Source organism: Euleptes europaea, chromosome 6, assembly GCF_029931775.1.
Source record: "Euleptes europaea isolate rEulEur1 chromosome 6, rEulEur1.hap1, whole genome shotgun sequence".
Taxonomy (NCBI): Eukaryota; Metazoa; Chordata; class Lepidosauria; order Squamata; family Sphaerodactylidae; genus Euleptes; species Euleptes europaea.
Genome location: NC_079317.1, coordinates 67,765,124 through 68,007,006, shown reverse-complemented (window position 1 = coordinate 68,007,006; position 241,883 = coordinate 67,765,124). Strand labels below are relative to the sequence as shown.

Below are 241,883 nucleotides of genomic sequence, written 5' to 3'. Positions count from 1 at the left end.
TGGAAGGTGCAGCAGCAGAACCCTCCTCCTTAAGGCCAGCAGCCCTGCAAAAGCACTGACTGCCATGCAGGGAGGAGAAGCTGCCAAATGTCTACACCTGTGAGGCAAGGTCCCAGGCAAAGAGAGCAAGGGAAGTTCAGCAGAGCTGGGAAAGCTGGCTCATGAGGAGCCCTGAGCCAGACCCAGGCTCAGACAACCGTTGGTTAACAGAGGCACAGGGGGAAAGGGAAGCACCTGGGAGACAGGGGCTGGGGGAAATAGGGATAAAAAGCAGCAGAATGAGCCAGGCAGGGGAGGAGAGTAGATTGAAGGCTGACCAGTAGGCAGATGTCCTGGGCAGTCTGAGACAGGAGAAAGGTGTCTCCAGGGCTTGTTGGCGTGTGTTAGAAAGCGTTGCAGCTCTACAGGCGAGTAAGCACAGAAGACTCAGCACGTAGTACAAAAGTGCTCTTTTATTCACAGTGACAGAATGCTCCGCTTGGTCATCAACTCTCCACAACCCACAACCCAATACATATATAACACACCTATATACATATCTGGCATAGTCTCTCAGCCAATCACCTGTTGGCTGCCTTGTCTCCAGGACTATCTAGCTCAGTCCAGTACAAGCCAGTTTTTCTGCTCAGTCATTGAGCTGTCATGTGACACCACCAATCACCTGGCTGTCACATAGATCTTTTACATCTGCTTGCCATGTGCAGTCTCATGTTCCAACACTCCTCCTAGACTGACATTGCAAGCCCCAATTTGCTTCTAAATAGTTCAAACTTTTCAGTAGACAAACATTTGGTGAAAACGTCAGCAATATTTACATTTGAAGCACAATGTTTCAGAACCATTAAACCATTGTTTACCGCTTCCCTGACATTCTGGTATCTTATTGTGATGTGTTTACTTCTTGTTCTTATACCTTGATATCCAGCCAATTGCTGTGCTGCAGTATTATCACAGTAAACACTTACAGGCATTTCATATTCAAGATTTAGGTCTTTAGCCAGTTGACACAGCCATTCCAGCTGAATCTCACTGTCGCTTAATGCAGAATATTCTGCCTCACATGTGCTGGTAGCTACATGAGTCTGTTTTAAAGACTTCCACATAACCAGTGCCCCATGTAGAAATAACACGTACCCAGTGGTAGACTTTCCTTCTTCTCTTTCCCCCCAACTGGAGTCACTATACACTGTGATTGTTTCCTCTGCATCAGCCTTTAAACACAACCTGGCTGAAGCTGAGCCTTTTAAGTATCGCAGCACCCTTTTTGCTGCATTCCAGTCTTTCATGTATGGACATGCACATTTCTGGCAAAGCAAATGTACTGCCATACAAATGTCTGGTCTTGTCCAACATGACAGATATAACAATGAACCCACCAACGATTGGTATTGATTTTTGTCATGGAATACCTTATCATCCACCTCTTTCACATACCCTGTTGTCATGGGAGTCTCAGTGCTTTTTGCCTCTGTCATTTTAAATTTTTCTAGGAGCTGTTCAATCTTTTTCTCCTGGCACAATTCAAAATATCCTTCTGGGTTCCTGGTAATTTCTACCCCCAGATAATTTTGAATGTCACCAAGATGCTTCATTTTAAACAGTTTTCCAGTTGCCTCCTTAAACCAGTTTAGTTGTTCTTTTGTATGACACAACAAACAAAGATCATCAACATATAAAAATACAACACAGTCAGAGCCCTTTACACATTTGGTAAACATACAAGGATCAGCAACACCTTGCTTAAACCCAAGATTTGCCAATGCTTCACTAATGCATTGGGACCATGCACGTGCACTCTGCTTTAATCCATACAGAGCCTTATGCAATTTTAATACTCCTTGTTTACCCTTGCATTCAAACCCAGGGATCTGCTCCATATATATTTCTTCACTTATTGTTGCATTCAGATATGCAGTGGTGAAATCAAAATGGTGCACTAACATGTTATCTCTGACAGCTTTACACAATGCAGCTCTTATAGTATCAGCCTTCACAGTGGGAGCAAATAATTCATCAAAGTCTTGTCCTTCAACTTGGGAATAACCCTTAGCCACAAGCCTGGCCTTACGGAGTATCTTCCCTTCTGGACACTGTTTGACTTTGTAAAGCCATCTGCACCCTATGGCTTTTCTTTGAGCTGGCAGTTTTGTTACAGAGAATACCTTATTCTCTTTCAGGGAATCAAACTCAGTTTGCATGGCTTCTAGCCAGGCCTCTTTTTCCCTGCTTTCCAAAGCCATTACCTCCTGAAAGCTCTTTGGTTCTTTGACTTGTACATGATTTACATCAGTGGTCTCAAAACCATACCTCTCCGGGGGAATTCCTTTAGTGCTCCTGCTTGACACCCTAGGAATCTGTCTCCCCTCTTCAGCCCTTGGTGATGAAGCCCTTTGAGGAGACCCCTCCTGCTTCACCCCATCTGCATCCTGTGAGAGATCTGTCAATGGTAGCCCAATTTCTTTTGGCTCCTCCTGTCCATGAATTCTGGCCCAGGTATTACCCTCACAAAAATTCGCAGCTCTGCTGTAGCTGAGAGAATTATGTTCATCAGCAAACCTGTATGATTTCATGCCAGACTGATACCCAAGGAAGGTTAGTTTTTTAGCTCTCGCTCCTCCTTTCCTTCTCTTGGATATTGGCACATCAACCCAGGCTTTTGTACCAAACACTCTGAGGTAACCTAAGCTAGGATCCCTCTGGTACAAAACCCTATAAGGTATGTCTTGTATGGACCTGGTCCAGATCCTGTTGGAAACATAGGAGGCGGCCTTTATTGCTTCTGCCCAGTATGTCATTGGCAACCCTGCATCCTGCAACATGGAATACATTTTTGTTTGTAGCATTCCCCCATGTCGCTCAGCAACACCATTTTCTGCTGGCACCGCCACGTTGGCAACTCTGTGCCTCACACCTTGCACCTGTAACCATTTCTTAAACTCATTTGACATGAATTCTCCCCCAAAATCTGTTTGGAGAGAATCCAAGGTACATTTAAGTTGTTTCTGCACTCTTTTGGCCCAATACTTAAATGTTTCAAACACCTGTGACTTCTTTTTTAAAGGATACACCCAGGAGAATCTGGTGCAATCATCCACCAGAATCAACGCGTAATGGTTACCTGAGTGACTCTCCCTGTAGGGGCCTATTACATCTGCATGCACTACCTTTAATGCAGTGTCTGAGAGTCTCTCACTATGCTTAGCCACTGGGTAAGCCTTAGATTTGGAACTTTTGCATACCTCACAATCCAGGTAGTTCCCACACTCTTTAACTTTTTCCTTCCCCAGTAAGGCTAGCGTTTTCTTTATGGTCTCATAATTTGCATGAGCCAACCTTCTATGTAGCAGATGTATGCAATTGTCATGGGGGCTCTTATTAGTTATCATCTTTGCCTCCACATGCCTATTTTCTACCACATACACATTATTACACATTTTCCCTGTAAGAAGCACTTTCCCACCTTTGGATATCTTACAAGCCTTGTCTGTAAATGTTACAGTATATCCAGCCCTGTCAAGGGCACTTACACTTAACAGATTGTTCTCTAGTTCAGGGACACATAGCACCTTTTTAAATGTATAGTTCAAAGCTGGGAACCACACACTCCCCTCACGTGTCACCTCAGAATTCCTTCCATCAGCGAGGCTTACGTGCGGCAAACTTGAGTCCCGTGTGTCTTTTAAAAGTTCCTGATGCCGGCAAATGGTCTGTGACGCACCAGAGTCTAAAATCCAGACACCGGCTGTGTCACTGTGCTCAGTCAGCACCAATGATGCCTTCTGACCGCTCACAAACTCACGTGACGACTGGTCCCTTCGGCTTTTCTTCCTTGCTTCTGGGCAGTCACGCTTTAAGTGATTTGTAGCCTTGCAGATGTAGCAACGTCTGACCCTCAGAGCCACGTGCTGCTGTAAATCACCCGGCTTTCTCTGCTCCGCATTCCTTTCTCCGCCGGCAAACCTCCGCGTCTCCTGGCTTGGCAGGTTTCCCTCCGGCTTGGCAGGCTTCTCAGGATTTCTTGCAAGCAATCTCTTTTCATGTTCCAAAATTCTTCCAATAACATACTGTAAAGTTAGTTTATCAATTTCAACCGACTCCAGAGCTGTAATTAGCATGTTATACTGCTCAGACAGAGAGCTCAGGAGTATATAAACTTTATCATCCTCCGGTAGAGTCTTCCCCCTCTGCTCCAGCATTTGGAAACATTCAGTCAGTTCATTTATATGGTTTCTCACAGGAACTGACGGCAAAAGAAAAGTTCTGTACAAACGCCTCGTTATGGCTATCAAAGAGCCAGCTGTTTTTTGGACGTAGACCTGAGATAATGAGTTCCAGGCTGCTTTCGCTTTCAAAGCTCCCGTCACATGGACAAGCTGGTCGTCAGCCACGCTCAGCACTATGCTTGCCAGTGCCTTCTCATCTTTCACCACGTCCTGCGGCGTCTCAGGATCCGGTGGGTTGGAGACATAAATCCACAGTGCCTCTCTTTTAAGGTAGTGTTGCATTCGTAACGCCCACACATTGTAGTTGGTAGAAGTGAGCTTCTCCACAAGCAAGGACATTGCAGCTTGAGCCATAATTTCTCCCGCTCCCTGCTGCTCCTGCTCCGTGTCGCTCTCCTCCTCCGCCTCAGACGCACTGCTGCTGACAGACCTGCTGGGCACCTCCTCTGCTCCGTCTGACTCAACCTCAGACATTCACTCGCCTTCTGCTCACTACAGCCCTTGTTCCACAGATAGTACCTCTGCTCAGAACCTCCAGGATGTAGCGCAGTTGAGCTGTTCTGGGCCCATAACCCTGTTGGCGTGTGTTAGAAAGCGTTGCAGCTCTACAGGCGAGTAAGCACAGAAGACTCAGCACGTAGTACAAAAGTGCTCTTTTATTCACAGTGACAGAATGCTCCGCTTGGTCATCAACTCTCCACAACCCACAACCCAATACATATATAACACACCTATATACATATCTGGCATAGTCTCTCAGCCAATCACCTGTTGGCTGCCTTGTCTCCAGGACTATCTAGCTCAGTCCAGTACAAGCCAGTTTTTCTGCTCAGTCATTGAGCTGTCATGTGACACCACCAATCACCTGGCTGTCACATAGATCTTTTACATCTGCTTGCCATGTGCAGTCTCATGTTCCAACAGGGCTCTGCCCTTTCTGAGGCTGGCTCAGGTAGGAGAGTGCATCATTGGCAGGATGGAGGTAGAGGGAAAGAGCTTGGTGGGCAGCACCCTGACATACACCACATAAATTTCCTAAGCGAAGTACCAATTATATGAATATATCTGCAAGGTATATAGAAAGGAATGGCATGTAAAATATAAATAGTTTGAAGTATAATATACGGTACATTTTGAGTGTGTTTGCTGTGCCCCATAGAGACAAGTTTAAAGTTCCCCATGTTCCAAATCCAAAGATAGTCAGTATTATTAAATTGTTATTAATTATTATTATTTTTAAAAATTTAGCATAACCACATGCATAATATCTCTAGGAATCAATATTCTAAGGTAAGTAATGACATCTGGGCACTACTGAAAATGTCCACAGGCAAATACATTCTGTTACATTGTCTCCCAATGGCATCAACTCAGATTCCAAGTTGAAAGGTCTTAAAGCTGATGTGGCTTTCTTACAAGAAACTCATATATTGGCAAAGCGTAAGAATTATTTGTGAGGATTGGGTTGGTGAGATATGTTACCAATACATCTAAATCAGTCTAAAGGTGTTGCGATTTTGATACACAAGCATGTTTCTTTTCAGGTTCAACAAGTGATTACAGATTCAAATGGTCACTTCATTATTTTGGTAGTGAAAGTCTATGATTTGATTATTGTTATGATTAATGTGTATGGTCCAAATGTGGATCCTCCAGACACATTTCATCAGTGCTTCAGCCACTTGGTAAATCTTACATATGACTATCTGTTGGTGTGGGGGGGGACACTAGATACAGCTTTGGATTGAAGCACACCACCATGCGAAGAATATCCTTTGGTGAGATCTATACTCAAACCCTAGATGGCTGAACCAGGTTTGATAGATCCTTGGCATATATTGCACCCAATGGACAGAGATTATACTTTTATTTCTTCTATGCATCATAATTGTTTCTGGTTAGACTACTTTTTTGTTTCAGCTTCTCTGATGGCCCAGACTCTTGCTTGTGATATAGACTTTGTTGCTATTTCTGATCTCATACACACACACCCTCATTAGGCCTTCAGTTTCCAGACTGAGTTAGACCACCTGGTTTGGGCCATTTTAAGGTTTCGCTTCTTAATTTTTCATCTGTAAAAATCAGGTGATGGCTGAGTTATCAGAATATTTTAATATGAGTCAAGGAACAGCTAGTACTTGTGCTACTGAATGGGATGCTTGTAACTCTTTTATTAGAAGGAGAATCATTGCATATGCTTCTCATAAGAAGACGCTTAGAAGAATGACAGAAATAATTTTGAAAGATAGATTGAAAGATCTTTTAAGGTAGTTTGCTATATCTCCCTCACCAGATCTTTACGAGGAATGGCAAAAGGTTAAATATGAAAGCAAAATACGTTTTAGCTTGTTTGTGCCAGTCATATTGGGGCAGTGGTGAGAGACCAGCTAAACTTTTAGCCTGTAGTTTAAGACAGCAAAAGAATAAGAATTATATTCCTTTGATCAAAGATGAGAATAGAATACATACTGCCTCTAGTGAAATAAATTTACATTTCTGTAAGTATTATTCTGAATTGTACAATAAAGGCAAAGAATTTACAGAAAAAAAATTTGGAAACATTTTTTCTCTCATGTTGGTCTTTCATGTTTAGTTATTATTCAGCAACAGATTCTTGCTGAATCTTCATGAATAGATGAAATAAAGACAGTGATAATGGATATAAATAATGGTAAATCTCCAGGACCAGATGGGTTGCCTATTGAATGGTATAAAACCTTTGCAGATTTCTCCAAACTTTTATCAGATGTATAATGAGATTTTCTCATTGCCATTGTCATTATATGATGCCTATATCACCATGATCCCTAAACTTGGCAAAGACCATATTCAGTATGGAAATTTCCAACCTATTTCTTTCGTGGATGTGGATGCTAAGATATTAACTTATCCCCCTACTGTGCAGATTCCCTAAATGGTTGCCCCATTGGGTTTGCCAAAATTTGGGCAATCCCACCTGGCTCCAAGCTCAGCATGAGCCATCCCTTACTATTCCTCATCTGCACCAAATTTGTGCAGAGAGATGCTGCCTCCTACCCCAACCCAGTACAAAGATTCTGTCCTACTTGAGCATGAGGTGCAGCAGACTAGGCAGAAAGCTGGAGCCAACAGTACTGTAACATGGGCACTGCTCCAGCAAAGACTGAGGGTAAACTGATGAAATTGATGATTAACTGTGTCATCTTCCAGTGATGGAATGATCTCTTCCCTGCACACAGTCTGAAATGTAACAGAGTTATGTTGGCACTGTACTCCAATGCCAGATTTGCAAAGGAAGTCTGACCTTTCCCTTAATTGTTAAGGAACACAGTTAAAGTAGCTTTTAACCCATTGGTTTCTATACAATATATTTAATGGCAGGTTACAAAAGTTATTTCCCTTCTGGATATGTCCCTGCCAGCCTTAACATATTCTGGATTCATACTAAACCACTGAGGAGTCTGAGCTTTTTTTTTTTTTTTAATCCATTTAAATTCTATTTGCAAATTCTTTGTTATGATCTGTTATTTGTGCTGCATGTTTAGCCATGTGTTGCTGAAAACTGCTGCCAAATTGGATGGCTGGAATTCTTATGAAGGCGGAAAACCCTTCAGTACTCTTAGTGGAATCAGCTTGCAGAAGAACAAACATCCACAGGAAATCCATGGCACATGCTAGAGACAGTCCTGCCCTGTGGGGCAAAAGGCACACAATGGGGAAGACATACTTTCTGGATGAGTAATATTTCTAAAATATCTAATGTGTGAAACAATGAACAATGCTGTGGCAAAAGGCATCTATATTTGTTTATCGCATTTGTGTCCATTTCTTTCTCCAGCAGCTATGATTAAAACAATCCTGTACAGTAACTTAGGAAGACAATGAATGACTTGCCCAAGTCAATCAAATAAAATCCATAGCTGAGCAGAGATTTGAACCCAGGCCTCCCGGTCTAAGCTTAACACTCTAGCCACAAGTGGCCATAATCATCTGAATGTGCTCAGCTAAGGAAGCACTGGAGCTCATAATCCAGGCCCCAACTACTCAATACATTTTACACATGATCACCACAGGGACTTGCAGCTGTTTGCTGTAAGGGTGAACATTAAAAAAAAACTTCAGGAAAATGCGGATCTGGGTGTATTGGAGCTGAAAATTTTTGGGATTCCCAAATATTCCCAAAGTCTCATACTAGTATGAGGGTTTTTTTTGGGGGGGGGGGGGTTCCGGGAATTAAAAAAAATGGCTCCATTATAGCCTATAGAGAATCTGCCTGGTTTTTTTTTTAAAGGTAGAGGCACCAAATTTGCAGCATAGCTTCTGGAGACTCTCCATAAAAAACCTCCCAAGTTTGGAAAAGGTTGGGTTAGGGGATCCAATTTTATAGACCCTAAAGCAAACCACAGCAACCATGGGTCAATACCTCCCACCCCAAGAACCAGCACAAGCCCAACAGAACCAAACCAGAACCCAGGAATCCAGCAGAACCAATGTCTTTTTTGGGGGGGGTGTTCAAAATAACATTTATTGGGGCAATGTGACTCAGTCTTTCTTGGCAGCCACCTTCCTCATGGCTGCCAAAACATTGCTGAGGTCTTCATGCTTTCTCTTGGCCCGGATGTGAGTCCCACCTCTTTTCTTTATTAATTTCAGAGCTTGCTTATCTTTGGAGACTTTAGACAATTCCATTTTGTGCTTCTCATAAGGTGCAAAGCCTCACACTTCCCAGGTCATGTCCTGAACAAATCTGATATGTTTGGTCAGGTGCTGACAGGTATCCCCCTCCCTGGGGGCTCATCTCAAAGGAGGACCATGCACTGAGGACAAAGCAAGGGCTGGGAAGCTGGCTGCCCCTGTTCCGCTCACATGAGGCCAGCCCCCCAACACAAAGGCGACCCATCAGCTAGGCTGTCCACTTCCTCATTTTGCTGTTTGCAGGGGCAAGACGTCAGCCCCAGGGTTTTTGCTTGCTTCTCACTTCTCTCCACATGGGCACTGAACTAGGATCTCCCGCCATGCTATCCAGTTCCTTTCTGCTGATATAAGGCAATATAAGGGGGAAATAAGGGGACGATATAAGGGGGAAAGCATTTATCCATGAGGTGAAAGGGCTAGAGACTTAATTAACAAAAAAATGAACACAGGGAATTCATAGAACCTGTTAAGCCTACTGCTACAAAGCTCTAGTGAGATATCTATATTTTAGTGCTGTTTAAATAAAAGAAAAACAAAATGACTCGTCTTTAGGGTGGGGGGGAGAGGGAGTGGTTTGATCATGGCAGTCTAATCATCAAAAAGTGGGACGGAAGTGGGTGGGAGTGAGCAGGACAAAGAAAAACAATTGAAACATTATGTACAAGGCAAAAGTGACTCAAAATCGGCTTCCAGAGAAAGATCTGGATAAAAGTGGTCTCTAAAGAACCAGAAGAAAACGGGGGGGGGGGGGGCAAAAAAACTGAAGCAACGACTAAAGGCACAAAAATGTGTATAGAAATCCGGAGATAAACTGAAGCCGTCTGGGGCCAGAACCGATGGGGGGAAAAACCCTGTGGAAAAGCCCCAAGCAATAACACCATCCCAGGGCAAATTATACATTATGTATAACCTCAGATAAGAAAGTTGTGGTGGCAGCTTTTTACAACTGAAAAGCCGATTTGGGAGAGTATGATTTTACAAGGAGCAGACAGGCAGGGAGGGGTTCTTACAGTACAAGCTTATTTTTACTCTCACCCTTCAGGGTTCCCTACCATGCAAGTGGGCCTGGCCCAGTGGCCTGGCACCCCACAACCGGACCACAGTTTTCCTAGGCAGAGGCTGCTGGGGGTGGGGAGGTAGAAGTAGAAGACAGAGGGGAAGTAGAAGACAGTAGAAGGAAGACAGTAGAGGGGAAGTAGAAGACAGAGGGGCAGATAAAGGTAGGTTGGATGGTGTGTGGGATGTAGATAGGGTTGTCAACTCCCGGTTAGGAAATTCCTGGAGATTTGAGGTTTGGAGCCTGGGGAGGGTAAGGTTTGAGGACGGGAAGGACCTCAAAGGCCATAGACCCTCCAAAGCAGCCATTTCCTCCTGGGGAACTGGGGTTGCCAATCTCCAGGAGGGGGCTGAAGATCACTCGGAATTACAACTTATCTCCAGGTGACAGAGATCAGTTCCCCAGGAAAAAACGGCTGCTTTGTAGGATAGACTCTATGGCATTATACCCTGCTGGGGTTGCTTCTCTCCACAAACCTCACCCTCCCAAGGCTCTATCCCCAAATCTTCAGGAATTTCCCAACCTGGAGATGACAATTCTAAGAGGAAACTGATCTCTGTAGTTGGTGGATTTGGTGTGATTCCAGAGATCTCCAAGCCCACCTGGAGGTTGGCAACCTTAGAAGCAGAGAAGGAAGCAGAAAAAGGGGACAGGCTATGGGGGCTGCCAGGGAATGGAAAGAAGAAACAGTGGGGAACAGAAAATGAGATGTCCTCTGTAAGTCCTTGCAGGTTGCCTACTTGTAATAATAAAAATTAAGGTGTTCTTGGTAGCAATTGGTATATTTTGTTTCCAGAAACCAGTCCAAATCCTGTTTCAAAGTATGGGGTTGCAGAGGAAGTATTCACTCTTTTTTTAATTCTCAACTGGTCAGTTGAGAATTAAAAACAAACAAAAAAGTCCAGAGGAACTTGCAAGTTTTTCTAAAGTTCAGCATACACACATGCCTCGGAGATATTGCGGGCTTGGTTCCAGACCACCGCAATAAAATGGGTCACACAATATTTTTTAATTTCCCAGCGCAAATAAAAGTTATGTTTACACCATACTGTAATCTATTAAGTGTGCTATAGCATTATGTCTAAACAAACAATGTAGTGTAACAATAATTTAAAAATTTGAAATATTGCAAGAATTACCAAAATGTGACACAGAGACATGAAGTGAGCACATGCTGTTGGAAAAATGGTGCCGATATACTTGCTGGAAAACACAATATCAGCAAAGCGCAATAAAACAAGGTATGCCTGTATGTATTATTCAAAGAAGGCCTGCCCGATTGCAACCTGAATTTTCTCTTTCTGCATTTAAATATAAATCTACTGCTGAATTGCAGATTGAGAGACTGGTAGCTTCTTCCATCCACTCATCCCCTGGCACAACGGTCTGCCCAGCTTGCTGTAATGAGCAGGACTCCAGGGGTGCCACATAGTAGCCAGAGGAGCAGATGATAACACTGGGGGCGGGGTGGATAGCTGCTTCATCTTCTTCAGATTCATAGCAGATGTAAAGACAAAGGGAGAATGGCTGGATTCCACCCGGCAAGCCTAATTCAAAACCTGGAACAGCAGTTCTCACTGGGGATCTAGGCATCCCTGGGGTGATCTACAAAGATGTTACAGGGAATCTCCATGGCCTCTGTGAGGATGAGCTCTTCTCGTGCCATGCGATTAATGTGAAATGAGCCTCCTTCAGTTTTCCGGCAATGGGAGAAGAGACTCCCTGCCTCAAAGGAAGGACGCAGCGTCAGCCCCTCCCCTTTAAAAACTCAAAAGCTTTTAGAGCTACCACCATGAGCAGTCTATTGTCTGTTACCTCAAGCGCTAGCCAGAAAACACACTGATTTATTGCTGCACTAGTTCGGCCCCAGGAACTCTAACAGACTGTCGCCCAAGAAGTACAGTTCTAATACAGTCATCACACTCACCTCTGATATAGAATTGAACTGGTTTTCACTCTGTTTCCAGAGCATACGATTCCAGCCTAAGAGAGATTAAAAAATCTGTATTCATGGATAGTAATATCCAATGGCTGTTTCCAATTGAATGCCAGATGTTCAAGGTTGTCTGATGCTGAGGTTTTTTCTGTGTCTATGAATAGCTCTAAAGGTTTTCCCACATCGCTCCCCACTCCTGTTCAATTTACCTCTAGCTCAGGGGTCCCCAACTTTTTTGAGCTTGCTGGCAACTTTGGAATTCTGGCAGAGTATGGTGGGGGCAGCCACAGCTTACCTTCTATCCCACGGTGAAGATCCTTATGTTGTGGTGGCAGCTACTGCCAAAGCAAATGTTTTAAAATCCGCGCTGCCAATCAAATCTCTAATGACTAATCAGAAGCCTTGCTGGGCAAAAGTCCTACCTGCCTCTCCCCTAGAGTTACCAGCTCCAGGTTGGGAAATACCTGGAGATTTTGGGGCGGAGCCTGAGGAGGGCAGGGTTTGGGGAAGGGAGGGACTTCAATGCCATAGAGTTCAATTGCCAAAGCAGCCATTTTCTCCAGGTGAACTGATTTCTATTGGCTGGAGACTAGTTGTTATAGTGGGAGATCTCCGGCTAGTACCTGGAGATTGGCTACCCTACTCCCCCCACTTTTGGAAAACAATTGGTGGGTGCTATGGTAGCTAGCTAGAAGTTACTGACAGGGATGTTTCCTGGTCTCTCTGATGCAAAGTATCTTCTTATCAGGGAGTGGGTATGATTAGAACTTGGTCAGGGCCTTTTGAGTTGAGGTCTGATAGAATCAGACCTGACCATTTAGGCCAAGTACAGACAATACAAACATTTTTCTTAACCGTGCTTTTAAAGTACAGCTAATAAGGATCTCATTACTGCTTTGATTTTGTGAGAGGACAGAAGCCTCCATAGGGCAGACAAATCTTGCCACACACACACACCTTGAATAGGCTATGTCAGGCATGTGATATGTCAGCAAGAGAGGAGAGGAGGGAAGGGTTTGCACAAAAAAGTCATTAAAATGGGGGTTCACAGGTTGCTGAAGTTTGAGAACAGAGATTCTAGAAAGGAGTCTTGAAAATCTATTTAGTACATGCTCTAGACATCACTGTACAGATATATGATGGACACATATCATCTTATACTGGAAACCTACTAAATCCCAAAGATATCTACATTTCTTCAGTTACCCTCGTAAACACACCAAACAATTGATTGTCTTCAGCCAAGCTTTACACTACAACTACATTTGTTCCAGTCTAACAAGAGATTCTCACCTGAGAGATGTACAGCAGACATTGAGACCTCATGGGGTCTCAACAAACCTCAAATTGCAGAGGGGAAGAGGTTAACAGGACCCTAGGTTTTCATCTTCTCTTTCTCTATTGCCCTCTCCTGCAGCCCGTTACCAGGTGGGAAAACTAGCATGTCCTCCAAGATTTGAGACCTTGGCCCTTATGAGGGAGGTTCCCTGGGGTATGCCCACCCTTTGCTCTCCGTGTCTTCCCAAATTCCCAGGTGGATGGGCAGGAGCTATTGCAAATCAGGTGTAGCTGGGCTGGCCTCCAGCCTCATCCTCCACTTCCCTTAAATGGCTACCCGACCTCCCCACAGCCAGCTAATGCTGGCACACGAAGGCTCAGGGCTGTCCCATGTGATGGCTGTTCCTCCCTCATTTAGCCTTGCTGGGTTAGGCATGCCACCACCCTCTTGGGCAGGCCTGGCTTTGACAAGCCTACTATATGGAGAATGGAGTGCCCTGCTGTTTTACCTGGCAGGTGCAGGGCCAAATTCTGATGGGTATACGCTGTTGCTAGGTGGGGTTCTCCAGCTGGGGGTGCTGGGGCTACCCCTGGACCCCGTCACAAATTGTGATCCTCCTAAACAATCCAGTGGCAGCATAGAGGCATCTAGTTGGGACCATAGCCTGGGACTCCCCCTACATCATCCTGGTCCAAAACAGGGCTTTGGGGTAGCTATTTTCCCCATCATGGGGCTGCATGTGCAAGCATTCAGATCAAGAAAATAGCATCCTGCCTCCCCCTATCTCGCTCTGTGGTCCTCATCAGAATTGGATCCCTGCAGCACTTCAAATTGAGTTGCCACAGGGAATTCACAGATGCCATGTGACTGCCAGTCCCCGTTGTGATCCCCGATGTAAAATGTAGTTCGGCCCTAAGTCCTTAATTTCCAAGGATCCTTCTGAAGCGTCCGCTTTGGCACTAACTTGCCTAGCTGGAAACAGAAGCTGCTCCAAGAAGAGAATAATTTACATTTAGGAAATTGTCCTTGTTTTCTAGTGTTGTTCCATTTACGCCCAAAGGGCCTCTGCTTGGTGTCATGGTGACATGTCACATTTGTGATGATGCCTCCTTAAATCGATGACAGCTAAACATCTCCATTTTCTCAGTGATGCCACTGCTTGTTTTCCGCAGTGTTGTTTTATCTCCCCAGTTTGTCTTCTTTTATGACTCACAGGACAGTCAGCTTCTGAGATGGTTATCAAAAAGCTGTTCCTATAATTCATATTATTCACAGCCCTCTCATGTGGGGTGGTTTTTTTCCCTTCTCGTCCTTCTGTAAAGATCTATATTATGGCTCTCAGTAAAGTTTTTACGCAAAGTTCAGAGGTGCAGTCAAAGTCATTTACAGAAGGGAAAAAATACCCAGAAAATTAAAACAAAATTGTTGGTCGTTTTCCAAGAGAGGGAGGGTGGTATTTGTGTTGACTGTGTATCAGCCTGCCTCACCGATGACACACTACAGCATAGCAAACACAATGAAGTCATAAGAAAAACATGTCTTGCAGTCTAGGCTGGAAGCGAGGGGGTCGCTGTCAGTCTCACTATAGACTGGGAAAAGGAGCTGCAGGAGAGACCATAGTTACAAAGAAATGAAGAACGGCTACCCCCTCCCCAAATACTTCAAAATATTCTTCTTAATAAGGCATCACAACACTTTATAATACTATAATTAACAATAGGTAGAGCTGTGTTATCAATAAGAACGAGCCAATAGGACCCTTCTTGTTTCTTTTTTTTTTATTCATACACTATTTTATTTTTTACTTCAGTACGTAACAAAAACTTCTGTTGCCATGGACAAGGCCTTTTGGTTTACTTTGAGCCCATTCCTGAAGGGGGGAGCTGAAGCTCCTTAGGAGCCGGCACAGGGGCAAACACGCCGGTGTCCGGGAGCTGCCATGCCAGTGTGGGGGTGCATTCCTGGGGGTGGAGCTGCCTTTAGGCAGATTCCTCAGCCATTATGCTCCGGTAATGCCCCCTTGAGCAGTGGTGGGGCTGTGCCACCTTTTTGGGTTGTGCAGCATCACTTTTCACTAAGGGGCATTTATTTTATTTTTTAAAATGTTTTTCCCCCCTCTGCAGCGGCCTCTGAGGAGGCAGCTTAGCTGCATCACTCCCGGCTGCCGCAGATCCACCCCCCCCCTTCAGGAATTGGCTGCCCATTCTTGTTGGTGTCACTGATTCTTTTACACCATTTTTACCCCACAATGCCTTTGCCGTAGGCAGTTCTCACTGCACTCATTGTTGCTCGCATTGTCTTTGAATTTTGTATTGCTAGTCATATGCAGACTTGATACATGCTTTGGGCATTTCCAAACATCAATTTATTTTGCAAAACGTAGCTCAGTTTATTAATGATACGTTATGTAGTAATATACCAATGAATCTTAAGATAACATTGTTCGGATATTTAGAAGGATTTGTCATTTCTTCAGATCCATAGTTGCAACAGAGCTTGGAGCTAAGATGGTTATTGCAGTACACTGGAAGAAAACAGCCTCCTCCGCAAAAGATTAGTTCAATCATGTTTGAGATGTAGCTTTATTAACTAAATGAACAAATTTCTAGCGGTCACAAAGAATCAATTTCCAATGTACAGATAAGTGTTGTGAATTTTGGGCAATCTTTGTAACATATTAGAATGAAAAAATAAGAGACGGAATCAAAATGGGGACATTTAAGTTGAACTGGATAGCTTTTGAAATTTGGCCTCATCTAGCCAGAACATGAAAACTAGGGATATGACCAAATTTCAAAAGCAGTGTGGTTGGACAGAGCTTGAGAAGGTGCAGAAAAGAGCAACCAAAATGATCAGGGGACTAAAGCAACTGCCCTATGAGGAGCGGTTAAAACACTTAGGGCTGTTTAGCTTGGAAAGAAGGCGGCTAAGGAGAGACATGATAGAGGTCTATAAAATTATGCATGGTTTGGAGAGAGTGGACAGAGAGAAGTTTTTCTCCCTCTCTCATAATACTAGAACACAGAGTCATCTGCTGAAGCTGGAGGGTGAAAGATTCAAAACTGATAAAAGGAAGTATTACTTTATGCAGCACATAGTTAAATCGTGGAACTCCCTGCCCCAGGATGTGGTGATGGCTGCCTACTTGGAAGGCTTTAAGAGGGGAGTGGACATGTTCATGGAAGAGAGGGGTATGCATGGCTACTAGTTAAAATGGATACTAGTCATGATGCATACCTATTCTCTCCAGGATCAGAGGAGCATGCCTATTAGGTGCTATGGAACACAGGCAGAAGTCATCTTGTTTGGGGGCTTCCTAGAGGCACCTGGTTGGCTACTGTGTGAACAGATTGCTGGACTTGATGGGCCTTGGTCTGATCCAGCAGGGCCTTTCTTATGACAATCTAACACAGCCTGCAGAGAGGTTCTGGCAACCATATAAGAAGTACCTCACGCTTATATGCATCTCATGGGAACAATCACATGACACTGCCACATGTGGGGTTTTATTCCTTTTTTGAGCTAATGTCTGATGAAACTACTATAGATCACATTAATGTTATTATATCCCACCCTTCCTCCAAGGAGTGCAGGGCGACATACATGGTTTTCCCGCCCCCACTTTGTCCTCACAATAACCTTGTCAGCAGAGGTCAGCCTTTTACATCCAATTGTAATATTTATTTGACATCATTCCACTTGCTCAGCCTGAAAAGTCTCTTCCAAAGCAAAAAAGAATGTAAAAACACACAATTTAAATGATACCATATGTTAGCTGGGTGACTAAATGTAAAGATGAACGTTTTGTCTAATATGTATGATCCTTCCTCACAAAATGCTGAAGGATTAATCTGTTAGAAAAATCAATAACCCACCTACCCACATTGGTATCATCGATGTGGCTCTCCAGATTAGACTCCAGGTTCAATTCCCCGCTCCTTCACATGAAGCCTGCTGGGTGACCTTGGGCCAGTCACCGTTCTCTCAGAACTCTCTCAGCCCATGCAGAAGCAGGCATTGGCAAACCACCTCTGATCGTCTCTTGCCTTGAAAACCCCAAGGGGTCGCCATAAGTCAGCTGTGACTTGATGGCACACACACACACACACACATTAAAGATCTCAGAAAAAGAGCCCAAAGTCACAATTTTGAACTCAGACCATGCCAGAGGCTATCACCAGCATCAATGCTGACAGTTGTTAAAACATTTCTGGAGTCGTTGAAACAATTCTGGAGCAAGCTAAGTGATGGTGTTGGAAGCACTGGGTTGATCAGACCCAGGCTATGGTGACAATGCCAGCGGCTGTAGGCTCACCCATTGGGCAAGCATGCGCCTGTTGTCATCACTGCCAGGGCTTAGGTCCCAAGGCAGCAACCTCTGTAAGGGCACCAGCACAGCTTGCTCCAGGCTGTCAGTGGCCTTCAGGATACTACTGGAAATGTGCACAGTATGTCCAAGTCACCTAGGGTTACCACCTCTGCACTGGGAAATACTTGGATATTTTGGGCTGTAGCCTGAGAAGGGTGGGGTTTGAGGAGGGACTTCAATGTGGTATAATGGCATAGAATTCACCTTCCAAAGCAGCCATTTTCTCCAGGTGAACTGATCTCTGTTGCCTGGAGATCAGCTGTAATCCCAGGAGATCTCCAGTCACCACCTGGAGGTTGGCAATCCTAAAGTCAACCCTGGCAGAGAGGAAGCATAATAAAGCAGCGCGGGCTGCTTTGCAAATTGGGAATGGCTTTCTTTGTTGCTTTCTCTTTGGGGCTTTCTATCACTATCACTACTGCCTTCAAAAAGGGTGGGCTGCTTCTCAATCAGGAGCTATCTCTACGGGCCAAACAACCGAGAGTTGCTGAGGGCCAGTTTCAGCCAAAGAAGAGCTGAAACGCTACGTGCTTCTCAGGTAAAGTGACAAAGTTCTTTTAAGATTTAAAACAGCTTTGAATCCAATAAGACAGCTCTGGCATTTGGTATGCAGTAATGGCACAGAACTCACACTTGTGTGTGCTTTTAAAGAAAGCCTTTGATCTTATTGACTGAGGGCTGTTTCTAACTTTATGCATACGGGAAAATGTGAAAACTATTTGCATAACAATCCTTCACATTTACATAGAGCTTTTGGGTGCTGAAAGTATTTCACATACATTATCCCAAGCCAAACCAGTGGCACTGGGGACAAATGCTCATTAGTGGGAAAGGAACACAGAGAGGAAGAAGACCCCACACTCCAAGTATTGATTTTCTGCCCTAAAGGGCTACATTTTGCAGAGGGGAGAGGGGGGGGACCTCTTTTGTTTTATATTTTTGTATTAATCACCATGAAAAATACAGAGAAAGAGGTGAAGAACTAGTGTAGCACACGGGTAAAGACAGGATGAGGTATGAGCAAGGAGTCCATATTTTAAACCTCAGCTTGGCCAGGAACAAACAGGGTGGCCTTAAAGAAATCACAATCTCCAAATTTCCCCCCCCCCACACAATATGGGAATAAAAACTGTCTACTTTGGTCTATTACAAAGAATACTATAAGTACAAGATGTTTGTTAAGGGAAGTAAGCAGTTGTTGTTTTTATGGAGGTGGATGACAGCCTTCTCAGATCCTTTAAAATAAAGTCAAAATTTTCTGTTTAGCTTGTTGAAGCAAGATTGGATTAGAAGTCCAGAAACACATATCAGTACTATCAACTAAAATAAATGTCATATTTCAGCAGATAAGGTGAAGGAAGAGCAGGGTTTGGTTCCAAAGACAGGTGGTATAATGTGATGCCTGATTTCTGAGAATATGTTATAATACAAAGATCAAATTAAGCCTGGGAGAGTTTAGGCCAGAGATTTACAAAATTTCCTGCAAATTTTACTTATAGAAATAGAAATACCATTCATATCTACAGTGTGATTAGCCAATGGTGTCTGCGTAGTGGACCAGCTAGCATAAAGCCCCTCAGATCTAATGCACTGGCACTATTAGACAACAAATGTACATATCCTGGTGTTTTTAATAACACAAAAATCCTTCAGTTGACTGAAACATCAATTATCTGAACCCGTTCAGGGGCTTAGAGACAACTCACAATCCATGCTGGCATACAAAAAGCTAGGCAAAATTTGACACCAAACCTTGTTGCGCACAAGGGAGCGAAATTGCATCCCCACGATGGAAGCAGCAGCAAATGGGTCAGAGGCAGGCACAAACCAGTATTCACATGCCAGCATCCTTGTGCCTCTCCTTGCTGTCGCTTCTTCCCATTCCCACCCTCTTCCTACAAGTGTGTAGAAGCACCAACCTGATGGAAATCTTGCCAGGCTCTTCTGTAGCCTAGCAATCCCCCCTTCCTCCCAACAGCTAAGCAGCAGCTCACAGCCCAGCAGCCCCTCAGCTATTAAAGAGAAAAAGGCCCATTAAAGGGGTGAAAGAAAAGGACAAAAAAATGGACCTTAGTGCCGCCATTTTGAAAGTAAGCGCCCTTCCCCTCCAGATTACCTGCAGGCAGAACTTTCACATGGAGCCTCTACCTGCAGCCATACCCCCTTTAAGCCAAGGCAAAGGAGGTTTTCCTTTGCTCTGGCTTAAAAGGGAGCCCGCTGGGAGCCCCACAAACTGTCCTCAGAAAGAACATGGTGCCTTGTTGAACCTTGCCCTCCCAAATCCCCATGTGGAAACAGCCATGGTGAAGTAGTCGTCCAGCTCATTCACCTCCCCCTCTCCCCAGTTAACCACATCAAAACTCAGTTCACTTTAATAGTTTTTCACTTGTGCAACGACTGTAGGTCCCTGCAAGCTGGATATGTATGAAACGACTGCATAATTAGATCACCATGTGATGAACTCCTAAGAGATCCAACCAACATACGTTCCTGCCATTGCACTTGAGCCTCTAAGCTAAGATCCTTAAGTGGAATTAAGGTCCATTGAAATCAGTAGTGCTTATTTCCAAACCCATTTTGGATTGGGATTCCAGACTGTATTTTTACGTGCAACTGAATTACCACAGTGTAATTTGTGTGCCAAATAAATCAAGCATGGTACAGCCTCCGGCGCTTCTTTCTAGACTAAATAAAAATATTCTTTACCTTTGTGGATCATCTTTGAAGAGGAATGAACATATCCCTCTCAAATAACTGCGTATCATCAAACCAGCTGATGGATACTCAAGCTTGCCAAAAGTCAGGCATCAAAACTCACGCAAATTGGTTTGATGTTAAAGATGGCTGCTGGCCATGGTTACCTATGAAGTGTTATGTAAAAAGAAACATAAATCACTAGGCTTCTGTGCCCTGCATCTGGAGCTTAGATCTTTTGGTTAATGTCAAAAAGACATTTGTTTTTATGTATGTATATATTTTCAAACATTCCACGAGGCAGAGGGGATTCTGGGTTCTTAGCTGAGCCAAAATTATAAAGAACACTGGAAAAATCCTGGGGGGACCTCTAGAGGATCTCTGTGTCACAGTCATAGCAGAAACTTGAACTAACTCATTTCCATCATGGGGAGCCTAATCAGATCCACACTTACTTTCTTTAGGATGCAGAACACAAATGAGAGATTCAGACAGGCAAAGACAGAGTAGTCATGAATCACTCTTGAACTGTAAGCCACACAGTGAGGTGGTGACATTAAGAAACAAACACTGTAATCCCAAGCAGTTACACTCCTCTCAATCCACTGAAGTCAAAGGGCTTCTAACTCTGTTTAGGACTGCACTGAAAGGTCCCATCTGTTTCTGGGCCACAATTCAAAGGGCTGGTTCTTACCTTTAAGGCCCTAAATAGCTTTTGGCCAGGGTTCTTGAAGGAACGCCTCCTCCCATATTGTCCAGCTCATCAGTTAAGATCCTCCTCACAAGCCCTTGCACTCTTTACCCCCACCTCCAGAGCTGAGAAGGGTGGCAACAAAAAAACAGGGCTTTTAAGGTGGTGGTACCTTGCCTATAGAATGCCCTTTCCCCTTGAAGCTTGCATGGCATTGAGCCATGCCTTTATGCAGGCTTTTAAGTAAGGGATTCCATATTTTTAGCTGTTTTCTGGTCTGGTCCTAGCCTGAAAACTCTTCTATCAATATCATTTTTGTTGGTGGTTTTATGTACCGTAGGTTTTTTTGTTTTGTTTTTTTGGCGTCTGTTGTTTTATTGTCTTGACTCCTTTCATTGACTTTTTACAGGTTTTATTTTTGTTGACTTGGTTGGTTTAATTGTGAGTCGCCTTGAGCTGGTCTCAATAAAAAATATTTTTTTAGAAGTAGTTCATATAAACTCCTGAAGTTTCTTTGTAAAACATTATGTACATTGATCTGCTGCACTAACAGCAGTAAATTCAGTAAAAAAAAAAAATCTTCTTTCCATTAAGATGTGAACAGATCCTTCCTGGGTGGTCTGATAATTTTCAACACAGATACAGCAGTAAACAAGCAATCTGCTATCATGTTAGTGTGCTACCTGGGGTGGTCCTTAGCTGTGTCAACGGGACATACTAGGAATATATTCTTAAACATGCAGACTCGAAAAATTCAGAATAATGCCTTGGACTGTGCAACAAGTCTCCCAGACGTAATAGGTTTTCAATAACTCGGCCTGCAAAAGATTAGCCACGGTGTTCCCCAACATTTCCAGTGTCACAACTATCTTCAGGAGCAGCTGCAGGCATAAAGCATTGCACAAGTTCAGGGTGACAAAAACATAAACTGACAGGTGCAAAAGAATCAAACTTCTCACCAAGCAAGGCTGGTGAAAATTGCCCTGGAAATTACAAATACCTGCCAGATCAGAGGAAACAGGGAACTGACAAAAAATCCAAAATGGTGATCCAGAGAATCACAGAGAAGCTGGCCTCCATCAGTGGTACTCATCTAAGATGGGCACAGAGATGATCAACTCCGCTATCTGTTATGCATTAAATAAAGCAAAACTCATGTTACCCCGAAAGCCTTCAAGGATTGGGGTCACAATATCAAACAGATCCTTCAGAAAACCCATGTAGGCTTATCAACTGGGATAATTTTCTTTTTACTTTTTAACAACAGCCTTCTGTGTCACATCGCAGGTGCATGTGAAAGTAAAAATCCTGCAGCTTGACTAATAAAATCTCTTTTTCTAACACACTGATTTGCAGACAGTGAACCCATAGGGAAGTCGGAACAGGCTCCTAAGTTAGTCTCCCTAGTTACAAGTAGTAGATGATGGGAACCAAAAGGAAATGAGTTCTTCTGGGGACATTTTTTAAAAAACAGTGATTGCACTTGAGAGTTATACCGAGGAGAGAGGGGCTTTATAATCCTTTTTTCTCATGCTGTTTTATACTGAAAATCACCCTACCCAAGATTTTACTCCAATGCTGAAAATTTACATTCAAGTTCTGTCCAATGCAGTTATACGAGCTTGGAAGGGATGCTTATCTGCAAGAAAATGGCACAAGGGAACAACGTTTAAAAGGCTGATATACTCTTTCATTTTGTAAAAAAATTCACTGTAACATGTTTTTAAAAGAGTCAAAAGGATATTCTGTTCAAATACACAATGCTAAGCAGATTTGAGGTCTACTCCAATTTTCATGACAGGCCATCTGCTAAAACTGCCTTTTGATAAAAGAAGCTCATCTTTTAACTGTAAGATTTTTTCGGCATCCATTTTTAACCATTTAATTCATGGAAATAATAGCAGACTTGTTCATCTTGTCTTAATGTCTGACATTTTCTGTGGCCAATATGGGAAATAAACATGAAGTACATTTCTAGAAACAGCATAAAGGTACCTTATCCAGACCCTAAGGGGGGCTCACACTCTACTTGTGTGTGTGTAAAGTGCCGTCAGGTCGCAGCCGACCTATGGTGACCCCTTTTTGGGAGGGTTTCATGGCAAGACACTAACAGAGGTGGTTTGCCAGTGCCTTCCTCTGCACAGCAACCCTGGCATTCCTTGGCGGTCCCCCATCCAAATACTAACCAGGGCTGACCCTGCTTAGCTTCTGAGATCTGACGAGATCAGGCTAGCCTAGGCCATCCAGGTCAGGGCCACACTCTACTTAAAAGAGACTAAAAATCAGCATCAGGTATTCTTCAGTCACAGGACCAGACACGTGGCAGAGATCTACAGCTTTTCCCCATTTGTTTAGGGATACACACTTTCTCTCACTTCTCCACCACAAGAAAGACCAGTGCTGCAACACGGTAGCTAGGCTTCCACATAAAAATATTGTTGAGGAACCACATCAAGACCGGGATCTGACAACCCACTCAAACTGCTATATCAAGAACTGGAAATTAACCGAGGCACTTCTGCAGCACAAGCAAAACTTGGTCCCCTGCTGAGGAAGTACAGCTGTCTTTCCATTTTCGGTCAGCCTAACAGGGGCAGCTTGAGCAACAAGCCTCAGTATTCCAGAATGCTGACAGCAGTAGTGGTCTTGATCTTGAAAAGGATCACAGTTGTCGTAGCTTGACAAGGAAGTGGAGCAAAAGGGATCCTGATGTGTATTCTGAACCAGACTACTGGCAGAAGTTTAACATGTGGCAACATCTCTTCCTATAGTTGCATCTCACCGATCATAGCATCCTGTTGCATTTCTTGCTCCAGAAACACAAATAAAACAGTAAGAAGCATCATTCACTAACGATCTCCCTTAAACGATCTATTTTCTTTCAGTAAGAGCTGGATTATGTACCATCTGGCCTTAACCCAGCATCTTTATTTTCTTTTTCTTCAGGCAAAATTAATGCCAGCGGTCTGAAACAATGTCTGCTATGACAGCTTATTCTTGACATTAATAGATTGACTTTCATGTTCCATCCACTGCACATTGGCTGCCCCTTTTATACTTTCCAAATGTCCCCAGAATTCACAGATATATTTGTAACTGAAAGACTCGGCAGGTTAGAGATTCTCTGTTCCATTTGGGAATGACAGTAAATGTAAGAGCTGTAGAAATCAAAGGTATCTTAAAACACGATGTATCCTGTATTCTGCGAATGATGAGGAACTGTTCTCTTATAGCATTTCCTAAAGGAAGCTCCACCATGGACTGGATAAGGATGCCTCCATACACCTGATCTGCACATTTAAAATACTCGAGGCACTGTGGACAAAGAACCCAATGATTTTTTATGACAGCAAACCGCAATTGTTTTGTTTCACAGGAATGCAAAGGAGGAAGACTAATGGAACAATGGTGTGGGATGCACGCCAATCCTTTGCCATCGCTTGGGAACATTTAAGGATATTGGCAAGAAAGCTGGGTTACTGTCATTCAGCCCTACTTGGGTAAGCTGGGCAAGACCATCTGCTTCCATACGTTCCTGTGCTCCAATTATGGTGTTCCTTCTCCTTCTTGCTGGTTGTTCCCCCACTTAGGGTGGCCCACCTAGCACTGACCAGAGTGTGGGCCTTTCCCATCATGAACACACATGAACACATGAAGCTGCCTTATACGGAATCAGATCCTTGTTCCATCAAAGTCAGTACTGTCTACTCTCCAGGGTCTCAGGCAGAGGTCTTTCACATCACCTCCTTGCCTAGTCCCTTTAACTGGAGATGCTGAGGACTGAACCTGGGACCTTCTGCATGCCAAGCAGATGCTCTACCACTGAGCCACGGCCCCTCCCACTCTGTGGAATGGGCTTTCTGAAGAGGCAAGAAGAGATCTTCAGGAGGCACTGCAAGTCTTGTCTGTTTATCAGGACTTTTGATGGGTTATTAACCTCAAGTATCTTTGCGGGAAGGAAAGTATTTGGGGTTTTTAAATTTTATTTGGTTCTAATCTGTAGCGTATTATTACCTGTATGCTGCCTTCAGCCAAGAGGAAAGTCACATATAAATGTTTTAATAAATAAGTTGCCAGGCAGTGATTCTTAAGCACTAAAAACAGCATGCAATGGCTCGGGGGATGAGAAACTTCCCATCAGAGTTCAGAACTATGCTATCCATTTTGAACACATACAACATTCTTTCTGCTATTACTAATACTAGAAAAATACACCCAGACATGCTGATACAGCTGATGTAATGGGGCTGAACCAATGCAGCATTTCTGTGGGCACAAAGACTGCTGCCTGCAGTGTATGATTTTTGCGGCTCCCCCACCCCAGGGCAACCCATAATGCTCTCTGAAATCCTGCTCCTAGTGGAGAGGGCACCCCCAGGTGCAGGGCATTTTGAGCTCTCCTTGAAAGGGGAAGCTGTGTAAGAATAAGGGTCTATCAGTAAATCTGATAAACTTGATAAATTGAGATTACCTTTCACCTCTCCTATTAAGGTCACATAGAAAGACAAGTAAAATTAAAGCTAATTATGTCAAAATCAGATGTTGATGAGGGCCTGGACTGGACACTGACCCAACACTGTTATTTTGTTCCTCCCTCCTTCTTTTTTCCTTTCTGTACCCTTAAAAACTAAATAAAAATATTATAAAAAAGAAAGAAAAAGAAAGGGGAAGCTGTGAAAGTTACACTCCATGGACTGAAGCCTCTGCACCCACATAAATGCTACACTGGATCCACCAAATATGTAACAGCCTGCAATTATAATTTCATTTTAAATATGTCTCACTTTGTATTTTGGTAAAATGAACAAGTGATTCACTGAGAAGACCCAGCCTACATTTTCAAGAAACAAAATCCGAAGGAGAGCTAGTGAGGGTATTTAGCCTCAAGCCGGTTCATCTCTTACTGGTTTTCACTGAGTTCTGAGCAAAACAGGTTAAAGCATACAACACAGCTGAGAGGAAGTCAAAATCTGACTCAGACCTCATCCTCCAGCTGCACATTACAAAGTCCTCATGTTTGCTGGGGAACAACCTGAGGACTCTGCATCAGACACATGCAATGGGAGTGATTTTCACAACTGAGCCAATAGCAGCTCGATGGGGCTGTTAGAGGATGCAAAAACAGCAGGGGGAAGGGCTGAAGCTGCTTCTCCTTGCCTGCTGTGGATGCAAACACAAAAGAGCCGGTCAGCATCTGGGAGACACAAAGATCTTATTGCAGGTCTAATGCAGTATCCTGGTTTTATTCCCCAGCAAATTTGAGGACTTTGTAACTGGAGCCTCTGACACTGGAGACCCCAAGGGCAGGGAGCTGATTTAGCCCTTTAGCGTGCCCCTTGACTGTCTCATACAAATGTACTGCTACCCACCACTCTTGATAGTAAATGACACCGTCCCCAACAGGCCCCTTGTGGTTCACTGAGTCTTTATCCCTGCCTCCCAACTCCTCACATGGTCCCATACAATATGCAGATTTGGGCTCCGATGTTTTGTCAATTAATTGCATAGCTTAAAACTTTTTAAACCTTTTGAACAATTAAAAAGGTGCACCCAATTAAATGGGCAAAATATTTCAACAAAATAGAAATGAATTTTAATACAAGTATTTACAAAATGCATAAAGGGCAGACACTATCTCAGAAGAGGTATTACTCCTCCCTCACACAGGAGGGTACACTTCATCTAAAATGATGTGCTGTAATATGCGTGAATCCTTTAAAATTAAAGAAAGTATGTTGTGACAGACAGCTGAATTCTGAGGAGTTGTCCCTGTCATAGAACCCCTTTATTGATAGGGAGTGGCAATGGAATTCTAAGGCTGGCATTTTAGAAAACTGACATAGTTGGGAACATACAGTGGAAGGAGAGCTGTTAATGGACATTGCTGGAGACAGTGGAGTGGGCTGCAAGCTGTCTGTAGAGGATTCTCCTCTGCAGCGAAAGGAACATGCTTTGGTTTAGGATCAGAAAGGGTCTATAACCACTTATAAAGGGAAATAGCTCTAGTGTTGAGAGGGTGCTGGAACAGTTGCAATGTTTAGTGTGCAAAGGAACTGAGAAGACCCAACACGGGATGGGCAAGTGGTCAGCTAGTTAGGACTGTAAAGCTAGAGACCTTTCCACCCTTTTCACACCTCTTGTCTGTCTTTAGACTGATGCTCTTAGGGATAATTTCCTTCTTCTGCTCAGAAGTCATTCTACCCTCTCTCTCCCTCCTTAGCTAGAGGCTCTGTCTCTCAGCTTTCCTATCTGAAAAAGGAGTTCCCTCAATAAAAGGCAACTTTATCTTTAATCAGTGAGTCTGACGCTTCTCTGCGTACTTAGCATTCTGCCAACGGTCCCTAAGTGTTTAATGGGAAATAGCTCTAGTGAAAAGAGTGATCCCAGGCCAGTTTAAAGAAGAAAATTGGGAAATCATATATACGTTCTTAAATCCTGCAACCTAAAAAGTATAGTTTGAAGAATCTTATGCTTAGTAAAAGTATCAGCACTTGTCTGTGAACCACCTTAGATACATCTTGAATTACAAAATATCTCTTGGATATAACCATCATAAGTTCCTCATTCCTGTTGTTCTGTTACAAGTCCCATTCATGTTATGATGTTTAATTAACCTGACCTTTACATTCCTGTCAAAGGAGATAAAACCATTTTAAGTTTTACTTCAAAAAAAGCCTCTCGTGCCAAGTTTGTCATGCCATGGGTCAGTAAGGGCCTGGTGCTTGCACAGGGGACTATCTTTACCTATAAAAATGAAAGTAGAGCATCCGTCATATATGTCTTCATATCACCTTTAACTGCAAGTAAATTTAATAACTGATTTATTTATTAAGTTTGCAATCCTAGTTTGCAAACACTTAATGAGGAATAAGTTCCATTGAACTCAATGGAACCTACTTCAGAGTATACATGGATGAGAGGATTGAGTAGGAAAATTTCTTCCTTTAGGTGCTGGTCAAGACTCTCCTGGTAACCATTGCCAGCCATAATGATGACATTTCCCTAGTAATAGCAGGATGTTTTGTTTAGTTTTTGCTGGAGGGGAACGGATCAATTTTTCAAGCCACTGGCCTATTTGCTAAGACTGCAAAAAATGCTACATGACATATCTTTTTTATTTTTTGCTGTACTTATCAATGGCAAGAATTCTTTGCCAGGAGGATTTCCCAGCCTAAAGGTTTGCTCATTATAAGCACAATTTAACCTGAGAGAGAAGTAGTCTTCCTTTAAAATATATTACAAGTAAAACCACAGTCTCTAAATTTACATCTGTGCCCTTGACTCTTTTCTGGCACATACTGCTTGTTCTCAAAGACCATCCTGTGGTCTTGATATTTGTTTTAAAAAAAATAAAAAACCCCAATTTCCTATTGAATGCAAAGCAGCTATTCAGTACAGGAATGCTGTTCTTTTCAAGAAATGTGAATTGAAGCAATCAGCTTCAATTCCTTCAATAGCACATCTGATTCTTGTGGTTAAGGATGTGCAGATTCAAGAGACAAAAAAGCCAGATTTCAGCATGTCACCACATGGTAAAAAGGACGGGCTGCAGAAGAATGACTCCATGATTCAGCCCTATCAGCACTTATAACATTGCTAGCACTAAATAAATATACCACCAAAGAAGATTATCAGGTGATAAGAAAGGTGAACGTTAGCAAGTAGCAACTTATCCAAATTCCAGAGACTCTTTAACAAAAGTGCATATTAATCTTTATCACCCCAATGGCTAAGGACAACTGCTCATAAGAAGACACAGGTCGTTTATGCATAGTTAGTATGCCCCTGGTTCGTCCCTCTCGTCTCACACTCTTATATCCAGAAATTGGAAAACCTTATGCATGGGTGTTGCTTGTTGTGAATAAAGTCCTGGGGGTCTCAGACGCAATGCATAACCACATGCAGAAATCAGGAAGCGCCTCAGTCCCCACCCCTTTAAACACAGCATTGTCATTAGTAGTAGTACTTTCTCTCACAAGAATGTCACTGTGCCCCCTCCCCTCCTCCCCCATTAGTGGTCATTTCACAATGCTTCTCACAAAATGGAGTACAGAATTGCATCCACAAAAGTGAAAAGGGGGTGAGTGGGAGATTCTTCATCGTACACACTGCTGAAACTGACTAGAATAGATGGTATAGAAACAAGTTCTCCTTTCATCCCTGAATCTGTGAATCGCACAAAAGGGGGGGGGGAGAGATTCTCCATTGTACACACACACTTGCTGAAACTCACTAAAAAAGCAGCCTCCTTCTCTGGGCTCCCTCGCAGCGTTCCCCCCCCCCTGCAACTTTGATGTAAGATCGATATATCATCAAATCACCCCAAAAACTATTCAAAATCACAGAGTCATGCGATGCCTAGGATCGTGCATTTGCTCGCCTCACCCCGTGGGTAAGTCATCAACCAAATGCGGGGGGGAGGGAGAACGAACGTATGATCCTAGGCTTTGCATGGCTCTCTTCGATTTTGAATATTATTTTGGGTGATTAGATGATATATCGATATTACATCAAAGCTACAAAAAAAAAATGCGGCGAGGGAGCCCAGAGAAGGAGCCGACCATGCTCCGATATGGCTTCCTGGGGCTGAAGGCTGGGTGAAGGAGGACTTGGAGAATGGGTGTGTGTGTGTGTTGAGACATGGGATGATCGACCCACAGCTGAACTATGCACCTACCCACATCTGAGACAATCTCAGAAGAAAACTTAATTGCGGGATAAAACAGGGATTGGAAAACCTAGGGAAATTGCAGAATGGAAGCAAGCTGAGCCCTGAGGGAGGGGAACATCATGCATAACCCCTGTGGAAAACTAAAACAATCGCGGGAGAATCATGAGATAAACAAACCATGAATAAACTACCACAGACTCAAGGTTTTATTGTGGTACTCTAACTCACTACAAAAGCAATTAACAATGTAATCCTAAAAAGAGTTACCGTATATACTCGCGTATAAGCCAAGTTTTTCAGCCCAAAAAAAGGGCTGAAAAAGCCGAACTCAGCTTATACGCGGGTCAATACGGTAGAGGGGGGAGCAGGGAGGAGGGAAGGGGGAACTTACCTCCATCACCGCCGCCGCCGGGCCCAGGCGCCTTCCTTCGGCCTGCAGGGGCCTTCCTGGGCCGGCAGGAGGCCCCCGCCGGCCGCGCCGCCACCAGCCGCATGCCTGGCCGCCTTCCTCTGGCCGGGAGGGGCCGTCCTGCGCAGGCAGGAGGCCCCCGCCAGCCGCGCCGCCGCCGGCTGCGCGCCTGGCCACCTTCCTCTGGCCGGGAGGGGCCTTCCTGCGCAGGCAGGAGGCCCCCGCCAGCCGCGCCGCCGCCGGCCGCGCGCCTGGCCGCCTTCCTCTGGCCGGGAGGGGCCTTCCTGCGCAGGCAGGAGGCCCCCGCCGGCCGCGCCGCCGCCGACCACGCGCCCAAGCGCCTTCCTCCGGCCGGCAGGGGCCTCCTGCCAGCGCAGGAAGGCCGCGCCGCCGCCACCGCCACCGATTCGCCGCCTCTCCAGGTAAGTAGGGGGTTCAGGGGCTCTTCCCCCTCCCCCCCTTGGATGGCACTGGGGTTGGGGTGGGTTGGGAGGGCCCGGAGGCTGGCGGGAGGGCGACCTGGGGCAGGGGCCCTGCGCTCTAAAATGGCGGCCGCCATTTTAGAGTGCAGCATTGCCGGTAAAGGGAATTCCTTATTGACCCTCGGCTTATACGCGGGTCAATAAGAAATTCCCTTTTCTGGCCTCAAATTTGGGGGGTCGGCTTATACTCGGGTCGGCTTATACCCGAGTATATACGGTATACCTTTCTAAGACCCTGAAAATTCTAGAAAACAGGAAAAATAAAAGGGTAAGTTATTTCCAACTACCCCCTCATTCTGTTCTTGGGGTCTCCCATCCTCCAGAAATAGCATGCATAGGCATTTTGGACTGGAGGGGGAGACAGGGAAGTCATGCTCTGTGGAGGGAAATCAGTTCTGGCCATGGAAATGACTGATGGATCCAACCCAGAAAGAATTTATAACGAACACTGGCCTACATCCCTGCACCAGGTTGTATGTTTTCCCACCACTGCTAGCAGTAGCTAGTGATGTAGGGTAAGAAAATGCAAATGCTGAGTGTCTTCATGACCTGGAGTAACTTTTACTGCATATTAGAGGGCCAGCTCATAATAGGGGGGAAACTTCTGGCAGTGGCCCTGGATTTCTTGTAACATGTCATTCTCCCCACTGTTACAACGAAATACATCCTTTTAACTTAATGTGCCAATTCCATATACACAGCCAAAATCAATATTACGATGGTAAGAATAGTTTCCCCAGCTGCAATTGGGTAAAACTGCCAAGAAACGGTTCCAGAAATTATGGTAATATTATTGGAAGTGAAGGAAGTTGTAATCCTGCACACATTTAAGCATTCTTTACATAGGATGCAGTCTTGATTTGGGTGCAAGTCTTGATTAGTTCAGTAGGACTGACTTCTGAGGCCTGGTTGACACATGAATGAAAACAAAGCTGCAGAGAAGTGGGAGAATGGTGAGGTGGTTGAACGGACAACACTTCTTCAGACCAGAGGTGGAGGTTTTGAGCTGTGAATGTTTCTTCCTATAAAAATCTCCATGCAAAAACAAAACCTAACACCCAGAGAGAAACATTTTAACATAAGAGAGTGTTCCAAAATGAGATTTATTTACTTCATTTATACACCCTCTTTCGCCCCAATTAGGAGCTAAAGTAGCTTACGTAATTCTCATATCCTCCATTTGATACTTGCAACAAATCTGTAAAGTAGATTAGGACTGTGAAGACAGAGGGACTATTTTTGTTCTTTGCCACTTTAATGTAATTCATTTTGTGTGTGTAAGACTCAGCATTCAATATATTTCCAAAGGCCTAGCTCATAATGGTCTCACAAATAACACCTGCAACTTGTTACAGTAACAGCCTAGTCCTCAAGGTCATTTGCTCATTCCATCTTAATTGGGTGAATCAGCACATCTGTGGGAAGATGGAAGGGGATGAGATCACTCTTTTCTGCTGAGAACATCATTCCAGCTTAGACAGGTTCGAACCATCCAGAGACTTCTCCCAGGAGTCCACCTTGATTGGGAGTTATGGGTCATCTGACCTGGGGTCACTTTTCCGCAAGTTTGGCTCGGTAGTATGGTGGTCACTCTTTCTCTACACTTCAATTTTAGTATGTCTCCCTGTCGCTTGGAACAACATCATCGTTATTAAGAGCAGCAATTACGTAACAGCTTAGTAAGTAAATAGCAGCTTGTTAGATTTATTATTTTATCTTGCCAGCTTGCCTATTGACTATGCAACTTATGTTTTAACAATTTATGAACCTTCTTATTACTAAAGCTTTTTAAGCTTTATGGTTTGTTTCATTGAGTTTACTGACCTAACCCAGTGATTTTGGTTACTCTTCTGGTGTAAGACTGGGGCACAGTCTTCTTAAGGAGAACAGTATCTGACTAGCCCAAGTTTACCCAGCAAGCTTCCATGGCAGAATGGGGTTTCAAACCTGGGTCTCAGAGATTCTAGTCCAACACTCTAAGCACTATACCACAGTAGGTCTCAAAATACTGGAATTTACACTAATCATAAACCATCCACCTGGAATCTCAAATGGTCCAGTCTATTTTACCACCTCAGGTGGCTACCATTCTGTTACTCTGAATGCGTGAATTGGGTCTGAGTTAATATGCACTGTATCAGTCCCAATCCACACATTTCAATATGCATATATCTCCTATACAGGGTGCAGTATAGCTAAAGTACACATAACAGACCATGATAGCAGCTAAGCCAAAGTCACAACTAATAAGGCAGGATCAGATAACCTCAAATGCAGATGTGGCAAGTAATCTTTCTTTCCAACATGGCCTTTAACAGATATGTGTCAAGCAGAAATTCTACACGTGCGGTTTTTCTTAGCACAGAGATGCAGTGATTAGGAAAGCATGTTGGATTTGTGACCATCATGCAGTGGTTAAAAGAAAAAGAGTCCTAGCAGAGAACAAAAGGTGGCAACCCAACTAGCATGGTATAAACTATGACACCATGCTAATCTTTTCTTTTAGCTGAGAAAAGATAGCAGGAATAAACAGGATAGAAACAGTTCAGCTTTTTCTATCCAAAAGTTTCAAATTTCGAACTGAGTCATATCTAAACAAAAGCTGGCAGGACAATAGCTAAGGATGCCACTTATTAACTCTGAAAGGTGGAAGCTGAACTTTACCAAATCAGGCATTCTCTCACTTAAAAAAAACAGCAAGGTGCTTTCCATGATAACAATTCCAAAGAGGTAGCCATGTTAGTCTATTGCAGCAAATTAAAACACTTTATCAGATGTGCATCGGATGAAGGTGAAGGTCCGACTCACAAAAGCTTATGCTGCAATAAACTTGGTTAGTCTTTGAGGTGCTGCTGGACTTCTCTTTGTTTGGTTGGTTTTGCTTTTTAAGGAAAATAAGTGTTCATCATTTAAGACAACTGGAATACATATGAGTAGGTGAATAGAGAGGACTGGATCAGCTGAGACCCACCATTTGGAACACTTTTCACCAATTATGTATTGGGGCCAGCCAGGTTTGTCAATATGTCCTACTCCAAGCCCCACTCTCAAGCAGAGAGAAAGTTATAACAGGGACAAAACCAGACCTAGGGGGTTATTTTATGTGGCTGGTGAGGCACTCCTCACCTCTGGGAAAACTCCTGTGTTTCAGTATCAGTGAGCTGCAGCAGGTATACATAGGGTTGCCAACCTCCAGGTGGTGGCTGGAGATCTACTATTACAACTGATCTCCAGATGATAGAGATCAGTTCACCTGGAGAAAATGGCTGCTTTGGCAATTGACCTCTATGGCATTGAAGTCCCTCCCCTCCCCAAACCCCACCCTTCTCAGGCTCCGCCCCCCAAAAAATTCCTGATGGTGGCAAAGAGGGACCTGGCAACCCTAGGTATACGCCATATACCATTTTTCATGAAAACCCATCTTGCAAAAAGAAAATGAGGGCAGGGAGTTAAGAATAATGCTTAAGTTACCTATTAGTAAATAATTGTGAAAATAATAAAAAAAAAATATATATATATAAAAAGAATAATGCTGGATTTGGAGAATTGCTCGCCGTACTTATGTTTCTTCCCCGTGTCTGTTCAGTAATAGAGTGGGTGCACTTAGTTCTAAATTTATATAGTAATTCAACACATACTTTTATTTCCATTGAAAAGAAAGAATAACAGCAGAATTTCTTAAGGCCTGTAGGGGGAGTAAGTACAACATTGTAGAAGCTGCAAAATTTTCGACAGTAACGCAAGTACAAACATCTTCAGTGAGACAGAACAAAGAAAACATATTTTTCTTCTTATAGATCTGATAATACAAAACCTGTTACTCTGGTGCCAATGACAGCACATGCCATACATCAATACATTTATTAAAGTGAGAAACATTATTTTATACTTCCCACATAAGACTCAAAATTTTTAAATTGATAATGCATTATGATACAGTACATGCATTACTACAGCCTCACTTATTTTAATTATACTTTCTTCTGACTTCAGTAATGAAGCCAGAATTATCCTTGCAGCTACAGAGTTAGGTATTTACCGGAGAAGTTGGGTTTTCAGACTCAGCATGACAAGACATTGTCTCTCAGCCTCGGTTCTTTATCTGTAAAACAGAAATAACCACAGAAGTGTCATGATTTGATCACAGCAAGGATGTTGTAAGTTAAAAGAGCTGCAGGGTGCAAATTTTGCTAAGATGAAATTTATTGTGAGTTTTGCATCACTTCAAATAAAGTTGAGAAATTATACTCTTTATTTCAACCCTAAACTGAAATTTTGCCATTTAAAAATACATCTACTGCAAAATAAGAGCAATTTGGCCACCCACTTCTTCCCACTATTAAATAATACGGCAGGTGCCACGCTGGTTTAGCACAGTGGCTAACAGTGAAGAAGGATATCCCTAGTTTAAATCTTACCTCTACTTGTTTTGGCCAGCTACTAATCTTTCAGCCTCTCATCTGCAATGGGGAGGATCATAATAATGACCTTCCTTCAGGGTGCTGATTGCTATAATAACCTCTGTGCCATGGACACATCAAAACACTAACTCCAGTTAGACTTCACACAGGGGGCTGAGAGACAGATCTCCTATAACACTTTCTACAGGCAACTATCTGCAAGTCTATTGGGGAGTACCAGAAGGAATGAAATAAACTAACAAAGGAGTTCCCCACATATGTACAGGAACAAACCTTTATGGATGTATCCCAGAAACCCCCAGCAGAAACCTTCTATCTTTTCCCTAAAACATACAAATGAGGTAAACCTGTGAATGTACTATTGTTGAAGAGAGAGATATTAACACTTATGGACTCCATCCTCAGATCCTATGCCACAAGTTCAAGAGTCACAAATATTTGCGGAATGCTACTCACCTGTTGTGGAAACTTCACTGTACTGATAATCTTCTAAACAATACCACTCTGGCTACCAAGGCTCATACTACCTTGGCAAACTACCTCACACCTGGCCCACATTGTACTTTCATTACTTCAGGTTTGGGGGACAGCTTCATTATTGGTATTACCATAGATACATGCATGGCTCCTACAATCTTACAACATATTCATGGTTGACTTAAGACAACACTTTATGATATTTTTATTATCTGGACTCATAGGGAGGAGACAACTCACTCATTTTCTCTAGACTTAACAGCATCCACCCTCCTGTCAACCTGATCCTTGACTAGTTCATAAAAGTGGTTCATTTCCTATATACTATGGGATGAACCTATAAACACCGACTTATATCAAAAACCTACCAACTGCTACACCATAGCTCCACACTATTCAGAACATACCACAAGATCCATTGTTTATAGCCAAGGACTATGCCTTGGTCTTACACCTGAAGGATTTACAGCTAGTATTCTTAAAACTCCAATATCCATACAAATGAAGTGAAAAACTGATTATCAAGGTCAGACTGATACACAAGGATAGACTACGAAAGGATATACACCAAAAAGTAAGGGACAGTTCACAGTTTGAAACCTAAAGGTCTCAACTGAAAAAAATCCAGTATATCTTCAATGATTTACAACCCTCTCCCCCCCCCCATTTATTTAATTGATATATTAATGATATTTTCAAAGCTGTTTCAGGACCCATTTATCATACACCCATTTTGAACCTACAAGATCTTTCAATTCTACTTTATGTGGATGATGAGTGTTTGTGTGTGTGTTAAGTGCTTTCAAGTCGCTTCTGACCCATGGGGACCCTATGAATCAATGCCCTATTGTTAACAGCCTTACTCAGGTCTTGCAACCTGAGGTCTTGCAAATCTTTCATAGACAACGGAAGGCCACTAAAGCTAACCTGGTTAGTACTGCGCAGAAGAAGGCAATGGTAAACCACTTCTGATTAACCCTTACCTCGAAAACCCTATGATGAGACAATCCAAAATGTGGATGATAATGGCATTATTATCCCATACATCTGTAGGTTTGAAGCATATGCTAGCCAGTTCTGGTTCCTATTGTGTAAATGAAGGATTAATGATTTACAACCCATTCTACACAATTATATTTCTCTCACACAGCACTGGAATAACAGGCCTTTCCATGCTTATAGGCACCCCCCCCCAGCTTACTTAGCCTCCAACAGCAATGTACCACTGAATAGAGACATCAGTATGAGGACCAGTCCTAGCAACGAGCTCAAGTCTTTGCCTGCATCCACTGAGACAACATTATTACAAGACCTAGAGATGAATCAATAGGGAGTCATTCATCCACCAAGGAGATTTAGACAGGAATCTGTCAATAGTGCCCTTCTGTAGGTCAGACAATATGACATGGAAATCAGGATTCTTCACCAAAGTAACATCTGAGGAAGGCTGCTGTTAGTGTTGCCAGCTCCAGGTTGGGAAATACCTGAAGATTTTGGGGGTGGAGCCTGAGGAGGGCAGGGTTTGGGGAGGAGAGGGACTTCAGTGCCAAAAAGTCCAATTGCCAAAGCATCCATTTTCTCAAGGTGAACTGATCTCTATTGGCTGAAGATCAGTTTTAATAGCAGGAAATCTCCAGCTACTACCTGGAGGTTGGCAACCATAACTACCGTATTAAAATTTATCAATGAGACTGATAGTGCTGGCTAGTGGCTCATCAAGTCTGACAATTTTCTCACTCTCTACAGGCATTGAATTACTTATCATCAGTTACAGGCTTTGAAAACGATCACTGTGATATCGGTGTAATTTTCAGTTTTGCATAGAAATATCAGAAACCAAGGCTACTGTTCATTTTTTTTACTTCTCTTTGCATATAAAAGTCCTGAGAATTCACATTACTGTATCTAACAAAATGGGCTCAAACCCAGATTTGTCAGCCAGCAGCCTTTTCTTTTGTGTCTGCTAAAGCACTGAAAGGAGGTATCCAGCCATGCAAAATTCCACGTTACTCCACAAGGTGGAGCCCTGAATTACAGCTGCTTCTTTTCCCAAGATAATATCAATCTCTAATTACTTTGAAAACTTGTCCTTTTATATTAAAACATCAAATGCTTTATTAGCTGGGTAAATAATGAATTGGGGTTAGTGGATTAATGCATTTTAATGTGTGATAGGCGAAGTTACTATGCATATTTAATCAGAGAATTAAACTGTAGATGTTTTCAAAATTCTTTCTGAATATTCATAAACATTGATGCAACTTTCTACCAGAAATCGGAAGGCGTATTGATTCTGTTAGTAACAAAAATTCCCAGGAGTTTCAGAGTCAGGCCTGTGTTTTTAAATCAAATATCTGAATCGTGTTATAAGTGGTATTACTCTCTTCACTGCCATTTTTGAACTGCTGCTTGGGAATAGTCATGTGTACATGGAAAAAGTCACGTCTCTCCACCCTCTTCCCCCCTTCCAAAAACGTATTCACAAAAGCAATGTTATGCATCTTCCGTGGTAGCTGCTTAGCTTGCCCATTTTGCCAGCATAAGTCCTGATTCTGTCAAGGGAAGATGGGGAAGCTAGAGAGCTACTTGGCTCTCTAGCCTTTTCAGCTGGCTTGTCCATTTTGCCACCTTGGTCCCTGTAATCCCAAGGCAGGAAGTGGAAATCAGAGTGCAGTCCAAGCACATGCACATTCTCATAGTGCTGCATGGGAACTCTAAAGATGATATCTTTAGTTCATGCAGAAGAGAAGATATTGGATTGCCTAGGCATCTCTGCCATGTTGAATGCTGTTATTTGTTTGTCTGTTTTGTTTGCCATCAAGTCGCAGCCAATTTATGGTGACCCTGTTGGGTTTTCAAGGTGAGAGACATTCAGAGGTGGTTTGCCATTGCCTGCCTCTGCCCAGCAACCCTGGACTTCCTTGATGGTCTCTCATCCAAGTACTAACCAAGGCTGATCCTGCTTAGCTTCCCAGATCTGATGAGATTAAGTTAGCCCCTAGGTTATCCAGGTCATGGCTGTCACTGACCACAGGGGAAGCACTCTAGATCATGAGCACTATAGCTCATTTTCAAACAATGCATGACCTGACTATGGCCCTTGGGCATAGGTGGCTCTGCCAGTGATCCCTTAAGTTCTGTGCATGTGCCAACAGTGGCTACCAGGCAGCAAAAAAAAAAAAAAAAAAAAAAACTCCAGGGGCACACCTTAAAGACTACCATATCTGAAGAAATGGGTGTGACTCATGAATTCTCATACAGAAATAAATTTTGTATGTCATTAAGGTGCCACTGGACTTCTACTTTATTTTGCAACAGTAGACTAACACAGCAGCTGCCTAGTGTAATGCCAAATGCTATCAACTGCACTGATATAAAGCCAACACATACTCTGAAAATGCTGCCCATTTTAAATAGTGAATGTGACAGCGAAAGCGATTATGCGTGTTCTCGCCTCTCATGGGAGACAGGCACTATGGAGAAGGAAAATTCCATTTTTGAATGTGCTATTTGCAAATATCAGAGCATCATTACTTTTGCAGCCATTCAAGCTTTCCCGCTCACTCCAATCTTGGCACTCGCCCATTCTTCAAGTATATGGAAAATACATGATCCATCCCATTCATCCCAAAGATCTGAGAACTAAGGATGCCAAAATAAGCCAAAGGAGGGCTTGAACCTAAAGCCAAGTGGTCTCTAGACCCACCTCTCGGGACCCCTACTGGCTTCAGCTTGTCCTCCAAGGCTGAAACAAGAGGTGACTGAAAGCACCAGACCCTCGCCTCGATAGCCCAGGCTACCCCGATCTTGTCAGATCTCGGAAGCTAAGTAGGGTCAGCCCTGGTTAGTATTTGCATAAGAGACCACCAAGGAATACCAGGCTCCAGACACAGAGGCAAGCAATGGCAAACCATCTCTAAAGGTCTCTCACCTTGCAAACCCCACAGGGATGCCATAAGTGAGCTGCGGAGGCAGGCAATGGCAAACCACTTCTGTTCATCTCTTGCCTTGAAAAACCTATGGGTCACCATAACTTGGCTGCGGCTTGACAGCAAAAACAAACCAACAAAAAGGCAATGGGGCTTTACTTCCACATAAGCCAGAGTAAGGCTGGGAAGTAGATCTCATTTAATTTACTGGATCTGCTTAGGGTCTGACACTGATTTAGAGGGAAAGGGTCACCTGCCATGATCTACATCTTGCCATTAACCCATATTTTTGTCCCCAATTCGTTTATGGGGGGGGGGGAACATTTGGGGGATATTCTAGTTTAACCCATCCTAAAATCTGCCATGTTTATTTGCGCTATGCAATTTAAATCATAATACATAAGAATAAATCACGGAAGGGACACAGTAGGCAGCGAGCAAAAGGAGCAGTCATTTTTGAGTGGTTGCCTTCCCAATAATGACACAGTGCTCAGTGGCTGCCCCCGCTGATCTCAAGACAAATAGGATTCAAAAAGTACTCGTTTAAGTTGTGTTCTTTTCTAGGTACTGGGGATTTATTACCTGGGTCACAATCCTGCAGCTGCACCAAACTCTTCTTCCCATTGAAAAGCCCCGAAGCAAAGCTCTGTATTTGGGCTGTTACCGTAATAAGGCCATTGGGTTGTTACCATAACAAGGCCATTGATGCATAGGTTTTGCTTTGGATTTGCCGCTCTCCAGATGCACATTTCCCCCGTCCAAATCCTCAGAACTCAACCATAAGCCCCCATGCAGAGTTCTGAGCATTGGGACGGGGGAAATGCGCATCTGGAGAGCCGCGGGGCAAAACTCCCCGTGCGCAAATGGCCTAATCCTCCCCCAACAAGCTCTATTCGAAATCTTCACCACGCTCCCGGCTCCCACCCTTCATGCGAAGGGCGCCGAATCCTTTGTGCTCCCCAACCCGGGTGGGCGGAGGGAGGCGCAGCCAGAGGTGGGGGGCCCGCCCCGCCTGCCCCTCCCCAGAGACGCCTTCGACCGCCGCGAGGAGCCAGCGACCCGCCTGAACACAAGGCAGCTCCGGCGTTAAGGGCGGCCGGAGGGCTCCCCGCCGGGCAGCAGCCCCCGGCCGCCGCGGCCGGCCCCTCCGCCTCGCCATCGCCGCTTTAAGCGGGAGCCCACGCCGGGCGGTGGGCCGGGTCCCCGCGCCGCCCCCTCCTTCCCCACGTGGTCTCGGTGCCTGTGAATTGCAATCGCGGGAGGGTCTGGGCGCAGAGACGGGTCCCGCAGCTCGAGCTCAGGGCGTCCGTCCGTCCGTCCGTCCACCCACCCACCGGGCGAGCGGCTCTGCAAGGCGCCGGAGACTTTCCGCCCTCGGAGCCCGTCGGCCCCGGCCGGCCGCAGCCACCATGAGCGCAGGCAGCTCCGACCGGGGGAGCCGCGGGGCTGCCCGGCCGCCGGTCCCGGCGCCAGGGAGCGAGGCAGCGGCCGCCTAAGCCCAGCAGCAGCAGCAGCAGGAGGAGGAGGAGGATGCAGCGCGCGGGGCTGGCCGGGCTGGGCTCGGTGGCCGTGCTGTGGCTGCTGGCGTCGGCGTCCCTGCTGGGGCTGTGGAGCGAGCGGGTGGCGGAGCCGGGGGGCGCCGGCGAGGGCTTCCCGCGGGAGCGGCCCGGGGAGCCGAGGACGGGGGGTCCCGCCGGCCCGGCCGCCCCCAAAACTTTCCGCGCGCTGCTCACGCTGCCGGGGCCGCCCCGGGAGGGCGCGGGCGCGAGCGGGCAGGAGCAGCCCTGGGGCTGGCCGGTGCGCGGGGGGGTCTTCTGGAGCCGGGCGCTGGAGGCGGCGGTGCCGGCGGGCTTCTCGGCGGGCGAGGCGGCGTCGTGGCTGCGGGCGGCGCGGTCGGCGCGCGTGGTGTCCCTGGAGCGGGGCGGCTGCGGGCGCGGCTCGAACCGGCTGGCGGTGCTGTCGGACGGGAGCCGGGCGTGCGTGCGCTACGGCATCAACGCGGAGCAGGTGCAGGGCGAGGCGCTGTGCTACCACCTGGCCGAGCTGCTGGGCATCCAGGCGCGCCTGCCGCCGCTGGCGCTGGCGCGGGTGGAGGCGCGCGGCGGGCAGTGGGCGGCGGTGCGCGAGGAGCTGCGCGGCGCGCACTGGGCCGAGGGCGCCGTGGTGAGCCTGGCGCGCTGGGTGGACAACCTCACCGACGTGGTGGCGCCCTTGCCCTGGCGCGCCCAGGCCGGCCGGCGGCCCCAGCCCGCCCTGGCGCCCGCCCAGCTGCGCGGCCTGGCGCCGGCCCAGCTGGCCGAGCTGGTGCAGTGGGGCGACCTGATCCTCTTCGACTACCTGACGGGCAACTTCGACCGGCTGGCCAGCAACCTCTTCAGCCTGCAGTGGGACGCGCGCGTCATGCAGCGGGCCACCAGCAACCTCCTGCGCGGCCCCGACGGCGGCCTGGTCTTCCTGGACAACGAGGCCGGCCTGGGCCACGGCTACCGGCTGCTGGCCGTGTGGGACCAGTACAACGAGCCCCTGCTGCGCTCCGTCTGCCTCTTCCGCGAGGCCACCGCCCAGCGGCTGCGGGAGCTGCACCGCCGCCGCAACGCCGCCGCCGAGCTGCGCCGCCTCTACCGGGCGCGCGAGCCCCTGGCCCAGGCGCTGGGCTTCCTCTCCCACCGCCAGGCCCAGCTGCTCCAGGACCGCGTCGACCTGGTCCACAGGCACATCCTGCACTGCCAGGCCCGCGCCGACGCCCTCTGAGGCCCTCTGAGGACGGGGACGGGGACGGAAGCGCGCCCTGGCCGGGGCTGGCCCGCGCACCCCTGCAAGGGCCTGGCCTGCGCCCCGGGGGGAGGCGGCGCTCAGGGGCCTCCAGCTGCTCACATTTCGAGCAGGGACGCGGCGCCAGGCCGACCGAGAAGGAGCTTCACGCTGACAGGAGGGAAGGGAGTCAGTACTGGGGGGGGGGGGTTCCTGGACATTCGTGTCCTTTCTTTGAAACTCACCTGTTACGGTCCAGGCCTTGAACTCGCAGCAAAACCTCACCCTGCGTTGGTCTGCAGTTGCCCTGCTGCCGGCTTCAGACTTGATCGGCGAAGGAGAGTTGAGTAGGCTTGGATACTTAGGAAGGATGCACTGGAACACACGGCGTGCTTCTTTTTGGGAGGCGTGGGATGTCATGTTGGCCCCCTGACGCCCCTTGTCTGCACTATTGTCTGTTGTAAGACTAATATTGTTTCCTCTACACGGCCCCCCACCCCGCCGTGAAACAATTTCTTAGTGTTGAATGGCGCTTTGAGGGGCCCAGTGAATGGTAAGGAAGTACTTGATCGGTTCCTTGAATGGGAAATCACTAGGAGCTCTGGTGAACAGGCAGGGTCTAATATTTGTTTTAAGTATACAGATCTCGTGGTTTTGATTTCCCACAGGCTTCACTTTCCAGAATGGGCGTTTTTCTACTGAATTTTAAGGACTGTCCTTAAGAATTCACTTTGGTAAAAGACTTTATAAACTGTATTGGCCATATATGGAAAGGGACCATCTATGTTTTCCCTTCCAGTGGGAAGCAGAGTATTCCAGTAGGGAGTACCGCAAGTATTCCCTGCCATGCTTTTCTTCTCTGTCTTTTTTTTTTTAATTGATAATAACTTTTAAAACGGAATAACATTTATAATCCAATAACTGATGCCGCACTTATTCAGATTTTGGATTAGGGAGAATGGTCCAACATAGCCCTGTTTTTCTTTCATGTGGGTCTCCCCAGTGCGAATGGATGTACATAATATCAAAGTTACTAAGAAGTGTGTAGGAAATGCCACTGTTCCAGTAGCTCTTAACCTTCGCTGTGAGAGACATTCGTCAAAATTCCTTCCTTCCTCACCATGTGTGTTTTATATGTAACCACTGCTGTACAGTAAAATAACTGACTAATGGGGTGACAGAGGAGAAACGATTCCCAGGTTTATAGTATTTGTCAGTGTAGTAAATTTTTGATGCGTTAGTCTCACGGGAGGAGAAAAGAAATCAGTTCCATGCACTTTACTTTGACTTTTCTTGTTTTGTTTTTTTATAAAAGGGCCTTTTATTTTTTAAAAAAAATTCTGCATTTTAGGTACATGATGTATGTTCTTAAGCTCTTCTGTAACATACTAAAGAAATGGATATTTCAGTAAAATATGTTAATGTTTTGCCTTTTGTGCTTAAGGGTCTGGTGTTCACTGTGTTAAGAAGTAATGTTTACTTTGACACATTTCCTTGCTTTTGCATGAATGGTTATTGATTATCTATTACTAACTACCTTGGACTGAATAGAGCAGTTCATATGTGGGTAAGAGAAAGAAGAATCTGGTTTTCAGAGTTAATTTATCTCTCGTGTTGCTTTACCCCAAACCACTTGTGCATCAAGTAACACACAACACTTGGTTACTCCCAGTAAGTCTCCCCGCACGAATGTATGACAAAATAATTGTCTGTTTTGATAATTTGTTTGGTTCACGTTTCAACACAGACCAACCCTTCCGGCTGTTTTTTCGCCCTGGGGAAAAACTGGTTACACTGGCAGCAACACCAAGAGCATCTCAGAGAACATATACCATGCACAGCAGCTATTCATGCTTTCCATTTTGGTTTATGGTAATAATATACCATGAATGGGAAAGCATGAATTATTGTTTGTGTCTTACAGAGCAATCCTATGCAGAGTTGCTCCAGTGTAAGCCCACTGAAATCACTTGACTTAGACTAGAGACACTCTGCTTAGGATTGCACTGAGAGTCATTTAGAGCTTCGTTTTACTTTGTTTCTGTTGTCATTCTCATGGGAACGGCTACAAAAGCAAATGCATATGCATCATCATTTTCATTGATGTTCAGCAGCCAAATCTAGCAAGGAAGTTAAATGCACAGAAACTGCTTGCTCCTTGCAAACCCAAAACACATCTGGGGCTGCACATCCTCATCATGATGTCAAACCAAGCCCCCATGAGCTGGCTGCATGTGTCTTTCAGTGCACATGAAGATGTGCGTCCCTATGCAGTGCCACCAGAGCTTGATCAGAGCCGAACTGGGACCCAAATGTTTTGTTGGTTTGAAGCTGTTCCTAAAGGGCCTTGCCTCTCCGTAGAAGGTCAGTGTTAAACACACACGGCCTGTTCCTGTAAACAGAGAAAGTGGAGGCATGAAATAAAACAGCTTAATCCCCTAAACTTTCTGTGTTTATCAGATAGGAATGTAATCTTTGTCGCATCTGGGGAATGCATTCTTTGTAGTTTGGAGACTAGCGTGCCTGCTGTAGGTCCCAGATAAGTGCAGCTGATGTTGTTCTGAGCTTGAGAATACCCTGAGCATGTTGTGAGCTCCCATTGCCAATAGATTGTGCCCTCTCTCAGGGCAGTGCCTCTATCCAGTTATAGGGTTGGCTTGAATCATCTTGATTGTAATTACTTCTGAGACCGAGAGCACAATAGGTTTTTTTAACAAAACGTTAGGAACAGGCCTCTTAGAATGCGTAGGGCGGTTAACTAAGTATTGTTCTCCGCCCTTATAACTGCCCTAGAAGGCTCTTTCACTCCACTGCTTCAACTGACAAGGCTCTTTATTTAACGCTTATTTATAGCTCACAGCTTTTTATCACTCAGCACAATGCACCGAGTCCCATGTGGCATTCCGTTGCCATTTACATGATAATATACAATTTAACTGTGGGATTCTTTTTCAGCGCTGTTTGTCAGCATGAGTTTCCTAACTCGCTCAGATGCAGCATTTCAAGTGCGTTCACCTAATGAAAATACATTTAAATAATATAGCACTGGCATAAATTTTAAACCGCCCGTAAGAGCCAACGGCCGTGCTGCAAACAGGGAAGGTTTTTCCCTTTTGCTTAAGCGTTTCTGGAAGTATCAACACAACTGCGGTTTCGACTGCTTAATGGGTGATATATCTTCTCTGCAGCGGTGCCAGAGCCAAGCCCTAGATAATTGCACCTTTCAAAAAAGAAGCATGGGCTTCCTCTTTGATGATTGGTGACTGTTTCAAATTATAGGTAGGCAAGCATGTTCGGAAATGAGAGAATAGTTTTGAGCAGATGATGCTTAAGGGGAGGGGGAGCTGCAAGCGAGTGGAAAAAATTGCTTCATGGGGAAGGTGGAAAATGAGCTTGATTGGATTATGAGAGATGCAGAATACATGAATAGGTTTTATGAGTACAATGAGCATCTTTGAACCTCTCCGCTGAGGGTCTTGCTCTTTCGTTCGCTGTTTCCTCCGCTGTCTCTAGCCTTTCTGCTCTTGTCCACACCTGTCTTAATGTCACTGGGCGATGCAGTGTTTGTAATGAGCCTTTGTTACTCTTGCAACAGAGGCCTTGTTCTCATGGAGAGGCAGTGTGGTGTAGTAGTTAAGAGTGGTGGACTCTAATCTGGTGAACCGGGTTGGTTTCCCCAGTCCCCCACATGAAGCCCGCTGGGGGGGGGACCTTGGGCTAGTCACAGTTCTCTCTGAACTCTCTCAGCCTCACCTACCTCACAAGGTGCCTGTTGTTGTGGGGGGAGGGGAAGGGAAGATGATTGTAAGCCGCTTTGAGACTCCTTGAAGGTAGAGAAACGCGGGGTATGAAAACCAACTCCTGTGTCAGGGCTGCATCATTTCAGACGGCAGGCAAGGGCCCATGTGACAGAAAGCCCCCTCCCCAAAATAGCACTTCTACACATTGAAAAAATACTGGAAGCTTCTGTTCTAATCTTCTCCTTGACACACTAGTTTTCTGTGTGTAGAAATCTTCATTTTCTGACAGGGATTCCATTAGGTGATTCCCTGCCTGCAATATGAAGGGATGAAGCTCATATGTGGTTCATACAAACCTTCATACAAACTAGGCCTGGGTTAGCTGCCTACAATTAGCTTAACTTCTCTGATGTTACAGTCTTAACTGCTCGGATGTCACGTGACCTTCTAATCCTTATAGTTCATTGTTTAGGAGAAATGGGGGAAAGACTGGATCCTGAATTCTGAGAGCAACCCATAACATTGAGCCTAACACAAATGGCTTTTGAATGATGTATGTTCACTCCTAAATAAGCACTGGATTCACTTTGGTCTTTTATGCATGGCTGTTGCACTCCCCGTCACCCCTACAACGACTTTGGGTCTTTGCTTTGATGATGCATGCCGTTTACAACCGTCAGAAGTCACCTCGCACCCCCCACCTTTCCCCACCTTTTGCCCGCATTTTAAGAGACCTGTTTCATCTCAAATTTGAAAATGCAGGCAAAACATGGGGAAACATGGGGGAAAGTGAGGCGACCTCTGACGGTTGGAAATGGCATGCATAATCCAAACAAAGACCCAAAGTAGTCGGAGGGGTGATGGCAAGTGACACAGCCATGCTTAAAAGACCTTTGTCTGCTCCTGGAAGTTCACGTTCTAGTCAGTTGTTGGCCCCGTGGCGCAGAGTGGTAAGCTGTAGTACTGCAGTCCAAGCTCTGCTCACGACCTGAGTTCAACCCCAACGGAAGTTGGTTTCAGGTAGCCGGCTTAAGGTTGACTCAGCCTTCCATCCTTCCAAGGTCAGTAAAATGAGTACTCAGCTTGCTGGGGGTAAAGGGAAGATGACTGGGGAAGGCAATTGCAAACCACCCTGTAAACAAAGTCTGCCTAGTAAACATCATGATGTGATATCACCCCATGGGTCAGGAATGACCCTGTGCTTGCACAGGGGACTACCTTTACCTGGTTTCCTAGGAATTAGCAGTAGGAATCCAGTGCAGAGAGCAGGAAAGGGACAATTTGTTCAGTCGGTTGGTTCAGAAATCAGTGTCTTTTAATTATCCCCTGCTTTTAGGGGATAAGGGGTAGCTTTCCAGTCTGTTTTAGATAAGGAGGAAAGGAAAACCTAATATTTATTACAACCTTCCCGTAAAACTGATTAGCACAGAAACAAAAGAGCTTAGTTAGTCCTGTTGCAAAAATACCTATGCTATATATCTCATAATGTGGGAACAATGCTGCTTAGATTGTGTTATAACATTTAACAATCTTGCTTTGCAATCGTAGGAAAAATACCAAGAAATTCTCTGCATATTATCATTGCCAGTGTCAGGGATCCTGTGTCTCTGGGAGATAAAGCTGTGAATTACTACCAAGTTGAAGAACACTCCCTCGCCTGTTTCCTTAAAACAGAACACTCTTTTATAAATTCATGGTCCGCTGCATTCCTTGCATTCCAACTCCTGCTTTGTACTCTGTCTGGGATCTGACTGTTTTTAACCCAAACAAAGAAATGACCAGCTTTCTAACTTGCAATTATTGTGGTCTCACCAGCAATATTATTGTAGCCACTTCCTTGAAGTTACTCCAGCAATGTCTTTCGAGCACAAATGGTGAAATGGATCCATTAAGAAAAGGAGCAAACATTAACTGCTTTATTACAAGAAAAGATGAACATTTAGCAATTCAGATATAGCTGTTTAAATTGACTGAATGCGCACAGTTCTAAATTCTGGAAGATGACTATTTAGCAATTCAGATATAGCTGTTTAAATTGACTGAATGCGCACAATTCTAAATTCTGGATTAGCTTCCTCAGAATTAGGGAAGAGTTTCAGGAGAGAGGGCTACCAGTCAGATGTGGGGTGGGGGAATCAACAGAGTAGAATGGAGCCAGGAATGTCATCTACCATTTTCAGATGATATTTGGGTTGGTTCTGGGTAGTATGAGGGTAGCCCAGGGCTGGCATCTGCAAACCTTGAGGTGGGGCATCTGCCAGGGCCCAGTGTTTCTGGTGGTGTGCACTACCGGCTCATCTTCCCTGTTGCTCACATGCATGCCCTTCCCCCCACCTGACTGCAAGGGTTCCATCACTCATGCTCCAGTTTGCATGTGCTACTCAGCACTGCTAGGGAAAGGTGTGTCAGTGTTGACAGTGGTAGTAGTTCCAGCCACACCCACCACCCAGCTCCATTAGAGAAAGGGCATGTGGACAGTATGAGTGGCTGTGAGTGAAAGCAGTGGGACAGCTCACAGCTGGGCAAGGAAAGAATGGATAGGCAGGTAGGGGCATCACGGTCGATAATCATGATACATATTTATTCTCTCCAGGATCATATGAGCATGCCTATTATATTAGGTGCTTTGAAAAACAAGCAGGACAATGCTGGTGCAGTCATCTTGTTTGTGGGATTCCTAGAGGCATCTGGTTGGCCACTGTGTGAATAGACTGCTGGGCTTGATGGACCTTGGTCTTTCTTATGATAGGGAGGCCCTGGTCACTTTCTGCCTGCCCCCAAAAGCTGGAACCAACACGGGGATAGACCCAGAAAGGATCTTTGGCTGGGGTCCATGGTGGCTCTCAGCAGTCCTAGTAAAGGACTGAGGTGGTACAGAAGTGAGAGGGAGTCAGCTAATAGCAGGAAAGTGGCTGACTGTGGATGAAGACTGTAGGTAACAGAGCTTGTGTGCAATGCATCAGTTCTGTTCAGACTCATTGCAAGCGACCAGAGGACTTACTATTATGGCACTTGCTATTTCACGGAAGTCATTAATGTAGGTGGTCACCAGTCCTAGAACCAGGACTGGCTCTGCAAGGCACACAGCCCGATACACTTTACAAGTTAATGCCATTTCTCTAATGCTCTGTAAGGCAACAGCAGGGGAAGATGAATGCCTTCTTGACCTGATTGTGGGTTTCCTGCGAGCATATGCATAAAAAGACGCAGGGTGCTGGACTAGATGGCATTTGCCTTAAGGGACCTACTCCATTACATGACTTATAGAGTTCCATCATATGCTACCTGAGGTATCAGAAGCACCTGCTTGTCCTTATGGATAGTTTCATATGGTAATGCTGGCTGATATTCTAGAGGGTCTGAATCCACTTTTCCTAGGTGGAATAACACTGGCTTTTTCAGAGCAGGTTAAGAGTTTGGGGGTGCTCATGGAGGGTCCCAAGGATCTATAGGCAGGATCATGGACACCGTAACAACCTGCTTATATATTAGAGAGCATGGGTGAGAGAATAGAACCCTGTGGCACCCCACAAGACAAATTCTACCCAGTTGATTCTGCACCTCTAATGGAGATTATTTGTGTCTGGTAAGACAGAAAAGAGTCAAACCACTGAAGGATTACTCCCTTATACCAACTCCATATTCAAGCCAATGGATAAGAATGGAGTGGTCAACTAATATATATGTGAAGCTGCTGAATGAGATTGTCCAGAGCTTTGGGTTGGCTGTCATCAATGTGCAGATGACACACAGCTCTATCCAAGCCTTTAGATGCGTCCATCTTGATTCTGAACCAGTGCTTTGAGTCTCTGTTAATGTTGCTAAGGCAGAATAAACTGAAGCTGAATCCAGATAAGACAGAGGCAATGCTGGTTGGGAAGGCTGATATTCTAAAGCAGGGGTGTCAAACTCACTTGATATAATAGTCACAGAATGGATCCACGTAGTCATTATCACAGAAAGTTAGATCGACAGCATTTTCAAATACTTCTTTGCATTTCTTGATATTTGGTGATGGCAGTTACTGTGTGATAACTGTGATAACCAGATAAATACGATGAAGTTGTGACTGCCGGTACACACTTCTGCTGCTAAGATAGTTTGACAATGCATATACTTTCAGCAGGCATATAGGCAGATTATTTTATTGTTTTGGACTTTTCCTCCGGGAAATGTATCACACCTCATTTTCAAAATCTTTTCCCAATAGCAGAATTCCCTAGTGTGCTATAACTTTTGCAGGCAAGCTACTGCAGCACAGATGGGGCCCAATTCAAAGTTAGCAGAAGGAAATTTGCCTTTGTTAACAGTACAGCCTGATCACTCACTGGTTGGGAGATTCTGAAACATCTGTAGTTCCAGCAGAGAGGGATAAAGAGAACAGTTTCATTTGGCTTCAGCAGGTTTATAGCAAGTCCCTCCTATCGCTTGCATAGAAGTTTCACGATCTGCTCTCCTATGGGATTTCTCTCCTCCGTTACGATAATATTCAGAACCCCGCCATTCACGTGCTTGGTGGTCCAGGGTCCCTGTTCAACTGTGAGATCACATTAACACTTAATTCCATCCAGCACATTACGCTTCCTGTGGAATCACACGATAAAAGTTTAACGGCGCCTGAGGAGCTGAACGCTCTGTGAACCTCTCCAGCAACAATGGGGTAAACTGCGTAATCAGCAGCTCCTGCTGAGGCCAAGAATGACGCAGAGATTGATAATGACCCTATAAAAACCTTTATTCCTTGAGGTCAAGAGCCCAAGGCATTAACAACGATGGTTTTGTCTGCACTGGGGACGTGATCTAGTTTTACAGCCATTAGAGGCCAGGCAGGAGGGGAGATGTATGGCTACAATCCCAGAGCGCAGACAGGCAACACAGTTATAGGCAGTATGTCACATTTTTTCCCTCTTGCCCAACCTTCCAAATCTTCTGAGTAAGTTTTTTGTTTTGTTTTTTTAAAGGGCATAGCATAGCAGTCAAATAGAACCATTACTGGTCTCTTACTGGCGTTAACCTCTCTCAAAGACTGCATGTACATCCAGCCATCATGACCAGCAAATCATCCCTCATGGTCAACTATGGCTGTTTCTATCAGAGAAAGCCATAGTTTTATTATCCTGCGAGTGTTTGTGGCAGCCCAAAAGAAATGCTAAAAGTACTGTTCTTCTTCAATAGCGCTTGTAGCTGATGCACAAGATGGGAGTAAGTGCTGTAGTAATAAGGATGATGTATAGAAAGAAGAACAAGCATGACTAGGAATGTGTGTTTTCAGCAATTCAATACAAGTCCAGAAAAGGGGTATTCAGTTCACTGGGGTCCAAAGTTCATCTTGAGAATATTGGGTTTCTTTTAAAACCAAAAAGGGCTTCAAACACTTGTGAGAATGTTGCAAAATCTCCCAGCCAAAGGAAGTATCGGAGAAATGTTTGTCGTTGGGGGGAAATTCCACTGCTATGCGTATAACTCTTTGCCCAGAGCCAGAAGCAGAACATTTTTTTTAAAAGAGTAGGAGTCCAGTAAAGACTCACAAAATGTCTGGCATGGTATGAACTTTCCTGAGCCTCAGCTCACTTCTTCAGCTGTGGCTCATAAAAGCTCATACCCTGTCAGAAATTTTGTTAGTCTTTAAGGTGCTACTGGACTCCTACTCTTTTCTACTGCTAGTGACAGACTAACACGGCTACCCATCATGATTTTTGTTAAAGCAATGGACATTTGATTGATTTGCATAGTCTGTTCAAACCACAGAATCCTTCTTTTCATGGCATAGGAAATTAATAAAGATTAAACATAGGGCAATTTAAAAAACAAACAAACCTTGTTTGAGAGGTCCCAGATATTCATGCAACACCTCCCCTCTCCCTGTACTTGGTAAGCTGCAGAACTTGACTCTGTGCTGCTCCTCAACATGGCTGACGGGAACAATGATGAGGCCATTTTGAGTATGAAATCTGCACAGTCAAGATACTGCTGGTGCTTGCAGTGGTACACTGGTGTTCCTTATTAAGAGCACCAACAACTCTTGGCATATCTGCCGCTCTGAGCCCAACCTTCGAGTTGGGGAGGGAGGGCGTAAAAAATGCAATTAATTAATTAATTAATTAAAGCTAGTTAAGTTGTACACTATCCCCCCAGAGACACACTTACTTAGGAGCAAGCCCAATTGAACTCAGTACGGTTTACTTATGAGTAAACTTGCATAGTGTTGTGAGGTTGTTGTTTTTTTTTACAAAACAGCTATTTACATATTCTTTTAAAGCATTTCACATGGTGTGCTTACTAAAACACATAATTTCTAAGCAAGCAAAAAAGTCATGCTTGGGGAGATTCGCCCCCCCCCTTATACCCCGCCCTCTATCCCCAGCCCAGGCCAGGCTCAGGGTGGCTAACATTGTCAAAGCAACATACTATATAACATATGTACCTCTATGTTAAAATCACTGCAAAAATTCATGTGCATACATCAGGGGGCAATGGGGGCCTTCGTGTACACACTAAAAACAATATGTGGAGGAGCTCCAAGACTCTCCAGATAGATATTGGGTATACCAATAAACTAGAAGGGATTGAGGCAACTATGCTTTGTTGTTTCTTCTTTGCTAGTCAAACCCCCTTTTTCATGCATCAGCAGAGCTTTCCCAAAATCCTAGGAAAGCACGGGACACCGAGACACACGGAATGTGGAATTAGCAGATTAATAGCACAGGCGGTGCATTTATTGGAAAGGCTTTGAATCCATCCCCGCCTAAGCGGTATAAGCATCTCAAGACAGCACAAAAGGAAGGTGGCTCGTTTCTATGCCTTTTTAGATTTCAGTCGCAAGAATCATAATTTTTTAATGTGTCTGTCTTGCTATCTTCCTCTTTTGTGTCCTGCTGGGAGGAAGCAATGCATTAATAACTCTAATTCAATACCGCTAGAGCAAAATGTTTCTTCTGAATTCTTTCTTGGAATTCAGCTCTGAACCTTTTGGCTGTGCCTGTTGTTCAGCTATTCCCCCTTTTTAAGCTTCTGTCACCTTCAGACTTCTGAAAGTTTTCTCTCCTTGAAATTCTTATTTCTTTTGTGTTGCTAATATTGAATAAGAAGTTGCAAGTCTGGCAAATATTTTTGTATTGATGTGAAGGAAGTAGTGTTCCTTCTGAAACAAGCTAATATGCACCATACATAATAGATGGGTTTGAAGGGAAAGGTATTGATGTATTCGTCCTACAACATGATTTTCATTTCACAACATAAGCAGAAGATGTAGGTTTCTCTACCTAAACACTTTGCAACCCAAAAACTCAGGTTTAGCATTCATAATAACTTTTTTGGGGAAATGCATTGATGTGTATTTCCAGAGGGATCGCCATTTTAGTCTGTTTCAGCAAAAGTAAACAGGAGTCCTGTTGCCCATTAAAGACTAACAATGTTTTGTTCCAGTATAAACTTTAGGGAACGATAGTGAACTATCTTCTGATGCAATGAGTACATCTATCTATAGTCCTAACCTGCCTTCTGAAGCTGACTGTTATTCTCAGCCTGCTACTTAGGGTTGCCAACCTCCAATTACTAGCTGGAGATCTGCTATTACAACTGATCTCCAACCGATAGAGATCAGTTCACCTGGAGAAAATGGCTGCTTTTGCAATTGGACTCTATGGCATTGAAATCCCTTCCCTCCCCAAACCCTTCCCTCCTCAGGCTCCACCCCAAAAGCCTCCTGCCAGTGGTGAAGAGGGATCTGGCGACCCTACTGCTGCTCCATCTGTGGCTCTGCCCCACTTGGATTCTTGCTCCCCTTCCCCCAGAAGAGGAACAGTCTATTTTCTTGTGGCTCTTTGGAGCTGCTCTCTCGAGTCCTCAGCCCCTTTCCCCATTTGCTGATCAATAAAGTCTTGTTTTGCGCCACAACTCTTTCTCAGGGTTTGGTTGATGACACTCCAGAACTGTTTTGGGGAAACATCTGAGACTTGTCCTCCACAAAATTGCTCCATGCCCAAATATATCCGGCAGTTCTATGGAAGGCACTAATGTGGTCCCATGAGAGTCAGTCAAAACGTTTGGGTTTTATCAGGCAGCCTTGGGAGCTGGCGCTTAAAGGCTCTCCTCAGTGGCTACTCCCATTTCTCCTTCCTCTGCATTCCTATGTTCCCTGAGAAAGAGGCTGACACATGGTACCACAGTTGCTAGTGGCTGCTTATGTCAGCTTCAAATTTGCTGCCGCCCCCCTTTCCCTCAGTTTGGCGCCTGTGGCCTGGCCGACTGGTTGCCTAGCTGACAAATGATTGATGGGAGGAGTTCAAAAAGAAGCCCTCCCAGGAGCCGGGGTCTCTGACCCATTTCCATGCATTCCACACGGGGTTCTGGTGTGCCAGTGGTCAATGGGAATAATAAGGGAGTAAAACAGCCAAAGGGGGACATGGGTCATGACAGTGAAAGCAGCGCATACATGTGTGCATTTCATAGGTCTCAGCCACAGTGTTTGTGGTGGAGCCACAGAGCATTTGGGTCCTGGCGACCACCAAGATGAGCAAATCTGCCTAGTCTAGGCTTTCAGTGTTCCTCTACTGCACCGAACTCCCATGTGGGGGTTCGATGGAGTTCTGATCTCCAGGGCCTATCATCGCACATTATTAGCGATTCACCCCCTCAGTAAACCCCACTGGACGGGTGTGAAGTCAGGGGGGAGTCCTGTCCCTGGTAGGAGTGGCCTGGACACCCACTCCCCCCTCCTATTCATGGTAAAAAAAACCGGGGGAAGCATACAACACACCTCTTTTGGATGTGGGGTGTTAATCTTCATACAGGCAGCTACAGCTTTCCTGCAATTAGAAAGCCAGAACAGTTCGTTTCCTCACCCCCCAGGTCACCCATGGAAATATGTGGTAGGAAACATATAGCGGCCACACCTAGAAGACCTGTAGACAAAGCCCCTGACAGTTTTTGCCACCCTGGCAATTGGGATCGACCAGTTCTCTGGGGCTGCATTGGTCAAGAATCGGGGAAATGGCTGCTTCTGAAAGTGCAGCATTCGCCACATTTTTGCAGTTCCCAACAGCATGACAGGAGTTTGACCCCTAATCCTGCCTCATTCTCACCCCGGCCGATCAGTGTGGGGACATGCCACTGCGAAGGACTGGAATGACCCAGAAGGACAGTGGGAGATTCTAGTTCTCCCCGTGGGTGTTCTAGGGACCTAGGATGCCAGGTGAGTTGCAAGAGCTCATTGACACTCACTGCAGCATACTCAGATTCCAGGGAAGCACCAAAAATGTGACAGGGAGTGGTTTCCTTCTTCGAGGTGGAGTGCTCTGAGGGTCAATTGGCCAGGGCTGGAGTGGAACGGGGGTCCCTAAGAGTAGTGTAAGTACAAGGGGCATCAGCAATTCTGTGGCTTAACAATCATACCACTCCAAGGGCATCAGAGGGGCGGTCTGGGTGGCAGGGCATTTCCTGCACTGTATGTGTGCCCATGCTCATGTTCCATGTGGTCCCTGACATTGTACCTCACCACTGCCTCCTCTGATTGTCTGTAAGCCTGCTCCTCAGCTCAGGGACCCTCCAACACCCCCTATGGGGGGATCCAGCAGCTGTTGCCAGCAGCCCTTAGGATTGCACTGCCTGAGATCTGAAGGTACCCACTTTAGTGTTGCCTTTTGTCTTGTGCTCTTCCTTCTTCAAAGGTGGTATTACACATTGTACAATTGATATTTGTGTCAAAGAATGTATCATAAATAGGGACCCACCTCCATGTATGGATGCAGGAAGAAGAGTTGGTTTTTATACCCGGCTTTTCTTTACCTTTGAGACGACTCAAAGCAGCTTACAATTGCCTTCTCCTCCCCATAACAGACACCTTGTGAGGTAGGTGGGGCTGAGAGAGTTCTGAGAGGACTGTGACTGGCCCAAGGTCACCCAGCAGGCTTCATGTGGAGGAGTGGGGAATCAAACCTGGTTCTCCAGATTAGAATCCACCGCTCTTAACCACTATGCCATGCTGGCTATGTAGAGTTACTCCTTTTTAACCCCATTAATTTCAACTGATTAGACTGAAGTAACTCTGCATATGTTTGCACTGTGCTTCTACCACAAGGGACTGCTGCTACTAGAATCCACAAGATGGCAGCTACAGAATGAGAGAGGGGCAAAGGGTGACAAGAACAGGTAGTAAAGCACACCAGTAGGTGCCTGTTTGTATTAGTGTTAGGGGTTTCCCAGATTTGATATCAATAGTCAGAATGATAATGCAGCTACTAGCACTAGTTGTTGTTCCAGGTCAGATAAATGACTACAATTCAGCAACTTGGTAATGAATAGAAAACTTAGCTTACATTTTTTCAAGCCATAAAATAGCAAAATATATTTTCTGTTGCCTGTATCCAGGCTTTTCTTTTTAATTGAATGAGGATTTGAAAACAAATTACTGCTAATATTTAATATACATTATATGGTTTGATTATGTTGTCTGAAGCAATGATGATAAGGGAACAAAACAGCAGTGTTCCCAGTCCACTGGCAGCCATATAACATAACTGTGTGTGCATTATGAACAACTGTATTGTGGGTTTTTTTATTTTTAGAGTGTACACAGAGTAGTAATCATCCACCGGCTCATAAAAAGCAATTACTTTTGATGAAATCAATCAAAACTACTAGCAATGAAAAGCAAGTTCAAAATTGGAAAATCCAGCTGTGTTGCTTAGAACTGGTTACTAGAGGGTTCTGCATGTATGAGAGGGACAAAATTTGTGGCCAGAATATTGACTTCTACAAATCTAAACAGACCAATGTTGCCCCCTGGGTTACAGAACTAAAAAAAAAATGCAATAAAGAATTCAGGAGCCACTAAAATCCCATGTGGAAGAGGTATATTGCTTCATCTTGTTTCTGTCATAACACATCTTCTGTGTGTGCACGGACTTTATTTGGGATTAGTAGTGATAAAGCATTTCTTTTTAGGTAGTATGACCATTTTGTGAGACAATGTCTAATGCTAATAAGATACTACTGTTTGACGATTACTTGGAGAACTTTTAGGGGATTCATCATTGGTCTTTTAACCGACTAATAGATGAAATGTAAATAGATTTCGATATCAGCCTGAATATAGGTGCTTTTTGAGATAGTAAAAGAAGTGGAAAGTTACATGCAATTTGATAAAGAAAAACGACCACGTGGTTAGAAAAGAAGGCAAAGGGCTTTTTGTATGCTAACCTTGTAAGATTCCAGAGTTCCATGCATTGAAAGCTTGTGCAACTCATGAGGTAATTTTAGGGCTGTGAAGTGAGTAACTTCTAATGTATTTAAACCTGTTTTAGTGTCAATTTTATGGAGATGATTCTAAATTGTTTTTATCCTATTTACATAGATGTTGTATAACTAATGCCAATAAAGGCTTTGTATTCGTGAGAGTTCCACGCATATGGCTGGGGAACAGCAGGAAGTGTCTCATGTGCCAGGGGAATCTTAAAGGAGAACTTTTCCTCGTGAAGAACTTATTTTCCACATTTCCTGTTTCTAATAGCATTGTTCTTCACTACTGAAATGTCAGCCAACCCATGATATTGCTTCCTGTCCTATGACTTTTCAGGTATAGGGAGAATTCTCCTTGTCCATGTTGGGCCACAACCCAGGTCCCTTGCAAACTCCCCCACCCATCCACAAATTGTATTACAAATGTGTGGGACAGTGCTAGCACAGTTGTTGTCCAGTATAGTGGTCTGGATTGGCCCTTGGTCACTTTTAGATGATTGCTGTGTTGATCAAACCAAGAAAAAATTGTAGTCTTAACAAAAAATGTCTGTGTTATCGTATCACAACTTTCTCTTTAAAAATCCCTTCTCTGAGTGTAGAGAATAGAAGTTTTTAAAATAGAAGTGAGATCCTGTGTGACAGATGGCATGCATTATGACTATCTTTTTCATAGCATAATCATGATTTTTCAAACAATGCGTAGTTGACATGACATTATTTTTCTTTGGCCTAACTTTGTTCAAGTGGAGATAAAGGTTCTGATTTAGGCATTGTTAAGAGACATTAACAACACCTATCCAAAAGGAGTTTGGAAAAATGTGTACATAGAGAAATGAGAATCTTTACATTATTTTCTGTGAAATGATGTACCTGTTGGCTAATCTCTACAGCACTGAATGAATGGAATGGTTAGAGGCCTGAAAGCCTGATGAGCTTACCCAAAAAATGCTTTTTTCAAGGCTTCTGAGAGATACATTTTTTGAGTGAGAAGTGCAATCCATCACCAGCAAGCTTACAAAGCGTACAGGATGATAGGAAGACACTTTTATTTCTAAAATCTTTCCAGTGTAAGTTCTTAGGAAAATTCCAGAGGTGTGAGACTTTTCTGTGATTTTCTGCACAATTATAGAGTCAATTGGCGTTCACATTTTGTAAATATCATTTAGCTGGATTGACACATTACCTATTCTGTAATGCTTAGGTATCACCATAACTTTATCTGGAAGATATTACTGAGCAGTACATTTTTATTATTCCTTTTTACAGGAACTGAACTGAGGTTGAGGGCTTTCTGCATGCTCGACTTACTCCTGATTATCTTGGCAGTCAATCCACAAGCATTGGAATTGGTTTAGGATTGGTTCTTCTGCACGTCTGCCCTCCCTCTTCATTTTCACAGTTATGGAGTCAGTTTATTTTCTTTCACAATTGCCTTAAATAATCAGGATTTTCAAGAGAGGGTACTGTTTCCATAACTGGCAAAATTGGTGGTGTCATAGGCCCCCCCTTTTATTTTTTGTGCATGCTTTTATCGATATATTGATATCATGGCTGTATTTTTAAATGGCACTACAATACTGATATATCAATATACTGCTGTAATAGTAGGCAAAGCAGGTTCTCTGAATTCCCAGCTTTCATTTTAAAAAAGTAAGTTTGTAGCCCTTTCCCTCCTGGAGGGAAAAGGCATATCTCTGTGAGGGAAGGAACTAGAGACTTTTTTTTTTAATGAAGCTGGAGATACAGATAACCTGCTTGACATATCATTACAGAAGTATATTGATATTTTGATATTTTAATGTCTTTTTAAAATCAGACATGAAACTATTCCTCTTTGGGGGGAACAAGAGGGAGTGGTTTGATGAAGATGATGGTCCAATCATAGAAAAGTGGGCTGGAAATTAATGGGAGTGGGCGGGACAAATAAAACTGACCGAAACATTATGCATGTGGAAAAAGACGACTCAAAATCGGCTTCCAGAAAAAGATTGGGGTAGAAGCGGTCTCAAAAGAACCTGAAAAAGCCTGGGGTAGGGATGGGGAAACCTGAAGTGAAAACTAAATGCACAAAAATGTTTGCAGAAATCAGGGGATAAACCAAAGCAGTTTGGGGCCAGCACACCACCGAAGACATCTGAGGAAAGTGGGGGAAATTAACTGAGACCAATCTCTGTTGTGAAGTATACCTGGATACACTACAGGTTGCCTGGGACCACAGTTGAGCTCACTAGGGATGGATCCCCATGTTGCAGGTTGTATTTTCTTTAACTTTCAAAATTTCATACAATGCCAGCATAAGTGGAGAAAGTATGCTCCCTTGCTACTCCTAAATTGCTTTTAACCCTGCTGGTGCAAGCTTACAAGAGGAGCTTGGTGTGGGGAGAAACTTTAGGAGGAAAATGGAGCACAGTAAGGTAGGAAATAATTGCTTCCTTCTATGCCAGTCTTTCTCTTTAAATTGCACTACTAGAAGCTGCATAGGTTTGCCAGCTCCAGGTTGGGAAATACCTGAAGATTTTTGGGGGTGGAGCCTGAGGAGGGCAGGGTTTGGTGAGGGCAGGGACTTCAAGGGGGTATAATGCCATAGAGTCCACATTCCAAAGCGGCCATTTTCACCAGCTGATCTGATCTCTGATGCCTGGAGATCAGCTGTAATAGTGAGAAATGTCCAGCTGCCACCTGGAGGTTGGCAACCCTATTCACTGTATAAAAGTCAGTTTAAAAGATCATGGGACTACAAGTAATGTGTTGCTCAGCCTAGAGGTGCCAACTTCGAGTTGGGCAATTCCTGGAGAGTTTGAGGGTGGATCCTGAGGAGGGCAGGGTTTGGTGAAGGAAGGACATCAGTTGGATATAATGCCATAGAGTCCATTAGCAAAACAGCCATTTTCTTTTGGAGAAGTGATCCTTGTAGTCTGGAGATTGGTTGTAATTCTGGAAGATCTCCAGGCTAGGGATGCCAGCCTTTAGTTGGGACCTGGGGATACCCTGGAATTACAGCTCATATCCAGACTACAGAAATCAGTTCCCCTGGAGAAAATGGATTTTTTTGGAGGGTGGACTCTATGGTATTATACTCTGCTGAGGTCCCTGTCCTCCCCAGGTCCCATCCTCAAACTTCCAGGAGTTTCTGTGCCTGGATCTAGCAACCCTCCCCTCCCCCCCATCCCATGTCAGTGGCCAGTAGGGTTGCCAGGTCCCTCTTTGCCACCGGCGGAAGGTTTTGGGTCTGAGGGGGGCAGGGTTTGGGGAGGGGAGGGACTTTGATGCCGCAGTGTCCAATTGCCAAAGCGGCCATTTTCTCCAGGGGGGCTGATCTCTATCGGCTGGAGATCAGTTGTAATAGCAGGAGATCTCCAGCTAGTACCTGGAGGTTGGCAACCCTTGTGGCCAGGGTTGGCAACCTTACTCCAGACCCACCTGAAGGTTAGCAGCCCTAGCTCAGCTTGAAGAGTAGCTTTGGAATGTAACAGGAAGTGCCAGTTTCTTGTGGTTCCTGTTTATGCCACATCTTCATACAGCCTGACAAAATGAAGGGAGAGAAGAAATACCATTTTCACATGCTGCTTTAAAAAAGTTGAAAGAATTGTGTTGCTCTGCACTAATTCTGTCAGTCTGGAATATCCAACAGGGTTCAACGATACTTCACATTTCACACAGCAATTGCAATCATGACATGATTCAATCTTAGGGAGAAGGATTGGATTTTTAATAGTAAGCAATATAGGACAGCTGGTGCCTTGCAAAATGTGGTATTGCTATAGTAGAAGGGCAACCTTAAGGAAAAGCATAGGCCAAGTAGCTAACGTGCACATTAAATACATTGGTGCAAAAAGCTCTTTATTTATTTAAAATGCATCAATTGTCTTTCTAGTGACCACAAGACAAAGTTATTCAGACTTATCCAGATGTATACATATATTTTCAAAGCACAACGTCATTGCTTGGAATTACAGCACTTTGGCAGGGGAGACAAAAGCATGTTCACCTATGTTTGAAAGAAACCACTTGAAAAAGAATTAGTTTGATGAGATTCCAGATTCTGTGGGGAAAGGAGGAGTGGGAATGCACTTCTGTTGCTTCTGCTTCCTCCCCTGAAATTTCCTTATATTCCCTCCCCAATTTGCTTTCCTTTGCCTTTCAGCAGATCCCAGATGCTCTCCCAGGCTATCCACTGCCTCAGCCAATGTTTTATGGAGAGTATGGTATAGAAATGTATTAAATAAATAATAAATATATTTTTCTAACTTTGGACTATGAAGGATAACCCATGCCAAATAATGCACTTTCAATCCACTTTCAGTACACTTTAACGATCGTTTGCAAGTGGATTTTACCAGTTCACAGTAAAATCCAGCTTCAAAGTGCATTGAAAGTGGATTGAAAGTGCATTATTCTGCATGTGTGAAAGTGTCCATAAATACAATGTATCTAGAAATCCAGACATCAAAGAGTTCAACCCTTCCAGAACTATTAATCCATTTCCTGGTTTTGCATTGCATCATTCTTAGCTTTGCAGGCGGTTATTTTATATGTGATGTTATTAAGAGAGAATTGGAAAGATCTGACAGTTGTGATATGGATGAGAGACATCCATTAAGGATGTTAATGTGACTTTTCAAATGTCTGTCAGGAAGCGAACAAAAGATGCTGTCTGATGGATTGACAACTTTCACACCAACATGTGATATACAGCTGACTGTCAGGAATGTCAAATTTCCCGGCAGCCTGGAAGGTTGCAGAAGGGTTAAACTGAGCTGTCAAACCATACCTCAAAATATTTGAAGAGCAGATATTCTTCCTTGTATTGTGAGCAATATTTCCTATGATTGAAAGCTGAAATAATGTTTAATTTTTGTATTACTATACAAGGCTGCTGCTTTTCTTTGCATCCCCCCCCCCTTTCTTGGACACTTAGTCAAGTTTGAAAGGGTGAATGGAATGTTAGCTTGAGAAGAAAGAAAAGAACACGAGGCTGTTTTTAACAGCCAATATCCTACTAGGGAACAAAAAGGAGTTGGGTTTTGGAGGTAGAGGGCCAGGAGATAGCCTGAATAGGCAGGGAATCCATTAGGGACTTAGAGAATTATTTAGACAGGCAGGGTTTGGGTGCGGCTCCTATACAAAAACAGAGGCCATGTTAAGGGCCATTATACTGAAGACAGCTGTTTTCAGAGATAGGACCTTGCTGGTAAACTAGTGCAAACAGCATAATTATGAAGTTTATTGGCAGCTACAGAGCTGTCTGTGTCAATCAATATCCTAACACACACTTTATGGTGCTGGCCCAGAGGGCTCCTGAGTTCTCACTGTCTGGTCCAAATTCAACTCCTACAGACCGCAATGAGCCTCCTCTGAAACTTCAAAAGTGATTATGTGGCAGTGATCCATTGCAATGGCATTGGAACTGAATGGCTAGACAGAGATGCCTTTAATTTTGCCTCCGGAAGTATTCCTGAATATATTTTAACCCCCCAATCCTAAATTCACTTACAGCCCATTCCTGAGAGCTGAAGCGGCCAGGGACAGTGGGGCCAGGTGCTACAGCGGCACCTCCAAAGAGGTTTCACTGCTATAGTGGGGGGGGGGGCTTTTTAAAAGAAAAAATTGGGAAAGGGGGGAAAGCCCCATTGAAAACAGTGATGCTGCACCAACAAAAAAGTGGCTTAACACCCCGGGAATGCCTCCCGGGATGCCAGCATGGGGACTTGAGCTGGCAGGACACTGGCGGGATGCCAAGCGATGTCCAAGGGCCGTGCTGCCACAGCAGTCTGTGGGGGGCAGTGTAAGTGCCCCAACACCAGTGTCCATGCCAGTTCAGATGGCGCAAGTGGCACGGACGCCAGCATAGGGGTCATGGCACCTCCTAACCCATTCGGCCCCCAACCTCAGGAATGGGCTGAAAGTTTGAAGTAAGACTCCTTAATTTCCATGAAGCCTATCCTGATGTACTTAGCCTGACGCCCTTGGTCTGTGCTTTAAAGGCCTTGTTTCAACATTGAAGTACCAATGGAAAACATGTATCTCATCAAATACGTCTTGGAAACAGGCCGGAAAATGCTCACACATACTCGCTAATTATGCTATTGATTATATATCCTGCAAGGCATTCGTAATATTATGACAGAAAAAATGCCTGTGATGTTGATACAGATCTAACAGTTTATTGCAGAAACGGTGAGATACTGCTGTGCTTTCAAGCCAGGGACACCTGGAATATTTTTATCACACTGCTTTAGCACCATATAGAAGGTGCCCTTGAAAACTCTATTTACCACTGAAAGTGTTTCATCAGACCTCTGGTACCTTATCTATCATTCTAATATAGATTGGAATGAGGCTTCTGCTTGTGTGATCCATGCTGAAAAGAGCTCATGGGCACAATGATCCTCCCTCATCATGTTAAAACAAGAGCTTATTTGTCTTCATGGAAACTCACCATAAATATCCTTAATTCTCTCATATAGATTTCTTTCAGAAAGATAATGTGTACATAGTGTGGTTAACCTTTGGAAGGGGAAGAACCAATGACATGATTCTTCATTCTTCATTGCCTTAAGATCTGCCTGTCTTCTAACACTATTAAGAGTGACTATTAAGAGCGGACCCTTTATACAGTAATAAGTTTGGCCATGAATATACCAAGTGTCTTATTCCAAGACACTGAAAGACTGGACAATTCTACCAACTATTTTGTCAGATTGCACAGAGAAGCCATTGAAATTCATAAACATCAGCACAACTTTAACAGAAAAGAAGAGAGTTTAAGAATGAATAAGGCTTGGCTTCCTGTCCTGAAAACCTCCAGACTAACAAAGACTACAGTCCACAATAGCCATGCAGATTAGCTTTGGATTTCACACATTAACAGATCACTTCAGGATACAATGGTTCCATATTAACATGCCACACCCTCATTAGCACATTATCTTGATACTTACAGGACAATGATTAGCACATTACCTTTGATACTTTTTGCAGGACAATGATTCAGCTCAAACCCAACCCCTTTCTGACTATATATTACTCTTCCTACACACTTGACACTGAGAGACACTGTCCTTCAGTGTTACTCCTCTGAAGATGCCTGCCACAGCTGCTGGCGAAACGTCAGGAAAGAAAATACCAAGACCACGGTCACACAGCCCAGATAACCTACAAGAACCAATATACCAGTATTTCTCATAGCAAAAGCTCATGAATGCATGAATGACAGGTGTGCACATGCTGGCACATAAACTGGCACATGCACGTGTCAGGGAATCCCTAATCTAGGCTCCTAACATAATTGATAATCATGTAAAAGGAAGATCAGGCCCAAGGATTTTTAGTGCCCTAGGCACCAAATCTACAGATAGAACTGTGAAGTTTCATGAGCGGAGGGGAGACCTGGACAGCCACCAGGATGCTTGTGTGGCCGTTGGACCTAGGTAAGTCTGTGATGAAGTCCATGGATATGGCCTGCCAGGGCCCTAATGGAATGGGCAAGGGTTGCATCAGACCTGTAGGTTTCCCTGGCTGGTTCTTGGCCCATTGGCAGACTTCACAGGATGCCACATACTGGTTAATGGCGGCCTGGACCTGTGGCCACCAAAACTCTTGAGTCAGGAGGTGCAGGGTCTTGTGGCGGCCAAAATGCTCAGCCGCCTTGGCATCGTGTACCAGGTTTAAGACTTCCGCATGTAAGGGTCCTGGCAGCACATAGATCCTACCCCGGTGGGTGAGTACATCCCCCTGCACCCTGAGGCCTGGGGTTGCCTTTCCCGGGCAGTCCCTGAGAGCCTGGAGCTGCTTTTATGAGAAGGGGTCTAGTAGTTGCTGCTGCTCTATTAGTTCCCTGAGGGAAGTACTGGGCTGCATGGCTGTGAAGCTATCAGGTGGCAGGATTGTAGTGAGAGGGCGCTCTTGAGTCGGGAAGGCTGAGTATTCTGGTTTTCTGGACAGGGCATCCACCCTCTTGTTCTGGGAGCTGGGGATGTATGTGATGGTGAAGTTAAATCTGGAGGAAAACAGGGACCATCGGATCTGCCTCTGGTTCAGCCGCCGTGTGGTCTGTAGGCTTTCCAGGTTCCGGTGATCTGTACAGACCACCACTGTGTGTCGAGTCCCTCCAGGTGGTGTCTCCACACCTCAAAAGCTGCTTTTATGGACAACAACTCCCGCTCCCAGATTGTATAATTTTGCTCAGGTGGTGTGAGCTGCTTGGAATAGTAAGCACAGGGCTGCAGAACCCCGGAGGCCATCCCTGATTGTAGGAGTATGGCCCCTATAGCCCTATTGGAGGCATCAGCTTCCACATTGAAGGGGAGATTGGGGTCTGGATACCGCAGGAGCGGCTTAGTAGCAAATTGTTCTTTAAGATCCTGAAAGGCCTGTTGTGCCTCTGCTGCCCAGCAGAAGGGTTCCTGTGGCTGCAGTAGCCTGGTCAAGTAGCCTGGTCAAGGATGCAAACCCAGGAATAAATTTTCTGTAATAGTTTGTGAAGCCCAGGAACCACTGCACATCATTTCAGTTTTGGGAAGCCTGCCAGGAGAGTACTGCCTCTACCTTCCGGGGGTCCATCATGATGCCCTGAGGGGAGATGCGGTGTCCCAGAAATTCTAGGGCTGGAAGGTAGAACTCACACTTCTCCAGTTTGGTGTAGAGGCTGTGCTGCCGAAGCCAGTGCAGAACCATGCGCATGTGCTTGGTGTGGCTGTCTGGATCCTGGGAATAAATCAGGAGCATTGCAGAGACCGAACGGCATCACCAGGTACTCATACTGGCCATAACGAGTGGTGAATGCTGTCTTCCACTCATCCCTTGGGCAGATACGTACCAAGTTATAGGCACCATGGAGGTCCAACTTAGTAAACTCCTTGGCCCCACATAGGCGTTCCAGCAGTTCCGGGACGAGAGACAAGGGGTACTGGTTGTGGATGGTAATTTTGTTGAGAGCCTGATTGTCATTGCACAGCCAGCGCTCTCCACTCTTCTTTTTCACAAAGAGGACAGGTGCCAAGGTTGGGGAGGTAGAGGGGCGTATAACCCCCCTCTGCAGTTTCTTGATCAGGAAGTCCCAAAAGCACAGCCAGTTCCTGCTCGGATAGGGGGTACAGCCAGCCTGCGGGCAGAGGAGCCCCAGGTACCAAGTTGATGATGCAGCCATAAGGCCGGGGGGGGGGGGCAACTGAACTGCCCCCTTCTTCTTGAATGTATGTGTGTAAAGTGCCTTCAAGTCGCAGCCGACTTATGGCAACCCCTTTTGGGGTTTTCATGGCAAAAGACTAACAGAGGTGGTTTGCCAGCGCCTTCCTCTACACAGCAACCCTAGTATTCCTTGGCGGTCTCCCATCCAAATACTAAGCAGGGCTGACCCTGTTTGCTTCTGAGATCTGGCGAGATCAGGCTAGCCTGGGCCATCCAGGTCAGGGCTTCTCCTCGAATACATCCCTGTAATTCTCGTATTCCTCGAGGAGGCCGGCCAGGGATGGATTTGATTCATCACAGCCCCAGAGATGTCAGCCCCCACCATCCTGCCAGCAAGGGAGGGTGAGTTGTTTGAGGTGGAAGCAATCTGTCGTGGTTTCCCAGCACACACACACACCAAACAGCTTCAAACCTCACAAGGGCAAGTCCAAAGATAATCCGAAATCCAAGTCCAAGGGTTCAAGCCGAGGTCCAGACACAGCAAACAGTTCACAGCAAGGTCAGGAGTAGATAGACGTGTTGCTTCCACACAGCTACGCTCTTCCCAGCCACTTATCAACAACACACCACACAGGCAGACTGTAATGCTATGCACCTGCCAGCCAGCTCAGACCTGCTCCTGTGAACACTCATCCCCACTGTCTGTGCTGGGTCAGTATCTAGCTACCAGTCGAGCACTTTGTCTCCACTCCTGCAAAATCCTACGTATATGCCTCCTGCACCGTTCCTGAGGCTCTGGTGATGAGGGGGCTGAGCAGACAGGCAGCTGGCTTTCTGCAGCCAGCTCAGAGCTGGAGGGCTGAGGAGTTGCTGTGCTGATCCCTGGCTGCGGGTTTGGGTCTGAGCCTGTAGGGGCTGCTTCTTCCTGTGCCACCTCTTGTGCTGGCTGTGTATAGAAGCCAGGGCTGCTGGCTGACTCTTAGTCAGAGGAGTCATCAGTGTCCCCTGGACCTAGCTGGGCCATGACACCATGGTTATAGAACAGATGTAACTGGCATTCAATTTGGGGGAATTATGTATATTACTAGCAACTCTTCCCCACCCTCTCCCTCTGATGTATTCTAGAATGGTGTGCTGAAAGCCACTCCTCATGTTCCTCCCATCCTGGTCTCCCACTGGGAGAGAGATAAATCATCTTTGGGAAATGATGACTGCTAGAGTAGAGAAATTTTAATGGCCTTTAAAAAAGAGAGAGAGAGTTCAGGAAGAAACAAATTATAATGGAAAAGCAGGCACAAGATAGATTGAGAGGTCCTGCTCAATAATCAATCCATCAATCAATCATTAGAGCAGTTTCTCTACAGTACTTCCTTTGTGGCTTTGAGGGCACTTACTCTAGTACACTTGGTACTCCAGAAGTCTTCTTGAACACCAATTATGATGATATACTGAGAGAGAGAAAGAAAGAGACAATTTTATGATACAAATGCAAATAAGTGTTTATTCTTCCATGTGATGGTATTTTAATGGTGATCATAAGTTTCTTTCAGTTAACAGCAAGTATAAGTAAGTTTACTATCATCTGGATAATTTATTTTTGTTGTTGGAGGGAATTTGCTCCTTGAACATGGAAACCAGGTAGATCAGAAAGTTCCTCAGCATTCATTGTTTGTCTTAAGATGATACTAGCGCACACATTTCCCAAATGTATTGCCATATTCTTTCAGCTGAGACAATATCATTTCAAAAATGTTTTCTGAGTTCACAAATTATGTTGGATTTATTACAGAATAAAGGGGAATGAATGAGCAGAGTACTATAACATTCTTGTAACAGGATATGGAAATAGTCTGTCACTAACATTCTTAATGGTAATTATTTATTTTATTTACTAATTTAAATACTTCTATACTTTACCTCATGGTGGAATACCTCGAGGTAGTATTTATTTATTAACGCATTGAGTTGAATTTCAATAGTAAAATGATAATAAAAAAGAGTGATTTCACTTGGATCGTGACACTTCTTTTAGCTATGGATCTCCAAGCGCTTTGAAGAGGCCAAACCAAAATTTGATAGAACAAATCATGGAAACGGGAAAGTTTACGGCAAATAGGTTGTCTGAGTCATCATGAGCAGAAACCTGCTGGTCTGCGCTCCAAAGTTTAATCCATAGTGTGGAAATTTGTGGTGGTGTGGCAAATCACATGTTGCTCTAGCTACTTAACTGATAAGTATTGACCACAGGAAAAGTGTTGCCTGTTCTGATTCTCAGGTATGCCTATTCATAGTGTGGTAGTCATAGGCATCCACTGACAGAAAAAGGCCTGGGCCTAGATTTAGTTTTGGACAATGACCACAGCAAATGCTTCCAAGGAAGCCTTTTGGGGAGAAATCAGGGAGTGCCAACAGGACAACAGCAATTAAGCCATGCCAGGCTAGAAGACAAAGATGCCTCTTCCTGTATTGTCTTTTTGTCAGGCATTTCAGTTGCTGTTCACTTTCACTTCCTGCCAACCAGACTCAAGGAATGTTATAAAGGTAAAGGTAAAGGTCCCCTGTGCAAGCACCGGGTCATTCCTGACCCATGGGGTGACGTCACATCCCGACGTTTACTAGGCAGACTTTGTTTGCGGGGTGGTTTGCCAGTGCCTTCCCCAGTCATCTTCCCTTTACCCCCAGCAAGCTGGGTACTCATTTCACCGACCTCGGAAGGAATGTTATGCCTACTGTTATGCCTACTGAACTGCAGCCAAGGTTGCAAGGACTGTTATGCCTACTACACTCTGTTTGAAGCTCTGGGAAACTACTTTGTTTTTGATATGTAATCTCTCGCCCTTCCTGTGCATCTATATTACCAAGTTTCAGCCAGACAGCCTCATAGCTGTCACCCTTTCCTTTATGCTCTGTTGTTCTATTTGACCAGTAAAGACCAGCTTCTTTGGACCTGATTGTCTATGTCGTGGTTTCTGGTTCATTTGGACCAAGGGCTCACACTTTTACATGATATGCAATCAGTTAACATTAACACAATTCTGGTGTTAAGTGCCCCGTGACAGTCTGGAACCTCCAATTCAAATATTCCTGTTGTCCTCAAAGTTTCTGCCGAATAGATGACTCAGCTTCATGTCTTCACTTTTGTAATTCCGAATTATAATTCAATCAAAAACTGCCCTTCCTGTTGCCCTTCCATGGTGCCATTCAGTAAGATCTATAGTTTTCTACTGATAAGTTGTCCAGCTCTCAAGTCTTCTTTTATCCTCTTTTGTCATGTTTCATTTCCTGAAAAGAACCCATTTTATGCTTTGGGCCAAAAGCAGTATAACTAGCTTGGCTTTAGAGCCAGTGAATGGAGTCTGATTCTGGATGCCAACTGAACTGCCACAGAGATTCCCGACACACACTGGATCCCTCCTTCTTTCATCTGATTTCTTCACAGAATAGGACAGGTAATCTTTGCTCTTCCTTTTGATCTGCTTCCCCCCCCCCCTTATTTTCCATGCAACACTTGCACCACACAGAGAGCTGGCACTTTGCTCCTCTCTGCTCTGGAAACCTCTGTTCCAACAGTTTTCACTTTTCCTTTCTCCTATTCCCCATTTTCCCACACTTACCTGAGCATAAGTCCCATTGAGTTAAGTGTGTGTAAAGTGCAGTCAAATTGCAACCGACTTATGACGACCCCATAGGGTTTTCAAGGCAAGAGAGTAACAGAGGTGGTTTGCCATTGCCCTCCTCTGCATAATGACCCTGGTATTCCTTGGTGGTCTCCCATCCAAGTGCTACCCAGAACTGGCCTGCTTAGCTTCTGAAATCTGATGAGATCAGGCAGGCTAGCCTGGGCCATCCAGGTTAGGGTACTGAGTTAAACAGAAGTTCAAAAAATAATATGTATAAAATCAGGCTTCATGTCCCACTGAAACCAATGACACACTTTACAGCCAGTAAAATCAGAAGATGCATGCTGCGTCTTTCACCACTATATTGCAAAGGCACCTTTATTTGATGGTGGGTTTAGGTTTCAGCAGACACCCAACTTTGCTGACCCTTGATGCTGACTCTTCAGAAATTTGATTTTCTTCAGTCATATCTCCAGCAATCGTTTGCCCCAGTGCAAGACGCTTATAAAATTCTAGCCGATGAGAATACTTGACACTTCATAAAGATGCTTATTACTATGAAAAGCACAAAACAGTAAGAAACTGTTTGGTATTATTCACACAACATGCACTGATGATGTTCTCTAATTTAATTGTGGAAATATATAAAACCTCAAATAGCAATTTTAAAACAATCTTTTATTGAGGTATACATTTAAGGAACTCAAGTCATTATATAAAGGTGAGGCCTAAATGGATCATCAAACAGCAAGGTTGTTTAATTGAAGGTATCGTAATTTGACTAATAGCCATTCCACTGTGTTCGAAGCAGTAAGGCATCTCCCCTGATCTATCCAGCTTTATCACACTGAGCCTGCTACTCTGTTATTAGCTTAAGTATATCACAGGCTCCAGGGATCTTTTCAAAGTGCTATTCATTTCCATGAGTTTGCCTACATGTAGCAGGGTGCCACGGGGCAGCCTGCTGAGGCTTCCGCAGACAAAGAGGACCTTGAAGCAGCAGGCAGTGGAAAAGAGGAAAAGAGGAACAGCAGCAAGATGAGCAGGCACCAACAGATGAATGTCCCCCTTGCCTACAACCACCCAGGGCAGGGGACTCACCTGTGTCAAGCAGCAGCCCTCCAGAACAACTGGAACAGTGGCACTGAAGGTACAGAACACTCCTACTTGAGTGTAGAAGGAGTGCTAGATTACAAGCACTACAATCACTGCCAGCTGACAGCAATGGGAATAATGAGCTCCCTCCAGCATTCAGTGCTGAGTCAGAGGAGACAGTAATAGCTGGTTCCTTTTAGGCTTATTTAAGCAGACACTGGCATCCAGGCTGATGTGGGAAAAACTAGTTATTATTACACTGTGTTCTCTTGGTTTCCTGATTATTTATGAGACTCGTGGCTTTGACCTTGGGGGAGGGGCTGTGGCTCAGTGATAGAGCCTCTGCTTGGCATGCAGAAGGTCCCAGGTTCAATCCCTGGCATCTCCAGTTAAAGGGACTAGGCACGTAGGTGATGTGAAAGACCCCCTGCCTGAGACCCTGGAGAGCCGCTGCTGGTCTGAGTAGACAATACTGACTTTGATGGACCTTGATGGTCTGATTCAGTATAAAGCAGCTTCATGTGTTCAAGGGGCTGACTTGGCATTTAGACTTCGTTTTGATATTGGCCCTTGGACTGCTATCTGACTACACTACCTGCTTCTGGCCCTCACATCTGCTGGCATTCAGGACACGGGAAGAAGGCTAAGGACTTCTTTTCCCCAGCTAAATGAAATCTGGGCTAAGTGTCCATTCCTCCTCCGTTTCAGGTATTTATCCTGAACACAACCGTTTCATAAATTTCTTTGAGTCCCCACTAGGAAGAAAAAATGTGATAAGAATATTGATATGAATAAATAAATAGAATTCTAGGTGAGGTACAGCAGGAACGAATTTGGTAGACACCAAGCATCTGCTAGTTGTCTGACAAGCAACTGGTCATGAGCAGCTCGAGTCTGTTCACCAGGTTACTTTTTCCATGCATAAAGTCACACACAATGCACATTAACCCCCCACCACCACACACTCAGATTTATTATTAATACAGCATAAGCCAGTAAAACACGTGTCCCCACACCCTCCATTGCCACTACTTCGCTAGAGCTCTCCACCAATTGTTTTAAATGAACAACGAATAAAAACAGTCAGCCATATAAACAGTCACCCATATAATTCTTTTAAAGCCTTACCATTTGGTGTTGTCTGTTGGATCATTGTAAAGAGATGCAGATCTGTCCGGATCGGCAACAGTTTGCACAGGCAGGTTTTTGCACAGCTCCATGAAATTTCTAGTTTTCCACTCCCAGCATCATTTAATTACCTGAGCCAGCCACTCATCTGGGGGAAAACTGATTTCACCTACTGTGCAGGTGCCAAAAGGACTGCAAGTCTGAAGGAAAAGAAAACTCCGCTGCTACAGCAACTGTGCACTCACACAACGTTTTGGCATGGTACTCAAGTTAGGTTTTGAACAGCAATGACAAGCTGAGCTGAAACAAGGCCTGGCTCATCAGTGGTTGCGGTTGTAGCATGTTTGCCAGGTGTGCAAATTTGCCACAAAGATCTTAGCATGCCTAGCATTCAGGGCACCTGGATTCAGTTCTAACGATTACAGGATCAGCTCTCTCAGTGGCTGAGCCAGTTGCAAATGAACTTTCAGTCCTTTGAACTGCAAAACTAGAACACAGAATAATATGATTCTCTTCACTTAGGAGTTTGAAGAGAGGAGGAGGAGAGTTGGTTTTTATACCCCGACTTTCTCTACCTGTAAGGCATCTCAAACCGGCTTACAATTGCCTTCCCTTCCTCTCCCCACAACAGACACCTTGTGAAGTAGGTGAGGCTGAGAGAACTGTGACTAGCCCAAGGTCACCCAGCAGGCTTCATGTGGAGGAGTGGGGAATCAAACCGGGTTCCCCAGATTGGAGTCCACCCTCTTAACTACTACACAATGCTGGCTCTCAGTTTTATTTATACATATTTATATAATGATTTTCCTAAATGCTCAAAGCACTTTGCACATATTACCTCAATAATCATCACTCCATTTCTGTAAGGTAGGTTAGAATTCCCTCCCCCTGTATTACGGGTGGGGGGGGGGACTTGACCTGAGTAAAAATAGTTTACTTAAAACCAATGAGTTAGTTCACAGACAAGGTTAGATCTGAATCAGGGATGGCACAGACTTTTTTGCTCAATCATTACACCATATCAGATTCATATTTCTTGATTAGGCACCCATCTCAATGCACCGCAAAGCACAGCTTCCTAGATTTGAACTATTTCTTACACATTTTCATCCAGCCTTTTCCAAAAAAAGCCATAGAAGGAGATTCCACAGCTTGAACACCCCCACCCCACCCATCTTTAAACAGTTCTTATGCTGATGTGAACTGCAGCTCTGGAGTACACTTAGTTGGCCCATTGAACTTAACAGAATTTCTTCTGAAAGGTATGTAGTAGAAGATTGCACATCTGCTTGCCAGTTGTAGTCTGCACTCACTGCTTCTTGTTCTTGCCTTCTGGGAAACATCTGGTTTGCGCTTATTCTACTGGTAAGATACCTCAGACAGTTTGCAGTACTATGGAAAGTCTGTAGCCCATAGCCTTCAAGTTTCATGCTAAAATTAGGCATTTCTACCTCCTCCATCTTTTTTTTTATTTACTCACTTGTTTATTTATGTGTGTAACACTGCAGTGGGGATAGAAGCATTGGTAGCGATTGTCATTCAAATGCTTCACACAGAACACCAAGTTTGCTCTACCAGCACTCCCTGAGTGCCTCCTATTGAGAATTCTACATGACATCTTTCTGTCTCAAGCGCTCCTCTCTCCACCCTCCTCTCTGCAACTCTTAAAAGCTAAAGTCATTTCACATCAGGTATTTAATTTGCCTTTGTCCTGAGTAAAATGGAAGGTAAAAGAAGTGTTACCATGGATGCAACACTTCCCCTCTTCCACATAAAGAGTGTATTGATCCCTTGTGTAGGTAGATTTCAATCAAGCAATCTTATGTGTTATGTGGCATTAGAGAACAAATTGGTCATGGCTAATGGGAAATGGCTTTGAAGATGACACTGTGCTCAAAACTGGACAGCAAATTCACAGGGAGACAGCATTGCTTTCTGCAAAAAAAGGTTCAGTTCCCTGCTTGTGAATACATTTAGCATCATGCACTGCTATTCTTTCCTTCTGTGCTCATTTACTGATAGAGGTAAAGCAAAGCAACCAAAATAAAAAAAATGAGATGCCTTTCTTTGTGTAATAACTGAAACATATTGGTTTAATCTCATTAATTTTCTGCACTAAATTTACAGAGTAATCCATGTTAGGGTTTAGAAAATCTATTCAGGCAATAAGTTGCATCTCCTGTTTAAGGAAATACATGCCAAATTTGGCAAAAGCATTGTGTGTGTGTGTGTGTGTTTTTAATTTCAAGGCTACTTATTTTCATTAAACAAGTATAGCCATTTAATCCTTAATTTATACCTCTCACCATTTGCAATTTACAGGCATGTAACAGGAAACCATGCAGCTGGACACATGCAAGCTATACTCTTCAGTGGGAGGTTTCAGTATTTTGCTTCTTCTTACCAGAAGGCTAGAGTAAATTTCAACGCCAGGATTATTTGACTTCTGCATCCCTGCTCAGCAATTCACACAAGGATGCTAGCAGGACAAGCACTTAAGATCATGGCTTGAAATCCCATCTTCTCCTGTTTAAAGACATCCAGCTTGATGAAGAGCTCTAGTGAACTCAAATGCTTATACCCTGTTTTGTGTCATTTTGGTTGGTCCTAATAAAAGGAATTACACGGCCTCTGTTTTTCAGAGTTGCTTTGGACCAGTGTGGTTACCTACAACCTCTTCGATGCCCAGCATCTCTCTTAAAGCATCAGGTAGCAGGTGATGTGAAATACCTCTGCCTCCGAATCTGGAGACCTGCTGCTAGTCAGAGTAGGCAATAATGACCTCATCAGAGCAATGCTCTAACTCAGTGGTTCCCAAAGTGGGCAGTACCACCCCCTGGGGGGCGGTGGGATTACCTAGGGGGGCACTAAGAGGCAAGGAGGCAGTAGGGAGGCACTAGAAGTGGGCCCCTTCAATTGTGTTGTTCACTAATTTACAATAGATCAAGCTATGGCACCATGCTGGCAAATTTGGTGGAAACTATCAGAATTTTTTCCCCAGACTTTGAAGAACTTGTACCACTGGATCAAGTTCATCAGTTTTGTGGAATACATTTCAACTAAAAAGTTTTAATTTGATTTTGAATAGATGTGCAATTAAATGTTACTGTTTTGAAATTTTATTGTTATTATCTTCTTTAGTGAGTCATGCAAACCCCTGTTTTGAATAATGCTTTTTTATAGGATACGATAGGGGGCGCTGGGGTTGAATTTGTAGAACCAAGTGGGCGGTGGCCTGAAAAGTTTGGGAACCACTGCTCTAACTCAATAGAAGGCAGCTTCATCTGTTCTTGCACTAAGGTTGCCAACTCCAGGTTGGGAAATTCCTGGAGATTTGGGAGTGGAGCCTAGGAGGGAAGGGTTTGGGAGGGGGAGGGACCTCAGTGGGTTACAATGCCATAAAATCCACACTCCAAAGCAGCCATTTTCCTCAGGGGAACTGGCCTGTCATCTGGAGATCAGTTACAATGTCATCTGGAGATCAGTTACAATTCTGGGAAATCTCCAGGCCCCACATGGAGGTTGGCAATGCTATCTTGCACTTTCTCATATACATTTCAAGAATCATAAGGAAGAATGTTTTACTGTTGGTTTTAATTGTTGTGAATGTGTAAATGATACCAGGATTAAGGTGCTCTTATTGTATAGAAAGTTTACTGCAGGGATGGGGAACGTCAGGCCCGCGGGCCCCCGAGGCCATTTTCGGTGGTCCTCGGGAGCTCCAGGGCCCTGCCACAGAAACACAGCGCAGCACGGCCCTCCCTGAAGCCTCAGCGTGCAGGAACGCTGCGGCCCCTTTAAACCCCCTCTCGCCGACTGTCAGCTGTTAATTGGCCAGAGAAGGGGGGAGGGAGAAAGACGCTCCCCCCAAGCCGGGAAGGCAAAGCGTTCCTGCACGCCACGGCACAACAGTTTAAACCTCTCTAGCCGTTGAGGGAGGGGGGAAGAAGAGTAAAAAGCCAGCCGCTCCCGGCAGCGGAGCATGCGCATAGGAGCCGTTCAGGTGGAGGACTTTTGTGGACTGGCTTTTCTCTCTTTTCTTCCTTTTACTGTCACTCTCTCTCCTTTTCTTTCTTTCTTTCTTTCTTTCTTTCTTTCTTTCTTTCTTTCTTTCTTTCTTTCTTTCTTTCTTTCTTTCCTTCCTTGCTTCTTTCCTTCCATCTTTCCTTCCATCTTTCCTTCTTTCCTTTCTTTTCTTCCTTCCTTCTTCCCTTGCTGCAGATCGACCGCAGGCTGCAAGCTGAGCCCCCCTGGCACCTTGGTTGCCTGGGCCCACCGCTGGCTGCCCTCCCACCTGGGAGGAGGGGGAAGACCTGGGGGAGCAGAGGCACCCTCCAAGCCTTCTCTGCATAGCCTCCCCTAGGGTTGCCAACCTCCAGGTGGTGGCTGGAGATCTCCTGCTATTACAACTGATTTCCAGCCAATAGACATCAGTTCCCCTGGAGAAAATGGCCACTTTGGCCATTGGGCTCTATGGCTATGCAGTCTTCCTCCCCAAACCCCGCCCTCCTCAGGCTCCACCCCTAAAACCTCCCGCCAGTGGTGAAGAGGACCTGGCAACCCTATCTTCTCCCCACCCACCCCAGGAGATCTATGCCCAGTATGGCCCGCAAACGATGTTATAAATATGCAAATGGCCCTTGGCAGAAAAAAGGTTCCCCACCCCTGGTTTACTGGGATGGAATTTGAAAGCAACACATGTTCTTTCTTCTGCTTCAGCTGTGTTGCTATTGTTACACTCAGTGCTTCAAAGAACAACCCTAAAAACTGGATAGTTTGATCTTTCTCAAAGATCCCTTCTGCAGGTCAGTTATCATATTACACACATTGTATTCAATTCCTGTAATAACATGCCACAATCCATATGAAGGATTGGTGTCACTTTTACAGGAATCTGATCCCTGGCCTGTCCCTCTAAAATTTGGCTTTTGATTGAAAAATTCTCCTCAGGCCTTTAAATAGATCAGAAGTGAATTCTTGGAGCTTTGAAGCAGCACAGACACATTGACTTACAAGCACTGCAAGAGGACAGTGATATCTGTGGAAATTTTAATTCCTGGGACAGAATATCCAACTGTGTTCTCCTCCCTTGTGGATATTTAATAAATATATAATCATAACAATCTATGTCTCAAGTGTGGGCCCCCATCTGTGGATATCTAAATCTGTACATTGGGGCCATGCTGACACTAAACAGATTTTCCTGCAAACCTGGGGGACTCCCCAGGCTTGCATAAAAAACTAAAAACTAAAAACAAAAATGTTGGGAGGTTTAAATTACCCCCAAATACAAAAGTGGTGACTGTGCACAGCACACATACCTCCTCCAGGCAGCAGTGGTGACAGTGATGGGGGATGCTGGGTAGCTGCAGCTGTTCTGGTAATCACTAGGGTTGCCAGGTACCTCTTTTCCTCCGGCGGGAGGCTTTCGCGTTTAAGCGCGTGCGACACTTCCAGTTTAGAACCGGAAGTTCCGCCTCGCAAGGTGCCTTTACCTCTTAGTTTGAGTGGTAAAGCAGCCCCTTACTACTCAAACTAAGAGGTAAAGGCCCCTTGCAAGGCGGAACTTCCAGTTCTAAACTGGAAGTGCTGTGCGCCGTATGCACATGCGCATGCACGTTTGCCTGCTGACCCTCAGGTGGTCGGCGGGATGAGGGGGCAATTGCCGGGAGTTTGACCACCACCAGCAGGCACCTGGCAACCCTAGTAATCACTGTGGCATTTGGTGGGCCCCAGCATCAGCAGCGGTGATGAGGTGGGAGAAGCTGCAATGGGGTGAAACCAGGAGCTGCACCGGGCCTGCTGGAGTTGTTGCTGATGGGGAGGAATAAGAAGTTGTGGCAGGCCCAGCAACATCAGGCCTAAGACAATGATGGTAAGTTAAGATGGGAAGAGGGATTCACCCTGCACAGACGACTACTGCATGTAACCATTTGTGCATTTTAATAGCCAAGTTGGCCAAATCTGAGGATATTTAAATCTGGAGAATGAAGCTGTGGACAGGCAAGACAGATCTTTCTACAAACCCCATTGAACAAAATTTGGAGTAAGATAAACCAGATTTAATGACCATTTGTGAGTGAAACTCCCAATTCTGCTTAGCACATCTGCTTTGGTATTGTCTGAAACATCAATGTGGATGGTATGCAAAGACATGTCATGCTCTATAGCGTGTTCCCAAATTGCTATGGCCTCTGCACAAAGTGACAGCAATGTTGTGTTACCTTGTTTGTTTAGGTAACACATGGCAGTAGTATTGTCTGTCTGCACTTGTATCACCACAAAGTACAGCTGTGAAAGACTTAAAGGTCTAATGAATTGCACACAATTCTAAGATATTGATATGTAGACTTTTCTCTTGCTGTAACCTTGTGTCTCTAGCAGACAACAATCCATACTTTGCACCCCAGCCCTCCAAAGATGCATCTGTGGTGACTCTAACCTGTGGGAAAACAATACCAAAAATAACTTACTGAAAAGAGTTACTAACATAAGTCCACCATGAGATGAGCCTAACTACCCTGTGTGGTATATGGAAAACCTCTTCCTTCCTTCCATCGACAAGCTGGATCCAAGCCATTAGCTTGGGTTAGCTTATATAGTGTGCTAAAAGCATATCCAGTCTTTCTTTTTTCAACAATTTGGATAAACCCTAAGTGGTTAAATGTGTTCCTTGCTGTCATTTAAGGTCTCACAGTCTGTATGAGGCATGGGTGTAGCTGCAGTGTGAATCTTTGCTGCAATGCTTGGGTACTGTGAGAAGGAGCACCATGCCACATAGGACAAGTGAGATTCTGCGTGGGGACTCCTTCCCATGGGCAAGAATATACTGAATATTGATGAACTCTCTGCTGATTCTGCCTTGGACAACTTATTGAATATGTTTGCCCCAGTTTCTTATTAATAAACTGGGTTAATAATATTTAAGTATATCACAGGAGTATATAACCAAAACTAACTTGCTATTTCCAGAGCTGTAAAAAGTACATAGGAGGGAAACCAAGATGATTGAAGGTTGGAGAACCTTTCAATGAGGAAAGGCTAGAGAGTACTGGACTTTTCTACCTAGAAAAAAGACAGCTAAGGGGAAACATGATAAGAGGTCTGTAAAATTACACACAGTGTAGAGAAAATGGACACAGACAGCTTTTTCTCCCTGTCCCATAATACTAGAACTCAGGGGACACCCAATGAAATTGGTGGGAATTAGGTTCAGACAAAAAGAAATATTTCTTTACTGAATAAGTAATTAAACTGTGGAATTCACTACCAGGGGAGGGAGTGACAGCGACAAGCATAGATAGCCTTAAAAGGGGGTTAGACAGATTCATGGAGGAGAGGTCCATCAATGGCTGCTAGCCATTGGTGACTGAAGGGAACTAGGATCTGGGAAATAGCCACGGAAGCTTGCGGGGAGACCTTGGGCCAGTCATACACTCTCAGGCTAACATACCTCATGGCTGTTGTGAGGATAAAATGGAGGGGATGAGAATGATGTAAATTGCTTGCCTGCCAAAGAAATGGCTGCTGTTCATTGGGACTCCAAGGCAGAATACGTTAAGCTGAGGGCTTGAAACACTAGCACAATAAGGCAACCACTGAGCATTCTCAAGGATTAATGAGGAAAATGTTTTTTAAGAAAAGATGTTAGTTGTCACAACAAGCTATTCACTTGTAGCAAAGCCATCTTTGAAGGTGTAACAAGCATGATACTTCCAGCTGGAGAGCCGGTGTGGTGTAGTGGTTAAGAGTGGTGGTTTGGAGCAGTGGACTCTGATCTGGAGAACTGGGTTTGATTCCCTACTCCTACACCTGAAGCCAGCTGGGTGACCTTGGGCAAGTCACGCTCTCTCAGCCCCACCTACCTCACAGGGTGTCTGTTGTGGGGAGAGGAAGGGAAGGTGATTGTAAGCCAGTTTGAGTCTCCCTTAAGTGGTAGATAAAGTCGGCATATAAAAACCAACTCTTCTTTCTTCTGGACATCGTTCTGGTAGAGTGCTTCAACCTTCTTCTGTGGCTGTAGATGCAAGACAGTCCTGATTGGAAACCTGGATAAACATAATATAGGTAGTTCCTTGTATCTTTAGTAGATCAAGACAGATTGCTAATATTGGCTTCCAATAGACAGAAACATTCTTCAATCATCTCAACTCAAAAGTACTTACCTTCCTCATGCACCTCTTCTGTTTTGTATAGTATCCATTTAGAGACACAGTCTCTGCCCCACTGTCCAGTACCTTCTAATATGGAACAAGCTCAGTCAGCACAGAAAAACTCTGTATCTCTGGGAAGCTTTCATGATAGCATAGCTTATTTAATATATTGAGTTTACATTGGGTTGGATCCAGCTGTCTTTTCAATCTCAACCAGTTCCCCTCCATGCTACAGCTCCTAGCCATGTGGCTTCTGAAAATGTAGGTCCCATTATTCTCATCATAGCCTTTTCCAGTAGTCAAAGAGGCAGCCTCCTCCATTTTCATCCTCAGAAAGGCTGGTTAGATCCAAGTCATTGTCTGCCATACCAAGAACCTTACAATAATCTAACTCTAAAAGCCAGAGTTGGCCAACTGGTGGCCAGAAGGCAGCTCTGATACTGCATTGTGATTTCGTTTGACTAGCAACCCATTGCCATACTGAGAGCCAGCATAGTGTAGTGGTTAAGAGCAGTGGTTTGGAGCAGTGGACTCTAATCTGGAGAACCGGATTTGATTCCCCATTCCTCCACATGAGCTGCAGAGGCTAATCTGATGAACTGGATTTGTTTCCCCACTCCTACACATGAAGCCAGCTGGGTGACCTTGGGTTAGTCACAGCTGGCTTAGAGCTCTCTCAGCCCCACCTACCTCACAGGGTGTCTGCTGTGGGGAGGGGAAGGGAAGGTGATTGTAAGCTGGTTTGATTCTTCCTTTAGTAGTAGAGAAAGTCTGCATATAAAAACCAACTCTTCTTCTTCTTCTATAGAGGAAGGAAGAGGAGGTGATATGAGGCGGACTAGCTTGCTTTTCTGACAATAGCTCAAGCAAGAGCTGAAGTACAATGTCTTTTTCTGCCACCTTCACTCACATCCTCCTTGCATGCATAAAAACTGCCAGGCTCAGCACAGATAGAAGAACAGTGTGGAGGGATTAAGAATACTGCTTGGTTTGAGCACTGGTGTCAGAAACAGAAGCTTTAGTACTGTCCAATTCAGCAATTATATGAATTATTATGAGAAAATGAAAATCTTCCCTTAGAGCATTTTTAAAAAGAACAAAGAAATTTAATCAATATTTTGCAGAGTTGGGTAGGAGGAATTTTCCAGAGGGATACAGAATGAGAGAGAACAAATTAGCTGCTTATTCTAAACAAATAACCCCTCCATTGCTGAGGTGAAAAAAGGTTTAGGATCAGGACTGAAGGGACCTCTCCAGCACTAGTTTAAACTGTTAGTTCATTTTTTCCTTTAAAAAGTAATAAAAAAGATAAAATTGAGCACTAGATGTATGGCTGAATTTATCTTCCACAAAAAGGGTCACTTCAAATGTTATTTTAGAGGGCTTTTTTTCACTCGTGAGAGAGTTCTACTTGTATGCACAATTTGACATGTAAATTCATAGATATTAATTCCAATGGTCAATCAGCTATAAGGTTATAATATAATGCAGTGAGTTGTGCCATAGGAGGTATTTGCAACACACTATTGCCTTATGAGCCACTTAATGATCTTTTTCTATATAATGCTGAAGACATAGGTCAGGGGTCCCCAACCTTTCTGAGCCTGCGGGCACATTTGGAATTTTGACATGGCATGGTGGGCATAGCAGCAAAATGGCTGCAACAAAATGACTGCCACAGGAGGAAGAGCCAGCTACAAAGTGATTCCCACAGCTTAACTTCAGTAGCATTGTGCAGATCCTTGTGCTGTGGTGGCAGCTGCAGCCAAAGCGACATTTAAAAAACTCCGCACAGCCAATCAAATCTCCAATAGTCACTGGGCTAAAGCCCTCCCTGGTCCCACCCACTTCCTAAAAACACTTGATTTGCACAAGGGAACAGGCTTGTGTGGTTTCCCTATAGCCAGTGAGGCTGCCTGTACAGCACAGACACATACGTGCATAGTTCAGAAATAACCTCTTCTATGTAAGCATAGGGTCGCCATGAGTCAGAAGCGACTTGACGGCACTTAACACACACACACATGTAAGCATAAAAAATTCCGGAGCCCTGTCCACATTTGATCTGTTCAGTGGTTTTCAAACTGCGTTGTTGGAATTTTAGCATTCCTTTGAGCTTATTAGGGATTCCTTAATGAGAAGATCAGTAATGGTGGACAAGTTTCTCTAGAGATAGCCCCCCGCCCCCAGGCCAGATCTTCCCTGTAATGTGAGTTGCAAAAGAGGGTTGGGTGCTTCATAGATAGGTAGGGTTGCCAACCTCTAGGTACTGAGCAAAACAAAAACAAAGGCACCTCCGTGCCTATACCAAATAGGTTTGGAAATTAGCACGGGAAAGTGGTACACAAATGCACATAAACAGGTTGCAAAAAACACGTGTATAATGAGTAATGAAGATGGAAAGAACAAAACAAGTGTACAACATGAAAGCTTAGCAACTAAGTGATTGGTTATATACAAATGTACAAGTAAGCATGAAACAGTCTATTGGTGTGTATCTGGAGGCAAAAAGTCCTCTTCTGAGTTTCAAAATTAATCAGTTCAGCAGGATATCCAATAGTAGGTATAAATCCAAAAGCCGTCCCCTAGACTGTTTCATGCTTACTTGTACATTTGTATATAACCAATCACTTAGTTGCTAAGCTTTCATGTTGTACACTTGTTTTGTTCTTTCCATCTTCATTACTCATTATAGACGTGTTTTTTGCAACCTGTTTATGTGCATTTGTGTACCACTTTTCCGTGCTAATTTCCAAACCTCTAGGTACTAGCTGGAGATCTCCTCTTATTACAACTGATATCCAGCCAATAGAGATCAGTTCACCTGGAGAAAATGGCCGCTTTGGAAAATTGGACTTTATGGCATTGAAGTCCCTTCCTTCCCCAAACCCCACCCTCCTCAGGCTCCATCCCAAAAATCTCCAGGTATTTTCCAACCCGGAGTTGGCAACCCTATTCAGGACAACAGAAAGCCAACAGGCTTGACCAAGGTTCCATAGATATCACCCTAAAATCTTCTGAAGAGTTTCCTGAACAAACCACTTGTGTAGTTGATGAATACCTTTGCCTGTGCATTTTTTATCCACACGTTAGCTTGCCATGCTCAAGGAGCAAAATGATTAGAAGGCATGTGATGAGAATATATAACAATCATTCATTAGTAAGAAATCAGTTTGGATAAATAATAAGTGTTTATAAATATGGATGGTTCAGTTTCAGTGTTCCCATTAGCTATTGCTGTTTACAACAAAACAATTTGTAGCAATAATTAATCAAAATGATGATGAAGGACGTTTCATCCCAAATAATAACAAAGCTTGTGGAGTTACAAAGTGGATCTTTACTTGTGGTATTCTATGTCTGTTTGTGCCCATGCATAAAAGGCTGTGTGAATAATTCAGCAGAGCTCACAAAATAACCTATTGAGATGATTGTCAGGTAGCAGGATAGAATGTTTAGGAGTTAAATCAAACCCTTTCTCTGACAACTCCGGCAGGTTATGTTCTTCCATGGACATGGAACATTAGCGACAGCTGTGACTCTTTCATTCATAACATTTTGGAAATGGATTTATTCAACAAGGGGACATTACATTTTGCTGCAGTGCGCTCTAATAAGATAAGGTATCAGTTAATATGGGAACAGCAGGAAATCAGATTACGTGATCTCAGGGGCCTGCCTGCTAAAATGAAACTGGTCATAAAGTCTTGCCTGCACGTATTGCATGAACAGTTATCTGTATTATCGTCTGTATATTAAAAACAAGATCTCCACTCCCCTTTTGGAATTTACTCTTTTCATTACTATAGCAGGGAAAGAAAATGGCTCCACGAATAATCCTGCAAACTAGAAATTATAGTTTTAAAATGAAAGGAATAACTCAATTGTCTTATTAAAGGATTCTTGTGGGGGGGGGGGACAGGTTAACTCAAATCTATTCAGCAGAAGCAAATTGTTGTGCAATCCTAAACAGACTTCAATGGATTTAGAAGGGTGTAACTCTGCTTATGATGGCAATGGAAAAGGCTTAGGGATATCACTGGTCAAATTTGTTTAATTTATTGTTCCCAAGGAACAATAAACCAGTATGCAAAAGGTCCAGCAGCTATTGTAAAAACTAAAACAAAATTGACTCCTGTCTATGATAAGGGACTTTTAGACACCAGACATAATTGTCCTAGAGTTAGGGTTGCCAACCTCCAGGTACAGTGGTGCCTTTTTTCCTTCAACCTCCAGGTACTAGCTGGAGATCTCCTGCTATTACAACTGATCTCCAGCTAGTACCTGGAGGTTGAAGGAAAAAAGGCAGCCGATAGAGATCAGTTCACCTGGAGAAAATGGCCACTTTGGCAATTGGACTCTATCCCCTCTCCAAACCCCACCCTCCTAAGGCTCCACCCCAAAAACCTCCTCCCAGTGGTGAAGAAGGACCTGGCAACCCTACCTAGAGTTGAATTAGGAGTTTATTTCACAAGGACAGTCTCCTCCCCTACTGTCTAGCCTCCAGTTAAAATCTGCCTCCTTTACCCTGCTCTCTGTGCCCCCACCTTCAATCAGTAGAGTTACCAACCTCCAGGTACTGGAGGAGAAAATAGACACCACTGTACAATTATCCAAGGATTTAGAAGCTAGTACAGGAGCGAAACACTACATAAACAAAGTGCAAATAGATTTATAAATAGCTACGTGCAATTACATACATTATGAGACATTATATACGCAAAAAGACCTACAAGAAGTCATTCATAAATATTCATATTTTTAAATGTCCAAACAAGGTACACATTCTTCTTCCACAAACTAATCTCATGTAGTCCAATGGATGCCAATAGTAATGGACGACACAGCCGTTTCAAATTCTTGGCAATTTAACAATTCTTCTTCAGTCCTTCAGAAGGCATCTTGCAAAATTTTGTACCAAGCTTTCATTTTCAAATTGTAGGTTATGATACATGTCCCACAACGGGTAACATTCAGGTGCCGGTCCCAAGAAGGGTAAAGAAGCTCAGTGTGGGAATACAATAGTATGATTTACTAGTTGCTAAATAGCTAACTGGTGTGTGAAAAAAATGGCTTTTGTTTTTATGTTAATAATTTATAATTTTAAACAGATTTTATGGCATTGTTTTCACTTGTAAGTTACCTTGAGCAGGGCTCTGGAGAAGGAACATATAAATTTCCTAAATAAATAATAAACAGACATAGCTGCTTAATACAGACTCTGGTCATTGGTCCACTTTGCCCAGAAGTATTCTATTCCTACTGGCTGCTGTTATCCAAAGTTCTTTCCAAAGCCGCTACCTGGGAGCCTTCTGAATTGGAAAAGCCGGCGATTGAAACTTAGATTTTAAGAATGCAAAAAGATGGTCTTATCAGAGCTATGACCTCTACCCACAAATTGTTCCCACAGAGGAAAGTGCTGGAGATCAAAGGCACATTGCTTGTCTACATTCTGAAGGCTTCCATACAAAGCTGTACAGAAAGATTGTAAGGAGATTGACCTCTCAGTTTGATGACTTTGATCCAAAGAAAGGTAGCTATACTTAAATCCCATGGATTTTTTTTTCTTTCCCTCCCTTGTTTTTCTTTTCTTTTTACCACTTTATTACATATTAAATAATAGTACACTTTAATATAGTATCTGTCTTACAACCAGCTTTCTTGAAGTACACTGACTTTAAAATTAAATCCAAAAGGTGAAAGGATACAGGAAATTAATGTAACTTCAGATATCTAGTTACAACTAACATTCCCATTGATTTCAGTGGGGTTTTAGGGGCCAATATAAAGCATCCTTCCATTGTCACAGTGTACTTTGTGCATGTTATTTTCCCACATCACCAACATGCAGCCCCAATAGTTCCCTCTATAGTCCGCAATTCCCCCAGTTTGGACAATTAGTTAATTCATTAAATGCATATTGAACACGAGAAAAACACGCTGTGTCTTTGACTTTTCTGATAACATTGCTAAGCACGTCCACATCTACAATCATGTATAGTGGAATATTCACCTACTATCTTTGATCAATCCATAGATACTTCCTTTAGAACATAAGAAAGCCCATGCTGGATCAGGCCAAGGTCCATCAAGTCCAGCAGTCTATTCATACAGAGGCCAACCAGGTGCCTTTGGGAAGCCCATAGTCTTCCTTTCCATAGTCCTCTGCTGGATAAGCTAAAAGACATTTAAAAAGCTCCCCATACCTTTATCAGTTACAAATAACGTTCCTACCCAAGTAGTATTTCTCTTCTCTGACCACTAAAACAGTGTACTTTTATGGATTTCTGAAGAGAAAAAAACCCTAGTAAAATTCAGATTCTGCTCTGGCAGTGGCACTGGGGCTCCACCCAATGTTTGCAGAACTGAAAAATGTAACTCCACAGTTGTACTGGTGAAAGTCTTTCCAGCAGCTCTTTCCAGGGAGAAGGAGAAGGAGAAGAAGTGGAAAACTTGGATTATTTTTAGCTGTGTTGTCAAGCCAGGCAGCTGTGTTGTCAAGCCTAAGCCCAAATGTGAAGGCAGCTGCAGTACAAAGATCTCAACTGTTCACACAATCACTTGCAAAGCATACTTTATTTTATAAGATATTATCTTAGAACACCAAAGCCCTAGTTGAACATAATCTGTGCAATCCTGAAGGGGGGGGGCGATAATGGGCACTTACGCCGTCCCAGGTGGCACACATACCGGCGCCCGGGAGCTGTGGAACTGAGCTGGCCACAAAATCCCAGAAGAGGCAGCAGGTGTTGGCGTGAGGGGAGGGGGGCTTCCCAGGGGCAGAGCTGACATTAGCTTCCAAACCCTTTTTGCCCCGGAAACCCCCCTCGAACTGCGGCATGGCTGCACCACCTTTTTTTGTGGCACAGCCTTGCTTTTTGCAATGGGGCATGTCCTTTTCCCATTTTTGTTAAATACTTTTATTTTCTCCGTGGCAGCCAGGAAGTCTCTGATAAGGCAGTGGGACTGCGCCACTCCCGGCCGCCGCAGATCTATGCCCCCACGAGGAATGGGCTGAATGAGCCTTTTAGAATACTGTTCTATTGAGCACATGCCGTAGTCGATTCTGCTGGGTTGCAGTAGAATTAAATATAATTCTTTTTCATCTGGCAACCATACCCTGGGAAATCTGTTATCCTCCTTTGTTCACTTCAAAATATGTTATTTCCTGCAGTACAGACAACACTTTTTTTTTTTTTACATTTAGGTTCCACAAAAACATCTGTCAGCCCCAGAGTTCAAATAGAGGGCTCCTCTGGAATGGCAGCGCCCAATATGGGAAGAGCCTTGTGAACTGTTTGAAGACTCAATCCACGGTGCCTAGGGTTGCCAGCTCCGGATTGGGAAATACCTGGAGATTTTTGGGCCGGAGCCTGAAGAGGGCAGGGTTTAGGGAGGGGAGGGACTTCAATGCTATAGAGTTCAATTGCCAAAGCAGCCATTTTTCCAGGTGAACTGTTCTCTATCGGCTGGAGATTAGTTGCAATAGCGGGAAATCTCCAGCTAGTACCTGGAGGTTGTGCAATCAAAAAACAGCACCAAGGCTCGTATTTGAAGATTACAGTACTTAAACTGAATAGTTCACGTCACCCCAATGAACCTCCTTATATTTTGACCTCAGTTTGATTCTTTTTTGGACTCTTGATTTATGGACTTGAGAATTTATTTTGAGGTGATGTAACCCTCAATTGTTCTAGCTCTTTGGTGATGTAACCTTTATATTCTGTTCCTTACCTGTATTTGCTATTTGTATGCTTTAGAACGTTTTTCAGTGAAACAATTTTTTGGATTCAATTAGTAAATTTATTTTGTGAGTGAACTATTCAGTTTAAGTACTGTAATCTTCAAATACGAGCCTTGGTGCTGTTTTTTGATTGCATAATAACATAGTTTCCAGCACTGGTTATTGTATTATATAGTTATTATATTATATAGTATTATATAGTACCTGGAGGTTGGCAACCCTAACAGTGCCGGAGGGTCAAGTTCAGCAGGATACTGCGTTTAAGCAGAGTGTTACGTCAAATGGATATAGGGATAAGGACATTAGACTTATGGCTTCTCCTGTATTTATTTGACTAGCAAAGTGCCTGTCACAATTTTGAGACAGGTTTATCAAGCTCCTCCAATATGCTAAGCAAGCGGAAACAAGGTTTGTGTCCATTTAGACGTCTGCTTAAGACAAGCAATCCTTTCCTGACAGTAGCCTGGCAAAGCATGGGACTCTCCATCTCCTCATTGGATGGCACCTATATAGCAGAAGACAATTGGTCAGTATTTTCTACTCAGGCAGGCAATAGCTCTCCAGGGTCTCAGGCTAAGGTCTTTGACATCACCTACTACCTGATCCTTTTAACTGGAGATGTTGGGGACTGAATCTGAGACTTTCTGCATGTGATAAATGTTCTATCACTGAACCATAACCCACCCCCCGAACTGGTTTATATATTTACATTTATTTATTTATTTAATGTATGCATTTATAGCTCGCCCTCATTCCCAGCAAGCCAGGTTCAGATCATTTCCTTTTGTGTCCCCACAGTTCAATCCTTTATATTTCACAGACAGAGATTCTTATAGTCCTATATATTAAAAATACTATAAGCTAAGTAAGAGGTTCAACTGTGCTGATATATGTCACCTGAAAAGTGAGAAGAAGAAGAGTTGGTTTTTATATGCCGACTTTCTTTACCACTTAAGGAAGAATCAAACAGGTTTACAATCTCCTTCCCCTCATAAGAACATAAGAAAGGCCCTGCTGGATCAGACTAAGGCCCATCAAGTCCAGCAGTCTGTTCACACAGTGGCCAACCAGGTGCCTCTAGGAAGCCACAAACAAGACGAGTGAAGCACCATCCTGCCTGTGTTCCACCGCACCCAAAATAATAGGCATGCTCCTCTGATACTAGAGAGAATAGCATGACTAGTATCCATCCTAACTAACAGCCATGAATACCCCTCTCCTCCATGAATATCTCCACTCCCCTCTTAAAGCCCTCCAAGCTGGCAGCCATCACCACATCCTGGGGCAGGGAGTTCCACAATTTAGCTATGTGTTGTGTGAAAAAATACTTCCTTTTATCTGTTTTGAATCTCTCACCCTCCAGCTTTAACAGATGACCCCGTGTTCTAGTATTATGGGAGAGGGAGAAAAACTTTTCCCTGTCCACTCTGTCCAAACCATGCATCACGTCATTGTCACATGCCTCTAGCCTTACTCCTAAGCAAGTGTGTAGGACTGGCGCAGCCTGAATCTAACCCTCCCCTCCCCACAACAGACACTCTGTGAGGTAGGTGGGGCTAAGAGAGCTGTGACTAGCCCAAGGTCACCCAGCTGGCTTCATGTGTAGGAGTGGGGAAACCAACCCAGTTCACCAGATTAGCCTCTGCTGCTCATGTGGAGGAGTGCAGAATCAAACCCAGTTCTCCACCGCTCCAAACCACTGCTCTGACGAGATCAGACTAGCCTGGGCCATCCAGGTTAGGGCTCCTTAACCACCAGACCACAGTATTTACTGAATCAGGGTCTACTTGAGGTGCATGCTGAAATACCCCTCCCTTTACACCTTTGTCCTGCTCCAAACTGGGCACCTGATAACTGTGTTTTAAAAAATACCCATTAAAAAAAGAAGTGCTGGGTGAGGCGGTGATTCGGTGCGGAGAAGTGATGGATGAGGACAGGATAAGTGCTCTTCTCAGTTGATTTTGTTCTCCTGGAAAAACGAAAGGCATCACATCGTTGTCACATGCCTCTAGCCTTACTCCTAAGCAAGTAGTAGAAAAGGGCAAGAGTCCAGTAGCACCTTAAAGACTAACAAAAATATTTTCTGGCAGGGTGTAAGTTTTCGTGAGCCACAGCTCACTTCTTCAGGTCTGCACTTTAAAGACTAACAAAAATATTTTCTGGCTCACTTCTTCAGGTCTGCACCTTAAAGACTAACAAAAATATTTTCTGGTAGGGTATGAGCTTTCGTGAGCTGTGGCTCACGAAAGCTCCTACCTTACCAGCAAATATTTTTGTTAAGTCTTTAAGGTGCTACTGGACTCTTGCCCTTTTCTACTACTGCAGACAGACTAACACGGCTACCCACTGTGAATTATCCTAAGCAAGTGTGTAGGACTGGCGCAGCCTGAATCTAAAATACAGCTGCAGTAAAAACAAACAAACAAAAAATTCCGTTTCCTTATTGGAATGACAACTCGTTTGCAATGAACTCTGAAGCCAGGAAAAAAGAACCGGCTTCGTACCTTGATCTCCCCTTCCTGCAATACAGGGAGAAAAGAAAACATTCCATTGACTTCAAAGGAGGGCGCGCATTTAAAAAAACAAAACAAAAAACGATTCACAACGAACAACTGGACCAGCCTGCCCTTTAAACGGGAAACAGAAGCGCACGGACGTTTTTCCTCACCCGCCAAAGCCTCCACCCCTCCCCTTCCTTTTTCTTTCAAGGGACCTTTATGAAACCCAGACGAGGAACTCCCTCTCCAAACCCCCACGGCTCGGCACCGCTCCCACGACCTGCGGCAGGGGAGGGGGCGGGGCGAAGAGGAAGGCATCGCCGCTTTAAGTGACCCCGGAAGTTAAAAAAAAAAAGAGCCTGGCCGGCCTGCGCTTCCCAACTGAAACGGCGACGAGGAGCGCGTGTTTGAGCGAAAGGGGGTAACTAGTGGGGAAAAAACCTAATAGAGAGGGGATCCTTTAAATTATTAAAAGGGACCCTTTCAGTTATTTGGTGTCAGCCCAAGAGAAAGAAGGGGGTGGGGTGGGGGAGAAAGCCTGGCGCGGGAACCAGGACTGGGCCCGTCCAGAGTAGGAAAAGACCTTGAAGCTCGTGGAAACAGCAGTCTGAAGGGAAAACCCCTGCAAATAACAGGGGAAGCCGGTTGATGTTCGACAGGGCGGGAGGCCGCAGTAGTAAATAGTGAGCCTCACAGAAGGAAGAAAGGCACCAAGCCAGTAGGCCTTGGCTGGCTCACGCCGGAAATGGCTTCCTTAGAGAGGGAGGATGGAGAAGAGTTGCCCCAGGACGGCACCTGTGATGCCTGCGAGCCCGACGAAGCCCAGGGCGCCGTGCAGGTCTGCCAGGACTGCGCCTTCTCCTTTTGCCAACTTCACGCAGAGGAGCACGGCCGGAAGTACAGGACCCACCGGATGACTGACTTTGTCGGCCCAGTGGGGCAGACCCCGGCAGGCAGCCGAGAAGCGTCAGGGGAAGACCCCAGAGAAGAAGAGGCGCGCAAGCTGGAGCGGAAGAAGTGCAAAGAGCACGGGGAGGACCTTAGCTTGTATTGCAGAGAGCATGAGAAGATCATCTGTGTGTTGTGTGCCGTGTCTGGCTCTCATCAGAAGCATGATATCATCACTCTGAATGATGCCTATGAAGCCATGAGGGTAAGTATCCTGGAGGAATGGATTGGGACTAGACCCAGTCCTTTAGGTGACTTCAGACATGCAGCTATGCCCAGCTGGATAAATGTCTTGCTGCCAGCGTGGTGTAGTGGTTAAGAGCGGCGGACTCTAATCTAGAATACCAGGTTTGATTCCCCATTCCTCCTCATGAGTGGCGGACTCTAATCTGGTGAACCAGGTTGGTTTTCCCACTCCTCCGCGTGAAGCCAGCTGGATGATCTTGGACTAGTCACAGTTCTCTCTGAACTCTCTCAGCCTCAGCTACCTCACAAGGTGTTTGTTGTGCGAAGAGGAAGGGAAGGAGATTGTAAATTGGTTTGGTTCTCCTTAAGAGGTGGAGAAAGTCAACATATAAAAACCAACTCTTCTTCTTGTGAGCTTGTGAGCTGTTCTCATAATTCCTGAAAGCACCTGATAAATATAGATTGGCCCCCTCATTTTCCAGAGCAGGCTACTGGCAGCTGGGTTACTCTTAAAAACCAGTGTAAACATTCAAAAACAGCATCTGTTAAGACATTGTGGGTCGGTATTTTATTTGGGTGGATGCATGGGGAATGGATTGTCTGAATGTGTCCCAATGCCAAAATATTTGATCGCAGAATGATTATGTACTGGAAAGAAAAAAAAATCAGATCTAAGTAGTACATTGTATACTCTCCTTGAATGTTAGAATTGGCCAGTCTCGCTTCTTGGCTTGTTCTTCTGGGTCATTCATTGGTTTTAGGCACCTGCTGCTTCAGAGAATCTGGTGTCCCAGCAACTGAGAAATGAGAAGCAGCAATGGAAGAGAGCACAGAAGAAACAAAAGCTTCATGTGCGGACTGGAAATATTCAGGTTGCACACAAGCCATTTCTTTAGAAATGGGGTACAGTGTTTTTTTAGAGCAGTGGGCTGTGGCTGATTGAGCTGCAGGTGCTTTCAGACTCTGTGTCACCATACCAGTTGTGTTTACCTGGAGCCTAGTGAATGATAAATATTTCCATGCACATCTGTGATGTTTAAGTCAGAGGGATGCCCTTCACTGAGAAGGGAGGAAATTAAGTGCAAATTCTGCCTGCCCCAATATGTAAGTGTTGCTTACTTTATGATCAGCAAGGTCATCGTAAAGAGGGCTGGAAGTCGTAGTGAAAATAATGTGGGTCAGGGCTGCAATCTTTAACTGCTTGCGGCACAGTATAGTTCCATGGACTTTATCAGAACTATGTGGCTGCAGTCCCTTGTGTCTTAATAACAGAACATGGATTTGATGTTGGGACAGCTTTCTTTTAGTGTGGCTTTTGAGGACCTCTCTCTGTAAAGGAGTTGCCTATGACAGAGTGAAGTGAACTCCTTATATAGCTCAGCTTATCTGTTATCCTTCTTCCTAATAGAGACTTTGCATTTCACACCTCTGTGACAGGCAAAAATGTATCTAGAACACTCTTTCACATTATTGAACCTCCATGCTAGGAGAGTAGTTCTAGCGCATGACAGACAGTCGTGCTGCTGAGAGAACCGTTGCGCATCAACTAGTAAAAAAGATGTATTCGCTGGCTGATTTTTCTTTTCTTTTTCTGGTTTTCCTATGTTGTATTTGACAATGGATACTTTGACTCTTGAAAGCTTATACCCTGCACATCTTGTTGTCTATAAGGTGCTGCTGAACTCGAATCTAGCTATAATAGTTAATTCTGCTGAATTAAATGCTTTTTTTCTCTTGAGTCTATGGTCAACCAGTTTCATTTTGTTGTTCGACATTCTAGTTTTATAGGAATAGGAAAGAGCAGTGGTCTCCATTCAATTTGTCCATACGATACATAATTTTATAAAGCTCTGTCTTGTCTCCTCTAATCATCTTTTTCTAAACCAAGAGTCCCTACCCATTAGGGAAAAGGCTCCACTCCTTGATAGTTTTGGATGCCCTTGGGACCCACCATAAATCGACTGATGGTCTCTGCTTTGTACTTTAGCCCATAGTGGCTCTTGGCCTGACACAATCAGGCAAGCATGTGTTACTAGAATCAGGCTTGCCAGTGGTGCAGGCTGCTGCATGCTAATGTACATATTAAACGGTGATGGAAGTCCATGAGGAAAAACAAGGAGCTAGGATATTAATTTGAATTAGATCTCTTTTCTCTCAAGATGGAAAAACTCTGCTGTAGTTGGTGTTCCTGGGGGGAAAAACTTAATAATAATATATATATTAATATATTAATTAATGCAGGGCTAGATTTCCCAAGGCTTGCTCATGCCTTCTCAGGATGTATGCATAGCAAATCATCAGTCTTTCAATGCTAGAAGGGAAGGAAAGTCTGTCCATGCTTAGTGACATTATAAATGTTTCACACTGCCCTTCTACACCTTTTTAGCAGGGAAGGAAGGTAATGGAGATTTGAGAAATGAGGGGAACTGTAATGGCAGAAAGAAAAAAAATGTAACCTGATAGGATATTGGAGAGGAGGTGAGCAGGTGAAGATAAAGCACAGTATAGTGGCATTTGAGTACATTCACCTACTTTGCCAGTTTACAGCAAACAATTGTAATGAGAGAAGACTGGTGGTAACCCTGAATGGGCATCTTACTTCAAGAGTATATGATATGGCTAAAATGAGCAAATAAAGTGTAGGAGGAGTCTTATGACTCTCGTCATTGTTATATTTGTTTGGACGTTTATCCAACAATAGAACTTTATTTTAAACATGTAGCTTAAGACTACATATTAGCATTGTTACCTGTGATGTTCAGCAACATGGTAAGGTTCACAGAAACATACTGGTAAGCTTCTGAGGAGTATCAGTCACTTTATGCAAGTTCTCTAGATTAGCAACCTGCTATAAATGATTAACACAACTATGTGAGCTGGCAAGTTAGCAAAAATGTTTATTAGCTAGTACCTCTTGTGGATTTATTTGCCAGGCTGAATGGGCATTGTTTGTTAATCATTGTTTACATGGATGGACATCTATATTGTTGGGAACAGTGGACCATTTAAAGGAGTTGTTTTGTTTTGGTCCTATTTCCCTACCCTGCTAACAAGTAATGTTGCCTTTATTATGTCACCCTATTGTTATGTTGCCTTATCAGCTAGTCACAAATCATACACAATGTTCTTTGAAGATCCCTTCAGTATGCATGGAAGTTTCCCCCCTCTTTCTAGAATGTATATGAAATATTCATTTCCATGAAACACACAATTATTGCTACCTTTCCTTAAAAGTGAAACTTGAGGAGTTTATTTGGGGGGCAGATAAATTTGCCCGAGGACACTGGTTCTTGCTTTTTTTAAAGCAGGACCCACTTCTAGAGGGTCCTTGACCTTTTGAGATTCACCACTGTATCAGCACATGCTGGGCTTTGGTTGTTGGTTGAGGCCTGGTTGTTGGTGGCTTGGGTTCTATTGCCTCCCCTACTGCTGATGGCTCAGAGTAAGTTGGGCACTGCTGGCAGAATCACAGGCTAAAGCCCAGTTTGGACCTGGCTGCTGCCAGTGACGGTTTATGGGATGTCATAAGAGTTTGCTCTGGTCCCTTGTCTGGCAGGCTGAATCTCTTTTTTGGGCGGGGGGGGGGAGGGCAAGAGGAGAGAATATGACAGCTCTACCCTCTCCTCCATATCCCCACTGCTAAGAGGAAGCAGGCTCAGATCTTCTTCTCCCCTTCAAGACTGAGGCTAGATGGCTTTTCTTCTCTTCCCTAGGGAAGTTCCTGTGAGAGAGCTGGCACCAAAAGTTGCTTTGAGAACCACTGACTCTTTGCCACTGGTGGGAGGTTTTTGGGGCAGAGCCTGAGGAAGGCAGGGTTTGGGGCGGGCCTTGAACGCCATAGAGTCCAATTGCCAAAGCGGCCATTTTCTCTAGGTGAACTGATCTCTATCGGCTGGAGATCAGTTGTAATAGTGGGAGATCTCCCGCTAGTACCTGGAGGTTGGCAACCCTAGCTGAAGCGTACTCCTGGTTTCTGGGTACTTATTGAATACAAGTGGCATAAACACGTATCCAGTAGGATTTAATCTGTGAGAAAGTAGTCCAGTGATACCAAGCTTTCTTGTGCTCCTTCTCCCCCACCCTATCCCTCTGGATTTGTCTGTCTTTTCTTGTATTCAGCACAGGAAAAGAAAGCTCATTATTTCAATAGTGTGCTGTTTAAAGTATATTCCTGAATACAGTATATATTTCTATATTCTATAGCAAAAGCACAGCTGATAAAATATAATTTTAGTTAATTGCTGGTGTCTTGTTTGGGGGCAATCCTCAAAGCATAGTTTATTAGGAGCTCTAAGATGGCATTAATGTTTCTAGTTACCAAAATAAGCCAGGGCAGGGGAGAATTCAAAGGCAAGCAGCTCCTAGTAAGGAGCAATCTCTTCCTGTTCGTGTGTGTGTTCTAATTGTGTGGATACAGTTGTGTGGAGGGGAAGTTGTATCAATTTCTAGCTTCTTTGCTATGCCATAGAAATAATGCCATTTTGTAATTTTTCCCATTATACTTACTGCTTTCAATTTCTGCTGACCTGTCAAGGCTGGTTCAGATTATGTTTTCCTATTCTCATGCACTCAGGATTCAAATATGAGAAAGCAGGTAACTGGAGATGTGAATCTTGGTGAGCTTTTAGCTCATGAACAGTTTCATGTGCTTTCAGCTGACAGTGCAGAATGTAAATGTTTGAATTTAATATTGCTGCTTGCATTCCACATGAAACTGGTGAGGGTTCTTTAAGAAGCTTTGCTAGTTTGGTGCATCAGAATCCATATGATCACTTTAACATGTGCCTTCATCCTTGGCTGTTTCATCTCCTTTCCTTAATGAGCGTGCTGAAAAGTTGAATAGCGGAAAGGTAACATCTGAACCACCTTGCCAGCAGTTTGGTAGGTTTATAAAGGAAAGACTGTTTTTTTTTAGTTGAGAATGTGTGATGGTAATGCTACTGAACATTCCTCTTCTAATGTGATAAGTAACAATTTATTGCAGTAATAATTCACTGGCAATGACACTTCCATTACATTTCTTTTTTGTATAAGGCTAGTATAGCATAAAAAACTAACAGTGCAGTCCCATGCGGAGTGACTGCAGTCTAGACTCATTGGTTTCAATGGGCTTAAGCTGCATAGGCTTTCTCTGTAAGACTGAGCTCCGGAAGGCTCCTGTTTCAGGGGTTGTCTCTACCATAAATCCACTATGTTGCTTCAGTCATTGTCACCCTTGACTTCAACCCTTCATCTGCAATATGTGGATAATAATGCTGACATACACTAAATGTGTTTTTAAAGGATTCCAGCAACATAATGTGTGTGTGAAATGTTTTGAAGTTTACAAGTGGTATATAAATGCTAAATTGTAGTATTCTTAGTTTACACGTGCTGGGAATCTCGGAATTTTCTAGCTATTTTCTTAGTAAGGACTGTATACATATTCTGGTGACATTAAATCTCTCTTTAAATAATGTTATGCATGTTGATGTTAATATGCATACAGGGGGCTCTGAACATATGAGCCTTGTTGTGTCAGACCAGTGGCCCATCTAGTCCTGCATCCTGTCTCACACAGTGGCCAACCAGTTACTCTGGAGGTTCCATATACACATACAGATTCTAGGCCTTGACAGCATTTCTGATTGTAAGAACTTATGTGTATCTAAGTAGCATCCAAATCCAATACACTCACTTTTCCTTCCCTGTTCATAGTACCCACTTCTGTCGAAACAGGCAGAATTAACATAGCTTATTTCACAAATCATAACAGTCCTATAGCTTTGGCCTGTATTATAGTTCTGATATTTCAAGGGAGGGGTTTGAGCAGAGTGGCTTGCCTAAGGCCACCTGGTGAGTTCATGACTGAGGTGAGATTTAAACAAGGGGCTTTTCGGTACACTAGATTAGCTCTTGTTTAATCCTTTTAAAATGAATAATTATTAAAATGAATAATTATTGCAAAAAAAATGAAGTATGTGGGAGTTGGGTTCTGCTATTGGAGAGGAAAGGATATCAAAAACAGCCCAGACCTCTGTGGATATATATGCATTTGGTCACTAGATTTTGGTGACCATCCAACTCAGATTGGTTACTGTAAAGCAGTAAACTTGGGATTGGGATGTGACCCAAGTTCTAAGTCAAGGCTGTAGCACCAACAAAATAACATGCTCTATGCTGTTTGTACGGTGCAGTCCAAAGTATCTTTAAAGAAGTATCACTGGCTCTTTTAAATATTATTCTCTTTGACAACCACCGTGGGTGAAGGCTGAATACTTCTCAGTCACCCATAATTGGTCAAAAAGGTCACCAAGACAGGAAAAAGGAAAGAAATGCCTCAAAGTAGTTTTGCTAGTTCAGCCCCCCCATATATCTTGTGATTTTATTTGAGAGAGAAGATAGCTCAGGCAAAAGAAACAAATTTTCCAGGGATTCCACAAGTGCCTAGCGCTTTGCGTCTTTCTTGAAGTGTGAACTCTTGATTACTTCCTTAATTAGTTCTTTCCTTCTGCTCCATCTTTACAAATGGAAGCACAGAAGTACAGGATTACATTATCGAGCAGCCAATACCAATTACAGAAAATAAATGAAACACGGAGCTAGGTCACCGTTGCCCGGCATCTCCTCGACAAGGGCTTGATGCTGAAGAGTACTTGGCACCCCTTAGGAAAGCAGCCGAGTTATTGGCGCCAGTGGGATGCCTACCCTCTAGCAGGATTTGGCCCAACTTGCAGTTGAGCCCTGTGACAAAGCAGTGAATGAGGTCACCTGTGCAAATGCATTTAATTTTCATCCCAGTAGTTTTTCCCAGGGCTCTCAGCAGGTACATCTTATCTTCTTCCTTAAGCCCTTTGCTTGCTTAACCTCAGTCCCAGAAGAATGAGCAAATATATTCAGGGACTCATAGCAATTTGCCTAATAGAAAGCACTGAAAGGTTGCTGCTTCTCTTCCACCTGCTCCCAGTCATCTTGTGGAACTCCTTATTGAATTCATGTGAGTTCAGAAGTGTGCTCTCCGGTGACCTTTGCCCTCCTTGTCTTTCAGAACAGAGATCGTGTTGACCTTAAGGTGGCCATGCTAGAGATGGTGGAAAGATTGAAGTTCAAGTGTGCAGATCCCAAAGTAAGTTCATAGAATTAAAATGCTCGCTCTCTGTATGCCTTTCATTCTCCTTGAGAGAAGTGCACTGGGTTGCTAATGACTATCTTGCATGTTATGTTAAGATCTAATTAAGTCTGTCAGTCAAAATATAAATACTGTCTTCATATGTGGCTAGAGATAAGTAGTCTCTTCCTCCTCCCTCCTTTCCCTCGGCACATTTTAGGGGTTGAAATGTATATAATGGGTGATTGTTTCCCTGAACAGCATACCAGTGTTGTTTTTCTTCTTTTCTAGATTATTTATCACATCTGTATCCTACCTTTCCTCTAAGGAACTCAGGTTGGCCTGCATGAGGCTCGCCTATTTTATTTTGTGTAGGGTTGCCAACTCGGGATTGGGAAATTCCTGGGGATTTGGGGGGGGGGTGCAGCTGATGAAGGGCACGGTTTGGGGAGGGGAGGGACCTAAGCAGCATATAATGCCATAGGGTCCACTTTCCAAAGCGGCCATTTTCTCAAGGGGAACTGATTTTGTAGTCTGGAAAACTGTTGTAATTCACCGAAATCTCCAGGCCCCACTTGGAGGTTGACAACCCTATCTCCTGTGTAGTGGGTTACCCTAAGCAGACATGACTGGCCGAAGGTGAAGTCTTGATCTTTATGGCTGACTGGGGATTTGAGTCCAGGTCAACCCACTCCATGGGTTCAACACTCTACCCATTATACCATACTTCAAGAATCTCTGAGATAAGTTTTACCCGACAACCCATTCTATGAATTTTTTTTTTATTTCTCTAAAATCCTTATATCCTACCTTGTTCTCACTGAACATATTTGAGGCAGTTTACATAGAACAGTATAATAAGACCAATAGCACGTTAAAAAAAATAGAAAACAATGACAAACAAAACAACCAAAACTGAAGTAAAAGATTTTTTTAAATATCCTGAAAACAGCATTAAAGTGCCTGTAAAACCTCAGCCTAAAACCCAGGACTAAAATCCACTTCAGGACATCTCAAAGACTTGGGAGGATAATACATCTCTGCCTGATTCCTCAAAGAATACAGATGTGGCACCTCTCAAACCTCTGGTGAGGGATTTTCTATGCCTAGGCACCACCACTGAAGAAGTCTTGTCTCTAGTGCTTACCTGTCTAGTTTGGGATTTGCAGGGAGGGCAGGACCTCTAATTATGACCTTATTTGGTAAGTCGGTCCATATAGGACTGGTTCTTAGGTTGACAGTGGTAGTGTTACGTCAGAATTGTAATGATTTTCTTGTTTGTGTTTTTTCAATGAAAAACCTTTTAATGAAACATTTGAGTGTGAGGTAGAGGGAAAATGCTAGAATGGTCTTCCTCCTGTCAACTTATCCTTTGCCCAGAGCAAGTAGCTAACTACCTTGTGTGCAGGAGCTGTGACCCATTGAGGTATGAAAGTGGTGGGCAGAATGGTTACATATTATAGGCTGGCCTTTTTGTATCTGGGACCATTGTATCTGCGGGACCACCTCTCCCAGTGTACCCCTCAGAGAGTGCTATGTTCTTCTGGAACAAATCTTTTGGTTATCCCTGGCCCTAAATCCATCCGCCTGTCTCAGGGTCATCAGCGTTAAGAGAATGTTAATTGTGTAACACAATATTGTGGAGTGAAATAAAAGATTTATGGGACATACTCATATACTGTGTTGGGCATCTGTACAGGATCGATAAAGACAAGCTACTGTATGTGTTGGTACTGTCATGATTAGACCAGCCAATTGAAGGGAAAGTTCTGTGGTTACAATTACTCAGCAATGAGCAGTAGCAACTCTGTGTGTTGTTTCAAACATCCCAAGATTGACCTTGGGCCGTAAAGGACAGGTTCTGGTGCTGAGGCATGCCTTAAAGAATCAGGGCCCAGCCCATCTGGATGCTGGGATGCTTGGAGTTGTTGCTGTATCATGGTGTGGGGAAAGGGGAGGGGCCGTGGCTCAGTGGCAGAGCATTTGCGTGGCATGCAGAAGATCCCAGGTTCAATCCCTGGCATCTCCAGTTACAAGGATTAAGTGGCAGGTAGTGTGAAAGACCTCTGCTTGAGACCCTGGAGAGCTGCTGCCAGTGTGAGTAGACAATACTGATCTTGATGGACCGAGGGTCTGATTCAGTGTAAGGCAGCTTCATGTGTTCATGTGTTCATCAGTAAAAGGCAAGGCAGTTAATCCATAATCGCAATACTCCCATTAGTGAATTCATTATATTCAGATGGGTGATATTTGAGGAACATTGACAGGTTAGGAAAATCATTGTTGTGGGGGAAGGGACACCCTTCTGAAATACAGTGCCTTTTAGAACATCCATCTCAAGTTTTTCATTAAAAAGAATAAAACAGAAATAACGATCAGATTACAAGTACATAATTCACAGCAAAAAAAAAGAGAGAGAAAGAAATCAATGCAGAAACACCATTAATTCCTGTAAACAACACAAACTAGAAATACTTCAGTAAATGAGAATGTCCTTTGACCAATCTTGTGTTCTGAAAAGTAACAGACTGATCTTTCTTTCCTTAAATCTTACTGGGTGAGTCGGCATGGAGCTATTATAACCTCTAGCAGTTATAATGTTATGTTACACATCCATCGTTCTTTGCCTTATGTCTTACATTATTTGTGTGAGTGTCTCCAGGCTCTACACTTTTGCTGCTACCCTACCTACTTTGGTCATGGGGTCAACCCCTTATGGCCTCTGATTGGGAAGGAGTTTCTTGGCACCCTTGTTCTCCTCCTTCCATTTGCTCTTCTCCTGCAGACTAGAATGGGTAGCTGTGAGCATGCCCCTTGAAACGCATGTATACACACTGTCTTTAAATTATTTTCTATTGCACTGGTTGACATGGAACATTTAGTTTCTTGTATGAATATAGTTGTACAGTGCACCTTTAAGCCCTGAACTCCTTTGAGTCAGGGCAGTACTATTTTCCAGGGTTTTTTTTTTGCGTCTGTTGCTTTACGTGTACAGGGATCACAGTAACAACAATATCAGCGATTGCTTTCCATAACAAAACAAAGTCTGATATTGAATGATAATCATGTCATCTTTAAAATTAGTTAAGTTTTTGAATTGTTTCCTTGTACTTGACTGTATTAGAGATCTAACTGGTTCATTCAATGAGTTTTCTGTGTCATTAGCCTCCTATTTCTAATAACTAAGGGCTGGTACCTGTGCAGATTAAAAAGTTTTGTAACTGTGGACCAGCCATGATTATCACTTTAGGGTTCTTCAAACCAGGGGAACCCCGAGGTTGTACAAAAGCCAACTTATTAAAAGTTTTTTTTGTGTGTGGGGGGAGAGACATTAACATCAATGGTTTTGTTTGTAGACAAGGAGAGTAGGGCTGGGAATGGACTTGGTAGCATTTTCAGTTGCTGTAGAAACCGAAGAAGGCCCCCATTATTGAGTCAGTGGTGCCAGCTACCAGCAGCATGATCAGATGCCAGAGGTGGCGGTGATATAAGAGAAAAAGCAGGCACTGGGGAATGGAAGGGGGAATGGGGATAGCTACAGAGGGAAGCAACACCAGCAGGGCTGGGTTGGGTTTCCCTATGTCTTGTAGATCCTTGTAGATCTCCACTTGTACATTATCAGTTTTTAAGTTTCTTGCACTTGACTGTATTGCCCTTCCTCCAGATTTATTTCTTTGTTTTTATCTTTCCCCAAGTCACTGTTCTAGAGATTCAGTGGTTTATGCAAATAGCACAGAGGATATCATTGTCTAGTTCCTCTTCCCAATGGTACGTTCACATTCATCATTCAGTATTAGTCTGGTTAAAGTATTGCAATAAATGGATTAAAACCAGTCCAAAAATTTGTTAATACTGTCAGTTTCCCTAAGAAAATTCTATTTCAGGTGTTCTTACTAGATTACATTATATGAACATCTTATGGAGGCCAATGCTTCCCCTTTTTCTAGTAGCTCCCTGGTGACACATGAAAAGGCAATATAGGAAGCTAAAAAAACATTTTAGGAAAAAAATGCCAGATGTCACAAGGGAGCTGCATTAAGGAGCAGGAAATGGGCAAAATTTCTACTCTTCTGCTGGCAGAACTGTAGTAGTGTTGCCCTTTTGGAGATCACAAGGACAGCTGGAGAAAGATGGAGATTAGTAGAGATCCAGCCCATCATTTCTAACGGGTAGAATACTCATACACCCAGCTTGCTGTTGGATGCCGAACTAGTGGATATGACCTGAAGTGTTTACCAGCTTTGATGGATATACCAGCTGTGCCTGCTACCGGAAGAAAAAGATCTGGCTCCTGTCGTTCATATTTTGATGACTTCATATAATGGATTACCGTAATAGGCTTCTGTTTATTTAATGCCTTCGTATGTTGCCCTGTAACACAATGTGGAGGCATCTCATCACCATCAAAGTACAATAAAACCAGTAAATCTCCCCCAGACATATTGCATCAGAATAGAATCTTACATTCCTCTCGGGAGTGGTGTCATGATGAAGTATAAAGCACAATTATGGAAAAGAAACAGCTCCAAGTCTGATGGCTTTCATGGTTGTAGTTGGAAAGCTGAGGAATAGAGCTGAGAGCCATAATGATTGGTGTCTGACTAGGACCTGGGAAAACCACGTTCAAATCCCTCCTCTATCTGTGGAAACTTTCCAGGTGACCTTGTGTCCATCACATTCTCAGCCTAACCTACTTTGCAAGCCAGCATGGTGTAGTGGTTAAGAGCGGAGGTCTCTAATTGGAGACCCGGGTTTAATTCCCTACTTCTCCACATGAAGCCTGCTGGGTGATCCTGGGCTAGTCACAGTTCTCTTAGAACTCTCTCAGCTCCACCTACCTCACAAGGTGCCTGTTGAGGGTAGGGGAAGGGGAGGCAATTGTAAGCCGCTCTGAGACTCCTGACGGTAGAGAAAAGCGGGGTATAAAAACCAACTCTTCTCACAAAATAAAAATAAAAATTGAAGAGTAAGGTGGGAGAGGGGAGAACAACGTGATGAGACCCTTTGGTTCCCCATGAGGGAGAAAAGTGAGTTCCAGTAAATCTCCAGGCTAGCCACTCAACAGGAGTAAACCCTTTACATAAGATACTTGGCAAACTCACTGATAACAGCTCAATCCTGTTTAAAAGCTACTGGTCTTGTCATTTGGTCCTAGCAAGCAGGAATGGACTGGGATGTTAACAGTCATGGAGCAAGCTGCACCAGACCTCCTATATTCCTGGGTCCTGCCTTGGGTAAAGAAACCCTGTGCAGCGTAAATAGCTGTGGTTTGCTGAGAACTTTGACTATATCCAAATATTGTTTACATCCAGCATAGTTTGTATGACTTCAAATTTTATTACCAAGAACTCAGAAATGTTTAGATCTGGCCCGGTTTTCAACTTCTGTTCTATTCTGTTGCATATTTAAGTGGTTCTTGTAATTAATATTTGAAGAAGTTGTGCCCCTTTGTGCGATTTGAATCATCCCAGAACGGCTGCTTAAGCCAGAAACATGTGGTTTCATTCTCTGAATGATGCTGTATCCTTGACTTCAATGGTCTGGTGCTGAAAATCCTCCAGCGCTTTGTTCCTGTAGCAATTTCCCCGCTAGCACCGCAAGACTTGATTAATCCAAATGCGGATGTCCCACAGGCACTATTGTTATTTTTAGCATTATGGTTCCGCGAAGGGTGGGTGAAGATTTATGGTTTTGTCTAGTAAAAATCTAGCTGCCTTTCTCAATATGGGACTTGGATGCAATCCAGCAGCTGCTGCATCTGAAACGCCTCCTCCTTGATAGCTGGCATCTCTGAAATAGACTTTTAGTTCTTTAAAGTTCTTGGATGCTTGAGTGAAGAGTGGTACAGTAAAAAAATGTTGTTTACATATGTTATCATTGGTTGGTGCGAGGAATGTCTAACTTGGTCCTGAACCAACTGTAAACTCACCCCAGATGACTCTTCGCATCTGCATGGGACAATGTGAAACAGGTTGAAAATGTGCTTAGCCCTTCTACCATGCTGCTCTTACTTTTTTACTTCAGCCTTTTTTGGGGGGGGAGCTAACTTTGTCTGCCCTCATTTCACTGCCATCAACGCTCACTCTGGACGTTGTCTACACTTGCACAGTTGCTTTTCTGGTTTTCGGCAGCTTTTAAACCTCCCTCTCTAAGAGTTCATTCCTGAGGTAGGGGGCCGAATCGCCTTAGGAGGCGATGTGACCCCAACGCTGGTGCCCGTGCCATTTGCACCATGCAAACTGGCACGGTCGTCGGCGTTGTACCATGTCCATCGGCCCCTGTGGACGGCACGGCCCTCAGACGCTGGCTTGTTGTCCTGCCAGCGCAAGTCCTCGTGCCGGTGTCCTGGAAGGCGTTCCTGGGACGTTCGGGGGGGGGGGGGCGGAGCTGCTCGTAGGAAGCTTCCTAACCCCTTTCAGCCCAGGATCACCCCCTTTTGTAACAGTGGTGCTGCGCCAGCTTTTTGTTGGCGCAGCATCCCTCTTCTCTATGAGGCTTTCCCCCCTTTTTAAAATTTTTTGGGGAAATGCCCTTTTGCCCCCCTGCAGTGGCCGTGAATTCTCTGTGGAGGCGCGGTGGTGGCGCCGCCGCAGTCACACTGGCTGCTGCAGGTTTCAGGAATGGGCTGTAAGTTTTTGAATGTGTCTGATTTTTCTGGTGAAAATTATCTTTGCCTGTAGCTGCCCCATTTTCTAGGTCTATCTATCAGCTTGGAAGCCAGGTTCAGAATTAGATACAGGATAATTTCTGTGTACAGTGTAGAAATATGCAACATATTTTCACATATATGTTGGTTTAAATTACTAGTTTTGTTCCAAGTAATATGCTGCAATGTATATGATCGTAGTACATTATTTAATAGTTTAATGTTTCCATTGATATAATTTTTAATCTAAATGTACTCCTAGTCCTATTGTGGCTGTTTTGAGACAGTTTCTGTTGAAATAATGCTTTTTTTGTTTACTGCAAACATTTGTATAATGTTTTCAGCTGTTTTTTTTCTTCTTAAATGGTAAAACTAAGAAAATATGCCAAAGTAGCATAGGGTACAGCAGTTGAGACTCTCTGTCCAGTGTTGAAAACTTGAGAACTGGTAATTTTGCTTGATGGAATTCAAATTTTAAAATTACATAAACACAACAATGTTTTTATACAATTTTGTACAATGTGTGATCACGTTAAAGCAATAAAATAAGCTTATGGTTGATAAAGCATAGCATTTATTTCCGCCTTTCCCCTAAATTCCCCACCCTTTTCATGGCTTCATAGTTTCCAGAAATCATACAATAGGAAAAGGTAATTATCAGTGCAATTCTGAACAGAGTTATACCCTTCAAAGCCTGTGGACTTCAATGGACCTTGAAAGTGTACCTCTGTTTAGGATTTCACTGTGAGTATTATATAGATTTCAGATTTCCCCAAATGTCTGGTCCCCACCCCCCTGAGAAATTTTTTTTTCTCCTCCAGCTTTCTTGAAGCTTTATATATCCAGGCTCCCATATCCTAGCCCACAACTCTAACCAATATATTGTGTTATCACTATATTTATTAATATTGTATAAAATCATGACAAGTAGGGCTACTGCATGTTTTTGTATTCCTTTCCTGCCTAAATTTAAGATCAGCCCCGCAAGAACTCCTCTATTTAAAACAAAACAAAACTTCTGTACCAAAACACAGTTTGAAAATATGTGCGTTTTTAGAACAGAGCCATATTTTCGGACACTTAGTTTGACCAGCTGTGCCAGATCGGTTTGTTCAAACTGGATCTGCCTCAGGTGTTGAGTACAGTGGGGTAGGAGATCCAGTGAGCAAAAGGGATGCAAAGGGGAGGAATGCGGGATCACCCCATTGCTGATGTGCTAGTGCTCGGTCCTCCGATATTACCTCAGGCTCAAGTCCTGGCAGGGAGCTCTGTTCGAAGAAGGACTTGAAGAAACGCGCTGCTTTTCCCATGAGGCCTGGGAGCTAAATGAGATGGCTAGAGCTGCCCTGCTCTGGCTGTGTCTCTACCTATTAGTTTCATGTGTTATGTTAAGAGTTCGGTGAACTGTTGTTTCTCAAAACAAATAAAAAAAGATTCTGCCCATATAGATGTAGAAGTCCCATCCATTCACTATTCATGGAATTATATATTTTGGCTCCTGTGTGGCCACACGACAATAGGGAACCTGTACTTGCGCCTGTTCTTGCTCCTTATAGTAGATTAAAATGGGCCCAGAAGGGTGTAATTTAGTTTAGGATTGCAATGCAGGTTATTAAAAATATGTGATGTGGTGTCAGCGTTATGAGTGTCCCTGCTCTCACAACTGGTAGTCAATGAAATAAAACATGGATATGGAAATTTGTGATACAGTGATGATGGGTTGGATCCCGACGAACTTTTCGTTTCATGCAAGGTACTTCTGTTAGTGGAAGAGCCTGTGGAAATGCTGCTGTAGGGCAACAGGGGACCTGCAGGAAAAGTGTGAGACGCATCAGGTATCTGCAACAGGAAGAAGGAATTGGTGGAAATTACTGTACCCCTTCTGTTAGGAGAAAATTTAGTCTGGATGCAACCCAGTATGTTAAACTTCATGTTCATTACTTTGAGCTCTTCCTAATGCAATAATTTCTGTGTATCCTCTCAGTGCACAAAATGTATACCTAGATTAGAGCTTGGATAAATCTATCCCTATGATGAGAAGCTTATGCTACGCATATCGACTGTATACACATTTTGATTTTGTGCACTGTAGCATGTTCAACAGCGTTATCTGTGTAAAATGGTCAACAAGGCCATAAAGAATTACAGTGTAGAGTGGTGTTCTGTATCCAGCTGCTGTCGCTTTTCCTCGATGCTGCCTCGGTGCTAAAAATTGTCCGTGCCATGGGGCGCCGCTGAAGTTTCTGGTCAGACGTTACAGGATTCTTCCTGCTGGCTTCAGGAGAGCTAGATATTAATCCAGTAGCACCTTAAGAAACTTAAGATTTTCAGAGTAGAAGCTTTCAAGAGACAAAGCTCCCTTCGTCAGGTACCCGGGGAGCTTTGACTCTCAAAAACGTAAATTTTGTTAGGCTCTAAGGTGCTACTGGTCTCGTAACTAGCTGGTTCCTGCTGTCTGTTTGCCACCAGTTTATTACAAAAGATCTGCTGCTCGGGAAAGTCAAAGCTTTTAAACTTTTAATCAGGAAAGTCTTTAACCTGATTTCCAATAAGTGAAACAAAAAGCCCCAATAACTTTTTACATAGTTTGAGACTAAAATTTTAAAAAAATTATTTGATTTCGGTACCATTATGTGGCAACTTCAGAATGGGTTTAACAAATAACATATGTCACACTCTGTCTTTCTACCCAGTGGGGACCCAGACTGACGTACATTGTTTTCCTCTGTGAGTGTTTAAGCTATTGCACAACCCTTATTTTCAGTTAACCAGCGGGAGGTGATTGGAAGACTAATGTGCTGTTCCATGGAGCCACGACAGACTCATGATGACCATCCCCAGGGTGCACCAGACAAGAGAGGAGCAGAGATGGTTTGCTGTTGCCTTCCTCGGTATAGCAACCCCAATCTCTCTTGGAGGCCTCCTATCCAATTACTGACTACCATACTCTGATGAGCTTGGGCTAAGCCGAGCTGCTGGGAGGTTATTACTCATGACTAAACATTGCTCTACAACAAGCAAACCCAGGTGTAATGGGACGTCAGTAGGCTGTTGCAGGTAACCTTACGTCAACATGTCAAGTACATGTACCATGCTGAACATGACAACTGACCAAAGCGCGTTCAAAATTAAAATGTGTGTTTATTGTGCACAGATTGAAGTGTGCACATTATTACTTCTGCTTAGGACTAATAGAATACGTTCTATGTTATTAAACATGAAGGGGAAGTAGAAATTGCTCAGTTTGGCAGTAATAGACGTTTCTAGCAAGAGTTGCATTAAATGGAGGAGCTAGCTTACAAATGCCTTGTGTCCCTTTTCAGAAGTAGGATGTGTAACCTTGGGATTTAAAAAAAATCTTTGTACACCTAGAAACACATGAATGTGTATATAAAATGATTATTCCTTGTATTAAAGCAGCTAAAATTAGCTAAGTGGTCTAGAGTAATCTTAAAAGTTAGGTAGGTCAGCTCCTGTCGCCTTCATTACAGGATGCTTGTCATATTTTATATGGTGAGCAGTCAAGTCACCTTGCAGAATTACAATTTTTTAAAGAAAGACTGTTCCGCTGTTTTCGTCATTGTTCTTACCAAAGGCTTCAAAAAACCATCGAGAAATTGCTGAAGATTTTTTCTTTTTCTCAGTTCTATTTCAAGTCCTCAGTAACATATTCTGCCAAATAGTGATTCATTTGTGCAAACAGATAATTAGGAGGCAAATGCCACTTTTGACAAGCAGAGCAAGGCTGTCAGGCTCTTTTCCCCTTAGGCAGCGCTGCTTTGTGTTTTTACTGCTGGATTGTATTTGACATTTAATTTTAAAAGCCCTTGGTACCTACTTTTAGGACTTTACTATGATAATAGAGATAAAGTAACTGAGAGCTGCTTATGACAGAACCTTTTTCTTCCAGTTGTCCCTACCCCCATGCACACTTCTTCACGCTGAAGCACCCTATTTGCACTGGAGAAAGTGTCTTAACCTTGAAAAAGGCCTTGAATTGAATGGTCTAATAGAGAAACTCATTAGTTTAACTCCGAAAAAATTCACTGATCCACCTGCCGCTGTGTCAGTGTGAGAGTTAGCACTCAAGTGCGTGCACACAAATATTCAATAAAAAAGAGAGATTGTAGATCTCTGCTGCTAAGGGCCTGGCAAATACCATTCAGTTTAATTATGATTTTTTCTGCAATGTTGTTCTTTGTATGCACACATACTTGTTTGATCCATAGTGCACAGAGAAAACGACAATACCAATATTGGCATGGGATCTCTCCTGGGATTGGAGAAGTATGTTCTTCAAGCACTCTTGGAGACTTCCAAGAAGAGCCTATGATATGAAGATAAATTTGACGGGAGCTCTGTCTCTCTCTCTCCCCCCTTTCCCCCGATTTACCTTCAGTCTATTGGGAGGTAGCATCGAAGTTTTGGTGTTGTAGAGACAAGTAGAAATGTTGACTACACACCAGCGTAACATATATGGAAATCTAAGGAACAGAAGAAGTCTGTACTTTGGATAAACACTCATTTACCTGGCTCATTAATTCTCTCTATAGTGCTGGAAAAGGCACAGTCATATTGGCAGGGCTTCCATACAGGGCCATGAACCCAACATTTTTAATACTGTTCCCACAATCATCTGTTCCCACACTCATCTGTGCATGACAGTATCTATATGCAGACAGAAGGATACATCCCCATTCGCCTTATATCAGTGGCAATCGCTACAGGAGATGGCCATTCTGAATCCAGGTTCCTTGGCACCTGTGTCACACATGGACTTTGCCCAAGAAAAGCCGTCCTCCAAGGCTAAATAAACTGCCAGATCTCCTTTGAAAACTACATGAAAGAAGAGATTATTTAGTGACGGAGGTTAGATAGGGCATTATTTTGTTAATATGTTTGCATTATGCTGGGCGTGTAAAAATTTCACATAATCCATTTGCAGTGCAATCCTCAATGGAGTGCTAAACCAGTGGGCTTAGAAGGGTATAACTCTCTTCAGGATTGTACTGCTAACTGGTAACTAGCTTAAACATTTAAACAGGCGCAAAGCTTGAGTGTATTAGAATGATATCTACCATAACCATTGGTACTATAAAGCCAGTGAGAGATACTGGCTACAATGTCAGGTTAGGACTGGGCGATCCATGTTCAAATCCCAACTAGCCAAGAAATCCCCACTCAGCAAGGGTGACCTGGGGAGAAACATGTATACTGACCTGACCTCCTTGGAGTGAGTGTGGGATAGAAATGTAATAGATAGTGATACTGCCCACAATCTGCTGGAAATTCCTTTTGTATAACCCTTTGCAGCAATAAATGGGAATAGCGGCACTACTGTGCTCTGGTAGAGTTCCTTTCATTTCAGTGGGCTTATGCAGAAGTCCCCGAAGGGATGGTTCTCTGTGAGTAATCCAAATAGGCTGAATAACTTGGAGACTCAAGGGGTGTTTATTCACCTTGAGCATTGCACCTGCTACAGTGAACATGTATAGTTGGGAAAATATTAAAAGAGAATGCTGGCGTGGATGCAGCAGCTTCTTTGTGTAGCTTGGTTTTTTTTGGGGGGGGGGGAGGCTTGTCTTATAGACCTTTATTTATGTATTCATTTAAAAAAGAAACTTGGGAGTGGAAGCCAAGCTTTTCCAGCTGAAACATGTGGGTGTACTTTTGGATGGGTTGGGGAAAAGAGAGAAATTTCCTTTCATGCATAGCTGCCTGTGGTACATCAGCACACAAGAATAACATCTACTACAAAAGACCCTTTCAACTCTTTTTGTCACTTGCAAACACCCACTGTCTCTGTGATTCTTCCTCCAGTGACATTGCTGCTCTCTGACTGACTTATGGGACATGTTTGTGGAAGATGTGCCAAAATATGCTGTTGGTGGAGCAGCACAGTTTATGTAGTTGGATGCTTTTGCACCAGCCATATCTAATCCTAACATAGCTCAAGTGTTATCTGGAGACCCTTCTCATGCATGGCAGGAGCATATTCATTGAAGAAAATGAGACTTTGAGGGGAGAGTTATTCGAAGCACAACCATTGTACCCTTCACAACAAATGGACGCACTGGAGAGATGTTTACTGACTACCCAGATGTGGCGCCTCTTATTTTTATCCTTCTGATGAATCTTGTTGTTGTACATTAACCACATCTATACCTTGGCAATTTAGCCTGACACTGCCGATGAGCACCATCAAACGGCAAAAGCACAGCGCACTAATGAGCTGCTGAGCAGTTGTCAGGAGAATCACTCCTAATAGAACAAAATTGCTTTATAAACAGACAGGCCAGGAGGCTGGAGAATGAGTAATCAGAATTTTTTTGAATTGGCTTAATTCATGAGTAGAGGATCTAGTTTTAATTGGAGGAAGGGGCTGACTGTACTTTAAGAGATTGGTTTTAGGGTTTTGTCCCCTTACTGTTGGTCTTTGTATTTTGCACAGGAAGTTGAGCAAATGTTTGTCCAGTGAGTGTGACAATGACGTGTATTCATAACTGTTTGTCCTAAAGAAACCCAGATTCTGTCCTTGAAACAAGTAATGGAAAGTAACCTTCCAAATAATTTATTCAGAGAATGGTCACTTCCCCTCACCCAAAACACTTGTGCCACCCACTCTCCCACTCACTATCAGGCACCTGCTGCGTTCCACAACAAATATGTCCTCTCTGTTGCCAGCTTGAAACATGAATCACCAACTGGAGCCATTTACAAGCTGGGAATGTGGCACAACTTTATGGGGATTCTTCCCATGTTTCTCTGTTCCATTTTTGGTGGTTTAAAAGAGTCGGGCCTTTAAAACAAAAAGGATACTGGAAGTTGTTTTCCCTGATAAAGAAACTTTGGGGGGGGGGGATTAACATTAAAGTCCCAGCTTTAAACAGTCGAGGTAGTAAACACATATGCAGGGTCCTATATGGGTAGGTGGCAAATTGCATGCCTGAAATGGATGACATTCATATTCTTATATCTTTGATAAGGCTTTCAGAGCAAGTAGGCTTCATTTAGAGGTTAGTACATCAGGCTTTGCAGAATTTGGATGTTTTGCTGATCCTTTTCTTTGGTAAGCTTTATCTTAGGAACAGGATGAGAGTTGTAGGTAAGGGATGTTTCCTAAATAATTCCTAATGTCAGGCCTGTCATAGGCTTATGCTTGAAGAACTAGAACACAAGTCCCAGGGCAAAAGGAAATTTTTTTTCCTGTTGTATACATTGGCCATGGTTTGGCATGATAAATCCTTGCTGAGGAAAAGATGGAAGGTAGACAGGTATTTACCAGTCGATAACTTCATTACTCTTCGAGGGTACAGAGCAGGAAGAGAGGAATCAAGACGAAAGTACGAGACAGGGAGACTTTACTGTTCAATTACAATAGTACCACTATAATTTAATATAATTCAATAAAAACCATTCACATTTCCACAATTCTAGTGTACAATTGCATTATTTCGAGCCAAATGCCCAGTTCTTCAATTTATGCTTCTACCCTCTGGCTAGTCCAGAGTAAACCACCCTGGAGAGAAAGGAGGGGACGGATTGCCTGAAAGAGAAGGTGTGGTGTGATAAGCAGGGAAGACATTTCAGGTAGGAGGGAAGGAATCCGTAACTGGATAGGGGATGCAGTGGGGAAGGTGGGGGACCCATCTGGCAGTGGAGCAGACCAGCCAAGGAGCGAAGGGACAGGAAGCGGGTAGAAGTTAAATTTGGGAAGGAAAGTAAGACTCTGGAATGAAATACTCTGCCTGTCTAAAAGAAGGTTCAGTGATGTACCCCTGTTGCTGGAAGAAGATTCTGGAAAGGAACCAACTATGAGAAATACAGGGTGAAGGCCCCCCCTGGGATTTTAGTATAAGGAGCATTAGGTTTGCGAGCAGAGCTAACCAAAAATAAAGGGCTTGGGGTACCCTTATGCAGCTAGATTTGTGTGTTTGTAAAGTGCTGCCGAGTCACAGCCAACTTAGGGCAACCTCAGGTAGGGGCTTTCGATGCAAGTGATTAAGCAGAGGTGGTTTGCTGTTGCCTTCCTCTGCAGAGTCTTCCTTGGTGGTCTCCCAAGTGCTGACCCTGCTTGGCTTCTGAGATGTGACTAGATAGGGCCTTACCATGCAGCCTTCCCTCCCAGGCAGCTAGAAGAAGAAGAAGAGTTGGTTTTTATAGGCCAACTTTCTCTACCACTTAAGGAAGACTCAGACTGGCTTACAATTACCTTCCCTTCCCCACAACAGACACCCTGTGAGGTGGGGCTGAGAGAGTGTGACTAGCCCAAAGTCACCCAGCTGGCTTCATGTGTAGGAGTGGGGAAACAAATCCAGTTTACCAGATTATCCTCCGCCACTCATGTGGAGGAGTGGGGAATCAAACCCGGTTCTCCAGATCAGAGTCCACCTCTCCAAACCACCGCTCTTAACTACTACATCATGCTGGCTGTCTAGCTAGATTTGGTGGTGGAAAGTGCCGTCAAGTCGTAGCTGACTTATGGCTACCCCGTAGGGTTTTCAAGGCAAGAGATGCTCAGAGGTGGTTTACCATTGCCTGTCTATGTGTAACGATCCTGTAATTCCTTGGTGGACTCCCATCCAAATATTAACCAGGGCGCAAAAAGACATGGGTCTCTGGGGAAGGGCGTGCAACAGGGACAGGTGGTAGATTTACAGGTGTTGGTAAACACATATTATTTTGCAGAATTATTATAGCCACTCACCCAAGTGCTTAACTTCTTTTGCTTTGATTTTGTATTATTATTAGATCTGTCCTTGGAATTGCCCTAGCTTTTCAATACTTTACAAGGTGAAATGCTGACTGGCTTTATCCCTGGCAGGATATCTGGCTAATAGGATGAATGCTTCCGAACCAATTGAGCTGTTTCAGCATTCTGTTTGTGCTGCTTCCTACCCTTGACCTGTGCAAGTTTTTATTATTTTTGCCAGAATTCCTTATGAGCAATTTCCCATAGAAATTCAGCCCAAGGTTTTATTTTTACTTTTTGTCCTCCCCCAGCAGTGCTAATTGCAGAGAAAACGTGGCTTTTTTGCTTCTTCGTTGGCAGCAGCCTTGCCAGAAAATTCTGGCGTTCACTAGGGCAATTAAAAAACAAAAAGCTTCTGGATGGTCCTTGCAGTTTCAGATTCTCTCTTCTTTCACTTACAGTTCAAATGAGGTAAGAAAAGAATCTGCTGGGTTGCCCTGTTTCGCAAATGGTGGTGTGTGTTTTAAGCATTCAGAATAATGCCCATCTGTGATTTGCAGCATCACTTTTCACCAGTAACTCACTGCCAGTATGTATTCACATGCTGTGCTGCAGAAAGCACACTGCCATAGAGACAGAACCGGGGAGGCCTTTTGGCAATTGTGGTGGAAAAACTTTCATTTCTAACACATGCATGGCGGTTCTTTGACAGGCATGCCTGGTGCTGAGGGAACAGATATTTAATCTTGTCACAGCCCTTGGAAATCAGCATCCTTTGGAGGGTGTTTCATCCTCTCCTTCCTGGACAAATAAAGGCTCAGTTATCCTGTGGGTTTCCTCTATGAAATGATTGCTATAAATACTTCCTCTGTTCTGAGCGCGAGAGGAGAGGGCCTTCGTGGACAATCGGTGTACAGTACAAGAACTGTGCAATTATTAGTACAGTCTTACTCTATACATGCAGCAGAATGTGATGGTAGAGTCCTGAAGAGGAGAAGTGAACTATACCATGTCAAATTGTGGGTGGTAGTGGGGATATAATTAGAAATTCTCCTGTTACAGAATAAACAAACATAGTTCCCTGCCAGAAGAGAACCAGCATAACTCAGAGAGAGGTTTTAGTTGAGTTATAGGTTTCTGTTTGCAGAGTGTTTGTAGAGCAGCATTTAAAATGTTATCTTCCACTCATCGTGGTCTGAAGTAGTATGATCTGTTCCTTCGCTTAATTTAGGAATTTATTCATCATTCTATTGTCGAAGGCTTTCACGGTCAGAGTTCATTGGTTCTTGTAGGTTATCCGGGCTGTGTGACCGTGGTCTTGGTATTTTCTTTCCTAGGAAGGAAAGAAAATACCAAGACCACGGTCACACAGCCCGGATAACCTACAAGAACCAATATTCATCACTCTGTTTGTATACCACCCACTGCGAAGGCATTGAAGGTGGTTTGCAGTTTAAATAACATTAAGAGAAAAAATAGTAGAACCGCAGGAATCCTCTCAGGCTTTCATGATCAGGTGGCAGGAGATCTTTGGCCTGGTCTTCTCCTCACAGCTCTTTCAGGAGATCTGGGAAGAGGGAGGGAAGATGCCCCCAGTCAGACTTTGTAAGGTCCACTGTTATTTTCAAGAAGTGATAGCATGAGCTCCCAGGAGATGGTGCATTTGTCCAGGCTTTAAACTGCATGTCACTTGGTGAGTTCCATCTTTCCTTAAGCTCATACAACTGTTGAGATTGTGGGTGCAGAATAATGAGATTCTATCAAGTGACTGCCTGTGATTGGGTTCCTGAGTCCCATTGCCCAAGTGGTCCTCTCCCCCCGCCCCCGATTTTTTAAATGTTTACTTTTATTTTTATCAGTTTATTTCTTTAACAGTTGAGCACTCACCACTGTATCATCTAAGCATGTGAATTCTCAGGGAACCTTTGTTTGTTGGTTTTATTAAAATAGCAATTTCCAAGCAAGGCGTTCCCTGCTCCCTGTAGCAATACCCTACCAATTTGCTAACATTCAGTTGTTACATATTTAGCTGATTAAAAGCTGAAATGTACTTCCTGATTTGTTTTTTTGTTTTGTTTTGCTTTTTACAGGCAGGGTTTTCTTCCTCGCAGCAACTGACGTTCACTATTTGTTTTGTTAAAGTTCTGTATGCATGGGAATTTCAATACATTTGTATTGGCTCTAAGGATGTGCAGAGGGGCTACGAAGCTCTTCCTTCCTCAGAAAAAGAGGGCAGAGTTGGTACGAGAGGAGCCTGTGTCAATAGTTATCCAACCTTGGCCCAAGGCAGGGAGTACCACAGCTGCTATCACCCTCAGAAATATAAATGGAGGGGGCGGGCTGTTCACATGCACTGTTTGTTTTTACTGTTACCCCTCCTTCCTCCTTCTGTTGCTGCCGCCGCCATGGTATTCTAGCTCCAATGTAATGATAATCTGAACCATTTAGTTTTCCGTTCCGCAATATGGATTGTATTTTTATATGTGTTCTGGAAGACAAAAGAGGCTTGAGGATTTAGCAGAGCTCGAGTTGAACAAGCTGAATCTTTCTCTGCAAGCTCTAAATAAGGCACCCTATTTAAGCAGCGTGAATTTATGCATCGAGATAGCGGCTGTTGTTTAGAACAAGTTGGGTGTTCTTTGGGATTAGCAGAGGCTGCTACAACAGAAGTGCTAACACTGGCTGTCAGCATAATGAATATTTTGCTGCTGCTGTCTGGTTGGAGACTCATTCTGTCTTTGCAATATGTCTCTTTCTGTAATATGCTCTCTTTATTTACATGATTCCAGGGATGCACAAGATCCTTTACACAGTAACAGTGAGTCACATTCTGGTTTACTCTAAAACTTGATTTGAGATGAGGTTCATTAGGTATTTGATCATGCTTTGATCTGTATCCCGTTCTGAAGTTTACTCACCAAGACACTCTTGTCTTATTTATTTAGATAATTTGTCACTTTGGCTAAGTGTAAGCCCAGCTACTACACTTGGGCAAGGTGAATTTTTGTTCTGGGCACTGGATATGTGAAGCTCAAAGTGTGGGCAATTGTTTGCTGTCTTGTTTTAACCCGCCTCTGTTTAGATTAGCCCTTCATGGTTGTTGCCAAAAACCATTTGTTGAAGCAGCATTCTGGGCAGCATTTTGGGCTGCAGCAGGAGGGGGAGAGGAAGGGAAGTTGAGCTTCCAAGGACTTAAAACCTTCCATACTGAGAAATGTCAGGCAAGATCCAAGCCTTATTGCTTTGGCTTTATTATCAGCTTTTCAGTGTTGCTTACTGTGGTTTTTTAATAACCCCTAGATGGCTTGATTTATTCCTTAGATTTTTTTTTTTGTGTTATTGTTCTTAATGCAGTCAAGTGGCTGAGAGCTTGAGGTGTGAACCAGGAGATTGTACTTCTCCTGTGAGGTCATTGGCTGGTCTTAGGGAAAGCCCTTTCCCGTCATGGCCTATGTTACAAGGACCACTGTAGAAACTGATAAAATAACACATGTGAAACTCTGTGAACATTCTAAAGCATTTTGTTTATATACAGTTTTTTCAGAATGTACTATTTTATGCCATGTCCCTCAGCCGCATTTCAGATTTCCCTCTTCCAGACAGTAGATCTCTGGTAGTCTGATAAGAAATTCTCTAAAAGCCCATCATTCTTTCTTACCTCAGGTGACTCAGGGTGACATGAAGTTGTGCATACAGCAAGAATTTGAAAAGGTACGTCGCCTGGTTTGTGAAGAGGAAGAGAAAGCTCTTCACCTGGTGGATCTTCAGGAAGCCTTGGCCACTGCTCACACAACAGAGGTTCTGGCAGAAATTGATGTCCGCATGGAAAAGCTGATGACAGAAATGGCAGAGCTCACAAGACAGCTGAACACCTTTAATGAACTAGCCCTGCTCAAGCCTGAGGTAAATAAAGAACATATGAAGCAGTTAATGACAGAGGGCTGTAAAGCTTTATGATGGATGCAGAAGTTTAGTCTCCTTCATTGCTTGGCAGCATTTAAAGGTGGCCACAAATCCACTAAACTTCCAAAGGGATATGCGGTGTTGTAAGTAATAACCCATTATGAGTTGTGTGTGGTTACCTTGATACCCAATTGACTTAGGTGGTTTGAAAGGGCAGACAGCTAACAGCCTCCATCCATTTTAAAATGGAACCGTTTTAAAATGGAAAGTATGATGTTCTACGTCAGGACACTCAGACAGAGTTTAGACTTCCCTGTAACCTCTTGATTGTGTCCTTTCTTTATTCAAGGTAGAGGGAACTCAATATAATGCTTTTTTAAAAAAAATGATTTAATTTCATTTGACCTCTCCTCCTTTTCAAGTTATCAGAGTAACATCAAGAAAGTGGAGAGAGAACCGGGCAATGCAATAAAGTTTAGTTGAAAGCTTGGGTGCATAAAACAGTTTGGCATGGAGCTTAATAGCTAGTTCAACAGGGGAGCTTAAAGGGAGGGGGCATTCCCCAGATGGGGGATGCCACCCTAAAAAAGGCTTCATCCTCGGCCTGTGCCCGTATCTCCTCTGTGGATGGAAGCAGTGAGATTAGTGCTTGAGATGATGGCCTTAATAGGCAGGCTGGATAGGATGGGAGAGATCATCACTGAGGTAATGTAGCCCAAGACATTAATTAATTAATTAAATTTAGAAGATTATACCACCTTTCCAGAGAACATGCTTGAGTCAGCTTAATAAGAATCATAAAGCATCTTAGAAATCATTAAAATTTAAGAAAAATGTTAAAAACCCAGCAAGAGCATAAAAACATCATAACACATTTAACAACTTGAGTCTCATGAAAGAGTTCTGAAGCTGGAAGCAGACTGTAAAAAGATCAAGCCTTTAATTGAAAGCCTGGGTTAAAAAAAAAAACAATTCTGTTGGCCTGGTACCTAAAAGGAAGTAGAGTATGTGCCAGGTGGACAACAAGGGGAAGGACATTCCATAGGTAAGATGCCATTACTGGAAAAGCCCTTTCATTTTTGCAGTTGGAGACACAGAGAGCAGAGCTTGGGAGGAGGACCTTAACTGGTGGGATGGACAGTATGGGAGGAGACAGTTTGTCAAGTGTCCTGGTTATTTGTGCCCGTTAGCATATGGCTACCCAGTGCAGATCTTTCAGTACTGGGATGATACAATCTCTTTATCCTTTCTTCAATACCAACCTGGCTGGTGCATTTTGAACCATTATCTGGATGTGATTGGAACAAGGATCGCTGGGTCCATATCACACCTTTCAAGGAACGACTGTAGTTGGCACATCAGTCGAAGCTGATAAAAGGCAGTATGTGCCATGGAGGAGACCCAAGCCAGTGTGGTATAATGGTTAAAAGTGGTGGCTTGGAGCAGTGGACTCTGATCTGGAGAACCGGATTTGATTCCCTACTCCTCCACATGAGCAGCAGATGCTAATCTGGTGAACTGGATTTGTTTCCCCACTCCTACACATGAAGCCAGCTGGGTGACCTTGGGCTAGTCACATTCTCTCAGCTCCACCTACCTCAAGGTTTGATTCTCCTCCTCCTCCTCCTCCTCTTCTGTACATTGTATCTCTCTCCAAATGTCTGTGTTTAGTGCATTTCTCACTATGCATTTCTCACTATGATTCCCTCCCCCTTTTAAACTGCACTAGTTAATTTTTGTATGATTGTTGCTAAGTTATTATTATTGATATAGCAACATCACTGTGCACGGTTCTTTACATAGGAACAAACCCAGCAGCAAAAAGACCCATATCCTGAGGAGCTTACAGTCTAAGAGTTAGAGTTCTGCCCTGTCACCGCTTTGAGGATCTCAGACATGCACATCATTATTCCGAGAAACATTTTCTTCTAAACCAAATTTTTGCCAAAACAGCCCTGCCCTCCCACCGACCTGAGATTGTGGACCACTAGCTCGCTTGGTCTTGAAAGTGGGAGGGGAGTGGTTTAGGCAGGTGCTTGAGTCCTCCTCCTCTCTCCCTGGCTCCTCTCTTTCACTGTTTGGAAAGAAGAGATGGCATCTCATTAGCCCTATCCCTCTCATTTTAAAATGCAGCTCTGCAGGCAGTGTATGCCTTGTAGGGCCTCCTGTCCTCCCTCAGGATGAGAGTCTCGCATGGGTATGGGCCAGTTTCCATGCACCTGCTACTAGTAAAAATGGATACTAGTCATGATACATACCTGTTCTCCCCAGGATCAGAGGAGCGTGCCGAATATATTAGGTGCTTTAGAACACAGGCAGGATAATGCTGCTGCAGTTGTCTTGTTTGTGGGCTTCCTAGAGGCATCTGGTTTGCCACTGTTGGACTTGATGGACCTTGGTCTGATCCAACATGGCCTTTCTTATGTCCTTATGACACTGTTGCCAGCTCCTCCTCCTGGCTTGGTCTCAGGAAGGCTGAGCATACTGCCATTCCTGGCCCTCTCCTCCTCCTCCCCACACTGCCAATCAGCTGCAAGGCAGGTGGGAAATTAAAGTTCTGAGGCACCATATGCATCTGCAAGTCCCAAGCCCTATCCCCTGCCAGTCTGAGGAGGTCTGGGTAGACTTCTAGGCATAGCTCACTCGCTCCCCCTTGTCTCCGTCTTGCCAATCAGCAGGTGTCCAAGGTGTTGAGAAACCTCCTTGGACTGTCCACAATCAGCTGATTGTGTGCGGTGATGGGCCTCAAGGGCCCAGAGAGTCGAGGGGAACCCAAGCATTTCCTCCTTCCTCTCAGTTCCTGCGGGACAGACAAATGAGTCCTTAATGGGCCCTGTTTCTCCACATGGCTGTGGTTAAAGTTATGATGTCACCCCATTCTTGGAGCAGTTGGCAGTTTGGGGGTTTGCTGCTGGTGCCCCCAACACTTATCACCTTTCCTTTGGTCAAAAACTAAAGGTTTTTAAAATTTGCTTTAGATTCTTTAATTCCCTGCTTAACAGTGTCCAAGTATCCATCAGTGTGACGAGCTGGGAGTACTTCCTCTGATAGAAATAAATAATAACCACTCATGACCATGGGATGTGCAATCAGTGATGTTATTGAAAAGCTTCTTTTCCCAATAAAAAAAAATTGGGATCACCAGTGTCTGGCATGGGGATCATCTGGCATGGGGACCAGCTTTTGGACCTTCCTTGGAGATGTTTCTGACTATAGCCCTTTTACTTTGTCCTTTAAAGTTGGTGAGCCCCATACATTTCTTAGTCAGATCAAAAGTCTGTCTCTGCCATGGCTGATAGTGGCTATCAGTATCAGACAGATCTCTTCCCCTAACTCTGCTATCTGAGAGATGTTCTGATTGGAAATGTCATGGATCCAGCCTGGTTGAACTCATGCATGCAAGAGCAGGTGCTCTGCCACTGGAGTACAGTCCTTAAAATCAAACTCAAGAACTTCTGAATGGCAAAGTGGGAGAATTGTGCAGGACTATGACTGAGAAGGCTCTTGATGTAAGAACAGAGCCTGCTTTATCCCAGACACAATTGCACAGCTCCATGGAAAAGGAACAGTTTGCTAATCAATATGCTAAGAGGTTCAAGGAACAGGGAAAGAATCATTCATGCTTGTAGGGACCCTGGTAAAGGAAAGACTTGTTGTCATGCATAAGCATTACGAAAATAAGAACAGCAAAATCGCCTTGTGGGATCAGGCTAAGGGTTCATTTAATCTAGTGTTGTGTTTTCAACACTTGGCATAAATGCTGTGGTGGTTCCTTGTTGTTTTTGACCAACAGAAAGCTAAGTCTATCAAGGATAATCTTAATTAATCTTATCCGGAATAAATATGTTTAGTCATTTTAGAAGCCAGCTAGAATAGTGGATGGGATGGAAACGGGTACTTAAAAGTGAACAATAATCAGCATTACTATTCCTTAGACAAACAGCGGGCTAACTGTATGGGTCTTGGAAAATCAGGGACACCTTTACTCCAAGACTTTCTTCTAACTTCCTGAGCAAAGATCTAAATTTAACCTGGGTGAAACTTCGGTTGCTTTCCAGAAGCTATACTGGTGATGACTTAAAGAAACTAGGCTGAGAAAGAACATGCATTGAAATTGTAAAAAATTTTTTAATGCTCTGAGCACACACTGAGTCTTTTCAACACCGTTTGATTCACTTGCCTTGCAGGAAGAACTGTGGAGACTTTGATAGATGGATGGAAAGGTTGTTGATCTCCTCTTTAGATCACAGGAATCTTTTCACTGTCAGTATCTTGGGATCCTTTGTTCACTTTTTGTTTTGTAGCTTCTGTCACTGTTGAGAAAGAAAATTCTGTGTGGAGGTCACTGGATAAGGAGATTCTCCCCATAACAAATCTTTGAGAAGATGGCTTCTGAATCTTTACTCAAATACCTTTAAATATTAAACATTGAACTATCCACTGTCTCTATTAATTAATGATGTGCAGTGATGATGCCGTATTATTTTTCTCCAGGGAAAGGGTTAGAATGTTGTCTCTGGCTGGTCTGAAAGCAGCTGAGGTTCAGTGGTGCCTGTGATGTTCAATATACCGTATATACTCGGGTATAAGCCGACCCGAGTATACCCCCCCAAACTTGAGGCCAGAAAAGGGAATTTCTTATTGACCCGCATATAAGCCGAGGGTCAATAAGAAATTCCCTTTTCTGGTAAAGCGGCCGCCATTTTAGAGCGCAGGGAAGATCTTGCCCCTGCCCCAGGTCGCCCTCCCACCGGCCTCCCGGGACCTCCCAACCCACCCCAACCCACCCCGACCCCAGTGCCATTCAAGGGGGGGGAGGGGGAAGAGCCCCTGAACCCCCTACTCACCAGGAGAAGCGGCGGCAGGAAGCAGCGGCGCAGCCTTCCCGGCCCTGCAGGAGGCCGCTGCCGGCCGGAAGAACCCTCGCGGGCCCGGCGGGGATGGTGGCGCGGCCTTGCCAGCCCTGCAGGAGGCCCCTGCCGGCCGGAGGAACCCTCGCGGGCCCGGCGGCTGGGGGGGGGGGGGGCGGCGGCGAGGCCTGCCTGCTCCCAGGCAGGCCCCACTGGCCGCTCCCAGGCAGCAGGAAGGTGAGCGGGGAGGCGGCGGGGGTGGCGGCGAGGCCTGCCTGGGAGCAGGCAGGCCCCGCAGGCCGCTCCCAGGCGAGCGGGCCGGCGGCGGGGGGGGCGTCGGGGGGGGCGGGGGCGGCGGCAAGGCCTGCCTGCTCCCAGGCAGGCCCCGCTGGCCGCTCCCAGGAGAAGGGCCGGCGGCGGGGGGGGCGGCGGCGGCGAGGCCTGCCTGGGAGCAGGCAGGCCCCGCTGGCCGCTCCCAGGAGAGCGGGCCGGTGGCGGGGGGGGGGGCGGGGGCGGCGGGGGCGGCGGCGAGGCCTGCCTGCTTCCAGGCAGGCCCCGCTGGCCGCGGGAAGGCGAGCGGGGAGGCGGCAGGGGCGGCGGGGGCGGCGGCGAGGCCTGCCTAGGAGCAGGCAGGCCCCGCTGGCCGCTCCCAGGAGAGCGGGCCGGCGGCAGGCGGGGGCGGCGGCGAGGCCTGCCTGCTCCCAGGCAGGCCCCGCTGGCCGCTCCCAGGCCGCGGGAACGCGAGTGGGCCGGCAGCGAAGGATGGCGGCAATGGTAGGTTTTCCTCCTCCCTCCTCCCTCCTCCCCCCTCCCCTACCCTACCGTATTGACCCGCGTATAAGCCGAGTTGGCTTTTTTCAGCCCTTTTTTTGGGCTGAAAAACTCGGCTTATATTCGAGTATATACGGTACACACGTGATGAGAGAATGCTGAGAGGTGAAAGCTTGTATCTCCAAAAAGTGTGTGTGTTAAATACTGTCAAATCACTTCTAACTTATGGCGACCCTATGAATTAATGACCTCCAAAATGTCCTGTTGTTAACAGCCTGGCTGAGGTCTTGCGAACTGAGGACCATGGCTTCCTTTATTGAGACAATCCATCTCATGTTGGGTTTTCCTCTTTTCCTGCTGCCTTCTGCTTTCCTTAGCATTATTGTCTTTTCCTATGAGTCTTGTCTCCTCTTAATGTGACCCAAGTACGACAGCCTTAGTTTGGTCATTTTAGCTTCTAGGGAAAGTTCAAGCATGATTTGATCCAGAACCCACTTATTTGTCTTTTTGGCAGTCCACGGCATCTGTAAAACTCTCATCCAAAGGATCCTTTCTTCCTGTTTGCTTTCTTCATTGTCCAACTTTCACACCCATAGTAATGGGTGGTAGAGCATTTGCTTGGCATGCAGAAGGTCCCTGGTTTAATACCTGGCATCTCCAGTTAAAGGGACTAGGCAAGTAGGTGATGTGAAAGACCTCTGCTTGAAATCCTGGAGAGCCGCTGCTGGTCTGAGTAGACAGGACTGACTTTGTTGGACCAAGGGTTTGATTCATGTGAGACGCAGAATATTCTTAGAGGCAGGTGCTGTAGTTTTTAAAAGGCAGCTGGTCAATCCACTAGCCATCACTGCAACTGAAAATAACAGCCAGCCTTGTCCATGATATTGCCAAAAAAATCACATTTGCGCTCTTGTGCTATGGTGTACTGAAGCTGTTGTAGGAGTCCGGAGCCTTTCACCTGCCATCTTGAAAGGAAAAGCAGTAAAAATCAATCAAATTGACCTCTACTGTGTTTTTCTTAATGCTGACCCCCATTTGTCTGTGCAGAGCTCCAAAAACTCAGTGAGGATCTGCCGCAGATGCTAGCTCTTCATAGCTCCACCCTCCCTCACACATTAATATGTTGAAATCTAGAGTCCATATAGACCAAAGCCTCTTAAACTGTGGATCATGACTCCATATGGGGTCGTGTAACTGAATGTGGGGGTCGTGAAATTTTTTATTTATTATCAGTAAATGTTTGATTTGTATACCTATTTTATATACCTGTATACCCAGGATCGTGTAAAAAATTCTCGGGCGAAAAGGGGGTCGTGAGTGGAAAAAGTTTAAGAAGCCCTGATATAAACAACCAGAGTATCCCGGGAGGAAGCATCCTCTCATCTCATGGTTGCTTGGCTGTCTGCATCATCTTGCTAAGGGATGAGGTTTGTACCATACAGTGCAGACATGTGGTGGAGCGTTAGGAAAAATGGTTACATTTTTGAGCCCCTATATTAATCTCCTAGTGCACTCGCTAAAAGGTCTTGTCCTTTGAATGTTCAGAGTTGGAGAGCCACCATGAGTGTTGGCTCATTGGAGATTGGAGAACTGCATACTGTGTAACTCTTATTTATACCTGTCATGCAGTGTGTGAAGTTTGTAACTAGAAGTACATAAGAAGGGCTTTTCTATGCCAAACAAGGTCCATCTAATCCAGCATTTTGTTTACATTTAGATGCCTCTGGGCACTTACCAATAGATCACGGAAGTGATGTCTTTTTCCTGAAAGTTTCCCTCAGCATCTAGATTTCACTTAAAGGTTGAGATCCACCTGTAAATTTCTATTGACAGAAGGGATTTCTGTCCACAGAGTGTGGCTTCCTCACCTCCTCTGTCCAGCTGCAACCTCCAAATTGTACTCCTAGGGGACAGAGGAACCCCCAGGATCAGCAGGATGGGGGTCAGAGCAGGAGGGGAGAATCGATGAAAATCATCTCCCCCATCATTTGCCACAGTGTCTCAGTGGATCAAAGCCATATACTGTCTGTGTTCTATTTAGCTTGCTGGCTAAGAGCCATTGATAGACCTATCCTCCATTAATTTGTTTAATCACCTTTTAAAGCCATTTAAGCAAGTGGTGATCAAGTCTAATGTAGAGAATTCCATAAGTTAATTATGTGTTGGGCGAAGCAGTACTTCCTTCTGTCTGAACTTTTAATATGTTATACTAAAAACCCACCAAGAAACAAAAGAATTGTTTTAAGTAGAACTGGAACTGAGGAAAGAGCCAGAGAAGAACAAAGTAACATGTAAAAATGTGATTCATAAAAACAAATAGATTCATAAATAGATTCATATATAGATTCATAAAAACAATTCTAAATCTGCTTGCAAATACATTAAATTCTCAGTTAATATGGATGCACCATGTTTGATGACTTCTCAGTTTGCTTATATAAAAAGCTTATACGTGATTAAGTTAATTCATGCCATCGTATTCCCTATTACTACATATGGGTGTGAAAGCTGGACAATGAAGAAAGCTGACAGGAAGAAAGTAGACTCCTTTGAAATGTGGTGTTGGAGGAGAGTGTTACGGATACCGTGGACGGCCAAAAAAACAAATCAGTGGGTTATAGATCAAATCAAGCCTGAACTGACCCTAGAAGCTAAAATGACTAAACTGAGGCTATCGTATTTTGGTCATATTATGAGAAGGCAAGAGTCACTAGAAAAGACAGTCATGCTAGGAAAAGTTGAGGGCAGCAAGAAAAGAGGAAGACCCAACAAGAGATGGATTGACTCTATAAAGGAAGCCATGGCCCTCAATTTGCAAGACCTGAGCAAGGTCCTCAATTTGCAAGACCTGAGCAAGGTCTTGCAAATTGAGGACGTTGATTCATAGGGTTGCCATGAGTCGGAAGTGACTTTGCGGCACTTAACACACACACACACACACACACACACACACACACACACACACACACACACACATGTTAGCTATCATTTTTGAAATGTTTACCCTTTTTTGTTCTGTATAAATAGATTTTCAGGACAATGAGAGAGTGTGCTATGCTTCTTTCTGCAGGGCCCTATCTAGTAAATGGGAAGAGATGCCAGCCCATTTGCTTACAGGAGGAAGCTGCTTTATGCAGATTCACACCACTGGTCTATTTAATCCTTTATTGTGTGCTGTGACTGGTAGCACTTATTTGAAATTCCTTTTTAGCAGGAAGTGTCAGGGATTGTCAGGACCTTCTGCATGCAAAGCATGTGCTCTGCCATTGAGCTATAGGTTTTGTGTTGCCTGTTTGCCAGGGGCTGCCCATGTAATGTTCAAACTTGTTTTTGAAGCATCAACTGTTTATATAGTGCAAATAGTTTAAGAAAGCATCTATTGCTGAAGTTAAAAGACATATTTGTTTAATAATGTCATAGATACGCTGAGTTGTCTAGCTGAATAAATCTTATTAGATTTTAGTATTATATCTTCTCCTTATCAGACTTTCAAAGCAAGCAGATGTCAGAGCTTGCTTAATGTTGCCCTTTTATCTGTGGAAGAGAAAATGTTACTTGTAAATCTCCACAGTGGTATTTACATAGAAAGGATTATTGCGGTGCCCTTTCCTTTCTCCCAATGTGGTATAAAATGTCCTTAATGCTCTACACAGATTGAGGAGTTTTAATGAGTGCTTGGGTAGTGTCTTTCTTTATCACAGTATTTTAACACCTGTGTTTCTTCACAAACTCCCATGCCATGTGAAGGAAATGAAGCTCTGGCCCAATGCGTTCAGGATTGCAAGCATTTGTCATTTAAGCACCACAGCATACAGACAACTGTAATATGAAATGCTCGGTACCATTAGGGCCTGATGCAATTATACACCATCTGCCACTCTATCACTAGGAAGGTATGATCAACCTGTCATTAGGGTAGGGGATGGGGAGGTGTTATCTTCAACAAAATTGCATCTTAAAGCCATTTTGGTTCGGCCAGAATGACCTGAGAATCTGGTGTGAAGGACTGAAGGGTACTTATCCGGCAAGGGCTGAGATGATCACTTGTGGAGAGAGACTGGGCTTGAGGCAGTAATAATAATAATAAATGTGCTGTTCCTAGTGCCCTCTTGGTCAAGTGCAGCCTGCAGCTTGAAATGTAATGATGATGACCTCCATTAGCCAAGTGGAAGCTCTCTTTCATCATTAGACAGCAAACCCTGAATGTGCCTGTCATATATTACTTATTCACACTAGTCTAAGCATGAAAATCAATGTTCGCAGTGCTGCCGCCAATGTTTTATTTCCCCCCCCTCTTTTACAGAGCACAGATGAAGAATCCAGGTAAGACCCACATCCTTTGTCCTCCCCTCCCCTCTATCCCACGTTTTGTGTAAAATGATGGTGGGGATGGGAAGTTTTAACACTTTGAAGAAATCACTGGGACCCTGTGTGCTTTAGGAAAGGAGGCACAGGAGTTCTGGGTTGTTGTTTTTAGGCCCCTAGCTATAGAAAGCCACATGTCAGATAGCTTAACGCTAAAACCAAAGACCCACAATCAAGGGTTTGGTGGATACTGTATCATGGATTTTTCATAGTGATCGTATATTAGGCAACTCAACATATCAAAACCTCTGTTTCACTCAGTTACCTTCTGCGGGTGGGAGAATGTTCATGTACTTCCTGTAAGGCATGGCGTGGAATGCTGGAAGCTAGCTGGGTAGATGCTGGGCCTCATAATTTAATGGTGGTTAGGAGGCAGATGCAGGAAGCGTCCTTCCTTCAGGGCTTTCCAGAACAGGTGTGCTTTTCGTTTCTACGTGCTCGAAGCTCGTATTTGCAAGATCTGTGCAAGCAAGTGGACATTACTGTGGAGTCTTTTTTGGAGAACAAGACTGGTTTTTAACACATTTCTCACAGCACTTTTCTCACAAGAAAGGCTAAAAGGTTTTGTCTGCTGGTTAGGAAGGATGTGTATTAAAAACACAAAAAAAGGAAGTTTGTTCAAGAAGGTCACACTGAGTGCAGCTATTCTTGGACAGACAGAACATTTATCTTTAACCTCTGATACTAGTATGATTTTTTCTTGCTTTATTGGTTGACATAAATGCTGCCTTAGTAAGGTTTCATAGATTCTAACTTACAATCGCTTACCACAGTTTAATTATGACCTTTGATCTGGCCAGATTTAATGAACTGTGGTTCCAAAGCCACCTTGGAGAATGTGACCATGTTAGTTCTCCAGGACCTCTTAGCAGCTTTTGACACTAGTATCAACCATTGTATCCTCCTGGATCACCTGGTGGAGGTGGCTATTCTTGGTGTTATGCTGGAGCAGTTCCAATCTTTTCTTGAGGGTAAATTGCAGAAGGTAGTGCTATAAGACTTCTGCCCCTTAGCCTGTGCGATTCCACAAAGTTCCTTCATGGACCTCATGCTATTTATCATCTGGGAGGGATCATTTGGAGTAAGTTAGTCTAGCTCTTCTTTGCATCTTATTCTAGGGAGGTAGCATACATGCCTATCCAGGGTCTAGAGGCAGTAGGATACTGCATCGTGGTAGACAAATGAAACTTAATCTAAACAACAGAATTGCTGTGGACTGGGACTAAAATTGATCTGGGACTACATCTGGAGGCGGTTGTTTTCCCCTTGAAAGATCCAGCTCACAGTCTGGGAGTGTTCCTAGACTTCACTGACCCTTGACACTCACGTGTCAATTGTAGCAAGGAGGACTTTTAACCAGCTTAGGCTGGTTCTCCAGCAGTAATTGTTCCTGAAGAAGGGGAACCGGACCACAGTCATAAATGCATAGGTAGCATCTAGTTTGGACTGTTGTACCATACTGTACTTGGGGTGCTTTGGAAGCCGGTTTGGAAACTTCAGCTGATTCAGAATGCAGCAGCCCAACTGTTAGTGGAAGCTTGCCACAATGAACATATAATACCAGTTGCATACCAATAACATTGTACTGAGCCCAGGAAGAAAAGCTGGGAGCCAAAGTGCTGGTTTTAAAGCCATAAACGTTTTAGTACCGGAAAGACTGCCTCCACCTGAATACACCTCCCCCAAACTCTGAGATTGTCTGAGGAGCTACTGCTGTGGAAATTCACAATTACAAAAATATGTTTGGTAGATACCCACACAAAAGCCTTCTCAGGAGCCATTCTTAGATTTTGCAGCTTTTTCACCTGGGAATTGACTTAAAAAAAAAATTAAGAAAGGCCTTTTAAAATTAGACTCTTACCCTGGTGTTTACAAACGTTTTATGATTTTAAAAATGTATATTTTTATATTTGTGTTTTAGTATCATGGTGAGCTGACTTGAGCATTTTTAATGGAAAGGGGGGATATAAATGTTCAAAATGTATTAGTTGTCATACTGGATCCAAACAGTGACTTTCCTGGTATGAATATATAACCTGCAAAAGTAACTGTGCCTGGTATGGAGGATAGTTGCAGGCTAACTTTCACGTATTATTATGCCCTGAAGTAAGAGACTTTCAGTTTGTTTCCCATACAAATGTTGTTTTGTTCTTTTTAGCTATTGCCAAAGGAATAGCTATTATAAACATACAAAATTTGACAGCATAGTCATCTTCTCTGTGGATCCCTCCAACCCTTTCATGGGAAGGTTATTCCAGTAGATGCTGAGCTTCGTTGTGTTTATTTTCTGGTACAATTCTTTTTATACATTTGCCTACAGTACTGTAGAGGGGAAAAGGGAATTCATTTGGACAATGCCCGATGCAATCCTTATGAAGTCTATCAATGTGACTTCCACAGTTTTGACATTGAGTTTGGTGCAGGCTGACAGACTGGATGGATTGTTCTGCTTCTTCCTTGCCTCCCAATGGGCTTTATTTTTCAAGGGCTTAGACTTTCCTCGGTAATATAAGGCGAACTTGGCATTCCTAATGCTTATGATTTCCAGATTGCCAGTCAAATGAATACTCAGTAGGCTCCTGCACATGCCTATCGTCTATAATAAGTGTGGACTTTTCTACCTTGTTCTTGGGGCACGTTTTCGACTTTTTGGGTAAGCTCAATTGGGAAGTATCTACAGTGAGGAAAAAATGAAGCAGACTTAAGACAACAGGATGGTGGCAATAGATGAGTTGTGGTGTTCTTATTCCAGCTCTTGATATTTCAGTGGTGTTTTGAGAATGAGAATGGTTCCAGAACCTTCTACGCAGAGGTGTTTAGATGTATTTGTGGGTATCCAGTAGTTTGTTTTTGTTGCTCTTCTATTTTATTGGAACTCTTACAATTTTTATTATGTTGAGTAGGACTTGGTGCTTTGAAGTGGCACTGAAAGAGACAAATAATAATGTTAGAAAGCAGCTTCTTTTAAAAGTAATACACAGGAAATGACAATAATAACTCTTTGGTTTGCATGACACCGTTTAGGCAAGGGATGGCTGCAGGATTTTGGTGGAGGACCTAGGCATGAAGTGACAGGGATAGGGTGAACTTTTCTTCGTGCGGAGTCCAGCTCCTTTGGCATGATTCAGCCCATTGACACTCAGTGATTGAGATACAGTTTCAGTTTGTTCAAAGCACCTGGAAATGTCAGAGGCTCTGCATGAGAAGCTTACCTTCCTGGTTCATTGTGTAAAATTAGAATGGTAATGCACAAGACTTGGTGAGCCTTCATCAGGACTGCACAATACTCATCTTTAACGCTACTCATGGGGTTGGTCTCCTAGTGGAAGGACAGGTGATTGCCGAGGGCAGACACTTCTCAGTCCATTTCTTTTAAGTATCCTGGTTGGTCTAGGAAGCAGAGTGCTCATTAATCAGTTCTTTCCAGGCAGCAAAATGCAGGTATTGGTATCCTTCCCTGACTTCCTGTTACTTGATAGGTCTGGGGATCATAGTGTCTTTCACAAGTTTTTCCAAAGTCCTCCAAAGGCATGCTGTATTTGAACCCTTGCAGACTGGTGGAAAAGTCAGGTCTTCTGCTTGTGTTTTGTATTAGTCAGCTTTGGAAGGCCTAGAACGACTGTTTCAGCCCATTCCTGAGGGGTGGGGGTAGATTGGCGACCAGGAGCGGTGCGGCCATGCTGCCTCCCCAGAGGCTTCCCAGCTACTGTGGAGGGGGAGAAAGCCCTTTTTAAAAGTAAAACAGGGGGGACAGGAGAAAATGCCCCATAGCAAACAGCGAGGCTGTGCCATCAAAAAAGGTAGTGTAGCCCCGCTGATGCTCAATGGGGTGTTCCCAGGGCAAAAGGGGCTAGGAAGCTGACTAATGTCAGCTCCACCCCTTGGAACACCCCCCTGATGCCAGCGTGGGATTTCCCTTCTAGGAAATCCCTGCTGGTGTGGCTGTGCTTGCTGTGGGGGCTGGCAGAGCTCCGTGCTCTTGGACACTGGCTTGTTTGCCCCCGTGCCGGCATAGGTGCCACCTTATTCCATGATGAGGTGGCACGGTTCTGGCCAACCTTCATCATTCCTTTTTAAGTTGCGACCAGCTCAACGAAGCTAGAGACAGATGGATAATGCCTTTTATCTGGGAATCTGTTTGTGAATTGGATAATTTGAGGGTTCTTTTAGCAGGGGTGAATTTTAATACTTACACTGGCAGTTGCCAAATTTTTATCTCAGTCAATCATGATAAAAAATATGAAATTGCTTATTGTTTATCTAGATATCTGTTTTATATATATAGTTCCTTTTAAATTTTGATCTTAGTGTGACATTGTTCAGGGCCTAATTGGCCATAAGAACAGTATTATTAAAGTAAAGTAAGATAAGGTGGCACCCACGCTGGCACAGGGTCACGCCAACTCCTATGGAGCTTCACCCCCCCACCCCCCAGGAATGCGCTCTTAGTCTTTATTTATGTTAATTCCTATGACTGCTGTAGAGATCCTGCCTTTTGAATGATAGGATATGAAGAGAATGCTCTGAAAAACATATTAAAGTGTGTTGCACCTTACAGAATTCATATACCAAATATCCTCCATACAGGGTTCATGTAGATAACCCTATGTAGATGATCAGGAAGACGTGATAATCCATGCAAGCATTTCATAATAGACATGCTCATCAGTGGACAAAAGTATCTGAAACACAGCGCATTATTCCATTCTTCAAACAGGGTTAAAAGCTCTGTACTTCAGTATCAGAATTACTCAGCAGGAGACTAAACTGACTGCGGTTTAACTATTTTCTTTGGTAAAGCCTCTTAGTTGATTTAGATAAGTCTGTTATGAATTTGCTCTAGGGGCTTCAGAGTTCATGGGCTTCTCTGTAGAACTGGTGTTCAGTTTGCCCTGAAACACAAGTAACTTGTACACTGAGCTGGGAGGGAAGGCCACCTGGTATAGCCCAATCTAGTATGATGGAAGCTAAGCAGGGTTGGTACTTGGATGGGAGACCACCAAGGAAGACTTTGCAGAGGACGGCAATGGCAAACTACCTCTTTTTCTCACTTGCCTGGAAAGGCCCTTGCTGGGGTCATCATAAGTCAGTTACAGCTTGACAACACTTATGTATTTATGCAAACTCCATTGTCTCTCTGTCCTGCTGACTAAGGGTAAACTGAATTGAAAGGAAGAAAGCAGTTGTTTAGGGAGAATGCAGACCAGCCAAAATCTGGCAAGTGCTACCCAGGCATTTTGACAGCTTTAAAACAGCTTCTTTAACTGGTTAGGTTGTTTAGGATGATACCTTCTCCCTCACTACATTTTTTAAATTGCATCTGCAATGGTAATATCTCAATGCTGCACTTTCAAACAGACAAACGTTTGCACAGGCACCACAAATATTGAGATTTTTTTTGTTTAAAATGTTATTTATCTCAGCTTTCTTGACATGTACATTTCCCACCAGCAACAATGCCTACCAACAAGGGTTCAATGAAACAAGGACAAATGTTGTATACCATTATTGTACCTTTTATAACAATCTTGTATGTTGTTTTTCAGTATTATGATAAGGTAGGCAATTTGCCACAGTCCAGTAGCTTTAACATAATTGGGCAACAGCGGTGCTTGAGAGCCAGCGTGGTGTAGTGGATAAGAGCGGCAGACTGTAGTCTGGAGAACCAGGTTCAATTCCCCATTCCTCCACATGAAGCCAGCTGGGTGACCTTGGGCCAGTCACAGTCCTCAGAACTCTCTCAGCCTCACCTACCTCACAAGGTGTCTGTTGTGAGGAGGGGAAGGTAAGGTGATTGTAAGCCATTTTGAGACGCTTTACAGTTGAGAAAAAGTGGGACCTAAAAACCAACTACTCCTCCCCTTCTTCTTCTTAATTTGTTTCTGCCCTTCTTTATTGTGGAGAATATTATTACTAATAATAATACTCAGGAAGAACTTCAGGCACCTTTTAACCACTGCAGCCTTGAGGGGAGTCCTGTCCTCACAAAATTTCTCTCTGCGGCAGTCATACATTGGACCCATTTGTAATTTCAGGTTCTGCTGAGATTCTGTTAACAATCTACTCACCTTACACAGATTGACTCTGAGTTAATAGCCTGCCTCTCTCACTAGGGAGTAATTGTCCATTGTCTCTCCATCTGTTCTTCTTTTGTCTCTATTTTGATTAGAACTGGCCAGGGTGGGAACCAGTCAATGTGCCTGAAAATGGAAGTTTAACTAGAGCTTAGTTATTCTCTAAAGGCCTTTAAAATATTTTTTCCTCAGCAAAAAGGGTAAACAACATTAATTATTCTAGACATTGCCAAGCATTTTCACAATTTCCTTTGTTTTCCATTTTCTTTAATACCTACTTCTGAAATGGATATGAGCAAAATGTTTGGAGAACTGTATCAGTTTGCATAAAATGCCCCTTTTCTGTAATTCTTATAAAGGCAAGGAGTACATACATAGCCATACAACTTAGCTGCAAGTCCAAAAAGACATGGAAAGCCTCACAGTCTCCAAGCACAAGCTTTCTGCCTGCATAATAGGCCTGTCTCTAAAATATAATTTAAAGAGGGTGAAACAAAGAGTCCATGCCAAAGGCTGCTTGAATTAAGACAGTGTTGGCTTTAAAACAGCTAGATAGAAAATAAATTGTGTAATACATCTTGCACTCGATCAAGTTGCTACTGCCCGCCTTTGATGAACGACAGCTTCCCCATCTGTACGTGGAATGTAGGGGTTAAGATGTCCTCCTATTGACCGATTTCAGACCAGATTCATTGGTGGGACAGGGACGTTGGTTAAGATAGAAGTAGTGGCAGGAACAGATTCAAAGTTTATCCAATCAAATGCAGAATCACAGGAACAGCCTTATGACCTGATTCAAACAAGCGTGGCACAATGTCATACAATCAGCTTTAATATATTGCCTCAGAATTCACACATGGAAGGAGTCACGTCTGAAATAGTGGTCTACAGGTAAAACTTGTGTATTATAGAGATTGTGTAGAGCACACTTTTACTCTAATACTCTTAAAAGAAAGGATATAAAGAATTCTCTGCCATTGCTGCTGTAGGGGCCCTACTGCAGACCTGAGGAGTCCTGATGTCTGAACAGTGAAATATTTACTAACTCCTGCTTACTGCCACCATTTCTATTTTTTAACACAAACAATAAAAACATTACACACTGCTTATTACAACACAATGAATACAAACATCACTCCTGTCAGTAACAAGGAAAAATTGCAGTAGACCATGACCTTCCGCTTTTAGAAAACAGCCAGACTCCTCTATTGTTAAAATATGTATAATAATGGGATAGGATTGCACTGAAAGTTCAATCATGTGCACTGTCTGTAGAGTAAATGTTATTCAACACAGTGGGACTTAATGCCAAATAGGACTGGGTTGCAATAACACAGGGGTCCCTCAACCTTTTTGAGCCTGCGGGCACATTTGGAATTCTGGCACGGCGTGGTGGGCACAGCGACAAAATGGTTGCCACAAAAATAGCTGCCGGAGGAGGCAGAGCGAGCCACAAAATGATTGCCACAGCTTAACTTCAGTAACACAGGGAAGATTTTTGTGCTGCGGTAGGCAGCTGCTGCCAAATCAACATTTTAAAAAAATCTGCACAATCAGATTTCCAATAGTCTAAAAGAAGCCTTGCTGGGCAAAAGCCCTACCTGGCCCCACCCACATCCTAAAAACACTTGGCAGGCACTGGAAAAGGTGTTGACAGGCACCATGGTGCCCACGGGTACCCCGTTGGGAACCCCTGCAATAGCATCTTTAATAGCCACAGTGCTTCAAGGCAGTTTTGCAACTCTGATGTTATGGCTGTGCAAGGGACATAGTCTGTACAGGGGATATGGGTAAGAACTGCAGCATTGAAGTTACAGTGCTGGTGCTTTTAATGTGCAGTTGCACAACTAACCATAGGATTCTAACTGGGTTGTACTCATGAATATATAAGCTGGACCATCAAATTGGACCCTTTGCATCATAAAGTGTTCTGTTCATCTCCAGTTGGCTTGTTACTCTCTGAGTAGCATGTCTTCCCCTTTGCTTTTCAGTTAATGATGGAAGAAATGTATTAACCAATGAGTTCTATGGCCCAAACCAGCTATACAATTTTGTCATCTCGAGAGAAGTCCAAAATAACCTGGCACAATAACAAAACAAATCCCCCCAACAATCTGATACCCTATCTTAGCAGATGCTTTCCTTTTCCCCTTGCCCTTCAATAGAAGGGGTTGGATTTCTGAATATGGGCACTGATCATCTCAAACAGTAGCCAAGCAGTACTTGATTATTCTGCATCTAACAACTTGGAGATCAAAAATGTTTTGTAGATTTCAGTGTTCTGACAAAAAAAAAAAAAAAAAAAAAAACCTCCCTAACCTATAAACACTCCCTCTTGTGATTACTCGAGTTATCTCCTCATTAATTCCTAAAGCGTAATTCTTGATTATTTGAGTTTAGAAACCCTGTTCCTCATGAATCCTCTTCACTTTGAATTCTGGATCTTACGAAGATTCTAACATGAAGAAAGATTAGAGTTGAAAATGAGCAAATGATGGATATCTGATGAAGCATTCTCATAAAGTAGTGTTTTTTCCCATACAGAACAGAAGTGTTGTACTTTTTCTGCTTGAGTAAAAAAGGCAAGCTGCCTCGAGCTCTGATTTAAAAGAGCAGTGGTGTGGTTTCAGTTCCAAGTGTTTTACAAACAGTAAACAATACTGTCACACATTCTTGTTGATCGTATTGTGCAAAAACGAACTTTGGCCATTGTACCAGGCATGTGCCAGACCAGATACGTATCTAGATTGATTGCATTGAATTTGGGGTTTGTTTGTTAGTTTGTTTGTTTTGCTAAATCCAAAACCAAAATCCATGTCATACCTTTTAATAAGACCAATCAAAACAACACAATACATTGTGAAAGCTTTTGAGATCTCCGGAATTTTTCATCAGGCTGGATATTAAAGGGGTGGGTGACAACATCTTTCAGGCCGTGGTGTTAAGCCTTCTCTGTCTGTATTATGTGCAGGATAGTTGGCTAACTTCAGTGAGCACATTGGGTGGGTAGCTGGCATAAGCTAGCATCCTGGCATGCTGGGAAGAAGCAAAACATGGAAGCCATCCAGTTGGAAATATAACAACCTAGTTGACTTTTTTTGCTGGGTCAGTTACAAAGAAGGAAGAAAAAATAACATAAGGCTTACTCAGAAATCCTACAAACAAGAAAATGGAGAATGATGTATCAGTTAACCCAAATGAATCTGCAGAATACTAACTGTGATTGACAGAATACAATACAACAATAATTCCAGCCCAAAGATTGTCTCAGAATGAAAGCTAAAATAATGTTGTGGACTTCAGTTCTGTGCATTATTTGAAAAGGCAAAAGTCTATCATAACTTCCTCATCTGTCATATAAATGTTGTTTGTTTATGTTGTATAGGAGATGGTCCACAATTTGAACCCTGGCTGACTTTAGGATTCTCAAAGAAGTAACGTTAAATATGTAGCATGTGGAACTAGTCCCAGTTCCATAGTAAGACCAATTCAGTATGGAATCATACAGTTGGAAGGGGCCATATAGGTCATCTTGTCCAACCCTCTGCTCAATACAGGATCAGCCTGAAGCATTTCTGACAAGTGTTCATCCATCTGCTACTTAAAGACTGCCAGTGAGGGGGAGCTCACCACCTCCCTAGACAGCCAATTCCATTGCTAAACTACTCTTAACTGTAAAACATTTTTTTCCAAATATCCGGTACCTTTCCGCCTGTAATTTATACCCATTATTACAAGTCCCATCCTCTGCTGCCAACAGGAACAGCTTCCTGCCTTTAAGTGACAGCCTTTCGGATACTTAAAGAGAGCAATAATGTTCCCCCTCAACCTCCTCTTTTCCAGACTGAACATTCTCAAGTCCCTCAGCCTTTCCTCATAAGGCTTGGTCTCCAGGCCCCTGATCATCATTGTTGCTGTCCTCTGCACCCACTCTATTCTGTCCACATCCTTTTTGAATAGAGGCCTCCAGAACTTCACACAGTACTCCAGGTACAGCCTGACCAATGCAGTGGTCCCAGAATCCAAATTGCTCCTGCCAGCACCACCAATGCAGCCACTAGTTCACCTCCATTATCTTCTGTGCCCATTGCATTCCTCTTCCTCTAACAGGAAGGATAGAAGAGAACACCACTTGTGCCCCTGTTCCCTTCAGCTTCCTTCTGAGAATTTCATAGTCAGCCTTAATGCTTGTGATTGTATTCACAGCCATGTCATTCATTTCCACATGGACCATCACAAATGGGTAATGATCTCTAGGTTTGATCAGTTTTGGCATTTGGTCTGCAATATCTTTAATCTTTGTTCCTGGAGAGCAACACACCTCTCGTGCTAGGGGGTCAAGCCTGGACACATGATGTTCCACACTCCTCAGCAGAGAGTCACCAATGACCAACATTTTACTTTTCCTTCCAATGCCATTTCTTCGTATCCCTGTGCCCTCCTCATTCTGTCTTCCTTATCCTTGTAGTTCTTCCTCTGCCAGTGTTTCTGTGTCTGTCTCCACCACAAGGGCCTGGGATCGATCCCTGAGTTCCAATGGCGCCAAGTGCTGTCTTGCTCAGTGCCTTCCGGTTCATGCTGAGGTGCTCAGAAGAGGCTCATTAGGGAAGTCAACCACTCTGTTGTCCCTTTGGCCAGTCTCCCCATCCCTATGTAAGGCCTCATGGCTTTTAAAAAATGAAATCGTCCCCTTACTTGATCTCAAGAAGGGTGGCAATCCTTTCCTCCAGGCTTCTCTTTTAAGAGCCCTATCATTTTACACTTTTGACAAGTGAAGTCTATCCTGTCCTCAGGGAGGAAAACAAACATGACACACTCTCTTCAGGTGACTGGGAATCGGCCTTGAGCCTTCATTGTCACCTTCCAAGTTACTTCCTCCCTAGAATTGCCTTCATGTGTTGATATAACCTGGAAGTTACAGGCCTGACCTAATATCTACCTAAGCCAAAAGCATAACACATATAGGAATGTAAAAACGTCTTAGCTTCTTACTGGCTCCCCAGGCCCGATCCCAAGACTAAGAGCCACAGACCAAGAGCCGATTGGCTCTTGCCCTTCAGCTCTTGCCAAAGGCTCACACCAAAAATGGCAGAATTTCTTTAAGCTTGGAAGGCATCGCATGGCACAGTTCTATACAAGTACATTGGGCAATTATTTTGAGATTTTTTGTTATTATGTCCATTCTGTTCTTGCTAGTTGCTTGAGCAGGAGCAGCAGCTTTTATATGCTGACTTTCTCTACCTTTTAAGGAGAATCAAACCAGCTTACAATCTCCTTCCCTTCCTCTCCCCACTACAGGTGGCCTTGTGATGTAGGTGGGACTGAGAAAGTTCTGAGAGAAATGTGACTAGCCCAAGGTCACTCTGCAGGCTTCATGCGGAGGAGTGAGGAAACCAACCCAGTTCCCCAGATTAGAGCCCGCCACTAATTTAGAGGAGTGGGGAATCAAACCCAGTTTTCCAGTCCACCATTCTTAACCACTACACCACACTGGCTCTTCCTTTTGGTTATATTGGTCCCAATGTGTAATATTCATCAAATTGGTGACTTAACTGCACTTAATAGATCTCATCACCTGGGAAGATCTAGAGTGTTCTGATGCAGAGGAGCAGTGCTAAGTGGACACTGGAAGTTCCTTTCTGCAGCCTGCCAAATGTACAGGAAGCTTTGGCAGATGTGTATTATCTCTGCAACACAATTCACATGTACAAATCACTAAACATGTATTGTGTTAATAACTCTTACAACCGTCCTTAAGGCAAATCAATGTTACTGTCACCTCCAGACTGCACGTGGATAAAATATAGATTTATTGTAGTTTAGGTAGGATGGAAGTTTTCAGCATGACATGCAAGTGCTTGCAAATAAAGGCTGAAACTGGGCAAGTCTCCTTTCATTTTAGAATGGGCATCGGCTAGGCTGCCTTTCTCTTATACCTGGCAGTGATTTGTATGATGTCCTGTAGAGAGTACCTCATTGTCTCAGGAGGCTGAGTTGACATTGGCAGGCAACCTTAGAATAGCAGCAGAGGAGACGGCTTGTCCTTTGTCAAGTTTATCTGCCATCTCCAGGGATGCTATGGCTGGGTGTGCTTGGAATCCAATCAAGAGATACTATGAAGCTCAAAAGGACCCTGGTTCTTAACCTTCTGTTCAAATCTGAGGGTACAACAGTGGTTTTCAGAACTGCTTCTTCTTTTCTCAGATGAACACAACAACAAAACCCCAAAAGAGAGAACAACAGCTAAACCCAAAAGGGAGAGCGGATTACTTTGAAACATTTATCCATCTGTAAATGCTGCAAGTGTGAGTTTTTAAGTTACTCAGAACCTATCAGGATTTGGGTGGTCAAAGCAATCAATATATAACAGCTACTTACGTAGCTGAACATAGTATCATCCTATTTTTATAGATACACATTTGTCTCAGTTGATCCAAAAATATATATCCTGGCCAGGATGGACAGTCTAGCGCACACCTGTCTGTCATACAGTATAACATTTTTAGTAATGAGAATTTTTCTACAAGTCATTCCTCTGATAAACTTCTTAATGAGGGAGGAATTTATTTACAGAAATGGTATTATAGCTGTGGCAGTCTTTTGACTACACAGATACGTATTTTTTCTCTAAACTTTTGTTAATGAGAGGGAGTTACATGAATTTTTTTTACCCGCTGTCAAGTCATATCTGTCTTACAGCGACCCTGCAGGGTTTTCAAGGCAAAAGATGTTCAGAGGTGTGCCATTGCCTGCCTCCATGGCACACCCATGGTATTTCTTGGAGGTCTCCCATCCAAATACTAGCCAGGTCGAGGTTGAGACTGTGACTGGCTCAGGGTCACCCAGCAAGTTTCCATGGCAGAATGGGGATTCAAACCTGGATTTTCCTGCTCCTAGTCTTGACACCTTAACCACTACACTACACTGGCTCCCCATTACAGGAATAATTATGTAAATATAACAATATTTCTTTTTGAAGCTCTCTGATGCATTTTATTTTAGAGACACAAACAACAGTGGAAGGTCATGAGTAAGGAAAAGTCAGCTCTTGCCTCTCAGATACATTATTAGCTATGTAAACATGACTTGAATTAAAGTGACTGGAAGATGCCAATGTTAGTATGTGTCTCCACAACTGGATCCAGGCCAAAGGTAAGGAGTGGGGCAGCATTCTGAAAAGAACAGAAAAGAGGATAGGAGTTGCAGAAGGATGAGAATTTCTTCTCTCAACTCAGAAGCTCCATCTAACACAGTTGATATAAGTATAGAATCTCCTCTTTTTGGCCCACAAGTGCAGGTAACCACTGTAGCACTGTTTATAGCAAGGGTGGGGAACCTTTTTTCCGCCAAGGGCCATTTGGATATTTATAACATCATTTGCGGGCCATACAAAATTATCAACTTAAAAATTAGCTGGCCAAGCCCCAAGCAAGAGCTGCCCCAGATGACCCCCACACACACACACGGGCAAGCAGGCAGGCATCCAACCGGTGGCGCACTTGCCCACCTGGTGGCACAGGATGGTCTGTTGCACCAGCTGGGCGTAGCCGTCCAGCCACACGCCAGAGTTGCTCCTGCTCTGCATGGTCAGGGCCGGATTCTACAGCCGGCTCCTACTATATCCGCCTGCAGGGATGAAATGAGGACACACTGGCTAAGAACCCCCCCCCCATGCATTCTGACCCTCCCCCCTTTAATCCTTCCATTGTCACCACTTCCGCCCCCAGCTCTCTTGTAGTACAGAGGGAATACGTTTCTCCATGGCCTGGGTGGGAAAGGGTTAACACAGTTTCTTGGGCGGTCCTAGCAGCTCCATAGCTAATGACTCTTCTGCAAGGGGAGGAGAAAGGTTCCTTTTCTCAGCAAAACAAACTCACATCCACCTTGAATAGAGGCTATTCCTGTCCATGGGAGGGGGTGGCTCACCAGTCTTAGATCCTTCTGAGCTAGAGAACTGCCAGGACTCACAAAGGGCCAGACTAAATGATTTCGCAGGCCTTAAACGGCCCCTGGGCCTGATGTTCCCCACCCCTGGTTTATAGCTTGTATATGGGATATGATAACCATGTTCAAGTACTTGAAGGGCTGTCATATAGAGGAGGGTGCCTCTGTTGCTCAAGAAGGTCTGACCAGAACTAACGAGTTGAAATTAAATCAAAAGAGTTTCTGTCTAGACATTAGGAAGAATTTTCTAACAGAGCAGTTCCTCAGTGGAACAGGCTTCCTTGGGAGGTGGTAAGCTCTCCTTCCCTGGAGGTTTTTAAGAAGAGGTTAGATGGCCATCTGTCAGCAATGCTGATTCTGTGACCTTAGGCAGATGATGAGAGGGAGGGCATCTTGGCCAACTTCTGGTCACTAGGTGTTGGGGGGAGGTAGTTGTGAATTTCCTGCATTGTGCAGGGGGTTGGACTTGATGACCCTGGTGGTCCCTTCCAACTCTATGATTCTATAAGCTCTTCTGTGATGTCGGGAGAATTAAGCATTAGATGGGGGCCCACAGACTGTAGGCATACTAGGCTGTGTCCTCTGAGGTGGATGAATCCAAAACAGGGGCACACTCACTGCCCTGTTGCCTTTTATAGAGCTAGAGGAAACAGCTGCAATTAAAAATGATTAAAAACCCCCGGCATTTCTCACTTTCCTTCATAATGTCTGTGCAGTTACCAAACTACCTTTTCCGAATCAGGGCCTGATAATAGTACGGAGGAAGTTGCTTTTTTTGCGCTGAAATGGTCATCTGTCTGCACACGGTGAGACTGACTCAAAGCTGCCCGGTAAGTCTTCACGGCTTCAGAGAACTGAACCCGTCCCATAGGTTTGGACCCAGTACTCTCACCCTGCTGGCTCCGTTTTTTTCTGATTAATTATCTTCCAGAATTTATTTTTTTAGACGTGCGATTCTCACAGCGGTCCATAGAGATACCTTGGGCCTAGCTATCAAGTAACAAATAAATGGAAGTTACGCTCCTTTAAGCTCCACAAAAAAACTTTCTTTATGAATGTACTCATTTCTCTCCCTCTCTTTCCTGCCCCTTCCTCTCTTCCCACCCCCTACAATTTCCTTATAATGCCTTACTTATAGTAAGAAACCATAACTGTTCCCATTGTGGCAGTGTCTCCCCCCCCCCCCCAAGAAGTGCCACTGTTGATCCAGTGACAGGTGCAGGCCAGTTGTTGCCATGGCAACAAGAAAAGAGTGAGAAAATCAGCTTAATTCCACAGCTGATCATTAAGGGGGAGGATGAGATAATTGCAGCAGAATGGGGGACACCAGTAATTATAGGAGAGCAGCACAGATGAAAAGGTAGGGCACTGATGCTGTTGCCGTGCCATACCCTGCTGTAGCCGTTTAACTGTCTGCAGCTTGCAAAGTAGTATGAAATGAGACACGGCGCTGTTTCAAGCTGGGCACACGAGCTCCTGAAGAGGTTTCACTTCTGGAAGGACAAAACTCAGGGACGCACGCCACTGTAGATAAAGGGATTTATTTCTGGCAGTTTTGAAAGGCATCTATTCAACAGCATGTAATGCAGATTAGGTAACTCTTCATGCACTCCTGTCACAATGGGGATGATGCAAGGGTAGATTGCTCATTATATTCTGTGTGTGCATAGCAGTGGTTCTTCTAAGCCACTGTAGCAATCTATATATCTAATAGCAACCTGTGAATCCCATCTGCGGATACCTAAATCCACGGATCAGGACCACATAGACTCTATAAAGATTTTCTGCAAACTTGGGGTACTCTCCAAGCTTGCAGAAAAATCTGAAAAGTCTTTTAAAAAATATACCGGGGGGATTTAAATTCCCCCCGTTTCTGAAAACAGTGTTGTCTTTTACCTATTGAAGAGACAGCGGCCACCTTAGGGATATCCATGTGGGTTCGGCAGCGGTAGGAGCCACTCTGGGCCTGGCAGTGGCAGCATGAGCCACTCTGGGCCTGGAGCAGCTCCCAGACACTGCCGCCCTTGTGGTAAGTGAATGAGGGGGATGAAATCCCCCCGTGGATCTCACGGGGGCCCTTTGGCAGCGAGCCTGGTGAAAGAGCAGGGCTGGGAGGGGTGGGAGGAGACCTTGCTGCACCTGCCTGGAGCTGCTCTGGGCAAGTTGGCTAGGGCGGGGCTATGGGGGGGAGAGAAAGAGAGCTGGGGCAGGGGGGCAGAAAGGGAGTACTTGGAGAGGCAGAAAGAAAGAGTGCTGGGGTAGAGGGCAAGAAGAGGGAGAAAGAGGGGTGGGGAGGTAGAAAGAGAATGAGAGAGCTGGGGTAGGGTGGCAGAAAGAGAGAGTTGGAGTAGTGGGGCAGAAAGAGAGAAGATTAAGATAATGGGTGGCAGGATGGAGAAAATGAGAGGCAGAGAAGTAAGGAGAGAGGGGAAGAAACAAAGTGGGGATAATGCCCCCTCCCTGCAAGTTTCTTGTGGGTCCCACTTGTGAAGTATAAAGGCCAGAGGAGTAGTACTTTGAATTTGTCAACTGAGAGCAAACAGTGTGTTCTTATTTGAGTTACGTGTTGGAGATCTGACATTCACTGTCTTCCTGGTAGCTGTTTGATAACAAAGTACCCATTTCTTTTTATGTAATGGAAATAAACTTTGCACAGCAGGATTAACTCATCAGATCTGCTGGAACAGAGGCTAGTGAGTCTCATGATATAAAAACATGGAGGCAGGACAGAGTAACAAAGTGTTCTTGTAATGTTTTCTGTAATGCTCAATTTTGCTGGAAACGGTAGGATGAGCTACTTCTGCCCAGTTTTTTTGGTCTGTTTGTCCAGTCCCCTGATTGAAGCAAAAGGATCTGTGTGAGACCGGAGTCACCTAATTAGGATACTTTATTTTAAAAGGTAATTAACATTACCCAATCCCTCCATTGCACCCTGCTTTAATTTCCCTTCCTAAAGCCTTTCCTTTTCTAGTTTTCCCCCTGACTTTCTGACAATTTGCTTTTGGAATTTGGAAACACATTTTACCATAGCTGAGTTGATTGACTGACATAATAATTATGGTGGAAAATGTAATTTTCTTTGCGTATATGAGATGAGATTATTTCAAGGAGATCTCATTTATGTGCCATTTGCCAACAAAGGGCCCAATAACCTGTCTCTTAAAAAGACTAGATTGGGGGTTCAAAATACAGAAGGCTAAGTTGACATATTTGTCCTTTCTGTTCTAAAGAAATGCATTACCTTCATATACTCTCCTCTTGATTATTTTATGAATCAAACAACCATTACCTATTGTATGCTATGAGAAAGCATATTTGTGTTTGATGGATAATACAGAGTCACATGTCGCCTGGTGGTTGCTGCTTGGCCTGGCCTCAATGAGTCTTCCCGTAAAGGCCAAAACAACCCTGGAGAGGCCATGCCCCCTCCCCCTGCCTTTTACTGAGAGAAACCAAGGTTTGAAGGCTGGCAGTACTGTTGCCAGTGAGCAGGCATTCATTTCTTAAATATATAGGCACTGCTTCTATTTTGGAGGGTGGGGGGTTTATTCCCCAATATATTTTTTTTAAAGATTTCATATTTTTCTGCAAATCTGGGGCATTTTTCAAGTGTGTAGAACAGTCTGTCTTGTTTGTTGATGGCTCCAATCTCCGATTTAAGTATCCACTGATTTGGCCAAATTGAGGATCAGCTATATTGATGTTTATACTCATTGACTGGAAACTGGCCCTTTTTAGATTTTCTAGGTCAAAGTCATAAATGTTGTTGAGTGACAATAGCTAGGACCTACAATGCCCCTTCAGTTCTTGTATAAAATGTAAATAGCTTCCCAGATGACATTAGAACACCTCATCTTGCACACAGCCTAATCAAGAGATGCCACTTTAAAAAAAATAGCGTGCTGTTATGCTTCAAATCAAACTTAAGATCTGGCAGTCCAGATCGGTGCAGTTATAGTGCAAAAATATGAAGAAAAACACACTCCATAGACAATGTGTCGGATCTCAGTGGGAAAGCTCACAGAGGGAGTTAGTGTAGCAGATCATGCCCACCTTCCTCTGCTACCAGCAGCATGATGCTTGTCCCAAAAAGCCGTTATGAAACTCTGAGGATCCTCAGGAACAGAGTGCAACAAAGTATATAACATTGTAGTGAAGAAGGGAAGAAATCAACTCCTTTCTCTGCCAGTGAAGAGAAGGAGGTGATTTCTGTATGTTTTGTAATTGGCTTTCAGTTACTAGTCTGCCTGGATGGGACGGAATTTCAATGGTTATGATAATAGCCGGAATTTCAATGGTTATGATAATAGCGAGTAGCCAACAAGACAAAGGGACATTGTGGACTCACGGGCAAGCGGCTCCAAGGAAAGGGGAAGGAGAAGTAACCTTAAATAAACACACATACACGTACTTTTTGGGAAGTAAATGGCCACAGTTTTTATTGATCACAACAGAATGGAGCATTGGCGGAAAAACCATGGGGGTGGATCCAAGATATCGGGTCACCACCCTGTAACCCGATATATATCGAAAGCATCGATAAACAGCCCAACCACCTGTGGGCACAGCACCGGAGTAGCACTTAGGTGGCCCCACCGGACGCACATCTCTGTGTGGAGCCAGCGCCACCTGGGATTGGAGCACCCAATACAGGCCCCCGAGCTGGGCATCGCTGTTGTACTCCATCCCAAGACCCCTTATGGGGGTCCCCACAAACGGGAAGGAAAAGCACATCTTCCCTTCTTGGATCAGACCCCATGCAAAAACCCGCCAGAACAAACTGTGACAAAAGAAAATCAAACACATAACTACAGAACATAGGGAGGGTGGGCGGGAAACCTCGCCGTCCTGCAGCAAAACAGGATGGCTGCTGGTCTACGCCGGCTTTAAATTGCCGCGGGAAAGGGTGACGTCAGGACGCCTCGCCCAACCGCTGGGAAGGGCGGGGGAGGGGGAGAAACCCCCAGGCAAGAGTAGCCTCGCGAGACGGCGACGGACTGCAGTCCAGCCTGGTGGAGACCTTTCCCCCTTTCTTGCATCCTGTCCGGTAAGTCCACAATGGGGGGACCTGATTAGTCAGGTCCCCCTTTTTTGTGGACTCACGGGCAAGCGGCTCCAAGGAAAGGGGAAGGAGAAGTAACCTTAAATAAACACACATACACGTACTTTTTGGGAAGTAAATGGCCACAGTTTTTATTGATCACAACAGAATGGAGCATTGGCGGAAAAACCATGGGGGCGGATCCAAGATATCGGGTCACCACCCTGTAACCCGATATATATCGAAAGCATCGATAAACAGCCCAACCACCTGTGGGCACAGCACCGGAGTAGCACTTAGGTGGCCCCACCGGACGCACATCTCTGTGTGGAGCCAGCGCCACCTGGGATTGGAGCACCCAATACAGGCCCCCGAGCTGGGCATCGCTGTTGTACTCCATCCCAAGACCCCTTATGGGGGTCCCCACAAACGGGAAGGAAAAGCACATCTTCCCTTCTTGGATCAGACCCCATGCAAAAACCCGCCAAAGAGCAGGGACTACCGCCCTGCTCCCGCCAACGCTCCTACTGCTGTGACCAACAAAGTAGCGAGCCCCGAATATCGTGCAGCCACAGATCCTGACCCCAGTCAAACAGGTGCACTCCATCAGGGCGACACAGCTCCTGTGACCTGAATGACATCTCCGTGTGGCGAATCATGACACCCCCAAGTGTCTCGATAAAACGGCCCATAGCACGGCACATCTTCTTCCTGGCAAAGTCCACCCTGTCAGGCTCAGGCAGCTCCAACTCCAAAACCCATTCCCGGGTTTTTTACCAAGTGACACCTGCCCACTGCCCAGAGGAAGGCAAAAACCCACAGGGCCAATGGCCAATCTGGCCTGTAGGAAAAATTCCTTCCTGACCCCAAAACGGCGGTCGGTGTTACCCTGGGCATATGAAACAGGAGCACTGCGTGATCAGTATGTCACTGGGAGCCACCTGTAAAGCTGCAACCATACAGTTCTGGGACCCGAGGCTGCACACAAAGGGTCTAGCCCTTCTCCAATGTAGAGCTGAAATGAGAGGACATGTTAGCGGATGCTTCCTGCAATAGACACATCCCATAAACAGTGAGCACAGAGGCTCCCACCATGGCAGCAGTATTCACCCTGGCAGAATGGAGCACCATCCACGGTCCAGGAAGGAAATCAGAAGGGTACATGACAGGAAAGGGTGCATGAGTGGTCTGAAAGACCATCCAGGAAAATTGTCAAAAAGGCCTAAGGTGGCACAAGATACCGAGGCCCATATGTAACACCTTATCACACCACAATCTGTTGAGCCCAAAGCTCAAGGCCAATGAACCCACAGGTTCCCAACAGAACTGGTGGTCAGATCCATGCCACATGTGCCGAAAAGGGGACCCACCCCCACAGGCCCATAGGTCGCTAACTGTGTGGTGGAAGGAGGCATAACACACCGAACCAAATTAGCAGGAATGGCATAGGTGACTGAGGAACCCCAGGGGTAAGACAGTAGGGCATATGTCTATAATCCACAGGAGCCTTAGGGTACCACACCCTGAGGGATACGCAAAGTAAGGCCATGCAGGGGGAGGTGAACCCTATAAGTTACATTGCCATGTCATCTACCATCGAAGCCACCCCATAAGAGGCGGTGCCAACACTTGGGAACTCAGGACTTGAAAGCTGTAATGTGTCCACCATTATCATAGGTGCCTGAGGTATGCCGAACTATAGAAGATAGGCTGTGAATAAGCCAAGCAATATTGACTGGCACTGAGGAGCATGACCCATGTGTTGCATCCCCTTCATAGAACATGTTAAAGGCCTTCAAGGCAGCCTGTAAAATGGAGATGCCCACAGGCATAGTCTTATGAACATACCACAATCCATTGAGTTTAAAACAAGGGTGGGGGGGTCAGTCCAAGATGCACTGGGGAGAGGAATAGGGAAAAAACCAGCTGCGGCTACAACAGAATTATGTAGTGAAACTGGTGATGCCAGATGCAGTGGGACAACCCAAAGCAACAGGGCGGTATGGGCTCAGAAACAGGAGGGCTTAGGGTGGAGGCCGCAACAATTATTACCAGCATGCCCTTACCTGTCACAAGTGTGGTGACACCTGCCCTGGTTATATTCCAGCAAAAACTCTCTATCACCTGTTCTGCCCCCCGCGTCACCCTTGCCAGGCCTGCCGGTATACACATTGCCCTTGAACCATGAGCCAACCCACAAAAGCCATAGCTCATCTCATTAAAAGTCCCACCAAGTGCACTCCTCGTGTGAAACCCTTGAACTAAAATGCTTCATCCTAGTCCATAGTCCCGAGTCACTTGCAGCTCTCTTGCCTGTAGTCATTGCTCATGTGAATAGTGAGGTGCAATGCCCTTTACGGGCATGAGCCTTAAACCAGCCCCATAAAGACAGTGTAGCCTGACAACCAACTAACAAGGTACAGTCTGCAGCATAACCTTACCCTTGTTCTTACTTGGGCAAGAATTGGTTTCAATCGGGGTAAAATTATACCTAGTCCCTTCTGGGTGAGGTGAATGCCAGGTGGATCAGCAGCCATATAGGCCACCGCCTCTATCCTGAGGTGAAGGCTCGACTAGGAACCACGCTGCCCTATGCCCTAGCCCCACATGTCCCCCCCTTCGCTGCCCATGCCGGTAAACCAGGCACACAGGCCGCCTCTACCCAATGTCACCCCGATGTATGAGGGGGCGTTACCTGACTCCCTAGTGGTAGATGGGGGCTTGGCCTGCCAGGTCTCTAATGTATTCACCCTGGCGACTAGGCATGCCAGAGTTTGGGCAAGCCCCTAAACACAGCTGCTGTGTGATGCTCGGCTAAGGAAGTCCTTAATGGTTCATGGCACGGGCACGCGCTTCCCAGACTCATGTGCTAGCAGGTTTGCCTGAAGTAGCTGCCTCTGCAGATCAGGCCTTTTGCCTGGCGCGTGTGTGTGGGTCCTTCCCTTTCCGTCCTGCTGCAGCAAGAGGGGGGGGGCGCAGCACCCTTTCATATGGGCATTCAGCACAGATTTGGAGGCATGGCCCATAGCCGAAATTGCAAAGGACTAGAGACGACAATGAATTGTTCCTATCAAGCCAAATTACCCCATTAAGGAAATGTGACTGGCCAAAAAAGATAACAGAAAAGTAGCTCATCCCCTTTTTAGTGTATCAATTCCCAGGTCAGCAACTGGGCACAGCAAAATGAAACAAACCAGCGCTCTTTCCCTTTTAGTTTATCAATCCCAGTTCAATTAATAGATCTGCAGCAAAATAAACCACTTATAATTCTACTGCGATGAAAGGGGGCACCCGAGTGAAATAATGAAGTGAAGCAGAGGGTTCCTTTTATTTTCTTTCATGTTTCACAATCATCCTCCCCTCCCCGCAACAGACACCACACGAGGCCGGTGGGGCCAAGAGGGTGTAATCCGATCAAGGTCACCCAGTTGGCGTTAGCTGCTCTTGTGGAGGATATAGAAATGTGGAGTTGGAAGGGACCACCAAGATCATCTAGTCCAACCCCTGCACAATGCAGGAAAATCACCTAGTCACCCAGTTGGCGTTAGCTGCTCTTGTGGAGGATATAGAAATGTGGAGTTGGAAGGGACCACCAAGATCATCTAGTCCAACCCCTGCACAATGCAGGAAAATCACCCCAATATCCCTAGTGACCCCCACGCCATGACTAGATGATGGCCAAAATACCTGTCCTCACAGCATCTGCTGAAGGTCACCGAAGCAGCATTGCTGACAGATGGCCATCCAACCTCTGCTTCAAAACCTCCAGGGAAGGAGAGCTTACCACCTCCCACAGAAACCTGTCCCATGAGGAACCTTCCACTGATAGAAAATCCAACTTAATGTCTAGACAGAAAGTCTTTTGATTTAATTTCAACCCATTGGGTCTGGTCCAAGTGTGTGGGAATCAAACCCGGTACTTCACCGATTCAAACACCACTCTCAACCACTAGACCATGTTGGCAATACACTTAAGCGGCAAGAGTGAGCCATAGTACACGGAGTACTACTCCCCTAGGTTCTCCGTATATTTCTGATGCTGCCATTTAATGCTTAGCACAATAATTCCCTTCTCATGTTGGCCCCCAGTGGGAACAGACAACAGGGCCAAATAGAGCTCCCTGGGGCTGAGAATCATGCATAGAGAAAAACAAAACAAAAAACAAAAACCGCATAGCAATGTTAAAGGCTCACACAGTAGTACTGAGAACTGCAGCCTACACTACAGAGAAAATAGTGCCTCTAACTCACAGCTGGGGGTAGGGGTAGGGCTGCTGCCAGCAGCAGAGCCAGTTAATGCTCCTAGTATTAATGAAAATGCTGAGCCAACCGGATGCAGGAATGTATTAACCCATTTCTTACCATGTATCTGCAAAGGAGAACTGTAACATCACATAATCCAGTTTCAACCTCTGTCCGGTCTCTACATACTCCCAAGGGCTCAATTTAATGCTCAGCACAAAATGAATTTAATCAACAATTAATTTAGTTAATACAACTAATCAGTACACCATTGATTTATTAATAAGTTATCCAAGGTGGACAAAAACAGCAGAGCCAAGAAAAGTTAACTAAAATTAGGCTCTTAAATCCAAATAGGAGTGCTGAGAAGCTACACAGCACAATCAAGCTGAAGGTAAAAGAAGGGAGCAAGAGCCCGCAAACTTAATTACTACTCCCCATATTCAGAACACCAATCTCAGTTTTTGTTTGTTTGTTCTGTTAAAAGGAGGGGGGAAAGGGGGGGTCTCAGAAAGCTATAGCTTGTGTATCTGCCTCAGCCAATGCAACACAGTCCCCCAAATGGGATGGAAAAGGTCAGTGCCTGCTGGATGTGCCACAGTCAGGTAAGGACAACTGGGATCCTGAAACTCAAGATGGGGCAGAAGGGGGGAGGCGGATAGACCCCTCTCCCCAAGCCACATGATATTTACTCGCCTAGGCCGTAAAAACCAGCCAAATGTCTTAAAGTAAGCCCTAGCAACAACACAAGGGGGGGATACTACTCTCTAGTATTAAGAATTAAGCAGAGAGAACCATGTGGCAAGGCAAAATGAATGGCCCCAACCACTGTTTAATAGCAAGAACCGACTTAACAAAGCAAATAAACCAGCAGCAATGCAATAGAGAAAACACAGCCAAAATCAAGGCAAGGGAACTAAGCACCCCAGAAGCAATAATTAAGCCCCCAGGCGAAGGCTACTGCCCTGTTAACAGACCCCACTGTCCTCCAGTACAGAAAATGGAGGGGAGGGGGATTAAGACCCCCCCCCCAAGAAAGCCAAGCTCCCTCTTATACAGAGAGGATAGAAGGCAAGATCCCCTTTAAAAGAACTCCGTTCCTCCTTTTGTCTTTCAAAGTTGTTCTTGTTTTGCATGCGGGTGGGAGAGATTTTGCTGGAGGCAAAGGAATAATGCTGCTGCGTTTTAAAAAGCCCTCCACGGGGCTCGAGAGGCAGCAAGATACTTGCGATAGAGATCAGCTGTCCACCTCCGAAATCTCCGTCGCCTCCTCCGGCCCCAGGAAAAACGCAAGCCCAGCACAGGAAGAAAAAACAACAACAACAACACCAGCCTCTTAAGGGGGCAGGCGCCGCAATAGAAAAGGAGCGAGGAGTCCGTCGAAAAATGCAGCAGCTGCCGCTCTCAGCCACGTGCCAGACTCGCTCCTCTGTGCCATCGCGCGCTTTGCCTTGGCCCCGCATGGAAAACCTCGCCGTCCTGCAGCAAAACAGGATGGCTGCTGGTCTACGCCGGCTTTAAATTGCCGCGGGAAAGGGTGACGTCAGGACGCCTCGCCCAACCGCTGGGAAGGGCGGGGGAGGGGGAGAAACCCCCAGGCAAGAGTAGCCTCGCGAGACGGCGACGGACTGCAGTCCAGCCTGGTGGAGACCTTTTCCCCTTTCTTGCATCCTGTCCGGTAAGTCCACAATGGGGGGACCTGATTAGTCAGGTCCCCCTTTTTTTCTTAAGTACAGACAGAAGTCACATAAGTAATGGACTACTTGGGATTTTATAGAGTAAGGAGACCAGTATTTTCCAGCAGATAGAAGGGGGGGGGGGTCTGGTGCCTATAAGAGTTTCTTTGTTAAAATAATTCCAGAAAGGTGTCCTTGGCAACTCTGAGGGGGTGGAGGAAAGGGGCTGTCTTTTTTGCTCTTCACAGGCAGGACATCTCATTAAATGCTAACATCTTAGAATTTTAGGACAGCTAGATAAATGCTTCTTCTGGGTAGAACACAGATGCTTACGGGGGCCATTTTACTGAAGAATTCTTCTACTTGGGCAAGGTTTGGATCCAAGCCACCTTTTCACACAACTCAACCTGTTGATTGAAAATTGGGAACTCTTAGGAAAAATACAGAGTCCTATGGTTGTTGGAAAGCACCAAGGAAGCCTCTGCAGAGGAAGGCAATGGCAAACTACCTCTGCTTCTCATTTGCCTCGAAAGTCACCAGAAATTGGATGTGACTTGACAGCACTTTATACACACACACACATGGTTGTTGGACCCCAGCTGCCAACCTTCTGGCTTCTTACCTATTCTTCATACTTCCCGAAACAGAGACAGAAGAGTACATGCAAGTAACAGAAGATCCTAGAATCATCTGCATTTTTTGTTTTAGTAGCTTTACGACATAGGCTACAGATATTGTTCTGTAATTTTCAAGAACACCAAGTTGTCTGCAATTTCCTTTGCAAATATCATGATTGAATTTAAGAGACCAGGGTTGATGACACTGATAAGCATTTCTGAAATTTTGCCTTGTTCTTTTGCTGCTGTTTCTTGCCTCTGATTTGGTTAATCTCTGATTTTTTTGTATTTGCTCCTGAGGTGTTTGACCCAAAAAACAAATTAGTATCTTGCTACTACATGCAGCCTTCTAGTTAATCCATGACACAGTCTGGACCATCTGTGCTGTTTATCCCTCGTGAAGAAGTCCCTCCTGGTTTGCTGTTCATGTACTTCATTTGCCCTGAGTAATGGGGCCAATGCCTGGAAAGCACCAAATTCTCTGCTCAACATCTCTTAGACACTATAGCCTCTTAAAATTCTCTCTTCCTGCGCAAGGCAGACAGAAGCAGAGATTATCAGTATATTATCAGTATTTCTGAGCTTGAATTTTGTCCTCTTGTTAAACTGGGAGCACTTTCCTGCCCTTTTGCATTGAGGCAGATATGAACTTGCGCAATGAGATTCCTTTTGTTACACATCCTACTAAGGTGAGGGAAGGAAGCTGATGTCTGGCTTTTGTGCATAAAGCCACATCAATTTCATTTCATTTCATTCGGTTCATTTATAGTGTATCTTTCTGAGGCTCGCAGTGTATCACAGTTCTAGAAAAAAATTCAATAAAATAGTACAATACATACAATAAACTATGTAACAAAAACTGCCTAGTATTTTCACAGATGTTAAAACAATAGTCCTCTTACCCTTTATAAAAATCCCCTCTTGAACGATTCTGTTTTCCATATTCTGCAGAACGATAAAAGCGTGGGAGCCTTCATGGCCTCACTGGGCAGGCCATTTACAACAGGTGAGCGCCACAACAGAGAATGCTTGGGCAAGGGCGGCTGTTGCTCTTACACATTTACAAAGTGGTCCCTTCAGAAGGTTATGCTCTGATGAACAGAACTGCCCCAGTGGAGCATCCCGCAGGTCTGTGTGTCCGAGGCCATGAAGACAATGAACCACAAAACATGTAATCCATATACGCCCAGCTCTTGATAGTAATTGAGCGAGGGCATTCTGTACCAGCTGGAGTTTCCAAGATGTCTTCGAGGGCAGACCCATGTAGTTTAAGTTAGGAGTTTGATGCGAGGTCTGTTTTAATTTTGCTTCTCCTTTTCTTACATTTAATTCTGGAGGGAGCAGGGACGCAATCTCCTTCTCTCTCGGTCCTCTTTAGCTGCGTGTGTTCACTGTTGCATATTCTTTGAAGTTAATCTGCACATTAGAAAAGACAGCAGCATCCTTCATAGCAGCAGAGCTGTGTTTTGACAATAGTATAGACACATGGAGGGAGCTCTGGGGTGACAATATTTCCCCCTCAGGGCAAGTGTTATGTCACAAGAGTACTAGAATGAAACTCAGAGCCTTGGTCCCTGTCCACACAGGGGCACCAATCAGGGAAGAGTGGACCCTTCTTTCTCCAACCTTGCAGTCCTTGGTTCTGTGCCAAGTCTGGTTCCTTCTGTAGTGGTTAAGAGCGGTGGACTCTAATCTGGAGAACCGGGTTTGATTCCCCGCTCCTCCACATGAGAGGCGGACTCAAATCTGGTGAACCGGGTTGGTTTCCCCACTCCTGTACATGAAGCCAGCTGAGTGACCTTGGGCTAGTCACAGCTCTTTTTGAGCTCTCAGCCTCACCTATCTCACAAAGTGTCTGTCGTGGGGAGTGGAAGGGAAGGAGATTGTAAACCGGGTTGATTCTCCTTTTAAAAGGTAGAGAAAATTCAAAAGGTAGAGAATTAAAAACCAATTCTTCTTCCTTTTACAGTGGAGGCAGTTGTGCGATTGATTTATGCCAGCATTTCCCAACCTATGGGTTAAGACTCCCACAGTGGGTAGCAAAGCCTGTGAAAGCGGGTCCCAGGCTTTTGCGGTTTGATTGATTTGTGCATGCTCTGTTGTTGTTTTTAAGTAGGTCATCCTACCAAGTAATTTTGGACTTGAGGGTTAACAAAAAAAAATTGTGAACCACTGATTTATGCCATCTGAGAAAGGTGCTAATGCTAACTTCAGTATGTGTGCATTTAAGTCCAGGCATGAGTAACCCAAATAAATGATACTGAATTGCACACTGGGATCAAACAGTTGATATTTTTCATTCAGAGACCATTGGATATGGTGCTTCAATTGAATTGTGGAATCTGTGCATGAAATTAAAAGTTAGAACTAGCAGCACAAAGAAGAAAAAGAAGAGTTGGTTTTTATATGCCAATTTTCTCTACCTTTTAAGGAGAATCAAACCCGCTTACCATCTCCTTCCCTTCCCCTCCTCACTACAGACACCTTGTGAGGTAGGTGAGGCTGAGAGAGCTCGAAGAGAGCTGTGACTAGCCCAAGGTCACCCAGCTGGCTTCATGTGTAGGAGTGGGGAAACCAACCCGGTTCACCAGATTAGAGTTTGCCGCTCATATGGAGGACTGGCGAATCAAACCCAGTTCCCCAGATTAGAGTCCACCTCTCTTAACCACTACTCCACGCTGGCTGAAAGGCTGCTTTCTCCTAACCTTCAGTTGACTTCTTATAAAATGGGAAAAACTTTCTCATTGTTTGTCATGAGAATGAACAAGACAAGACACTCCACTACTAGGAGTTATGCTATCTGGGCTATGGCATGGGCTGTAAATGCTAATCAGTGCATAGGAAACTATATGAAATCTAGACTCATCAAACTGCGCTGTAGCCTGCTGACTGCTAAGCTTCTTTGCCAATTAAAAGGGTTTCAGTCAATACTTATAGGTCTGGAAAAGTTCATGTGGCCAGGCTTGTCAGCAGAATCTGGGAGGGTTTATGAGAGCATATATTGCCCAAACATTTTCTTAAACTCAAATGGTCACAGGCACTGTCTTGAAGGACAGATGGCAGAACAGATTGATACTCCTAATGCATCATGTTACTGCCTGCAATTTGATTAAGATTAATGCATCATGTTACTGACTTCAATTTGATTAATTCAAAGTACAAAATAAACCAGATATTTTCAAAGAGAATGTCTCTGGATACTATAGAGCGAAAGAGACTGCAGCAGGTCTTGTAGGTGAGAAGTGCTTGTTTTGGTATTTCTCTTAAACCCCATGGCACTTGTGTGTGTGGGGGGGGGGCGGGTTCTTGCACAATCCACTGAATCAAGGCAAACAAAAATGCGGCACCTAGGAAACCATCTGGTTTACTGTGGCATGAGTTCACAAATGCATGTTTTGAACGGCTTCCACATAATCATTGTAATTTTGAGATAGGCCATTAATGAATTGCACAAATCAAGGGAAATCTGTGTCCCTGTGCTCAAGTAAAAAGGAAATCTAAATTAAATCTGAATTAAAATGTGCACACAGTGGGCTAGGAGGTGTCACAAGAGTTCATATTGTTGCTACAAATTAGCCTACTCTATTCCTACCTCAGACTTCGGGAATTATAACTCTAGAGTAGCATTTCCAAGCTTTTTCTGTATTAGCTCACTTAGTGGGCTTGCATTGGTGCAGGGGGCCCTCCCTTAAAGCCTGCTTCTGACCTCCTTGGTCCACTGCTTCTCAAAGTAAAAAAATGCAAGTACCCATCAGCATATTTATCTTCTTTCAGTTCCGAACACCTATTCTTATTTGTTATTTCCCACATTCACTGATGCATTTGGTGACCTGCTTAGGATTCTCACCAACCGTTAAGAGATCCTTTGCTATGCAGTGCTCACAACTCTCATTGGCAGCAATCTAACCACTTGAGGCATTTCATGGTCTGGATAGCACCAGACCTACCATTTTACAATCACTGTCCCTAGAGAGGCTCACAGTTGAAGGGAGATAGTTAAAGAGGTTTTGAAAGCGTTCCTCACACGCTGTAATCCTCAAGGTGCTGGCTACATCCTCAAATGGACTAGCAAGATTGCCACTTGTGGAACAGTTAAACATTGGCAAACGTAGCTGCAAATTCCTTCCCTAATTGCACGAAAGGTACCTTTCCCTTCACTTCCTGTTTAACGCTAGAGCAGCTGCGGAAGCTGCCATCTGGACAAGGCTTGATTGTGTGCTTCCTAAAGCAGTATCAGTACATGAAGTCATCTCCCCACTCCTTGAAGTGGCAATCTGCCAGTTTCTCGTTTATGGGAACACCGGTTTCCTCATAATCACTTTATGCACAAGGAACCTAGAAGCCCATTACTTTTAAATGTCTTGCTGTTATGGATGCATTTGCTGTTCGTTGAAATGGTGCCAATCATAATGAATTCATTTTGCATTCGTGCAGATGTCGCCGGCACTTTGGATTGTCTCACTGTCATTTTCATCAGTAAATGCACACATAAATGCAGGAGCCTATTTGATCCAGCAAGGGAGTAAGGGGTAAGACTGGGCACCCCTTTGCTCAGACAGAAAGCATTACTCTGCTTTAGAAAAATATGAAACCAATAATTCTAGTTTGGCGGACTGCTTCCTCCTGACAATATAATTAAATCACAACATAGCTGACTAAATTGTCTGTGTTTGTATTACAGGCATTCTGCTATTATTTAAGCATTGGCATGATTTAATGGCCCAATTACTTTCCCAAATACCTGTCTTGGACTTTTCAGGTCATGTGTGGAGAGGGAGGGCTTCGTAGTTTGTCATCTAAGGAGCAGCCTTTGCATTTTGCAGCCCACTGTGGGTCCTTTTCCACACGCACACATGGTGTTCAGCCAGGAGAGCCTGGCATTCCAGCGACAAGCCTGTTGTATGCGGATAAGCTCTCTCTAGCTCAGTGATGCAGAATCTTTGCTCAATGGACCGAGGGAGAGAAATAATTTGATGGCAGATGTTTGGAGCTCAAATAATGCAGGACTTCCAAACTCGATGTGAATTTGTAAAGTGAGAGAGGTAAGCAAAAGGAGAAAGGAAGAGGCTAGGAAATATTAGGATTAATAGGGGCCCTTAAAAGACAGTAGACTACTTTGTCCCTTCCTAGCCACGTACCCCTTCTCACAGTGACGTCATCCCTTCCCACAAAAGGAGCAATATGCGAAGACTCCTCTTTTTTTCCTAGCCCCTGGACATCCCTCATTGAGAAGAAGAGGCTGTTGCTAGGAGAGTGTATTGAACTAGCTGTGACATCTCCTCTGGTGCATCCCACTTGAAAGAAGCGGGGACACACTGGCTAAGGGAGGATTGTAGTGGAGTGCTGATGTCTATCAAATATCAGCTTTCGTCCTAAAGTCCTTAATGTTCTCCGCTGTTTTCCACCTATAATTGAGAATGGCAAAAGGGAGGCATGACATGCCCCATTAGGTACAGATGACGGAGATGGAAGTTATCTGGCTCTTTGAGCCTTTGCAACTGCATCTGGAATCATGGGCCAACGTTTAGACTTAAGACCACATAAAGATAAGGGATATATCAAAGCTTCTTAAACTATGGGTCGCAACACCATATGGGGGTTGTGTAACTGAATGTGGGGGTCACAAAAAATTTGGCAACAGTAAAAGGTTTCTTTATGATTTATGATCAGTAAATGTTTGATTTGTAAACCTATTTTATATACCTATATACACAGGGTCGTGTAAACATTTCTCAAGCGTAAAGGGGTCACAAGTAGAAAAAGTTTAAGAAGCCCTGGGATATATGGAGAATGTGCTCGCCACCCTTAACCAGTTTTAGGAGAAGAGGGGTGTTTTCATTGGTCTGAAGCATCTGAAAAGACATGAAAATAACTCATTCTCCCGTAAACTGTTTCTATGCTGGTACGTAGTATAGCATGTAAAGTGGCTCTTGAGGTCAGTCCTAAGATAGTAAGGGCTGTGATCAATAATTAATCTTGCTAGGTTTAATGGGGTGATGCAAGGTACAGGCAGGCATAACTCTGTTTCTACCATGTCTGTAATTTTCTCTGCTCATTTTGCTACTCCCGTGTTGCCGAAAACAGCTGAAGCAGCAAAAAAGAGCTGTTTGTGGTGCAACTTTTTACTGCTTACACAGGGCCAGGCTGTGACTGACACGCAAGCGACTCAGTTGAGGATTTGCCATTGCTACATGTTGTACAGTCACTCTGTGAAGCCTGTATTAGAAATAAGAAATAAAGAAGATGTGAACAACCTGATGAAGGTTATTCATACTTGAATGAAAGGAAATGCTTTTTTCAGGTAACTGAACCAAGCAGACTGTGAAACATAAGTCTTGCTATATACTAGATGGTTAGGGGGAAATAGTTCAAATTTGCAAGAACAGGTGGAATGCCAATACAGTTGCATCCATAGGACTACAAAAAGACTAAGCAATAGCCTAAAATGGGTACTAGATGCAAGGAACTGGACTGCTTCCCCAGATCCATATTTTATTTATTTACACTATTTTTAGCCCACCTTTCTCACTGGGACCCAAGGTGGATTATAAAGTGTGAGTCAATGTAATCAACAGGATGGGGCATTCAGTAAACCGTGAAACTGGATTTGTGTTGTAGAACCAACCAGAAATCTAAAAAACAGAACTGAAGTAAGGCAAACTATTCAAAACTGCATCATTCAACTGTGCTTTTCTACGCAGGCAATACGATAGCACTGTACAAAATGATTCACAAAGTTACTTGGACAAATTATTAGGGACTGTGGTCTACTACTGTGTATAGTTTGCAGAAAGCCAGGAGATTGGGAGCCTTCCTGACCTCCTCAGGCAGACCATTCCAGAAGGTGGGGACCACAATGGAGAAGGCACGTGTATGGGCAGATGTTGATTTTTGCCCATTTGTAGGTTGGCACCTGCAGAAGGCCCAGTTCAGATGAGCGAACCTATGGTGGCGGAGCGTAGGGGGAGAGGCAGTCTCATTGATATGAGGGTCCAAGGCCATAAAGGGCTTTCTCTGTGATAGCCAATACTTTAAATTGAGCTCAATAACTGATGGGCAGCCACCTGAAGTTTCCGAATTGATTTTGAGGGGAGACCAATGTACAGTGCATTGCAGTAGTCTAGTCGATGTCACCATGGCATGGATCCAAGTGGCCAGATCAGCTATATTGAGGTAAGGGACTATTTTCCAACCTAGTTTGAGCTTGAAGAGTGCCTTTTTCCCAACTACTTTAACTTGCTTCTCCAGCAATATTGTTGGGTTCAGTATAACCCTGAAGTTATTAACTGAGTTGGCAAGGGTCAGATGAACCCCACTGAAAGTGGGGAGCATAATATCCTTCAAGACCTCCACTTTCTCAACCAGCTGTCTTTCCAGGATTTAGTTATAATTTGTTCACTCTTAGCCATTTAATCACAGCAGCCAAGAAGCGATTTAAGACCTCTGCTGCAACACTAGGACATTTGAATAAGGATATATATAGCTGTGTATCACCTGCATATTGATGACAGCCAACCCCCAAATTATGAATGATTTGGCCTAAGGGCTTTACATGAAGATAGAAGAGCATGGGGAATAGAATTACGCCCAGCGGGTCCACACAGGATAGGTTCCACACAGATGATAACTGGTCTCCAATGGCAATTCTTTGAGTCCAGTCTGTGAAGAATGACTTGAAACAGTACAACACACTAGAAGAAGGAGGAGGAGGAGGAGAGCTGGCTTTTATATCCTGACTTTCTCTACCACTTAAGGCAGAATCAAACTGGCTTACAATCACCTTCCCTTCCCCTCCCCACAACAGACACCCTGTGAGGTAGGTGGAGCTGAGAGAGCTCTTAATAGAGCTGTGACTAGCCCAAGGTCACCCAGCTGACTTCGTGTGTAGGAGCGGGGAAACAAATCCAGTTCACCAGATTAGCCTCCGCTGCTCATGTGGAGGAGTGGGGAATCAAACCCGGTTCTCCAGGTCAGAGTCTACTGCTCCAAACCACCGCTTTTAACCACTACACCACGCTGGCTCCCTGATGCCTACTTCTGCCTCCAGATGCCTCAACGAGATGGCATGATTCACTACATCAAAGGCAACAGATATATCCAGTAGGAGCAATAAAGAGGCCTGACCTTTGTTTGCATTTAGATGGAGGTCGTCAGCTAAAGCCACCAGAGCCATCTCTGTCCCATAGCACGGTCTGAAACCAGATTGAAAAGGGTCTAGGGCAGATGAGTTATCCAAAAAGACCTGGAGTTGATCTGCTGCTGCTCTCTCAGTCACTTTAAGCCATACAAGAAGGTTAGCCTTCTGTAACGTATGTTCAACCAATTACCAGCAGTAACACAACGTGCCATACACATAAAGAGAATGTCAGATGTAATAGTCACATTCAGTCCAACAGGACGTATACAACGTAATTCATAAAGACATATCAATACAACAATTAGTACACAACCATAAGGTAAGTCCAAAGTCCAAATACTCCTGAGATTAAAGTCCAAAGCAGTAAATCTCCCCAGAGCAATAATAACGGTAGAGCTTTCAGGGCTATATCCGGATCCCTGTCTGTCCGTTTGAAGGGTTCAGGGACCATAGGTCCAGTATTTGGACATATGGGAACTACGTTTCTACTACACAGTCACTGCAACTTATGAAAGCTCTACTGTTGTTATTGCTCCCGGGAGATCCACTGCTTTGGACTTTAATCTCAGGAGTATTTGGACTTTGGACTTACCTTATGGTTGTGTACTAATTGTTGTATTGATAGGTCTTTATGAATTACGTTGTATACGTCCTGTTGGATTGAATGTGACTATTACATCTGACATTCTCTTTATGTGTATGGCCGGTTGTGTTACCAAGGAAGGGCAGATTAGGTTGGGTGCTTAAAAATGTGACTGTCTTGCAAATTTGAACTATTTGTGGTGCAACGTTTTTCTCCTTGATTGATGCACACAAGCAACTCTGTTGAGGATTTGGCATTGAGGACTGACCTCAAGAGTTCTCTTTTCCTTAACTTAAAACCAATTGCAATAGCTTGAACAGTAACTGTCTTCCCATGCAGTATGTTTGTTATTAAAGTTTATCCTTGGAAACAAACATTTTAATCCTCTTGAGCAGACATTGTGGTTTGACTCTGATGATTTCATTGCTTTGAAGTAGGAAGGGAAAACATGCAGGTAGAGAAGCATGATTCTCCCTCACTTTTGAATAAATCAATGATTCCTAAGTGTCCAGTGGTTAAGAAGATTACCAGGATGGGAGGAGGGGGGGCAGTGTGGAAATGCTAAAAATGCAGTTTAGAGAGACATTTTATAAGCTGTTTATGAGATGTGTGAACTCAGTTCCTATTTATCAAAATCATGGGAATAAGGTATTCAAAATCCCTCTGTGGTTTTGAAAATGTGTACTTCGGACTGGCAGGGGAAGTGTAAAATCCCAGTATTTATAGCTCAAAGTCTTAGAATAATTAAACTGTAGCTCTTTAAATGCCGAGTAACTGAAGCACAAATCCTGAAGTCCTTATTCAGTGTCCATTCAGGCAGAGCTCTCAAGAGGAGGAAGTCATTTTGTACTTTTACTTGATTAAATCCATTAGGACGTATGTGTTGGGATTACGAGTTAGAGACTTCTTATGTTAAAGGGTAGACTTTTGCTTGGCTTCTTACTGTGTTAAGAGTGTCCAGTCCAGTCTTTAATGGATAGCTGCAGTTTATAGAAAATGGAGGCAGATGACAGTTTTGTGAAGTATGCACTGTTGGTTAACACTTAGCATCTATTCTCAGAAGGTAAAACTTCGTTCTGTGGATAACTTTTCTATCTGATTTAAATCAGATTTTTTTGATAAAATGCTTTTTGAGGAAAAATCTGTCTAAAGATAGTTTTCTATTTAAGAAACATTACAGTCCAAAGGTTATCAATCATGAAATAAGTAGTTTTTAATTATGTAGCATGAAGCTGTATATTCATGCAATTTTTAAATTTTTTAGTAAATGAACACCATTAATCCATTCACAATGTCATGCTCTTCCAGAGGTTTCTGTAAGATTATTTTGGGCAGTTTTTCTCTCAAGAAGATATTATCACAGATGCTTGGCTTTGCAGTTCTCAAAACTGTGAATTTGTATCTGCAGAGATAACAAGCCTCTTCTTCACAGCAAAAATGTTAAAAAATAAACATACAGAGTTGAGAAAAAGATCTTAATCCCATTGCTCCTTTACAAATCTATGTACACAGAATCAACCCCTGACCTCTTAAGTGCTAAGTTTCAAAAAGTTCAATGAATAGAAGATTGATTGGAGTGGAATAGATCTGCACAAGGAGCTAGGCGTGTGGAGGGAGGGACAAGCAGTAAAAATGATAGTGAAACCTTTTGAGCAGAATTCTCCACAACTCTTTGGATCTTTGTGTGTATAGCCTGAGGTTTATCATATTATTCTCTCCCTGGAGGAGAAAACCTATAATGGCAGCAGGCCATAAAAGAGACCCAGTTTGGAAATATTTTAACAAAGTTCCTGTACCTATGGGTAAAGCAGGCATGTGTGCAAAATGCAAACACAAGGCCTGCTGGCCCAAATGAAACAACATTAAGAGAAGTACTGGTTATATAGAAAACCACGATTTAAATATAGTCTTACTGACTAGTGAATTAAATAGTCGAAATCTAGTCTTACCGACTAAACTTACCGATTTAAATCATGATTTAAATTGATTTGATTTAAATCACATCCACCCTAATTGATAGTAGAAGATACCAAAGTTTTTTAAAAGAGGAAACTCACAACTGCAATGTCATCTTAATTTGGGACTTACTCTGACTTCCCTTGAAGTGGCAAGGGCTGTTTTGTTTAAGGAAATGTTGTATGTTGTGCATAAATGACAGCTTAACAGTAGATGTCTTCAGTATTGGAGCAGTTGAGCTCCTTGAACTATAAAAAAATCTGGAATAGCCTTTTCTTGGAGCATTTTGCTGGCCCTGCTATTGTAATTTGTATTTGGCTGTGTTGTCATTGTGAATGGTATCAGTCCTCCTATTATTGTGATTGTATTGATGATACGTTTGCTTCTTTTAGACATTTTACATAATTTATATGTATAATATATGGCCTTTACATCTATACATATAACAGGTGGTGAACCACAATTACAAGGAAGAGAAAATCCCAATTTCCTTTTCCTCAGCTCTTACTTTCCCCCCTCCTAACTGCCTGTTCCTAATTTTTTTTTGTCGTTATCTGTTGTTTTGAGAAGCCTGTGGTGCTCTAATTCTAGCATGTAAGGTTCTTTGATGTCTGAACAAGTACTGACATCACTGTTAACTTTCTTTGAAGTTTTTTGGCCCACATTATTTCTTTATTTGACTTCTACCCCGCCATTTCCCAACCAAGGTTGAGTTTAAGGTGGCTAACAACCAACAAAACAAGTACAATTTAAATAAATACATTACACAGTGTATAAATCAGGATTTAAAATCATTTCCAACGTTAACACTGAAATTTGGAGTGGTGCCCCTACTAATAACGGGAGAACAAACAAGAAGAACAAGAGGAAGAAGAGGAAAGGGAGGGAAAACAGGGAAAGGAAAAGGGAAGGGAGAATAAGGGCAGGGAGGCCAGCTAGAATGGAACTGATGCTGTCCTCAACCATAGGCCCAGTGGAACATCTCAGTCTTGAAGTCCCTGTGGAACTAAGCCAGGTCTCATAGGGTCCGGGTCTCATTTGATAGAGTTTCACCAGGCCAGAACCAGAGCCGAAAAAGCTCTGGCCCTGGTCGGGACAGCCAGATACTTTTGGGGCTGGGAACCACGAGTCAGTTGTTACTAGCTGAGTGCAATGCTCTCTGGGGAGGGGGGGCATAGTGGGAAAGATGGTCCCACAGATACAGCCCCAAACTGCAGACCAGCTGAGCAAGGGGGCACAGATAGATATTTAAAAGCATTGGAGAGGATCACCCCCTGAGGAACTCCACATACCAATGGGTATCGTGGCGAGACCTTCTCCCCTAGCGCCACCCTCTGTCCCTGATCTTGGAGAAATGAGACCAGCCATTGAAGAACTGTCCCATGTAAACCAATATCGGTGAGACAGTGGGTCAGTAGGTCATAATCTACTTTGTCAAATGCTGCTGAAAGATCAAGTAGTAGCAGCAGCACTAACCCGTCTCAATCCAGCTGTCTACAGAGATTGTGAAGGCGACCAGCACTGTTTCCGTCCCATGGCCAGGCCAGAAGCCAGACTGAAATGGCTCCAGAGCCTATATGTTCTCCAACAAAGCCTGAAGCTGTTCTGTTGCCGCTCTCTCAATTACTTACCTAGGAATGTAAGATTGGACACTGAGCATTAGTTGTCTGGATCAGAAGGATCCAGAGATGGTTTCTTTAAGAGTGCCCCCACCACTGCCTCTTTCAATCTTTCCAGGAAGACCCATCCCCACTGGCCTTAACCAGCCAGGATGGGCATGGGTCCAAGAGGCAAGTGATTGGCTTCACAGCAGACAGGATCCTATCGACATTGGTATGGGAGGGTCAGCTGAATTGGTCCAATACAGGACCCAAAAATGGCCAAGGAGCGTCCAGTTCACTCACTGTATCGACATTGGCAGAGAGGTCCTGGTGGAGCAACAAGATTTTATCTGCAAAACGGCACACAAAAGCCTCATGGCTGATTTCCAAATAACTAGCATTTTGAGATCCCTCAGAGAGGGATGTAAGAGACCTAATCACCCTAAACAATTGAGCTGGGTGTGAGCTAGCGGATACAATAAAGGCCTCATAGTAAGCCTTCTTTGCAGTCTTCACTGTCACCTCATAGGACCTATAAACGCCCTATGAGATGTTCCTGTAGCTTCGTCACGAGTAACCTGTTCTAGTTATTTCAGCTCCTTCTTTTTCATCCATAGCCATGGAGTATATCAAGGGGCAAACTTAGAACGAGAGCAAAGGGGACATTGGAGAGCAATCTCGTCGATGACTTCAGAGAGACGGCAATGCCAATCCTCTATTGGCACATCTTAGAAATCGTCGGGGGTATCGGATCCCGCAGAGTGTTCAGATTGCATCTATGTGTCTCTATGGGCAAGCATAAATGTCCTCGCCGCTTATGCGGGGAGGGGCTGGGAATCCCAGAAGGGCCTTCAAGGCAAAGGGGTCTGACCATGGCACTCTTTCTATAAAAATCAGACCCACATTCACACCCACTCCAAAGATCATATCCAGTGTGTGGCCAAAGCCTGTGAAAAAGAGTCCATGTCAGCATGGACATTGAAGTCCACAGAACTATCAGTCTGGGGTACTGCAAGGCCCAGCCCAACACCACCTCAAGGAGGCTCAACAGGATATCTTTTAGTGAGCTAGGTACATCAAGAAGATAGCCATACTCTCCTGTGCTTCCCACACCAGACCCAAACAATCTATGCTGGAGTTCTCTGGGACAGGGATTGCACTGAAGAAGAAAAACTGAATGAGCACTGCCACCCTCCGGCCGTTTGTCCAGAGCTGAAGAAGGACCGCAAACTGGGGGGGGGGGGCAGTTCTTTCAGGGCTACAGTCTCACCTTCCCTCACCCAGGTCTCAATCACCCATACCACTTCATGAGCTGCAAAGTGACTCTGCAGCATTGCAGTCTTAGTAGTAATGGACCTGGCATTACACAGCATCAGTGTTGGACTTAAATTCCTAACCCCACCATCATCATTTCTTGGGATGGGTCGAAGGTTGGAAGGTGACCAAGTATAACTATATCTCTGTTTCCATCTCTTATAAAACTTTCTCCCCCCTTCTCCTATTGCCATACCTCCTATGCTCCACAATCACTGGGATTCCCGACCCAATGCTGGCCTCCCATATAAGGGCAGAGTCTACTTCCATCCCTCCCTGAGTCAATCTCCCACATATTAAACACAGTATCACTAGATTTCCCATCCAGTAGTTCATTGATAATTAAAATATTATTATCAACTTCAGGAATGCAATCTATACTAATTTACTAAGAAAATATTACAAAAATAATAATACAAAAATCCATCAATCTCATCCCCCCCCCCTCATCACCCAACCCTCACTAAAACGAAGCAGCAATATGATACAGTATAATATAGAGCCCTCACTGATGATAATCCTGGGAGGGAAAGCCTTCTTGGGAAGAAAGTAGGCCAATCCCCTCGTTAATAAGAGAAAGGCAGATGTCAAAATAAGCAAGCAAGTGTAAATAGTATGGATACTATAGGTCTTGCCTCCATAGGAACCAGTCCCAGGCAACAAGGTAGAATATTGTGGCTTCCTGAGAAAAATACACTCCAGAGTTGAGATGTTCCATTTCAGTGGGACAGAAGATCTTCTTGGAACCCAAGCCAAGCCAGAGTACCTTGAGAATAACACAGAGTCCAGGCCAGTCCGGTTACCAGGAAGGCCCAGAAATCACCAAGATCCTCCGGAATCCTCTGAAGTAACCCCCAAGTCCTGGATCCTCCGAGCACTTCCTGGAAAGTCCCTGGGCTGCAAGCTAATGGCAGCTGACAACAACCAACAACAGGACCCACTGTGTCTGGGCACACCAACAACAAGGCGGAACACCACAGCCTGGTGAGCAATCCACTCTGGCAGGAAAGAAAGCAGCTCAAAAAAATGGCAACCAGCCCATCAGCCACAGAGATGCCCAAGATTGCCAGAAGCTGACAACAGGACCAGAGAGCCAAGCCAGCAGCAGCAGCTCTTGGGAAGCCAAACAAGGCCAGCAGGAACCAGCAAGGGACCAACATCAGAAAGTCATGGAAGTCCCAACAAGCCAGATCTCCAGACCACTTATCTTTTAAAAGATAAGTTATTTCTGTGCTTCCAGGTTTGCAGAACCCTCCATGATAATTGTGGTGATTTAGCTTTGGAAGCCAGCCTTTCCTTATTAGATATCTACAGTAAAGCTTACCACATTCTTGGATCTAATGAAAGTTGTAGAGGACGTTATTTTGAAAGAGAACCATAGACACACAGATCGACAAGAGAGTCTTCGTTCTTCCTGAACTTGGAATCAGAACTCCAGTGCCAACAAATATTAAAAGGCTTGTGCCAAGGAGCATAATGCAAACGTTCTAATAACTCAGGCTTAAAAACAAAACAAAGCAAAACGTTAAATTATCACAGAATTCTTGAGGTGGAGTCTGAGGAAGGCTACTAGCACAACACACCAAATGCTTGTGTCTTCGTTAAACAAATTATGTCACATGAAAACAGAAACCTCCCTATGATTACCATATCAATAGAGAATAGACCTCAGTGATGAGGGATGATGCATAAATAAGGTTGTACCTGGATACATTTTGTTAAAATAAAGACACATAGGTTCAATTTGCACAAAGTAAGCAAAATGAAAATGGGGATATTTGAACTGAATAAGGAAGCATTCAGTGTTTAATAGAAGCCCTAGTTTGCAGTGTATTGTAGCCACCACCCCTTACTTCTGGCAATAATGAACCCTGGTACAGAGCCTTGTTACATTATCAGGTAGATTTTCATGTGATATTTTGGAATCGCTGATATACATCCACGGAAATTAATGCAAACTAATTAGGGAAATCCTGCTGGATATGAATATGGTGTGGGTAATTAGACTCTGTCAGGAGAGGGGGAAAGAGGCCCACGAGGCCACGAAAGTTCAGCCTATTGTGAGTCAATAATGTGTGTCTCTGCTTCTGCGAATCTTAATAATTAAAAATAGTAATCGTTTTTCCATCCAATTTGCTGGCAAAAGATTGTAATTTTTCATATATCTGCTAAAGTGTATGTTTATTCTATAACTCTTGACAGATTCTTACTAAAATGGAAGGTGACGAGTCAGTGGTTTAATATGATTTCTTGTTCTAATTCTGCACTGTACTGGCAAGCTGTCCTTTCAGTTTTACTTCCATGGGCAGTAGATATGGAAAAACCATGCAATGGTAGTTTTTATTTATGGACCCAGATGCAAAGCTTTTGAAAGATGAAATTTAAGTTTCAAATGTCTGTGTAGACGTCCCTTTGTCCCACGAGAGTATGTACTGTTAATCTTCATCTGTGAATACCTGGGGAAGTTCTTCAGTCTGCCCACCTGCAAAAGAGCTGAATCTTTTGTCCTCTCTCAGCCTCGTTTCTTTCCCTCAAGTATTTTAATAGCTTTTTGAAACCAAAGAGTAACCCCTTAATGTTAACTCAATTTGTAATCATGGGTATTTGCATTGTCCTTTACTTTTTAGATGTGAGACCTTAAAAAAAAAAAGCATTACTTCCACAGAAACAACACATGAGATATTTTTCAGACTCACGCACACTTGTTTTACAGCCATTTAGGTTGAAGACAGGTGCAATTTAAAAATAAGATCACGACACCATGAAACCATGTTTACAACAGCATGGTAATTCTGTGCATGCAATTGAAAGAACAATATGCAAGATCCATGTACTCATATGAGTATACTAGTGAATGAAATGACTAGTCTTTTGACCTTCCCTACTTTGTAATACTGCTGCTTCCTCTGGTCACAGAAAGCTAACAGAGAGTCTGCAAGGGATGCTGGAGAAGTGCCTGCCGGTGTGGTGCTTTACTAGCTTTCCCCAGGCAGAGACAGTATGTGGGCAGAAGGAGGGAGAAGACTGACAGGCCAGGCATGCTCATCTAACAGTTCCATTAAGAAAGAGGGCTTGCAGCATTGAGTTAATGGAAATGCGAGAAAGCATCGGCTTGCAATTGGACCATAGGTTAATCTTTGGTGTCCATCCATCTGGCATCAGGTTCAGAAGGTGAACAAGAAGCATACCTGGAGGGTCCATCTAAGAGTAATTCAGGACAGGATGAAGAAGTAAAAAATCAGGCAAGGTGTGACCTGAAAGAAAGGCAATGTATAGAGTGTTACTATTAGAGTCACAGCTTGAAGGAATTTGGGAATAAGGCTTGAGGTGATTTGGGAAATTTATGTGAGGCCATCCAATCACAATTTGATTGTCCAATTAGAGTCAAGCAGAGGTGTCTTGGCTCACATCGAATATGGATTGCAGCCCTCTCTGATTTTAAAGTAGGTCAACAGCCAAAGGATCTCTGCTCGTTGTCCTTTGGTGGATTTTTCAGAATTCTGTTCAGGTTATTGGAGTCTTCATTAGGGATTATGCTCTGTGTTTTCTGATGCAACACAGCCACACTTTTCAGAGCTCCTGACAGTCGCTAGCCATTGAAACTTGTATTCCTCCATTTCCTTTCCACCAGTGTCAGTTGTGACTAACATTAACTTCATCTTATTGCTGTATCTGAGAACACAATTTGCAGTGTATTTTATAAGGGGTGTTCAGTAAAGACCTGCTAATGATGGCAATTGATGGACTTTCTGCCTATGAAGCAGCAGTCTGTCTGAAAGGATTTGATGAGAGTGATGACTTTTCCTGCTAACATCCCATTCCTAAATATCTGCATCCTCATGTCTTTCTGCAATTGCTCTGAAGTTAAGTCTCTGCACCAATAGGGTAAGATCATGCTTTGTGATGTTGTGTTATCACACTGCTTAGTATGCTTCCATGCCATGCACTGAAATAATGGAGCAGCAATGATCCTTGGGATCAGCCCATTAGTCTTTTAACAGTCTTTTCCCATGAAGCTATGTAAGGAACTCAAGACAGAGTAAATAGTGATTTCACTTGCCTGCTAAATCAAAGAAACAATGGAGCAATGGGTCAATATTCCTAAGAAGCAGCTACCTTTGAGTGATTAAATTGGTTTTTTGATTATGGAGATCTTTTCTTTGTCCCACAGTGGCCCATTTCCTTGTTGTCAATTTTGTAATTAACACTTCATTCTAAGAAGATTTTCCCAAGTTGCATTGACTTGTGGATAGGATGCACTAGGATTTGTGTGTATGCCTAAGAAGGGATTTTCACATGTTGTTCTTCTAATTTCCTAAACACTTTAACTCCACTTCATACATCTGGATTTACCAGATAGAAATCATGCCTCTTACCATTGCATACACCTTCTTTTTAATAACTTAAGAGCCTTAGGGTACTGATTATGAGGTAACTTACTCTAGGCTTAGGCTTAGATCCTCCAGAGCTTTCCGCATGTAGAAGGATTTTTACCTGTGAGGTGTGACTCTCTCCCTCCATTGCAGCCCCAAATCCCCTCAAAATGCTGTTCCTGGAGATTCCCCAGGAGGCAAGAAAGTCATACTCTGTGGAAGTCCTTTTGACTGCATAAAGCTCTAGTGCAAGGGTGTCGAACTCATTTGTTACGTGGGCCGGATATGACATAAATGTCACTTGGTCGGGCTGGGCCATGCCTCGCCAGCCCAGATTGGGAGTGTGTGTGGCTGCCCTGGCTACAGAGCGATCACCAACTCTGATCTGGACTGGGGGGTGGCTGCCTCAGCCACAGTGGGCTTGCCAGCCCAGAATGGGACTGGGGTGGAGGTGGCTTCCTTGGCTGGCTCGTGAGCCGGATAAGAGCTCTCAAGGGGCTGGATTTGGCCCTCAGGCCGTATGTTTGACACTCTAGTGGATCCATCTTATTTTATAGATAAAACAGTTGTGAGTGAAAAATAGTTGTAAGTGCCTGTTCTCAGCTCCTCTTCCACGTCATGAGGATCCAGCAGACACACAATTATGTGTGCAGTAAGCTGGCAGTCAGATGAAAGTGTTCATTCTGTATCCTTATGACACAAACTTCAATTTCCACCTCTTCTTTTTTGAATATATGCTACACTGGCTCAAGGCAGCCCAATGTCTCAGCTGATTTTTGACAAGTGAGAAAAATCCCTGTCAATCAAGAAATTCAGTGCACTCTCTGGATACACCATCCAAAGTGCTGGGTCTTGAAGTGTATCCAGACTGTGCTGGGTCTTGAAATAAGTAGTACTTTTCGGGAAACAAAAATGTAGTATTATTATACTATTATAATTAATATGTGCTGAACTCAACTAATTAATATGTGCAATGGCAGCTTCTGTTACATTTACAATGCAGCACAGTCCTCTCGCCTGATTGGTAATTTTGTCTCTGAGAAATACTATGGTATTTGGTAATAAAGTCTCCGAGATATACTATGGCGCCAACCAAATGCCTGTATATGTGGCGGTCCTGAACTGCCACTGACCGTCATGCATAAAGATGCTAGCAGTCTTAATAATAATCCTTTCTTTTTCCTCCAACGCTTATCGTTCCTGATGCAGCATCCCAAGGCATTGAACTTACAATTTAGAGCAGCGTCCTTTTGAGCTTGTGAAAAATCTGATGCGAGCAGCGCAGCATAGAGCCGTCTTTCATCATGCAATGAAACGACTGCCTGTCTGCCTTTTGCCAGTCAGTTCTGTCAGGGAGCAAGGCTAAATTCAAACTAGCTTGACATCTGCGGCACAGTAAAATGTTACACTGTTCTGAAAGGCAGGCATCGATGCTGAAGAAGCATGCGGCGGGGAGGATATAGCTGGGAATCTAGTGAATAGTCCAGGAGCTTGCTGTGCTTTTGGTTCTTACAGCTTGGATCACCTCCTCGGGTGTTCTGGGAAGCTTTGGCAAAACCCTGTTGGGCAGCCTAACCAATATTACAGGTTTGGCTTGAAGGCAACACAAGTATAAAAACTGGGAAATTCATTGTACCCTTAAAAGTGCTATAGAAATGAACGTTAAGATGGTGATGATTTGAAAGCTAAGGCAAAATGAAGAAGTCTTTTGGAGGAGGGGCTGGGTCTTAGTGGTAGAGGACATGCATTGCATGCAGAAGGTTCCAGGTTCAATCCATAGTGTCTACAACTGAAGAATCTTAGGTAGCAAGGCTTGGAAAGACATCTGGCTGGTGCTTTGCAATTCTGCTGGCTAGTCAGAGTATATGGTTCTGAGCTACATGAACCCATGGTCTGACTCAGTAGGCAGTAGCTTTATTTGTAAGCTTTGGATTAGGATCATAGATTTCCACGTATGAGAGGGGCCATTCATAAAAAGCATGATAGTTGCTGGGGGTACCTGTAGAAACAGGTAGACTGTTTGCCTAGCCCCCTCTATATATAACTGCAAGACTGGCAGATACTTGGACAGTATCTTCCTCACTAACAGAATTAATGTCGTTGGGTTCAAATCTTGTTATAAAATGGACAGCCAATAAGAACATACTCCAAAGTTTCCACTCCCCCCAGACCACACGGGGATATTCTCTCTGAGATAGGTATCCTTTTATATCTCCCCTCCAACACTGCTGAGGGGAGAGCAGAGCATCTCGCTAACGAGAAACTCCAGAGAGAAACGATATGCGGCAGGGGTAATATAGGGGGTTATTGGGGTATATATTATTTATGGACTTTAAAAACCAATGTTTTTAGCTAGTCACTCCCCCCAAATCCCCAAAGCAGAGGACACAGTTGAAAGCTGCTTGCTAAGGATCTATTGTAATTTTTTTAAAAGTATCTATTATTTGGTTCTTGTAGGTTATCCGGGCTGTGTAACCGTGGTCTTGGAATTTTCTTTCCTGACGTTTCGCCAGCAACTGTGGCAGGCATCTTCAGAGTAGTAACACTGAAGGACAGTGTCTCTCAGTGTCAAGGGTGTAGAAAGAGTAATATATAGTCAGAAAGGGGTTGGGTTTGAGCTGAGTATTGTCCTGCAAAAGTATTGTCCTGTAAGTATCAAGATAATGTGCTAATGAGGATATGGTATGTTAATATGGAACCATTGTATCCTGAAGTGATCTGTTAATGTGTGTAATCCAAAACTAATCTGTATGGCTATTGTTGAATGTTGTCTTTGTCTGGAGGTTTTTCAGGGCAGGAAGCCAAGCCTTATTCATTCTTAAACTCTCCTCTTTTCTGTTAAAGTTGTGCTGATGTTTGTGAATTTCAATGGCTTCTCTGTGCAATCTGACAAAATAGTTGGTAGAACTGTCCAGTCTTTCAGTGTCTTGGAATAAGACCCTGTGTCCTGTTTGTGTCAGTCCATGTTCAGCCACTGCTGATTTCTCAGGTTGGCCAAGTCTGCAGTATCTTTCATGTTCTTTTATCCTTGTTTGTATGCTGCGTTTTGTGGTCCCGATGTAAACTTCTCCACAGCTGCAAGGTATACGATATACTCCTGCAGAGGTGAGGGGGTCTCTTTTGTCTTTTGCTGATCGTAGCATTTGTTGTATTTTCTTGGTGGGTTTAAACACTGTTTGTAGGTTATGTTTTTTCAAAAGTTTCTCCATCCTATCAGTGACTCCTTTAATAAATGGCAAGAATACCTTTCCTATAGTGTTTAAACCCACCAAGAAAATACAACAAATGCTACGATCAGCAAAAGACAAAAGAGACCCCCTCACCTCTGCAGGAGTATATCGTATACCTTGCAGCTGTGGAGAAGTTTACATCGGGACCACAAAACGCAGCATACAAACAAGGATAAAAGAACATGAAAGATACTGCAGACTTGGCCAACCTGAGAAATCAGCAGTGGCTGAACATGGACTGACACAAACAGGACACAGGGTCTTATTCCAAGACACTGAAAGACTGGACAGTTCTACCAACTATTTTGTCAGATTGCACAGAGAAGCCATTGAAATTCACAAACATCAGCACAACTTTAACAGAAAAGAGGAGAGTTTAAGAATGAATAAGGCTTGGCTTCCTGCCCTGAAAAACCTCCAGACAAAGACAACATTCAACAATAGCCATACAGATTAGTTTTGGATTACACACATTAACAGATCACTTCAGGATACAATGGTTCCATATTAACATACCATATCCTCATTAGCACATTATCTTGATACTTACAGGACAATACTTTTGCAGGACAATACTCAGCTCAAACCCAACCCCTTTCTGACTATATATTACTCTTTCTACACCCTTGACACTGAGAGACACTGTCCTTCAGTGTTACTACTCTGAAGATGCCTGCCACAGTTGCTGGCGAAACGTCAGGAAAGAAAATTCCAAGACCACGGTTACACAGCCCGGATAACCTACAAGAACCAATGAACTCTGACCGTGAAAGCCTTCGACAATATCTATTATTTATCTCAACAAACACATTCAAAAATCAAATTAACCCTGCTCATCATGCCCATTGCTCTCAAGTCAAGCACACCATATGGTCACATTGATGATTTCTTCTCAACTAAAAATGAGCAGTGTTTCAAGGTTTGGGTTTTGTTTTGAGTTCTGTTTTGTATCTGCATATTTTGCGGTTAGCTGGGTTGCCTCTGTTGTCACATGCGCTCCATTTACTGGCTAGTTTGGGTTGCATATGCTGCGGAGTCAGGAGAAAGCAGGTCATGCATCATTTCAGATTCACTACATGTCAAATATATGTTCTGCCATCGCTCCTACACAGGTTTTTTTGCATTCATTGTCAGCAGCATTTATTGTTATTTATCATGCCGCACGTTCAATCAGTAGGTACTGGCAGTACGGGAATATGCAAAATATTTGCAATCCAATTTAAAATATTGAAGAAACACATTCTGCTTTGGGAGTTAGGCTGGAGTGTTAGAAAGAGACATGCCAAAAGGTTTGCCCCACCCCCCCAAAAAAACCCACACCATACCAGATCAGCAGAATTGAGACAACCAATAAATGAATTTTTTCCTGTTGGTGTCAGGAACATCAGTGGAAAAACAGTACACAGATGCAGATTTCACAAAGTATTTTCAGTACAACAATTTAAAATGCTCCATAAAAACAAACTTTCTTGAGTGTTCTATGGTACCGCTCACAACTGTGATCAAATTGCAATTCAAGAGGAGTATTTGCCATCAGGTATTTTACAGCTCAGATGAGTTTGACGATCTCTACTATGAAATGGCTCTATATAAATCCCTTCTAGGGTATGTGCCCGCTAGGGCTGGTTCTCCTACAAGCAGCTATAAATTGTTAACGATTGCCACAAATACTTCCTGCCATTTTTGAGTCCTAAAGCCAACAGAGGATAGGCAATTCTGGCACTAAAGAAGAGAAGGCGATCGTACGGACAATCAATAAATACATGGGTTGTCAAACCTTGATATATCTTATTTTGCAGTCTTGCACAATTTGTGCAAGAGTAGGGTTTTTTTGACCCTGTAAACAGCCTTTTCTTCACAGTAAGGTTGTGTGTATCCTTTCAGTGAGTGGAAAACATTTCCATTCATACAAAGGAAAGGACTTTCCACCAATCTACCCTTCCCTCTAGTTCTTGTGCCACATTCCCTGCTTTTTGAGAGTGGGACGGGCCTGTAAGGTGAGAAAGCCATATTGTGCAAGCATTGCCGAGTTCCTGGACCCAAGTCTGTGTCTGTTCAATGGTTGCAGCAGGATAAGCCCTACCTGTATCCTGAATGGATCAGCACTCTTCAGAGACCCTGACTACATAAAAATGTAGACCCTGACTACGCCTTTGACAAAAGCAGAATTACTTTGCTGTACACAAATTGTCTGTGCTGGGATTGTGATGACTCTGTTGACACATCATGCCTAGTAAATGTAAGAAGCATAGATCACCTTTTCCTTAACATAAAACCCTTACTCGTTTTACTTGTGTCTCTTAAAAAAAAAAGAATTTACAGTTTCTCTCTCAAATTGCATATTCAGCAAGCTTAGGTTTATCATTTGGTTGTATTTAAAACGGCACAGGGCAGCTAAAAATAGATTCAGCTCTTTGGATAGCTTTAAAGAAAAAAGAATCAAGCAGACTGATCTTTTGCCATACCAGCAAGCTTTTCTACTCAAAGCAAAATGAGGTAGCCCCTCCATTAGTAGCCAATTGATCTCTGATTATTTTCCTCTGTGGGTGTACTCCAGTCTTTTTGCTTCTCGCTGTGATAAAAACAACTAGGATAAGAGTTTGATCTTAGCATCAGGTGGAGAAAGAACAGCTTGGTCCATTAAAGAACTGCACATATAGAATGCTATCAAAGTCATATCCATTTCATCCCCAGAAGTCCACTTTGGCTCTTATTTATTTAATTTTTACATAGTTCTTCTGGGCTATCAAAATATCTTCAGCCTAATAGCAATTAATTATATATAGGGGTTTTTTTAAAAAAAAAAATTTGTTCTGTAACAGTAACATTATTTGCTATTTCACAAATTTATTCATTTATATATGTTATTTATAATCTATGCCTTTCTCGTTGACACTGACAGGGAAATTACACAGTATAAGTAGGGTCAACCAGAAGGAAATGAAGGAAGTAGGAACTTAAACACAGGAGATGCTTGGCAACCCTGGCACAATGACGTCACTTCCAGTGCAACATGGAAGTGACATTAACGGGGAGAGGGGGGCAACGTTAAAGCATTCACCCCAACCATTGTGGCTTAACCATAGGGTTTGGGTGAATGCTAGAGCGTTACCTGATGTGATAGCGTCACTTCCAGGTGACGCCTAGAGTTGTGCAATCACTTCAGGGGCGCTGATTGTGCTTCCCCCCATATTTACCAGCTATTTTCCTCCTACTGTCCAGCTGAATGGCAGTGGGTACTGGTGGCCGTGGGGCAGGAGATTTCCCGCAGCCAGCGAGAATATGGCATCCCTAAGTGTATGTCAACATAATCAACAGGATGATTATGTTCAGCAGTGTGACAGGACTGGGATTGCAGAAATCTGAAAGAAGCAGAAATCTGAACAAAGCATAAGTATTAAGAATGATATTTTAAGCAAGCACTAAATGGTATTGCATAAGTAGAAATGCTCAAAAATGGCATTCTGTCCTCCCTTTTTACTTTCGAAATCTCATAATCAACGGAGCTGGGTCTCTTTTTTTAAACAAAGAGGATCAAATTCCAGAATTAGGAATTCCTATCCCCTATACATCTGTGAATTGCATCAGGTACCAAATTAAGGCTGTAATTTGTTTCCTGTTACTCAACGTTTCTGTATATTAATCCAATTGTGCCTCCTCAGATATATTCAACAACTACAGAGCTAGTTTCTACTCTACTTTGTAGGCAAACTGATTTCTTTTCCTGCTGATCAGCAGGTAGAAACAGTATTGAAACAAGTGTTAATATTTGTTTTTATTTTAAGCATTTATATTGCATCCGTTAACCAAAACACTGGTTCCTGGGGCAGCGCACAACATAGTTAAAAAATAATAATATCACAATAATAAACTCCCAGGAGAGGAAAATAGCAAGAGCTAAAACGCATCGCATTTTCTGAAAAATAAAAATAGGAGAATATAAAATAGAACACAGCAGAAAACCTGAAGCTAATCATTTAGAGTTTATTTAAAACTATTTTAAAATAGACTAAAATCAACATCATGAAATGCGGAGTAGGGAAAACAAACTTTTACTTGGCACTGGAAGATAACAAATCCAGCAAAATTCATGAGAGGGCATTCTGTGATTGAAGAGGCCCTACTCCTAGCTGTCATTTGTCTCACCTCAGAGAGGGAGGGAGAAGGAGGAGGAACTCCGAAGAAGATCTCAACCAACAGGCAGGCACATTGCAGGAGTAAAGACCATTAGCTGATCTCTTTAAAACCCTACTGATGCAATCCAGGTAATTTAAGCATCCCCGATCCCATTTGAAATCATTGCAGTTCAACTACATTTAAGAATATTTACGGCGCAATCCTAAACGAAAGTATACCCTTCTAAGCGCATTGTCCTTAATGTATTTAGAAGGGTGTAACTTTGCTTAGCATTGCACTATCAAGCAAGGGTAATATTGAGTAGCTGCAGTGGTCATGAGTGAATAAGTGGGAGATGGGAGGAGAGAAGTTGATGAGCTGGCTTTTCCCAGCTATTTTAAGGCCATCTTTTCTAATTGAAATGGATGCATGTTCAAATAAGATGGTGGCATCACTGATGTTTTTCATGACCTTGGAATTTACTCCGGCCTGCCAACCTGCTGCCTTACTTGAGAGCCAGCGTGATGTAGTGGTTAAGAGTGGTGGACTCTAATCTGAAGAACCAGGTTTGATTCCACATTAAGCCAGCTGGGTGAACTTGGGCTAGTCACAGTTCTCTTAGAGCTCTATCAGACTCACCTACCTCACAAGGTGTCTGTTGTGGAGAGAGAAAATCAGCATATAAAAACCAACTCTTCTTCTTCTATTGAAAACCCCTAAATATAAGGACAAGCAAAGCCTCATTGCAACATGCCTCTTCATGTTCTTGCAGTGTACAGTGTTAGACATCAGCTGCTGTTTATACGACTCTTCTGTGTCTGCTCTTCTGATTTTCAAGGGAAAACCTCCGGCTAATCTTAGTGTCTCCCTTGCTTCTGGCTTTTAATTTGCCTTCTGAGGAATGAAGCAAGACAGCAAAAGGAGATTGTGCTTGGCCTGCCTTTTCAAGCACTAACTGAATATAGGGAGGAGGGGAAAAATAGAGAAAGAAAACAAAACAAGCACATAGTATATTATCGCCTGACAGTTGAAATGTCTTATATGAGCAGACACTCTGGTGGAAATAACTGTTGTGTGTCCTTTCCTTATCTCCTCCATAATAAGCTCTGAAGTTCTAGCAACAGGGTAGGTATCTGCATTTTTTCCCTGTTTTATCATATTTCTCTGAGACACTGTTAGTGAGCGGATACAGTCTGAGATGAAAAACTGAAAAGAAGGGGACAGAATGCAATAATATGCAGGTCTGGTCACATGAAGGTGAATTAGATCAGCTATTTGTCATCTCTGCTGCACGCGTTTTTGGCTTTTAGGGGTTAGATTAATTCTGTTCAAACCAGGCATTCAAACTGCCTGCTAACTGAGCATATTCCCATGAAGATGGGTGGTTTTCTTTCTGAACCGCAAGAATTTCTGTAGTAGGACTGATGATTTAATGCAATGACAACTATAAATACCATGAGAATTGGAATGACCTGGATGAAAAGGAACCCAGGTGACCACCTTGGTGACTGATCCTAGATACATTTTCCTGTGAGAAAGCCCCATTGAATAAAATGAAACTTGTGAGTAGACTTGCTTAGGATAGAGGGTTTTTTTTTTTTTTTTTTTTTTTGCCATCTCAGCATGGAGTAGGGGAGTCACTGGAGGAGTGGGGGTTGTAGTTATTAATTTCCTGCATTGTGCAGGGAGTTGGACTAGATGACCCTGGTGGTCCCTTCCAATTCTTTGATTCCATGATTGTGCGAGTGCTCCATGCATCTATTTCCAGATCTGACACATGCCTGTTTGACATTGGCAAAATAAGAAATTCAAACCACAGATAAATATAATATCCGATTCTGCTTGTGGGCTTCCCAGGTGCATCTGGACTAGATTGACTCTTGGTTGGGTAGTCTTTTCTTCTGTTCATCATGAGCAGTCTGCACTTCGGCATTCAAGGTCATTTCTGGCCACACGGTGAAGAAGAAATGCTGGCAGTTTGTGTGCGGTACCTAGCAGAGCAGGCTCTTACCATCATTTGGGATTGGAAACAACTGCCATGGCCAAACAAAATATTTTCAAAAATTTGGAACGAAAACATTTCCCCAGAAATTGAAAATATTTCCTTCTTCTGGTAATTCCGATTTGGTGACATGCATTTTTCCCACCGAAGTTTGCATATCACATCAATGTATGTAGGAATTTAGTGGTGGGGAGGGTAGTCAGGGCTGGTGTTACCATTAGGCGAACTAGGCTGTCGCCTAGGGCGCAGACCTCAGAGGGGCACAGAACTGGCCTGCGGGGCACCGTTTTAAACAGATTAGTTTCTTGAAAAAAAAGAAACTGACAATTTAGATTTTTTTATTTTAAGATAAGTACCAAAACAGTGCTATGGAATATAATTAATTATAATGTTTTATAAAAAGTTTTGTGCTTTTATTTTTATACAAGACATCTGTTTTTGAAAATTGGTTAGCAATGGGGGGGGGGGGAGGAGACACAAGTAGTTAGCCTTGCCTAGGGCGCAAAAGTGTCTGGCACCGGCCCTGGGGGTAGTATAGAAATTCACATCTCTGAGTTTGACTATGCGAAGATGAGGCTTTGACATTTTGTATTTGCTTCGGCAATCAGTACTATTGCAGTAGTCTCAAGGCATGTGAGCAGGCATTTTGTCTCCACTTGCATATGGTCATTCTGATTTTTCCTGTCAGTATAGCTACATAGGTTCTCAGCAGTTTTTTAAGGACGGGGTCCATTTGTACACTATTTATTGGGACGATTTGTCATTATTTTCTCCCTCTCCCATAATACTAGAACACGGGGTCATCTGCTAAAGCTGGAGGGTGAGAGATTCAAAACAGATAAAAGGAAGTATTTTTTCACACAAAGCATAGTTAAATTATGGAACTCCCTCCCCCAGGATGTGGTGATGGCTGCCAGCTTGGAGGGCTTTAAGAAGGGAGTGGACATATTCATGGACGAGAGGGGTATTCATGGCTGTTAGTTAGAATGGATACTAGTCATGCTGCATACCTATTCTCTCTAGTATCAGAGGAGCATGCCTATTGTTTTGGGTGCGGTGGAGCTCAGGCAGGATGGTGCTGCTGCACTCGTCTTGTTTGTGGCTCCCTGGAGGCACCTGGTTGGCCACTATGTGAACAGACTGCTGGACTTGATGGGCCTTGGTCTGATCCAGCAGGGCCTTTCTTATGTTCTTATGTTCTATGATATCTTAGCTGTCCAAGTAAGAAACTTAGAAGATGTGATCCACAAATCTGATTGATCCTCCCACAGATTCAGTCACCTGAACTAGAGATCACATCAGTCAAGTCTATAGATGAGTTCTTATGCTTCCCAGAGAATTAGAATTAGTGTAGTAATCATTTGATGACTTTCATTTCAAGTAGTAATGGGCTACAGATTGAGTATCCCTTAACTGGACTGTTTGGGGCCAGAAGTGTTCCGTAGTTTGGATCATTTTGTATTTTGGAATAGGCATGCAAGTGGTAGTCTCCTCCTCCCTGGAAGGAAAGCTGGCTTCCCTTTTTAAAATCTCCCCCAGCTCTCTCCCATGGTATAGTGATCAACAGCGGCGGACTCTAATCTGAAGAACCAGGTTTGATTCCCTGCTCCTCCACATGAGCGCTGGAATCTAATCTGGTGCACTGGGTTGGTTTCCCCACTCCTACACATGAAGCCAGCTAGGTGACCTTGGCCTAGTCACAGTCCTCTCAGAGCTCTCTCAGCCTCACCTACCTCACATGGTGTCTGTTATGGGGAGGGGAAGGTGATTGTAAGCCACTTTGAGACTCCTTAAAGGTAGAGAAAAGCGGGGTATAAGAACCAACTCTTCTTCCTTATTCTTCTTATAGCCCCACTCTTTCCCATCCTCCTTCCTGTCTCCTCTTTTCCCAGAGTGCCCCAGCAGGAGGGGTGTGTGGCACTTTCTCCCTCCGACTGGCCCTCTCTCTTCGTTTCTCCGGCAGGTAGATTCTCATGGCCAAAGTCCAGAGAGGGCTGGCGGCATTGATATGACTCAGATCCACACCGCCCATCCTCTCCGAAGTCAGATTCACAGTGCCCAGCCTCTCCAAAGTCAGGAGAGGGCGGGCAGCACGGAACTGTCTGCATGCCGTCTCTAAACGACCGGTTTTGGGGTCAGTTCAGATTTCAGATATCCAGTTAAGGGATACTCAACCGGTATCACGTAAAGCATGACAGTGTCCAGTGGAATCAGTTCATATACCCTCTTTAGAGTGACCAAATATAATTTTATGAACATATTAGGCTTCCATATTGAAAGTCGGACCACTAGTCCATCTAGCTCAGTATTATCTAGTTTGGACTAGTAGGCAACCTTCCTAGGCTTTAGAGGCATTTTCCTGTCTTTTAATGCCACTTGATTCGGAGAAGTCACACAAACACAGCATGAAATCTGCTCTGAGCTATAGTGCTTCCCTCACACGATAAGTAATAAGAAATCCAAGTGCTGTTCATCCATGATAACTTGCCTTGTAAATAGCTACCCCCCCTCAATCACCTGTATAAGTAAGAATTGCCAGAAAGGGAAGTTTTTGTTTGTTCCTTTCCCGCTTTCTGTCTTGAGCTGCAAGTGCTAAAATATGTTAGGTATCTGCAGGCTCAATTTGCAAGACCTGAGCAAGGCTGTCAAAGATAGGACATTTTGGAGGACGTTGATTCATAGGGTCGCCATGAGTCGGAAGCAACTTGACGGCACTTAACAAACACATCTGCAGGCAGCTGAATTACTAAAAATGTTATCAGGCCAGAAACTGTTATAGATTTTAGAGCAAGGTACAGTTCATGCCCTGCATTTGTCACTGTGTGATCTCAGCATTCACATGAGCACAGTTCTCTGTACGTGGGAGGAGGATTATAGGGAGGATGGCAGTCGGAGCTTCTTTGTGTACTGCTCTGCGAGCCGGAGAGGATAAAAGAAATGATGGTGTTGTTCCTTCTTTTGCAAGGCTGAAGGAAGTACTGACTTCACTGGCCCAGTTTGGGGTTTTGACCTGGAAACCCTGATCTAGATATTCCAGCATTTCCTGGAATGTGTAAACATTATGCATTTTTCTTGTGCTATGTATTTATAATGACTAAAGCCTGGCACATCATTCACTGCTCACGAGAGAGAAGCATCTTATGTTTCTCTTCAATTTTTCATTGATATTCACAGACACTAAATTAATAAAGAGCATTGGAAAGCTTTAGAAGGTTCTCCGCTAATGCTGTCGTATTCCCTGATCCCAGAACTTGCTCTCCTGAGCGTGACAGTTTCCTGGTGAAGATTCTGAAGAGGCGAAGGGGAGGGAGAAAAGGGGGGATGGGGAGAACCAATAACAATTTTGCGTTCTGAAAAAAAAAAAGCCTCTTCTTTCCTCAACTCAGCTCATCTCTGCAGATGTTGCTCTTGGTGACATGCTGTTGACTGGCACGTTCCTTATCAGTCCGACCGCTCTCCCTGTCGGGTGTAATGTGCAAAATGATTTTGAGAGCGCTTGCGATACAGAGGTGCCCGTGCCACACGTGGCAGGTTCTGTAGCTGCTTTGGAAACAGCTGTGTTTTTGCTGCCTCCAACAGGGCTGAAACAAAAGTGTCTCTCAGATGTGTTATTTTAAGCTGGTGCTTTAGACAAAGGACATCAGAACCGATTTGCATGCGCTGAATTTCCTTCATTAATATCGCTTCTCCATAGGAAAGGGTGTGTATGCCATCAAAAAATACCAGCACTCTCCAGTTAAAGTTTGGGCTGACAAGCTCCCCAAACAAGTTTTTTTTTAATTTGTTTTTTTACAAAATCTACATTCCACCTTCCTGCCCTCACAAGGGTCATCAAGACAGCTAACACTTCAAAACTTACAGGATAAAATCACATTTTAATCTTATTAAAATCAACTCCCCAAAACACAGATCACTAAACCAAAATAAAAACAGAGTTAAAATACGTGCAGATACATTAAAACAGCAATTAAAACATGGGTCGGGAAGGAAGGATCGTTGGGGAAATGCCAAATGAAACAAAAAAGTCTTCCCCTGCTGACGGAAGATGGCAACAGAAGGGGACAGATGAATCTCCTTAAGGAGGGAGTTCCGAGTTTTGGTGCCACTACTCCAAAGGCCCTTTTCCGGGTTGCCACTTGTCTAATCTCAGGTCCCTAAATACACAACTCACCACGACCCCACATGCTCCTGCCCATCTCTTCAGGTTCCCCGTGCCAGAACTGCCAAAATTTCCCTTGTATGTCCAACCTGTGTTATTGATGGGGACACTGCCAATTGGGTTGGACCCAGTGCAAAATTTCCGCTTGGGCTAGAGCTTCTGCACAAACAGAAACACAAGAAAAAGACCATCATAGCCACTTGCGCTAAGTCAAACTAATTGTATTCCTGCTTGTGTTTCTGCTTGCGTAAGATCTTTTGCAACCAATTTCTGGGCAATATACCATATATACTCGTGTATAAGCCGAGTTTTTCAGCCCAAAAAAAGGGCTGAAAAAGCCGAACTCGGCTTATACACGGGTCAATACGGTAGGAGAGGGGAGGAGGGAGGAGGGAGGGAGGAACTTACTGCTCGCAGCCTCGCCCGGGAGCCTTTCTCCTGCCGGCAGGGACCTTCCTGGGCCGGCAGAAGGTCCCTGCTGGCCGCTCTGCCGCCGCCCAGGCGGCAGGGAGCCTTTCTCCTGCCGGCAGGGGCCTGGAGGGGCCGGCAGGAGGTTCCTGCCGGCTGCTCCGCCGCCGCCCAGGCGCCTGGGCGCCTTTCTTCTGCCGGCAGGGACCTTCCTGGCCGGCAGGAGGCCCCTGCCGGCTGCGCCGCCGCCACCCACGCGCCCAAGCGCCTTCCTCCGGCCGGCAGGGGCCTGGAAAGGCCTCCTGCCGGCCCAGGAAGGCCACGCCGCCGATTCGCCGCATCTCCCGGTAAGTAGGGGGTTCAGGGGCTCTTCCCCCTCCCCCCCTTGGATGGCACTGGGGGTGGGGTGGGGTGGGGCGGGAGGGCCTGGGAGGCGGCGGGAGGGCGACCTGGGGCAGGGGCCCTGCGCTCTAAAATGGCGGCCGGCATTTTAGAGCGCAGCATTGCCGGTAAAGGGAATTTCTTATTGACCCTCGGCTTATACACGGGTCAATAAGAAATTCCCTTTTCTGGCCTCAAATTTGGGGGGTCGGCTTATACTCGGGTCGGCTTATACCCGAGTATATACGGTAATATGTAGAGATGACAGCACTAGGTGTTGTACAGGATTTTGTGCAAGTGGGACTGCATAAGTCCATTTATGTTTCTGCCTGTGCATTGCTGAACCCAAGCCAAGTACCTCCAGTCCCTAGGGTGTGCGTAATATTTTTCTTCAGTCAAAGTTTCTCAAAGGCCATCAGCGTATTGCTAATCTCTCTTTCCTTCAGATCACATGCTTCCTGTTCTCCTCAGGAAGCAGGAGATGCACATGGAGTGTGCACACATATGACTCTCAAAAGAAATAACCGAAAGAAACCTATAATTTTCAGAAAATTGTGCCCAGGCAGACTTTTATTTGTGCTGTGACTTGACAGGGTAAATCCGGGGATGTGTTTTCAATGGCAGCTGTGTGTCCTTGAGACAAGCGCACCTGAGCACGAGCAGGGCAACTTTTCCTTAGTACTGGACAATGCAGAGCATACCTTCTTCTCCTCCTCTTCGTAATTAGAATCTGGCATGAATGAGGCATTATTGTCACATAGGCTGTTCATAGAAATTAAGCTCTGCCTCCGCTTCCTTCACCAGCATAACGTGGAGTTAGAAAACACAGACCATCCCCCTAAAAAATCAATTCCTCAGCCCTACCTACTGAATCTGCTTTCTGTGCCAGGGCAAAACCCAGAACAGCTCTCCATTTGCTTACTATAAAAAAAGTCAATGCCAGGTATTCCCCCACATACACCTCCTTTCTTTTTCACAGCATCAGGCAGTTTTTTCCCCAAACAAGGCATACTTCTGAAGGGCAAGACAGGCTTGGTAGGAACATCAATTATCTGAAGGTAGGATGCTATTGTCTGCTCTCTAGCTGTTGGCTAGAGACAGAAGCAGCTCTGCCGAAATGGAGATTTAAAAGGGCGCCACACGCATAATGCAATCTACACAGGTGCCCAGGTGTGTCTCTTTTGCCTGGTGGGAAGTCCTGATTGGCAGCACAGCCTTTTAACCTCTTTAAGCAGCAGAGTAAACACTGTGCCCATTGCACATACTTGTTTACATAGAGGGTGCATGCAGTTTCTTACATGGAAGTTTGTATGTAGAAAATGTGTCATGTGTGAAGGTGCCATACTAAGAAGAGAAGCCCTCGAGCCTTATCTTTTGCTCTTTCCTGCTCTCCTTTTTTCCTAAGAAATGGGAAGAAGGATTTTGTTTCCACAAAGGGAGAAGAAATATCATTGATGAAGTGATGCATGTCTCTCTCCCTCCTCCATGTTCTGTAAGTTAAGGACAGGATGAAATAAGTATGTCGGTCTATTTCCAGTGTCTGTGATGAACTGGTCCTAAATGGTAATCAATAATGATCTCATTGGCTTCATTTTGGTTTTGAGCAGTTTTAAGACACGGACAAGCGGGAAGGGGTGCATATGAGCTATTTCGTTTCTTTTCCCCCAACACTATTAAAATGATGAGTCTCTTTTCCCCCCAATACTATTAAAATTATTTCCAGAAGACAGAGCTTGTTGGACAATTAAAACTAAAAGCTACCTGTCACCAATCAGAAGCCATTATATCCAGATCTGTGAATGTCTCAAAAACATCTCTAATAGTACGTAGAGCTAGTCTAAGCAGCATTCCTAGATTTTCTTGACACTTCTTCAAAGCTGCCAGCACACTCTCTACATGATTATGTGCAGACTGCGTTCCCCATGATCCGCAGTGGAAAGAAGTAGAGACACATGTAACACACGATAGGGCGCAGGCTCAATTTGCAAGCTCAATTTGCAAGACCTGAGCAAGGCTGTCAAAGATAGGACATTTTGGAGGACGTTGATTCATAGGGTCGCCATGAGTCGGAAGCAACTTGACGGCACTTAACAAACACATCTGCAGGCAGCTGAATTACTAAAAATGTTATCAGGCCAGAAACTGTTATAGATTTTAGAGCAAGGTACAGTTCATGCCCTGCATTTGTCACTGTGTGATCTCAGCATTCACATGAGCACAGTTCTCTGTACGTGGGAGGAGGATTATAGGGAGGATGGCAGTCGGAGCTTCTTTGTGTACTGCTCTGCGAGCCGGAGAGGATAAAAGAAATGATGGTGTTGTTCCTTCTTTTGCAAGGCTGAAGGAAGTACTGACTTCACTGGCCCAGTTTGGGGTTTTGACCTGGAAACCCTGATCTAGATATTCCAGCATTTCCTGGAATGTGTAAACATTATGCATTTTTCTTGTGCTATGTATTTATAATGACTAAAGCCTGGCACATCATTCACTGCTCACGAGAGAGAAGCATCTTATGTTTCTCTTCAATTTTTCATTGATATTCACAGACACTAAATTAATAAAGAGCATTGGAAAGCTTTAGAAGGTTCTCCGCTAATGCTGTCGTATTCCCTGATCCCAGAACTTGCTCTCCTGAGCGTGACAGTTTCCTGGTGAAGATTCTGAAGAGGCGAAGGGGAGGGAGAAAAGGGGGGATGGGGAGAACCAATAACAATTTTGCGTTCTGAAAAAAAAAAAGCCTCTTCTTTCCTCAACTCAGCTCATCTCTGCAGATGTTGCTCTTGGTGACATGCTGTTGACTGGCACGTTCCTTATCAGTCCGACCGCTCTCCCTGTCGGGTGTAATGTGCAAAATGATTTTGAGAGCGCTTGCGATACAGAGGTGCCCGTGCCACACGTGGCAGGTTCTGTAGCTGCTTTGGAAACAGCTGTGTTTTTGCTGCCTCCAACAGGGCTGAAACAAAAGTGTCTCTCAGATGTGTTATTTTAAGCTGGTGCTTTAGACAAAGGACATCAGAACCGATTTGCATGCGCTGAATTTCCTTCATTAATATCGCTTCTCCATAGGAAAGGGTGTGTATGCCATCAAAAAATACCAGCACTCTCCAGTTAAAGTTTGGGCTGACAAGCTCCCCAAACAAGTTTTTTTTTAATTTGTTTTTTTACAAAATCTACATTCCACCTTCCTGCCCTCACAAGGGTCATCAAGACAGCTAACACTTCAAAACTTACAGGATAAAATCACATTTTAATCTTATTAAAATCAACTCCCCAAAACACAGATCACTAAACCAAAATAAAAACAGAGTTAAAATACGTGCAGATACATTAAAACAGCAATTAAAACATGGGTCGGGAAGGAAGGATCGTTGGGGAAATGCCAAATGAAACAAAAAAGTCTTCCCCTGCTGACGGAAGATGGCAACAGAAGGGGACAGATGAATCTCCTTAAGGAGGGAGTTCCGAGTTTTGGTGCCACTACTCCAAAGGCCCTTTTCCGGGTTGCCACTTGTCTAATCTCAGGTCCCTAAATACACAACTCACCACGACCCCACATGCTCCTGCCCATCTCTTCAGGTTCCCCGTGCCAGAACTGCCAAAATTTCCCTTGTATGTCCAACCTGTGTTATTGATGGGGACACTGCCAATTGGGTTGGACCCAGTGCAAAATTTCCGCTTGGGCTAGAGCTTCTGCACAAACAGAAACACAAGAAAAAGACCATCATAGCCACTTGCGCTAAGTCAAACTAATTGTATTCCTGCTTGTGTTTCTGCTTGCGTAAGATCTTTTGCAACCAATTTCTGGGCAATATACCATATATACTCGTGTATAAGCCGAGTTTTTCAGCCCAAAAAAAGGGCTGAAAAAGCCGAACTCGGCTTATACACGGGTCAATACGGTAGGAGAGGGGAGGAGGGAGGAGGGAGGGAGGAACTTACTGCTCGCAGCCTCGCCCGGGAGCCTTTCTCCTGCCGGCAGGGACCTTCCTGGGCCGGCAGAAGGTCCCTGCTGGCCGCTCTGCCGCCGCCCAGGCGGCAGGGAGCCTTTCTCCTGCCGGCAGGGGCCTGGAGGGGCCGGCAGGAGGTTCCTGCCGGCTGCTCCGCCGCCGCCCAGGCGCCTGGGCGCCTTTCTTCTGCCGGCAGGGACCTTCCTGGCCGGCAGGAGGCCCCTGCCGGCTGCGCCGCCGCCACCCACGCGCCCAAGCGCCTTCCTCCGGCCGGCAGGGGCCTGGAAAGGCCTCCTGCCGGCCCAGGAAGGCCACGCCGCCGATTCGCCGCATCTCCCGGTAAGTAGGGGGTTCAGGGGCTCTTCCCCCTCCCCCCCTTGGATGGCACTGGGGGTGGGGTGGGGTGGGGCGGGAGGGCCTGGGAGGCGGCGGGAGGGCGACCTGGGGCAGGGGCCCTGCGCTCTAAAATGGCGGCCGGCATTTTAGAGCGCAGCATTGCCGGTAAAGGGAATTTCTTATTGACCCTCGGCTTATACACGGGTCAATAAGAAATTCCCTTTTCTGGCCTCAAATTTGGGGGGTCGGCTTATACTCGGGTCGGCTTATACCCGAGTATATACGGTAATATGTAGAGATGACAGCACTAGGTGTTGTACAGGATTTTGTGCAAGTGGGACTGCATAAGTCCATTTATGTTTCTGCCTGTGCATTGCTGAACCCAAGCCAAGTACCTCCAGTCCCTAGGGTGTGCGTAATATTTTTCTTCAGTCAAAGTTTCTCAAAGGCCATCAGCGTATTGCTAATCTCTCTTTCCTTCAGATCACATGCTTCCTGTTCTCCTCAGGAAGCAGGAGATGCACATGGAGTGTGCACACATATGACTCTCAAAAGAAATAACCGAAAGAAACCTATAATTTTCAGAAAATTGTGCCCAGGCAGACTTTTATTTGTGCTGTGACTTGACAGGGTAAATCCGGGGATGTGTTTTCAATGGCAGCTGTGTGTCCTTGAGACAAGCGCACCTGAGCACGAGCAGGGCAACTTTTCCTTAGTACTGGACAATGCAGAGCATACCTTCTTCTCCTCCTCTTCGTAATTAGAATCTGGCATGAATGAGGCATTATTGTCACATAGGCTGTTCATAGAAATTAAGCTCTGCCTCCGCTTCCTTCACCAGCATAACGTGGAGTTAGAAAACACAGACCATCCCCCTAAAAAATCAATTCCTCAGCCCTACCTACTGAATCTGCTTTCTGTGCCAGGGCAAAACCCAGAACAGCTCTCCATTTGCTTACTATAAAAAAAGTCAATGCCAGGTATTCCCCCACATACACCTCCTTTCTTTTTCACAGCATCAGGCAGTTTTTTCCCCAAACAAGGCATACTTCTGAAGGGCAAGACAGGCTTGGTAGGAACATCAATTATCTGAAGGTAGGATGCTATTGTCTGCTCTCTAGCTGTTGGCTAGAGACAGAAGCAGCTCTGCCGAAATGGAGATTTAAAAGGGCGCCACACGCATAATGCAATCTACACAGGTGCCCAGGTGTGTCTCTTTTGCCTGGTGGGAAGTCCTGATTGGCAGCACAGCCTTTTAACCTCTTTAAGCAGCAGAGTAAACACTGTGCCCATTGCACATACTTGTTTACATAGAGGGTGCATGCAGTTTCTTACATGGAAGTTTGTATGTAGAAAATGTGTCATGTGTGAAGGTGCCATACTAAGAAGAGAAGCCCTCGAGCCTTATCTTTTGCTCTTTCCTGCTCTCCTTTTTTCCTAAGAAATGGGAAGAAGGATTTTGTTTCCACAAAGGGAGAAGAAATATCATTGATGAAGTGATGCATGTCTCTCTCCCTCCTCCATGTTCTGTAAGTTAAGGACAGGATGAAATAAGTATGTCGGTCTATTTCCAGTGTCTGTGATGAACTGGTCCTAAATGGTAATCAATAATGATCTCATTGGCTTCATTTTGGTTTTGAGCAGTTTTAAGACACGGACAAGCGGGAAGGGGTGCATATGAGCTATTTCGTTTCTTTTCCCCCAACACTATTAAAATGATGAGTCTCTTTTCCCCCCAATACTATTAAAATTATTTCCAGAAGACAGAGCTTGTTGGACAATTAAAACTAAAAGCTACCTGTCACCAATCAGAAGCCATTATATCCAGATCTGTGAATGTCTCAAAAACATCTCTAATAGTACGTAGAGCTAGTCTAAGCAGCATTCCTAGATTTTCTTGACACTTCTTCAAAGCTGCCAGCACACTCTCTACATGATTATGTGCAGACTGCGTTCCCCATGATCCGCAGTGGAAAGAAGTAGAGACACATGTAACACACGATAGGGCGCAGGCATCAGTGCATGAAAGCAGTGCTTGTGAATTGCTCCTTCAGAACCTCCACTGGAAACGTTTGTGAATAACCAAACTATACTCATGATATGAAGCTTTAGGTTTTCATGAATCTTTACAAAGCATTGGACTTTGTCCCTACCTGTGATAGGCATAGAACTCCAAAGCACACCTGGGATTCCATTTCCGTGGGATGTGAAGCTCTGGGCAGGCAGCTTTTTGCTTACCCGTGCAAATTCCTCTCCATTAAAATGAACTTCTCGTGCCAGAAATGCCTAATTCACTGAACAACACACACGTCTCTTGATGAGGCTACATGTAATTGTGTCACCTCTGCATGGCCACCGGTAAAGGGTGGAATGGAAGACTAGACTCTGTGAAATCATACCTATCTTCCTTTTTTCCACTGGAGAGACCAGGAAAGATGTGGGGCTGCTGAAGGAACAAGAGGCTATCTGTTCAAGACCTTTGAGTCAAAAGAACAGTAAGATAAGTAAGAGCAAGAGGCTTATCAGGCATTGACTTGTATGTGTGTGTGTGTGTGTGTGTGTTCCATTCTCCTCCAGCTTCTCTAGCTAGCAACAGCTAAATAAGATAGGACCTTTGTTTCTCCTCCGGATTTAGCCTGGGCACGGCCAGAGGGGTAAACCTTATGGCCCAGGCCAAAGAGCAAGAGCCATGCTGCTCTTGGCCCTTGGCTCTTCGCTTATGACTCGCAGCCATTGGTCTTGCATGAGCCAGCCCAGTGGATCCAAGACCAGCTCAGGGTGTGGATTAGTGTATTCTTTGAGGGGGGGAGTTCAGTTTGCTTAAACTTTATTTTGGTATATGTCTTTGTAAGCCGCTTTGGGTCCCCTTGGAGAAGTTGCCTAAGTAAGCAGCAAATACCATTCAAGACCAATTAATTGCTTTAAAGTCCTTGATCTGTGATTACCTATTTCTACCTCTGATCCGGACTCTGATCTGGACAACCGGGTTTGATTCCCCACACCTCCACATGAGCGGCGGAGGTTAATCTGGTAAACTGGATTTGTTTTCCCACTCCTCCACATGAAGACAGCTGGGTGACCTTGGGTCAGTCACACTCTCTCAGCCTCACCTACCTCACAGGGTGTCTGTTGTGGGGAGGGGAAGGGAAGGTGATTGTAAGCCGGTTTGATTCTTCCTTAAGTGGCAGAGAAAGTCAGTATATAAAAACCAACTCTTCTTCTTCTACCTTTCCTATCCACATCCCATCTCACTGTTAGTTTACTAACTACTTTCCACTCTTCCACCTCTGTTTTTAGCACACTTTCCTGTGGCTGGGGCTTTGCAGCTGGAGTGATACCTTACATAAAGCTTATTCTCAAGACAACTTTCATTCTTTTCCTCTTCTCTGGATGATGGATAGGCCATAAAATAGACTGCGTGAAAGATGAATACGCTGGGGAGGCTCTCGCCATGTGTCACAGAACGCTGATGACTTCCCTGAGATCCTCCCAGCATTAACCAGCGTTCTTCAGCTGCTCTGCAGAACTGATCCTGACAGATTAGAAATGCAGCTTGGGCTGAGCTGCTGCCTCTCTGTTGCCTTTTGATTTCGTTGAACCTTATTAGTACATGCAGGTCCCCACCCAGCTGTCAGGCAACTGCACAGGCAAGCAGGCACACTGCTCCAAGTGAAAGTGACAATTAGAACTGTATTGGAATGAGAGGAGCAGAAGGGAAAAGGTGGGCAGATGGATCAGTACATCAGTAATTGGTGGAAAAAAATTACAGCATATTCCAGTGCTGAGCTCGGGAGAAAATTGAAAGAACAATATCCTGAAGGTAAGAGTTCATCATTTCAGCATGGTATAGGCGGTGGGCTCTAATCTGGAGAACCGAGTTTGATTCCCCACTCCTCCACATGAGTGGCAGACTCTAATTTGGTCTTTAAGCAGAGGCTGAACAATCGCTTGTCAGGGATGCTCTAGGCTGATCCTGCATTGAGCAGGGGGTTGGACTAGATGGCATGTATGGCCCCTTCCAACTCTATGATTCTGTGAACCGGGTTGGTTTCCCCTCTCCTACACACGAAGCCAGCTGACCTTAGGCTAGTTACAGTTCTCTCTGAACTCTCTCAGCCCCATCTCTCTCACAAGGTGTCTGTTGTGGGGAGAGGAAGGGAAGGAGATTGTAAGCCGGTTTGATTCTCCTTAAAAGGTAGAGAAAGTTGGCTTATAAAAACCAACTCTTCTTCTCCTCTTCCTCCTCCTTTGTATGGAAACCTGCTTCATTCTGTGAATAAAAGGAGAATTTGGTTTCCACAAGCATGTTGTTTAATGGGTAATTGATAGTCTTTACCAGGCTCATAAACCTCTTCAACTGGTTTTCCAAGTCTTGGTCTCTTTGCTCATCATTATTATTTCCTCTACAAATTCTCTAGTACCATTGGTTAGCTGGGGAAGTTTCTAAGGAACCAAATGTAGCTGGGGAAGTTTCTAAGGAACCACAGTAAGTGGCTGAGATTTGGATTCCAGCAGCTGATGTGAACAGTGGGCAGACAGGAAAAATGAAGGACCCCAGGGCACAGAGAATTGGCTGCCTCACAATTTAGATGACATCTGCTAATTTTTTGTTACCCTAAAGGCAGATGACTGATTCCTCAGGGAATATGAGGTCCCTGATGCTCCCACTACTAGCGCCTGGAATATAAATGCTTTCTCATTTAATTAATTTTCTCTGCTGCTTTGTTAAACATGTCACAATTGGTCATTGCCTGCTTCCCCTCAGTTTTGGGAGAGGGCCACATATTTATGTTGAATTTGGCACACAGCTGGGTCTAGAACATAACCAGGCCATGGCCAAAAGCAGATGTCTTGTATCATGACTTTCACAAATATGAATAGCTTTACCCCAGAACATTACGTTTTTACTATATGTTTGTCATTTTTTTCTGTTACTGATACCTTAGTAACATACTTTTTTTGTCTCCTTCCCTGCATCTTCTCTGCTTTTCTTGCCATGTCAGCTCCCATTTCATTTTCTCTTTATCACCATTGTATTGGTTTATAAGTATAACCAGTAGGGGGGACCTGCAAGCAATTGCAGGGGTAATTTCATTTTCTCCTGTTTCCCCTCCCTCACTATTTCTTCTTTCCCTCCACCTGGCAGTCCCCATATCATCTCCCCTTTCCCTGCTTCCTTCTTTCATTCCCACTTACCAGCCAGCATATCTTTTATCTGCCCCCATTGTCATTATCCTGTTACTGTGTGTGTGTGTATCTCTGCTGGTCTTGGACCGTATTAAAGTTATTGTTTGATATCTGCCCCCATCTTCAGCTACATTTATTATTTATTTACTTCATTTATACCCAGGCTTTGTCCCCAATAGAAACCCAATCAGGTTACATCTTTCTCCTGTCCTTCATTTTATCCTTACAGCAACACTGTGAGATAGGTTAAGATGGGAATATGTGACTGAACCAAGGTCACCTGGTGAGCTTCCATGACAGAGTAAAGATTCAAACCAGGGTCTCCCAGATCCTAGTCTGAAAGTCTAACCACTGCACCACACTGGGTTTCTGTGGGGACTGCTGTTGAATAGTAATGAGCAGCTGAGTTTGCCAGTGGTGGCTGCTAGGGCTGGTCCCATCAGTCCTCTCTCAGAGGCCAAAACAGCCCTGTAAAGGGCCCTGCCCCCTCTCCCATCCTCCTACTGACAGAAACCAAGGCTTGAAGGCTGGCAATATAGTTGTGGTTGCCTAGCAACCCCCACAACAGCCACTGTGGAGGACATTTGGTTCTTAAAGGTACAGGCCCTTCTTCTATTGTTGGGGGGAATTAACTCTTCAATGTATGTGTGTGTGTATATTTAGAGTACAGATTTTTTCAGCAAATCTGGGGCTGTCTTGTCTGTTCATGGCTCCAGTCTCCCTATCCACAGATGGGGTCATATTGAGAATTAGATACATTGATTGAGTATTCAGGCCCAGTTCACAGAGTTACTTCAAGAGCTCTTCTTTGTCTTCTTCTCCTCCTCTTCCCTTCTTCCCCCATACTACTTTTGTCCCCCCCTCCATTCTGAATGCCACCATGAAGAATCAGCCATCCCAATCATAGATCACATGATAAAAAGTATGTGGGGTTATTCTCAAAACTCAGGGCCTTCAATTATCAGTTAATGCTTGTTATGATGAGCATATACTACTAGATAGCCATGTACTTGTGTTCACTATGTGGCAGAGAAAACTTTCTAGATTTGAAAGAACACCCAAATGTAGATATCGGAGTCATTTTTCTGTGATGTCCCTTAGTATTTGCAGTGGTTATCTGGACAACATTTCCATTGCTGCACTTGTCTTTCCACCGCTTTTAGTCAGATTTATTTTATATTCCCAGTTTCCCCCCCAAATAAAAGTTGTTCGCCCATATTCATTCCTTGTTGGTGCCTTTTTCAAGAGATTCTCACTGTGTTCCTGCCTCCCTCACCAGAATTAGCATTTTTTAAAGGACAGTAACTCACTATGCACATTTGGCATGATTGACAAAAGTTGAAACCCATCCAGAAACTGCAAAGAAGAAAATGCACATGTACAACACAGGGGGGAAAAATACTTAAAGGTGAGAAGAAATATATACTGCTTGCACCTTTTTAAAGAAGTAATTGAGAAAGTTTGGAGAGAAAGAATATAATGCATCATACATGTAAGGCTTTTTATTTTTAAAAAGGGAAAGCATTAAGGAGTTTAAATAATGGGAGTTAATAGCTAGGCGGAATCTGCTAGCTATTACTAGTGGAGCTGAGCTATTTGAAAATAGTTTCTGAAACTTCACAATGCACACAGCCAAGCCAAGGCACTGGGAGATGAGTGAATCCATTAATCGCTCCAAAGCAGCTGCCAGCTCTCAGGCTCTAACTGGGCACCTGCTAATATTTAAGCCATGGTTGGGTTTTTTTAGCATTAGCAGGAGACAATTTTATTCCTTGCCCACTAAGGCTGTGGATGTCTTGTAAAAGGGGCACTTGCCCATCTCTGCGAGATCATGGAACTAACTGACATGGTTGGTCTTATTTGTACGTTTATATGCTGGTAGCTCAGAATTGTTTAGCGATTTAGTAGTGCTAATATGGTGAGTTCTAAACGTGACTTTGAATGGGCCTTACGTCAACCTAACTTGATTAGCTTGATATTGATCCTCGTGGTTGTGTGAGCATTAACTGCATTTAAATTCTTGTAATCCTGCTTTTTCAAATAGCATTTGTTCAAAGTGACACTAACGTGCCTTGTGGTAGTTTCACTTCTTGTCGCGATGAAGCCATTGATTTAGTTCTTCTTTCTCCTGTGTCTCTTTGGCATCTAGGGCCGACAGCTTTCCTCTGCCTTCACCAAATCCTTCCCGAAGGGACAGACGATACAGTGATGGGGATCTGCCACCTGACAATGGGCCCTGTTGACTCAGCAAGGAAAGTTTAGCTACCCAGGAGAATCACAGGTATTTTTCTTCAGCAGCCACAATTCTGACGTATGACATGTATACAAAACATGCAGTATGTTATGGAACCAGCACTTATTAAAAATTTTAAATAGCATGTAGGAAGTACCCGTTTAGATCTTACTCAACCCAGACATTCACTGGGTGGTCTTAAGCAAATAACTGCCTTTCAGCATAATCAGCTCCCAGAGCCATTGGGATGAAGTGAGATGATCACATGCTATGTCCCATCCTGAACTACTGCCAGGAAAGAAATCTACCCTTCCCAACCCCAATCAAATAATTCATTTGATGCCTCAATGATTTTCCTCTGTGCTTGCTTATATAAATTGTATCTTCTTATTTCATATTTTGTAAGCCATTTTCAGTCCCTACTAGAGGGAAAAGGGGGCTAAAAATACTGAAATAAATAAGTACATCAGAATTCTCTCATAAAAAGAAGAGTTCAGGCAATGAACAGAAGTGGAAAATTGCTTAAGGGGAAATTCTGCGTGCTATTATGGGGGGAAAAGCTCCCAATATAATATGCAGGCAGGAAGTATCAGTGGATACAATCTGAATGCTCTGTATTTTCTGTTATCATTTTTAAACTATAACAAAAATTTGGTACACTGTGCTGGTAGAATATGAGCACATCTCAGCAGCTTCTTATAAGACTAAACTATCCCTGGTTTGTAGGTCACTCCCCTTTCTTAACATGCCTAGCCAATTGAAACCAGGCGAGTGATAGTTAGGCTACGAGTACTTTTGAGATGAGAACAAGCCTTTTGAACAGCAGTCTCCTAGCAGATCATAGAAGTACCAGACTTCTATCCTTGTGTGACTGAAATGTGTTGTGTTAACCAGTGACAACGAGCCACAACAAAGATTTTAAAACCGTTGCAGTTTTCCATGTTGTTTTGCTGCCCATTCTAGAGATGTCTTGTATTTCAGCTTGAAGTTCAGCTCAGCTTCTGGAACAGTCTTTATTTCTGGACTGTCTGCTCCAGTCTTGCCTGGAAAAGGCCTCTGTGGTGTCTTTTGCTCTTTGCTTGGGTCTTATGCTGATCTGACTGCTGTGCTCTGATCTGCTAAAGAAAGATGTACGGAGGATTCGGAGAGAGTGGAAGAACTGAGACCAACTAGATTTCCGATGCCTTTTCTCCCTTGAAATCTGTGACTGAGGATGATTAATTGGCCTGGCTAGTATATTTCTAAAGAGAGGTGAAGAAATGTCTGCTGTTTTGCTGCACAAATATGCAATCCTTTTTTTTCAGGCCACTTTGCAACAGTAAAAACATAACCTCATCCTATTGGAAATATTTGTTTATCCTTTTGCCTTGCTCCTGTTCTCTGATGCTGTCCATGTCTCAATAACACTAATAGCTTTTGGTTAGTCGCAATAAAGTTGATTCATATCCTGGGAAAAATGCAGCTAAGCCTGGCTGATCAGTAATATTTTAAAACCTCTTGGGATTTTCTCCCCCCCCCCCTGCAGTAGTCAAAGTGAATGAGAACAATAATCTCTTGCTTTGGGTTTAATTCCAAAGGCGGCCGTGGATACAGTTCAAACTCTAGGAGGCTTTCTGGGGAGAAGGTTTCACAAAAGGCACTTTGTTCCCTTTTGGGACAGAAGCCACCAAATTTCTTAATTATTTTTCCAGGGCCGTCCTGTTCCAGCTTGCTCACTTTCACATAGATAGGCTCGGTCACATAAATATGCTTGGAATGGTGAGAAAGGGTGGAGCCTTGCTCTTGAGGGTTTGCTTTTTATGCATGGCATGGCATGGCTTGCCTCCTCTGGTCTCTGTGAGCGCAGTCTTGTTCCTAGGATACCTCTGCTTGGCCTTAATTTATGGAGCTTCCTTTATTAGCTTTTTCTTACCCCTTCCTCTCTCTCAACAGCCAAGATCTACCTTGACATTCCAGCTAAGCTTCTTTCTGCTCAGGCCAAGGCCAGCAGTTCAAATGAATTCCAGATAAATGTTAGGAAAGTAAGTCTCTGCTTACCAGCATGCTGTAGCATGCTGAGCCTCTGCGTTACAAGGAACACTATGAGGGTTTTAAAAGAAGGACCCATAGCTATCGGGACAAGACACCTTGGAGCTAAATGAACTGTAAAGCTGGGCTTATAGATGGTTATCCCAAGGGGGAAGGGAGAAGGAAGTGAGAATGAGAATCCATGTTATATAGAAATTCCACAAAGGCCTGCCTGTTTGAACAGATGGTATAACCTCTCCACCTCTATCGTGAAATTAAATCTTCATGAAGCAAAGCTAGTAATAGACCCCAATCACTGCTAATGAAAATAAAACCTGCTTCTTTTCTGGAACAGTATTTCAAGGGGAATGTGTTCCTGACTCTAGCAGGCAATCAGGGTAAATGGCCTTTGTAACGTTCATCCTAGATGGAGTTGTTGCAGGTATCCTTCATGAATGACATATTCTCTTGAACGACATTTTACTGCGCTGTTGCAAAGTAGCAAAACAAATGAGCGCAAATCAATAGCAGGCGTTTATCACAGAGCGTTTTGCGTTGAACCCAATGGAAGATTTAAGTCATTTGTAGCCAAGCTATAAGAATTGATTTTCTTCCAATCTTAGAGCACAGGTCCCCCACCTTTTTGAGCCTGTGGACATCTTTGGAATTCTGATATTGGTGGGTGCAGGCCCAAAATGGCTGCTGCAGGAGGTGGTCAGAACCACAAAATGCTAGGTTATGCAAAACTCTGATAGTAACTCTTCAACATTTCAGTCAGAAACTCTGTTTAACAGGATGCCTTTTAAAATGAACATACTGTTTTAAAATGTTTTCTTGCATACACACAGCTTGCCTTCAGTCATACACTGGAGATCCTTGTGCTGTGATGGGAACAGTGGATTTCATAATTTAAGTAGATTTCATGATCAAATCATGTTGCTCCCACATCAGGGTACTGAAACCCGATCTGTGCAGGTAGCCACTGAAGAACCTTAGAGCAGTTTGCACTTTTAGGTGTTGGTAGTTTTTACCAATTTTTCCACAGTGTCTGCCGACTATAAGCTCAGGAGAAAAATATTTCTTTAAAGTGCTTTAGAGTTACAGGCTAAAAATATATTTGTTTCAGTTTTTTGACCCAAAGAGAACTAGTTTTGAGAGAGTTTCTCTTCTTTTATTTCTGTGTTACAGAAGTATTCAGCTCTGTCCTCCTGTCCTATTAAATTAAAATCCCTTCAAAATTTGGCTTTTGAAATGCCAAATATGTTTTTAGGGGTTTGTTTGTTTTTGCAAACAGAGCTAGAGCTTACTCTCTCCCCCTCCCCTCTTTGGGTTCTGCCCTTCAAAGTTCCATGAAAATTGAGTAAAACCTCTGGATTTAAGATGGAACAAATCCTAATCAGGATGGAACTGGGGATGAACTGGAGGAATTTGTTCATTCTAAATTACAATCTGGATGTGTTGGATGATTTACTATGCTTCAAGGCCTTTCAAAAGGCAAATAAGGGAGTTGTCATATAAATTTTTTTTGCACTAATCAGTTCACTGCATTCTAAAATTACACCCCACCCCACCCCCCAAGAAGGGCAAAGACTTAGCAGACATATGTAGGGACTGCTATTCCATGAGGCCACTAGAGAGCATATTATGGAAGCTGAATGTGCAGATTTATGAAGAATACCATTCATTTAGCTGAATGGGAGTTAGGGTTGCCAACCTCCAGATTGTGGCTGAAGACCTATTACATGTGATCTTCAGGCAACAGAGATCAGTTCACCTGGGGAAAAGGGCTCTATGGTATTATACCCCATTGAAGTCCCTCCCCTCTGCAAACCCCGCTTTCCCCAGGATTCACCCCCAAAATGTCCAGGTATTTTCCAACCTGGAACTGACAACCCTAATGGGAGTGCATCCAAAATGTTTTGGTGATCAGAGGTTCAAGAATACAGGATTTCTCTAATATACTCAGGAGTCTGAGTCACAACATACCATTAAGGCATCCTTTGAAAGGTAAAAATTGCAGAAAGTGTTTTGACATGCTTGTACATTTCTGATTTTAAGCCAGTTCCAATTTTATGGCAATTAAGGCTTTTTTGTACATATGTATTTATGACGAGAGTTGTAGTTGACAGTCCTACGTATATGTGTTTGTAAAACAATCAACGTACCTCTGCGTAGGCAGAGCTCCGCATTGATAACCTTAAACTGTTATTATGGCATCTAACAGTTGCAGCATTGCAATTAATAGATAGTTTATATTTTAATGTATCTTTTAATAGTAGGTTGTGCTTTTTTGATGAACCTGCTTTGTACAATTTTCTATCCTAACCACTGGATGTAGTGTAGCTTGTTTGGATAAGGTTTCTTTCCTTTTTTGGGGGGGATGTGACGTTCTGTATAAAGGATTACACCAAAACTCCATAGGGGGGCATGCCGTCAGCTCAAAGGATCAGAAGTTCTGGATAATTGGATAGCTGCATCTCAGGCTGACCTTCCCTATGATAAGCTGAATGACAATATAATGTGCTTCACATGAGAACATAAGAAAGGCCATGCTGGATCAGACCATCAAGTCCAGCAGTCTGTTCACACAGTGGCCAACCAGGTGCCTCTAGGAAGCCCACAAATAAGACAACTGCAGCAGCATTATCCTGCCTGTGTTCCAAAGCACCTAATAAAATAGGCATGCTTATCTGATCCTGGAGAGAAGGAATGGAATTGCTCCTCAAAAGTGATGCCGGAATACAAAATCTTAATGTTTAGAGTAATGGCTAGAAGCTACGCCAACACGCTAGATGCCGGGAGGCTGCAAGAAACTGTTGCAGCGCTTGAATCTAAATCAGACTCAAAGGGAAGAAAGAGAGACCCAGTCAAATATTTGTCCCTTTAGGAAACATGTACGCAGTCCCAGCAGGGAAAGCCTCTGAAGCTCATCTTGGCCTGTGGGTGGGAAACGAATAGAGGGCGTTGTTGCAGGAATCTTACATGGTTGTTAACTTGTGCTTTACCTACATGAATAGACAGGCTAACACTGTATCTAGAGCTGTCAGACCTGCCCTAGCAGACGGCACAGGGCTGCCTTGAAATTTAACAAGCTCTTTATGTCAGTCGTCTTCAGAACACTTTTCAGAATACGGAGGTCCTGGAAATTTCTTTTCCTTGGAACCTTCTGTAGGATAAAAGTTTACATCGCTGACAAAGACATCTGCTGGGCTGAGGTTTCTGTTTGCTCTCCTAAAAAGTGATAAGAGGGAAAGAAGAACCATAACGTAATACATTATTTAACTTGAAATGGGGGGAAATATAGTATCATGCTGGTCTCTTAACACCTTCTGACTGCATTTTCTACTGATTTCTGCTTGCCTTAAGCATTTAAGGATAATAAAATTGCAAAGTAGACACAGGATAGGAAAATGGACAGAATACTTGTGTGTGTGAATTCTCAGGGAAAGGAGAATTTAATGGCTTGATTATGGCAAGACCTAGCACTCTGTAAGGAACAAACCAATATGGAGTCTTGCGTTTATTTATTTGGAATATTTTAGGCCCTGCCTTTTGACTCCCAAGGCAGCTTGCAACCTTGGAAAAAAACGTGCTGTGAGATGGAAAGACAGACCTTCCCAGTTTTGAGGCTGGGCCCTCCATTGCTCACCTGAATTTTTCTTTCTTCTGCAGAAGGATGCCCCCCTGCATTCAATCTCCACATGGTAAAAACTGTCCTGAATATGTAGCGGAAGAAACTGCAGACCCCTTGGCCTGCCTCTAAGACAGTCTGTTCCTTCTTCCAGATGTATCCTTTGTGAATATACTGCTTGTCATACTGAATGACCTGTTTGCCGATCAATCACTTTACTTGGGGTTGACGAAACATCTTGCGGAAAAAATAAGTCACTTGCCTTTTGAAACGTGGAATTGCTAATTTAAAATCAAGACAGGATCATGGTAGAAAAGGAGCAATGTGAGTGAGAAAGTTGCACTGATTTTCAAGTGACAGGATTCCTGAGGACTTGGTTTGAATAATTCAGTGAAATGAGATGAAGAAATTACAGAATTCCTTTACATCACATATAAGAATAAAAAATTAATTTAGGGTTCTTGAAAAGATCCTGCTGAGCTGCAAAATAAATAATACTATGCAGTTCTAATATTTTCCAACTTTTTTTTGTATGTTGTAACATCATAATGAGGCTAATTCTTAACAACCACAGTCTGCAGACTTCAAAATCCCAATTCATATTGTAGGCTTCTGCAAGTCTTATGCCTTAAAAATCAGCGTAGAACTGTTGATACGTTGAACTTTGCAAGACTTTTTACAAAGAATTATTTCTTTCTAACTAGAGGCAATTTTAGGTTAAAACTGCCTGACTATGAGAGCAGTATAGAAAAGCAAGATTTTTCTTGAGAGGATACTGAACTCTTTCATGAGACCATAGAGGTGGAAGGATGTTGTCTTAACTGGACTATCCCTCTTGTAGGTCTGTGTGTCTGCATGTAATGCTTAACAATAAATATATGAAGCTGCCTTATACTGAGTTAGAGTATTGGCGGTCTACCTCAATACTGCTGACAATATACTGGCAGCAACTCTCCAAGTTCTAAGGCAAAAAGGTCTTTCCCAATGCTTGCCACCTCCCATGATTTAACTGGAGATGCGAAGGACTGGCACTTCTGCTAGCAAAGCGTATGTTTTATCACAAGACCATGGCTTTTCATGTTACTCGCCGTTAAATGGAAACAAGTCAGCAGGGAGGCCAGTCTACTTACCCCCGTGTGGTTGGTAGTCAGCAGTGGAAAAGGACTGATGGAGCCCCTCAGTGCAGGTCCCGGAAGGGTCTTCCGTACACTGATGCTGTCAACCCACACTGGATGCTATTAATCACTTCCTTACATGCAATAGGTTGTGTTGTGTCTGCATCATACCATACAGAAACTAAAGAACTAAATTACTTCTGTAAAGGCAGAGTAATGGAAATATTGTATGAAAAACCCTGGGAAATTTGAATTTACAGGAAATTACCTGGTGTAATATGTATGCAAATCACTTGGTGAGGTGCTAGTGCTTTACAAAACAATCATCCCTTGCCCCCAAATATTTGTTTGTCCCTGATCTTAATAGCCATCTGCCCCTTTGGTCGTACAAGGATCCACATTTGGGGAACCTTTTCAGTGAATTGTGAAGGCTAATTCCAGAAGACTCCCATGTCACCTGGCCATGGAATCCTTGTGGATATTGGCAGAGGCATAAGCTAGCATCTTTTGTGCTGGCTCTGGAAGTGGATTGAGCCGATGCCTCAGATGTTAATCCCTCCTTTTCAGGAAAAAAAGAGGCTTCTATCTGTGCAGGTTGCCAGATTCCCACTCATGCCTGGCCATTGCGTGTGATTATTTAATATCTAGCTAAGTCTGTGATGTTGCTTTGTACTAACACCCATACAAACCTGTATATAGAAATTAGCTATGTTGTTTGTTTTGATTATTTTCTAAGTTGTCTGAGTTCTTCGATGTTTTCTGATTTGTATGTGTGCAGTCAATAAAAATAATTTCTGGTATCCCTGTATTCTAGATTGTGTTGAATGCATACATTCCAAAATCCTTCACCATGCCTATCTTTTTGGCAATATTGCTGGCTTTGAAAGGAATGGGTGAATGATTCTAACGGGAGTTGAGCTTGGGATTGGTGCAAGAGGCGTAGAGGGGGTGTCTGTTTGAGGTTGTGTGGTTTCTGTTTGGGGTGTGTCTGTGTGAAAATCTCCTTCTAGCTTTTGACCAGTGTGCTAGAAGCACCTGCTAGGAGGGGCTTCTGCTTGAGTGGGGAGGCTCAGCTGCCTGTTATTGGCTGACTTCTGGGAATGGATCCACAGCTCTCAGCTGTTAAGCAGAACTCATTGCAACCAGGTGCTTCGAACAGGATTTCTAACAGGAGTTGAGCTTGGGAGTTCAGAGAGGGAGATTGAGGGGGTGCAGGAGAGAACCTCTCCAGTCCAGGTTTCCTGAGAAAGGACATACAGGCTCCACATCAGCAAGGAGGGTAGTGTGCTGCTATATCCTTCTACAGATATCCACATAAATTCAGAGAAGCACCTTATTTCACTCTAAAATAGCTTTAAACAACTAACCAGTTATGAAGGTAGAAAGCCACCAGGGGAGCAGGGACTATCCAATGTTCTGCCACATGGATGGAAATCATGGGTGTATGTTCGATACACAGAGCTCGGGGGGAAGGTTCATTCACTTGAGGCTAGGGTTGCCAACCTGGAGAAGCAGAGGCACAGAGAAAGGTTTGAGGACAAGACCTTCAGGGACTTACCAGAACAGTCCTGTGCTGACAGCTCTTCTGCTGTTGTGGCGAGTGAGAGAAACGGCCCCTTCCTTGGTTTATGGACCATGAACACATGAAGCTGCCTTATACTGAATCATACCCTTGGTCCATCAAAGTCAGTATTGCCTGCTCAGACCGGCAGTGGCTCTCCAGGGTCTCGGGCAGAGGTCTTTCACATCACCTACTTGCCCAGTCCCTTTAACTGGAGATGCCGGGGATTGAACCTAGGACCTTCTGCATGCCAAGCAGATGCTCTACCACTGAGCCACGCCCCTTCCCATATCCAGTATCCTCTTGCACTGAGGATACCCTTCTAGGGTTAGGGGGAGGTGGGATTCTGGTATTGGGTGATTCAATTATGAGGAATAAAGAGAGGGGGGTCTGTGACGGGTGTTTTGAGCATATGATGACTTCCCTGCCTGGTGCGAAAGTTGTGGACATCATGCTGTCTAGAAAGGTTGATAGATAGTACTGGGGAGGAGGTAGTAGTTGTGCACATTTGCACCAGTGACAATGGCAAAATGTAATCAAGTGGTCCTGGAGAAAAAAATAGGTTACTAGGCAGAAAGTTAAATCCCAGGACCTCTAAGGTAGCATTTTTGGAATTTTTACTGGTTCCACATGCAGGGCCAGCTTAGCAGGCACAGATCAGGGGTTTCAATTTTTGGATGAGAAAGTGGTGTTGGGGGGAAGGGCTTAGATTTGTTAGGTACTGCAGAACTTTCTTGTACAAGCCAAACTTGGACAAAAGAGATGGCCTTCACTTGAACCAAAAGGGAACCAGGCTGCTGGCAATATCAAAAAGGTGGCAGAGCAGCTTTTAAATTAGTCCCAAGGGGAAACCGACAGGAGCTGGGGAGCTTCCAGTTTGGGGCAATTCAATCCAAAGGAACAATTGTGTCGACACTTAGGGCAATATTGATAGGAGCATAATTGAACTTGGGAGTGGGGGTAGGATGGCGAAGGAGGGGCTGAGGGAGGTGAGGGTTGCTGGAGAGGGAAACACCTTGGAGTTGTCTATATGCCAATGCTAGAAGTCTCTGAGCTGGGATGGGGAACTGGAATGTCTGGTGCTAAATGATAATTTAGATAGTGTGGGTATCTCAGAAACAAGATGGAATGGGGAAAATCTATGAGATACAGTCATTCCTGGGGATAAGCTTTACAGGCAGGACAGGGACATTGGGGAATGTGTTGCATTGTACATTGAAGAGGCTATAGAACCAAATAAGTTAGAAAACAGTAGGGGAATGAACTCCCCAACAGAAGTGATATGGATAAAAATATGGGGCTCTAAGTGTTACTTAAAAGTGGTGGTGTTCTATCACCACCTGCACAGAATGCAGAACATTTTCCAAGAAGTGTGCCTCATAGAATGCCAAGAAATGCCTCCCAGGATGCCCCAAAATCAATACATCTAGCCAGCATAGGTACCAAAACATTGACCATTGTATATTTGGAGAATATTGATCTATTCCTCTCTCCCTTCTTTATATTAAGCTTGTAAATCATCACAGAGATATTGTTTTCTACTCTCCAGATAAAAAAATCTCTTCAGGATTTCTCCGGACAGTGCAATCCCTGTGAAATCAAAACATAATTCAACCAAGTCTGAACAGCCCTGGCACAGCATGGCCTTAGAATGAAATGGGAGTAATGTAAATTCTTACATTTGAGGATGAATGTGGCACTCCACAGTTTATGAGAAGGTGCTGCAGCACTCATCAGGAACAGTGCAGGATTTAAACTGATAAAAATGCATACGCCAGAAACCTTGGACATTTTCACAGTTCTTTGTTCAATGCATGTCCTACTTCCAAATTCCATCAGGTGTTCTGGAAGCAGAAGATGGTAGGAAGAGTCTGGAAATGATTTCAAACAGATTAAGATGACACACTGTCTGGAGCTGCTCAATTACAGGTCACCGTATGGTTTCTAATTCTGACGAGCAGTCCTCATTTCACCTGGGCTGCTTCTGAAGCTTTTTTTTTCTTCAGGGAAAACAATTTAACTAACCGGAATCATTCAAAGATTTAAAATGGGTTTCTGTGAAATCTGCCCAGCATGCATCTTTAAACTCGTTTGCTTCCGAAACAGAAACTCCTGAAGGGAACTGAGAATTGACATTTCATAAAAAGATGAGCAGATGCACAGCAAGAGCAGTCCCTACACAATTTCAGAAGATTATTGTAAAGCTATATTTGATTCACCCAAAAGCGTGGTTTCCTTTTTGAATGAGAAAAAAAGAGAGAGAAACATTTCTTTCCCACACACATGGGTCCATGTGGCAGTGTTTGGGAAATGTGTGGCTGCAGTCCTAAACTCACACGTGCCAACAAATACTCCTAAGTGGATAATATTTACACTATGTTTATCACAGCTTTATGAAGCAATTTGGAAAGCCTACCAAGCTTTCTGCTGTTTCCTTCCTCCTCCACTACCATCATCACAATACTTTCAATTGTCACAGAAAGCAATGCATGAGTGTTGCTGGTAGAACGTCTTGCCCATTGCAGCTGGGATAAAGCCAGGATAGAGGATTCAAGCAAGAATGCAGTTGCCTGTGCCAACACTGTCAACTTTAAGGGTCTACCATAAAGACGCTCTATGATAACTCTGCCAAGGCACCAGTTGGAAAGGAGTTGCATCCTCACGTAAAGGGGTTCAGACCATATTCAATTATTCCTCAGGAACATCTGTACCTCTGATAGCTCACTAGTTCTTCACCCTAAACATAATTTGTGTGTGTGTGTGTGTAAAGTGCCATCAAGTCGCAGCCGACTTATGGTGACTCCTACAGGGTTTTCAAGGCAAGAGACTAACAGAGGTGGTTTGCCAGTGCCTTCCTCTGCATAGCAACTCTGGTATTCCTTGGTGGTCTCCCATCCAAATACTAACCAGGGCTGACCCTGCTTAGCTTCCAAGATCTGACAAGATCAGACTATACTATGCTGCCTTCCCTCCAAACATCATTTTTACAAAGACTTTTTTCCCAGATCCATGGTTGTCACAAGCAACCGTCTCCAGGTGAGCAACCATAGCCTCAAGGGAATTAACCTGCTCCCTGAGCTCCCACAATTTCCACCCAGTGGTCAGATAATTATACATGTGGCACTCTCAACAAAACATTGAATAGCTTCCATTCCCCTTCTGGCTTTCTGCCTTCATAACTGGTTTCCCTGAGTATGAAATGATCACCTGTCAGAAGGAAGGAATCATTATCCTGCAGACCTTGTGCTTCATCTTACAATGATGTTCTAACTCTTGCAACAGAACATATTGGAAGGTCTAGCTGCACAAGGAGGATTGAGTTCTGCTACCGTAGCTTAGCCTGAATGACATTATGAATGTGGACATGACCTCTAATGGCTAGTCCTCACAAAGGATCACCGTACCAGAACTAGCATAAAGCATAAAGTATCGATATGAGACAATACTGTCTGGCGTACCTCTGGTCCACTGGTTCAGCTGCCTTAGGAGAAAGATGTGCTGAAAATGTCTTCAATCACTGCTGAAAAGATATCCGACTAAGGGGATTTGGGAACAATTGGCATTGAATCTGGAGGATGATGTAGCAGTGAGATATTTTCTGAGTCAGAGATGGCAACCAATGGGGGGCCTCATTAATACAGTGCATGGGAGTCATTGCTCTACAATTCCTGTTTCTAACAAAAGGTTCTTATTTATTTATTTAGACACTTGTATAATGCCTCTGCCCTGACCTGGATGGCCCAGGCTAGCCTGGTCTCGTCAGATCTCAGAAGCTAAGCAGGGTCAGCCCTGGTTAGTATTTGGATGGGAGACCACCAAGGAAGTCCAGGGTTGCTATACAGAGGAAGGCACTGGCAAACCACCTCTGTTAGTCTCTTGCCTTGAAAACCCCATAAGAGGTCACCATAAATCGGCTGCGACTTGACGGCACCTTACACACACACACACACACACACACACACACACACACACACACATAATGCCTTTTCTTTACAACTCATAAGTGGTTTTCAAATAGAGATGCAATACAGTGTGCCATAGATTCGGAAAACAGATTCCTTAAAAAAATAGGTAGTTTAATAAATAATAGTAATAATTCCTTCTGAAACACTTCTCCTTTACACATTCTTTAAAAAAAAAAAAAAAAAGCTTCGCAGTTACTTCCTGAATGATGGTTCAGCGTGAAACACTCAAAAAAATATGTGGGATACTTCAGCCTGGAACGCTTTGCTAATTACCACGCATAAATGGCCCTGGACTAGGGCTGTCAATTCGGTTCGGCACGAACTGAAAATCAGCCGAATTTTCCCTGATTCGGTGGTTTTTAGTTCGGGAGGAACCGAACTCAAAACTGGCAGGCAACCGGGGGGGCCAAATTCAGCGAGTTTGGGAGTTCGCGAATAAATTCGGCAAATTCAGCCGTCGGTAAGCAGCATAACCGTCAGTAAGCAGCATTCTCCTCCCCCGGCCAATCGGTGGCCAAGCTGGGTCTTCTTCTGGCCAATCAGTCAGGATTGAGTACTGGAGGAATCAGCTGATGTGCGGCCCGGCCAGGGAGAGAGAGAGAGAGAGAGAGCAAAATCCTCGTGTGTGTGTGGGGGGGGGTGCTTGTGCACATTCGCTCCTTTCTGTGGCTGCAGGGGGTGTATTTTTTGGGGTACAGACACAAAACTTTCACTGGAGCTTCAGATGAAGCTTCTTAAGATACCCCCCAAGTTTTGTAAACATTGGGTCAGGGGGTCCCGAGATATGGGCTCCCCCCCTTTTTCTTTCCATGGCTGCAGGGGGCGCATTTTTGGGGGTACAGATCCCAAACTTTGAGCGGAGTTTCAGACCAGTGTTCTTAAGATACCCCCCAAGTTTTGTGAACATTGGGTCAGGGGGTCTCGAGATATGGGCTCTCCCCCTTTTCCCTCCCCCCTTTTTCCATTTATGTGGCTGCAGGGGGCGCTTTTTTGGGGATATAGCCCCCAAACTTTTAGCATAGCTTCAGTCAATTATTCTTAAGATACTACCCAAGTTTTGTAAAGATGGGTTCAGTGGGGGCAGAAATATCGCCTCCCCCCCTTTTCTCTTTCCATGGCTGCAGGGGGCGCATTTTTGGGGGTGCAGATCCCAAACTTTGAGCGGAGTTTCAGACCAGTGTTGTTAAGATACCCCCCAAGTTTTGTGAACATTGGGTCAGGGGGTCCCGAGATATGGGCTTTCCCCTTTCCCCTTTCCCCTCTTGGGATGAATGGATCAGCCGATCCTGTGCATCTTCTCCAGAGAAAACCTCCTATGCCTAATTGTAATCATCTTGGATTACAAGTCCTCTTCAGCCCCTCTTGATGGAACAGAAGACAGCCACAGTAAGACCCCTTTGGGGGCTTTAATCTATAATTTTTCTCCTGTGTATGTGTGTGTGTGTGGGGGGAAAGCAGAGTCTGTGTGTGTGTGGGGAGGAAGCAGTTTCTGTGGGGGGGGGAAGCCAAAGGGGGCTTTCGTCGGTTCTGCCTGGGGTGTGTGTTCCCCCTCGAGTCTCTCGCTCCCTGGTTTGAGGGGGGAGGTTTCAGTTGTGTGTCTTCTGGTTTTTCCCTGTTGCAAAGGTGTTGTTTTACAAGTTGAGTTGCTTTGCAAACTGTTGTCGGGGCTGGGAGCTTTGTGCGTGGGCGGCAAGCTCTGCTGAGAGATGCACATTAAGGGTGGGGGGGACCCCTTTCAGGGCCCATATCTCAGCCCCCCCCTGACCCAAACTTTACAAAACTTGGGGAGTCTTTCAATATACGTCCTTTGAAGCTCTGCTGAAAGTTTGGGACCTCTAAGCCCAAAAACGCCCCCCCCCAGAGCCGCGGAAAGGTGCGATTGTGTTTTTAATGGCTTTATTCGGCCGATTTTTTTTTCCGAACTTTGAATTCCCGCCGAATTGAACGGATCCGAAGTGGGGGAGTTCGGACTTCGGCACGTACCGAACCCACAAGGGCCAAATTCGGCCGAATCCGAACTGTACCGAATTTTTTTTTTTTGACAGCTTTACCCTGGACTGCTCAGCGCAGTGACAGCTGATGTTGGGGGGTGGGGATAACAGTTCAGAGGAAAGCACAGTAAAGAGCCAGACAGCAAGGTAAGGATATACATTGCAACCTTGCAGGTGCAGAAAAACGATTACAGTAGACATGCACTTTGTAAATAACCTTGGTGTAGTGGCAGGACCAAAGGGTAAGACAGTGTAGTGGCATCCCCATACTGGAAATGGAGGCCTTTCCTAGAACTTGGATGAACTGTTATGTGAAAATAGGCATTATTGAGGTCAATAATAGCAAACCAATAATTCTTTTGGAGCAAAAGAACTTCAGAGAGAGAGGTCATGCGAAATTTTGGGATGTTTAGAAATGTATTGAGGAAAAAAACCAGTCAGAGGGAGATGAGGATGAAGAAGATGACTTGTGGTAAATAAAGTTGAAGAGCTAGAAGGAAAGTTTCCTGTCTCCATGGTGGAGAAGATAGGACTTAGGGACGGAGTGCTCTCCCCACCTCCATGCTGGTTTGGAGTGGGAAACTCTGGCTTGCGTTGGAGGAGAGGAGGAGCACTCTGAATCTTCTAGAAAGAGCTAGAAAGCTTTTACAATTGTTCTCAGTGACTGGCCTATGCAAGCAGAAGCCACGAAGATGAATGGTAAAAAACACATGTGTTCTCCAGAAGTCTTCATCTGGCTAGATGTTAGGAAAAATAAAGGAGGGAGGAGATATTTCAGGCCATGATTTTAAGGCCTTTGTCTGCATTCTAGATAGAATTCTCTACTGAGACTGATGGGCACAGGATGTGGCTGGCATCAGATTGCACCCATGGCCTTCTGGGAAGAAGAATCAAAACATGGATACCATCCAACTGAAACCACGAAGACCAGCAGTTGATCAAATACTCATTCCCTGATTGGTCTAAGGTATTTTGCCACGTCATGGTAATTCCCTCCAGCATCTTACTGTAGCTGAACTATTAACAGTTCAGTCCTAAGCAGAGTCACACCTTGAAATCAATGGGCTTAAAAGAGTGGAGCTTTTTTTTTTAGGATTGTACTCTAAAACCTCCAAGCAGAAAGAAATAGATGCTCACTTTGTTGTAAGCATAATATAACCTCAATATGTGTGTCTCATTTCATGAACCCTTCTGTGTTTCATTGGTTGCTCAAAGCCAGATATAAGCCCATGCATGGATAACAGAAGAGCCATGATTGCCATAGTGCCTTGGCTTCATGCCGTTAAATCACCCTTTAAAAGGATGGCTCCTATAGTAGAGAATAAGGCTGCAGGAAACACAGAAGCTTGCCTTGCATCCCAAGGATACCATTATCTTGGCCTTTGGCAAGGAACTGAGTGAATTTCCTTAGATATATGTACCATTTCAGCAACAGAAGCCTTTAAAAAGATTTACTATGACTCGAACGAGAATGCCAAATCTATTCACTGATTTTTGCCAGTGGAAGCAAGGCAAGTAATACTGAAAGCCTGCCATAATGTCTTGAGTCATGCAGGGTTTAAAGGATCCAAGTGTCCTTAATTTTTTGGGAGGACCCCGCATTTTCTTTGGAGTGCTTTCTAGCAGTGTTTGCTAACAGAGTCTTTTGAAAGATGACAGAACTTGTGCCATCCAGCAAAAGGTTCAGTGACATGACTAACAAATCCATGCTAAATAAGAAGGGTGTATTTGTCTTGCTCCAGTTGTGTACCACAGTTTCAGAGGATGCCAGGAAGAAATGCCAAAGGACCTCACCTACCGATCCAGCCTCTTGGCTACAATTGACTTCTGACCTTTGGAATTAACTCCACATTGAGCATGTCGACCCTCACATTTACTCTCAAGTGAGTAATGAGAACTCACTTTGTGCTGCACTTTTTGGACAAGTTTTGATTTGCAGTTTTTATTGATTAATTGGGAGTTCACATCTTTACCCTTCTTCAGAGAGCAGAAGCCTAGAACGGCAGGTTGCCCAGGAAGCTGGAGAAGAAGCATCCAAATTCTGTTTTAGGATGAAATCTTCTGTTGAAGTTGCTTTACCACTACTGCACCAAGGCTGGGGCATGACAATGCAATCAGAGGCAGCCTGCCTTGGGCACCAGAGGGGAGGTGGTGCTGGGGCCCTAAAAGAGGTTTGCTGATGTCAAGCGGCAGCCCCAACTAGCAACTACAGTCACCTTGCTCACCTTCCCCTGCTGGGCATTGGGAGGTTAGTGGGGGGCACTGTACGGGTGGCTGGAGGCTTGGAGAGCACGCAGGCTCCCTGGCCTGGGTGCCAAAAGCCCTTGGGCTGGCCCTGAGTGAAATCCTAAACAGAATTACACTCTTCCAAGAGTGGCCCTGGAAACTTTGCTTGAGATTACATTGTTAGACTTGCAGAAATATTGAGCTTTCTGGAGCCTTAAAGAAATACATCATGAGGCTGCCCATCTCTTGAGAGCCAGCGTGGTGTAATGGTTAAGAGCAACGAACTCTAATCTGGAGAACCAGGTTTGTTTCTCCTCCCGATGCAGCCTGCTGGGTGACCTTGGGCTAGTCACAGTTCTCTCTGAACTGGCTTTTCTATATCCTTATTTTACCCACTTCGGTTAGCGATTCAGAAGCTTTAGCATGTATATATTTGGTAATTTTACCAGGCATGTTCCCTAATCACTGTGATTTCTGGCCACTTACTCTCTTGGATGCTTGCAAAAATAGCAGCAGCATCCTGCCTGTGTTCCACAGCACCTCATATAATAGGCATGCTCCTCTGATAGAGAAAATAGGTATGCATCATGACTAATATTCATTTTGACTAGTAGCCATGGATAGCCCTGCCCTCCATGAACATGTTGATATCCTCCATGTTCATAAGTGAAAAAGAACCGTCTGCCACAAAGAGCACTGTAGTGAGAGGCAGCTGTTAACCCATACAGGGAGATCACACAGGAAGCCATATTGTACCCTGTTGGGTCATCTCTTGCTACAGCCTGTCATTTTGCCCCAATGTTGGCAATGAGCAAGTGCTGCTCCACAGAAATGAGCAAAACTGTCTCAAAGGACTCTGGGGGGCAGCTCTGTGTGTTTGCTTACCCTAAGGCAGGGGTCCTCAAACGACGTCCCCCGGGCCAGATCCGGCCCCTCAGGGTCCTGAACCCGGCCCCCGGCCTAAAGTATTAGCCGGGGAAGCCGTAGTTCTTCTTTTTTTAAAAATAAGATTTTTATTATTTTTCTTCATTTAATACAAGAAAAGAAAAGTAATAACAATTATAGAATATAATGACTTCCCCTCACTTCTCTCCCATCCGATAATTAATTGTATATACTTTTGATTACACATTTTAATCCCTAAATTATATTAATTAATATATGATTATCTTATCTTGACTATAGATAGGAAGCCGTAGTTCTTCTTAAGCCCGCCCCGCCGTTCTTTCTCTTCTCTCATTGACTGGGAAAGACGCCCATCACCGTCCCTCTCGGCAGCCAGCAACTACCAACCACCTTTCATCCTGTTTCCCTCCCTTTGCTTCATTCGTCCAAGTTAGCATTCTACCCCACCTCCTCGTGGCGTTGCTGGCCAATCAAAACACCTGTCGACTTTAAAGGGCCTCAACACTCCCTCTTCTCTATCCAAGCAGTTACCTCGAATTGAATTTTTTTCTTGGTCGCCGCGCGCCACAGCCTCTCCTCTCCCTTCTCAACAATGCCTTTTAGAGAGAAGAGGCTGCGCGCTGTTGCTGCTGCCTCAGATGTGTGCCGTTTTGTGCCCGGCAGCGAGCTGTTGCTTTTCGCACCGTTTTGTGCACAGTCACGTTCTTTGAGCAGCGTCGCTCCGCATCACGCGCGCAAGGAGTTGGCGGTTCTGGATAACCAGTAAGATTCGGAAATCCCCCCTCCTCCTAACCGTCCCTTTCCCTGCAACGGTCGTTCGAGACTGGGCAATTGAAGGAAGGGGGGGTGCGACGAGAGCGGGAAGAGTCTCCCAAGGCAAGAGGAAGGAAATGAGAGAAATGAGTACTTAAAAAACAAAACTAGGTTAATTTCTGTGACCAAGAATTCAGTGACATCTCTATTTTTCTCTCATTTGCTTAGGTGTCTCACAATCTCTTGCCACACAATAGTGTGATGAGTTTTATCTGTTGTCTGTAGGACTCGTAATGTTAAGATAGGGTGATGCTTTTTAGTGCAGGTATAGCTCACTGCCCATATGCCAAATTTTAGGCCCTGGGGCTAATTCTTAAGCTCCTTAGACATTAGTATGACTTGGCCATCTTTCTCAAAGGGAACAAGACTTTTAATGGCTGGAGCACGTGCTGAGCATAATTCATATTCCTCCCTGCATTCAGAGCACTATATTGCCAAACCTGTTGGTGTTTCACTTTTTGCCCTGTTGCATCATGCATCTTTTCCAGTCCCAAGAATGTTAGCATCTATTATTTCTTTATTCCATAAGCATTCCATATATGGAACCGGATATTGACCATCTCATTAGCCAAAAGCAGCCCCATACTTCCCATTGAAATATTATAAGTTTATGTTGATTAAAATCGTTCTTCATTTTAAATATTGCATTGTTTCTCTTATTTTTTGTGCACTACAAATAAAATATGTGCAGTGTGAATAGGAATTTGTTCATATTTTTTTCAAGCTATAGTCCAGCCCCCAACAGTGTTTGAGGGACAGTGAACTGGCCCCCTGTTTAAAAAGTTTGAGGACCCCTGCCCTAAAGCAAGTTAGAGAGCTGACAGCCTTACACTTTCCCAGCTCAAGGTATCAAGAGGTTGAAGAGGAATGGCCATCCTTCGGTCACACCAGACGGTGATTTCAATAAGCAGCTTCTGGCAAAACATCTTCTCTCATCTTTATTACACCCATCTTAGGCAATCAAAGTTACTCAAGGGAAACACACATAAATATATTCCCTTGGATTCTGGATTTCCCACAGAGACATTCATCAGTTATGCAGGGAAGATCATACATATCCCTGCTGCACCTGGCATATCACACAGACATCCTTTTTACACTTCCCCATCCAAGAAGGATGCCATCAAGCAATCCGTCAGACACCCTGACATGAGACCAAAACAGGCCTGTTTACACTCCAAACGGTTCATGCTTTATTTCCTTTCCTCTCTTTTAATCAAACCCAGATATGCAACCAAACCTTTTGTTCTCAATAGTGGTTTCACAATGTCCAGACCACTTTTACAACACCCCAGAGATCGTTTTTGGGTATAAAGAGAGGTCCTTTTTTGGACCAATAGGTGTATGCCTTGGACTCAAACGCAACCCCCCCCCCCGCCTTGCTTGGTGTGCAAGCTTTGTTCTCCTTCTCCCTGATCATTTTCGGATAGCACTTCACATCTAACCTCCTTTGCAAAGTTGTTACAATGCTATAGTGCAATAACTGCCATGAGAGTCTCAGACAAAGGAGAGAGAAAAACGTGATAACCAAATAGCAATGAAACACACGGATTTCAGTCAGCCATTTCCTGAGGTAATATAACAATACCATTTTTCATCTTCTTATTTCACATTGCAAGCCAGAGACCCTGTCCCCAAATCCAAAAGGGTATTTTTTTTAATGTTTTTGCACTTTCAGTGACATATCACTGTCCCCTGATGTGCTGATATATTAACATTTTTACATTCTTATGAAATACTCTGCTCCATCTACCATTTTCAAGAGCAAGACAAGGTCATACCCCTAGGAAGAATCTCCCCCCCCCCAAAACACATTCACACTCCTGAGTGGAAAAATGTTTATGGAAAAATATGAGTGGGAAAATATCTATATATAATGGCCTGAAAATGTGCATCCACTAGAGCATGTAAATTAAATTGCCACATTTCCAGGAACTACCATTTTCATTAAAATGACTCTTCCCCACATTACATGCCACATTAACTACATCTTGGTTTAAAACACATTAGAAATAGGTGTTAGTGTCATGTGTGGCACCACTGACACTCAACAACCTGGATTAGAATGATTATTCTAATGGAAAAGACTGCCCATTCCTTTCCTCTTGTGATGGGGTATATGTCTTGATGGGCAACTAATCTATTTTAAGTCAGTATGCATCAGTAGACTTAGATTAAAATATACACTATGGTCGCAGTCTTGCCAAAGGTAAACTCATCGATTTCAGTGAGAGATATAAACAGTTGCTTAACTCTTTCTGGTTGAAATCAGTAGGGTTTAATAATGCTTATTTTTGGCTAATGCCCCACACTTCCCCCCCTTTCATAAAGACTTAGTATCGATAAACAAAATAGCAAGGAGAACCAAAGCTACCTACCCAAATTTAGTCGCCTCCACCAAAACCTAAATGATGCTTCTTAAGGAGAAGGCATAAATCTTTCTGCCGAATTGAGTAGTGTAGCACCACTCTACCAGGGAGGAATATTTCTTCCCAGCTCCAGCTGGTGATCAGTTTATTCCCTCAATCATATGGATTGATGGACCCTGTCATCTTATCCTAGTCTCTGGAACTGCAGATGCAATCCTGGTTCATATGAAATGATGGGCCTTGCTTAAAACTTCCTGAGTTCTTTGCCTCCTGCAGTATCTGATACATATAAATTCCAGAGGCCTAAGAAATCAGCTACCCCAGAAAGTGACAATTAACGACTTGGATCACAGAGAATATCCTGGCTTTGGATGTGCTCTAAGAGCAGATGTTCGTAAAGGACACCTGTTATGGCCTTTTTATTCATGTTAGTTTGTCTTCAGATATGTTACTGATTATTTTTAATCCCTCTCAGAAACAGTATTGCTTTCCAATAATGCAACAATATGAATGTATTCAAGCCCATTGTAAATGGGCTCAAGATGCTTAATTCTGTGAGTATAGAGCCAAGTTATACTTTTTAAAGTACATTCAGTAGGAAATATATAAACGTGTGTTTATTCTGTGATGCCACACAAATGCAGAAAGAATGCAGAATTTAGTAGAATGCATGGAATTCAATATTCTGATCTTGGTTTTCAATTTTACAAAGCAGGATTTCTGTCAAGTGGGGGGTTTCAGAGGGCCCCTTAAATCCACAGCTCTCTCCATGACTAGAAGGAATAAAATATAGACTGCTCTGTTTATGTGGCAAAATGAGGGGTGTTGGTGTTGGAATGTGTAAGAAAAATTCAATCTTGCGAAAAATGGAAGGAAGCCTGAAAGGAGATCATTTGTCTTAATTGCAGAGGGGAGTTTTCCTCTTGACTCATGAGAGTATCAAAAATGTTATCTGTGGCTGGGCACTTGCCATGATGGGGGAAGGGCAGGAGTCTTCCTGCCCAGTCACTGAGATATGGAGGGAAATTGTTGGATAGGCTGGTTGCTTATTGTGTTGGAGATCTGGGTCATTGTGTGTGTGTTAAGTGCCGTCAAGCTGCTTCCGACTCATGGCGACCCTATGAATGAAAGTCCTCCAAAATGTCCTATCTTTGACAGCCTTGCTCAGATCTTGCAAACTGAAGGCTGTGGCTTCCTTTATTGAGTCAATCCATCTCTTGTAAGGTCTTCCTCTTTTCCTGCTGCCCTCAACTTTTCCTAGCATGACTGTCTTTTCCAGTGACTCTTGTCGTTTCATGACATGACCAAAATACGATAGCCGCAGTTTAGTCATTTTAGCTTCTAGGGTCAGTTCAGGCTTGATTTGATCTATAACCCATTGATTTGTTTTTTTGGCAGTCCACGGAATCCATAACACTCTCCTCCAACACCACATTTCAAAGGAATCTATTTTCTTCCTATCAGCTTTCTTCACTGTCAGCTTTCACACCCATACATAGTGATAGGGAGTAAGATGCCATGAATTAATCTAGTCTTGGTGGCCAGTGACACATCCTTACACTTCAAAATCTTTTCTAGCTCCTTCAATGCTGCCCTTCCCAGTCTCAATCTCCTTCTGATTTCTTGGCTGCAGTCTCCCTTTTGGTTGATGTGGAACCAAGGAATAGAAAGTCTTGAACAATTTCAATTTCCTCATTGTCAACCTTAAAGTTGTGTAATTCTCCTGTAGTCATTACTTTTGTTTTCTTGATGTTCAGCTGTAGTCCTGCTTTGGCACTTTCTCTTTTAACTTTCAGCAGGGTGACTAGTGGACTTCCGGGTCAGAGAGGGAGCTCCGCGGAACTCGCGGCGACTCGCGCGCCGGCTTGAAGCGCGCCGGCTGGAAAACAGCCCCCCACCATCTGGCAAGCGGCACCCCTCAGCGTAAGAGGGGATGCTGAAACGGCTGCCGGTGGGCTGCCTGTCATTGAAGCGACCGCTGCCGAGAAATCAGTGGTGGTCACTCTGATGGGTGCAGCCCAAGAAGTGGGCGCCATCTTCCACGGCAGCCGGGAAATCACGGAGGAGAATCTCTGATATGAACAGCAAGTTTTGTTTGTCTTATTTCTAATCTATTTTATTAAAATCACAACTGAGGTGTTGGACAGTTTGGTTTTTGGAAACTAAAGTACTGAGCCTATTGACTATAACTCTACTAACTGCATCTAAAGTGAAACTGGGCTTTTTGCCAGCTGTGGCGCAGCACAAAATATATTTTGCCAGACACTGCTAAATGTTTACCTGCATATAAAACTCAAGGTGATAAGAACTGGCATGAAATAACTAGGCAAAGAAGACAATGTGCTAGACTCTCTCTGAGATCTGAACTATAAACTGTGTGTCTTTCATCTATAATAAAGATCCCAAACTGATGTTTTAAACAAGAAACGCCATCTCCCCCCCGCTGTGGATTACAAATTTTAGCCAGGCTTGTCTTTTAAGTTCAATGGAAGACAAAGATAAAACAGAGAAACACTCCAAATAATTTTTTTAAGGAGCTAAACAATTGCAAGTGCAACAAACTCTTAAACAACGCAGAGGTTCAACTCCCAGTATAACACCAGTTGTTTCACCGTCTCTAACAAGTACCTCTATTGCTGTGAAGATGGCTGCCAAAGCAAAACCTGAGGTGACTCTGAATTCTCTACAGGAACTGTTGACAAAAACTTTTCAGGAGGTTACAGAAATGAAACAAGAGCTGAGTCTAAAATACTGTAGCCATCTCTCAAAATACAAATACTATTGCTGCCTTGCAGGATTCCATTTCAGCTATGACTGAGCGTCAGGATAAGATAGAGACCAGACTTCAAAAGTCTGTGCAGGACAATAAAGACACCAAGAAGAGGGTTGACAACCTGGAAATGTCGGCAGAAGCAGCTCAGGAGAGAGAAGAGAAAAGGGAAGACCACATGGCAATGCTTGAACTTAAAATAAAAGAAAATTCCATCCGTATACGCGGTTTGAGAGAAAAATCTGAAGGAACAGATCTAAGAAATTTTTTAAAGGAACTCTTGGCAGAATTTCTACATGAAGAAGAAGATGTTGTGGAAGGAATGATCATTACAGCCTACAGGATCAATTCTGCTTTTGCAGCTAAAAACAACGTGCCAAGAGACTGTTTGGTTCAATTGTTTTCTAGAAGCCATCGGGATCTCATCTTAAATAAACATTACAAAACCCCTCTAACAATAGAGGGTATCCCTTTGAGAATGATGAAAGAGATTCCTGGAAGACTACTCAGAAAGAGGAAAGATTTTGCTGAGATTGTAAAAAGATTGAAGTTCAATGGGATCCAATTCAGATGGGAGTATCCACAAGGCATTTCCTTCCTGTTCAAAGCTAAAAGATTTAAGATCATAGACACGGCCAAAGCTGAACGATTCTTGCGAAGATATGAGAAGGATCTTTCCAAACCACCAAAGCAATCGCCTCCAAAAGATCTCACTGAGGAAGAAAAGAAGCAGAAGCAAGCGGAGGTGTTAACCCAATAGTTGTAACAGAGGAGGACTCTCTGTCAGAAGAGAATGCTGGCTGAATGGATTTGGAACTTAATGGGAAGGGGGGGAGGGAAAGGGGATATGGGGGAAAGTAGAAATTAATAACTTCGGGAATGAAAAAAATTAGAAATGGGATTAACTGAATCTTAATATGTTACAGGTATTGTCTTGGAACATTAATGGTCTGAATTCTCCCAACAAAAGGAGGAAGGTATTTTTTTCATTTACAGAAAGCTAAAGCTAATATTATTTGTTTACAAGAAACTCACATTCTACAAAAAGATATATTCAGGCTGGAACAACCAAAACTAGGCAAACTTTTCACATCATGTAATGAAACAAAAAAGTCAATGGAATAGCAATCTATGTCCCTTTGGTATTGGAACCCAAGATTATATTTAAAGATAAAGAAGGAAGGATTTTGTTGATAGAAATTACCTGTGGGTTTCAAAAGGTATTGTTGGTAGCAATCTATGCTCCTAATATAAATCAAAAAATATTTTATAATAACCTGACAACAATCGTAGCTGAATATGCTACAGATAAAATGATTTGGATGGGAGATTTTAATGAAGTAATTGAACCTAAGATGGATAGATCTGCAAAAAAATAAAAATAAAATAAAGGGGGAAATTGTGAGGGTAAATTACCTGGTACTTTTGATAATTTTACAGATCAATGGGAAATGTTTGATATATGGAGATTGTTACATGGAAGTAAAAAATGCATATACTTTTTTTTCAGCTAGACATCTTACTTATTCAAGAATAGATATGATCTGGCTTTCTAAAGGTTTGATAAACATCTCAGAGGATGCGGAGATTTTACCTAGGGTGTTCGACCATAATGCAGTTTCAGTAAAAGTTAAGATAGGTGATGGAAGGAACAAGCAGTGGGTAATAAATGATTTTTTATTAAAAAACAAAAAAATAGTAGACAAATTAAAGATAGATATACAAAACTATTTTTCTGACAATGTAGATAAGGGAATAAAAGAAGAGGTAATATGGGATGCTGGTAAAGCAGTAATTAGAGAACTTTTAATACAACAAAATACAAGATGGTTTAAAGAAAAGGAGGCACAAAAGAAAAATATACTAGAAAACATTAGACAAGGAGAAAGACAACTTAGAAATTTACATGACAAATTAGCAAAACAGGAACAGTTAAATAATTTGAAAAAATTACAACATCAATATGAATTTTTATTAACCACTGAAATTGAAAGGAAAGTAATGTATAATAGATAAAGATTTTTTGAACATGCGAATAAACCAGGTAAATTGTTAGCATGGCAGCTTAAACAGAAAGGAAAAAAATTCCCAATTTTGAAAATTAAAAAAGATGGAAAAGTATTAACAGACAAACAAAAAATTATGGAAACATTTGTAGAATATTATACAAATTTGTATAGCAAAAATTCAGCCTCAGAAAGAGAAATGGATGTTTATCTTAATCAATTTGACTGGGGGAAAATATCACAAGAAAACAGGGAATTATTAGAATCTAAAATAAGTATGGAAGAATTAAAAAAAGGTATAGGTAAGAGTAAATTAAATAAATCTCCAGGGGCGGATGGATTTACAGCACTTTATTATAAAACTTTTCAAGAACAATTATCTCCACATTTATTAAGAGTAATGAACACTTGTTTGTAGACTGGATCCATTCCCCAAACCTGGAAACAAGCAAATATAGTATTAATACCAAAATCGAACTCAGATTTATTAGACGTTAAGAATTATAGGCCTATTTCATTATTGAATAATGATTACAAACTGTTTGCTGAGATTTTAGCATCCAGATTAAAAATTGTTTAAAATCAGATAATACATGAAGATCAAGCAGGGTTTTTATCAGGTAGATTGATTAGTCAAAATGTTAGAGTGGTAATAGATCTTTTAGAAAATGCAGAACGTGCCAACTCCGGTAGCTATGATATTTTTAGATGCCGAAAAAGCATTTGATAATGTGATCTGGAATTTTATGAAGAAAATATTAGACTTTATAGATGTGGGAACAAATTTTAAAACAGCTATTGAATATATATATAGTTATCAGATGGCTAAGCTGTTGATAAATGGTACACTATCATCACAATTTGAAATACAAAAGGTACCAGACAAGGTTGTCCTCTTTCTCCTTTATTGTTTATAGTAGTGTTGGAAGTCTTATTGAAAAAGATTAGACAAGCGGAAGATTTACACGGATTTCAAATAAGGAGAAATCACTTTAAGATTAAAGCATATGCAGATGATCTCATATGTTTTTTGACAAACCCTATTGAGCAAATTGAAAACTGGAATAAAACAGTGGAGGTTTATGGAAAACTTGCAGGTTTTAAAATAAATAAGAATAAAACCAAAATAGTGGTTAAAAATATGACTCTCACAGCAACAAGAATTAACAAAAAAAAAAAACGGGCTTCACTATTGAACATAAAATAAAATATTTGGGTATATGGTTATCTCAAAATCAAAATAATCTTAATTTATTTCAAAATAATTATATTAAACAATGGCAACAGATTGTAACAGATTTTAAAAATTGGGAAAAAATACCGCTATCACTATGGGGTAGAAATGCTGTGATTAAAATGATGGTATTACCCAAGCTGCTTTTTTTGATTCAAAATTTGCCAATCATAAAAGGAGTACATATATTCAAAAGTTGGAAGAAAGATATTTTGAATTTTATATGGGGAAAAGAAAGACATAGAATAGCTTATAATAACTTAATTCAACTAAAGGAAACAGGAGGCTTGGGGTTACCCGATTTAAGAATGTATTATGAAGCAGCTTGCTTTAACTGGTTAAAGAATTGGATATTATTAGAAAACATAAAACTTTTGGAATTGGAAGGATTTAACTGACGTTTTGGATGGCATGCATACTTGTGGTATGAGAAAGAGAAAGTAAATAAAGAATTTATTTCTCATATTATTAGATATGGTTTATTTCAAACTTGGAGAAAATATAAAGGATTTTTTGAAAATAAAACTCCAGGTTGGATTAACCTAATAGAAGCATTTATGAAGAAGGGTATCCAACTAAATTTAGATATGGATATTTATAGAGAGATTATAGAGTGTAAGGAAGGGATTTGGTTATTAAAGAGTAGAGAAGAGCTTAAAATAAAATACTGTTTATGTATTATAAATTAAAAGATATATTTAATAAGGACAAGTTGAAGGGTTTTAATGAAAATAAATCCAGATTTGAAATTATATTAAACAAGGGAAATAAAGAATTAATAGGACAGATTTATAAATTATTAATTGAAATGAACTTAGAACATGAAAGAATTAAACCAGTGATGGTGAAATGGATGAAGGGGTTAGGATACAATATTGACCTGGAAATATGGGAAAATCTGTGGAAAAAACCATATAAATTTACAATTTCTAATGAAATAAAAGAAAATCTATATAAAATGTTTTACAGATGGTATATTACTCCTGTTATGATAAGTAAAATGAAAAAAGGTGATTCCGATTTATGTTGGAAATGTGGAAAAGATAAAGGAACATTTATGCATGCATGGTGGCTTTGTAAAAAAATTAAAAAAAATTGGAGAAAAGTATTAAATGAAACTAACAATCTGATTAATTCTAAAGTGAAAATGGACCCTTCCTTTTGTTAATTGGGTATACCTAAAAACAAATTAGATAGATATGATAGAATCATATGTCAATATAGTTTTGCAGCGGCAAAAATTACAATAGCTAAAACCTGGAAGCAAGTAAATAAACCTTCAATCAATGCTTGGAGAGAGAAATTATGGATATATATGCGAATGGCCAAATTAACAGAGTCCTTACATGGAAAGGACATGGAAGATTAAAAAAAAAACATGGTCAAAGGTCGTCGCATATTGGGACAAACTGGCGAAAATGAACTTTATTAATTTAGTTAATGAGTTATAGATAATTGATTAATGTTTTTTTATAATGATTTTATTATATCTTTTTTTTAAAACTGTCATAACATGTCTCCGGAAGTCCAATGTGGTGATGGGACACTATTTCAGGGTGGGTGGTGGTTTTTCAGGGCACTATGAATTTTGTAATTTTTTACTATAATAAGTAGTATCAATTGTTAAGCAAGTGCTCTTTTGTATTTTCTTTTTCTTTGTATGTTTTGTTTTATGTTATAAATAATAATAATAATAATAATAATTTATTTAAAAAACTTTCAGCAGTAGTCGTTTGAAATCTTCACTATTTTCTGCCAATAATGTAGTGTCATCAGCATATCTCAAATTATTAATGTTTCTCCCTCCAATTTTCACTCCACCTTCATCTAAATCTAATCCAGCTTTCCTAATTATATGTTCTGCATATAGATTGAAGAGATAGGGAGATAAAATACATCCTTGTCTGACACCTTTGCCAATTGGAAACCATTCAGTTTCTCCATATTCTGTTCTAACTGTGGCCTCTTGTCCAGAGTACAGGTTGCACATCAAAACGATCAGATGTAGTGGCACACTCATTTCCTTTAAAACCAGCCATAGCTTTTCATGATCCACACAGTCAAAAGCTTTGCTGTAATATATGAAACACAAGCTGATTTTCTTCTGAAATTCTCTTGTATGCTCCAGTAATCAGCGTATATTTGCAATATGATCTCTTCTGGGTCATTAGTTCAGATCAAATTATCTGGAAAGAGGCTCCAAGGTCGGTCCTTGGGAAATGGCCCTTGACTGAATCTCTCTTAGGGTGGGTATTTGCATGACTGATAAAGGAGCTACCCTGCCTTCCATTCTTGGCGTGATTCACTGCCATTTAATATTAGCCATGCCAAAATTGTGGTCCCCAGGAGATGAGGGTCTTGGGGGCATCAAATGAACTTTGTTTACTACTTTAGGCTGCATGTGGGGAATGTTTTTAATACTCCTATGTAGTAGTAGTAGTAGTAGTAGTAGTAGTAGTAGTAGTAGTAGTAGTAGTAATAGCAAACTAGAACAGCAGTCAGTTATCTGGGCTTGAACTGTTCTCACCAAGATGCTAGATTTCTAACTACAAGTACTTTTTAAACATGAAGAATTAAAAAAAAATGGCACCTCCTGTCTGCAGCCTAATATAATACAGTCCTCATTAGCCAGGTTTCTTTCTGCTCAATGTGTAAACCAGGCAGGTGCTATGCAAAATAAGCAAGTACATATGTACATATTCATTTATTTTTTTAAACAATTCTGCCTTTCTGCCCTTACAAGGGCCACCAAGGCAGCTAACAATTTGAAACATACAAGGTAAAATTACATCACAAAACCATGAAAATCAACCCCCTCCCAAACATACATCATTAAAACAGTTTTTAAAAGAGTTTTCTAGATTTGTGTGCGTGTGTGTGTGTGCATGAAAAGTACTGTCAAGTCGCAGCCGACTTATGGCGACCCCAGCAAGGAGCTTTTAAGACAAATGAGAAGTAGAGGTGGTTTGCCATTACCTTCTTCTGTAGAGCCTTCCTTGGTGGTCTCCCTTCCAAGTACCAACCCTGTTTAGTTTCCGAGATCTGACGAGGTTGGGCTAATACCATGCCACCTTCCCTTCCTTCTACATTTGTACATTACCTTAATTTACACAGGTGTAGTTAGCTTTCTTGGCACAGAATGTGCACACAGTTTTATGCTTTTAAAAATGCTGATTACACACAGCACAGACAATCTGCATACATTTGGTGAATTGGGATATTTCATTTTCCTTGTGAATTTTAAAGCTTTATTTTTTGTTCTAAAACATGCTTTTATTCCTGAGTGAAGCTATGAAAGAGAAATGGGGTACTGGATTTTTATGATGATAGTAAGAAATATTTGTATTGAAGCAGGTGATGGTGTACATTAAGATGGGAGGGGTGGAAAAATAATCACCCTGGTCATAGAATTACTCACCTACATAATATTTGAGTTCTGAACTGTTTAAAATATTTTCAAATTCAGCAAGAGTGATCTGTGTAGGGAAACCGTTTCCCACCCATTGATCACGTCCAGATTTCCAGCACAGCATTTTAATTTTTTTATTGCTATCAACATTTATTGCTTTGTGTCATTCTTCTGAATTTAATCCACATGATTTATCAGCCTGCAGGCTGATCCTGTGTATTGCTAGAGGTATCTAGCTCCTCTGAAATTAATGCAATTAGTGATGCCTAATTCAGCATAGGATTAGGCTGCCGTTGGTTTACATACTGTAAACTTCCCTGAGGGACCCTATCTAACCACATCAGCATGGTCAAAATTTCACAATGAAGGATACCGTGCAATGGAGGCCATCTCATCTCAAACATAGTAGCAGACAAAGTGCTCCTATACAGCGTGACTGTTTCTCTCAGTACAGAGAGATCTGATCATTTATATTTGTGTAAAGATGGGATTGAATCCTGGCACCCCCTTCACTTCCAGCCCCATGGTAGCAGCACTTTCAGAGGGGTGACAAGGCAGAAGAGATGATGGCCTTTTATGCATGGCTGTTGCCCTCATCACCAGCCCTCCGACGACTTTGGGTCTTTGTTTGGACTGTGCATTACGTTTCCAACCATCAGAGGTCACCTCACTCTCCCCCTGTGTTTCTGTGCATTTTGCCTGGGTTTTCAGGGACCTGTTTTATCTCAAATTAGAAAATGCAGGGAAACACAGGGGGACAGCGAGGCGACCCCTGAAGGTTGGAAATGGCATGCATAATCAAAAGAAAGACCCGAAGTCGTCGGAGGGGTGAAGGCGAGGGCAACAGCCATGCATAAAAGGTCGATGTCATACACTGAATGCGGTGGCATTCCTCCATTTCTTTTTGCAACCAATGCGGGGAGGGGCGAATCAGCTCTGCAGTGAACCTGAAAAAGAGATTTATACCCAGAGAAGAAGAAAAACAGTCCATTACATGTACTTCAATGCGAGCCACTTTGGCATTATCATCCGAGGCCTGTACCTAGCTGATATCACGGCAATTCACAGGGCCTGAGCTCAGCTGTCACAACCAAATTGATATGCAGGACTGCTCTGGCAGGCTCAGCTTTGCTCCTGGCGCACGAGTCTCGCATGGAAGTAGTTTTTCTCTTTTAAACATTCAATCCCAATCGCAAATGGCTCTTTTTTGGACTACCCATCTCTTCCTTGTTTAAAGGCTGGATTCATAAAGATTATTTTGAGTCAGTGATTCATGTGGTAAAGCACTCCGCTAACATTGTTTTGATAGGTTGACTGCCTATGTAACATCTTTGATGCATGTTGGGATCTTTTTGAGGCACTCACTTGACCGGTCGCTCTATTTCTTTCTTTCTTTAGCGCTCTACATACTAGGCACGCTGAGTTTGATTTCTCTTTTGTGACTAATGATTAATAAATTTTGATTTAAAACAAAAAACCATTTTTACATGGTTTTTAATTTCAGAGACAGAGAAAACCAGTGCACTGTGGATTCCTCATTTTTGTAGCCACTTCATCCTGAAACCTACAGAGCAGCTCTATTCAAACATCAGAAGCCCTCTTCAGAGGAGATATCTAGGTAGAAGTCAATGTGCATAGAGGGGAAGAGAAACAAATGCCCCCCCCCCCCGGTGACCCAGTACATTGTGACCCAGTACATTGGCCCTGCCTCTGCCTACACACTGTTGCCAAAACAAGAACACTATATTTTTACCAGTAGTAAATGTATGCATATAGGCTCCATCCCCATTGTCAGAAAAATTGGACAAAGCAGCATTCCTGATCACAGAGGAAGAGTTTATATGCAGAAAGTAAGTTCTCTTATGGATTGAGAGCTGGCTAAAAAATAGGAAGCAGAGAGTAGGAATAAATGGTCAGTTCTCCCAATGGCGGGATGTGAGCAGTAGGGTGCCTCAGGGATCTGGGACCGGTGCTTCTCAACCTGTTCATCAGTGACCTGGAGCTGGAGGTGTGAATAGCAAGGCGGCCAAATTTGCAGATGACATGAAATTATTTGGGGTGGTTAAAACAAAAACGGTCTGTGAAGAGCTCCAAAAGGATCTCTCCAAACGGGAGGAGTGGGCATTAAAATGGCAAATGAGATTCAGTGTGAGCTAGTGTAAGGTGATAAATATTGGGGCAAAAAATCCCAACTTCACATATACACTGATGGGATCTGTGCTGGCAGCAACAGAACAAGAAAGCGATCGTGGGGTGGTAGTGGATAGCTTGATGAAGATGTCAACCCAGTGTGTGGCTGCTGTGAAAAAGGCAAATTCCATGATGGCCATAATTAGACAAGGAATAGAGAATAAAACTGCTGCTATCATACTGCCCTTGTACAAATCTATGGTGAGACCACACTTAGAATACTGTGCACAGTTCTGGTCACCACACCTAAAAAAGAATATTGCAGAGCTTGAGAAGGTGCAGAAAAGAGCAACCAAAATGATCAGGGGGCTAGAGCTACTGCCCTATGAGGAGCGGTTAAGACATTTAGGGCTGTTTAGCTTGGAAAGAAAGGTTAAAGGGAGACATGATAGAGGTCTATAAAATTATGCTTGGTATGGAGAGAGTGGACAGCGATAAGCTTTTCTCCCTCTCTCATAATACTAGAACAGATGAAAGGAAGTATTTCTTCACACAACGCATAGTTAAATTGTGGAACTCCCTGCCCCGGGATGTGGTGTTGGCTGCCAACTTGGAAGGCTTTAAGAGAGGAGTGGACATGTTCATGGAGAATAGGGCTATCCATGGCTATTAATCAAAATGAATACTAGTCATGATGCATGCCTATTCTCTCCAGTATCAGAGGAGCATGCCTATTATATTAGGTAAGGAGCCTATTATATTAGGTGCTGTGGAACACAGACAGGATGTTGCTGCAGTCGTCTTGATTGTGGGCTTTCTGGAGGCACGTGGTTGGCCACTGTGTGAACAGACCGCTGGACTTAACGTGGCTGTCATACCCACATTCCTGCATCTACATGTAGTGAATAGCAGTGCTTGAAGTCCTACTGGTTTGCCAGTTACAAGCAAGGAGTTAATTTCACACAGCCCAATGGCAATACTAGTTTCCCCACCCCCATGCAGACCATTCCTAACTGCTTTCTGACTGGCAGCCAGTTCCATAAATTAACAGTGACCCAATCAGTCAGCCAGTGATTATGAATAAACACTTTTTTTTCCAAAAGTCTTAATGTTTGATGTCCGTTTATGTCCATGTTATTGTCTGTTTTGTTTCACATCTGTGCACTTTTACACAACCTCACGGAAGCCTTGGTATTACCTAACCTGACCATTCATGACCCTGGGGGAGAATTGTTTTTACCTCCTGCAATGCAAAAGCAACTTGCCAGGCAGAAGGAAGTGGAACTCAGCTACCACACCTGCAAAGCTGTTCAGCAGCTGATCCAGAAGGCTAGGCAAATGGATCTTGGGAATCAACTTATGGCAATCGCAGCAGTCAACTGTGGTATGTGTGCCTGCCAAACCCATACACTGCGAAATCTGCAGCACCCCAGCTTCAAGTGTGTTAGGAGTGCTGTGAACTTCAGCCTGAATATGATCGCCAGGCGAACTTATCTTGTTCATCTCCCTCAGGTAGCCATGAAGTCAGCTCTTGATTGGATTTCCGCGATGGCTGTTGCCAAATTTCATATTGGGCTGCTTTGCACCTGTGCGGTAGCCACCTGTTCTGTGGAACCAGTGAGACAATCAGTAACTTAATAGTACTTCTCCTTTTGTTATTAGCAAAATATATTTATCTATACCTTTCGGTTTGAGTAAGCTCGCACTATTATATCATCGCATCAGAAATATTGCCTTAATGATAAAAATAAGGCAGTGGTGCAATAGATGAATGGGCCAGTCAGCACCTGGAGAGGAAGAGAAGGTGCAAGCCCACCGGCCTTTCCCTCCACTTTCACAAAATTGTTAGCTTGTCAGCATTGTGCCTACACATGGAGAAAGCATGTGTGCATGTGCCCCCACTGTGAGCTCAGGGACACTGCTTTCTGAATTTTCTGAGATATGAGATTTGTGACATGTGAAATATGTGATACGGCATTCAAAACAACCTACAGTCACCATTGTAACATCTATCCCTGTTGGTAATCCAAAGATAGAATTAGAAGAACATTTAGATCTCAGCGTGTCAGAATGTTTTAATGTTTACATTTTGAATTTTGCAGCTTGTTGTTTGTTGTATTGATTGTGTTGGCAGCCGCTCTGAGCCCGGCTTGGTTGGGGGAGGGCGGGGTCTAAATAAAAGTTGTTTTCTTCTTATTATTCTTATTCCTGATCACAGAAAGGGAGAGCGCGCATGCACACACACACATGCACACACCCCTCCTCCCCATGTAGGCACAATGCTGAAGAGCTGGTGATCACACCAAGGGAGGGGATGGGGCAAGCATACTCATGCCCGCTCTCCCTCTCCGTGCACAGACTGATTGCACGGAAGGGAGGCTTGTATGCTCAGGGTTCTTGTCTCCCCTCTGCCTGTGATGGTTTCTACCTAGATGCATTGTCTGAGATGTTTGAACATAAAACCAGTCACACGCCTAAGAAGTTGCATTTTTCCCCACAGTGGCGTCCCACATGGTCGCAGCGTCTGTATGGCAGGTGCAGCAGCAATGAGCGTAACCACTTCTGCCAACCCTTGCCCTGCCATGTGGCTCTTGCACAGGTCTACCCTTCAGAGGCCAAGCCATGGCATCCCAACCGAGATGAAAGGAGAAAGTCTAAGAGCCATGCCAACTCTACATCGTGTGCTCCACCTTCCACTTGCTCCACTTGGCACATAAGTCCATTGTAAAATGTCTCTGAAAGCTTAGACCCTTCTTTCCATCTGGCTAAGTCACAAATGGAAGGAAGCTGGAGCATTCCACTGGGCTTGGGATGACAAACTGGCTCTTCAATTTATCATGCTTCTACAATATTTGATTTGCTATCCAGCCCATGCTTGACATTTATTAATGTTTTCTTCCACTTGTGGCATCGTGCAATCTTTGGGTGAGTGTTTCTTTTCAGTGCCTTCAATTTATTTTTGTGCACAAAGTTTCTATTAAACATAACCTCTCTAACAGCAGGAGGGATTATGCCGTAATATGATCCTGTAATAGCATAAACAGTTGCGGAGACGAGAGGATGAATACTGGCTCAGGCACATGCGTTTCCTAGGATCTGGCTTCCAAAGACATCGTCAGACTCGGTCCAAGAGGAAGTCTATAAATTCCGGGTGCTTTAGTGTCAGTGGCCATAATGCAAAGTCAAGTCCAAATGTGGAACAAATTCAATGCCTATTACTTGGGAGGGAGCAAAGTATAGACAGCATAAAAATGCAGAGAGGCTGGGATTTCTTTCAGCAGATGAGGGTTCCCTGGGCACTTATGGAGAGTGCTACACAAGGCATAAGGGACTGAGGTAGGTAAGAGGAAATGGCAGGTGCTTGGCCTTTCTGTAGTCACAGGTGGTGGCTGAAGAAGGGACTAGAATTATTAATTTTTTTACCTTTTTTGCTGTCGTGTCACAACCAATTTATGGCAACTCCATAGAATTTTCAAGGCAAGAGATGTTCAGAGGTGGTTTATCTTTGCCTGCCTCTGCATAGCAACCCTGAACTTCCTTGGCAGTCTCCCATCCAAGTGCTAATCAGGGCTGGTCCTGCTTAGCTTCTGAGATCTGATAAGATTGGGCTAGCCTGGCCTATCCAGGACAGGGCAAATTGTTTACTGGGGCTCCCTTTTCTGGAGATGAAAGAGGAGAGCATGACAGATTTCTATTGTCCTTTGTAACTAGAGTGACTGTGATTTCATGATCCATGCTTACCAAGCGGGAGACTGCTTTCCAAAATGTTCAATTGGCATTTTTAAAATTTCTCCTTAGTCCCTTTATTTTACCTCATTAGAAATGAGACACTAGAAGCTTTTTCAAGTTAACAACCAAGTAACAGAGATTTATTAAAAACTGTTCAAGAGATGGACTTGGAGGGAAAACGGTATGTAGGGGAGACACAGAACTAGAGCAGGTTTATAAGTTTTACTACAGAGAAGGCTTAGATCTGAGATGGCTTAGTACAGAATTACAGTTCTTAAATAAAATTCCCAAATTCAGTTCACAGAACGTCCTATAGATGTTCCTATTCAGACTCTGCTGCCTAGTTAACTGGGAAGTATGGAGATTATACAATCTCTCCCAGAAAACAAAGAAGTATGGAGATTGTTCCTCAAATCTCTCTTCCAGTTCTCTCTATAGATCTACCCCACTTTTAGTGGTAGTAATCCCTTAATAAAACCCATATCTGGAATATCTCCTTCCCAGAGCCTATTCCCTTTCAGTGACCTGAGAAATGGTCCCTCTCCTCCCAGTCTCTGCCTGTCACTCCACAGGAGTTGTTTCACAACCACTTAGGCAAATCTGAACCCTCCGATTCCCAGAGTCAAAAACAGCTACTGAACACGCAGGTTACCAAAAACAGACTCCCTTCCTTTTTTTAGAAAAGAGAGTGAGCTCCTTAGCTCTGCCCACTCCCTGCCAGTTTTTCCCCTGAGCTTCTCTGAAAGAGTAACTCTTTGTTCACCACAGTGACCAAAAGCATATGAAGGTAGGACTTCTAGTATTGTAGAACAGTACATTTTGTCAAATGAAGGTTTTATTTATTTATTTTTAAGCAAACATTTATATGCAGCCTTTCCACAGAATTTAGGATCCCGGAGGCTGTGAACACTGAAACATTAAAGCAAACCATTTAAACATTTCAGGCCTTAAAAAGCATTTAAAATGTGAATAGATGTATAATATATTTAAAAATGAAATAAATCATAATATAAACACAAACAGGGAGGAGTCTAACAAGAGTTAGTGAGGGAATGCCAAACAAAACAATGAAGTCTTCACCCTCTGGCAGAAGACAACAATAGAGGGAGACGGGCACATCTCTCTGGGAAGGGAGTTCCAAAGTTTTGGTGCCACAACCAAGAAGGCCATTTCTTGGGTTGCCAGCCATCTAGCCTACGATAACAGGGAAACTCTGCCTCTAAAGATGAACAGAGTGGTTGAGGAGGTTCATAGGGGAGTCCAACAGGTGTACACCCAGTGAACACCATAGTGTGACATCCATCACCTTCACACATTAGTGTTCGCCATCTAATGATGCATAAGTGAAACGGATGCAAGTGCATCTTTTCTATATTGTGTGTATAATGCAGTCACACCTTTACATTCCCAAATTGGGAGTCAAAATAACACAGCTTAACCCCCTTCTGTATAAAGGGAAGACAGACATAAACGGGTACATTTCCCTGCCAAATTTTCTGTCTGCCCTTCTCTCCTTTCCCCAGTAGGGCAAATGTGGGCTGGAATGTTGCATATGAAAGAAGAACGAATGGAAGGACCTGTGGGGAGGAATGGTCAGTAGAGAAGGTGCAAACATATTATCTGAGCTACCAACTGCTAATGCAGTGTGAAGCAGCGCTTAGCTGTGTTGCCCACTACTCAGATTTTAGCCCCAAAGTAACTTCCTGCTCAGAGCTGAAAGAACTAATTCCAGGCGTGCGCTTGGAGACTGTCAGCCCTTGGCAATGCCCTGCAGTTTATTATTGTCCCAAGAGTCAGAGGTCAAGATTCTCTTTCTTTAATGACTTGAGAGCTTTGGAATGCAGTCTGGGGCCATCTCAGGCAAAGAAGGATCTCCTACCAGGTGCTTCATGCCTCTTGGAAGGAGCTCACGACATGCATGCTTTCAGTGCCAACTAGAATTGCAGACCCACAGTCCAGGGAGCGGCAGGTCTGAAAATACTTCAGCTGGTCTCAGTGGAATGGAAAGTGCCAAGGAGAAGCCAAACGTGACCAAAATCAAAGTGCATGCTGCATTTTACAGTGCAGTGATTTACAGGCAAGGGATTTTTTTATTGGGCATCATGTACTTAGTGACCAATAATGATATTTAAGAATAAGAGAGCAAGGGTCCTCTCCTTTTTTGTTTTCACAGTGAACTGGAAATTCAGCCCAGCTGTCCCTTTTGCAACAAACACTAGTTGAGGATGAAATCTTAAATAAAAGGGTCTAGTCTGTCATGTCTTACCAGATAATCACCTAGAAATGGCCCATTTAAAATCAGTAACTGCAGTGCCTCTCGCTGTGCTGCCCTGCTGATCCCATAGGCCAAGGCCACTGTCCTCTCCCACCTCCTGGAACAAACTACTTTGCCCCACATTGGGTTGCCAACCTCCAGGTATTAGTTGGAGGTCTCCCGCTATTACAACTGATCTCCAGCCAATAGAGACCTCCCGGAGAAAATGGCTGCTTTGGGAATAGGACTCTACGGCATTGAAGTCCCCAAACCCCGCCCTTCTCAGGCTACGCCCCAAAAATCTTCAAGTATTTCCCAACCTGGAGCTGGCAACCCTAGCCCCACAGCAGGTTGGAAAAGGCCTGGCACAGCAATGTGAGGAAGGCCGAGTGTCTTCATCCTTTCTTGTTAGAGCTATTAAAGAGATGGGTGCCATCTCTGATTGAAAACCTGTCAATCTTAGTTCTTTTTCTCTTGGTGGTCTCCTATGCCCTTTAATGGTTATATGGAGCCAGAACACGTAAGTTCAACAGGAGAACCTTTCCCAGGATAATGAAGCATTGAAGGGGGAACCCTCACCTGATGAATTTCTGCCTACAGGCTGTGGAAAAAAAACTCTGCCAGAAAGAAAGTTGACACCCCTTTTCCCACCACTTCTATATTGTAAACCTATGAAATACTGTCTGTTTAGAAGCTTAGAAAGCTCATCCAAATGCCATTAAACAGTTGCTTTTGTGTCATGTTATGTGAAAAGTTTATAAGAGGACTAAATGTCATACACAGATGCTCAGTCCAGTAGCAGATGGAGAAAAAGTCATTATTTTTGCTGCTTAAAACCTGCTAAGTAGTAATAGATGAATTCTCAATAAGGAGAGGAGCTGGCAATCAGGCTCTCTTCCCATCTTAGCTTCTCACTCCCATCCCATTTTGCAGAAAAACCACCCACAGAGCAAGTGCTTATGAAAGAGAAACAAAACTCTGAGGCTTAACTTGAAGGAAAGCAGGAGGAATACTACACTCCTCTCAAATGACAAGTGGAATTTCAGCATCAGAAAAACGGCAGTGTGATTTTTATCGCAGAAAACTGCACAATTAACTCTGGGGTAGTATTATTATTTTATGAGTAATACTTTTAAAACCAGTATGGAGCTAGGATTTTTAACAATTGTCAGACTTGCAGAAATAAAGCCAGAGGAATTGACCCAGTAACTAGGAAAGTTAAAATGACTTAATCTCTACATGTCCAGCTGTAGTAACATATGTCAGGGAGGGAGTTTAAAAGTTGCCGAGTTTATCCCCTCTCGTCTGAAAATCAGCCTTTTGTTTAAAGGCGGAGAAAGAGAAGGTTGAATGAAGTCCTTTGTGCTCGTTAGGATTGAAAAAGAGTTCAAAGAGTTCTTCCAGCCCTCATAGATTTACATGTATCTCTGAAGCCGAAATTGATCAGAACCAAGCATAACACCCATTGGTTTCAAAATAGCATTGTCTTCAGAAGAGCTTCAATTGCCAGCTGAACTTTATCACTCAGTTTCATGAATTTCATCCCCTCCCCTTTCTTTCTTGTAACCCATTTCATTTATCTGGTGAAGCCCCCTTCTGAGGGCATGACCTCGTTCCAGCTCTCTGCCACATGCTCTGAAGAATTTTCTGCCAGTCAGCTGCTCCGGAAAGCAGTGGAGCACAAAGCTATCCATTTCCTTTTTATGCAAGAGCAGACATTAGCATTCAGGAGCAGCAGTTCCACTTGCGCTCTGCACTGGCCAATCCTTGCCCCGCCGACTGGCACCATCTGTGCCACACCGCGTCTGCTAACATTGCAGTGGGAAAGCCTGGCCATTCTGCATCCAGTGAATGGAACACATGCCTAACAATGGAGCTCAGCTTTGCTTATTAGTGTCACGAAGCTGGGCTTTCCTCCCCCCGCCTTTGTTGCCCTCTCTCTGGGGAGGAGGCCTCAGTGGAACATGGTTCTGAAGTGATAGACCTCTTTATAAAGATGTGCTGCAGCTGAGCGCATCTTTTGCACATGTGAGTCTGGAAGCATGATCCCTGGCATCTCCAGTTAAGGGGTCTCAAGAAGGACCTTGGCCAGGAACCTTAGAGGACCTGAGCTCAAGACCTGCTGCCAATGAGGACAGACGTTACTGGACTACAGTACCTGCTTCATTATAAAATAACACCCTTAAGGCCCTTCATTTTACATAAACTGTAATTCACGTTTTATTCTGGCTAGTACTTCCTCTACTTAAAAGCCTCATTTTATTTGCTGGCATATTAGCAAATAAAGTCTTACTACCTGTTTCTTATTTCTTCATTTCAGAAATATTCACGAAAAGGAGAGACAGAGGATAACTGGAAAATCAAATATATAGCATTGCAAAGAAAGTGGGTTGGCTTCAGACTCGTTTTTCCATCAATGCACTTTCCTGCCTCCTTTCCACTGCAGCTCACCGATCTCACAAAATGCTGTTCCTGGGAGACAGGCGATGCTGAGGAATGATTTGGGGGGCGGGGGGAGTCCTGCAGCAGGAAAGGGAAATCCATGGAAATTTCTATTAGTGGAACATTTAGTCTGGACTCTGGATCCAACCCAGTATATTCTAGTAAAGAACTGTTATAGTGTTGTGACTCATAATTTATATCATTTTCTTATGGTCTCACAAATGCGGTTCTTATGTCGGTGCTCTTTAGGTGGGAACTCTGATGGCACGGTAGGGATGTCCATTCAGAAAGCAACTAATCAAAATCCCAGCCAGGCACAGGTAACTAAGCCAACGGCTCACAGTGAAATTTCCTCTGACTTTCATATCCAAATTGACTAGACTTGTTCTGACTGTTTTTTTCTGGGAGGAGCGGTGTCATCAGTGGCCGCACTTTGCTCTCAACTTCCATTTCATTGTGCTGCCTTTAACATAGTAGCCCTAGGGGTGTGCACCAATTTTTTCCGGTATTTTTTGGGTTTGGGTTTATTAAACCCGAACCTGAAAAATGCCACACACACAAATTCAGAAAGGGGGGGCATTCCTAGCCCTGCTGCCTGCAGGCTCCAACTCCACAGAGCCCGCAGGCAGCGGGGCTAGCAGGAATGCTCCCGCCTCCCTCTCCAAGCTGCATGCCAGATCAGGCCTCCCTGGGGCCGAAGAGGCCCAAATAATGCCGATTAAATTTGGCATTATTTGGGTCCGCTTTTTCAACCCTTGTTTTTTTGGGGTCACCATTTTTGCCGGTACCTCTCCCCCCACCCCACCCCCGAAAAATTCTGAAAAGGTATTTTTCAGGGTTTTTAAAATTGTAGCCCTAGCCACAAGTTACAGTGAACACATGTACAATCCATGTACAGTGTATACTTGATTTTTCTTTATGTGTACGTTGAGTAATTCTCATGTTACATTCAACACATCTACAGCTGAAAGTGTGATTTAAACCCCACATTTTTCCAGGTTCAGTTCCTGGCTTCATTTGTAATGTGAAAGCACATTAGCCCTTTCTGACAACAGGATGCATGTGTGTTCACTGTACTGTGTGGACGGAGTTCTGTTTCCCTGAGTGGTGAGGGGGAAGGGAGGGCAATGGCAACAAAGGCCTTTTATGCAGGGATATTTCCCGTGGTCACCCCCACCGACTGCTTCGGGGCTTCCTTTTGATTATGCGTGCTTTTTTGCCCATCAGATGTCGCCTCGCTCTCCCCGTGTGTTTTGCCCGCACTTTCCAGATTCTGGCTAAAACAGCATCTGGAAAACACAGGCAAAATGCACGGTGAGAGTGAGGCGACCTCTGATGAGTGGGAAAAGCATAGTCAAAAGGAAGCTCCAAAGCAGTTGGCGGGGGTGACCACGGGGAAACGTCCCTGCATAAAAGGCCAGATATGTTCTTGACATGTACAGCATCCAGCCAGAATACTTAACTCATGTCTGTGCCACACAGCATCATCCTGACTGGAACTTTTGCATACAAGTTCTCCCAAATCACACTGCTGGCTTATTGGGTTGGGAAGGGTTCTTATACTTCATAAGCTGTGGTATTCCTTGCATAAACCAATACAGCTATTTAGTATTAGTTTGCTTACAACAACAGGCAAAGCTTTGTTTGTACCCACTAGGTAGGTTGCCAACTGCCTGGTTGTGGCAGGCAATTGCCCACCAATCAACCGGGATGCCTGCTGACCAGCTGATGGTCAGCAGGTGGAAGCAGAAAGAGGGGAGCGATCCCCCCTCCCCGCGCACTCCCAGGAATGCTCCAGCCTCCCGTTCCAAACTGCATGCCAGATCGGTTCTGATCTGGCTTGCAGAGTGGAAAGGGAAGCTGGAGCCTTCCTCCTAGCCTTGCTGTGTGCGCAGAGGGCTTTGAAGGCTCCAGCCTCCCTTTCTGGAGCGCGTAGAATCCCTCCACCCAGCCCCACCCATAAGAAGCTCCGGCCCAAATGGAGACCTGGCAACCCTACCACTAGGAGAAGGCAGGATATGTATAGGAGGGGTGATACAGGCATAGTCTTTGCTTTCATGGTTTGTAAAGTGGGAAGGGCTACCTGCATTACCTGCATCACTTGGAGAGACAGCCCAAGAGTCAGAGTCCAGCTTTGTTGTGCTCCATTCTTTCCCCCTCCGAGGCAGAGGAGAAAAAGATAAAATTGTCCTTTCCTCATCTAGAAGTAGCCCCCAGGCAGTTGTGATATGTTCACACATAAAATGGGGGTGAGTTTTCATTTTGTTTAATAAAATTTCACCATGTGGGAGGAGGGAAGTAAAACCTGCTCTCTCATGTCATATTTCACTGTGCTATGCAGTAATTTTTTTCCCCAATTTGCACCATCAATTATTTCATGAAAGAACCTAATGCAGAGTTTGTGTGTTGGATGCCCATTTCCAATCTGTTTAAATGTGGGCTGCACCTACCAGTTTGCTTATTCTGCATTTTAGTAGTCTATAAAACAAGTTATTGTCGAAGGCTTTCACGGTCAGAGTTCATTGGTTCTTGTAGGTTATCCGGGTTGTGTAACCGTGGTCTTGGAATTTTCTTTCCTAAAACAAGTCCTTCTTCTTCTCTGGCTGGAATTTGGCAGGGAGGATCTCTTGGTTGAGCTGCAATCCATGAGAGTATCCCAATTGGATGGAGATGGGAAGTTAAATCTGGAAATATATTCTGACTTCATTAGAACAGGGACACTTCCTCCTGTCTGCCTGAAGTCTGGGGAGGATTCCTTAGATGAGAGGTTTAATCTCTGGGAGAAACAACAGAGGAGTCCTCTTTGGCCCAACTTGACTGGGGCTCCAGACAAACCTTCCATTCCCACCCTTTTCTTTCTGGCATGCCAGAGGTTGGTCAATTCCCTGATCCCTTGAGTGTCACCCCTGAACCTTGGCAATCAGCCAGTGTTCCCAGTACTTTGCCTGACCCTCCTCCTCCTAATCTTACATGCTTCATTGTCTGAAGTGTTTTTCTGAGCCCAGGTCTCTTCCAGTATCAGTGGTGGCCTGGGGGGGGGGGTGCTTCAGACTGCCATGAGATAAATTAGAGAGAGGAAGTAGGATTTAGCTCATCCCACTGCCACACTCCATTTTCTTTGAAAGCAATAGCCGCCAATCTACACTTTACACACGAACAGGCATACACATGAATAAACATAAGTGTATCCTACAATCAAATCTGATTTGGGCCTGAGAGTGAGAAGATAAGGAATTTCTTCACGTTTCTTCAAGCTTGTGGCAATCCTGATTTCCTGTTATTTGAAAGCTGACTCATATTTGTTACATTCTGAAAACTTTGTGTGTGTATGTGTAAAGTGCCGTCAAGTCGCAGCCGACTTATGGCGACCCCTTTTTGGGGTTTTCATGGCAAGAGACTAACAAAGGTGGTTTGCCAGTGCCTTCCTCTGCACAGCAACCCTGGTATTCCTTGGTGGTCTCCCATCCAAATACTAACCAGGGCTGACCCTGCTTAGCTTCTGAGATCTGACAAGATCAGGCTAGCCTGGGCCATCCAGGTCAGGGCTCTGAAAACTTTACAAAGGCATAAAATAGTTGTCATATTTAGTGTTTATTTCTAATGGTTAGTTATTGCTGATCACTCAAAGCAATAACCTGTAGTGAGGCCCCTCTAGAGTAAGTGGTTAGCAGAATGCAATTTAAGCAAGAGGAGTGCTGTTGGAATTCTTAGAGGTAGAGAGAATTGGTCGTATGGTGAAAGCCATTACATTTGGAGACATTTCAAGCCCTTTGAGGAAAAGTAAGTACTTGTGGTATGAACAGGCAAGACCTAGGTCAAGACCACAGCACTGTCTCTGACTGCTAGTGCCAAATTTGGTAGAACTGATCTCCTTCCCCCCCACCCCAGATTTGTAGTCCTTGGTTGCCAAAA

The 241,883-nt window shown here is 43.8% G+C and overlaps 2 protein-coding genes across 2 annotated transcripts; both read left to right on the top strand.

The window, feature by feature from the left end:
* The first annotated feature begins 40,842 nt into the window (after nucleotides 1-40,842).
* On the top strand, nucleotides 40,843-42,063 carry FJX1 (four-jointed box kinase 1). The gene has a single exon (XM_056851921.1). It carries the CDS (start codon nucleotides 40,843-40,845, stop codon nucleotides 42,061-42,063), a length of 1,221 nt encoding a protein of 406 aa, XP_056707899.1.
* Nucleotides 42,064-91,153: 49,090 nt separating this feature from the next.
* Nucleotides 91,154-197,447, top strand: TRIM44 (tripartite motif containing 44). Its single transcript, XM_056851717.1, has 5 exons — nucleotides 91,154-91,561; nucleotides 98,570-98,647; nucleotides 117,631-117,870; nucleotides 127,795-127,814; nucleotides 197,330-197,447. The coding sequence occupies exons 1-5, from the start codon at nucleotides 91,154-91,156 to the stop codon at nucleotides 197,421-197,423; spliced, it is 840 nt and encodes a 279-aa protein (XP_056707695.1). The 3' UTR covers nucleotides 197,424-197,447.
* Nucleotides 197,448-241,883: the final 44,436 nt, after the last annotated feature.

Coding starts and splice junctions, on each gene's coding strand:
- FJX1 (XM_056851921.1), top strand. CDS start 40,843: ATGCAGCGCGCGGGGCTGGCCGGGCTGGGCTCGGTGGCCGTGCTGTGG.
- TRIM44 (XM_056851717.1), top strand. CDS start 91,154: ATGGCTTCCTTAGAGAGGGAGGATGGAGAAGAGTTGCCCCAGGACGGC. Junction 91,562..98,569: donor ATGCCTATGAAGCCATGAGG/GTAAGTATCCTG, acceptor CTTGTCTTTCAG/AACAGAGATCGTGTTGACCT. Junction 98,648..117,630: donor TCAAGTGTGCAGATCCCAAA/GTAAGTTCATAG, acceptor TTCTTACCTCAG/GTGACTCAGGGTGACATGAA.